This window comes from Oncorhynchus mykiss, chromosome 1 (genome assembly GCF_057628025.1).
Source record: "Oncorhynchus mykiss isolate SJ-2025 chromosome 1, ASM5762802v1, whole genome shotgun sequence".
Taxonomy (NCBI): Eukaryota; Metazoa; Chordata; class Actinopteri; order Salmoniformes; family Salmonidae; genus Oncorhynchus; species Oncorhynchus mykiss.
The window spans coordinates 14,078,309-14,366,666 of NC_143022.1; the positions used below are offsets into that span (position 1 = coordinate 14,078,309).

The window sequence follows — 288,358 nt, forward strand, 5'->3', positions numbered from 1 at the left end:
TAATCACTGCAAGGAACAGGAGTACTCTTTTGTGGTCAAGCTGTCAGTAGTTAAATCCTAAGACAGTTTCCTTGCAATTCTGACTACATTATTTCGTTTTCAGGCCATCAAGCAGTTCAAACAACTTTAAAAAATAATTGAAAACTGACCGATGGCTTGTGCAAGACAATATAAGGTAATGGCCACCTGCTGTTTGAAAAGAGCAATACACACACAGATCAGTTGTCATAGTGGTCAGGCATTCCTCTCAGAGATGTATTTATTTTTAGCCCTCTGCCATGATCCCTCTTTATCTGGTCCTGCTCTATTGTGACTGAGATAGGGATAGTGTTACTGCTTCACTCCTCTGCTCCACCAAACTATACAACGTACACAGGGAGAAAAAAAAAGAAGAGGTTCAATGGGAAATTATAAATCAAGACCAACTCAGACATGTACAGGTAATGGCTTGTTCTCTTTCAGTGTTTTGTGCTGCCTAAGAGAGTATATGTCGGGGTCTAAATATGTACTATAGAATCCTATTAAGAAGCTTTGCTTTGAAGAATGTATACCCAATAGGGTGGTAGTAACTTTTGCTGCCATTTTTTTTTACCTTCAATTCTTCCTTTGGTAATTAAACTAGGATATAGAAAACTTACATTATTTAACATTGGGGCGGCAGGGTAGCCTAGTGGTTAGAGCGTTGGACTAGTAACCAGAAAGTTGCAAGTTCAAACCCCCGAGCTGACAAGGTACAAATCTATCGTTCTGCCCCTGAACAGGCAGTTAACCCACTAGGCCGTCATTGAAAATAAGAATTTGTTCTTAACTGACTTGCCTAGTTAAATAAAATTGGAAAATACAAGTGACGGGAAATGCATTCTATAGATGTACTAAATCCCTTTCAGGGATCCTTTCCAACTATGGAAAGTGTTTCAGCTTTTTAAAATTAAAGTACCTCAGTCACAATCAGGCTAATAGCTCACTAAATTATGCTATGTCTATGCTAACACTGGGCTAACTCCCTTTCTGAAGATGAGTGGAAGAAGAAGGTGAGTGAGTCATACTCTGTGATCATCGAGAGGCTGGAGGATGACCTACGCATCAAAGACAGCGAACTGACAGACCTCAAACAGGTCTTCAGGTAACAGCTGCATGTGTGCATCTGTGATAAAAGCGATACATTTATTCTCTATTCAGTCTTTCACATATAACATCATAACATGCCAAACATTTTATGATAATGACTTCAGGTAACATTAGCTCTCTGTGAAAGTGATGCATTCATCCCTATTCAGTCTTTCACATGTCAGGATATGACATCACAGAAATGTTATGATTGTGACTCATGCCCAGTCTCCATATACATGTCATAGTTCTAGACAATGTCCGAATGTCTTCTGGGTTGATTATTGCTGTTGTTATATGTTTTATTAAATGCATTATACGTTTTACATCAGTGTCCTAATTATGGTGTAAAGTACAGAGTAATAACTATTGTAATTACACATTTTTACACTCAACTTACATTTGCATTTGTATTTGGATAACTCAGCTCTGATGAAGCTTTCCAGAAAGTGAACTTGAATTACCGGACAGAGAGCGGACTGTCCCTGTTGCATCTCTGCTGCATGTGTGGCGGTATGTACGATTATTACTATTAATAACCTCTTACCAAAACATTACACTGTTACATATGCTGCTGCACTCTTGGCTTGATGCCCATGGGCTCATTAGCTTTGATTGTGCTCCAGTGTTTTTTTTTTTAGCCTGGTCCCAGATCTGTTTATGCTGTCTAACCAGCAATATAAACTGGGTGGTTCGAGCCTTGAATGCAGATTAGCTGAAAGCCGTGGTATATGAGACCGTATACCGCGGGTATGACAAAACATGTATTTTTACTGTCCTAATTCTGTAACCAGTTTATAATAGCAATAAGGCACCTCGGGGGTTTGTGGTATGTGGCCATATACCACACCCCCTCGGGCCTTATTACTTAAATTAACAGTACCAGTCAAAGGTTTGGACACACCTACTCATTCAAGGGTTTTTCTTTATTTTACTATTTTCTACATTGTAGAATAATAGTGAAGACATCACAACTATGAAATAACACATGGAATCATGTAGTAACCGAAAAAGCGTTAAACGAATCAAAATATATTTTACATTTAGATTCTTCAAAGTAGCCACCCTTTGTCTTGATGACAGCTTTGCACACTCTTGGCATTCTCTCAACCAGCTTCACCTGGAATGCTTTTCCAACAGTCTTGAAGGAGTTCCCACATATGCTGAGCACTTGTTGTCTGCTTTTCCTTCACTTTGCAGTCCGTCTCATCCCAAACCATCTCAATTGGGTTGAGGGCGGGTGAATGTGGAGGCCAGGTCATCTGATGCAGCACTCCATCACTCTCCTTCTTGGTCAAATAGCCCTTACACAGCCTGGAGGTGTGTTGTGTCATTGTCCTGTTGAAAAACAAATGACAGTTACCTAGCCACAAACCAGATGAGATGGCATATCGCTGCAGAATGCTGTGGTAGCCATGCTGGTTGAGTGTGCCTTGAATTCTAAATAAATCACTGACAGTCTCACCAGCAAAGCACCCCCACACCATCACACCTCCTCAATGCTTCACGGTGGGAACCACACATGCAGAGATCATCCGTTCACCTACTCTGCGTCTCAAAAAGACACAGCGGTTGGAACCAAAAATCTCAAATTTGGACTCATCAGACCAAAGGACAGATTTCCACTGTCTACTAATGTACATTGCTCGTGTTTCTTGGCACAAGCAAGTCTCTTCTTCTTTTTGGTGTCCTTTAGTAGTGGTTTCTTTGCAGCAATTCGATCATGAAGGCCTGATTCATGCAGTCTCCTTTCCTGTGGCGGTACTCATGATAGCCAGTTTCATCATAGAGCTTGATGGTTTTTGCGACTGCACTTGGAAGAAAGGTTCAAAGTTCTTGAAATGTTCCGCATTGCCTGACCTTCATGTCTTAAAGTAATGATGGACTGTTGTTTTTCTTTGCTTATTTGAGCTGTTCTTGACACAATATGGACTTGGTCTTTTACCAAATAGGGCTATCCTCTGTATACCACCCCTACCTTGTCACAACACAACTGATTGGCTCAAACACATTAAGAAGGATAACAATTCCACAAACTAACTTTTAACAAGCCACACCTGTTAATTGAAATGCATTCCTCGTGACTACCTCATGAATATGGTTGAGAGTATGCCAAGAGTGTTTAAAGCTGTCATCAAGGCAAAGGGTAACTACTTTGGACAACACCTTTTTGGTTACCACATGATTCCATATGTGTATTTCATAATTTTGATGTCTTCACTATTATTCTACAATGTATAAAAAATAAAAAATAAAGAAAAACCCTTGAATGAGTAGGTGTGTCCAAATTTTTGATTGGTACTGTAGATCTGGGAACAGACAATATAGGATCTAGATCATTTTTCTAACCTCTCTGAATTACAACCAAATTATGAGTGTACTATTATTTACTATATACAGTGCCTTGCGAAAGTATTCGGCCCCCTTGAACTTTGCGACCTTTTGCCACATTTCAGGCTTCAAACATAAAGATATAAAACTGTATTTTTTTGTGAAGAATCAACAACAAGTGGGACATAATCATGAAGTGGAACGACATTTATTGGATATTTCAAACTTTTTTAACAAATCAAAAACTGAAAAATTGGGCGTGCAAAATTATTCAGCCCCCTTAAGTTAATACTTTGTAGCGCCACCTTTTGCTGCGATTACAGCTGTAAGTCGCTTGGGGTATGTCTCTATCAGTTTTGCACATCGAGAGACTGACATTTTTTCCCATTCCTCCTTGCAAAACAGCTCGAGCTCAGTGAGGTTGGATGGAGAGCATTTGTGAACAGCAGTTTTCAGTTCTTTCCACAGATTCTCGATTGGATTCAGGTCTGGACTTTGACTTGGCCATTCTAACACCTGGATATGTTTATTTTTGAACCATTCCATTGTAGATTTTGCTTTATGTTTTGGATCATTGTCTTGTTGGAAGACAAATCTCCGTCCCAGTCTCAGGTCTTTTGCAGACTCCATCAGGTTTTCTTCCAGAATGGTCCTGTATTTTGCTCCATCCATCTTCCCATCAATTTTAACCATCTTCCCTGTCCCTGCTGAAGAAAAGCAGGCCCAAACCATGATGCTGCCACCACCATGTTTGACAGTGGGGATGGTGTGTTGCTTTTACGCCAAACATAACGTTTTGCATTGTTGCCAAAAAGTTTAATTTTGGTTTCATCTGACAAGAGCACCTTCTTCCACGTTTGGTGTCTCCCCCAGGTGGCTTGTGGCAAACTTTAACCGACACTTTTTATGGATATCTTTAAGAAATGGCTTTCTTCTTGCCACTCTTCCATAAAGGCCAGATTTGTGCAATATACGACTGATTGTTGTCCTATGGACAGAGTCTCCCACCTCAGCTGTAGATCTCTGCAGTTCATCCAGAGTGATCATGGGCCTCTTGGCTGCATCTCTGATCAGTCTTCTCCTTGTATGAGCTGAAAGTTTAGAGGGACGGCCAGGTCTTGGTAGATTTGCAGTGGTCTGATACTCCTTCCATTTCAATATTATCGCTTGCACAGTGCTCCTTGGGATGTTTAAAGCTTGGGAAATCTTTTTGTATCCAAATCCGGCTTTAAACTTCTTCACAACAGTATCTCGGTGTGGCCTGGTGTGTTCCTTGTTCTTCATGATGCTCTCTGCGCTTTTAACGGACCTCTGAGACTATCACAGTGCAGGTGCATTTATACGGAGACTTGATTACACACAGGTGGATTGTATTTATCATCATTAGTCATTTAGGTCAACATTGGATCATTCAGAGATCCTCACTGAACTTCTGGAGAGAGTTTGCTGCACTGAAAGTAAAGGGGCTGAATAATTTTGCACGCCCAATTTTTCAGTTTTTGATTTGTTAAAAAAGTTTGAAATATCCAATAAATGTCGTTCCACTTCATGATTGTGTCCCACTTGTTGTTGATTCTTCACAAAAAAATAAAGTTTTATATCTTTATGTTTGAAGCCTGAAATGTGGCAAAAGGTCGCAAAGTTCAAGGGGGCCGAATACTTTCGCAAGGCACTGTAACTACTATATTACGTATTGGATCACACAAAAATTTAACTTTTACATTACCATGTAGTTTATCAATAAAATGGTCTGATGGTGATGTGGATATACTCGGTATACATATACAAAAATAAATAAATGATTTCACTCCAATACATTTTTATAGAAAGTTAGCAAAAATAGATAAGATCTTGCTACCATGGAAAGGAAAATGCTTTTATATTTGTGGAAAAATCGGATAAACTATTTGGTCATATCTCAGTATACCTATTTGTTTTTGGGCTTGCCCACACCTAGCGAACAGTTTTTTAAAAAAATATTAGAGAAAAAAATATTACATTTTATTGGAACGGCAAGCCAGATAAAATTAAACGGGCCTATTTATGTAACGAAGATGCCTTCGGGGGGCAGAAATTATAAAATATTAGAGCATTAGATCTCTCACTAAAGGCTTCAGTCATACAAAAGTTATGCTTAAATACAAACTGGTTCTCTAGCAAATTAGTTAGAACGTCTCACCCTATGTTTAAGAAAGGCCTTTTTCACTTTATTCAGATTACAACCGCTCAGTTTCAGTTATTTACATCTCCCAAATATCGCTATTTTTAAATAATCCACCAGAAAAGACAGAACAAATAATATAACAAATATTGTGATTAAACTCAAACATAACAATTGTTTAAAAAAAACATTATTTTTAGAAAAGAAAAAACACACTGCTCTACCCAAAATTACAACCAACTAATTGCATCATTACCGCAAAAATGTAAGAGGAATGTGGAAGGGGGAAAATGTAAGGAAGTTGTCTGTCTGCCCTGCATTAAAACCTAAATTAGTTAAAGAAAATTGTGATGAATAAAAAACTATTCCAGTTTCATTTAAGGATTTAAAAAAAATTTGATGGGAGGGGTTGAGCCCCAAAAATATGAGGGATTGGAAGTGATGCAGACAATTTGTCACGTTCTGACCTTAGTTCCTTTGATTTGATTTATTTGATTTAGTTGTCTCTGATTGAGAATCATACCTAGGTAGCCTTTTCCCACTTGTGTTTGGTGGGTGTTTATTTTCTGTGTCTGTGTGTTCCACACGGAACTGTTTCCGTTGGTTATTTCACGTGGCGTTTATTGTTTTGTTTCAGTGTTTGATTGGTTTAACGCTGCGCATTGGTCCTCCGATCCTTACTACTCCTCGTCAGAGGACAGCCGTTACACAATTACATTGATAGAAGCCAATGAAATATTAAAATATTGAAATATTAAAGCTGATCTACCCCCTAAAAAATGAAATACATATATATATATATATATATATATATTTAAAAAATAAAATAATAATAATAATTAAAACATAGATAATATACCACAGACAGATCTGATGCGAGGCTAGTATATTGTTTTCTCCAGGGAATAAAGTCCACATAAGGACTCTGATGCTGAAAGGCCTACGTCCATCCAGGCTTACCAGGAATGGGTTCACTGCTCTACACCTGGCTGTCTATAAGGTGAGAGAATGGTTAGACACCTGTTGCCTTCATGCCTTCATCTGAAGACAGTGTTATTGATATAGTTATAAAGATATGTGTGTTTCCATAGTGAGTAGGTTACTGTTTATGACGTGTGATTATTTTGTGAATGTTTCTATCGATTGTCCTTTTATGTTAAATGAGATGGAGACATTCCATGGTTTTACCAGATGGTGGAGTGCAAGTCACATCACAAAGCACACATTGTTCTATGAACAGTGGGATATGTCCTGTTTTGCTCTCATACTAAGGACTAGAGAGAGTTCATCTAGTCCTGAGGCACACAGTATCAGTATTACACATTTGTCTATTTGAGGTCTCGGCTTAATCAAGATGTTGATAACTTGGGGTGAACGTCATCTGTATCTTCCCTGATTCCTTACCTCCTCAAAATGCCTGAAGAGAAGGTCAAACAGGAGGAAGCTTAGCTTCCCCAATGGTTTTTAGGGAGAGGACACAAGGAATAAAGGAAGGATAATTTAAATTCTCCTCAAGTGTGATGTTAAAGTGAAAACAAACCTGTGATTGACAGTAGTTGTGTGTCCTCCCAGGACAATGCAGAGCTGGTGACGGCAATGCTCCACGGAGGGGCAGACATCCAGCAGGTTGGGTACGGTGCCCTCACAGCCCTGCATATCGCCACCATCGCTGGGCACCATGAGGTGGGCACGGCCCCTGTTCATACCAGTCTCAGACATTACTTCACATTCTGTACAGTACTATTCATATTTAGGAATAGTTCTGCTGGTGTCGGCAACAATGGGTGTTCCAACAAGAGATTTTGTGATATGATAATAATACGTCCTGTAATGTAGCTTACATCTTGTAATTCTTAGGCAGTGGATATCCTTCTCCAGCATGGAGCCTATGTCAACGTCCAGGATGCTGTCTTCTTTACTCCTCTGCATATTGCTGCTTACTATGGCCATGACCAGGTAATGGTTTAAACATTGTGTCCTAATATAACAGTGTCGGTAGCTTCATCCAAGATATCCCTCTTTACCTTCTGCCAAGCAACGGATGTGTTGAAATCTGTTCATTCCCTTTTCTTGATACCGGGGATGTAGGCTATGTCCCAAAATGGCATCCTTTTGCTTTCATAGTGCACTACTTTTGACCAGAGCCCTATGGGCTATAAGGAAAAGAGTGACATTTAGGACTTCTCTGTACAGTGTATATTACAGTTATCCCACAGGCTCAGTTCCCACTTCCCTGTCAAGTTTGTCTCAAGTGGGTCTCTCTAAACTCTGCTCCCATCACGTGACAAAAACAACGAGTTGCCTCTGCTCTGTTAGTAGAGGAACGCGCAGTAATGCCCCGGACCAGAGCTAGGTCTCTCCAAAATACACTTGAGTATCTTACCCAGTTATTCTCTGATGATATCATTTTGCTCTTTTGTAGCTTTGGCAAGTATGTGTGTGTTTTCTATCCCAGTTCGCTCCTCTACCTGTAGGTTTTACAGATGCTCACCAGCCCGTGGCTGCAAACCTTCTAATTTAGTGTACCCTCCATGCACAACCAATGAATTCCTAGTCTCCGGCAGCGTTTGGAACTGACGATCTGCAGTCTCTAAGGCTGAGTTTATCTCCCTACAATTTTGGGCCCTGACAGAAACATGGATTACATCAGAGAACACTGCTACTCCAGCTGCTACCTCGTCCTCTGACTATGTGTTCTCTCATAGTCCAAAAGCATCTGGTCGTCGCAGTAGTGGCACAGAGCTACTAATTTCTCCTAAGTGGAGATGTTCTCTTTTCCCCCTATCTCACCCGTCTATCTCCTCACTTGAATTCAATGCTGTCACTGTCACTTGTCCAATCAAGTTTAACATTGTTGTCATATATCACCCACCAGGTGCTGTTGGAGAGTTCCTCAATGAGCTTGACACCTTGATAAGCTAATTTCCCGACCATGGCTCACCACTCATCGTACTGTGCAACTTTAACCCCGCAACACCTGACTTCAATTAATTTCTTTCCCCCTCTTTCTTTCCACTCCTTTCCTCTTTCGATCTCAGCCTTTCCCAGTCATGCTCCCATTCACAAGACAAACAGACTAATCTCACTGCACCCCCCCTGCAGGTTTCTGGTCACTACTATTCTCTCCCTCTCTCCTCCAACACTACCCACTCAGCCCCTATCCAGATGGTCATGCACTGCCTCAATCTTTGTTCTCTCTCCCACTACTCTCTTCTCTTCTATCCTATTTTCTCTTCCTTCTCTCCTGCTAAATCCTTCTCCCTCCTGTCAAATGACTCTGACTCTGCCTCTTTGACCCTACTCTCCTCCTTTTCCGCCTACTTTGACTCCCACTGTCCACTTTCCTCCCCGCCGGCTCAACCTTCCCCTTCCACTCTGTGGCTGAGTGACTAACTGCGTGCTAACAGAACAGGGCTGCAGGCAGCTGAGCAGAAATGGAAGAAAACTACATTTTCGGAGGACCTGTCATCCACTCCCTTCACTTCTACCTTCTGTTCATCTGTATCCACACTTTCTATCACTCTAAATTTCAAGCTTCTACCTACAACCCTGGGAAACTCCTCTCCACTTTCTCCTCCCTCCTTAATCCTTTGATGACATCTGCTTGTCATTCCCTCAGCCTATTGAGTCCACTGGTCCTAATCAGAACTACCCTACACATTGATCTCTTTCTTCCCTCTCTCTCCAGATGAAATCCTGCCCACTTGACCCCATCCCATCCTCCCTTCTCCAGACTATCTCTGGAGACCTTCTCACTTCCCTCATCACATTAACTCATCCCTTTCCACTGGCTGTGTCCCCTCTGACTTAAAGATGGACAGAGTTGCTCCCCTCCTCAAGAAACCAACAGTCGACTCATCTGATGTCAAAAACTACAGACCAGTATCTCTTCTTTCTTATCTTTCCAAAACACTTGAGTGTGCTGTCTCTGACCAACTCTCTCGTTATCTCTCTCAGAACGATCTTCAAAACCCTATCCAGTCAGGCTTCAATGCTGCTCACTCAACTAAGACCACTCTCCTCTGTGTCACAGAGGCTCTCCGCTCTGCCATGCTGTCCCTCTTCCAGAGTGCAAATGTGACCTGTTTCAGGAAACTAGGTGTATGTCGCAAGTCACGGCTTCAGAAGAGAGCCATTTGAACTTTTTAAAATGTGTTTTTACAAAAATGCGTTTTTTTTGGCAGAAATTCCTTCTGGAACATGTGAACTTTCATGTGCCTTAAAAACAAAGTGTTAATTTATGAGCCTTGTTGGCAAAGCCACATAAAAAGACAGCAACCTTCCCACTAGCCATGATTGGCTGAGATAATGAGTGGGCTGGATATACCAAAAAAGGAGTTTGGATTGGTCTGCCATATAGAATGCTTCTGTCTATTTGAACTGGTGAGTCTGTGTTGGTAATCCTGTCAAACGTCTTTTTTATGTATCGTGTAGTGGTGCTGCATAAGTGTCTCTCTCCACTTTCTGGAGGATCGAGTTTTGAAATCAGTGGAATTAGAATATAATAGCTAAAGAGAGGGAGAAAACACCTGTCTCCGGATTACATCTTCAAACTAAGGGCAACCCTGGCATGACATCCGTGACAGGGAGTCCATCATGCATGATCATGCACAATTTCAAATTGTTCTACATAAGACTGAATCCAGGTTGTGAGTCACAAATAACCTCAGTGTGACCCTGGACCCTGTCGTTCTCAGCAAACATCAAAACAGGTTCATGCTCTACAACATTCGTAGAGTATGACCTTTCCTCACACAGGAAGTGGCGTAGGTCCTAATCCAGGAACTTTGCATTTCCCGTCTAGACTACTGCAATTCTCTGTTGGCTGGGCTCCCTGCTTGTGCCATCAAATCTCTGCAACTTATCCAGAATGCCGCAGCCCGCCACGATTGTGATGTGTTGTTGTCTCACCTAGCTATCTTAAGGTGAATGCACTAATTGTAAGTCATTCTGGATAAGAGTGTCTGCTAAATGTTTAAAATGTAAATCTCTCAGGTGGCTAAGCTGTTGTTGAAGTTTGGGGCGGATGTAAATGTGAGTGGGGAGGTGGGAGACAGACCGTTACACCTGGCAGCCGCCAAGGGCTTCCTCAGCGTCGTAAAACTGCTGCTGGCAGAGGGGAGCAAGACTGAAGGTGAGAGTTAGTGCAGTAGGTCTGGGAGCTACATGGTACATGCTTGAGTTTCACCGTGTCTGTAAACATGCTCTCAATACAATCCACAGTTCAGGTGATATACTGTTTATCTTGATGGGACATGCGCTTGAGTGGGGAACATTATGATGTAACTGCATAGTGGACCTGATGTTCATTATGGTCTACCGGTACTGACCATCATGTTTATCTACAAGTCACACAACGACTCTGGATTTATTCATGGTTTCAGCAAAGTGTTCAAAGTTGTAAATGGTTTTAGTAAGGAAATTACTGGCTTATTTAAAGTTGTAAATGGTTTTAGTAAGGAAATTACTAGCTTATTTAAAGTTGTAAATGGTTTTGGTAAGGAAATTACTGGCGTATTTAAAGTTGTAAATGGTTTTAGTAAGAAAATTACTGGCTTATTTAAAGTTGCCCAACCAGAAAACAACTCAGTCCTTCTTCCTCCACAGTGAATGCTCAGGACAATGAGGACCACGTCCCACTCCACTTCTGTGCCCGTTTCGGCCACCATGAAGTGGTCCACTTCCTGTTGCAGGGCAACTTTGAGCTACAGCCTCACTCCGTCAACATCTACGGAGACACCCCTCTCCACCTGTGAGTTAACTAATGATACAGTATATCATAATGATAAGAACATCTGGGGTGAAACCATTTAGAGTACAACACGGGGGAAATAGACAGAATGATTTCACTGGCTCATGTCAGTACCCTCTGAGGAGTTCAGCAGCAGATTGAACTCTACTGGGGATGTTTGTATCAAGTGTCTCAGAGTTGGATGGCTGATCTAGAATCTACCCCCGCCATCTATGTAACCAGTATTCATTGTGATCTAAACTGAAAGTCAAAACTGATCCTAAATCAGTGCTCCTACTCTGAGACACTTGATCACTAAGGGATTTACGTGATCCACACACACCAACACAGTCATGAAGAAGGCACGACAATGCCTCTTCACCCCCAGGAGGCAGAAAAATGTTGGCATGGGCCCGCAGATAAGACTTCCAAATAGATGAGTCCACAAAATAGCTACCCTGACAATCGACATTGACCCTCTTTTGCAGTAACTCTTTTGACTCATCGCATACACTACTGCTACTGTTAATGATATATCTTGTTGTTTATTCACTTTACCCCTGCCCATATCTACCTCAAACCCCTGGACATCAACTTGGTACTGGTTCCCGTGTATATAGCAAAGTTATCTTTACTCATTGTGTATTTTTTCTTTGTGTTATAATTTTTTCTATATTTTTCTCTCTGCATTGTTGGGAAGGGCATTTCACTGTTAGTCTACACCTGTTATTTACAAAGCATGTGATAAATAAAGTGTGATTTGATTTGATACATATGGCCCCTGGTCTTATTCACTGAGACTGATTAAAGCTACTATGATCTCCTTATGTGTCTAGCTGTATCTGCAACTCATTGCGCCTGTGTTCCACAGGGCCTGCTACAATGGAAAGTTTGAGGTGGTGAAGGAGATAGTGCAGCTGTCAGGCACAGAGAGTCTGTCCAAGGAGAACATATTTAGCGAGACCGCCTTTCACAGGTAATAACCCTAGTGTAACCCTATGAGTTACCTTCTCCATCTGTACTGCTCCAAGAAAACAGCAGTCTCTACCTCTCTCCACAGTGCCTGCACCTATGGGAAGAGTCTGGAGATGGTCAAGTTCCTGCTCGGTCAGAACGCCATGAGCATCAACCATCAGGGCAGAGACGGACACACAGGTGGCTATGTCTCCTCGTTACCTAACCTAAGGCCAGGAGGTTTTCCCTGGCCAGGTCACGCGATCAGAACAATATCTTGACCCTAATGTTAAAGTATGACTGAGGCCAGGAGTTTTTGTTGACCAGAACTGAAGAGGAAAAGCTCTTGGCCCTACAAATAACATCTAAACCACCCGAGAGCACTTAATAAGATCTAGTTCCAATAAAAAAATGTTTTGCAGCAATAGTCAAATATAAAAAACGACCTTGACGATTGGCAAGGACTTCTAAACCAGCGGTTGATCTGACTGCTTAGGCTAATAACCTATGAACCCTGTCACTATCTCTGTAGGTCTGCACAGTGCATGTTTCCACGGCCACATACGTCTGGTCCAGTTCCTATTGGACAGCGGGGCTGACATGAACCTGGTGGCTTGTGACCCCAGCCGGTCCAGTGGGGAGAAGGAGGAGCAGACCTGCCTCATGTGGGCCTATGAGAAAGGTTAGTCAGTGATGGACACATGGGTCTGTCCAATGGGAGGCCAAAGACAAAGCTGTATCTCAGAAAGGCTAGATTTTGTAATTAGTGCTGAGATGATAAAATTTTTACTAGATCTCTTTTTCACAGATGATTGACTTTCCTTGAATTGTGAGGAGGATGGTTTGTAACTTTCTAGGAACTTTGCTAGGAAACCTTGACAGTACTGTACAGTGAGGGAAAAAAGTATTTGATCCCCTGCTGATTTTGTACGTTTGCCTACTGACAAAAATGATCAGTCTATAATTTTAATGGTAGGTTTATTTGAACAGTGAGGGACAGAATAACAACCAAAAAATCCAGAAAAATGCATGTCAAAAATGTTATAAATTGATTTGGATTTTAATGAGGGAAATAAGTATTTGACCCCTCTGCAAAACATGACTTAGTACTTGGTGGCAAAACCTTTGTTGGCAATCACAGAGGTCAGACGTTTCTTGTAGTTGGCCACCAGGTTTGCACACATCTCAGGAGGGATTTTGTCCCACTCCCATCTTCTCCAAGTCATTAAGGTTTCGAGGCTGACGTTTGGCAACTCGAACCTTCAGCTCCTTCCACAGATTTTTTTATGGGATTATGGGATTTATGGGATTTTTTTATGAGACTGTCTAGGCCACTCCAGGACCTTAATGTGCTTCTTCTTGAGCCACTCCCTTGTTGCCTTGGCCGTGTGTTTTGGGTCATTGTCATGCTGGAATACCCATCCACAACCCATTTTCAATGCCATGGCTGAGGGAAGGAGGTTCTCACCCAAGATTTGATGGTACATGGCCCCGTCCATACTTCCTTTGATACAGTGAAGTTGTCCTGTCTCCTTAGCAGAAAAACACCCCCAAAGCATGATTCCACCTCCATTTTTGACAGTGGGGATGGTGTTCTTGGGGTCATAGGCAGCATTACTCCTCCTCCAAACACGACGAGTTGAGTTGATGCTTAAGAGCTCCATTTTGGTCTCCTCTGACCACAACACTTTCACCCAGTTGTCCTCTGAATCATTGGCAAACTTCAGACGGGCATGTATATGTGCTTTCTTGAGCAGGGGGACCTTGCGGGCCCTGCAGGACTTCAGTCCTTCACGGTGTAGTGTGTTACCAATTGTTTTCTTGGTGACTATGGTCCCAGCTGCCTTGAGATCATTGACAAGATCCTCCTGTGTAGTTCTGGGCTGATTCCTCACCGTTCTCATGATCATTGCAACTCCACGAGGTGAGATCTTGCATGGAGCCCCAGGCCGAGGGAGATTGACAGTTCTTTTGTGTTTCTTCCATTTGAGAATAATCGCTCCAACTGTTGTCACCTTCTCACCAAGCTGCTTGGCGATGGTCTTGTAGCCCATTCCAGCCTTGTGTAGGTCTACAATCTTGTCCCTGACATCCTTGGAGAGCTCTTTGGTCTTGGCCATGGTGTAGAGTTTGGAATCCGATTGATTGATTGCTTCTGTGGACAGGTGTCTTTTATACAGGTAACAAACTGAGATTAGGAGCACTCCCTTTAAGAGTGTGCTCCTAATCTTAGCTCTTTACCTGTATAAAAGACACCTGGGAGCCAGAAATCTTTCTGATTGAGAGGGGGTCAAATACTTGTTTCCCTCATTAAAATGCAAATCAATTTATAACACTTTTGACATGCGTTTTCCTGGATTTTTTTTGTTGTTATTCTGTCTCTCACTGTTCAAATAAACCTACCATTAAAATTATAGATGGATCATTTCTTTGTCAGTGGGCAAACGTACAAAATCAGCAGGGGATCAAATACTTTTTCCCCTCACTGTACACTGAGTAACTGTTTGTAATGGATTTTACTCCCCACACTGTCACCCTACCCCTGTCTCAGTAAGAATAAATAGTGAGAGTATAAGTAATAGTAGTGACTGTGTACTACATCGTAGTAGTAAAATCAAATCAAATCAAATGCATTTGTCACATACACATGGTTAGCAGGTGTTAATGCAAGTTTAGTGAAATGCTTGTGCTTCTAGTTCCGACCATGCAGTAATATCTAACAAGTAATATAACCTAACAATTTCACAACAAGTAGTGACTGTAGTACTACCCAGTAGTATTAGTAGTAGTATTAGTAGTCGTTGGCATACATGTAGTAGTGACTGTACCATTACCCAGTAGTAGTCAGTAGGGAACCATCAGGGCCCTCTACGCCCTCAGGGTAGATACAAATCTGTGTATATTTTTATATATTATAATTAGTAATTTTCTTTTCATTGATTTAATATTTTTTTTGCCTTAATTGTAATGATCTTCCTATTGAATTTCTTCAGTTTGTGTTGGGAAAAGAAGGGTTAATATCCAAGAGAAAAAAATATCCAATCTGAATTTTTCTTTGGTAGTCTCTTGATAGAAATAATCTAGCTGGGCTCAACACTCATTGACTAGGCGCTCAGGCTTTGAATAGACATTGACATTGACTTGATTAGAGCAGCATTTTGGAATGACAGTAGAATCAACCAATCACAAATAGTCTTGTAATAGGTGGGACAATTGTATGATGCCTAAGCATACGTCACTAATTCAGAGCCAATAGCAAGCCTTATCTTTTTTTGTCACGCTTGAGCCCAGCTAGCTGAGTGTATGTAACGATGGCGATGGCAACTGCAGAGAGAGTAATCGAGGACATTACCTGATTTGGTATGAAGAGAAAATTGTTTTGAAAGGCATTTTCAATAAAACATTTTTTTTAACCTTTATTTAACTAGGCAAGTCAGTTAAGAACAAATTCTTATTTTCAATGTCGGCCTAGGAACAGTGGGTTAACTGCCTGTTCAGGGGCAGAATGGCAGATTTGTACCTTGTCGGCTCGGGGATTTGAACTTGGTTACTAGTCCAACGCTCTAATCACTAGGCTACCCTGCCGCCCCATTATTATGCGCACTATCCGTGGATAACCGGCTGTGAGCTGACAAAAAAGCTTTACTGTTGGAATTGCCTACTCTTCAGCACTGATAATACTATAGCTCAACCTGGATAACTGGTTTCAAAGATTTAGCCTGTTAGACAAAGTCAGCACTTCGACTCCAAAACTCAACTTCACACCTGCGAGCTACAGTGAGTTTAAACCATTTGGGGAAACAAGAGTAGACCTTCTTCTCAACAAGCAGCGGCGCAATGAGACACTTGCTCACAATGATAAAGTCAGGCACAACAGGGAGATTCATATGGTTGTGTTTTTAGGCAAGCAAGATTTAGCATTCAGTGGACATGATGAGGGTAAGGAATCAGCTAATAAGGGAAACTTCTTGGAAATACTGGATTTTTTGGTATGTATGGCAGATTGTTAAACTGCCATTTGGCTATAGCTACCGTGTTCACAGGCACTTCCAGCGGTTGTAGCAAAATCCAAAATTACCTGATACATGCAGTCGCGAATGTAATGACAGATGTCATGAAGGAGGAATTTAAAAAAAACCTCCTTAGCAACCATCATGGTTGACGAGACGACAGACATCAGCAATGAAGCCCAAATGTCTTATGTGTTGCGTTACTCTAACGATGCTGGTGAGAAGGAAAGGTTTGGTAAATTGGAGGATGTAACTGAGGATAAACTGGCAGAAGCGGATGCTGCCCGAATTATCAGCTTTTTAGAGGAGTGTGACTGCACAGCCAAAGTTGTGGCACAGTGTTACGATGGGGCCACAGTGATGGCCTCTTCTATAAATGGAGTACAAGCCAAGGTGAAAGGAACTATCCCGCAAACTCTGGTGATGTCACAAGGTGCTGGTTTACTAAAAGAATGCAAGATTTTTGTAGTAGTAGTAATCATACATTGTAGTAGTAGTAGTATTCATACATGTAGTAGTAGTATTCATACATGTAGTAGTAGTAATCATACATGTAGTAGTAGTAATCATACATGTAGTGGTAGTAGTAGTAGTAGTAATCATACATGTAGTGGTAGTAGTAGTAGTAGTAGTAGTAGTAGTAGTAGTAGTAGTGGTAGGTAGTAGTAGTAATACATGTAGTAGTAGTAATCATACATACAGTAGTAATAGTCATACATACAGTAGTAGTAGTCATACATGTAGTAGTAGTGGTTGTAGTAATCATACATACAGTAGTAATAGTCATACATGTAGTAGTAGTAATCATACATACAGTAGTAATAGTCATACATGTAGTAGTAGTAATCATACATGTAGTAGTAGTAGTCATACATGTAGTAGTAGTAATCATACATACAGTAGTAATCATACATGTAGTAGTAGTAATCATACATGTAGTAGTAGTAGTAGTAGTAGTAATCATACATGTAGTGGTAGTAGTAGTAGTAGTAGTAGTAGTAGTAGTGGTAGGTAGTAGTAGTAGTAGTAGTGGTAGGTAGAAGTAGTAGTAGTCATACATACAGTAGTAATAGTCATACATGTAGTAGTAGTAATCATACATGTAGTAGTAGTAATCATACATGTAGTAGTAGTAATCATACATGTAGTAGTAGTAATCATACATGTAGTAGTAGTAATCATACATGTAGTAGTAGTCATACATGTAGTGGTAGTAGTAGTAGTAGTAGTGGTAGGTAGTAGTAGTAGTAGTAGTAGTAGTGGTAGGTAGAAGTAGTAGTAGTCATACATACAGTAGTAATAGTCATACATGTAGTAGTAGTAATCATACATGTAGTAGTAGTAGTAGTCATACATGTAGTAGTAGTTATCATACATACAGTAGTAATCATACATGTAGTAGTAGTAATCATACATTTAGTAGTAGTAATCATACATACAGTAGTAGTAGTTATCATACATACAGTAGTAGTAATCATACATACAGTAGTAGTAGCCATACATGTAGTAGTAGTAGTAGTCATACATGTAGTAGTAATCATATATGTAGTAGTAGTAATCATACATACAGTAATAGTAGTCATACATGTATTAGTAGTGGTTGTAGTAGTCATACATGTAGTAGTAGTAGTCATACATGTAGTAGTAGTAATCATACATGTAGTAGTAGTCATACATACATGTAGTAGTAGTAGTCATACATACAGTAGTAATCATACATGTAGTAGTAGTAGTAATCATACATGTAGTAGTAGTAATCATACATGTAGTAGTAGTCATACATGTAGTAGTAGTCATACATGTAGTAGTAGTAATCATACATGTAGTAGTAGTAGTCATTCATGTAGTAGTAGTAGTAGTAGTAATCATACATACAGTAGTAATCATACATGTAGTAGTAGTAGTCATACATGTAGTAGTAGTAATCATACATGTAGTAGTAGTTATCATACATACAGTAGTAATCATACATGTAGTAGTAGTAATCATACATTTAGTAGTAGTAATCATACATACAGTAGTAGTAGCCATACATGTAGTAGTAGTAGTAGTCATACATGTAGTAGTAATCATATATGTAGTAGTAGTAATCATACATACAGTAATAGTAGTCATACATGTATTAGTAGTGGTTGTAGTAGTCATACATGTAGTAGTAGTAGTCATACATGTAGTAGTAGTAATCATACATGTAGTAGTAGTCATACATACATGTAGTAGTAGTAGTCATACATACAGTAGTAATCATACATGTAGTAGTAGTAGTAATCATACATGTAGTAGTAGTAATCATACATGTAGTAGTAGTCATACATGTAGTAGTAGTCATACATGTAGTAGTAGTAATCATACATGTAGTAGTAGTAGTCATTCATGTAGTAGTAGTAATCATACATGTAGTAGTAGTAGTCATACATGTAGTAGTAGTAGTCATACATGTAGTAGAAGTAGTAGTATTCATACATGTAGTAGTAGTAGTAATCATACATGTAATAGTAGTAGTAGTAGTAGTCATACATGTAGTAGTAGTAATCATACATGTAGTAGTAGTAATCATACATGTAGTAGTAGTAGTAGTAGTAATCATACATGTAGTAGTAGTAATCATACATGTAGTAGTAGTAATCACACATGTAGTAGTAGAAGTAGTATTCACACATGTAGTAGCAGTAATCATACATGTAGTAGTAGTAGTACTCATACATGTAGTAGTAGTAATCATACATGTAGTAGTAGTAATCATACATGTAGTAGTAGTAGTAGTAGTATTCATACATGTAGTAGTAGTAATCATACATGTAGTAGTAGTAGTAGTATTCATACATGTAGTAGTAGTAATCATACATGTAGTAGTAGTAGTAGTAGTAGTAGTATTCATACACGTAGTAGTAGTAATCATACATGTAGTAGTAGTAGTAGTAGTATTCATATATGTAGTAGTAGTAATCATACATGTAGTAGTAGTAGTAGTAGTACTCATACATGTAGTAGTAGTAATCATACATGTAGTAGTAGTATTCATTCATACATGTAGTAGTAGTAATCATACATATAGTAGTAGTAGTAGTAGTAGTCATACATGTAGTAGTAGTCATACATGTAGTAGTAGTAATCATACATGTAGTAGTAGTAGTAATCATACATGTAATAGTAGTAGTAGTAGTCATACATGTAGTAGTAGTAATTATACATGTAGTAGTAGTAGTCATACATGTAGTAGTAGTAGTAGTATTCATACATGCAGTAGTAGTAATCATACATGTAGTAGTAGTAATAATACATGTAGTAGTGGTAATCATACATGTAGTAGTAGTAATCACACATGTAGTAGTAGAAGAAGTAGTAGTCATACATGTAGTAGTAGTAATCATACATGTAGTAGTAGTAGTAGTATTATTCATTCATACATGTAGTAGTAGTAATCACACATGTAGTAGTAGTAGTAGTAGTAGTAGTAGTAGTAGTAGTAGTAGTGGTAGTCATACGTGTAGTAGTAGTAGTCATACATGTAGTAGTAGTAGTCATACATGTAGTAGTAGTAATCATACATGTAGTAATAGTAGTAGTTGTAGTAGTCATACATGTAGTAGTAGTAATCATACATGTAGTAGTAGTAGTAGTAGTCATACATGTAGTAGTAGTAGTAGTCATAAATGTAGTAGTTGTAATCACACATGTAGTAGTAGTAGTCATACATACAGTAGTAATCATACATGTAGTAGTAGTAGTCATACATGTAGTAGTAGTAGTAGTAGTAGTAGTAGTAGTAGTAGTCATACATGTGGTAGTAGTAGTAATCATACATGTAGTAGTAGTAGTCATACATGTAGTAGTAGTAGTCATACATGTGGTAGTAGTGGTAGTAGTAGTAGGAATCATACATGTAGTGGTAGTAGTAGTAGTTGTAGTAGTAGTGGTAGTAGTGGAAGGTAGTAGTAGTAGCAGTAGTCATACATGTAGTAGTAGTAGTAGTAATCATACATACATTAGTAATAGTCATACATACAGTAGTAGTAGTAGTAGTAGTAGTCATACATATAGTATAAGTAATCATATATACAGTAGTAGTAATCATACATGTAGTAGTAGTAGTCATACGTGTAGTAGTAGTAGTCATACATGTAGTAGTAGTAGTCATACATGTAGTAGTAGTAGTCATACATGTAGTAGTAGTAGTAGTCATACATGTAGTAGTAGTAGTAGTCATACATGTAGTAGTAGTAGTAGTAGTCATACATGTAGTAGTAGTAGTAGTCATACATGTAGTAGTAGTAGTAGTCATACATGTAGTAGTAGTAGTAGTCATACATGTAGTAGTAGTAGTAGTAGTCATACATGTAGTAGTAGTAGTAATCATACATGTAGTAGTAGTAGTAGTAGTCATACATGTAGTAGTAGTAGTCATACATGTAGTAGTAGTAGTCATACATGTAGTAGTCATACATGTAGTAGTAGTAATCATACATGTAGTAGTAGTAGTAATCATACATGTAGTAGTAGTAGTAATCATACATGTAGTCGTAGTAGTCATACATGTAGTAGCAGTAATCATACATGTAGTCGTAGTAGTCATACATGTAGTAGCAGTAATCATACGTAGTAGTAGTAGTAGTAGTAGTCATACATGTAGTAGTAGTAGTCATACATGTAGTAGTAGTAGTAGTCATACATGTAGTAGTAGTAGTCATACATGTAGTAGTATTAGTCATACATGTAGTAGTAGTAGTCATACATGTAGTAGTAGTAGTCATACATGTAGTAGTAGTCATACATGTAGTAGTAGTAGTAGTCATACATGTAGTAGTAGTAGTCATACATGTAGTAGTAGTATTCATACATGTAGTAGTAGTAGTCATACATGTAGTAGTAGTAGTAGTAGTAGTCATACATGTAGTAGTAGTAGTAGTAGTCATACATATAGTAGTAGTAGTAGTAGTCATACATGTGGTAGTAGTAGTCATACATGTAGTAGTCAAATCAAATCAAAATCAAATCAAATGTATTTATATAGCCCTTCGTACATCAGCTGATATCTCAAAGTGCTGTACAGAAACCCAGCCTAAAACCCCAAACAGCAAGCAATGCAGGTGTAGAAGCACGGTGGCTAATAAAAACTCCCTAGAAAGGCCAAAACCTAGGAAGAAACCTAGAGAGGAACCAGGCTATGTGGGGTGGCCAGTCCTCTTCTGGCTGTGCCGGGTGGAGATTATAACAAAACATGGTCAAGATGTTCAAATGTTCATAAATGACCAGCATGGTCGAATAATAATAAGGCAGAATAGTTGAAACTGGAGCAGCAGCACAGTCAGGTGGACTGGGGACAGCAAGGAGTCATCATGTCAGGTATTCCTGGGGCATAGTCCTAGGGCTCAGGTCCTCCGAGAGAGAGAAAGAAAGAGAGAATTAGAGAGAGCATATGTGGGATGGCCAGTCCTCTTCTGGCTGTGCCGGGTGGAGATTATAACAGAACATGGCCAAGATGTTCAAATGTTCATAAATGACCAGCATGGTCGAATAATAATAAGGCAGAACAGTTGAAACTGGAGCAGCAGCACAGCCAGGTGGACTGGGGACAGCAAGGAGTCATCATGTCAGGTAGTCCTGGGGCATGGTCCTAGGGCTCAGGTCCTCCGAGAGAGAGAAAGAGAGAAGGAGAGAATTAGAGAACGCACACTTAGATTCACACAGGACACCAAATAGGACAGGAGAAGTACTCCAGATATAACAAACTGACCCTAGCCCCCCGACACATAAACTACTGCAGCATAAATACTGGAGGCTGAGACAGGAGGGGTCAGGAGACACTGTGGCCCACTCCGAGGACACCCCCGGACAGGGCCAAACAGGAAGGATATAACCCCACCCACTTTGCCAAAGCACAGCCCCCACACCACTAGAGGGATATCTTCAACCACCAACTTACCATCCTGAGACAAGGCTGAGTATAGCCCACAAAGACCTTCGCCACGGCACAACCCAAGGGGGGGGGGGGGGGGGGGGGGGGCGCCAACCCAGACAGGATGACCACATCAGTGACTCAACCCACTCAGGTGACGCACCCCCTCCAGGGACGGCATGAGAGAGCCCCAGTAAAGCCAGTGACTCAACCCCTGTAATAGGGTTAGAGGCAGAGAATCCCAGTGGAAAGAGGGGAACCGGCCAGGCAAAGACAGCAAGGGCGGTTCGTTGCTCCAGAGCCTTTCCGTTCACCCTCCCACTCCTGGGCCAGACTACACTCAATCATATGACCCACTGAAGAGATGAGTCTTCAGTAGAGACTTAAAGGTTGAGACCGAGTTTGCGTCTCTGACATGGGTAGGCAGACCGTTCCATAAAAATGGAGCTCTATAGGAGAAAGCCCTGCCTCCAGCTGTTTGCTTAAAAATTCTAGGGACAATTAGGAGGCCTGCGTCTTGTGACCGTAGCGTACGTGTAGGTATGTACGGCAGGACCAAATCAGAGAGATAGGTAGGAGCAAGCCCATGTAATGCTTTGTAGGTTAGCAGTAAAACCTTGAAATCAGCCCTTGCTTTGACAGGAAGCCAGTGTAGAGAGGCTAGCACTGGAGTAATATGATCAAATTTTTTGGTTCTAGTCAGGATTCTAGCAGCCGTATTTAGCACTAACTGAAGTTTATTTAGTGCTTTATCCGGGTAGCCGGAAAGTAGAGCATTGCAGTAGTCTAACCTAGAAGTGACAAAAGCATGGATTAATTTTTCTGCTTCATTTTTGGACAGAAAGTTTCTGATTTTTGCAATGTTACGTAGATGGAAAAAAGCTGTCCTTGAAATGGTCTTGATATGTTCTTCAAAAGAGAGATCAGGGTCCAGAGTAACGCCGAGGTCCTTCACAGTTTTATTTGAGACGACTGTACAACCATTAAGATTAATTGTCAGATTCAACAGAAGATCTCTTTGTTTCTTGGGACCTAGAACAAGCATCTCTGTTTTGTCCGAGTTTAAAAGTAGAAAGTTTGCAGCCATCCACTTCCTTATGTCTGAAACACATTCTTCTAGCAAGGGCAATTTTGGGGCGTCACCATGTTTAATTGAGATGTACAGCTGTGTGTCATCCGCATAGCAGTGAAAGTTAACATTATGTTTTCGAATAACATCCCCAAGAGGTAAAATATATAGTGAAAACAATAGTGGTCCTAAAACGGAACCTTGAGGAACACCGAAATTTACAGTTGATTTGTCAGAGGACAAACCATTCACAGAGACAAACTGATATCTTTCCGACAGATAAGATCTAAACCAGGCCAGAACTTGTCCGTGTAGACCAATTTGGGTTTCCAATCTCTCCAAAAGAATGTGGTGATCGATGGTATCAAAAGCAGCACTAAGGTCTAGGAGCACGAGGACAGATGCAGAGCCTCGGTCCGATGCCATTAAAATGTAATTTACCACCTTCACAAGTGCCGTCTCAGTGCTATGATGGGGTCTAAAACCAGACTGAAGCATTTCGTATACATTGTTTGTCTTCAGGAAGGCAGTGAGTTGTTGCGCAACAGCCTTTTCTAAAATTTTTGAGAGGAATGGAAGATTCGATATAGGCCAATAGTTTTTTATATTTTCTGGGTCAAGGTTTGGCTTTTTCAAGAGAGGCTTTATTACTGCCACTTTTAGTGAGTTTGGTACACATCCGGTGGATAGAGAGCCGTTTATTATGTTCAACATAGGAGGGCCAAGCACAGGAAGCAGCTCTTTCAGTAGTTTAGTTGGAATAGGGTCCAGTATGCAGCTTGAAGGTTTAGAGGCCATGATTATTTTCATCATTGTGTCAAGAGATATAGTACTAAAACACTTGAGCGTCTCTCTTGATCCTAGGTCCTGGCAGAGTTGTGCAGACTCAGGACAACTGAGCTTTGAAAGAATACGCAGATTTAAGGAGGAGTCCGTAATTTGCTTTCTAATAATCATAATCTTTTCCTCAAAGAAGTTCATGAATTTATCACTGCTAAAGTGAAAGTCATCCTCTCTTGGGGAATGCTGCTTTTTAGTTAGCTTTGCGACAGTATCAAAAAGGAATTTCGGATTGTTCTTATTTTCCTCAATTAAGTTAGAAAAATAGGATGATCGAGCAGCAGTAAGGGCTCTTCGGTACTGCACAGTACTGTCTTTCCAAGCTAGTCGGAAGACTTCCAGTTTGGTGTGGCGTCATTTCCGTTCCAATTTTCTGGAAGCTTGCTTCAGAGTACATGTAGTACATGTAGTAGTAGTAGTCATACATGTGGTAGTAGTAGTAGTAGTAGTAGCAGTAGTCATACATGTAGTAGTAGTCATACATGTAGTAGTAGTAGTCATACATGTAGTAGTAGTAGTCATACATGTAGTAGTAGTAGTAGTGGTTGTAGTAATCATACATGTAGTAGTAGTAGTAATCATACATGTAATAGTAGTAGTAGTAGTCATACATGTAGTAGTAGTAATCATACATGTAGTAATCATACATGTAGTAGTAGTAATCATACATGTAGTAGTAGTAATCACACATGTAGTAGTAGAAGTAGTATTCACACATGTAGTAGCAGTAATCATACATGTAGTAGTAGTAGTACTCATACATGTAGTAGTAGTAATCATACATGTAGTAGTAGTAATCATACATGTAGTAGTAGTAGTAGTAGTTGTATTCATACATGTAGTAGTAGTAATCATACATGTAGTAGTAGTAGTAGTAGTACTCATACATGTAGTAGTAGTAATCATACATGTAGTAGTAGTAGTAGTAGTAGTATTCATACATGTAGAAGTAGTAATCATACATGTAGTAGTAGTAGTAGTAGTATTCATACATGTAGTAGTAGTAATCATACATGTAGTAGTAGTATTCATTCATACATGTAGTAGTAGTAATCATACATGTAGTAGTAGTAGTCATACATGTAGTAGTAGTAGTAGTATTCATACATGCAGTAGTAGTAATCATACATGTAGTAGTAGTAATCATACATGTAGTAGTGGTAATCATACATGAGGTAGTAGTAGTAGTAGTAGTCATACATGTAGTAGTAGTAATCATACATGTAGTAGTAGTAGTAGTATTATTCATTCATACATGTAGTAGTAGTAATCACACATGTAGTAGTAGTAGTAGTAGTAGTAGTAGTAGTAGTAGTAGTCATACATGTAGTAGTAGTAGTCATACATGTAGTAGTAGTAGTCATACATGTAGTAGTAGTAATCATACATGTAGTAATAGTAGTAGTTGTAGTAGTCATACATGTAGTAGTAGTAATCATACATGTAGTAGTAGTAGTAGTAGTCATACATGTAGTAGTAGTAGTAGTCATACATGTAGTAGTTGTAATCATACATGTAGTAGTAGTAGTCATACATACAGTAGTAATCATACATGTAGTAGTAGTAGTCATACATGTAGTAGTAGTAGTAGTCATACATGTAGTAGTAGTAGTCATACATACAGTAGTAATCATACATGTAGTAGTAGTAGTAGTCATACATGTAGTAGTAGTAGTCATACATGTAGTAGTAGTAGTCATACATACAGTAGTAATCATACATGTAGTAGTAGTAGTCATACATGTAGTAGTAGTAGTAGTATTCATACATGCAGTAGTAGTAATCATACATGTAGTAGTAGTAATCATACATGTAGTAGTGGTAATCATACATGTAGTAGTAGAAGTAGTAGTAGTCATACATGTAGTAGTAGTAATCATACATGTAGTCTGTAGTAGTAGTATTATACATTCATACATGTAGTAGTAGTAATCACACATGTAGTAGTAGTATTAGTAGTAGTAGTAGTAGTAGTCATACATGTAGTAGTAGTAGTCATACATGTAGTAGTAGTAGTCATACATGTAGTAGTAGTAATCATACATGTAGTAATAGTAGTAGTTGTAGTAGTCATACATGTAGTAGTAGTAGTAGTAGTCATACATGTAGTAGTAGTAGTAGTCATACATGTAGTAGTTGTAATCATACATGTAGTAGTAGTAGTCATACATACAGTAGTAATCATACATGTAGTAGTAGTAGTCATACATGTAGTAGTAGTAGTCATACATGTAGTAGTAGTAGTCATACATACAGTAGTAATCATACATGTAGTAGTACTAGTCATACATGTAGTAGTAGTAGTCATACACGTAGTAGTAGTAGTCATACATACAGTAGTAATCATACATGTAGTAGTAGTAGTCATACATGTAGTAGTAGTAGTCATACACGTAGTAGTAGTAGTAGTAGTAGTAGTAGTAGTAGTAGTAGTCATACATGTAGTAGTAGTAGTAGTAGTAGTAGTAGTAGTAGTAGTAGTCATACATGTAGTAGTAGTCATACATGTAGTAGTAGTAGTCATACATGTAGTAGTAGTATTCATACATGTAGTAGTAGTAGTCATACATGTAGTAGTAGTAGTCATACATGTAGTAGTAGTCATACATGTAGTAGTAGTAGTAGTCATACATGTAGTAGTAGTAATCATACATGTAGTAGTAGTAGTAGTAGTAGTATTCATACATGTAGAAGTAGTAATCATACATGTAGTAGTAGTAGTAGTAGTATTCATACATGTAGTAGTAGTAATCATACATGTAGTAGTAGTATTCATTCATACATGTAGTAGTAGTAATCATACATGTAGTAGTAGTAGTCATACATGTAGTAGTAGTAGTAGTATTCATACATGCAGTAGTAGTAATCATACATGTAGTAGTAGTAATCATACATGTAGTAGTGGTAATCATACATGTAGTAGTAGAAGTAGTAGTAGTCATACATGTAGTAGTAGTAATCATACATGTAGTAGTAGTAGTAGTATTATTCATTCATACATGTAGTAGTAGTAATCACACATGTAGTAGTAGTAGTAGTAGTAGTAGTAGTAGTAGTAGTAGTCATACATGTAGTAGTAGTAGTCATACATGTAGTAGTAGTAGTCATACATGTAGTAGTAGTAATCATACATGTAGTAATAGTAGTAGTTGTAGTAGTCATACATGTAGTAGTAGTAATCATACATGTAGTAGTAGTAGTAGTAGTCATACATGTAGTAGTAGTAGTAGCCATACATGTAGTAGTTGTAATCATACATGTAGTAGTAGTAGTCATACATACAGTAGTAATCATACATGTAGTAGTAGTAGTCATACATGTAGTAGTAGTAGTAGTCATACATGTAGTAGTAGTAGTCATACATACAGTAGTAATCATACATGTAGTAGTAGTAGTAGTCATACATGTAGTAGTAGTAGTCATACATGTAGTAGTAGTAGTCATACATACAGTAGTAATCATACATGTAGTAGTAGTAGTCATACATGTAGTAGTAGTAGTAGTATTCATACATGCAGTAGTAGTAATCATACATGTAGTAGTAGTAATCATACATGTAGTAGTGGTAATCATACATGTAGTAGTAGAAGTAGTAGTAGTCATACATGTAGTAGTAGTAATCATACATGTAGTCTGTAGTAGTAGTATTATACATTCATACATGTAGTAGTAGTAATCACACATGTAGTAGTAGTATTAGTAGTAGTAGTAGTAGTAGTCATACATGTAGTAGTAGTAGTCATACATGTAGTAGTAGTAGTCATACATGTAGTAGTAGTAATCATACATGTAGTAATAGTAGTAGTTGTAGTAGTCATACATGTAGTAGTAGTAGTAGTAGTCATACATGTAGTAGTAGTAGTAGTCATACATGTAGTAGTTGTAATCATACATGTAGTAGTAGTAGTCATACATACAGTAGTAATCATACATGTAGTAGTAGTAGTCATACATGTAGTAGTAGTAGTCATACATGTAGTAGTAGTAGTCATACATACAGTAGTAATCATACATGTAGTAGTACTAGTCATACATGTAGTAGTAGTAGTCATACACGTAGTAGTAGTAGTCATACATACAGTAGTAATCATACATGTAGTAGTAGTAGTCATACATGTAGTAGTAGTAGTCATACACGTAGTAGTAGTAGTAGTAGTAGTAGTAGTAGTAGTAGTAGTCATACATGTAGTAGTAGTAGTAGTAGTAGTAGTAGTAGTAGTAGTAGTCATACATGTAGTAGTAGTCATACATGTAGTAGTAGTAGTCATACATGTAGTAGTAGTATTCATACATGTAGTAGTAGTAGTCATACATGTAGTAGTAGTAGTCATACATGTAGTAGTAGTCATACATGTAGTAGTAGTAGTAGTCATACATGTAGTAGTAGTAATCATACATGTAGTAGTAGAAGTAGTAGTAGTCATACATGTAGTAGTAGTAGTCATACATGTAGTAGTAGTAATCATACATGTAGTAGTAGAAGTAGTAGTAGTCATACATGTAGTAGTAGTAATCACACATGTAGTAGTAGTAATCATACATGTAGTAGTAGAAGTCATACATGTAGTAGTAGTCATACATGTGGTAGTAGTAATCATACATGTAGTAGTAGTAGTAGTAGTAGTCATACATGTAGTAGTAGTAGTCATACATTTAGTAGTAGTAATCATACATGTAGTAGTAGAAGTAGTAGTAGTCATACATGTAGTAGTAGTAATCATACACGTAGTAGTAGTAGTAGTAGTAGTAGTAGTAGTAGTAGTCATACATGTAGTAGTAGTAGTAGTAGTAGTCATACATGTAGTAGTAGTAGTCATACATGTAGTAGTAGTAGTAGTAGTAGTAGTAGTAGTAGTAGTCATATATGTAGTAGTAGTAGTCATACATGTAGTAGTAGTAGTCATGCATGTAGTAGTAGTAGTCATGCATGTAGTAGTAGTAGTAGTAGTAGTAGTAGTAGTAGTAGTAGTAGTAGTAGTCATACATGTAGTAGTAGTAGTAGTCATACATGTAGTAGTAGTAATCATACATGTAGTAGTAGTAGTCATACATGTGGTAGTAGTAGTAGTAGTAGTAGTAGTAGTAGTAGTCATACATGTAGTAGTAGTAGTAGTAGTCATACATGTAGTAGTAGTAGTAGTAGTCATACATGTAGTAGTAGTAGTCATACATGTAGTAGTAGTAGTCATACATGTAGTAGTCATACATGTAGTAGTAGTAGTAGTTGTAGTAATCATACATGTAGTAGTAGTAGTAATCATACATGTAGTAGTAGTAGTAGTAGTAGTAGTAGTAGTAGTAGTAGTAGTAGTAGTAGTAAACATACATGTTAGTAGTAGTAGTAATCATACATACATTAGTAGTAGTCATACATGTGGTAGTAGTAGTAGTAGACACTGCAGTAGTAGCACTACTAATGGTGACTTTGGTAGATGGGTATAATGCGGTAATAATGGGTTTGTTTATAGTGAATGCCACCGTAACAACCCTTTCTGTATATCCCTGTATCTGTGACCCTGTCCCGGTGTCCCTACCCCAGGTCATGATACCATCGTCACTCTGCTCAAACACTACAAGCGTCCCCTGGATGACTCCCCATGTAACGAGTACTCTCAGCCTGGCGGAGGTGAGTGGGAGAGGAGGGGATCGCTGGTGCACTTTGACTTCAAGGCCCTAACATCTAGGGCCATCTCATAGGGTGAATCTGAATTGTATTTGCTTGATTCCTCATGTTCTCTACACTTACCGCCTTCTCAAAATGCATTGGAGGAAAAGGTCAGAGGGGAGGAACCTCTGATATTCTTCTCCAATACATTTTAAGGAGCCAAGGAGAGAGGATGTAAGGAATTATGACAATTGAGAGAACTAATATTCTCTTTTCGATGCTATACTGTATGTCTTTGCTATGCTATATAATGTACATCAAATGCTATGTATCTTTAGGAGAGGCCAACAAAGGAGATGATGTTGACTATAAACATTAGTAATGTTCAAAGATAACACCTCACCAAGATGATAGAATACAACACAAGTGAATGTTATTTTCAAAAAATGAATAAATAATAGGTCTACAAAGGAGAGAATGTTGACTATTAATGAACATGTGTAATGTTCAAAGTGCAAGATAACACCTGACCAAGATGATAGAATACACCAAGATGATAGAATACACCAAGATGGCTGAATATATACAACAATGTACAATGTAATGTGATAATCTAAAAAATAAAGAATAAAGATTGAGCAGAAACATGGGCTATTTTCTTCATCCTGTTTATCTTGTCACGACTCTTTCAGATGGGTCCTACGTGTCTGTGCCGTCCCCCCTGGGCAAGATCAAAAGCATGACCAAAGGTACTGGAGTAAAGTGAAGCACATGACACGCTGTATCCTGCATCATCCAAGCAACACTTCACATCACTGTCAGCTGACAGTGACATGCTCACTGGTTACTGTTGCTATGGGACATATTAGAGTTTGTCTCCTATATGTGATTATATGGTAATCGACAATAGCAAACAACAGGCCAATGTAAAAAATAAATAAAATAACAACAACAAAAAGAGAGAAAAAAGCTCACTGGTTACTGTTGCTATGTGACTCAGGTAGGGCTGACCCTATTTAGTCGACTGGTCGATTGTTTGGTGGATAGGCTGTCGGTCGACCAAGATTTTTTTAGTAGACTAAATGGGGTTAGCAAAAAATAAATAATAATAATATTGTGTACAAGACACCTGTCTGATTGGCGCCTGTCTGAGTGGACTGATCCATTGTGGAGGCCATGGGGATGGCACAGTCCATCACTCTGTCAAGTGCTGCTGGAATTCTATATGGTTATATTACATAAGAACAATGACTCAACACTAAGAAAAATTATATTATTTTATAACAAATGCGCTTTCTCCCGCATTGGATAGTGATCGCTGTCCGCGGTTCAGAAACACATCAGTGCGCTGTTGAATTTCTGCCTTTTTCTAGACTACGTTGCTATGTGCAAAGTTAACCAGAACTAAACAATTCCGCAAATTCATTTGTTTTTAATCTTTGCTTTACTGTGATAAAGGCTTTACACTTTTTCCCATTAGAACAGCCTCTCTAGTATTAATTATAATTATTTCATGTTTTTTAAGCTGTTCAAAATTGTCAGAAAAATAATATTTATAACGATAATAATGCTCCTTTTTCTTGATCTCCTTCTTAATGTTATTATTATTATAATCATTATTAGAATAATAAGTAATGTCATTATCATTAGTAGGCTTAGTACTGTATAGCAGCCTTGTTTAAAACTTCTTATGGCTTAGATCCCGCTAACGGGATCGATGTGACAATAGCCAGTAAAAGTGCAGGGCGCCAAATAGAAAACAACAGAAATCTCATTAAAATTCCTCAAACATACAAGTATTATACACCATTTTAAAGATCCTACCACAGTGTCCGATTTCAAAAAGGCTTTACGACGAAAGCACACCAAACGATTATGTTAAGTCAGTACCTAGTCACAGAAAAACACAGCCATTTTTCCAGCCAAAGAGAGAAGTCACAAAAAGCAGAAATAGAGATCAAATGCATCACTAACCATTGATGATCTTCATCAGATGACACTCACAGGACTTCATGTTACACAATACATGTATGTTTTGTTTGATAAAGTTTATATTTATATCCAAAAATTTCAGTTTAGATTGGCGCATTACGTTCAGTAATGTTTTTGCTTCCAAAACATTCTGTGATTTTGCAGAGAGCCACATCAATTTACAGAAATACTCATCATAAATGTTGATGAAAATACAAGTGTTATGCAAGGAACTTTAGATAAACTTCTCCTTAATGTAACCGCTGTGTCAGATTTCAAAAAGCTTTACCGAAAAAGCACACCATGCAATAATCTGAGTACGGCGCTCGGACACAAAAACAAGCCATACAGATATCCAGCATGTTGTGGAGTCAACAGAAGTCAGAAATAGCATTATAAATATTCACCTACCTTTGATGATACTCATCAGAATGCACTCCCAGGAATCCCAGTTTCACAATAAATGTTTGATTTGTTCGATAAAGTCCATTTATGTCCAAATACCTCCTTTTTGTTCGCGCCTTGAGTTCACAAATCCAAATTCACAACGCGCAGGCCAGACGAAAAGTAAAAAAATTCCATTACAGTTTGTAGAAAAATGTCAAACGATGTATAGAATCAATCTGTAGGATGTTTTTGACATAAATCTTCAATAATGTTTCAACCGGAGAATTCCTTTGTCTGTAGAAATGCGATAGAACGCAGCTACCTCTCACGGGAGTGCGCCTGAATGAGCTCATGGCACTCTGCCAGACACCTGACTCAATCAGCTCTCATTCCCCCCTCCTTCACAGTAGAAGCCTCAAACAAGGTTCTAAAGACTGTTGACATCTAGTGGAAGCCTTAGGAAGTGCAATATGACCCCATAGACACTGTATATTCACAAGCATTTCGCTACACTCGCATTAACATCTGCTAACCATGTGTATGTGACAAATAAAATGTGATTTTATATATTCAATAGGCAATGACTTGAAAAACTACAAACCTCAGATTTCCCACTTCCTGGTTGGATTTGTTCTCAGGTTTCTGCCTACCATATGAGTTATGTTATACTCACAGACATCATTCAAACAGTTTTAGAAACGTCAGAGTGTTTTCTATCCAAATCTACTAATAATATGCATATATTAGCAACTGGGCCTGAGTAGCAGACAGTTTACTCTGGCCACCTTATTCATCCAAGCTACTCAATACTGCCCCCAGCCATAAGAAGATAACTACCATTGAGCTGTAAGCCTAAAACCGCATCCTGTTTAGTCTAAATACCGTAACTTACTTAGGCCTATATTTTAATTCTTAAATAGGCTACTGTATCAATCAATCATTAATTTGTTCATGTCATCACACAGCATACGAGTCATTCATGATTTGAAATGCAATCAAGAATTTCATATAAAATTAAGCCAGCCGTAATTAATTAACTTAAACAATAAATAAAACGTTCCAATTCGGAAATTGCATTCACTAATGAATGCCACTGTTTTTAGTCTTTGCTGTAATAAATAATTAACAAAGAAAACATTACAACAGACTCTCTGGCACACTTATAATTTATTGAGTGTTTACATTGTTCCAAACGCTCAGGGAAATTATATTGTATTCTATTCAGCACCTGTTTGGCAGAGACATAATATACACGCAGCGCTTGCTCCTCACCTTCTTTTTCTTGATCTCCAGGATTTTCCACAACTAGTCACATTTATTCCACACATCCGACTTCCCCTTTACCTCCTGAGCAACCAGTAAACAAACATTCCCCCGTTTCGAGTTTATTTCTCACTTACTCTGCATCCATTTTGCTGTCACATGTGTTCAGAGTTTGTAATAACCAATTTATTGTTGCGATTATGATATGCTATAGGTCAGGCCCTATTGTGTCCTATTCCGACGGAATTCGTTTTACTAGGGGAGGTCGGATAAACACAATTATGTGCATGAGTACAAAACACCACATCTGTAATTTTAGTCCCGTCCTAATCTGCCATGTCATTAATTTTTACATGGCAGGAGAGAAACAATTCCAACCAGATTAACCTTCTGTTTATTGGTGAACTCCAAGGTCTTCTGATAATACTAGTCCCGTGTGAATCGACATCCCTGTGTTTTGAAAAAAATATCTGAGTTTGACAGGTGTTGCTCTTGGTTTGGAAAAGATCACAATAACTGATTGGATAAAATTTAACTAAGTGCTACATATAAACGATATATTAATGGCCTACATCAACTATCACAGTGAATGTTTTTGTTTATATGTTTTGTGCGTATTAATTGAATATTGCCAAATGCATCATTAAAACAAAATATTGTGCCTATTTAATGCAACTCTTGCTTTTAATAGATCACAAAGCAGCATACAACTGACCTAAATGTTTGAAATTATAAATTCACTTTCTCATCTAAACCCTTAATTTTTTTTACTGTTTAGCTCACATCTGGGGGCATTTAGCAAGTACTGCAGATTGCTAAAATATCCGAATCATTATGATCACACTTTCTCAATTCAAATATTACAGCGACACTATACCAAAGATGGTTTGGTACAGTTAAGAAACTTGGGAACCAAGCTCAAGTTGTAGGTGTGGCCCTATCACCTGGACATGTTGTATCTTCATGCCTAGAATAGAAACCTCCAGGCTTCCGTCAAAACTGTCAATTTATAGAAAATATATTTTAAAATTACAGGGGAAAAAATTAATCCTGTCCGATTCGTACTCTGGAATAACGGACATTCTGAAGTAATAATTAGATAACCAATGTTCTCTAATAATACTAGTCCCGTGAGAATAGGTCTTTGGTCACGTACATGCGATGCATACATGTGTCACGTTAAGAGGTTTAGGGAATAGGGACTGTTTTTCCTAAACAAATCAGGGATTTTGGTAACAGAACTTTTCAGTCAGAAATTGTGTAATTACAGTGCATTCGGAAAGTATTCCCCTTGACAATTTCCAAATTTTGTTACGTCACAGCCTCATTCTAATATGGATTAAATCATTTATTTTCCCTTCATCAATCAACACACAATATCCCATAATGACAAAGCAAAAACATTTATTTTGAATTTTGTGCAAATGTAGTACAAATACAAAACTGAAACATCACATTTACATAACTATTCAGACCCTTTACTCAGTACTTTGTTGAAGCACCTTTGGCATTGATTACAGCCTCGAGTCTTCTTGGGTATGATGCTATAAACTTGGTACACCTGTATGTGGAGAGTTTCTCCCATTCTTCTCTGCAGATCCTCTCAAACTCTGTCAGGTTGGATGGGGAGCGTCACTGCACAGCTATTTTCAGGTCTCTCAAGAGATGTTCGATCGGGTTTAAGTAAGGGCTCTGGCTGGGCCACTCAAGGACATTCAGGGACTTGTCCCGAAGCCACTCCTGTGCTTAGTTTCGTTGTCCTGTTGGAAGGTAAACCTTCGCCCCCAGTCTGAGGTCCTGAGTGCTCTGGAGCAGGTTTTCATCAAGGATCTCTCTGTACTTTGCTACGTTCATCTTTCCCTCGATCCTGACTAGTCTCCCAGTCCCTGCCGCTGAAAAACATCCCTACAGCATGATGCTGTCACCACTATGCTTCACCGTAGGGATGGTGCCAGGTTTAGTCCAGACGTGACGCTTGGCATTCAGGCCAATCTTTTTTCTCATGGTCTGAGAGTCTTTAGGTGCCTTTTGGCAAACTCCAACCTGGCTTTCATGTCCCTATTACTGAGGAGTGGCTTCCGTCTGGCCACTGCCATAAAGGCCTGATTGGTGGAGTGCTGCAGAGGAGGTTGTTCTTTTGGAAGGTTCTCGCATCTCCACAGAGGAATTCTGGAGCTCTGTCAGAGTGACCAACTGGTTCTTGGTCACCTCCCTGACCAAGGCCCTTCTCCCCTGATTGCTCAGTTTGGCCGGGCGGCCAGCGCTAGAAAGAGTCTTTGTGGTTCTAAACTTCTTCTATTTAAGAATGATCGAGACCCCTGTGTTCTTGGGGACCTTCAATGCTGCAGAAATGTTTTGGTACCCTTCCCCAGATCTGTGCCTCAACACAATGCTGTCTCGGAGCTCTACGGACTATTCCTTCGACCTCATGGCTTTGTTTTTTCTCTGACATGCACTGTCAAATGTGGGACCTTATATAGACAAGTGTGTGCCTTTCCAAATCAAGTCCAATCAATTGAATTGACCACAGGTGGACTCCACTCAAGTTGTAGAAACATCTCAAGGATGATCATTGGAAACACAAATTCGATTCTCATAGCAAAGGGTCTGAATATTTATATAAATAAGGTATTTTGTTTTATTATTTGTATATACATTTGCTAAAATAAAATAAAAACAGTTTTCGCTTTGTCGTTATGGGGTATTATGTGTAGATTTAATCAATTTTAGAATAAGGCTGTAACATCACAAAAATGTGAAAAAAAGGGAAGGGGTCTGAATACTTTCCGAATGCAGTGCATCTTGCAGCTTCAGCAACACAGACAACGTGTTAAACACTTTGATGTTCTGTGGTGGTCGCTGCAGCAGGGAGGAGCTAGAGACAACGGGTGCTCGTCATGCTGTCACTCGCTGTCTTTTTTTTTTAACACAGCGCAGCAAGTCTGAGCCAGGCCCGGCACAATCAAATCAACTGCTGACCGGACTCCCTCTAGTAATTTGTGTGTCTTAATTATTTAATCAAACAGTGTGCTTAAAGTATCAGACAAGCTCAGTGAATATAATTGATTTGACTTAAACACATAGAATGGGTCAATGTATGGAAAAATACAAGTTTTAAACAATTTCAACCAATCGACTGGTCAAATGAACAGACAACTCATGTTCGACAAAGGTTTAGTCGGGGACAGCTCTAGACTCCGTGTGTCTTTTAATTATGATCTGGTAATCAATATAGTAAACACCAGGCTAATGATAATCTGTTGACTGACTGATGGTCAATTATATATTTTCCTAGTTTAGCCTACCTGATGTCTGTTTGTTTTTGCCAAATTTCTTGATCATTGATCACTTGATTCAAAATGAGATTCAAATGACCTTGAACATTTTATTATCTCTCTTTAGAAAAGGCAGATGTTCTTCTCCTCCGGGCCAGCCTCCACTCAAGCTTCCAACTGCAGCTCTCTGACCTGGAGTTCAATGAGATCATTGGTTCAGGTATTACGGACAGATTCAACACTATACTGTTTTCCTTGACAACATGGTTTATGCACATACAGACTATATTGAATAGTAGAATATATTTTCTACCCACAGGCTCATTTGGAAAGGTCTATAGAGGCAAGTGTAAGAACAAGGTCGTTGCCATCAAAAGGTAGGTAGGCCTAAGGGTTAAAATCACTTACATTGGTTAGCACTGTTCTTGGCTCGCAAAACGAATGAAAATACGAACAACTAAAATACAACATAAAATGCTAAAATACAAACTACTTAAAAACAAACTACTAAAATATTAAATAAAATGCTAAGACACAAATTAAATAAATATGAACTAACTTTTAATTCTCCTCTCTATAGGTATCGGGCCAACACGTACTGCTCCAAGTCAGACGTGGACATGTTCTGCAGGGAGGTGTCCATCCTGTGTCGTCTCAACCACCCCTGTGTCATCCAGTTTGTGGGGGCATGTCTGGATGACCCCAGCCAGTTCGCCATAGCCACCCAATATGTCTCCGGGGGCTCCCTGTTCTCCCTGCTGCACGAGCAGAAGAGGTGAGGCCCTAAGCTGATCTCAGACCTGTCATTTGACCTCACTGTTACTGTGTTTATAGCGCTGTCAATGTCCAGGATCAGAAGAGGTGGTTCTGAACTGATCTTAGACCTGTCAATGGACTACTGCACTCTTACTCTGTCTAAACATATACAGCAGTTTCAGAAAATATTCAGAACCATTCACTTTTTCCACATTTTGTTACGTTACAGCCTTATTCTAAAATTGATAAAATATTTTTTTTCCCTCATCAATATACACACACAATACCCCATGATGACAAAGCAAAAACAGTTTTTTGAAACGTTGAAAAGGTACAAAAAAACCTGAAATATCCCATTCACATAAGTATAGAGACGTTTTACTCAGTACTTTGTTGAAGCACCTTTGGCAGCGATTACAGTCTCAAGTCATTTTGGGTATGACGCTACAAGCTCGGCACATCTGTATTTGTGGAGTTTCCTCGTATTTCTCTGCATATCCTCTCAGGCTCTGTCAGGTTGGATGGGGAGTGTCACTGCACAGCTATTTTCAAGGAAATTCAGAGAATTTTCCTGAAGCCACTCCTGCGTTGTCTTGGCTGTGTTCTTAGGGTCGTTGTCCTGTTGAAGGGTGAACCTTCGCCCCAGTCTGAGGTCCTGAACACTCTGGAGCAGGTTTTCATCAAGGATCTCTCTGTACTTTGCTCCATTCATCTTTCCCTTAACCTCTCTGGGATAGAGGGCGCAAATGTCCCCTTTGGCCAATTGCCAGGGGAAATACAGAGCGCCAGATTCAAATAAAATAATATAAAATTCAAACTTTCATTAAATCACACATGCATGATAGCAAATTACAGCTAAACTCGCTGTGAATCCAGCCAACATGTCAGATTTCAAAAAGGCTATTATCTGATGATAGCACAGCAGTAAACAAAGAGAGTAGCATATTTCAACCCTGCAAGAGCTACACATAATATAACATAACATAATATATCCAAAATGTCAATTTATTTGGCGCGTTTGATCCAGAAAAAAACAGCTTCCAATTTGCGCAGTCACTACAAAATATCTCAAAAGTTACCTGTAAACTTTGCCAAAACATTTCAAAATACTTTTGTAATACAACTTTAGGTATTTTTAAACGTTAATAAACGATCAAATTGATGACGAGTCCATCTGTTTTCAATAGAGGACGAGAGGAAACTAAAGCTACTTTTCAAGTCTTGGCCAACTCTCAATAGCGTTACCCTTTTCCAGGATGGCCGTACTTCTTCATTGCACAAAGGAATAACCTCAACCAAATTCCAAAGACTGGTGACATCCTGTGGAAGCGGTAGGAACTGCAAACAAGTGCCTAAGAAATATCGATGAGAACCCATTGAAATACCCATGAGAACCCATTGAACAGACAGCGGCCTCAAAAATAAATAATTCTGAATGGTTAGTCCTTGGGGTTTTGCCTGCTACATAAGTTCTGTTATACTCACAGACATGATTCAAACAGTTTTAGAAACTTCAGAGTGTTTTCTATCCAAATATACTAATAATATGCATATCTTATATTCTTGGCATGAGTAGCAGGAAGTTGAAATTGGGCACGCTATTTATCCAAAAGTGAAAATGCTGCCCCCTATACCTTGAGAAGTTAATCCTGACATGTCTCCCAGTCCCTGCCACTGAAAAACATCCCTACAGCATGATGCTGCCACCACCATGCTTCACTGTAGGGATGGTGCCAGGTTTCCTCCAAATGTGACGCTTGGCAGTCAGGCCAAAAAGTTCAACATTGGTTTCATCAGACCAGAGAATCTTGTTTCTCATAGTTGGAGAGTCCTTTAGGTGCCTTTTGGCAAACTCCAAGCTGGCTGTCATGTGCTGTCACTGAGTGGAGTGCTGCAGAGATGGTTGTCCTTCTGGAAGGTTATCCCATCTCCACAGAGGAACTGTCAGAGTGACCATTGGGTTCTTGGTCACCTCCCTGATCAAGGTTCCTCTCCCCTGATTGCTCAGTTTGGCCAGGCAGCCAGCTCTAGGATGTCTTGGTGGTTCCAAACTTCTTCCATTTAAGAATGATGGAGGCCACTGTGTTCTTGGGGACCATCAATGCTGCAGACATTTTTTGGTACCCTTGCCCAGATCTGTGCCTCGACACAAACCTGTCTCGGAGCTCTACGGACAATTCCTTCGACCTCATGGCTTGGTTTTTGCTCTGACATGCACTGTCAACTGTGGCTCCCGAGTGGCACAGCATCTAAGGCACTGCATCTCAATACTAGAGGTGTCACTACAGACAGTTTTGCCTGCCATATCAGTTATGTTATACTCACAGACATTATTTTAACAGTTTTAGAAACTTTAGAGTGTTTTCTATTTCTATGCATATCCTGAGTAACAGGCAGTTTATGTTGGGCACGCTTTTCATCCGGACGTGAAAATACTGCCCCCTACCCAAGAGAGGGTAATAAACTTGAGTTACTTCGACATTGTCTGCACCTGGGTCTTACCTTCAAACCTGATACAGACATAACATACAGCTGGCCGGGTTGTCCGTATATCGGCAGGATAGAACAGCTGCCTCCGGTAAGACAAGGGGTCTATTTGTCAATAACAGCTGGTGCGCAAAATATAATATTAATGAAGTCTCAGGGTTTTGCTTGCCTGAGGTAGAGTATCTCATGATAAGTTGTAGACCACACTATTTATCAAGAGAGTTTTGTCGTGGAAATTCAATACTGAGTGTCACGGCCGTCCTCCTCTTCGTCTGAAGAGGAGAGGCGAGAAGGATCAGAGGACCAATATGCGGCGTGGTAAGTGTCCATGGTAAAATCTTTAATAAAGAAAGACTGAACACTATACAAACGAGTAACAAAAACAATAAACCAAATTCGACCGTGAAGCTACAAAATGAGACCTGTGCTGAAACAAGCCATCAACATAGACAATCACCCACAAACAAACAGTGCAACCCAGGCTACCTAAGTATGATTCTCAATCAGAGACAACTAATGACACCTGCCTCTGATTGAGAACCATACTAGGCCGAAAACATAGAAATGCCCCAAAACATAGAAAAACAAACATAGACTGCCCACCCAACTCACGCCCTGACCATACTAAATAAATACAAAACAACGGAAATAAAGGTCAGAACGTGACAGTACCCCCCCCCAAAGGTGCGGACTCCGGCCGCAAAACCTTGACCTATAGGGGAGGGTCTGGGTGGGCGTCTGTCCGCGGTGGCGGCTCTGGCGCGGGACGCGGACCCCATCTCATCATTGTCTTAGTCCGCCTTATTGTCCGCCTCCGTGGCTCTCTCAGCATGACCACCCCTCTCAATGACCCCACTGGACAGAGGGGCAGCTCGGGACAGAGGGACAGCTGCTCGGGACAGAGGGACAGCTGCTCGGGACAGAGAGACAGCTGCTCGGGACAGAGAGACAGCTGCTCGGGACAGAGAGACAGCTGCTCGGGACAGAGAGACAGCTGCTCGGGACAGAGAGACAGCTGCTCGGGACAGAGAGACAGCTGCTCGGGACAGAGAGACAGCTGCTCGGGACAGAGAGACAGCTGCTCTGGGCAGAGGGGCTCCGGCAGCGGCGCCGGACAGGCGGGAGGCTCCGGCAGCGGCGCCGGACAGGCGGGAGGCTCCGGCAGCGGCGCCGGACAGGCGGGAGGCTCCGGCAGAGGCGCCGGACAGGCGGGAGGCTCCGGCAGAGGCGCCGGACAGGCGGGAGGCTCCGGCAGAGGCGCCGGACAGGCGGGAGGCTCCGGCAGAGGCGCCGGACAGGCGGGAGGCTCCGGCAGAGGCGCCGGACAGGCGGGAGGCTCCGGCAGAGGCGCCGGACAGGCGGGAGGCTCCGGCAGAGGCGCCGGACAGGCGGGAGACTCCGGCAGAGGCGCCGGACAGGCGGGAGACTCCGGCAGAGGCGCCGGACAGGCGGGAGACTCCGGCAGAGGCGCCGGACAGGCGGGAGACTCCGGCAGAGGCGCCGGACAGGCGGGAGACTCCGGCAGAGGCGCCGGACAGGCGGGAGACTCCGGCAGAGGCGCCGGACAGGCGGGAGACTCCGGCAGAGGCGCCGGACAGGCGGGAGACTCCGGCAGAGGCGCCGGACAGGCGGGAGACTCCGGCAGAGGCGCCGGACAGGCGGGAGACTCCGGCAGAGGCGCCGGACAGGCGGGAGACTCCGGCAGAGGCGCCGGACAGGCGGGAGACTCCGGCAGAGGCGCCGGACAGGCGGGAGACTCCGGCAGCAGCGCCGGACAGACAGGACCACCTGCAGGGAGGAGACAGAGAGACAGCCTGGTGCGTGGGGCTGCCACAGGAACCACCAGGCTGGGAAGACCTTCAGGAGGCTTGGGGTTAAGAGGAGGCACCTGAAAGACCGGGCTGTGGGGGAGCACTGGAGCTCTGGTGCGCAACCTTGGCACCACTTCCCCAGGCTGGATAACCACTCTAGCCCGGACCGTCCAGAGTGCAGGCACAGGTTGAACCGGGCTGTGGGTAAGCACGGGAGATCTAATGCTTACTACACGCACCTCTCCCTTCGGCTCCATTCCCACAGTCGCCCGGTACGAGCGGAGCGCGGGCAGAGGACGCACTGCACCCTCCCAGCGCCCCGGAGACACAGCACGCAGAGCCGGCGCAGGATACCCTGGGCCAAAACTGCGTACCGGCGACCAGACCCGCTGAGCAGGCACCATACGCCCTGGCTCGATGCCCGCACTCGCATGACACTCTCGGGGGGCTGTCCTATAGCGCACCGGGCTATGGACACGTACTGGCGACACCGTGCGCTTAACCGCATAACACGGTGCCTGCCCAGTATCGCGCTGCTTATAATAAGCACGAGGGGTGAGCGCAGGTCTGCTACCTGGCCTAGCTCCACCCCTCGTGTGCCCCCCCCCCAAAAAAATTTGGGGCTGTCTCTCGTACCTGTCGCACTGCCGTGCTGCCTCCTCATATCGCCGCCGCTCAGCTTTCGCTGCCTCCAGCTCTGCTTTGGGGCGGCGATATTCCCCAGCCTGTGCCCAGGGTCCCTCTCCGTTCAGTATCTCCTCCCATGTCCAGGAGTCCTGTGATACCGGCCGCTGTTGTTGTTGCTGCTGCTGCTGCTGTCGTCGCTGTTTTCTACCACGCCGCTTGGTCCTTGGTTGGTGGGTGATTCTGTCACGGCCGTCCTCCTCTTCGTCTGAAGAGGAGAGGCGAGAAGGATCAGAGGACCAATATGCGGCGTGGTAAGTGTCCATGGTAAAATCTTTAATAAAGAAAGACTGAACACTATACAAACGAGTAACAAAAACAATAAACCAAATTCGACCGTGAAGCTACAAAATGAGACCTGTGCTGAAACAAGCCATCAACATAGACAATCACCCACAAACAAACAGTGCAACCCAGGCTACCTAAGTATGATTCTCAATCAGAGACAACTAATGACACCTGCCTCTGATTGAGAACCATACTAGGCCGAAAACATAGAAATGCCCCAAAACATAGAAAAACAAACATAGACTGCCCACCCAACTCACGCCCTGACCATACTAAATAAATACAAAACAACGGAAATAAAGGTCAGAACGTGACACTGAGAGAGACTTGGTCATTTCTACAAACAATCATCTTTATTTAATATTGATAAAATATTGCAATGAGACCGTCAACCCAACAGCCTTGACTGTTAGGCTGAGAGCCTATCCTTTACAGACCATGCTGTTCCTTATATACCTCATACCAAGATTGCTCAGTCATAGCTGGTTCAACCCACCCCCCCATATAGATTGGGGCCACCTTCCAGATGCCAGGAAGATTAGGAATACTGAGGCCTTTGTTCCTCCAGGCTCCCTCTATCTCGGTGACACCCACCACATCTTATCTATGGAATGCCAGCTGTAGGTTTTTACCTAGCCATCACGTAATCAGTTGCCAGCCCCAGCTTAAAAAAACTCCTCTCAGTTCACTCAGAATGTAGGAAAGAAATGTCTTACTACAGTATTAGTTAAGTTAATAATTTCTAACTATTAATCTCAAACAAATAAGGTGAAAGCATAATTTTCCCCTCACATTCCCGTTTCAAAAAGCTAAGCTTCTTCTATAAAAATCTAAGGGTACAATCATCACATAATTATTGTTAACCATACATTGAAACAAACAAAATACATATTTCTGGTGCCTGACATTTCATCCATGGTAAACAACATCCCTTTGGGTTGCTAAGTGTTAGACCTTTCTTATCAAAAAACAGTCAACTTGGAACAGAAAATATATTTTAAAAAATGTGTTTAAAAAAAAATCACACACAAGCTTCATTACAGCAAATAGGACAGTCATCACACTGGCACCATACACAAAGGTAGGGGTCAGCATGATTAAAATGTCCACCCCGTTCAGAAACCTTCCTACACCAGTGACAAAGACACCTTGTACACACAGTGTGGGCTCCACATCTGGGTCCTTGTGCTCAAGATTGTGGTCTTCATCAAAGATGTAGTCAGGAATATGTAAGGGAAATCATCTAGTTCCCAAATCATAATCAAAACCCAATGAATCATCCAACCAAAATGTAGAATGACATTGCTCAGTGATACATTGGTTTTATCACCCAAAATTAAAACCCTCAACTTATCACACATTGACATTGGCAGAATGTACATTTATATTAACATACAGTATAATTATCCTATAATTCTAGTTATCCTATAATTATTTCTTATCACAATTATAATATAGATCAGTATCCTAATGCATTGATAATCTAAATTACTATAATTTTAGCAGTGTGTAGACCCCTACAATCAACCTGATACCTGATTCCTGAAGTCTAAAAATTACAGGCACAGTTGACCAACCCCCTCCCTTCTACGGCACTCAATCTTCTGGCATTTCTTCATTTTCTTCATCAGATAGCTTCACAGTTTGAAGTGGATGGCCCATGATGTCCCAATTTCAATGTTTCACCTGGGCCACCACCACCGTTACCACCAATTATATCTTGTCCATTTAGCACCAGTATCCATTCTCACTCCACGTGGACTGTTGCACTCCTGAGAGAAAAGGCAGTTGATGACTTCAACTGGATGCTGTACACCGGTTCGGACTCAGATCCCTCTGTAGAAGTGGTAAGGAGGCCATATTGAATGACTTTTGTCGCTTTTCCTCAGCCAGTTAGAGGGGGTTTTAGGTCCACACCGTTTGGTCAAATTGTCCCTGCTATGCATGAATACACCATCTGTAGTAACACAGAGAGAGATAGAGAGAACAGATCAGAACAACAATTTAGTTCAGTTAATTTCTGATTCAGGAAATCCAGACAAGCATATGCCAAATGTTTTAATTTGACCAATTATTCTTAATACCAATGTCTAAACATATGTCAAAGACAATGTTGAAATAATTTTTAAAAATTGGCTTATACTCCCCATCCTACTGTCAACTTCACCGCAGAGCCACAGGATCAAGAAGTTAGACCTATAAACCATTGTGAGAAATCCAAACAATCCAGCAGACCTAATCTGGTGAGATTTGTATCAAAACAGAACAGAACAAACATCACAACAATACACTCCTTCACATATCACTCAAGGTGTGAAAACTTCAGTCCAAAACCTCAGAGGACTAGTACCTCCCCCATTTTGACACATGACTCCCAATGTGAGTAACGTGTAAAAAAAAAAAACACTACTACTGGTTAAAAATTAAACAAAATCAGTTCAAATAACAAAATCGATTTAAAATTATTACCCTTAATAAACTCCATAAAGAAACATAATTGTACCCATACGGTCATACTAAAATAGTCTTAAGGAAGCCTACCCTTAGTCAAAGACAACGCCCTCTCCTTCTTCCCTTTGGTCCAAATCACAAATATGGCTAAGAACTGTAAACTTCATCATAATTATCAATATTAAAATTACCTTCAAATCAGTATTACAAATGACCTTAAATTCATTATCCAAACGGCTTGCCAATGAGGATGATCAAACCACACTGGAAAGGCAGGACAGAGGTCAGAGGTCATACAAACCATTCAAATAAGTGTTTCTTTCTATATTAGACTAATTAATGAAAAACAGTCAAACATTTCATACATGTCGTATCCCAGGTTCCCAGTAAGTTTTCAGTAAAAAAATGTATCAAAAGAATTCAAGTGTTTAATTAAAACTCAGAAAATAGAAACTTCCAAAAAATTGTGAGTGTGTGCCCATTTAATATGGGTTAGCTGCCCTTTTCAGGGGCAGAACAACATATTTTTACCTTGTCGGCTCGGGGTTTTGATCTTGCAACCTTTCGGGTTCTAGTCCAACACTCTAACCAAAAGGCCACCCTTATCTCTATCGTACAGTTAAAAACTAATTTGACAACTCTCTCTTCTCTTTCGGCTTCCTACTTATGAAATGTCCAAGACTTTAAAAGGAAAATGTAATGCTGGCAAAATTATAAAATACATCAGTCAATCCATAAGAAGAAAACAAAAACATTTCGGTGGGCACAATACTACAGCCATTTACCACCCACAACTTGGATTATAGCCTAGTTTTATCATGCAATAATTAATACCCATGTTTAGTTATCAGTAATGATCATGGTCACAGCTCTATCGCAATTACCTACCTGCTATTCATAGAATTCATTAGATTTAGGTAACTGTCCCTTCTGATCAGACTACAGGTAATGAAACAAACACTTGCTGTTGTTGACAAGTATATATTCAAATCATATCCATATTATTCATATTTGATTCGATTATTTAAATACTACTCCATTCTCAATATGTTATTCCAGCAGACCATTTAGGCAACAGACAAAACATATTACCTTGAAATCGCCCCGCCATTCATGTTGAATAAATTAGACTTTTAATTTGAACTAAGCAATCTGCTAAAATGTTCAGTTTATATCTTAAACAAACACTGGCGGCAGGATCTGTCTTGGCAAAGCATACCAATAGTAGAAACCCAGATATTAGTCAATACCATAGATGCAATGCTATTGAAATGACGAAGAAATCCCGTAAATAACCCAATTACAATGGTTTGTAGTCATAACATCATGCACATAATAATGACACAATTCCCAGAAAATTGCCTTACAGGTCCACGGGGTTCTCCGCAGAGATTCTCACATGCGCAAAAGGAATAGATTAGCAGTCAACCAGTTAAATCGACATTCATTGATCAGGAAATAGATCTTGCACTTTTCAATAAAAGCAGATGTTTTCTCATGCAACATATTCAAATGACTTTACTACGTCACATTAACCCCAACCATTTGTTTGATGGATACCCTAGGTTGTGTACGACGTTATAAATTACGTCGAGATTCCATCTTCGTTCACTCTACCTTTATGGAAAAAGGTACTGATTATGAATATATCATCTGTGTGTTGAACATCAACATATTTTCAGAAAATAAAGCTCAAGCACCAAGGAGATAAGATAGCATTTGTGTGTTACATAAACTGCATAGTTTATTTTTAAAAATAAGTACATTTTTCAGAAAAACACACTGCAATTTGACATACCAGCAGAAATGGACTTGAAAAATAAAAATCATTTTGGTGCCCATCAATATTACAAACTTACAGTATCATATTTATGCTCATATATATTATGTAAACTAATAGCAAATACGTTTTTTGGAATTAGCCTAATCCAGACCAAATTCAATTTGTGTGACATGATATCCTTTGGATTTATCATTTTAGAATGTCAGTGTACTAGCTAGTACACAGTGCAGGTTTTAATCATGACCAGAGGGAGTGCCTAAGTGCCAAATGATCCTAGGTAGATTTAAAACAGCAAAGTTCTGCGGTTCTGGTGAGAACTGGCAAAATGTTTCACAAACTCATCCATGTTGGGGGAGCGTCCCCTCCTTGACACAGCACTGAGAGTTCAGAGGTGACTTAAACTGTCATCAACCATTGTTGTCCTAAGGTGGATTTTAATCAGTTTTAAAGCTGAGAAGCTTCTCTCACAAGAAGCACTGCTGACTGGTGTATCAACAGAAATCTAACAAAGTCGAAATAGCTCATGGAAGACCTCTTTATAAGGTTCTAGAAACACAACCAAGTCTAGGAGAGTAGACGATCTGTCCCTTCCTCCTTTCTCTCTCCTATCAAGAAGCCGCTTGGTTTGATGAACCTCATGTTTGAGGTCCTCTAAATCTGACTCAGAGGTCTGAGCAAAAGCAAACAGAGGCTCCTCATTCAAGAATGTTGTCCTCTTTCGGTTGAGAGACTGGACCCCTTGCATTATCTCGCAATTCTTCTTTGAAAAACACCTCTGCAGCTCCGCTGTGAGACTGTCAAGCACCTGATAAAAGATAGCTCTTTGGAAGCTCTCACCATCACTTTGGTCACTATTGTTCCGTCCTACAGTGCTCATCATCAGTGAGTCGTGAAATCTTAAGCTTGTTTTAGGCTGTCTTTTAACACACTGTTTGTACACTAATTTTGCAGTGCTCTGCAATCTATTCAACCTCTTTCCATAGTTCTCCAAAGTAACCCTCACTTCTGTAGTCCTGTAATGTGTCTGTAAGGGCACCTACTAGATCCACAGCCCTTGCTCGGTCAAGAGAGCTTGATTGGAGCATGTCAAAAAGACATTTGGCATCACCAAGCACTTTACAAAAGGTAATCAAAAGCCCTATGAAATGTAAATCTGAGAAAGAAGGCTCCTTGCCTCAACTGATCTATCACCACTATTTCCAAGTGTGATATCATGTAGCACTCTCAGAACTGCAGGAAGCCTGTCCCTCAGATTACTGCATGCCATGTATCTGCAGGCCCACCTCACATCCGTAAGTCTCCATAGTTCCCTGGGCTGCTGCTGTGGATACAGCTCTTTCTGAACTGCAAGCCACTTGAGATGAACATCTGAGCCAGATACAAAGTTATAAAGCTTCTGCAGGAAAGTTAACTGCCTCAGGCACTGATTTTACAGCCTTGACAAGAACCAAATTGAAACAATGTGCATTAGAGTGCACATAAAATGCAAATCTTGTACTTTTTTAAGTCCGTGCAGACAATCCAGAATGCTCTCCGCTCATTACGGATGCACCGTCATAGCCTTGCCCCACCAGATGATTTTTGTTGTCCAGACCATGTTTTTCAAGGCAATCAATTATCATTTTTGTGAGACCTGCTGCATCTAAGCTGTCAGCTGACTGAAAATGTGAAACGCTTTCGCGGATGGCCTCGTTGTAATAGTACCTCACAACTAAAGACATTTGTTATTTTTTCTTTAAATCTTTGGTTTCATCTGTAACTACAAAAAAAACTTCACTTTCTTTTACTTCTCTTATTATTTCACTTTGTACCATGTCAGCAAAGCCCTCAAGAACTTTGTTCTGGATTTGGTGGCTTGTGTACTTAACATTGCCAATTGCATTAATCTTTTTCTCTCTACGAGAGGGTCATGCTTTGCTATTTCTTCTAAGATTGTAAAAAAAATACTTGTTGTGAGAGTCATTAGACTCTCTATGCCCTCTATATTTTGAGTGGCAGTTAATAGGAGCACATCTGCAATTGTTTTAATGTAAGTACAGTTTTCCTCCACTTTCTTTTTCCGGTCCTCATTAATGACATCTAACATTGTGTCACGCCCTGACCTTAGAGAGCCTGTTAATTTCTCTATTTGGTTAGGTCAGGGTGTGATTTAGGTGGGCATTCTAGTTTTCTATTTCTTTTTTGGCCGGGTATGGTTCCCAATCAGAGGCAGCTGTCTATCGTTGTCTCTGATTGGGAATCATACTTAGGAAGCCTGTTTTCCACCTGAGTTTGTGGGATCTTGTTTTTGCACAGTAGCTGTGTAGCCCTGCAGAACTTTACGGTCGGTTATCGTTTGTTGTTCTTTGGTCTTCATTTTAAATAAAGAAGATGTACATTTACCACGCTGCGTTTTGGTCTCATTCTGACGACGGACGTAACACATTGAGTTGCTGTCAATAGCCTTTTTATGCTGATTCCAAGCATACATAGCATTGATGTGATGCTCTGCCTTCGAATAGAGCTTAAACCCAGAATCTTTAAACAGTGCCTTTTTCCAGTTACAAAAACCTGACTGCGATGTGAAGGCAGATTCAGGTGTATTGGGCAGAGAAAAATGCCTACAGGTGAAACAATAAGTCGAATCTTGATTTCCAGAATATTCAAGCCATGAATCGTCCTTAGACCAGGAGCTGAAATCCCTTTTCCTAGTACCATGCTGAGTTCTGGGAAAAATGTTCAAACACGGCTGTACAGGACCCTCTTTTCTGGATCTTGAAGTGTCTGAAATACACGTTAAATAATGTGGCATATCTCTATGGAAATGTATAATTAAGGGGTCCACAAGATTAGATACTAACAGCTGCTAACTAACATGTGTAGTTGAAAGTATAGGCCTGGTCTACCATTGGGTCCTTTTGGAACAGCATATCTGGTGCTTGATGCAGTTGGGAGGGGCTCGATGACATCTCTTGGCAGCTCTGGCTCACTGTCTTGCTCAGAGCCAGAGGTCTCTGTGTCATCCCTTGATACACCTATTACATTAAAATAACACAAGAACCATTAGTGTATAAATCACAATACAAATGAGGCAGCCATCAAAACACGAACACATATGAATCAACAACCAACATTTTAAAGTGAGGCTTAATCTGTCAAAATCAGCTAGTACAAGCTGAAGCTAAACTTAAATTCTGAATAGGGCGTGTGACTGACTGCATGGTAGATGCTCTGACCTGGTGGTAGACTGGGTCCTTGCGAAGTCTGACCACACTGACTCTGACTAGCCTCAGGTAGGGAGCTGCTCTGACCTGGTGGTAGACTGGGTCCTTGTGAAGTCTGACACACTGACTCTGACTAGCCTCAGGTAGGGAGCTGCTCTGACCTGGTGGTGGAAGACTGGGTCCTTGTGAAGTCTGACCACACTGACTCTGACTAGCCTCAGGTAGGGAGCTGCTCTGACCTGGTGGTGGTAGACTGGGTCCTTGTGAAGTCTGACCACACGGACTCTGACTAGCCTCAGGTAGGAGCTGCTCTGGGGTTCAGTGGTGATGCAAGGTCTGGGGTCTGTTTGCACCTGATCTGCCTGTTTGTGCTTCTTTAAAAATAAGTCTGATATCTCTCCCTTTCTTTTCATGTTTAATTGACCCTATGAAAGAATAAGACAGTTTATGGTTACATCTAAGCATCCAATTACCCACATTTTAGTCCAATCTCAACCTTAATTACAAATCCCCATTATCATGACTGTACCTTAAAATCAACTACCAGCATAAATTATTAGTTAGATCATGGCTAGCCCTACTCTGCAGTAAGTAACTTAGCTAGCTATAATTTTTTACACCTTTACGATAGCAAACAGGCTATCTGCAAATTGTGGTAATCATTTGAGTAACGTTAACAGACTGATAATAACAATTGTTATGAAAATCTAACTGAGTTAATGGATTTCAAATTGCTGAATGTTAACTTCCCGAACACTAACAACTATAGCCTACTAGTTTCTCCACATTAGCTAAACATTTACATACTGTAACTTACGACACTGCACTCTATAGGCTAAATTGGGAACCGATCTCTCTTATTTGATTAACTGACTGTTAACCTTTCAAGCGCAGGGGTTCCGCCTCGACAACATTCTGCTGAAAAGGCAGCGCACCAAATTCAAAAATATTTTTTTGAAATAACTAACTTTCACATATTAACAAGTCCAATACAGCAAATGAAAGATAAACATCTTGTTAATCTACCCATCGTGTCCGATTTCAAAAATGCTTTACAGCTAAAGCACAACATATGATTATGTTAGATCACCGCCAAGTCGAAAAAACACAGACATTTTTCCAGCCAAAGATAGGAGTCACAAAAAGCAGAAATATAGATACAATGAATCACTAACCTTTGATGATCTTCATCAGATGACACTCATAGGACATCATGTTACACAATACATGTATGTTTTGTTCGATAATGTGCATATTTATATCCAAAAATCTCAGTTTACATTGGCGCCTTACGTGCAGTAATGTTTTGATTCCAAAACATCCAGTGATTTTGCAGAAATACTCATAATAAACATTGATAAAAGATACTAGTGTTATTCACAGAATTAAAGATAGACTTCTCCTTAATGCAACCGCTGTGTCAGATTTCAAAAAACCTTTACGGAAAAAGCATAATCTGAGAACGGCGCTCAGAACCCAAAACAGCCAGAGGAATAGCGGCCATTTTGGAATCAACAAAGTTAGAAACAACACCATAAATATTCACTTACCTTTGATGATCTTCATCAGAAGGCACTCCCAGGATTCCCAGTTCGACAATAAATGACTGATTTGTTCCATAAAGTTCCATCATTTATGTCCAAATAGCCACTTGTTAGCGTGTTCAGCCCAGTAATCCATCTTCATGAGGCGCAGGCACTTCATCCAGACAAAAACTCGAAAAGTTCTGTTACAGTCCTTTAGAAACATGTCAAACACTGTATGGAATCAATCGTTAGGATTTTTTAACATAAAACATCAATAATGTTCCAACCTGCGAATTCCTTTGTCTCCAGCAGTCCTGGAATATCACATTCAATGGAGTGAAGAGCTGCAGGGTGAAGCCTGGTTTTGGGGTGCTGTTGCTGCCGACGGTGATGTTGAGAGGACACCAGGAGCTTATAATCATGTTAGTCAGCGCTTGAGGGAAGACTCGACCGAATATGTGCGTCAGATTCACACTCACGTTTCTCCCACTGGCTGGATGGATAGTAAATGTACCCTGAATCTATGGTTGTCAGCGAAGTGAGGTGGATGAATGCAAATGCTGCAGTTTGCATGATGGATTTATTGAACAGTGTTAAAGTCTCTAAGCTTTGCAGGCCAAAGAAACTGTTCTCTGTTATCTGAGAGATTTTTGTTACTTCTTGTTGTTCTTGTTACTCCCTAGGTCTAGGAACCTCAATTCAGCTGTTCAGTTGTATAATTCTGCTCTACATAATGAGACATGAATTTGGTGGTCATCCAATTGAATGAAGACTGGCAGTTCTTCCACTGCTTTTCGTGCAAGCTGTGTTGTATCTGTGTGCATCTATATATCTTTTGCATCTCATTTTTATATCTTGCACATAATGTGCGATCTCTTACGGATCTGTTGTTTAGACACATTGAGAGGCGTAGGGGCAGATCAGTTTATTTTTACGGCATTTTTTCTCTCACTTCCCCTTTCTCTGTCCCGGCACTACGTATCTTACTGGTCTGTGACTCACTGACACGGTTACAGGGGAATAAAGCAGCCCAACAGTTAACACACAGGAACTTTATTTAAACACAGGAAGATGAACATGGGGATGCACATGGGGATGAAAGGTTGGAATAGGTAGAGTTTGAGAGGCAGAGAGTTTGAGAGGCAGATATATGGTACCCCCTAGACTCTCGAGCTCAGGTCGTGGGGAGATGGGGTGTGAGGGGGTGTAGGGGTTCTGTATAAGGAAAAGAAAGACAATGAATATACATGCACTGTTCCAGATTTGCCAGTTGCTGTGAGATGTTACCCCACTATTCCACCAAGGCACCTGCAAGTTCCCGGACATTTCTGGGGGGAATGGCCTTAGCCCTCACCCTCCGATCCAACAGGTCCCAGATATGCTCAATGGGATTGAGATCCGGGCTCTTCGCTGGCCATGCAAGAACACTGACATTCCTGTCTTGCAGGAAATCCCGCACAGAACGAGCAGTATGGCTGGTGGCATTGTCATGCTGGAGGGTCGTGTCAGGTTGAGCCTGCAGGAAGGATACCACATGAGGGAGGAGGATGTCTTCCCTGTAACGCACAGCATTGAGTTTGCCTGCAATGTCAACAAACTCAGTCCGATGATGCAGTGACACACCACCCCAGACCATGACGGACACTACACCTTCAAATGGATCCCGCTCCAGAGTACAGGCCTCGGTGTAACGCTCATTCCTTTGACGATAAACGTGAATCCGACCATCACCGCTGGTGAGACAAAACCTCGACTCATCAGAAAATAGCAGTTTTTGCCAGTCCTGTCTGGTCCAGCGACCATGGGTTTGTGCCCATAGGCGACGTTGTTGCCGGGGATGTCTGGTGAGGACCTGTCTTCCAACAGGCCTTCAAGCCCTCAGTTCAGCCTCTCTCAACCTTTTGCCAGGAATTTATGACCTGAGATAACAGAACCTGGGTGTAGGAGAGAGTGAGAGAGGGGGAAGCCACAATCTATACCCAGAAAGGGCCACATCATGACACCTCTTTGTTGCATGCCCAAGGCACGTTCACGCAGATGAGCAGGGACCCTGGGCATCTTTCTTTTGGTGTTTATCAGAGTCAGTAGAAAGGCCTCTTGAGTGTTATAAGTTTTCATAACTGTGACCTTAATTGCCTACCGTCTGTAAGCTGTTAGTGTCTTAATAACCGTTCCACAGGTGCATGTTCATTAATTATTTATGGTTCATTGAACAAGTATGGGAAACAGTGTTTAAACCATTTACAATGAAGATCTGTGAAGTTATTTGGATTTTTACGAATTGTCTTTTAAAGACAGGGTCCTGAAAAGGGGACGTTTCTTTTTTTGCTGAGTTTATATAACACATTATAACACTTGTTGTAAGCAGTAATAAGTCGTTTTAAATATTCATTAGTAATGACATGAGATGTTATAGAAGGTCATTATAACCGGTTTTATAACATCTCATGCCGTTACTCATAACTATTTCAAAATACTTATGACAGTTTATGAATGTTATAATGTGTTATATAGTTGTTATAAAGGCATTATTCATAAGAACATCTACATTAAAGCGTTACTTAAACTTTTTAATTGGTATGTAAGTATAATGTTCAATGCTGTTGTCGATCCATCATCCAGTATTTTTTATGGAAATTTGTCTACTTGAAAACGTGCAGATTGTGGCTGTAAAACAATTGTTGTGAACGGTTTAATGTCTTATTTCTTGGTAGTGTCTTCACATCCGTTTCTCCAACCTATCATCATTGATCTATACTAAGTGTTACTCTGATACATGTTTTGTCATACCTGTGGTATACTGTCTGATATACCACGGCTGTCAACCAATCGGCATTCAGGGCTCAATCCACCCAGTTTATAATAAGTGTTACTCTGCATTTAGATAAAGTCTAACAGTCTATGAGCTGACTTATTGATCTTCTGCTGTGTACCGTGGTATCAATTGATTGGCAGGGCCAAGGAGCATCGATCTCTGTTACTTAGTGTTGGGGTTGTTCCTCTAATGATGTGTAATGATGTGTCAACGGACAGGATCATCGATCTGCAGTCCAAGCTCATCATCGCCATCGACGTGGCCAAGGGCATGGAGTACCTGCACAACCTCACTCAGCCCATCATCCACAGGGACCTCAACAGGTCGGTGGAGGGTGGGGGTCAGTGGGGTTTTGTGTGTGGGGGTGGGGAGATGTGCTGGGTGCATGTGTGTTTTGTGGGGAATTTATACTGGGTCTTACTCTATGTAGAAATGAAGCACAATGAGCGGTATACAGTAGATGTTGAATTGAAGCTATAGTGACTATGTGAAATTAAGTGTTTTGAGTTATTCTTCCAATAATGACATTTGCTACTTTTAGTCACAACATTCTACTCTATGAGGACGGGCATGCTGTGGTGGCTGATTTTGGAGGTAAGCAACAAAATACAACAAAGTACCAGTCAAAAGTTTGGACATGCCTACTCATTCAAGGGTTAGTCTTTATTATTACTCTTTTCTACATTGCCGAATAATAGTGAAGACATCAAAACTATGAAGTAACACATATGGAATCATGTACTGTACATGTTATAACCAAAAAAGTATTAAATAATAATAAGTCATTTGAGATTCTTCAAAGTAGACACCCTTTGCCTTGATGACTGCTTTGCACACTCTTGGCATTCTCTCAACCAGCTTCATGAGGAATGCTTTTCCAACAGTCTTGAAGGAGTTCCCACATATGCTGAGCACTTGGCTGATTTTCCTTCACTCTGTGGTCCAACTCATCCCAAACCATCTCCATTGGGTTGAGGTCAGGTGATTGTGGGGGCCAGGTCATCTGATACAGCACTCCATGAAAGAACCAATAAGCGCAAACCAGATGGGATGGTGTATTGCTGCAGAATGCTGTGGACGCCATGCTGGTTAAGTGTGCCTTGAATTCTAAATAAATCACATACAGTGTCACCAGCAAAGCACTTCCACATCATCAAACCTCCTTTTCCATGCTTCACGGTGGGAACCACACATGCAGATCAAAGGGGACTCATCAGACCAACGGACACATTTCCACCAGTCTAATGTCCATTGCTTGTGTTTCTTGGCCCAAGCAAGTGTCTTATTATTGGTATCCTTTAGTAGTGGTTTCTTTGCAGCAATTAGACAATGAAGGCCTCATTCACGCAGTCTCCTCTGAACAGCTGATGTTGAGATGTGTCTGTTACTTGAACTCTATGAAGCATTTATTTGTGCTGCAATCTGAGGTGCAGTTAACTCAAATGAACTTATCCTCTGCAGCAGATGTAACTCTGGGTCTTCCTTTTCTGTGGCGGTCCTCATGAGAGCCAGTTTCATCATAGCGCTTGATCAATAAGTGCATTGAAAACGTCGTCCCCACAGTGACTGTACGTACAACCAGGAGCCATGGGTAGAGCTGCCACTTTCAAGTAGCGGGACTCTAACCCAGAAGATTATAAGAAATCCCGCTATGCCCTCCTACGAACCATCAAAGAGCGAAGCCTCAATAGAGTACAAAGATTGAATCGTACTACACCGGCTCCAATCCTCCTTGGATGTGTCAGGGCTATTATTACGGATTAAAAAGGGAAGCACAGTCGCGAGCTGCCCAGTGACACGAGCCTACCAGACGAGCTAAGTAACTTTTATGCTTGCTTCGAGGCAAGTAACACTGAAGCATGCATGAGAGCATCAGCTGTTCTGGAAGACTGTGTGATCACGCTCTGTGCAGCCGATGAGAGGAAGACCTTTAAACAGGTCAACATTCACAAGGCCACAGGGCCAGACGAACTACCAGGACATGTACTCCAAGCATGCTCTGTCCAACTGGCAAGTGTCTTCACTGACATTTTCAACCTCTCCCTGTAATACCAACATGTTTCAAACAGACCATCATAGTCCCTGTGCCCAAGAACACCTAACCTGCCTAAATGACTACCGACCTGTAGCACTCACGTCTGTAGCCATGAAGTGCTTTGAAAGGCTGGTCATGGCTCACATCCACATCATTATCCAAGAAATCCTAGACCCACTTCAATTTGCATACCACCCCAAAAGAGCCACAGATGATGCAATCTCTATTGCCCTTTCACACCTGGACAATAGGAACACCTATATGAGAATGCTATTCATTGACTACAGCTCACCGTTCAACACCATAGTGCCCTCAAAGCTCATCACTAAGCTAAGGACCCTGGGACTAAACACCTCCCTCTGCAACTGTATCCTAGACTTCTTGACGGGCCGCCCCCAGATTTTAAGGGTAGTTAACAACACATCCGACACACTGATCCTCAACACAGGGGCCCCTCAGTGGTGTGTACTTAGTCCCCTCCTGTATTCCCTGTTCACTCATGACTGCACGGCCAGGCACCACTCCAAAACCATCATTAATTTTGCTGATGACACAAGAATGGTAGGCCTGATCACCGACAATGAGACAGCCTATTGGGAGGTCAGAGACCTGACTGTGTGGTGCAAGGACAACAACCTCTCCCTCAACGTGATCAAGACAAAGGAGATGATTGTGGACTACAGGAAAAGGGGTACAAATGGCTACCCAGACTATTTGCATTGCCCCTCCCCCTCTTCTATGCTGCTGCTACTCTTTGCTATTATCTATGCATAGTCACTTTAATAACTCTACCTACATGTACATATTATTTCAGTTACCTCGACACCGGTGCCCCAGCACATTGACTCTGTACCGGTACCCCCTGTATATCACCTAGCTATTGTTTTTTTACTGCTGCTCTTTAATTATTTGTTACTTTTATCTCTTAATTTTTAAAAGGTATTTTCTTGTAAGTAAGCATTTCACTGTAAGGGCTACCTGTTGTATTCGGCGCATGTGACAATTTTTATTTTATTTTATTTTCTGGTTTTTGCAACTGATCTTCATGTCTTAAAGTAATGATGGACTGTCGTTTCTCTTTGCTTATTTCAGCTGTTCTTGCCATAATGTGGACTTGGGCTTTTACCAAATAGGGCTATCTTCTGTACACCAGCCCTACCTTGTCACAACACAACTGATGGCTCAAACGAGTTAAGATGGAAAGAAATTCCTCAAATCAACTTTTAACAAGGCACACGCCAAGAGTGTGCAAAGCTATCATAACACATTATAGCACTTGTCATAAGCTGTGCAAAGCTGGCCTCTTTGAAGAATCTCAAATATAAAACATATTTTTATTTTTTGGTTACTACATGATTCAATATGTGTTATTTCATAATTTTGATGTCATTGCTATTATTCTACAATGTAGAAAATAGTAAAAATCAAGAAAAACCCTGGAACGAGTAGATGTCCAAACTTTTGACTGGTACAGTATAAACATACAATATAATGAAGACAGATTACAGTTGGTAAAGTAGCCATTTCCTATAGTGAATTTGTCATGAAGGCCCAATAACAGCTATTTATCAGATTACATATCCCTCTCCCTACCGACTCAGACCGCTCCAAGACAGTCCTAACAAAATGCTTGCTTTAGACATTTTGTATGGGAAACGATTACAGTAAGGTACTAAATTGTTACACAGAAGTGACTTGATATTGAAATAAAAATGGCTGCCTCACTAACCTCATTATTAGAATCTTGAAACCCTTTTTTTTCTCTTTAGAATCCAGATTTCTGTTATCCGAGGTTGTGGACAATATGACCAAGCAGCCAGGGGTTAGTCCAACTTCCTGGTTCACCATACCATAAATGTGTGTGTGTGTGTGTTTAACTATTCTTGTGGGGACCAGAAGTCCCCACAAGAATAGTAAACAAACAAATATCTGTCCCACAAGGTCAAATGCTATTTCTAGTAGGTTTAGGGTTAAGGTAGGAATAGCATTAGGTTTAGGGTTAAGGTTAGGTTTTGGGATTAAGGTTAGGATAATGGAAAATAGGATTCTGAATGGTTATAAATTATGTGTCCCCACAAGGTTAATTAAATGTGTGTGCGTTCTAGTGAGTGTGAGTGCGAGTGCGAGTGCTCCCTGGAGTAAAGCCTTCACTGAGGAAGCATTTGTCCATGGTAGCCAGAGTGTTTTGCGTTGCTAATTTAACTTTTGTGTTGGTGTACAGAACCTGCGCTGGATGGCCCCAGAGATATTCACCCAGTGTACACGCTATACTGTCAAGGCCGACATGTTCAGCTATGCCCTGTGTCTGTGGGAGCTGCTCACTGGAGAGATCCCGTTTGCCCACCTGAAACCTGGTAACCTCTGCATGAATAAAAACACACCAATCTGGTTTGGGAGAATGTGAATCAATGAGTCAGTATTGGATTGTTTCAAGCATGTTATATATGTTCGATTTTCCCTGTCCTCATCAAGCTGCAGCAGCTGCAGACATGGCCTACCACCACATCCGGCCTCCGATTGGCTACTCCATACCCAAACCCATCTCTGCCATGCTAATGAGGGGCTGGAATGTCTGTCCAGAGGTCAGTGTCCTCCTACAATAGATAGTCCCTTGATTCCGTAGAGCATAAAGGCCACTACATTTATGTGAGCTAAGTTCATATGAACTAAGTTCATGTGAGTTAAGTTCATGTGAACTAAATTCATGTGCTAAGTATGCTACGCTCATGTGAGCTAAATGCTACATATGCTAAGTTCATTTGAGCTAAGTTCATGAGCTAACTATACTAAGTGCTACGTATACTTACATATGAGCTAAATTCATGTGAGCTAAGTTCATGTGCTAAGTATGCTACGCTCATGTGAGCTAAGTGCTAGGTACTAATAAATTAACATAAAGACACCAGAGACTTTGGGTTTGAGCCCAGGCTCTGTCGCAGCCGGCCGTGACCGAGAGGTCCATGGGGCGATGCACAATTACCCTAGCATCGTCTGGGTTAGGGAGGGTTTGGCCAGTAGGGATATCCTTGTCTCATTGCGCACTAGCGACTCCTGTGGCGGGCTGGGCACAGTGCACGCTGACCAAGTCGCTAGGTGTACAGTGTTTCCTCCGACACATTGGTGCGGCTGGCTTCTGGGTTGGATGCGCGCTGTGTTAAGAAGCAGTGCGGCTTGGTTGGGTTGTGTTTCGGGAGGACGCATGTCTCTCGACCTTCGTCTCTCCCGAGCACGTACGGGAGTTGTAGCGATGAGACATGACAGTAACTATCAATTGGATATTACGAAATTGGGGAGAAAAAGGGGGTAAAATAATAATAATACAATAACATTTTTAAAATTACATAAAGGGATGGAACAGGGCTGCAACCTGCCAAAGACTTTCTATGTCTACCCTACCTGCCCTCAGCTGTGCTGTCTATACTGCCTCATTAATTACTGTTGTTTTCACTTTCTCTTGCATAATTCAGCAAGAGTGTCAATAGCAGGATACCCTTGGATTAAAAATCATCTCTATATTACACCCATCAGAACAAACATTTCATTGTTTGCGAGATCAGACATAATATCACTGTAATCCGAGTGTTCATTTTCGTAAATTGTTTTAATTTCAGCGGAACTAATTTGTATATATTTCAACTGTATTAATTATTACTTTTTCCAATTCCACAAAAGATGAACACGCATCAAAATAAATCCCAGACAAAGCTTTATCGTTCTGATAGATTTAATGGAAAGACAATCTACTGTATTCCATTGAGCCCATTTCAGCCATTCCCGGGGTGTCTTAAAGTGAAGTAGGATCTGGCTCTGTGTTTGTTGTCTTACAGTAAAGTAGGATCTGGTTCTATGTTTGTTGTCTTAAAGTGAAGTAGGATCTGGCTCTGTGTTTGTTGTCTTACAGTGAAGTAGAATCTGGCTCTGTGTTTGTTGTCTTACAGTGAAGTAGAATCTGGCTCTGTGTTTGTTGTCTTACAGTGAAGAAGGAGATGGAAAGCCTGCTTTTCAAGTAGAGTTCACCTTCGATTCATGTGTGGGTAGATCCGCATAACCACACAGACAGGCAGACTGAGAAAGCACAGCTGTGTGTGTGTGTGTGTGTGTGTGTCTTTTTTCTGTGAAGAGAGTTTATAGGTTAAATAATCCTATTTTATCTCCTCCGAATCAGGATAGACCTGAGTTCTCTGAGGTGCTGGCCACACTAGAGGAATGCCTATGCAATGTGGAGGTATGGTGTTTTTCTATAGTATGTGAATCTACACCAGAGTGGGAATAAACATATGCTGCTTACATTTTCAGAAAGTTCATCGATTCCTAGCTTTCTTGTCTGTCCATGTGACACTTGTTGATGATAATGTCATACATGTATGTGTGTGATCCACAGTTGATGTCCCCAGCCTCCAGTAACAGCAGTGGGTCCCTGTCCCCCTCTGGCTCGTCTGACTGCCTAGCGAGGGGCAGTCCTGGTCGAAGTCACGTGGCCGCCCTCCGTTCCCGCTTTGAACTGGAGTACGCCCTCAACGCCCGTGCCTACGCAGTCTGGACTCAGAGGTAGGGCTTCACTAACCGGGTCGTTTCCTGCCGTTGATAATGACCATAGGTGTTGGCTACACAGCAATCGAGAAGAAAAAGAAACGCACACCTATATAGATGAGGTGCTGGCTAGCAGAGTAGAATACTTGAAAATAAAAGAGAGCCGCACACTCTAGGAGCTCAGATGCAAAAATGTAATATCCAACGGGTCGACAGCCAGACAGCTTGGCTGTCGAAACGTTGGATATTACATTTTTTGTGCATCTGAGCTCCCAGAGTGTGCAGCTCTCTTTTATTTTCAAGTTGGCTACACAGCACACACCTATCTGGGACCAGGCTAGTATATCATATAGTCTTCTCCACATATAGATGACCACAATACAGAGAGAGTAGGTTAGAGAGTTTCACTGAAGGAGTTTCAAATGTTTCTCTCTTTTCTATTAGGGCATGTTGACCTTTGTCTCCGTCTCTGTCTCTGTTTCTGTCTCTATGGCCTATATACTGGATTGCTAAGCATAACCAAGTTAAGTGTAAAGGCCAGTACTAGTAGGAATTCGGTGTCCAGGGACACAGTAACTGAAGTTAGATTTGTGTGTGTTCTCTACTGCTGAAGTCTCTGCCTGTTAGAAATGTCCTGGCAGACTGGCAGTTAATGAAATGTTTAATCCATTTTGTTTATATTAGATGTAGAAGTGAGAGAGTGTGGTTATTGGGTCCTGTGCTGTTACACAGGGGGTCATGCTAGATTCATCAGAGATGTGTTTACACCTGCCTCGTCTAACTCTGCCTCCTCAATCTTTCATTCATTTTAAAGAGATCATTATACAAAATGTGTCTGTAACCACTTGAAGCAGATTGTCATATTATGTAGTAGAGGTCGATTATGTAAACAGAATCACTATATTCAGCCTTATAACAGCTCATGTATGATTTATTTTCAGCGAGGGACGACGTGATTCCCAAGGTCCGTCTCTGGATGAACTGAGGAGGAATATGCAGTTTCCACCTATTGATCGAAATGGTAAAAAGCATATTAATGAAGATACTCATCAATCCTATACCGGTATTATAGAACTTCATCATTTGAAATGGAGTACAGCCAGTTGTGTAGAATGCACCCCAAAGCTGGTGTTGGTGTGTTTTGGGAAAGGAATTGGCTGTGGATCATCCCTAACCCCTGCCCTCTGTGTCCTACCTCCTTCAGGGTATGTGTCAGACCCTATGAGCACCATGCGCTTCCACTCCAACTGCAGCAGCAACGGCAGCTTTGAAGACAACTAACATAGATGGGATGTCTTCCAGCTCTACTATGCACTATTACTGTAGTTCATAAAGCCATAACCTTATTTCTAAGTTTATCACATAGACATATTGGTTGATCTAGTCTTGAGTATAAGCTATATATATATCGTTATGTGTATTTCCTAAAGCTATTTACTACTTTCTGTGTTTATGGTGTTGAACTGTTTGAATAGATTGGTGTGGTTTTTATATCTGGTAAGTATTTTTTGGATACGAGGCATTTTGGGGGTTTGGAAAATGTTTCATAGTATACCACCTGTATAGTCTATTCTTAAAAACATCTTCAAGCGTCAGAATGCTTAGGAAATTTGTGGTTTTTATTTTCAATAAAATAGAGAAATCATTGAGTTTCATTCTATAGGATTTTACAGTGATAAACAAGATGAATCCTAACCAAACAAAACTAAATACAGGATTCATAATGAATGGCATATGAATAAATAAATAGTAGAGATATTAGGCTGCGTTTACACAGGTAGCCCAATTCTGATATTTTGCCCAATTATTGGCTAAATATCTGATCTGATTAAAGACCAATTGGTGTAAAAAATATCAGAATTGGGATACCTGTGTAAACACAGCCTTAGAGGTGTTAGCAGCAACATATTTGTTTTGACACAAACTGTTTCCTTACATAGGACATTTCACAATTTCACCAATTGTTATTACTGTATGTGTAGTTATGTAGCCATTTGCTGTATGTTCTAAGTGTGGCATATACTGTTTTCAAATGCATCGGGAGATTATATGTGTATGTAAACTTCTGACCCACTGGAATTGTGATACAGTGAAATAAGTGAAATAACCTGTCTAGGACTGGTTAAATCAACAGAAATCTCATAAATAAAATTCTCAAACATACAAGTATTTGGCACCATTTGAAAGATAAAATTCTCGTTAATCCAGCCACAGTGTCTGATTTCAAAAATGCTTTACAGCGAAAGCTCCACAGACGATTATGCTAGGTCACCACCAACTCACAGAAAAACCCAGCCATTTTTCCAGCCATAGAGAGGAGTCACAAAAAGCACAAATAGAGATAAAATTAATCACTAACCTTTGATGATCTTCATCAGATGACACTCATATGACTTTATGTTACACAATACATGTATGTTTTGTTCGGTAAAGTTCATATTTATATCCAAAAATCTTATTTTACATTGGCGTGTTACGTTCAGTAGTTACAAAACATGCAGTGATATTGCAGAGAGCCACATGGATTCACAGAAATACTCATAATAAATGTTGATGAAAATGCAACTATTATACATGGAACTTTAGATACACTTCTCCTTATTGCAACCGCTGTGTCAGATTTCAAAAAAACTTTACGGAAAAAGCATAATCTGAGAACGGCGATCAGAGCCCAAACCAGCCAGAGAAATATCCGCCATGTTGGGTAGTCAACATTATTCATAAGTAGCATGACAAATGTTCACTTACCTTTGATGATCTTCATCAGAATGCACTCCCAGGAATCGCAGTTCCACAATAAATGCTTGTTTTGTTCGATAATGTCCATCATTTATGTCCATTTATGTCCAATAGCTTCTTTTGTTAGGGCGTTTGGTAAACAAAACCAAAAGCGCGATCTGGTCCATTCGGACGAAACGTTCAAAAAGTTATATTACAGGTCGAAGAAACTTGTCAAACTAAGTATAAAATCAATCTTTAGGATGTTTTTATCATAAAAGTTCAATAATGTTCCAACCAGAGAATTCCATTGTCTGTAGAAAAGCAATGGAACGAGAGAGCTACCTCTCAAGTGAAAGTGCGTGACTGAGAACTAGGCTGTAGGCAGACCCCTTAGTCAAACAGCTCCCATCCGGCCCCCCTTCATACGAGCAGCCTGAAACAACGTTCTAAAGACGGTTGACATCTAGTGGAAGTTCAAAATAACCCATATCCCACTGTGTATTCGATAGGGGTGAGTTCAAAAATTACAAACCTCAGATTTCCCACTTCCTGTTTGGATTTTTTTTCTCAGGTTTTTGCCTGTCATTTGAGTTCTGTTATACTCACAGACATCATTCAAACAGTTTTAGAAACTTCAGGGTATTTTCTATCCAATACTACTAATAATATGCATATATTAGCATTAGCATTAGCAGAGTATGAGGCAGTTCACTCTGGGCACACTATTCATTCCAAAAGTGAATATGTTGCCCCCTATCCCAAAAAGGTTAATCTACTGGCTTCCACACATAGCCTACAAGCCACTGATGCAGACGTTTGGAATATCTACAATTTAAGAGGTTGAATAAATCCATGTAATATAGCCTACACCATCACAATAAATCAATTATTTATTTTAGATAGTTCTCAAAGAGCATGATATGAAGAAAATGTAGTCTATTTCAGAAGAACAGAATAGCATACTCTGAGTTGTCCTTATGTTAGGTCGGATGTGGTTTGCCAAATGGCCATGGGCTACACGAGTTCATTTAGCAGATAAGATTTGCTTAGAATTCTGTGGCATTATTTTATATTATTTAATAGTATGAAGAATACAATTGAACAAAGCTGAATAAAATATAAATATGTTCTCCAAATGATTTGAGGTAGTGCGCACATTCTGTGTTGAGCGGTTAACAAAGAAATAGGTACTCCTATATACTTAATTTACAGACATTAATTTAACTTTAGTTGTTCTACAAATGTTGGGCTATACACTATGTTTTGATTTTTAATACATTGTAAGGCTGCATGATGAGACTAATGATGAATTGAAAAAAGTTGCTTAAAAGGCATGAGCTCTGCTTTGTTTTTTTTTGCGCTGGCTGTACACACTCCGACAGTCTCTAATTCACAATTTGACAAGCACTTGATAATGCCTAGAATTTCACGGCACCATCCCCTTTGTGGCCGTAATGCACCGTAAAAAAATGCATGCCTTTTTCGGCCCAGAGTGGTGCGTTGTGCCATTCTCCCTGAGTGCTGCGCAATCCGAACTGCCTCTCACTCACATGGCTCTCTATCACATGATCAGGTCTTTCTCACAGGCTACAAGTGAAGACAGACACCAATCCTTATCCAATTCCGAGTTGCATATTGAAGATACTGTCCATGGTTGATGGCTGAAACGTACAGTTGATCCATCCCCACTTTGAGCTCTGGTTGGCTTGCCCTTTGGTGTGGGAAACTCGACCACATAATCCTTAAGATAACCAGGTGCTTTCCTGGTTCTTCTGGTGCTGCTGGTGGTTGAGGATGAAGCCTTTTTTGTTGCTTTAGGCTTAGCTCCTGGATATTTTCTTTGTTCCAAGACCTTTCCCTCAGCTGCTGTTTCCTCCTCTCTTCTTCCTTCCAGTGGATACAATGTTTCTTTCTCCTCCTCCATTTCCTTTTCACCTGTCTTTGGTTCAGTCATCATCCGACTCAAAGGGCCATTGAAAGATTAGTCTGCATGTCAGATGGGCTGTTCCATCCTTAGCCCAGTGGGCAACAAAAAAATTGGCCAGTGTGGGGGCCTCATGGAAACAAATTGGCCAGTGTGGGGGCCTCATGGAAGAAAATTGGTTGGTGTAAAATCAAATCAAAGTTTATTTGTTACGTTACTTACAGGCTCTAACCAATAGTGAGGGGGAAAAAAGTATGTGTGTGTGTGTGTGTGTGTGTGTGTGTGTGTGTGTGTGTGTGTGTGTGTGTGTGTGCAGGTAAGTAAAGAAATAAAACAACAGTAAAAAGACATTTGGGTATGGGTAAAGTGACTATGCCTATATGATGGACAGAGTAGCAGTAGCGTAAAAGGAGGGGTTGGAGGGTGGTGGGACACAATGCAGATAGCCCGGTTAGCCAATGTGCGGGAGCACTGGTTTGTCGGGCCAAGGTATTATGTACATGAATGTATAGTTAAAGTGACTATGCATATAAGATAAACAGAGAGTAGCAGCAGTGTAAAAGAAGGGTTTGGGGGGAACACAATGCAAATAGTCTGGGTAACCATTTGGTTACCTGTTCAGGAGCCTTATGGCTTGGGGGTAAAAACTGTTGAGAAGCCTGTTTGTCCTCGAATCCGGTACCGCTTGCCATGCGGTAGTAGAGAGAACAGTCTATGACTGGGGTGGCTGGGGTCTTTGATAATTTTCATGGCCTTCCTTTGACACCGCCTGGTGTAGAGGTCCTGGATGGCAGGCAGTTTTGCCCCATGTGATGTACTGGGCCGTATGCACTACCCTCTGAAGTGCCTTGCGGTCGGAGGATGAGCAATTGCCGTACCAGGCTGTGATGAAACCGGTCAGGATGCTCTCAATGTTGCAGCTGTAGAACCTTTTGAGGATCTCAGGACCCATGCCAAATCTTTTTAGTTTCCTGAGGGGGAATAGGCTTTGTCGTGCCCTCTTCACGACTGGTGTGTTTGGACCATTCTAGTTTGTTGGTGAGGTGGAGACCAAGGAATTTGAAGCTCTCAACCTGCTCTACTACAGCCCCGTCAATGAGAATGGGGATGTGCTCGGTGCTCCTTTTCCTGTAGTCCACAATCATCTCCTTAGTCTTGGTTACGTTGAAGGATAGGTTGTCATTCTGGAAACACCCGGCCAGGTCTCTGACCTCCCTATAGGCTGTCTCTTCGTTGTCGGTGATCAGGCCTACCACTGTTGTGTCATCAGGGGCGGCCCGTCAGGAAGTCCAGGATACAATTGCAAAGGAAGGTGTTTAGTCCCAGGTTCCTTAGCTTAGAGATGAGCTTTAAGGGTACTATGGTGTTGAACGCTGAGCTGTAGTCAATGAATAGCATTCTCACATAGGTGTTCCTTTTGTCCAGGTGGGAAAGGGCAGTGTGGAGTGCAATATAGATTGCATCATCTGTGGATCTGTTTGGGCGGTATGCGAATTGGAGTGGGTCTAGGGTTTCTGGGATAATGGTGTTGATGTGAGCCATTACCAGCCTTTCAAAGCACTTCATGGCTATGGACGTGAGTGCTACAGGTCTGTAGTCATTTAGGCATGTTGCCTTTGTGTTCTTGGGCACAGGGACTATGGTGGTCTGCTTAAAGCATGTTGGTATTATTAGAATTTTGAAAATGTCAGTGAAGACACCTGCCAGTTCGTCAGCACATGCCCGGAGCACACATCCTGGTAATCCATCTGGCCCCGCAGCCTTGTGAATGTTGGCCTGTTTAAAGGTCTTGCTCACGTTGGCTATGGAGAGCGTGATCACACAGTCGTCCGGAACAGCTGATGCTCTCATGCATGCCTCAGTGTTGCTTGCCTCAAAGCTAGCATAGAAGTGATTTATCTCATCTGGTAGGCTCGTGTCACTGGGCTGCTCGCGGCTGTGCTTCCCTTTGTAGTCTGTAATAGTTTGCAAGCCCTGCCACATCCGACGAGCTTCGGAGACGGTGTAGTATGATTCAATCTTAGCCCTGTATTGACACTTTGCCTGTTTGATGGTTCGTCGCAGAGCATAGCAGGATTTCTTGTAAGCTTCCGGGTTAGAGTCCCACACCTTGAAAGCGGCAGCTCTACCCTTTAGCTCAGTGCGAATGTTGCCTGTAATCCATGGCTTTTGGTTGGGGTATGTACGTAGTCACTGTGGGGACGAAGTCCTCAATGCACTCAATGCAAAACAGTCCTGTAGTTTAGCATCTGCTTCATCTGACCATTTTTTTATAGACCGAGTCACTGGTGCTTCTTGCTTGAATTTTTGCTTGTAAGCAGGAATCAGGAGGATAGAGTTGTGGTCGGATTTACCAAATGGAGGACGAGGGATAGCTTTGTACGCGTCTCTGTGTGTGGAGTACAGGTGATCTAGAATTTGTTCCTTCTGGTTGCACATTTAACATGTTGATAGAGATTTGGTAGAACTGATTTAAGTTTCCCTGTATTAAAGTCTTAGGCCACTAGGAGCGCCGCCTCTGGGTGAGTGGTTTCCTGTTTGCTTATTTCTTTATACAGCTGACTGAGTGCGGTCTTAGTGCCGGCATCTGTGTGTGGTGGTAAATAAACTGCCACAAAAAGTATAGCTGAGAACTCTCTAGGCAAGTAGTGTGGCCTGCAATTTATCACAATATACTCTACTTCAGGCGAGCAAAATCTAGAGACTTCCTTAGATTTCTTGCACCAGCTGTTGTTTACAAATATGCACAGACCGCCCTCCCCCCTATGCTGTTCTATCCTGCCGGTGCAGCGTGTATCCTGCTAGCTGAATTTCCATGTTATTATTCAGCCACGATTCCATGAAACATAGGATATTACAGTTTTTGATGTGCCGCTGGTAGGATATTCGTGATCGTACCTCGTCTAGTTTATTGTCCAATGATTGCACGTTGGCGAGTAATATTGACGGTAACGGCAGCTTTCCTAGTATCCTTCTGCGGGTCTGGACTAGGCATCCGGCTCTTCTTCCTCTGCGTCGCTTCCTGTTGCGAATAATTGAGATGTCTGGCCTGTGGGGTGTTTAGAGAATATTGTGTGAGTCCTGCTTGCTGTTGTTGTTGTTGTTGTTGTTGTTGTTGTTGAAAAAGTATTTGTCTCATCTGAGGTGAGTGATCGCTGTTGTGACGCCCTGACCATAGAAAGCCATTGTTTCTCTATGTTGTAGTAGGTCAGGGCGTGACTAGGGGGTATTCTAGTTTATTATTTCTATGTTGTGTTCTAGTTTATTTTTTCTATGTTGGTGTTTTGTATGATTCCCAATTAGAGGCAGGTAATCATTTTTTCTAATTGGGGATCATATTTACGTAGCTATTTTTCCCACCTTGTGCATGTACACCACGTAGTCACATTTCTTTCGTTTATTGTTTTGTTTTGCTTAAGTTTAACTTTATAATAAAGATGTGGAACTCTACGTACACTGCGTCTTGGTCCAGTTCTTACGACAACCGTGACAGAATATCCCACCAAAAGAGGACCAAGCAGCGTATCCACGAGGTAAAGGAGTTTTGGACATGGGAAGAAGTGATGGGTGGATGCGACACCCTTCTGTCACGCCCTGACCTTAGAGATCCCTGTTTATTCTCTATATTTTGGTTAGGTCAGGGTGTGACTAGGGTGGGTACTCTAGTTGTTGTATATCTATGTTAACTTTTTTTGTTGTTGGCCTAGTATGGTTCCCAATGAGAGGCAGCTGTCTATCATTGTCTCTGATTGGGGATCATACTTAGGCAGCCCTTTTTCCCACCTTCAGTTGTGGGATCTTGTCTTTGTTTGGTTGCATGTATTATTGCACGACAAAGCTTTTCATTCGTTGTATTGTTTATTGTTTTTTTTTTGCTGGTTCACATTTTAATAAAATATGATGAACTCAAATCACACTGCGCCTTGGTCTTACCCTATCGTTACCCTTAACGACAAACTTTACACCTTCCTTGGCGGCAGACGTTAGGTAATAATGGAGGACAGCGACGACGCCAGGGTTCGCGGCCACAGAAAGCCCAAGGACAACCCCAAGATTTTTTTTGGGGGGGGAGGGCACAGGGGATGGCCGGCTGAGACGTGGGAAGAGCCAGAGCACATGGAGCAGGCGATAGAGAGGTGGTCGGTCGACCCAAGGAGAGAGCCAGAGCCCGCCTGGGAGTCGATGGTGCAGTGTGAAGAGGAATATCGGAGAATGATGTTGGCGAAGAGTAGGCTGCAGCGCAGGCGGGCTGAAGATCGGGTCATCAGTCCGGTGTCATCTGTGCCGGCACTCGCCCTGAAGAGCCAGAGACCATCAGGGAGGCAATGGGGAAGTTGGGAGAGAGAGAGAGAGATGAGAGAGATGTTGTGCAAGTGTGTTCTGCTCAACATCCGATCAGAGGATCCGATTAGCAGTCTGGTGCAACCTGGGCGGAGTCTTCCTTAGCGCCGGTGTCCAGTCCAGGCAAGGCATTCAGTCCTGCTCCAGGACAGGAGCTTTCCTCTGTGCCGGTGCCCAGTCCAGGCAAGGCGACCAAGCCCAGCTCCAAGGCCGAAGCCTTCCTCAGCGCTGGTGCCAAGTCCAGGCACAGCGTCCAACCCAGTTCCTGGGCCAGAGCACTCCTCTGCGCCGGTGCCCAGTCCAGGCACGGCGTTCAGCCCAGCGCGATGGCCGGATCCGGGGTCTGGGCGGGGGCTACGACCTAAACCAGAGCTGCCACCAACACTAATCATCCCCCATACCCTCCCCATTTGGTTTCAGGTTTTGCGGTTGGAGTCCGCACCTTTTGGGGGGGGAGGCACTGTCACACCCCGACCAGAGAGAGCCATTGTTTCTCTATGGTGTAGCAGGTCAGGGCGTGACTAGGGGGTATTCTAGTTTATTATTTTTATGTTGTGTTCTAGTTATTTTTTTCTATGTTGGTGTTTTGTATGATTCCCAAATAGAGACAGCAGTTGTTTCTAATTGGGGATCATATTTTAGTAGCAATTTTTCCCACCGGTGTTTGAGGGATATTATTTTGTGTTTGTGCATGTGCACCACATAGTCATGTTTTATTGTTTGTTTATTTTTTTGGTTTGGCTAAAGTTTCACTTTATAATATAGATGTGGAACTCTACGTACCTTGGTCCAGTTCTTATGACAACCGTGACAGCTGTCCTGATATCTAGAAGCTCTTTTCTGCCGTAAGATACGGTTGCAGAAACATTATGTACAAATTAATTTACAAATATCGCGAAAAACCCCCCACATAATAACACAATTGGTTAGGAGACCGTAAAACGGCGGCCATCTCCTCCGGCGCCATTTTGTGTTAGAAATTCCCTGGGAAGAATAGTTTTCCCAGTCTGTCCAGAGGTGAAGAGCATGAGCATGGCTTCTAAGTTCAGCATCTCCTCACCCTCACAACCCATATTCTTGTATTAGATACACAAGGCACATTTATTATATTCTTATTATTCTAATACCATATTTGCTCATAATTGTGCTAAGAATTTGATTAATTTTCATTTATTTACATCTCAAGGACATTGAAATATACACGTTCGATATCAAATTATTTCAACTGACGTTCTTTTTGAGAACACAGATGAGTAGTGATTTAGTAAGTGCCAAATCTCGTAATTATAACAAAGTTTAAATAGTTACTGACTGTGGGTGGCAGGTAACCTAGCGGTTAAGAGCATTGGGCCAGTAACAAAACGTCACTGGTTCAAATCCCTGAGCTGATTAGGTGAAAAAAATAGGTGAAAAATCTAACAATGTGCACATGAGCAAAGCACTTAACCCTAATTTCTCCTGTAAGTTGCTCTTGAGAAGAGTGTCTGCTAATTGACTCAAATGTAAATCTCAAAATCGTGGCTGAGAAAAAGTACTGTAAAATGATAGCCAAAATTATCATTGTATATCATGAAATGTTGGTCAAGAGGATGATCAAAAAGTAAACAATTTTCAGTGGTATGTGCACAAATGCTGTCAGGTAAAGTGGCAATCAGCTTTTGAAATCATAACAAAGTGAACTCCCTGTTTCAGTGAAAAGCTGAGGGGTGGGGCGGGAGAAATGTAAACACTCTGTTTCATCAATATATCCACATTATTTCCTTTCTTATGAAGCCATCTCTATTATGTGAAGTGCACCAGTCCCTCTTGCCGCAAAGCACCCCCACAACAAGATGCTGCCACCCCCGTGCTTCACAGTTGGGATGGTGTTCTTCGGCTTGCAATTCTCCCCCTTTTCCTCCAAACATAACGATGGTCATTATGGCCAAAAAGTTCTATATTTGTTTCATCAGACCAGAGGACATTTCTACAAAAAGTACGATCTTTGTTCCCATGTGCATTTGCAAACCGTAGTCTGGCTTTCTTATGGTGGTTTTGGAGCAGTGGCTTCTTCCTTGCTGAGCTGCCTTTCAGGTTATGTCGATATAGGACTCGTTTTACTGTGGATATAGATACTTTTGTACCTGTTTCCTCCAGCATCTTCACAAGATCCTTTGCTGTTGTTCTGGGATTGATTTGTACTTCTCGCACCAAAGTACGTTCGTTCATCTCTAGGAGACAGAACCTGTCTCCTTCCTTAGCAGTAGGATGGCTGCATGGTCTCATGTTGTTTATACTTACGTACTATTGTTTGTACAGATGAACGTGGTACCTTCAGGCGTTCGGAAATTGCTCCCAAGGATGAACCAGACTTGTGGAGGTCTACAATTCTTTTTCTGGGGTTTTGGCTGATTTATTTTGATTTTCCCATGATGTTAAGCAAAGAGGCACTGAGTTTGAAGGTAGGCCTTGAAATACATCCACAGGTACACCTCCAATTGACTCAAATGATGTCAATTAGCCCATCAGAAGCTTCTAAAGCCATGACATAATTTTCTGTTTAAAGGCACAGTCAATTTAGCATATGTAAATGTATGACCCACTAAAATTGTAATTCAGTGAATTATAAGTGAAATAATCTGTCTGTAAACAATTGTTGGAATAATGACTTGTGTCATGCACAAAGTAGATGTCCTAACCGATTTGCCAAAACTATAGTTTGTTAACAAGAAATTTGTGGAGTGGTTGAAAAACAAGTTTTAATGACTCCAACCTAAGTCTATGTAAACTTCCGACTTCAACTGTATAGTATGTGTATGAATAACTCCAATGCCCATATTAAACACTGTAATCAAGGACAACGTTTCACTGGAATTAAACACATAATAAAAATCTTAAAATAACAATTAGCTTGCAAATAGATGTGGGGTTATTAGAAGGGGGCCGGCTTGCGTTTAAGCTTGGAGTCATGCAGTTTGGGTATGGGGGTGCAACCAGTCTTTGCAATCAGTGTTAAATATAGCAATTTTGTGCCTGTGTGATTGTCAAGTGGGCCATTACTGGCTGACAAGGACACTTTTTCCACTAGCATGCTGTCCCGATGCAATCAGGGCCCTCTTGCCAATGCTACTTTCACCGCTGTGATTTCAACTGAATCCCTCATTGGCCCCCAGCTAACACCAGGCCCCCTTGAGCCTCAACGAGGGCCCATTCACAGCAAGGAGAAAAGTTCACGCCAAGGTCGTTGTGTCAATTGGAAATCACCCCAATTTAGCCTAATTTAAATTAAGCAAATGAGTAGTTGCATCCCCAAAGGTCGAAAGAAATCAACGGTTGAGTCTATGTGAAAGTAGCAAATTATGGGATTTTAGGAGACTAATTTGGTGCCAATCCTTGTTGTTTCTCTTATCCATGATGTCCCGACTCACAAATAATGTACCTTGATCTTAGTTTGCTCAAGCTGAAGTATTATCCGTTCAAAACATATAACAAAGTTTTATTTCAATCAAATTCTTAGTGGAATCTCAAATTAATTACTACACTCATATTTTTTTTTTGTGTGGGACAATGATGTGACCTCTATAGTTATAATACGGACCAAACAAAACCTAAAACCATACATTAGTATATTTGTTTTTTTATTGCTTCAGCAACATGTTGTGATCAGAGATCTTTCATGTTCTGCTTGCTTGTTTGTTGTTTGAGAGTTTTATGATTTAAGTATTACACCATAGAGTTTTTTAATACTCCTTTCTGATTGGCTTGAAGGGCATTCTAGAGCATGCATTATTCTCCTATTATGCACGGTATATTTGCATGGTAGAATTCAATGGCTATATTTAATTTTAGATTTTAAAAAACATGAGCTGGCGCACACCCAGAATAATAGTTTATGTGGAGGTGCTAACTAGCGGGGAATAAACTATAAACTATCAAAATGAAGAAAGTCGCAAACTCCATGTATAATCTCCCAGCAATTTAATGGGTATTTACCAACATTTCGGCATCATTGTGCCTTCCTCAGGGTCATTTTGACATGTTTTGTTTGAGCTGCTTTTGAAAGCAAAAGTCGAATTGAAAACAGTATTATTATTGTTGAATATGATTTTCATAATAGCAAGCTAGGTCCGATGGTTTGCTTAGCAAAACTAGCTAGTCTGTTTATTTGGTAACTACGGCAACTACTGTAGCTATCTAGTAAGCTTGCTAGCTACTTCAGTGGATGTAGAACACATTTCTACTGGCAAGTGTGTTATATTATAGCCATGGTTTAAGTAAGGGATAATCAACTTGGGGAACACGGAACACACCTTCCACATCGTTCATTATTTTGCATGGAACAAAAAGCCCTTCATTGAATATCCCTTAATTATGAACTGGGTGGTTCACGCCCTGAATGCTGATTGGCTGACAGCCATGGTATATCAGACCGTATACCAAAGTATGACAAAACATTTATTTTTACTGCTCTAATTATGTAAGTAACCAGGGGGTTAGTGGTATATGGCCAATATACCATGGCTAAGGGCTGTGTCCAGGCACTCTGAGTTGTGTTGTCTTTAAGAACAGACCTTAGCCATGGTATATTGGCCATATACCACACCCCCTCAACCTTATTGCTTAATTAAACCATGGCATTTTTGAATACTTGTTTTTAAATGCCTTGAAGAGCATTCTAGAGCGTTCATTATTTAAGTGATAATGCCAGAGAAACCGGTGTTTGGAGGATATATTGGCACTGGTGTTGATCATCTAAGGCTGGCAAAACATGCCAATATACAGTATCCTCCAAACACCGGCTTCGAGGGCATTATCACTTTTATACAACGGGTTACCAACATATTCAAATAATGATTGACATATTTTCATTAAAAACGTTATCTTCATGAATTTATTCATACTATTTCATCCTTCCACAAGATATAGCCCCGAAACAAATCTAGGGTTGCTACCCAAGCAGGCTGGTTGTTCAATCTAACAGTCTGGTTGACAGAGGCGCAACCCAGTTGTTAAATCTTGTTGTTCAAAATTTATGGATGCGACCCAGTCGTTCGTTCTAGCTACAGTGCATTTGGAAAGTATTCAGACCCCTACCCTTTTCCACATGTTGTTACATTACAGTCTTATGCTAAAATGTATTAACTAAAAATCTACACACAAAACCACATAATGACCAAGCGAAAAAAGTTTTGGGATTTTTAGAAACGTATTCAAAATAGAAAACAGAAACACCTTAGTTACATAAGTATTCAGACCCTTTGGGTGTGTTCGTGAATACACTCTGGAGTGTGCTCTTGGCGTTCATAAATTCAGAGTGTTGTCAGATTGTCCATTGGTAAATTCAGAGCGTTTCTCGGAGCGTTCAGAGCGCACACTGGACACTGGCCAAGGAGATCTGACCGATCTGACCTCACAAAGGCAGTCAAGCACCCAAGCTATAAATTAAATAAATTAAATAAATTCCAGAAAGGATGTCATGGCTTTAAAAGCTTCATATGGTCTAATTGACATCATTTGAATCAATTTGAGGTGTACATGTGGATGTATTTCAAGGCCTACCTTCAAGCTCAGTGCTTCTTTGCTTGACATCAAGGGAAAATCAAAAGAAATCAGCCAAGACCTCAGAATTTGTTTTATAGACCTCCACAAGTCTGGTTCATCATTGGGAGCAATTTCCAAATGCCTGAAGGTACCACGTTCATCTGTACAAACAATAGTACGCAATTATAAACACCATGGGACCACGCAGCCGTGATTCCGCTCAGGAGGGAGACGCCTAGAGATGAACGTACTTTGGTGCGAAAAGTGCAAATCAATCCCAGAACAACAGCAAAGGATATTGTGAAGATGCTGGAGGAAACAGGTACAAAAGTGTCTATATCCACAGTAAAATGAGTCCTATGTTGACATAACCTGAAAGGCAGCAAAGCAAGACAGAAGCCACTGCTCCAAAACCGTCATAAAAAAGCCAGACTACGGTTTGCAGCTGCACATGGGGACAAAGATCATACTTTTTGTAGAAATGTCCTCTGGTCTGATGAAACAAAAATAGAACTGGTCGGCCATAATGCCCATTGTTATGTTTGGAGGAAAAAGGGGGAGGCTAGCAAGCCGAAGAACACCATCCCAACTGTGAAGCACGGGGGTGGCAGCATCATGTTGTGGGGGTGCTTGGCTGCAGCAGGGACTGGAGCACTTCACAAAATAGATGGCATCATGAGGGTGGAAAATTATGTGGACATAATGAAACAACATCTCAAGACATCAGTCAGGAAGTTAAAGTTTGATCGCAGATGGGTCTTCCAAATGGACAATGACCCCAAGCATACTTCCAAAGTTGAAGCAAAATGGCTTAAGGGCAACAAAGTCAAGGTATTGGAGGTATTGGAGTGGCCATCACAAAGCGATGACCTCAATCTTATAGAAAATGTGTTGGCAGAACTGAAAAAGCGTGTGTGAGCAAGGAGGCCTACAAACCTGACTCAGTTACACCAGCTCTGTCAGGAGGAATGGGCCAACATTCACCCAACTTATTATGGGAAGCTTGTGGAAGGCTACCCGAAATGTTTGACCCAAGTTAAGCAATTTAAAGGCAATGCTACCAAATACTATTTGAGTTTATGTAAACTTCTGACCCACTGGGAATGTGATGAAAGAAATACAAGCTGAAATAAATAATTCTCTCTGCTATTATTCTGACATTTCACATTCTTAAAATAAAGTGGTGATCCTAACTGACCTAAGACAGGAATTGTGAAAAACTGAGTTTAAATGTATTTGGCTAAGGTGTATGTAAACTTCCAACTTCAACTGTATATTGGCACATTGTTACGGAGACTAGTTGATATGTAATCGACATCGATATGTATAGGGACTTGTACAATACTTAAATATGGCTATTGAACTTGTCTTTAATCTAAGATATCATACTGAGACATGGTATCAGAAGTGGCTCAAAAACCACACATGTTATTTTTGTAGCTAAGTACAGAATAGGCTCAGTTACGTTCCATATGCGAACAAACGTCTACTGTTAACATTAGCCACACCACTGATCAACTCGTTGTTAGCTGTCTAGCTAGCATCACTACCTACCTCGATGGCTGAAGGAAAACATTACTATCCATTACTATGGCAGCAAACATACCACCACCAAAACCTATGGTTCTCACAGGGGACTGGAATACTAACTGGGACAACTGGGATGAATTCGAGGACTATGCGCTGGCGACCGGTCTACATGAGAAACCCAACCGAGGTCCAAGCGGCAACTCTGAGGAGCTTAATGGGCAGCAAATGCAGGCACATCTACAGGCACAATCTCCCCCTCACAGCAAGACAACAGGTTGATGCAGAGGCCATACTGGATGTATTGGAGAATTACTTCAAACCCGCCTGGAACATCATTTACAAGCTGTTCATTTTTGGAAGCTGCAAAAGCAAAAGGGTGAGTGAGGGCAAGCTTCATTGTGTTGATGATGTTACTCAGTGTTCAGAACAGTGAAAGTGACATTTACATGCATGAATCCATTGAGGCAGTACACTCAAGAGGGAAGAAATGGTTTGTGACGCTACGATTACACAACAAGCAACAACAATGTCAACTGGATTCCGGTGCTACGTAATGAGCTACAAAGACAAAATCAATCTGGCACCTGAGACACATATCGTGCCCAGCGATACTAGACTAAAGCTGTACTCAGGAAAGCTAATGAGCTCTGTGGGAATCTTTGAAACCGAATGTATTATTAGGGGACCCAAACACAAGCTGGAGTTTGAGATTGGTTTTCACAGTCAACATCCTTTCCTCTCAGGCTCTACATGCGAAGGCCTGGGACTGATCCAGTTCACCATACCAAATGACCTGTACATTGTGGAGCATGTCCAGCATGGACCCCTGTCCAGTAGTGGACAGTAGAGACAGTAGTGGAAAAGGTGGAAAGCTTTAAGTTCCTCGGCGTACACATCACGGATAAACTGAAATGGTCCACCCACACAGACAGCGTGGTGAAGAAGGAGGCTGAAGGCATTTGGCTTGTCACCAAAAACACTCAAACTTTTACAGATGCACAATTGAGATCATCCTGTCGGGATGTATCACCGCCTGGTACGGCAACTGCTCTGCCCACAAACATAAGGCTCTCCAGAGGGTAGTGAGGTCTGCACAACGCATCACCGGGGGCAAACTACCTGCCCTCCAGGACACCTACACAACCTGATGTCAAAGGAAAGCCAAAAATATAATCAAGGACAACAACCACCCGAGCCACTGCCGGTTCACACCGCTATCATCCAGAAGGCGAGGTCAGTACAGGTGCATCAAAGCTGAAACTGAGAAACAGCTTCTATCTCAAGGCCATCAGACTGTTAAACAGCCATCACTAACATTGAGTGGCTGCTGCCAACATACAGGCTCAAATCTCTAGCCACTTTAATAATAAAAAATTGGATGCAATAAATGTATCACTAGCCACTTAAACAATGCCACTTTATATAATGTTCACATACCCTACATTACTCATCTCGTATGTATATACTGTACTCTATACCATCTACTGCATCTTGCCTATGCCGTTAGGCCATCGTCCATCTATATGTACATATTCTTATTCATTCCTTTACACTTGTGTGTATAAGGTAGATGTTGTGAAATTGTTAGATTATATAACTGCACGGTCGGAACTAGAAGAACAAGCATTTCACTACACTCGCATTAACATCTGCTAACCCCGCGTATGTGACCAATAAAATTTGATTTGATCTTGATTTGTCCAAAGAAATCAGCAAATATGATGATGTATTCAATCGGTACGTTGAATCAGTACCTGGGGAGGTACATTTTGATTTGAATGAGAGCTTCACTCCAGTCCAGTATGCTCCTCGCAATGTGCCCATTGCAATGAAAGTGGCTGTGAAGGCCAAGCTGGACAAGTACTATATGAGACCGATGGCCACATGGCATCTGTGACTGAACCAACCAGGTCGGGTTTGGTGTCTCCTTGGCGCCTGAGGTATACCAACACAAGCAGCATGAGCTACAGGCTGGGCTCAAGGCCATTGAACCCATCGCTGATGATGTCCTGATCATAGGCTGGTTTGACACTGACGAAGAAGCAGAACACTACCACGATTTAAAGCTCCTGGTACTGATGGAGCACTGCCGATGAATCAGGACCCAGACAAAGTAATAGCGATCCTCGATATGCTAATATGTCGATATGTCTGATACAAAAGGAGTGTAGCGTCTCATCGGCTTTGCAAACTATCTTACCACACCTATCAGCAGTCTGTGAGCCTCTGCTGGACAAAGACACACCATGGCACTGCCTACCCAAACAAGAGGCCGTTGTGCAGTAGATTAAATCTCTGGTTTCATCCATGCCAGTGTTGCGCTACTATGATGTTACGAAACCTGTCACAATCCAGAGCGACTCCAGCCAAAGTGGACTTTGCTGCCTTGTGCAGGAAGGCAAGCCCATTGCGTTTGACTCGAGAGCACTCACCCCAAAGCTATGCACAAATTGAGAAAGAGCGCCTCAGCATCATTTGCTCCTACCAGCACTTCCATCACTACTTATATGGTCTAGAGCTGGTCATTGCTGAAACTGATCACAAACCGCTCATTGCCATATTCAGTAAACCTCTCCTCAACGCACCCAAGAGGCTTCAAAGCATGCTCCTGACTGCAAAACTTAATCCTGAAGGTTGTCTACAAGCCGGGACCAGAGATGTACATCAGCGACACACTGAGCAGGGTAACAGCACAATGTACAGGCAATGGCACTGCCTATCAGCGACATAACATCTGTTCATGGCGGCAAGAACAACAAAATGTTCAACAGATCAATCAGGCAGACTACTTGAACATCACAGATCACCGCCTAGCCCAGATCAGGTAACACACTGACAAGGACGGACACCTACAGTCACTGAAGTTCATTGCTCTCACAGGTTGGCCGTACCTGAAAGAGGAGACACCTTTCACAGTGAGAGAATACTGGACCTTTCGAGATGGGATCAGCGTGCAAAATGGCATCTTCTTCAAAAGGTCATTATCCCCAAATCACTATATCCAGAGATGCTTAACCCTCTCCAGTCACGTTGGAGGTGACACATGTTACCGCCAGGCACGCAAAACATTATACTGGCCAAACACGGAGGGAGAAATTAAAAACGTTGTTAGCAGCTGTACCACATGCAAGATTATGCTAATGAACAGCAAAAGTAAACCATTATGTCACATGAACTGCCCACAAGGGCCTGGCAAATCGTCAACATGCACTTATTCAGCCACAGACAGACAAAAGGACTATCTTCTCATTTTTCTCACTACTTAGACTTTTGAGAAATTTAACTGCTTCCTGACTGCAGAGACGGTCATAAAGTTCAAGCTTTTCAACTCAGAATGGGAGTTTGACCATGTGATCTCCTCTCCAAGGCACCCAAAGGCAAATGGAAAGACAGAATGACCTGTCATGACTGCAAAGAACCTGTTACCCAAGGCCTTGCATGACAGCAATGACCCCTGATAAAACCTGTTACCTAAGGCCTTGCATGACAGCAACGACCCCTGGAAAGCCATCTTACAGTGGAGGAACACACCCACCGAAAACATGGACAGCAGCCGAGCGCAACGAATTCTGTCCAGACGTCTGAAGTCTACCATCTTCAGTAGCCAACAAGTTACTTGAGCCCTGTGTCATGGTTGGCGTCACGGATGTACTGCACCACAAGAAGCAGCACGCTAAGTGCTTCTACAAACGGACTGCTCGAGACCTACCAGAGCTGGAGGTGGGTGGAACAATAAAGAGGAAACCGCTGCCGGGAGATCACACGGGACTTTGGAGGCTGAGCACGTGCCTACAGAGAGTTGCACCACGCTCTTACCTGGTGGATGTCGGTGGCTCTCTCGTCGCAATCTGGTGAATGTGAGACAGCTGCTGCTGAGGCGTCTCCCCCAACAAGTTCACCAGCTTGTGGCCCTAACTCTACCCCTGTCAGGGTGGGTCGGCTGTGTAAGCCACCGGACAGGCTTACTCTGTAAGCAAGGGACTGTGTTAAACTGTCCTCTGTTACATACATTTTCATTTGTTATGACTTGTCTGATAAGAACTTCTTATGGCTGCAATCCCATTAACGGGATGATATGACACCAGTGAAAGTGCAGGGCGCCAATTTCAAACATACAAATCTCATAATTAAAATTCCTCAAACATACATGTATCTCATACCATTTTAAAGGTAATCTTGTTGTTAATCCCACCACAGTGTCCGATTTCAAATGTGCTTTACAGCAAAAGCACCACAAACGATTATATTAGGTCACCACATAGCCACAGAAAAACAAACACAGCCATTATTCCAGCCAAAGATTTTCCAGCCAGTCACAAAAACCAAAGAGATAAAATGAATCACTAACCTTTGATCATCTTCATCAGATGACACTCATAGGACTTAATGTTACACAATACATGTATGTTTTGTTTGATAAAGTTCATATTTATCAAAATATGAGTTTACATTGGCGTGTTACGTTCACTAGTTCCAAAAACATCCAGTGATTTTGCATAGCCACATCATTCAACAGAAATACTCATCATAAATGTAGATGATAATACAAGTTATACACGTGGAATTAGAGATAAACCTCTCCTTAATGCAACCGCTGTGTCTGATTTCAAAAAAACTTTACGGAATAAGCAAACCATGCAATAATCTGAGACTGCGCTCAGAAGAATTAGTCACAATAGCCGCCGTGTTGGCGTCAACATAAACAAGAAATTATATGATAAATATTCCCTTACCTTTGATGATCTACATCAGAAAGCACTCCAGGAATCCCAGGTCCACAATAAATGTTTGTTTTGTTCGATAATGTCGTTATTTATGTCCAAATATCTTATTTTGTTAGCACGTTTGGTATACATATCCAAACGCTCATTCTGGTCAGCGTTACGTCGGACAAAAACTTCAAAAAGTTATGTTACAGGTCGAAGAAACATTTCAAACTAAGTACAGAATCAATCATTAGGAGGTTTTTAGCATATAACTTCAATAAAGTTCCAACCGGAGTATTCCTTTGTGTCTTCATGAGCAATGGAACGCAAGTGGATACCATGAGGAATAAGCGTGATCAGAAAATGGCTGACTGCCAGACACCTGATAGATTATGCTCTTATTCACTCCCACAACACAGTAGATGTCTCATTCAAATTTCTATAGATGGTTGACATCTAGTGGAACCCCTAGAAAGTGCAACATCATTAATATCTCAAGGGATTTCATTGGGAACTGAGGTGAATACATACAAAGCTCAGATTTCTCACTTCCTGTTTTGATTTCTCCTCAGGAATTTGCCTGCCAAATGAGTTCTGTTATACTCACAGACATCATTCAAACAGTTTTAGAAACTTTAGAGTGTCCAGGCATCCTGCACTGACGGAATGAGGTCAATATCCTTCCAGGATACCCGGGCCAGGTCGATTAGAAAGGCCTGCTCACTTAAGTGTTTTAGGGAGCATTTGACAGTGATGAGGGGTGGTCATTTGACCGCAGACCCATTACGGATGCAGGCAATGAGGCAGTAATCACTGAGATCCTGGTTGAAGACAGCAGAGGTGTATGCTGCCATCACCATGCTTCACTGTAGGGATGGCATTGGCCAGGCGATGAGCGGTGTCTAGTTTCCTTCAGACGTGACACTTGGCATTCAGGCCATAGAATTCAATCTTGGTTTCATCAGACCAGAGAATCTTGTTTCTGAAAGTCATTTAGGTGCCTTTAGGCAAACAGGAGAGGCTTCCGAATGGCCACTCTACCATAAAGGCCTGATTGGTGGAGTCCTGCTTAGATGGTTGTCCTTCTGGAAGGTTTTCCCATCTCCACATAGGAACTCTGACCAAGGCCCCTCTCCCTGGTTGCTCAGTTTGGCCAGCTCTAGGAAGAGTATTGGTGGTTCCTAACTTCTTCCATTTAAGAGTGATTGAGGCCACTGTGTTTTTGGGGAACTTCAATGCTGCAAACATTTTTTGGTAATCTTCCCCAGATCTGTGCCTCGACACAATGCTGTCTAAGAGGTCTACGGATCATGGCTTGGTTTTAATTTAAACAAATAATTTCTTCCATTTTAGAATAAGGCTGTAACATAACAAAACGTGGAAAAAGTGAAGATGTCTGAATACTTTCCTTATGCGCTGCAGTTTAGATGGATATGTTGATGATTAGTATTCTGATTTAGGCTCAAGAGCTCAGAAAGAAATCCTGGTCAACCATTTTTTCCCTGAGCTGCAGCATATGATATGATGGTAATAACAACATGGCTATACACCACTCAGCAATGTTAAACACTGAATTAGTTCATATTTTGAGAGCGTATAAGAGTGTATTGACAGAGTCAACGTACTGTCAAATTCAAGTGAACTGTCAAATTGAAGTGCAATGGGAGAAAAAATATTTGCATGTGGTTTATTGTAAAAGTCCTTACTAACAGCAACTCACCAACAAACCAATTAAGTGAACAACATCATTGTTAATTAAATTAATTAATGAATAATAATTTTATGATGAAAGTAAATGATCACTCTGTCCATAAAGGAATGCAAAATCACACCGTGAAAAAAAACAAGGACGTACACTATGGTAGTAGAATGGCCTTACTGAAGAGCTCAGTGACTTTTTAAGGTGGCACTGTCATAGGATGCCACCTGTCATGATGTTGCCCTCTTTGGGTACAGCAAGCCCATCCCCCTCTCCCTGCCTCCCCCTGCCTCCTTCAACTAGGCTGCTGTGGTCAGAGAGAGGTCGTAAATTCCTGAGAAGACCTGCCTCATGGCCACACAGTATAAGAGAGAGTACATTTTCATAGAGAACAAAGGAATTTCTTCCACCTCACAGAACTTGAGGTCCGAACAAATTTCATGTTCCGGAGAAAGTATAAAAGATCGGTGAAGAATCCAGCTACGAACTGGTCCGTTTGTTACAACTTGGGGAAGCTCATGGGAGACGGTGTGGCCACATTACCATAACGCTGTTTATATAATAGCCTCAGATATGAAGTTTACATCTAATTGTTGTATAAGATGAATGAGTGAGTATGATACTGTTTGTAAAATTGTGTAATATGATTTTGGACTGGTTAATGAAGGAAAATCCAATTCCCTTTTGGTTTGAACTAAATCAGAGGACCGCCCCTGAGCCAGTTAGGGTCAGGCATCCTGGGACAGCCCTTTCTGCAATTCCGAAAAAAACCCAACTTTGAGAAATTATCACCAGACCATGTTTTTCTCCATTAGGAGAGGACGAAGGTTGTAGACCATTGCTGAATCTGTTAACCATACCACGTGGATAAACTCTTAGACTATCGATACCGACAGAATAAGAACAAGTCTTTGAAATTAATTACTTGTCTGCAGCTAGGAATTCAGTATCATTGAACGTGAAGAATGAAGTAATGTCACTCTGAACAATCCACAATAACCACAACCGAGAGAGAGGGAGAGAGACTGACAATTCTACAAAAGAAACAAACTTTTCACCAGCGATCAAGATGACACACTGAGCGTAAATATATATATTGATTGCAATTGTTCCCGAATGAGTGAGCGTTCATGTGTAAAGGATGAGCATTTCAATTGTTATAATTATTAACTCTGTAGTGACTTCTGAGTTGACCCTCACTTCCCCTTTTGTCTAACAAGCCGCCATGCTGGTTTAGCCCACTAGGGCACATTCTCCTTTCATTTCTTGTAACCATATTTACTGTTTGTTTATGCATTTCTGTGAATTACTTAGTTAGTAATAAATAAATGATTCAAGACAATTGATGTATGGATGACTCATAGTGAAGACTGGGTTCGTGCAGATAACCAACAATTTATGACGTTTGGAATGAGACTAACGTGAGATAAAGTAAATAATTAATTAATCAGAAGACTATTGATCAGATATGAAAATATCTGAAAGGTTATATTGGGAAATTATAATCTTGTAATCTGAATATTTTTCCTTTGTGCACCGACTTCCTAGTTAATTACAGTTACATGATTAATCAGTTGATCGCGTAATACTAATTACAGAGAATCTTTGATAAAAACTATAAGTCTTCAATTTAATGATAGTAAAGACAGGACACACCTTTCCAGCAAGTCAGTTCGTCAAATTTCTCACCTGCTATAGTTGCACCAATCAACTGTAAGGAATGTTATTGTGAAGTGGAAACATCTAGGAGCAACAACGGCTCAGCCGTGAAGTGGTAGGCCACACAAGCTCACAGAACGTGACCGCCGAGTGTTGAAGCGCGTAAAGATCATCTGTGATCAGTTGCAACACTCACTACCGAGTTTCAAACTGCCTCTGGAAGCAGTGTCAGCACAAGAACTGTTCGTTGTTAGCTTCCTAAATGGGTTTCCATGGCCGAGCAGCCGCACACAAGCCTAAGATCACCATGTACACTGCCAAGCATTGGCTGGAATGGTGTAAAGTTTTCCGCCATTTAGCTCTGGAGCAGTGGAAATGCGTTCTAGACGATTCTGTGCTTCCAACTTTGTGGCAACAGTTCGGGGAAGGCCCTTTACTGTTTCAGGATGACAATGCCCTGTGCACAAAGCGAGGTCCATAGAGAAATGGTTTTGGAATGATATGTTCCACGAGCAGGTGTCCACAAACTTTTGATCATGTAGTATATTCTGCCATACAGCTGGATAGGTCATAGTTGAACATGAAACATTTGTTTCACCGAAGGTTATATATGCCAATGACTTAAAACGGAAAGATGAACCTTCCAACTTCAGAATAAAAGAACAATAATCTGCAGAATGCTTTAGAGGTCAGTTTGAGAGGAACATGTTTTTATGGGGAAATTTTGGATTGCATTTTTGATTGCATCACCATGTGATGGTAGCCTAAGCTATACGCAGAATTTGATTGTAGAATGACAATATTGACTATACGAAAAACCCTTCAACAATCCTAGCAAGCTTTGTGCAGAATTACTATTCCAATATCTTGTGAGATTTTGTCACGAAACATTTGTTAAAAACATGAGATACAGGCTCGAACAAAAGATGATATTTTGGTGCGTCTTTTTAGTAAAAAAAATCGTATATTTAGATACTACACAGCCAGCCTTTTGCCTACCAATGGCAAAATACAGTCATCTTAATTTGAAAAAATGTTGTATTGTCAAATGCCCGTGCTATAAAATCAAATACGCCTATTGACTGGCCTACACTTCTGGTCAAAATGTTCGGTGCCATTTCCCATTTATTTGTTTTAATCGAAAGGGATTTAATTTAAAGAAACATTTCGGAATTCATTTAAATGCCTTTACAAATATCAAATACTCAAAAACAATTACAGGCCTATAACTATAGGTGAATATGTCAGGGAGGAGCGGCCAAAGCACACAGGAAAATACGAATTATGTTCCGCCCTCAAGAAAACAAAATCTTCTGGTTTGGTATATAGCCTACAGACAGAGGTAACTAGGAGTTGGAGACAAACGGAATTATCTTATCACACTCGTTAAACATCTCTTAAAAGGGATAGGCTATTGAGCGTTTTCAACTGTCAAGAAGTTACTATTTGGGGTTGCTTTTCGCATTTACTCACAGTCATAATTGAGATGCACTGGAAAAGTGAAAATAAACTGGAATGTTACAATGTTGTTGATGAGAATGAAAACGGATCTATGTTGATGTCTAAAAATGGGGTAAGTTCCACTTTTTTATAGGTCTACTTCAAAGAGAGATGAAGTGTGTCAAAGATTATTCTGCTTTCCCCGAACAAGAATTGTGCCATCATTTCAGGGCAGCTTGCAAAGCTATAGGTTTATTATTAAACATATTTAGCTATAGGTTTATTATGAAACAGATATAGGTTTATTAGGAAACCTATATAGGTTTATTAGGAAACCTATATAGCTGTAGGGTTTTAAAATATATATATAGCTGTAGGATTATTAAAAAACAGATATAGCTATAGGGTTATTATGAAACATCTATAGATATAGGTTTATTACGAAACACATATATATAGGTTTATATATAGGTTTATTATGAAAAAAGGGCGCAACATTTTGACAAAAGGGGTTGAATTTGAATTGCTTGAAATTACTTTACCAATTATGCCTATCAATATTATATTGGCAAACTTATGTAGCAGCAAGTTCAGTGTTTCCACTTCCTAAATATTCAGCAATTAAGACTCAAATAGTTATTAATACGACCTCTTCACCTTTAGCTTGCCCTGGGTAAACGTTTGTGTTCTGATTGACATGCTGGTTTTAATTGACATGCGAAATGTATGTTAGGGGGTCAACCATTGTGCTTAGCAGTTCAGAACCCCCAAATGCAAATATCAAGAGCAGACTGCACATTGGATAACTATTACCTCAAGTGTCGCCTGTTTTTGTAACTAATGACAATACTTCCCTTTTTAAATGTCATTTTGGTAATCGCTGGGGTTGTCATGGTGAAAGGTAAAGAGGATGGTAGTTATGGGATATAGCTTTGAAGGTTTCTGAAGCGGCTGAGTGTAAGTTTGACAGACCAAAAACCCTTGTTCCTCCCATGCCATGTATAGCTTGTCGTCATATGTGAAGATTGCAGAAGCGACGCAGAGGTTATCAGCAGGTGCAGTGAGGGCAGGAGATAAATGAATGGTAACATTTCATAATATAATCTAATGAATAATTAGAAAACTAACCAAATATAATATTTCTTAGAAATTCACCATTAAGGCTACTCACATGAGATAATAATTTTTTACATTATATGGAGATATTTGTTTGTTTTGTTTTAACCGCATGTGCCTGTCAACAACTCTAAAATAGGCCTTTTGCTAAAAGGTTTTAATTGGAATGAACCGGACAACGTGAGATGTCTCATTTCCGCACAACTATATTGGCACAAATGCGTAATGTGCGCCAAAGTTTTCGTTGCGCACATGTAGGCTATAAAGGCTAAAGAATTCGGCACACATGCATCCTAACCGCGGTATATTGTTCTATTCAGGGAACACCAGTTGAAGTATTGGATGAAGATGTATGCTCTCTCGGCTCATCCTCCCCATCGCTGCGAGAGATTGTATATCCGCCTCGGTCGGGTAGAACTGTTTGTGCAAGTTGCAGTGAGGAAATTGTGGATAAATACTTGCTGAAGGTAAAATATGTGGTTTCATCTTGTCGCAACATTTCAAATTTCGTTGGGGTGCTCATTTCGTGCATATCTTGTGCTTTTTGTATACGATTTTAGTAGACTAACTGTACAACAATATGTTTTTGCGTTTGCATTACTACTAAATAATGTCCGAATATTATTATGTTATTTCATTATCATGTTTTTTTCACAGGTTAACGATTTGTGCTGGCATGTGCGTTGTCTCTCCTGTAGCATGTGTCAAATATCGCTTTGCAGTCATACAAGTTGTTACATCAAAGACAAAGAGGTCTTCTGCAAATTGGACTACTTTAGGTATTTCAGATTGTTTTTGCATATTAAATCAAATCAAAAGTGATTTTTAAATAACATTTTTGCCATTTATGTATATAGCCTATTTATCCTATTTATCCTGTATAATATTTATTTGTAACACGTAATTCCAATATTCAACCGCCATCTAACCAACAGGGCAGTTATTTACCTGACTTTTAAAACCTGTATTTATTGCAGAAGGTATGGAACATGGTGCGCGTGCTGCGGCCGAAATATATACTCTACCGACTGGGTCCGCCGGGCGAAGGGCAACGTATACCACCTGGCGTGTTTCGCCTGTTTCTCCTGTAAGAGGCAGTTGTCCACGGGGGAAGAGTTTGCCCTGGTGGAGGAGAAGGTGCTGTGTCGTGTACATTACGACTGTATGCTGGACAACCTGAAATGTGCCCTGGAGAAAGGTGAGCATTTTGCAGTGGAGTGACACAAATTCACAACTTCTGCTGATATAGGGAGCTGAATGATGATAGACAATAAATCTACAAACTCATCATAATCTGCAGCAATATTGATCAATTAAAAACCTAAACGAATTATGATTTATTATCAACATAGGTCAAGTGGAGCCTAAATAAGTAACACAATAGATATTGTTGAAGGTGTTTCTTAAATGTATAATATTTGCACCTGTTCCTGAATTAATCAATGCTTCTTGTGATGTCTGGAGAACTACTGCGCCAGAAGCGACTAAAATGTTAACTCTGCTTATTGGCTTATGTTTGTTAAAATGTTCTGGTAACCACTGAGAAAAATAAACAATACAATGAATCAATTATTCAACATCTTTGATTCATATTTTCTGGTCAAAGTGATCATAGGAGATACAGTGCCTTCAGAAAGTATTCATACCCCTAGATTTATTCCACATTTTGTTGTGTTACAGCCTGAATTCAAAATGGATTCAATATATGTTTTTTCTCACCCATCTGAACATAATACATCATAATGACAAAGTGAAAACATAGTGTTTGCAAATTTAGTGAAAATGAAATAAAGAAATATCTTATTTATATACACTACCTGTCCAAAGTTTTAGAACACCTACTCATTCAAGGGTTTTTCTTTATTTTTACTATTTCTACACTGTAAAATAATAGTGAGGACATTAAAATTCTGAAATAACACATAAGGAATCATGTAGTAACCAAAAAGTGTTAAACAAATATAAATATATTTTATATTTGAGATTCTTCAAATAACCACTCTTTCCCTTGATGACAGCTTTGCACACTATTGCCATTCTCTCAACCAGCTTTATGAGGTAGTCACCTGGAATGCATTTCAATCATTACATGAATATCAGTCAATACGGAACATTTCAAGAACTTTCTTCAAGTGCAGTCGCAAAAACCATCAAGTGCTATGATGAAACTGGCTCTCATGATGACCGCCACAGGAATGGAAGACCCAGAGTTACAGTGCCTTGCGAAAGTAATCGGCCCCCTTGAACTTTGCGACCTTTTGCCACATTTCAGGCTTCAAACATAAAGATATAAAACTGTATTTTTTTGTGAAGAATCAACAACAAGTGGGACACAATCATGAAATGGAACGACATTTATTGGATATTTCAAACTTTTTTAACAAATCAAAAACTGAAAAATTGGGCGTGCAAAATTATTCAGCCCCCTTAAGTTAATACTTTGTAGCGCCACCTTTTGCTGCGATTACAGCTGTAAGTTGCTTGGGGTATGTCTCTATCAGTTTTGCACATCGAGAGACTGAAATGTTTTCCCATTCCTCCTTGCAAAACAGCTCGAGCTCAGTGAGGTTGGATGGAGAGCATTTGTGAACAGCAGTTTTCAGTTCTTTCCACAGATTCTCGATTGGATTCAGGTCTGGACTTTGACTTGGCCATTCTAACACCTGGATATGTTTATTTTTGAACCATTCCATTGTAGATTTTGCTTTATGTTTTGGATCATTGTCTTGTTGGAAGACAAATCTCTGTCCCAGTCTCAGGTCTTTTGCAGACTCCATCAGGTTTTCTTCCAGAATGGTCCTGTATTTGGCTCCATCCATCTTCCCATCAATTTTAACCATCTTCCCTGTCCCTGCTGAAGAAAAGCAAGCCCAAACCATGATGCTGCCACCACCATGTTTGACAGTGGGGATGGTGTGTTCAGGGTGATGAGCGGTGTTGCTTTTACGCCAAACATAACGTCTTGCATTGTTGCCAAAAAGTTACATTTTGGTTTCATCTGACCAGAACACCTTCTTCCACATGTTTGGTGTGTCTCCCAGGTGGCTTGTGGCAAACTTTAAACGACACTTTTTATGGATATCTTTAAGAAATGGCTTTCTTCTTGCCACTCTTCCATAAAGGCCAGATTTGTGCAATATACGACTGATTGTTGTCCTATGGACAGAGTCTCCCACCTCAGCTGTAGATCTCTGCAGTTCATCCAGAGTGATCATGGGCCTCTTAGCTGCATCTCTGATCAGTCTTCTCCTTGTATGAGCTGAAAGTTTAGAGGGACGGCCAGGTCTTGGTAGATTTGCAGTGGTCTGATACTCCTTCCATTTCAATATTATCGCTTGCACAGTGCTCCTTGGGATGTTTAAAGCTTGGGAAATCTTTTTGTATCCAAATCTGGCTTTAAACTTCTTCACAACAGTATCTCGGACCTGCCTGGTGTGTTCCTTGTTCTTCATGATGCTCTCTGCGCTTTTAACGGACCTCTGAGACTATCACAGTGCAGGTGCATTTATACGGAGACTTGATTACACACAGGTGGATTGTATTTATCATCATTAGTCATTTAGGTCAACATTGGATCATTCAGAGATCCTCACTGAACTTCTGGAGAGAGTTTGCTGCACTGAAAGTAAAGGGGCTGAATAATTTTGCACGCCCAATTTTTCAGTTTTTGATTTGTTAAAAAAGTTTGAAATATCCAATAAATGTCGTTCCACTTCATGATTGTGTCCCACTTGTTGTTGATTCTTCACAAAAAAATACAGTTTTATATCTTTATGTTTGAAGCCTGAAATGTGGCAAAAGGTCGCAAAGTTCAAGGGGGCCGAATACTTTCGCAAGGCACTGTACCTCTGCTGCAGAGGATAAGTTCGTTAGAGTTACCAACCTTCAAAGTTCACGTAACAGACACATCTAAACATCAACTGTTCAGAGGAGACTGCAAGAATCAGGCCTTCATGGTCGAATGGCTGTAAATAAACCACAACTAAAGGACACCATTAATAATAAGAGACTTGCTTGGGCCAAGAAACACGAGCAATGGACATGAGACAGGTTTGTAGGCCTCATTGCTCGCACACGCTTTTTCAGTTCTGCCTACAAATTTTCTATAGGTTTGAGGTCAGGGCTTTGTGATGGCCACTCCAATACCTTGACTTTGTTGTCCTTAAGCCATTTTGCCACAACTTTAGAAGTATGCTTGGGGTCATTGTCCATTTGGAAGACCCATTTGCGACAAAGCTTTAACTTCCTAACTGATGTCTTGAGATATTGCTTTAATATATCCACATAATTTTCCACCCTCATGATGCCATCTATTTTGTAAAGTGCACCAGTCCCTCCTGCAGCAAAGCACCCCCACAACATGATGCTGCCACCCCCGTGCTTCACGGTTGGGATGGTGTTCTTCGGCTTGCCAGCCTCCCCCTTTTTCCTCCAAACATAACAATGGTCATTATGGCCAAACAGTTCTATATTTGTTTCATCAGACCAGAGGACATTTCTCCAAAAACTATGATCTTTGTCCCCATGTGCATTTGCAAACCGTCGTCTGGCTTTTTATGGCGATTTTGGAGCAGTGGATTCTTCCTTGCTGAGCGGCCTTTCAGTCTATGTCGATATAGGACTCGTTTTACTGTGGATACAGACACCTTTGTACCTGTTTCCTCCAGCATCTTCACAAGGTCCTTTGCTGTTGTTCTGGGATTGATTTGCATTTTTCAGACCAAAGTACATTCATCTCTAGGAGACAGAACGTGTTTCCTTCCTGAACGGCATGATGGTTGCGTGGTCCCATGGAGTTTATACTTGCGTACTATAGTTTGTACAGATGAACGTGGTACCTTCAGGCGTTTGGATATTGCTCCCAGGGATGAACCAGACTTTTTTTTTCTGAAGTCTTTGCTGATTTATTTGGATTTTCCCATGATGTCAAGCAGAAAGGCCCTGAGTTTGAAGGTAGGCCCTTGAAATACATTCACATACACCTCCAATTGACTCAAATGATGTCAATTAGCCAATCAGAAGCTTCTAAAGCCATGACATAATTTTCTGGAATTTTACAAGCTGTTTAAAGGCACAATCAATTTAGTGTATGTAAACTTCTGACCCACTGGAATTGTGATACACTGAGTTATAAGTGAAATAATCTGTCTGTAAACAATTGTTGGAAAAATGACTTGTGTCATACACAAGTAAATGTCCTAACTGACTTGCCAAAACTATAGTTTGTTCACAAGAAATTTGTGGAGTGAATGAAAAACGAGTTTAATGACTCCAACCTAAGTGTATGTAAACACCTGACTTCAACTGTATGCTAAAAAATATATATATTTTCCTTTATTATTTTCCTCTAACCCTACCCCTACCTATTTGCCATATATTTTTAACTATGCTGATTCACAAAAGTTCTGAAGTTATATATATTTTACGGACACAGAAAATTTGACATTGGACATCTCGTTTTAAGTCCCACCCTTGAGCTACCCTCAATCCCTCCCATTTATCTCTACACCATCCAGTTTTGATTACTATTTGCAATATATTTTTCAACTGTGCTGTGATGTTTCACAAAAGTTCTGAACCTTTCTTTTGTCATAGTTTCTACAGATTGTAAATTAAAGATAACATTTTTTGCTAAAAGTATTATTATATTAGTAATTGATTGACTATGAGTTTTCAAATCACCCAGCAGTGCTATTTACAGAGTTAGCTCCAAGTAAACGTTGCAATTCTTCAGCAATTCCTGAACCTGCAACCAAAAACAAGCTACTATAAATATGGACAGTACCAATACAAATTACATATGATTCTGTCTCTTCGCAGCAAAATATGCAGAGCTGGGATGGTTGTATCACCCAGCAGTGATACAACCATATGACATTCTATTGGTTGCAAGAATTTTGTATAATATTTACTATTGAAAAATTATACATTTTGAATCCGGCATCATTTTGTGTATCAGTTCCCAAACCATGTGCCATGAAATCGGTACATCGAAAATCTAACTATTTTGCAATCTATATGGCACAGCTGACAAATTCCATTATTTTCCCCCATTCCACTTGCCTCTTCCGTTTTTGAGGTAATGCTGCAATTAGTTGGTTGTAATTTTGGGTAGAGCAGACATTTCCATATGTTTTTGTTAGCTGCATGTGTGACAACTCCACCAGTCATATTTATGATATCAATTTCAAAGACTATACTTGTTTTTGTAAGGACAACCTGTGTATCACTAAAGACTTAATTCGGAGGTACTTTAATATTTAATAATTTCTGCCCTCCCAATTCATATAGATGATATAAATATGCACATTAAATTTTGTCAGTCTTGCCATATGTTTTGCTTATATAATTTAAAAAACAAGCCACTAGGCCATATGCAAATAGGTAAACTGGGATGTGACTAAAGAGTTAATCAGGGTGATTTTTCCACAAACAGACAATTTTTCTTTCCATGGTAGTGAGATTTATTTATTTTGGGACATGAATACCGAGTATGTCTACATCATCGTCAGACCATTTTATTTGTCAATATAATATAGAATGTAAAAGTTGAATTTTGTAGTGATCCAACACGTAATAAAGGTTGTAAATTTATCATAATTTGGTTGTAATCTAGAGAGGTTTGAAAAATGATCTAGATCCTCAGGCTGTGCAGGGATCCAAATTGTGGATTTAAAGAAAACATTAATCACCAGCGTCCAATGACACCTTTGTTTTTAAGCCCTGAATTTCTAGCCCCTTGATATTATTGTTGGATCTGATTTTAATAGCTAACATTTAGATGACCTTAATAAATACAGTGTATTCAGAAAGTATTCAGACCCCTACACTTTTCCCACATTTTGTTACGTTACAGCCTTATTCTAAAATGGATTAAATACATTTTTCCCCTTATCAATCTACACACAATACCTCATAATGACAAAGTGAAAACAGGTTTTTAGCTAATAAAAACAGTAAGTACATAAGTATTCAGACCCTTTGCTATGAGACTCAACATTGAACTCAGGTGCATCCTGCTTCCATTGATCATCCTTGAGATGTTTCTACAACTTGGAGTCCACCTGTGGTCAATTCAATTGATTGGACATGATTTGGAAAGGCACACACCAGTCTATATAAGATACCACAGGTGACAGTGCATGTCAGAGCAAAAACCAAGCCATGAGGTCGAAGGAATTGTCCGTAGAGCTCCTAGACAGGATTGTGTTGAGGCACAGATCTGGGGAAGGGTACCAAAAAATGTCACCAGCATTGAAGGTCCCCAAGAACACAGTGGGCTCCATCATTATTAAAAGGAAGAAGTTTGGAACCACCAAGAGTCTTCCTAGAGCTGGCCGCCCAGCCAAACTGAGCAATCGGGGGAGAGGGGCCTTGCTCAGCGAGGTGACCAAGAACCCGATGGTCACTCTGACAGAGCTCCAGAGTTCCTCTGTGGAGATGGGAGAACCTTCCAGAAGGAAGCACTCCACCAATCAGGCCTGATGGTAGAGTGGCCAGATGAAAGCCACTCCTCAGTAAAAGGCACATGACATTCCGCTTGGAGTTTGCCAAAAGGCACCTAAAGGACTTTCAGACCATGAGAAACAAGATTCTCTGGTCTGATGAAACCAAGATTCAACTCTTTGGCCTGAATGCCAAGCGTCACGTCTGGAGGAAACCTGGCACCATCACTATGGTGAAACATGGTGGTGGCTGCATCATGCTGTAGCATCATTCAGCAGCAGGGAGTGGGTGACTAGTTAGGATCGAGAGACCTGACAATAGCTGTGCAGCGACGCTCCCCATCCAACCTGACAGAGCTTGAGAGGATCTGCAGAGAAGTATGGGAGAAGCTCCCCAAATACAGGTTTGCCAAGCTTGTAGCATCATACCCAAATAGACTTGAGGCTGTAATCACTGCCAAAGGTGCTTCAACAAAGTACTGAGTAAAAATTCGGAATACTTATGATAATGTAATATTTCAGTTTTTAATTTGTAATACATTTGCAAACATTTCTAAAAGCCTGTTTTTGCTTCGCATTATGGTGTAATGGTTGTAGATTTACGAGGACATTTAAAAAAAGAACTAGGCTGTAACGTAACAAAATGTGAAAAAGTCAAGGGGTCTGAATTCTTTCCGAATGCTCTGTAAATCTACCGATGGTAGACAACCTTGTTTTAATGCTCTTGACAGTTTAATACTTTCTGAGAAGAAGCCATTATTTAGTATTTTACACCCAGGGTTACTATACATAACTTTAACCCATTTTATAAGAGATTCTCCAAAATGTAAATATTCCAGGCAAGTCAGCCATGAGTACCAGGCCTGGTTTCCCAGATTGTTCATAATGTTCTATTGTTTCCAGTACTTGTCGTATATTATCACCAATCTATCGTCCATATAAAAAACCTGCCTGATTAGGATGAATAATATCCGACAATACCTTTTTTATGCTATGCATTTTAATATAATATTTGCATCACAACACTGTAAGGGCCTGTTTCAGTAAAAATGAAATCAGACCTTCTTGTTGTGTATCTGTTAATCTACCATTTTTATAGGAGTGGTTAAAACATGCTAACAACGGTCATCTGAGCACATCGAAATGTTTTTGGTATTGCAGTATTACTTTAGTGTCTTGTTGCAAACAGAATACATGTTTTGGAACATTTTTATTCTACTGTATACTGGCTTCCTTCTTTTCCCTCTGTCAATTAAGTTAGTATTGTGGAGTAACTACAATGTTGTTGATCCATCCTCAGTTAGTTTTGTGGAGTAACTACAATGTTGTTGATCCATCCTCAGTTAGTCTTGTGGAGTAACTACAATGTTGTTGATCCATCCTCAGTTAGTCTTGTGGAGTAACTACAGTGTTGTTGATCCATCCTCAGTTTTCTCCCATCAAAGCCATTAAACTCTGTAACTGTTTTAAAGTCACCATTCGTTTCATGCTGACATCCATGAGCAGTTTCCTTCCTCTCCGGCTAATGAGTGAGGAAGGACGCCTGTATCTTTGTATTGACTGGGTGTATTGGTAACCCATCCAAATTGTAATTAATAACTCAAATGGATATTAAATGTTTGCTTTCTACCTATATGTGCCCTTCTTTGCGTGGCATTGGAAAATCTCCCTGGTCTTTGTGGTTGAATAATAATAAATAATAATAATAAAAAAAAACACATAATTCCACTTTGACATTACGGGGTATTGTGTGTAGGCCAGTGACAAAACATCTACATTTAATCCATTTTAAATTCAGACAGTAACACAACAAGATGTGTTAAAGTCAAGGGGTGTTTATACTTTCTGAAGGCACTATGAATACTTTTACTATACTGTAAAATGCATAAACCTTTAGACAAAGCCCCTTGACATTTGATAATAATTCAATTATGTAAATTGATACAAAAGAATACAGCCTATTGTCTTTGATATGGAACAAAAGTAACTTCCCATTTCACAGATGAGAAGCCATTCAATGCACATAGATGTCATAATAATCCCACTGGGCACACACTGCTTGAATCAATGTTGTTTCCACGTCATTTCAGTGAAATTATGTTGAACCAACGTGAATTGACGTCTGTGCCTAGTGTGATGTCTACGGCTGTCTACGGCTTGCATGTCGAGTAGCATGATTATGAGCTCATTAATTAAGAAGAGCAATCATCTCATTTCAGAAAGTGGTATGAACCTAGAGGGGACGATGCCAACAGAACAGCAAGTGAATCAGCCCAGGCCGTCGAAGAGAGCGCGCACCAGCTTCACCGCTGACCAATTACAGGTGAGTATCAATAATCCACCAAACGTACCTGGGAGACCATCCCCAGGTCAATAGCATTGCGATAAAGCTGAATACCAAGGTTCCTAGTTTGGTTCAATATGAATTAATGCCACAGGTTTGTTCATTTTTTAATCCTTCCTGGGAGTTTAAATCCAGCCCCCGCAGATGTCACCAATTATGTCTGACTGTTCCCAGGCAAGGGGTTCAGGGCAAGTGATTAACATACGTCTGACCTCATGTGATTGACCTGTGATTGAGCTCAGTGACTTTATGACCCCTCCAGATAATGCAGGCACAGTTTTCCCAGGACAACAACCCGAATGCCCAGACCCTGCAGACGCTGGCAGAGCAGACAGGCCTGAGTAGGAGAGTCATACAGGTTAGATCAGAGATGGTATTTTTGGTGACCCGTTGTTTTGTTGTTGTTGTTGTAATGTGTAGAATTGCAGCAAACTTGTCTTTAAAACTGCAACATTTTCTTTACGCCCCATGGCAAAATGTGTAGAATTGCAGCAAACTTGTCTTTAAAACTGCAACATTTTCTTTACGCCCCATGGCAAAATGTGTAGAATTGCAGCAAACTTGTCTTTAAAACTGCAACATTTTCTTTACGCCCCATGGCAAAATGTGTAGAATTGCAGGAAATTAACTCTCAAACTTCAATTTTCTCTTTCTGCTGTCAAGAGGAGCAAAACATTTTTACTTACATGGGTAAGCAGACCCGAGAACCACTGTGGCCCCAACCCCGATCAAAGTTACCCATCCCTGGGTTAGATATTCATACACAGTTTTAGTCAACGCATGCCTCACAAACAGGATAGGATATGACTGCATTTCCGCAGTACATTTATAATCTTTTTGAGGATTTGTTGTGATGAAAATAATTGAAAAGAAAAAAAAGGGAAACTGTTAAAACACCCCCTTGGTTTTCTGACATTTCCAGTAAAACAGCAGTCTGGGATTGGTACATCTGCTCACCAAAACGAGTTATTAGGTGACCACTTCGTTGCTGTTTGAATCCGATTGGCTCTTTAATAAACACACATTAATTAAGTGTGTCACTATTGAATGCTGGTACTAAAAACATGGCACTTTCTACATCCTATCCAGGTTTGGTTCCAGAACTGCAGAGCACGCCATAAGAAGCATGTGAGCCCCAACCACTCCTCAGCCACGCCGTTGTCCTCCCTGCAGCCCGGCTGCCACTCCCAGCCCACCCCAGCCCCAGAAGAGCGGCAGTACACAGCCTACAGCACCCCAGAGGGATCCATGCTCACTGCTCTGCACTCCTACATAGATGGTAAGTGGATAGAAAGGATGCATCCCAAATGGCACCCTATTCCCTTTATAGTCCACTACCTTTAGGGGTTATGGGCCCTGGTCAAAAGCAGTGCACTGTAAAGTAAATAGGGAGCCATTTGGGACGCACATAGGCTGTACCAGAGACATATAGAGACAGTAGAAACCAGTAAGACGGCCCAATGGGCGGGAGGGGGTCAAAAAAGACAATCATTTAGCTGTGGTCAATTTGCAGTTTACAAATGATTGTAATTATGATCCAACCCCCCCAACCGTCCGCTCCGACTAAAAATCATCCCACGGCTGAATCTAGTTGCCTACCCCTGGTTCAGAGTTATAGGAACAGCCATCTCTTGTGGACAGACTGCGTAACAAAAATGGTATTGTAACGTATGTATGTCAAAAGACTGTGGGATGCAATGACTAATGAGCAACATTAGCTCCAGTGCTTTGGTTTACCCTCACTGGTTATTTGGACACATCAAGATTGGGTGAAGGTGGTGCTTAAGCGGGGTAGGGGGGGGGGGGGGGGCAGAGCCCTAGGTAATGCTCTATAAGACCAAAGCCCTGTGTAGTTTCCTATAAGACCAGAGTCCTGTGTTTTCTATAAGACCAGAGCCTGAGTTTCCTATAAGACCAGAGCTGTGTGTTTCCTATAAGACCGGAGCCATGTGTTTCCTATAAGACCAGAGTCCTGTGTGTCCTATCAGACCAGAGCCCTGTGTGTCCTATAAGACCAGAGCCCTGTGTGTCCTATAAGACCAGAGCCCTGTGTGTCCTATAAGACCAGAGCCCTGTGTAGTGTCCTATAAGACCAGAACCCTGTGTAGTGTCCTATAACATTATTATAACGTTATTATTTGAGCATTTCATTCTAATCCCCTCTCTCTCTCTCTCTCTACTGTCAGGGATGTATGCCATGGCAAAGCCCTGGTTACTTGTCTCATCTAATCAACTATCTTTCTGATCTCTCTCTCTCCTCTACAGTGCACTCTCCTCAGTCTAAGCTATTCCAGCCCCTGCTGTCCCTCCACACCATGACCTCCCAGCCTGTGACACACGCCTGAGCCACACACACACACAATGTCCTCAGTTTATCAGGTTTAATTAATTGCAACATTACTAAGTTAAACTAAGGTCCATAGTGTTATCTTGTGGATGTGTGTGTTTCTCTGGCCCTGTGCACACTTAAGTTACACAACGTATTTGGCACAATGGTTGTGATACAACAAAGAGATTTTCAAAAATGTTATAAAATATCATTACACAAGCATTGTGGAGACACCACAGAATGGTTTGCCTAAACATGTTTGTGCCCCCTGTATATAGCCTCCCTGTACCGGTTTCTCCTGTATGTAGCCTCGCTGTTTCGGTATCCCCTGTATATAGCCTCCCTGTACCGGTTTCTCCTGTATGTAGCCTCGCTGTATCGGTATCCCCTGTATATAGCTTTGCTATTGTTATTTTACTCCTGCTCTTAAATTATTTCTTACTCTTATTTATTTTCGTTATTTTTCTTACAACTGCATTGTTGGTTAAGGGCTTGTAAGTAAGCATTTCACTGTAAGGTCTACATCTGTTGTATTTGATTTGATCACACAAATATGAGTTTTATCACAACCATTGTATCGAATACGTTGTACAGCAGTTAAACAACCTGAGTGTGTACGGGGCCTTTGTGCTCTTAATTGCAGGGTGTAACAGTTTGATGCTGGTCTTAGATCTAAGGTGGGAAACTCGACTGCCTTTGACAAGCCATTGTGAAGTTACATCTTTAAATGATGAATTCTTTGTACATCAGTATTTGAACTATTGTTGTTTAATTTATTTATTGTATGTGGTTAAGAAAATAAATATTGACAAAATGATTTAAAAATAATAACCGTGACTGTTTTCTACTCACATCAACAACCATGTATGCAAAAAGTTCAAACGGGTTCAGTCAATGTAATCAATACATTTTTAAGTGGGTATTAATATGTCTATATTGTAGCCAATAATGAGGTTATTAATGGGGATGGGTACCGAAACCCGGTATTAAACGGGCCCCGGGGTTAAATTATGAAAGACCATAGTATCGATAATGTCCGGCGTTATCGGTTCTGCTTTCGGTACTGGAGAAATTAAGAAAATAGATTTCCTATGTATTATTGCTACATGAACATTATCTTGCACATTTTATCTCACCAACCGTTTCTAATTTTCAATGAGATTAAGACACTCGTCTATGATGCATTTTCGCTATTCCCAATCCAGAAGAGAGATCTCTCGCACGGAGCCTGTGTCTCTCACATGCTACAGCACCCTGCTCTTAATTTGTGACGATGGCGGAGAGCTAAACGTTCAAAAGTGTGCTTACACTTCACCAGTCGATGCTGACAGTGCTTGTTGCCACAAGTGCAACAAGACTTTTGCTTCTAAGGGCGGAAACATGAGCAATCTGTCCAAACATCTATCGAAAGTGCATCATGTACAGGCAGAGAAACAGTTTGACTGCCTAACTCGTAGTTCATCTCAGCCTAGAGCCCACACACGGAGTTAACTATATTATGTGAACATGGGTTCATGATCAAAAGTAACCATTAGCCAGCTGATTGTTTAGCTATGGGTGCGTTCAGAAATTCAATCACCCATTTAAAGATTTTGCAACTTTTTTGTTAAAGTTGCAGCTACAATGAAGCAACCCACTCCTCCCTCTAATACCGGTGGTCCAAGCCAAAGACAAGTGTAGTGAGGTGCGTACTGGCGGCAGAGAAGTCAGGCGCAGGAGAGCGGAAACTGATTTACACCGGTGTCATTTCATATCCATAAACCACCGTCAACAGAACAATACATGAAATGGGTCAAACAAAACCCGGTAAATACCAGCATACCTGTGCATAAGCACTACAAGAAACAATTACAGACAAGGACATGAGGGGGAGCAGACGGTTAAATACACAACATGTAATCATGGAATTGGAACCAGGTGTGATGGAAGACAAGACAAAACCAATGGAAAATGAAAAGTGGATCAGCGTTGACTAGAAGGTCGGTGACTTCGACCGCAGAACGCCGCCCGAACAAGGAGAGGGACCAACTTCGGTGGAAGTTGTGACATCAAGTGCAAAGTCACTTCACGCTGACAGCTAGTGGGAGGATGACTGAGGAGTGGGTGAATGAGTGCCACCTAACTGTGACCAGGTTCATAGTGAAAGGCCTACACCCCTTTGCAACAGTGGAGTCTAAGGGCTTTAGGTAACAGTATATATTGAGTATATATATACTGTCAGTATATATTGAGTTGTATACATTTTTAGGATATAGTAGTATAAAATAGTTATGTTAGTCCAATCACTCCACAATACACAACACAATAATTCAATAATGATAATTCAACACATGAAAACTGTATTTGTATTTTTTACTGTCGGGAGATGAGCAAGGCACTCAACTCCAAATATACCCCTCCCTCCAGGAGTTACCTCAGTGACACATTCATTCCATCCTGGTTTGGTGTAGAAAAGGCCCATGTGAACACCTAGCTGAAGGACGTGTCAAAGCTGGCCATCTCATCAGACGGGTGGACCAGCCTCTGTCAGGACCACTATCTCACTGTTACAGTGCACTACACAAGCCAGGGCAGTATACAACAGAAGGTCCTCCACACCAGGGCAGTGTAAAACAGAATGTCCCCCACACCAGGGCAGTGTACAACAGAAGGTCCTCCACACCAGGACAGTGTACAACAGAAGGTCCTCTACACCAGGGCAGTGTACAACAGAAGGTCCTCTACACCAGGGCAGTGTTAAACAGAAAGTCCTCCACACCAGGGCAGTGTTAAACAGAAGGTCCTCTACACCAGGGCAGTGTACAACAGAAGGTCCTCTACACCAGGGCAGTGTACAACAGAAGGTCCTCTACACCAGGGCAGTGTACAACAGAAGGTCCTCTACACCAGGGCAGTGTACAACAGAAGGTCCTCCACACCAGGGCAGTGTACAAATCGCGAACTGGCGAAGTATAGTGGCAGAGGAGATCTCAGACATTCTGGAAGAGTTTGAGATGGAGCCGAGCAAGATTGTAGCTGTGACTGTTGATGATGCTGGCAATATGGATGTTACTATCTAGAGGCTACACATCCAAAAAATAAGATGCTTTGGACACATGTTGAATCGGGCAGCGCAGAAAATCTACAAAATGACTTCCATTGATAAATGGGCAGCTCCAATCAGATCAGTGGTCATGTGGTTCAAGAGATCCTAGATGTCCAGCCCCAATCAGAGCAGTGGTCATGTGGTTCAAGACATCCTCGATGTCCAGCCCCAATCAGATCAGTGGTCATGTGGTTCAAGAGATCCTAGATGTCCAGCCCGAATCAGATCAGTGGTCATGTGGTTCAAGACATCCTCGATGTCCAGCCCCAATCAGATCAGTGGTCATGTGGTTCAAGAGATCCTAGATGTCCAGCCCCAATCAGAGCAGTCGTCGTGTGGTTCAAGAGATCATCAATGTCCAGCCCCAATCAGAGCAGTTGTCATGTGGCTCAAGAGATCCTCGATGTCCAGCCCCAATCAGAGCAGTGGTCGTGTGGTTCAAGAGATCCTCAACGTCCAAAACAGCCCTGAAGGAAAAGCAGCAGCTCCATGGTAAGAAGCCAGTTCAATCTTTTAAAGTATTATTTTGAAATTCCCACATTTAACAATTGAATTCAATATTCAAGTGTGCGGTAATTAAATGTATGTTGTTTTTTGTTGTTGTTTCAGGCCTTCTGCAACACTCACTCATCCTTGATGTGAAGACCAGATGGAACTCTATCTAATGAGAGATTCATGGAGCAGTATCCAGCGATCCAAGCAGCAGCCTTGGACCCACGACTGCAAAAAGCTATTGACCAAGGACAGCCTGGACCGTCTGAAGGACGAGGACTTCCATAAGGCTGAGGAGTTTGTCCAGCTCATGGGAATCCTCGATACATCCACACTGTGTGTGTCATGTGAAAATAATTCCACCTGTGGACAGATCATACCCATCCTCCACAAACTGGAAGAGCACTTCACTGTGAAGCATGAAGATACGTTTGTGGCAACCATCAAAGAGATGGTGTGGGAGAACCTCTCCGAGTGCTATCAGGATGAGGACATTCAAGCCTTCCTGTATGAGGCCACAGCAATGGACCCCTGATTTAAAGGGAGGCTGGTGAGTGACGCCACTTGGGACAGGTTGAGGAAGGAAAATGTTGAAGCCACCGTGACAGGAGCAACACCAGGGCTGTCAGAGGAGCCGGAGCAGAAAGACACGGAGCACCAGTAACAGGAGGAGTCTGAAGGAGAGGAAATGGAGGAGACAGTCCCTCCAATGTACAAAACAAGGAGTGGCTTGGAGGAGCTGTTCTCAGAGGAGCACAGGGAGTTGAGATTGACGATCCAACAGGACACCTTGTCCCTCAGCAAGCATGTTGACCTAGAGGTCGAGCTCTACAAAGGCCTGCCTCCCATCCCCATGGCTGAAGATCCTGTGATATGGTAGTGGGAGAAGAGAGCTACTCTGCCCTTCCTCACAAACATTTCAGCAAGCTACCTCCTCCACCCCTAGTGAGAGGGTATTTTCGACTGCAGGAAACACAATAAGCCAGGAGAGGTCCTGACTTCTGCCAGAGAAGGCAAATATGTTGATCTGCTAATCCTTTTCCAGCCTACCTGCATGCCTCACCCATGCTTTATTTTACCTTTATTTAACTAGGCAAGTCAGTTTAGAACAAATTCTATCCTACCTATCTCTCTGATTTGGTCCTGCCGTACATACCTACACGTACTCTACGGTCACAAGACGCAGGCCTCCTTATTGCTCCTAGATTTTCTAAGCAAACAGCTGGAGGCAGGGCTTTCTCCTATAGAGCTCCATCTTTATGGAATGGTCTGCCTATCCATGTGAGAGACGCAGACGCAGACTCGGTCTCAACCTTTAAGTCTTTATTGAAGACTCATCTCTTCAGTAGGTCCTATGATTGAGTGTAGTCTGGCCCAGGAGTGTGAAGGTGAACGGAAAGGCACTGGAACAACGAACCGCCCTTGCTGTCTCTGCCTGGCCGGTTCCCCTCTCTCCACTTGGATTCTCTGCCTCAAACCCTATTACAGGGGCTGGGTCACTGGCTTACTGGTGATCTTCCATGCCATCCCTAGGAGGGGTGCGTCACTTGAGTGGGTTGAGTCACTGACGTGGTCTTCCTGTCAGGGTTGGCTCACCCTCTTGGGTTGTACCGTGGGGGAGATCTTCGTGGGCTATACTCGGCCTTGTCTCAGGATGGTAAGTTGGTGGTTGGAGAAATCCCTCTAGTGGTGTGGGGGCTGTGCTTTGGCAAAGTGGGTGGGGTTATATCCTGCCTGTTTGGCCCTGTCCAGGGGTATCGTCGGACTGGGCCAGTGTCTCCCGACCCCTCCTGTCTCAGCCTCCAGTATTTATGCTGCAGTAGTTTATGTGTCGGGGGGCTAGGGTCAGTCTGTTATATCTGGAGTATTTCTCCTGTCTTATCCAGTGTCCTGTGTGTATTTAAGTATGCTCTCTCTAATCTCTCTTTCTTTCTCTCGGAGGACCTGAGCCCTAGGACCATGCCCCTGGCCTAATGACTCCTTGCTGTCCTCAGTCCACCTCGTCGTGCTGCTGCTTCAGTTTCAACTGTTCTGCCTGAGGCTATGGAACCCTGACCTGTTCACCGGATGTGCTACCCGTCCAGGACCTGCTGTTTTCAACTCTCTAGAGACAGCAGGAGCGGTAGAGATACTCTGAATGATCGGCTATGAAAAGCCAACTGACATTTACTCCTGAGGTGCTGACCTGTTGCACCCTCGACAACCACTGTGATTATTATTATTTGACCCTGCTGGTAATCTATGAACATTTGAACATCTTGGCCATGTTCTGTTATAATCTCCACCCGGCACAGCCAGAAGAGGACTGGCCACCCCTCATAGCCTGGTTCCTCTCTAGGTTTCTTCTTAGGTTCTGGCCTTTCTAGGGAGTTTTTCCTAGCCACTGTACTTCTACATCAACATTGCTTGCTGTTTGGAGTTTTAGGCTGGGTTTCTGTACAGCACTTTGTGACATCAGCTGATGTAAGAAGGGCTTTATAAATAAATGTGATTGACTTTGTCTACATTTTGTTACATTACAACCTTATTCTAAAATGTATTAAATTGTTTTGTTCCTCATCAATCCACACACAATACCCCATAATGACAAAGCAAAAACAGGTTGTTTAAAAGAATGTTTAAAACATCACATTTACATAAGTATTCAGACCCTTTACTCAGTACTTTAATGAAGCAACTTTTTTTTGCGATTACAGCATCGAGTCTTCTTGGGTATGACACTACAAGCTTGGCATACCTATAATTGAGGAGTTTCTCCCAATCTTCTCAGCAGATCCTCTCAAGCTCAGTCAGGTTGGATGGGGAGCGTTGCTGCACAACTATTTTCAATTCCTACCGAGATGTTCAATCAGATTCAAGTCCACTCAAGGACGTGCCACTGAAAAACATCCCACCACCATGCTTCACCGTAGGGATGGTGCCAGGTTTAGTCCATACTTGACGCTTGGCATTCAGGCCAAAGAGTTGAATCTTGGTTTCATCAGACCAGAGAATCTTGTAAACTCCAAGTGGGCTATCATGTGCCTTTTACTGAGGAGTGGCTTCCGTCTGGTCACTCCACCATAAAGGCCATATTGGTGGAGTGCTGCAGAGATGGTTGTCCTTCTGGAAGGTTCACCCATCTCCACAGAGGAACTTTAGAGATCTGTCAAAGTGACCATCGGGTTCTTGATCACCTCCCTGACCAAGGCCCTTCTCCCCGACCAAGGCCCTTCTCCCCGGATTGCTCAGTTTGGCCGGGCAGCCAGCTCTAGGAAGAGTCTTAGTGGTTCAATGGGGACCTTCCATGACATTCTATAACCAGCACGAATATAAAATACATTTCAACTGTATTTTAATGTTACATGATCATGACTTTGTTGTGTCTTTACACAGGTCGGATGTCAATGACAAACATGGTATGGCTTGTGCATATATGGGCATGTTGTGCTACAGTATGGTGGAGGAGGATGTGGTGTGATATTGACACATTATCGGTCTCAACAGTGCTGCTGCACAAAGAAAGACCTTCAAGCAAAAAACCTTGAATTGCACACCAGAGGGACAGGGTCCAAACATGACTCATTTGTGACTTCATCAGTGTGATTTATGGTGAATTGTGGTTAGAATGCTATGAACAAGGCATGGGTCCTCAAAGGCTTGGCACTTACTGAAACACCTTTAAATTGTAGGGCTATTACATACTCACAATTGGACAAGTTAAGAGGGTTGAGACAAAGAAATTAGCCCAATGGACAATGCATGGCAAATAGCTCTCTCAATATGAGAAAATAAAAGTTAGTCCTCCAAGGAGCTTGAAGAGCATAATTATACATAATTATACATGGGAATTATGGGCATTTCATGTACAGTATTAACCAGAGCAGCCGTGCAATCAGTTGTCTTGGTGTAACCTTTTGGGAGGTTTCTGAATATTTGTAGTACCACCCTGTGACTGGTTTGAGTCACTGCATACAGAGTTACAAGTGCCTGCTGGGTAATATGTGGAGCAACATATTGTTATAAAATTATATACTTGATTTTTCACTCAAGTAAGTGCTGTACAGTACATTGGACAAATCAACAATGTCTTGCAGTTGCCTTTAAATGCATGATTTGGTCACAGTTATGCCAACCATACTGTTATTATTGTGCATTTAAAGACATGCTCTGGAACTTTGACATATACTAAGCATTTTTTAAACCTCCCGCTTTGGGCTGAATGTGTCAATTTGAATGCATGCACAATATATAAGTACGGTTTTAGCTCAGTTACACACAAAATCTCTAGTTGGTTTCCCCCACGTGGGCCAGCCACCTAGTAAGTGGAGTTCAACCAATGAGCTTCAGCCCCTCGCCATATTAGTGACAGCTAGCAAGAGGCAGATGATGCATCCACAGCAGAGAGCAATGACGTGGTGCACAAATGTGCACGTGACGTACTACGCATTTTTTAAATAATAAACTCAGCAAAAAAAGAAACGTCTTCTCACTGTCAACTGCGTTTATTTTCAGCAAACTTAACAAGTGTAAATATTTGTATGAACATACTGAGACATAAACTGAACAAGTTCCACAGACATGTGACTGACAGAAATTGAATAATGTGTCCTCGGTGTAACGCTCATTCCTTCAACGATAAACACAAATCCGACCATCACCCTTTGAGACAAAACCGCGACTCGTCAGTGAAGAGCACTTTTTGACAGGGTTTGTGCCCAAAGGCAATGTTGTTGCCGGTGATGTCTGGTGAGGACCTGCCTTACAACAGGCCTACAAGCCCTCAGTCCAGCCTCTCTCAGCCTATCGGGGACAGTCTGAGCACTGATGGAGGGATTGTGATTTCCTGGTGTAACTCGGGCAGTTGTTGTTTCCATCCTGTACCTGTCCCGCAGGTGTGATGTTCAGATGTACCGATCTTGTGCAGGTGTTGTTACACATGGTCTGCCACTGCTAGGACGATCAGCTGTCCGTCGTGTTTCCCCGTAGTGCTGTCTAAGCCGTCTCACAGTAAGGACATTGGAATTTATTGCCTTGGCCACATCTGCAGTCCTCATGCCTCCTTGCAGCATGCCTAAGGCATGTTCATGCAGATGAGCAGGGAATCTTTCTTTTGGTGTTTTCCAGAGTCAGTAGAAAGGCCTCTTTAGTGTCCAAAGTTTTCATAACTGTGACCTTAATTGCCTACCGTCTGTAAGCTGTTAGTGTCTTAACCGTTCCACAGGTGCATGTTCATTAATTGTTTATGGTTCATTGAACAAGTATGGGAAACAGTGTTTAAACCCTTTACAATGAAGATCTGTGAAGTTATTTGGATTTTTACGAATTATCTTTGAAAGACAGGGTCCTGACTGAAAAAGGGATGTTTCTTTTTTTGCTGAGTTTATAATAATATATGCCATTTATATGACAATTTTTGAGGACCACTTTTGGCTCGGGAGCACTACTTTCAGAACAACTGTCTAAAAAGTATACAAAATGACTGGAGAAACTCTTCATGGTGATGTTTTGTTAGTACATAAAGTATATGTATCGAAAGATAATGAATTCCAATATTACATACAGTTGAAGTCGGAAGTTTACATACACCTTAGCCAAATACATTTAAACTCAGTTTTTCACAATTCCTGACATTTAATCCAAGTAAAAATTCCCTGTCTTAGGTCAGTTAGGATCACCACTTTATTTTAAGAATGTGAAATGTCAGAATAATAGCAGGGAGAATGATTTATTTAAGCTTTTACCTCACATTCCCAGTGGGTCAGAAGTTTACATACTCTCAATTAGTATTTGGTAGCATTGCCTTTAAATTGCTTAACTTGGGTCTAACGTTTCAGGTAGCCTTCCACAAGCTTCCTACAATAAGTTGGGTGAATTTTGGCCCATTCCTCCTGACAGAGCTGGTGTAACTGAGTCGTGTTTGTAGGCCTCCTTGCTCACACACGTTTTTTCAGTTCTACCCACAAATGTTCTATAGGATTGAGGTCAGGGATTTGTGATGACCACTCCAATACCTTGACTTTGTTGTCCTTAAGCCATTTTGCCACAACGTTGGAAGTATGCTTGGGGTCATTGTCCATTTGGAAGACCCATTTGTGACCAAGCTTTAACTTCCTGACTGATGTCTTGAGATGTTGTTTCAATATATCCACAACATTTTTCTTCCTCATGATGCCATCTATTTTTTGAAGTGCACAAGTCCCTCTGTTTCCTGTTTCCTCCAACATCTTCACAAGGTACTTTGCTGTTGTTCTGGGATTGATTTGCACTTTCTGCACCAAAGTACATTCATCTTGAGGAGACAGAACGAGTCTCTTTCCTGAGTGGTATGACGGCTGCGTGGTCCCATGGTGTTTATACTTGCGTACTATTGTTTGTACAGATGAACGTGGTACCTTCAAGCGTTTGTAAATTGCTCCCAAGGATGAACCAGACTTGTGGAGGTCTACAAATTTTTTCTGAAGTCTTGGCTGATTTCTTTTGATTTTCCCATGATATCAAGCAGAGGCATTGAGTTTGAAGGTAGGCCTTGAAATACATCCACAGGTACACCTCCAATTGACTCAAATGATGTCAATAAGCCTATCAGAAGATTCTAAAGCCATGACTTAATTTCCTGGAATTTTCCAAGCTGTTTAAAGGCACTGTCAACTTAGTGTATGTGAACTTCTGACCCACTGGAATTGTGATACACTGAATTGTAAGTGAAATAATCTGTTTGTAAACAATTGTGGGAACAATTAATTGTGTCATGCACAAAGTAGATGTCCTAACCAACTTGCCAAAACTATAGTTTGTTAACAAGAAATTTGTGGAGTGGTTGAAAAATGAGTTTTAATGACTTCAACCTAAGTGTATGAAAACTTCAGACTTCAACTGTAGGTCCAAAGCACATAATAATAATGCCATCAGAAGCAATCAAATCAGTCACATGGTTAGCAGATGTTAATGCGAGTGTAGCGAAATGCTTGTGCTACTAGTTCCGACAGTGCAGTAATATCTAACAAGTGATCTAACAATTCAACAACAACTACCTTATACACACCATGTAAAGGGACGGAATAAGAATATGTACATATAAATATATGGATGAGCGATGGCTGAGCAGATAAATGGTATAAAATACAGTATATACATATGAGATGAGTAATGTAAGATATGTAAACATTATTAAAGTGGCATTATAGGGACTAGTGATTAATTTATTAAAGAGGCCAATGATTGAGTCTGTATTTAGGCAGCAGCCTCTCTGTGTTAGTGATGGCTGTTTAACTGTCTAATGGCCTTGAGAAAGAAGCTGTTTTTCAGTCTCTCGGTCCCAGCTTTGATGCACCTGTACTGACCTCGCCTTCTGGATGGTAACGAGGTTAACAGGCAGTGGCTCGGTGGTTGTTGTCCTCGATTATCTTTTTGGCCTTTCTGCAACAAAGGGTGCTGTAGGTGTTTTGGAGGACAGGTAGTTTGCCCCCGGTGATGCGTTGTGCAGACTGCACCACCCTCTGGAGAGCCTTGCGGTTGATGGCTGTGCAGTTGCTGTACCAGGCGGTGATACAGCCCGACAGGATGCTCTCAATTGTGCATCTGTAAAAGTTTGAGAGGGTTTTAGGTGACAAGACACATTTCTTCAGCCTCCTGAGATTGAAGAGAAGCTGTTGCAACTTCTTCACCACACTGTCTGTGTTGGTGTATTATTTCAGTTTGTCCGTGATGTGTACTCCAAGGAACTTAAAACTTTCCACCTTCTTCACTACTGTCTCGTCGATGTGGATAGTGGATAGGGGGGTGCTCCCTCTGCTGTTTCCTGAAGTCCACGATCATCTCCTTTGTTTTGTTGAGTGAGAGTCTGTTTTCCTGACACTACACTTTGAGTGCCCCAGTGTTGAGGATCAGCGAAGTGGAGATGTTGTTTCCTACCTTCACCACCTAGGGGCGGCCCGTCAGAAAGTCCAAGACCCAATTGCACAGGGCGGGGTTGAGACTCAGGGCCTTAAGCTTAATTATGAGCTTGGAGGTTACAATGGTGCTGAGCTGTACTCAATGAACAGAATTCTTACATAGGTATTCCTCTTGTACAGATAGGATAGGGCAGTGTGCAGTGTGATGGAGATCGCATCATCTGTGGACCTGTTGGGGCGGTATGCAAACTGAAGTGGGTCTTGGGTGGCAGGTAAGGTGGCAGTGGTATGATCATTGACTAGTCTCCCTAAGCCCTTCATGATGACAGAAGTGAATCCTATGGGGCGATAGTCTGTGTCCAATATGGACCTGAATTAGTATTTACCTCCATCTCTACTTGATCCTACACGGTTGTCTTCCCTGTCACCTTCCCTGCCTCTGTCTATCCATACTCCTCCAGTCACCCTGTATCCGTTCCTCTCTTCTTCTCTCGTCTATCTCTTGTCTTTCCTCCTCTTGTTGGTGTTCTTGTTGAGGATGTGTCTCAGGGTTCTGCTCATGTAGAAGGGTCTGTCTGCAGAGCCGTTGTTCACCTCCAGATCCACCACTGGGGACAGGAACACATAGCCAGTCACATACCACAGAAACTCTGTTAAATACCCCCATGTATTTAGAAAGTTGGGCCATTGCAGTTTCTGCATGACGTCACATTTAAATGACAACACAACATTCTATGGCATCAGTGGCAGCGCCCCATTAACATTACAAGGAGAATATTCAAATAATGACATGTATAGAATTAGAACAATATAAAACATTCTAAAAGCTGGCCGAACTAAATACAAGACTCTGTATACCCATAACCTACTGCTAAACATTCTGAAACGCAGTCATATACCTCAAATTCACTGTTATTGGAAATTCCTTCAAATTAATTTCAAATACCTAACTCAAGTTTAGATACTTACCCTCAAATCACTGTTTCATAAAAGTCCTCTTGATCCCAAACAAGACACCTCTGATTTCCTCAAACCCACTGTTTGATAACAGGCCTACCCCAAAAACTTGAATATCCCAAACCAACGATCAATTTATAATGTCATTAACCCTTAAATACAATATACAAATAAAATATACAAATTAGATATGAATCGCCTAGAAAAATTTGCTAATGAAATCATTCACATTTATTAAAAAAAAGATTTCACATTTTCATGGTGTCATTGATACAAAAAGAGTTATCCTGTACAAAAACATTAAATATCATTAGAACAGATGTGTGTTACAGTACCTAGTATTAAAAACCGCACTACTGCAGTTCTGCACTATTCCATATAAAAATACCAAAAATGGCTTTAACATCCTTTTACAAATGGTATTTCAAAAGGTTCTCGGTGGTAGATCGTAAAACCACAAAACAATAAAGAGGAACATTTCTCCATTTAGAACTAGGCACATTTACTAGCAACTGCAGTCGGAATCCCTGAAAGGTGTCAGGGTCCATTCAAATCATTCACCATGAGCATCAAATGTGTTCAGAAGTCTTGACCTCCCTGAGCCTACATTATAACTGTCACTTACAGTGTAAAACCAATATCTAGTGTTACACCTTACAGTGTAAAACCAATAACTAGTGATACACCTTACAGTGTAAAACCAATAACTAGTGTTACACCTTACAGTGTAAAACCAATAACTAGTGTTACACCTTACAGTGTAAAACCAATATCTAGTGATACACCTTACAGTGTAAAACCAATATCTAGTGTTACACCTTACAGTGTAAAACCAATAACTAGTGTTACACCTTACAGTGTAAAACCAATAACTAGTGTTACACCTTACAGTGTAAAACCAATATCTAGTGTTACACCTTACAGTGTAAAACCAATATCTAGTGATACACCTTACAGTGTAAAACCAATAACTAGTGATACACCTTACAGTGTAAAACCAATAACTAGTGTTACACCTTACAGTGTAAAACCAATATCTAGTGATACACCTTACAGTGTAAAACCAATAACTAGTGATACACCTTACAGTGTAAAACCAATAACTAGTGATACACCTTACAGTGTAAAACCAATAACTAGTGTTACACCTTACAGTGTAAAACAAATATCTAGTGATACACCTTACAGTGTAAAACCAATAACTAGTGATACACCTTACAGTGTAAAACCAATAACTAGTGATACACCTTACAGTGTAAAACCAATATCAAGTGTTACACCTTACAGTGTAAAACCAATAACTAGTGATACACCTTACAGTGTAAAACCAATAACTAGTGATACACCTTACAGTGTAAAACCAATATCTAGTGTTACACCTTACAGTGTAAAACCAATAACTAGTGATACACCTTACAGTGTAAAACCAACAACTAGTGATACACCTTACAGTGTAAAACCAATAACTAGTGATACACCTTACAGTGTAAAACCAATAACTAGTATTACACCTTACAGTGTAAAACCAATATCTAGTGTTACACCTTACAGTGTAAAACCAATATCTAGTGATACACCTTACAGTGTAAAACCAATAACTAGTGATACACCTTACAGTGTAAAACCAATAACTAGTGATACACCTTACAGTGTAAAACCAATAACTAGTGTTACACCTTACAGTGTAAAACCAATATCTAGTGTTACACCTTACAGTGTAAAACCAATATCTAGTGATACACCTTACAGTGTAAAACCAATAACTAGTGATACACCTTACAGTGTAAAACCAATAACTAGTGTTACACCTTACAGTGTAAAACCAATATCTAGTGATACACCTTACAGTGTAAAACCAATAACTAGTGATACACCTTACAGTGTAAAACCAATAACTAGTGATACACCTTACAGTGTAAAACCAATAACTAGTGTTACACCTTACAGTGTAAAACAAATATCTAGTGATACACCTTACAGTGTAAAACCAATAACTAGTGATACACCTTACAGTGTAAAACCAATAACTAGTGATACACCTTACAGTGTAAAACCAATATCAAGTGTTACACCTTACAGTGTAAAACCAATAACTAGTGATACACCTTACAGTGTAAAACCAATAACTAGTGATACACCTTACAGTGTAAAACCAATATCTAGTGTTACACCTTACAGTGTAAAACCAATAACTAGTGTTACACCTTACAGTGTAAAACCAATAACTAGTGATACACCTTACAGTGTAAAACCAACAACTAGTGATACACCTTACAGTGTAAAACCAATAACTAGTGATACACCTTACAGTGTAAAACCAATAACTAGTATTACACCTTACAGTGTAAAACCAATATCTAGTGTTACACCTTACAGTGTAAAACCAATATCTAGTGATACACCTTACAGTGTAAAACCAATAACTAGTGATACACCTTACAGTGTAAAACCAATAACTAGTGATACACCTTACAGTGTAAAACCAATAACTAGTGATACACCTTACAGTGTAAAACCAATAACTAGTGATACACCTTACAGTGTAAAACCAATATCTAGTGTTACACCTTACAGTGTAAAACCAATAACTAGTGATACACCTTACAGTGTAAAACCAATAACTAGTGTTACACCTTACAGTGTAAAACCAATATCTAGTGATACACCTTACAGTGTAAAACCAATATCTAGTGATACACCTTACAGTGTAAAACCAATAACTAGTGTTACACCTTACAGTGTAAAACCAAAACATCCTACAAGTGTCTGTAACCATGTAATTTGTATTAATTTATTTGACCTTTATTTAACTAGGCAAGTCAGTTAAGAACACATTCTTATTTTCAATAACAGCCTAGGAACAGTGGGTTAACTGCCTTGATCAGGGGCAGAACAACAGATTTTACCTTGTCAGCTTGGGGATTCAATCTTGCAACCTTTCAGTTACTAGTCCAATGCTCTAACCACTAGGCTACCTGCCGCCCCACAATTTAGGAGTATGTCCAGTTTATCTATCCGTAGCATTGCACATTAAGTTTTGAACTGTGTCTGTAGCAGCCAATAAATATGGTGGACCAAAAGTGCCTCTTCAACCAAAGACTAAACAGCCATTAAAATAATCATGCTAGACAGAAAAGCCACCTCAGGGTTATTTTCCAACACGAGAGCGCCTAAAAATAGCTCTGGGATGAAGTTTCCCCTTGGTACAGATCTAGGATCAGCTTCCCCAATCTGAACCTTAAACCATTGTTGAGGAAAATGCTAAACTGACCCAAGATCAGTGTCGAAGGGCAACTTCACCCTACACATGACCTTACATTACAGTACATGGAACCATTGCACAAACACAGTAGTGTCACATGGGGGCGCCTTTGCCTTGCATCACACCACAACCATCTGCAAAACTACACCAATTGCATCCGAAATACAGAGATCTCCTTCTGCAGTGTATGTGCCTCTTGCAGTGTATTGGGCTAATGGCAATTTCACCCACGTCCACTGTGCTGCTGCAGCGCTCTCTAAGTAAGGCAGAGGCCAGCAGAGTCTCGACACAACAAAGAAAGGGACAGAAGCACGGCAGAGAAAAAAGGCTAATATTAGAAGTATCAGCGGCGGTGCAGGCGGTGAGAGGGAGGAAGTTGAACAGAGCTCTGCCTCTTTCTAAACCCCACCCACATACACCACCCTCTTGGGTCCTGCCATGACCTGCCAAGGCCTTCCTGGTCAGTCCTGACCAGTCAGGTCACCTTCATTCATGAGTCCAGCCCAGCCATAAGACCCTGCTCTAGTATCCTCCAGAACACAATCACCCCCACACACAGACGCTGAATGGGTCAGTCCTTCGGTGTATCAAGTGTTCTGGCTATCAGGAGAAAGAGGTTCATTGTTTTGGCCTATCAGGAGAAAGAGGTTCAGTGTTGTGGCTTATCAGGAGAAAGAGGTTCAGTGTTGTGGCCTATCAGGAGGAAGCGTAGAGCTTGGAGCCCTGCTCTCTGCGGAGGATCCTGTGCAGTTGAGGGGACATGTAGAAGGGCTTGAGGGGCGAGCCGTCGTTCCTCTCCAGGTCTTCACCTGATCCAGGACCGACGGAAGACAAAGCATTGTCACAGAGGAGGAGAAAAGGAGGAAAGACGAGGAGGAGAGGAGAAGACAACGTATTAGGTAGGAAGGCAGAGAGAGAAAGAGAGAAAGAGAAAGGAGTTTGAGCCAAACGATTTAGAAAGCCAAGCAGGGAAATGAATTAGGAAAAAAAGTTGATATAGGTTTCAGTCAGTCAAAATGGCCAGTGCATTATAGCCAACTGCTTCAGTGATTAGTATGCAGCAGAGGAAAAGTTTGATAAATATAATGCATATAGCACAGATCCTATACAATAGTCTTCACTGCAAGAACATGCAATATAAATGATTGAATTAGTAAAACAATGGACAGTAGTGTAAAAAAATAAAAAAATCACACAGTGCAAGAATAACCTTTTTCTGTCTTATGAAAACAACTGTACACCGCTATTGATATAATAGAGAGCAGCATGAAGTAGAAATGAGGAAGTATTCAATTAGCTCACAACGCTGCAGTCAGTTCCAACACAAACCCTGGAGTGTACTCCCTCTGTGTATCATGTAAACACCGTCACACCCCAGACTGGCCATCATTTAAAAGAGATGAATGGTGTACTTACAGAAACAAAGGAATAAGGTGTCCACACACATAGCATAGACGTTGAAGAAGCCATGGGCGATCAGGTAGGATCCAAATATCACCGTCTGACAAATGGCAGAAAAGTTCAAGTCAGTAAGCACAATAAAGCTTACCGTATGCTTCCCAGTCAGTAAGCACAATAAAGCTTACCGTATGCTTCCCAGTCAGTAAGCACAATAAAGCTTACCGTATGCTTCCCAGTCAGTAAGCACAATAAAGCTTACCGCATGCTTCCCAGTCAGTAAGCACAATAAAGCTTACCGTATGCTTCCCAGTCAGTAAGCACAATAAAGCTTACCGTATGCTTCCCAGTCAGTAAGCACAATAAAGCTTACCGCATGCTTCCCAGTCAGTAAGCACAATAAAGCTTACCGTATGCTTCCCAGTCAGTAAGCACAATAAAGCTTACCGCATGCTTCCCAGTCAGTAAGCACAATAAAGCTTACCGTATGCTTCCCAGTCAGTAAGCACAATAAAGCTTACCGCATGCTTCCTAGTCAGTAAGCACAATAAAGCTTACCGTATGCTTCCCAGTCAGTAAGCACAATAAAGCTTACCGTATGCTTCCCAGTCAGTAAGCACAATAAAGCTTACCGTATGCTTCCCAGTCAAAACAGATTACGCATATATTATCACAAAATTATGTGACGTTTGTGTTATTTTTGGTTTTCGGGAGTTTTTGTTCCAGCTGTTTGTGCAGACAAAAACATTTCTTGAGGCAAGTCGAAGTTTAGTTGATTAGACAATAGTAATACTCCTAGTTGAAGTTTAGTTGATTAGACAATAGTAATACTCCTAGTTGAAGTTTAGTTGATTAGACAATAGTAATACTCCTAGTTGAAGTTTAGTTGATTAGACAATAGTAATACTCCTAGTTGAAGTTTAGTTGATTAGACAATAGTAATACTCCTAGTTGAAGTTTAGTTGATTAGACAATAGTAATACTCCTAGTCGGAGTGGGAACGTGAAGTGTTTGTCATTCAACGAGTGATGACTAGTTTTCATGCACATTTTTTCTGCACCAAACATCTCAGCTAAATGTAAAATTGTGCGAACAACATTAACATTGCTGTTTTTTTCTAGTTATTCAAGCGAATGTCTTTAGGGAGTATGAGAGCACAGAGGTCGCTTCGCCTAGCCAAGTTCGGCTACAAGCAAACAGATCCTACGTATGTGGGCACATTTATCAACAAGCAATGCTGACTCATATGATGTAAGTCTATTTCTTACCAGTAGGGGGACCCAGTAGTAATTTAGTGATGGCACCTCCTCTTGAATAACTGTAATCTTACGGGTGAAGAAGAAGAATGCTAGAACACCTGGGGGGGAAAACAATCGGAATCCTTAATAACAAAATAACAACCTGAGCAAACACTGACAAATGTACAATTAGTGTAACATATTATCTTTGGGTATTGTCTTTTAGAGAACGCCTCTGCCGAGTACGTTATGGTACTATTTTCCAGCGTGTGTTGTTTGTTTAGTCTTGTTCATGCATTGGGTAATTTTAACATCAGCCCTCATAGTTAAACATACCACAAGGTTATCACCAGTGTGTGGGAAAGGGAACTCACCAACACTCCCTGAAATAAGCACTTTTCCCAAGAAGAGGAGAAAGTCTGTCACCTTATCCAGCACTGCCACCCTACAGAGGAGACACCTCATTGGAGGAGCCCAGAGGCCCAGAGAGAGACAGTCACCACCATGAAAGACAGACAGACACAAAAAAACTGTCCGAGGGACAGACAATCAAACGAACCGATACAAAAGACCTTGTCTTACCTTACTACGTTCCTCATCAGGAGGAAGAAAGCATCTTTGGCCGAAGTGCAGAAGCTCTTTCCATATATCGCCATCTAGGGTGAGAAATTCAAAGTAAGACCATGTTATTCACGATTCCAACACTTTCTGTGAGATGGTTATCAAATAGCATGATCACAATAGTAATGGGTGTACTAACTACTGAAATGCCTCAAAGGTACTGGATGGATGGTATTGAAAAATGTTTTGACTGAAACTACTCAGACTCACCATGATGTAGGCGTTTCTGTTCATGAACTTGATGAAATGTTCCAGGCACCAGAAGCAGCATTTGAGACAGCAAATCAGGAAGCGGGCAAAAGCATTGTGAGCACCTGAAAAATACATGATGATCATCTTCAAGAAAACATGCCATATAAATATACAGTACTGTATGTAAACATACAAAAGGCAGTGGGTTAAGTACGAGCAGAAAACCCACCTTTGAGTTTGTGATCCAGATACTCTAGAACGATGCGAAACATCTGCACAAAGGCCAGGATCAGAGAGCCAAATGCCAGAGAGCCTGTGTGGTACCTGGGAGATACACAATACACTGTATTACTAATACAAAATAGAGCTGTATATCCACCACACACACATACACACACTTCCCCCTTCCCATCATAGGTGTAAAACCCTCAACACACGTAGGACCAGTTTCCTCACAGATGATGTCTCATCTTGGATTTAAAGGCTTAATGGAGAATCTGAAATAGTTTATTAGTGCAGTACTATGATAACTCCCTTAGGGAATATCTCTCGAAGCAAGATGTGCCATTATAAACTATACTGAACAAAAATATAAAAGCAAAATGCAACAATTTCAACAACTTTACTGAGGAAATCAGTCAATTTAAATAAAGAAATTAGGCCCTAATCTATGGATTTCACATGACTGGGAATACAGATATGCATATGTTGGTCACAGATACCTTAAAAAAAGGTAGGGGCGTGGATCAGAAAACCAGTCCGTATCTGGTGTGACCAGTATTTTCCTCATGCAGCGTGACATTTCCTTCGCATAGAGATGATCAGGCTGTTGATTGTGGCCTGTGGAATGTTATCCCACTCTTCTTCAATGCCTATGTGAAGTTGCTGGATATTGACGGGAAATGGAACACGCTGTTGTACACGTCGACCTAGAGCATCCCAAACTGGATCAATTGGTGACATGTCTGGTGAGTATGCAGACCATGGAAAAACTGGGACATTTTCATCTTTCAGCAATTGTGAACAGATCCTTGCGACATGGGGCTGTGCATTGTCATGCTGAAACATGAGGTGATGGCGGTGGATGAATGCCACAACAATGGGCCTCAGGAGCTCGTCACGGTATCTCTGTGCATTCAAATTGTCATCGATAAAATGCAATTGTGTTCATTGTCTGTAGCTTATGCCTGCCCATACCATAACACCACTGTCACCATGGGGCACAACATTGACATCAGCAAACCGCTCACCCACACAACGCCATACACGTGGTCTGCGGTTGTGAGGCCAGTTGGACGTATTGTCAAATTCTCTAAAACAACGTTGGAGGCGGCTTATGGTAGAGAATTGAACACTAAACTCTCTGGCAACAGCTCTGGTGGACATTCCTGCAGCCAGCATACCATTTGCACAGTCCCTCAAAACTAGAGACATCTGTGGCATTGCATAGTGAAAAAACTGCACATTTTAGTGGCCTTTTATTGTACCCAGCACATGTGTAATGATCATGCTGTTTAATCAGTTTATTGACATGCCACACCGGTCAGCTGGATGGACTAATTTAGCAAACAAAAATTGCTCACTAACAGGGATGTAAACAAATTTGCATATGGAACATTTCTGGGATCTTTTATTTCAGCTCATGAAACATCGGACCAACACTTTCCATGTTAGTTCATATTTTTGTTCAGTGTCCAACTCAACACCATCTTCACCTTCCTTATGCGTTAAAAACCTATATATGACTGAGACAGCCTACCGTACAGCCCTGCTAAAGGAGGAAAACAAGGGACATGATGGTATGTCTTGGGGCTTCCTCAAGGCCCAGTAGTAGGAAGCGAAGGCCCCGGCCAGGGTGCACTGTCCCAGGGCGATGGTAAAGTTGACCAGCCACAGGAACACCAGCAGGTTGCACAGCTGCAGCACAAAGATGTAGTGGTGGTAGAGGCTCTCGCCGCCGTAAAAGGCAAAGGTGCACTGGGAGCCCGGGCACACCATGGTCACGTTGGTCTGACTGAATTTCTGGGGAGAGATAGGGGTAAGTTATTGGGTTAGAAGGAAATCGCACCCTATTCTCTATTTACTTCTGGCCAGAGTTTATAATGGCACACTATTCCCTATACTGTTCACTACCTTTGGCCAGAGGTCAGTTAAGATCAAATCAAATCAAATTTTATTTGTCACATACACATGGTTAGCAGATGTTAATGCGAGTGTAGCGAAATGCCCTGAAATGCTCACCACTTTAATTTAAGAATGTGAAATATCAGAATAATAGTAGAGAGAATGATTTACTTCAGCTTTTCTTTCTTTCATCACATTCCCAGTGGGTCAGAAGTTTACATACACTCAATTAGTATCTGGTAGCATTGCCTATAAATTGTTTAACTTGGGTAAAAAAAAATTCAGGTAGTCTTCCACAAGCTTTCCACAATAATTTGGGTGATTTTTGGCCCATTCTTCCTGGCAGAGCTGGTGTAACAGAGTCAGGTTTGTAGGCCTCATTGCTCGCACACCCTTTTTCAGTTCTGCCCACAAATCTTCTATAGGTTTGAGGTCAGGGCTTTGTGATGGCCACTCCAATACCCTGACTTTGTTGTCCTGAAGTCATTTTGCCACAACTTTGGAAGTATGCTTGGGGTCATTGTCCATTTGGAAGACCCATTTGTGACTAAGCTTTAACTTCCTGACTGATGTCTTGAGTTGTTGCTTTAATATATCCACATAATTTTCCACCCTCATGATGCCATCTATTTTGTGAAGTGCACCAGTCCCTGCTACAGCAAAGCACCCCCACAACATGATGCTGCCACCACCGTGCTTTATGGTTGGGATGATGTTCTTTGGCTTGCAAGCCTCCCCCTTTTTCCTCTAATCATAACGATGTTCATTATGTTCAAACAGTTATATTTTTGTTTCATCAGACCAGAGGACATTTCTCCTTACTTCCTTGCTGAGCAGCCTTTCAGGTTATGTCGATATAGGACTCGTTTACCTGTGAATATAGAAACTTTTGTACCTGTTTCCGCCAGCATCTTCACAAGGTCCTTTGCTGTTGTTCTGGGATTGATTTGCACTTTTCGCACACAAAGTATGTTCATCTCAAGGAGACAGAACGCATCTCCTTCCTGAGTGGTATGATGGCTGCGTGGTCCCATAGTGTTTATACTTGCATACTATTATTTGTACAGATGAACGTGGTACCTTCAGGCGTTTCGAAATTGCTCCCAAGGATGAACCAGACTTGTGGAGGTCTATAATTTTTTTCTGAGGTCTTAGCTGATTTCTTTTGAGTTTCCCATGATGTCAAGCAAAGAGGCACTGAGTTTGAAGGTAGGTCTAGAAATACATCCACAGGTACACCTCCAATTGACTCGAATTATGTCAATAAGGCTATCAGAAGCTTCTAAAGCCATGACATCATTTTCTGGAATTTTCAAAGCTGTTTAAAGGCACAGTCAACTTAGTGTATGTAAACTTCTGACCCACTGGAATTGTGATACAGTGAATTATAAGGGAAATAATCTGTCTGTAAACAATTGTTGGAAAACTGACTTGTATCATGTGGAAAGTAGATGTCCTAACCGACTTGTCAAAACTATAGTTTGTTAACAAGAAATTTGTGGAGTGGTTGAAAAACGAGTTTTATTGACTCCAACCTAAGTGTATGTAAACTTCTGACTTCAACTGTATCCACAGCTGGGTGATTTGTAACGCTGCCAAGCACACTGAGTTGAATTTCAATAAGCTGCTCTAATTCAGGGTTTCAAGGCCAATAACATACAGTATTATAGGAGTGTGCAATACAGCAATAACGTCAATGTGACAAAGAGGAAGACAGTAAAAAGAAAAGCCAACCTCTGGATCACAGGTGAGGTTGGCATACATGCATTTGTCCTGCGTCGACATGACCTTGTAGACAGCATCACCAGATGACGCTAAGAAGCTGAGGGCAAAACCAGTCAAGGGCAACACAGAGCAGTGATAAGCAGTGATAAGAAACAAAATGTGTGCCTGCCTATAAGCCATCTACATTGGGATTTCCACTACGGGTTCAGCAGTTTCAATAGGTTCAATTCATCCAGTCTTTATCTCTATGATGCCATTGGTGACAGTTCAGGATGCTTCACGTGTAGCTACAATGGGCAATGCTGCATGTAAAGCTAACTGTGTAAAAGTGTACACACACAGTGAGGACGAGGCTGAGAAGACCTACATAGAGAGGATACACAGCAATGACTGCCCAGTACGCTATGCAGATGGCCAGCAGCACAAAAGTGATGATCGGGTAGAAGAGAGTGGACATGATGTAACCAATGGCCCTGGAGAAAAGAGAGAGACAGAGAAAGGGGGAGAAAAGTTTGAACTCACAGATGCTGGTTTCATTGGAAGTGACACAACAAGATGTCTGACTTAATCTCCTGAGTGAAGAACACGACTTACCTGCTCCCCTCCTTCAGCAGAGCGATGGCGATACGTACTCTCCTCCTCAGGAATATCAGGATTACTATGATGACCGCCTCAATGACTGATAGGGAGATCACTGCAATACAAATTATTACTGTTGAGTAGAAAAATCTATGTTCCTTTACAGCAGAGGTGGACAACAACAACAACAAATCGATCCTCTCAGGCCACAGCATCTCCTGGGATTTGCAAAATTAATTTAAACAATATCAGGTTTAATTTGGTATTTTATGTAAATTCAGGGCCTGTCTATAAAAGAGACCTTGGTCTCAGTATGACTCTCTGATCAAATAAAAGTTAAATAAAAATAAATCAATAAAATACAGTTAACAGGAAGGCCTACGGTTTCCCTGCTCTAAATCATTGGCTGATTGAGAAATAAGAACAAAACCAGCAGACACACCCAACTGCTTCCCTAGCAACTTAGAGAGACCCTGCACATTGTGACACCTTTCTGGTTATCACCTTTTTCAGCAAAACAGATCTTCCAAAGGTGGGGGGGTGGCTATCTTCACCAAGAATCACCTTCCGTTCTCGATTGTCTCCACCAAGTCTGTCCCCAAACAATTTGATTTGCTGGTTTTTTGATCTCCATCAGCACCGACCTGTACCCTACCTGCCCTAAGCTCTCTCCTGGCCCCTTACACTAAGTCTGAATTTGTCCTGCTAGGTGACCTCAACTGGGACATGCTTAAACCACCTGACTAAGTCCTAAATCAATGGGACTCCCTAAATCATTCTCAGATTATTACCAATCCCACAAGGTATGACTCCAAACACCCAGAAAAGGCTACTCTCCTCGATGTTATCCCCACAAATAATCCCCTCTGTCGAAGACGCTTGGACCTTCTTTTTTGATATTTTCAGTGGTATTGTTAACAACCACACCCCATAAAATTCTAATTAAAAACAGTTTCAGCCCCTGGTTCAACCGTGATCTTTTTTTTCTTATTATTTAACCTTTATTTAACTAGGAAAGTCAGTTAAGAACAAATTGTTATTTTCAATGACGGCTTAGGAACAGTGGGTTAACTGCCTTGTTCAGTGCCAGAATGACAGATTTTTACCATGTCAGCTTGGGGATTCGATCTAGCAACCTTTCGGTTACTGGCCCAACGCTCTAACCAATAGGTTACCTGCCGCACCAAAATTACTCCACCTCAAGAATTGCATTTGGCGAAAGGCTCTGCACACGCATACTCAGGCTGACTGGCTATCGTTCAGGAAAATGAGAAATAAGTGCATTCAGGCTATCCGGAAGGCCAAAGTTATTTACTTTAAGGAGCAGTTCTCTCTCTGTGGGTCTAACCCCAAGAAGATCTGGAAAATGGTTAAAGACCTGGAGAATAATCCCTCCTCCTCACAGCTGCCCATGTCCCTTAATATTGATGGTGTGGTTGTTACAGACAAGAAGCACATGGCTGAGCTCTTTAATCACCACTTCAGGACCAAGTCAGGATTCCTATTTGACTCAGCCATGCCTCCTTGCCGGTCCAACATTTCCACATCTCCCACCCCTTCTAATGCAACCATCCCCGATGCTCCTCCCTCTTTTTCACCTGCCCTGATACAAAGTTTCTCCCATCAGGCAGTCACTGACTGCAAGGTGCTAAAGGAGCTCTTTAAACTTGACCCCCAAAAAACATCTGGGTCATCGCCAGGCTTATCTTAAACCTTTTTAACCTGTCTCTCTTTTCTGGGGAGGTTCCCATTGCTTGGAAGGCAGCCACAGTTCGTCCTTTATCTAAAGGGGGAGATCAAGCTGATCCTAACTGTTATAGGTCTATATCTATGTTGCCCTGTTTATCAAAAGTGTTGGAAAAACTTGTCAATAGTCAACTGACTGGCTTTCTTGATGTCTATAGTATCCTCTCGGGTATGCAATCTGGTTTCCGCTCAGGTTATGGATGTGTCACTGCAACCTTAAAGGTCCTCGATTATGTCACCATTACCCTTGATTCTAAGCAATATTGTGCTGCTATTTTTATTGACTTGGCCAAAGCTTTTGATACAGTAGACCATTCCATTCTTGTGGGCCGGCTAAGGAGTACTGGTGTCTCTGAGGGCTCTTTGGCCTAGTTTGCTAACTACCTCTCTCAAAGAGTGCAGTGTATAAAGTGAGAAAATCTGCTGTCTCAGCCACTGCCTGTCACCAGGGGTGTACCCCAATGCTCGATCCTAGGCCCCACTCTCTTCTCAATTTACTTCAACATGATAGCTCAGGCAGTAGGAAGCTCTCTCATCCATTTATATGCAGATGATACAGTCTTATACTCAGCTGGCCCCTCCCCGGATTATGTGTTAAATGCTCTACAACAAAGCTTTCTTAGTCTCCAACAAGCTTTCTCTACCCTTAACTTTGTTCTGGACACCTCCAAAACAAAGGTCATGTGATTGGGTAAGAAGAATTCCCCTCCTCCCACAGGTGTTATTACTACCTCTGAAGGTTTAGAGCTTGAGGTAGTCACCTCATACAAGTACTTGGGAGTATGGCTAGACAGTACACTGTCCTTCTCTCAGCACATATCAAAGCTGCAGCCTAAAGTTACATCTAGACTTGAGTTCCTCTATCGTAATGGCTCCTCTTTCACCCCAGCTGCCAAACTAACTCTGATTCAGATTACCATCCTGCCCATACTAGATTACGGAGACATCATTTATAGACCGGCAGATAAGGGTGCTCTCGAGCGGCTAGATATGCTTTACCATTCGGCCATCAGATTGGTCACCAATGCTCCTTATAGGACACATCACTGCACTCTATACTCCTCTGTAAACTGGTCATCTCTGTATACCCGTCGCAAGACCCACTTGTTGATGCTTTTATATAAAACCCTCTTAGGCCTCACTCCCCCACATTCTGAGATATCTACTACAGCCCTCATCCTCCACAAACAACACCCGTTCTGCCAGTCACATTCTGTTAAAGGTCCCCAAAGCACACACATTCCTGGGTCGCTCCTCTTTTCAGTTCGCTGCAGCTAGCGACCGGAATGAGCTGCAACAAACACACAAACTGGACAGTTTTATCGCAATCTCTTATTTCAAAGACTCAATCATGGACGCTCTTACTGACAGTTGTGGCTGCTTATTGTGATGTGTTGTTGTATCTACCTTCCTGCCCTTTGTGCTGTTGTCTGTGCCCAGTAATGTTTGAACCATGTTTTGTGCTGCTACCATGTTGTTGTTGTGTTGTGTTGCTACTATGCTCTCTCTTTATGTAGCATTGTTGTCTCTCTTGCTGTGATGTGTTTTGTCCTATATTTATGCTTTATTTTTAATCCCAGGCCCCCATCGCCGCAGGAGGCCTTTTGCCTTTTGGCAGGCCATCATTGTAAATAAGAATTTGTTCTTAACTGACTTGCCTAGTTAAATAAAGGTTCAATAAAATAAATAAATAAATAGTATCCCCCTGTGCTTAAATAGAGGGATGGTCACTCACTCAAGATGAGCCAGGTTTGACTGAGCTGCAGGTAAACCCTGAAGTCTGTCTGAAAGCCGATGTCAGAGATGGTGACATCACCATCACTGTGTGGCTTCCCTCTCAGTGTACTGAACTCCCAGTAGCAGTGCCAGATCCCTGAAGGAGAGAGAGAGAGAGAGAGAGAGAGAGAGAGAGAGAGAGAGAGAGCGAGAGAGAGAGAGAGAGAGAGAGAGAGAGAGAGAGAGAGAGAGAGAGAGAGAGAGAGAGAGAGAGAGAGAGAGAGAGAGAGAGAGAGAGGGAAAAAAAGAGAGAGATATGAGAAGTTATCTGCTACATTTGGTTTACCATGACAACAGGTGTTGGTTTGCCATGACAGCAGGTGTTGGTTTGCCATGACAAGAGAGGTGTTGGTGACAGTTGGATGTTAGAAGATGTGGACACTGTCTCCCACAAATCTATATACAGTAGCGGTATGTTACCTTAAATACAGTATGGGCTGGTGGAGTGTGGGTACTGTACTCAGACTAAAGACGGCATTAGTCTCTTTTACTGAGGCTAAAGCTGCTGTTGATTAGTGGCAGAGTGTACTGTATTGTATTACTAACCATAGCCCACCACAGCGATGACTCCAAAGATGATGAGCCACAGGAGAACTCCGGCTGTGAACCGTAGCAGCAGGATAAAAGCCAGGCTGACCACCATGGTTATCACCAGACCTCTAGACATAGACACACACACACACACACACACACACACACACACACACACACACACACACACACACACACACACCTTTATGTCAGAGTGAAAACCACAGTAAAACACACATATGGCACTCACAGACGCACAGAGACGCAGGTCTTACAGTAAGATCCAGTACCAGGAGCTGGCGTAATCCTCAAATATCTTCATGCCAACCTCCTTGGCATCTAGCAGACTGGTAATGCCACTGTGAGAGAGGAAGAGGGGGAGTGGGATAGACAAATATAGTAGGGTGGGAGAATTGTGGAAAGAAAAAATGGAGATCGAGAGGGAGATGAAGGGAGAAAGAGAGGGAGGGAGGGAGAAAGAGAGAGAGTGAGAACATGTCCACAGAGGGAGAAACATTGACTTATACTGACCTGTGTTGTATAACAGTGACTCACTCATTCACACAGCAGGTCATGACACATTGCAGTTTATGAGGGGGTTGTACAACCATGGGAGACTGCACAGGTTGTAGGCAGGCCTCCCTTATAAATGTCACAAGTCAACATCGGTGTTATCAAAGTGGAAGCAGTGATGCTCTCTATGACTCTGAAGCAGCAGGTTACTACTCTACAGCAGTTACCAATTAATTGTCTGATTAGAACAGGACAAAGAAATGGGTCTGGATTATTAATTATTCCTGAATCTCTTTCTGTCAAAACTACATTTTTTTTTTATTTAACTAGGCAAGTCAGTTAAGAACAAATTCTTATTTTCAATGACGGCCTAGGAACAGTGGGTTAACTGCCTTGATCAGGGGCAGAATGACAGATTTGTACATTGTCAGCTTGGGGGTTTGAACTTGCAACCTTCCGGTTACTAGTCCAACACTCTAACCACTAGGCAAGCAGGGTATGGTACTGGTTCAATGTACAAGCTGGAGAAAGAGGTGATAGCAAAAACCACCTAGAATACTTTGATCAGAAATCCACTGTAACTACAGAGATTCTGTAAAATCATGCAAATATCTGGCTTTGTGATTCCTCATTATTGCATTGGTAAACTGGCAATGTTAACACAAGTTATATTGTTCATAATTTGAATTGTAGATATCTGAACTAAAATGTTCCCCGATGCTTTTGCTCACTAGACTTTCAGCCTCTACATGACTGGTGGACAACAGTAGCATGAGACTAGAACCAACCTTCCACTGAAACTGTGTAGGATGCCTCCGGAGTCAAGCACTAATCTGTTTTATGAGGACAGCTACCTCATGTCAGGAGCAAAACTCACTCTAGGCGTTCATTTAATCTGGGCCATCGTACTTCTATAAAAATCACTATAGTAGCACAAAATACAATTTACTTACATAATTTTGTTGTTATGAAAAAAAGAGTCTCTGATCTCCATCAGTACTAATGAAACAATTTGTTAACTTGTATTTAACCAGGGAAAAACACATCGAGACCTAGGTCTCATTTGCAAAGGTGCCCTGGGAACGATACAACAAATAAAATTAGACCATTTAAAACACAAAATTAAATAAATAGAAAATATATACACAATCAAACAAAACAAACACCTTTATCACTATAAAAATCCCTAACCTTTCTCCTAAACTGACCCAGAGACAACAACACATCCAAACATTACTTCGAGATTATTCCACATGATAGGGACCTGGTAGGAAAAGGCAGATTCACCCAACTCTGTGGATACACGTGGAGTGCTGTGCTAATGTGCCTAATGCACTCCACAGACCAGAATTTAACAGATGGAGTTCAGCCAAACCTCCAGTCGAAAGCAAAATAATAGATGCTATGTTGAAGTGGTTGGTTGTAGGAAGTGTAATTGGCCTGAAATGCTCTGTCCTTGGACAGCTTGTTGAAGCGCTTGACATTCAGGGGGAAATATGGGAAAGGCACTGGGGTGGACAAATCACGTGTAAGGGTGAGATGAGCCCAGCCATGCCTGAGGGGTTCAACACCAGGCAAAAAGCTGCGAGATTACAAAAACGGCCCTTTATAATTGCTGTAAAAAAATAAAAATGTATGGGAAATGAAGGAGCTGTCACCCTAACAGTGGTTGAGGTCATACAAAGTTCACCATTTGGGTGAGATGAAAGATAGCATTACATCTGTCATAACAAAAACATTACACCAGTCAAAACAATGAGGATGACAGACGACTAGTCAACAATAAGGACATCAATCTGATCTCCTACAAATCAGCCGGGCTAGACAATCTGGACCCTCTCTTACTAAAATGTTCTGCCGAAATTGTTGCAACCCCTATTACTAGCCTGTTCAACCAATCTTTCGTATCGTCTGAGATTCCCAAAGATTGGAACGCTGCCGCGGTCCTCCCCCTCTTCAAAGGGGGAGACACTCCAGACCCAAACTGCTATAGACCTGTATCTATCCTACCCTGCCTTTCTAAGGTCTTTGAAAGCCAAGTTAACAAACAGATTACCCACCATTTCGAATGCCACCATACCTTCTGCGCTATGCAATCTGGTTTCAGAGCTGGTCATGGGTGCACCTCAGCCACGCTAAAGGTCCTAAACGATATCATAACCGCCATCGCTAAGAGACATTACTGTGCAGCCGTATTCATCGACCTGACCAAGGCTTTTGACTCTGTCAAACACCACATACTTATCGGCAGACTCAACAGCCTTGGTTTCTCAAATGATTGACCTTCTTTGGACACTGTGTTAACTAACCTTCAGATGAGCTTCAATGCCATACAACTCTCCTTCCGTGGCCTCCAACTGCTCTTAAATGCAAGTAAAACTAAATTATGCTATTCAATCGATCGCTGCCCGCACATGCCCGCCCGTACAGCATCACTACTCTGGACGGTTCTGACTTAGAATATGTGGACAACTACAAATACCTAGGTGTCTGGTTAGACTGTAAACTCTCCTTCCAGACTCACATTAAGCATCTCCAATCCAAAATTAAATCTAGAATCGGCTTCCTATTTCGCAACAAAGCATCCTTCACTCATGCTGCCAAACATACCCTCGTTAAACTGACCATCCACCGATCCTCGATCGGTCATTCACCAAAGCCCCATATACTACCCACCACTGCGACCTGTATGTTCGTTGGCTGGACCTCGCTTCATACTCTACTCATCTAAAAGTCTCTGCTAGGTAAAGCCCCACCTTATCTCAGCTCACTGGTCACCATAGCAGCACCCACCCGTATCACGTGCTCCAGCAGGTATATATTTCTGGTCACCGCCAAAGCCAATTCTTCCTTTGGCCGCCTTTCCTTCCAGTTCTCTGCTGCCACTGACTGGAACAAACTGCAAAAATCACTGAAGCTGGAGACTCATATCTCCCTCACTAGCTTTAAGCACCAGCTGTCAGAGCAGCTCACAGATCACTGCACCTAGACCATCTGTAAATAGCCCATCCAACTACCTCATCCCCATGCTGTATTTATCTTGCTCCTTTGTGGCCCCGTACCTCTACTTGGACATTCATCTTCTGCACATGATTTATTTTGCTCCTTCGCACCCCATTATTTTTATTTCTACTTTGCACATTCTTCCACTGCAAATCTACCATTCCAGTGTTTAATTGCTATATTGTAATTACCTTGCCACTATGGCCTATTTATTGCCTTTCCTCCCTTATTCTACCTCATTTGCTGACATTGTATAAATACTTTTTCTACTGTATTATTGACTGTATGTTTGTTTATTCCATGTGTAACTCTGTGTTGTTGTATGTGTCGAACTGCTTTGCTTTATCTTGGCCAGGTCACAGTTGTACATGAGAACTTGTTCTCAACTAGCCTACCTGGTTAAATAAAGAAGAAATATATATTTTTAAATAGAGCAGTCATAACATCAAGGCACAAGTACAGCAGACAAAGTGAGTGCCACTGAGTCTGGTGGCTTGAGGCTCAGAGTTAAATCTTTCTGGTTCAGAGACTGAGGGAAGGATAGGTTAGAGGACATCATCTCTGCTCTGTCAGAAGCAAAGAACACACTGTCAGAAACGGTCTTCAAAACAGTTTCAACTCATGACAAGGACATCAGAATACCACCTTCATTTTCAGCTACGAAACTCAATTTTTGTGTTCAGGTTGACTTTCATAGACTGAGGTAGGCCTAAGAGCTATATATAACTTGTGGTAATTACTGTGGTAATAACTCTAATTACTACACAAATCTGAGGGTGCTCTTTTCCAGTTTTACTAAATTAAATCTTTGCAAACATTATGATAAAAAAAGAAGTAACACATTGACGAAGGAACACGATGATGAAGGAACACGATGACGAAGGAACACGTTGACGAAGGAACACCGTGACGAAGGAACACGTTGACGAAGGAACACGTTGATGAAGGAACACGATGACGAAGGAACACGATGATGAAGGAACACGATGACGAAGGAACACGTTGACGAAGGAACACGTTGACGAAGGAACACGTTGACGAAGGAACACGTTGACGAAGGAACACGATGACAAAGGAACACGATGACGAAGGAACACCGTGACGAAGGAACACATTTACGAAGGAACACGTTTACGAAGGAACACGTTGACGAAGGAACACGTTGACGAAGGAACACGTTGACGAAGGAACACGTTGACGAAGGAACACATTGACGAAGGAACACCGTGACGAAGGAACACGTTGACGAAAGTCGCCGGTCTTCTAGCCATCGCCGATCCACTTTTAATTTTCCATTGGTTTTGTTTTTGTTTCCTACACACCTGGTTTTCATTTCCCAATTACTGGTAATGTATTTAACCCTCTGTTTCCCCCCATGTCTTTATGTGTGATTGTTTATTGTTCATGTCGGTACGTTTCCGGCTGGTTTTGTCCGGGTGCTGGTTTCACCCGTGTTTTGTGGCAACCGTTAATGTTCGCACTTTGGTACTGTTACTTGCGTTGTTCACTCATCTCTGCTCTCCTGCGCCTGACTTCATGCACCAGCTACACCCACCGCCTGACACCGTCTGGTCTTGGTCAGAACCCATGCTGCAGCATTCCGTATGTTTTGCAGTTGACCAAGGGCTTTCTTGTATAAACCAGACAGGAGAGCATTACAGTAGTCAAGTGTGCTTGTAATAAATGCATGGATGAGTCTCTCTTTATCAGCCGGAGAGAGAAACGGCCGCACCTTGGCAATGTTCCTCGGGTGGCAAAAAGCTATTTTAATCACGTTCTACTGTGTGATTCTAAATTTAGATCAGTATCTAAAATAACACCTAGGTTTTTTACCTGGTGTTTTATCTTTATTTCCCAAGGTGCTTTGGCTCCAACAATAAGAACGTTGGTCTTGTCTTGATTTAGCTGGTGGAAGTTGTGAGACATATCACGTATTTAAATCACTAATACAATATAATAATTTATACATGGAGCTAAAATCCTCTGATGACACAGAAATGCAAAATGGTGTATCGTCTGAGTAGCAGTGCTTTCTGATAACGCAGCCAAGGGGTTACTGAACAGTATTTTTCCCTGAGTTATGTTCACCTATGATGACAAAAAACTCTCGACAGGTTAAATAGGTCCTAAACCAATTTAGAACTGGACCGGAGAGGCCAACCCACCTCTCCAGTCTGTGAAGGACATCATGGTCAACAGTGTCAAATGCAGCACTTAAATCTAAGAGTAGAGAGAGCTGTTTGGCATCTGTATTGGCTCTAAGATAATTTACTACTTGAACTAAGGCTGTCTCTGTGCTGTGGTGGGCACAAAACCCAGATTGGAATTTTTCAAAAATACAGTTGGCATATAAAAAAAATATTTAGCTGTTTGAACACAAATTTCTCCAGAATTTTGCTTAAGAATGTAAGGTTGGAAATTGGCCAAAAATTGCTAAGAGCTGCTGAATCTAGATGACTTTTCTTCAGAAGGGGTTCCACCATAGCTGTTTTTAGTGCAGTGGGGGAAATGCCTGTGAACAAGGAGTGATAACTAAAGGCTGCCTCTTCTTCAGATATGCAATTAAAATTAAAATTAAAATTAAAAACTGTTTTGAAGAAGATGTTGGGAATAGGATCAAGAAGGCATGTAGAAGGCTTAAGTTGTGAGATCACTTTTTGAGATCACTTTCCTGAGCATGTCTGTGTCAACCAGGGAAAATTACTCCATATTGCCTTTACAATGGTCGTCTAGGGCACATATCAAGCTTCTCATCAGATCTTGCTTGACTGATAACCAGCCTAACGTTGGTTTTCTTCTCTCTAAAATATGCCGCAAACTCATCACATTTAGATGTGGAGGCAAACTCAAATACTGTAGGTGGGCGGGGGTAGGATTACAGGCCATTAATGGTCGAAAAGAGCACGGTCAAATTATTCTGATTAATAGTGATCAAGTAAAAAAAAATGGGCGTCTGGCATTTCTAATTGCCCTTTTATATATGCCTCATACAGTGCATTCGGAAAGTATTCAGACCCTTTGACTTTTTCCACATTGTGTTACGTTACAGCCTTATTCTAAAACAGATATGTTTTATCCTCATCAATCTACACACTATATCCCATAATGTAAAAGTGAAAACAGGTTTTCAGAAATTTTTGCAAATTTATATAAAAAAAAATCTAAATTAAATACCTTATTTACAAGTACAAGTATTCAAACCCTTTGCTATGAGACTCGAAATTGAGCTCAGGTGCTTCCTGTTTCCACATCCTTGAGATGTTTCCACAACTTGATTGGAGTCCACGTGTTGTAAATTAAATTGATTGGGCGGAAAAGAATGGGAGAAACTCCCCAAATACAGTTGTGCCAAGCTTGTAGCGCCATACCCAAGAAGACTCAAGGCTGTAATCGCTGCCAAAGGTGCTTCAACAAAGTACTGAGTCAACGTGTATGTAAATGTGATATCAGTTAAAAAAAATGTAACATTTGCAAAAAAATCTAAAAACCTGTTTTTGCTTTGTCATTATGGCGTGTGTAGATGGATGAGGGGGAAAAAAAAACTATATAATCACGTATAAGGCTGTAACATAACAAAATGTGGAAAAAGTCAAAGAGTACTGTCACGTTTACTCCCGCTCCCCCTCTCCGGCGCTCGACGTCGCCAGTTGTCTAATCATTATGCAGACCTGCCACCATCGTTACGCGCACCTGCGCCTCATGACACTCCCCTGGACTCCATCACCTTCCTGAATGCACTAAATATGTAATTCATAAATAGAAAGTGTTAATATGTTAATTTTGTTGCAGTATTGGTTTATGAATGACATTGGCTGTAAGTTTGATATAATTTGTATGGTAGGCTATCAGTCTATAAATAGATAACAATAGCTAGGTTTCAATCCAATTGGCGACAGATTTTCATGCGAATATTCTAAAATCCACATATAGAAAATATGCAAATTTTCCCTCCAGTGGTGTGTTTCCAATAAACTACCTCTAGAACATTTCGACTACAACAGACGGACGTTGAGGAGAGCAGGACTTACTTGGCAGCTTTCCTGAGATCGATCACGCTCCTCGTTTTACCTAACCCATCTTTAAAGTCTGTCTTGTTGGCGACAGTTAGCGTCCCGTTCCTGGTGATAAAGTCAGGGAAGCACCTCTGAAGGACTGAAACACACAAAGAAATATATAATGGCTAAGAATAATGTTTCAATGTCATAGACTGTTTAGAAGTATCACTTTCCTTTCCCAACCCCTAACACATAATGCCCCCCTCCCACAGAACCTAAGTCTTAGAATAGACAGTCTGAATCTTAAGTCACCATAATGATAGTGGAGGAACTGTGTGTAGAATCTAGATTCACTTACAAGGTCTGCTTGGCACTATCATAGATGGGCAGTCCTCATCTCTCAAGACATGTGCAACTGACTAAAGGGAGAAAAAAGAGGAAGAAGACGTCAAACAATGTAAATTCAGTGATGTCAAATCCTCAGAGTTGAGTGTTTATACCAACTCATAGGTTAGGATGACTGGTAAGACATCCTATCACCATATCCTATGAGTTTGCCATTATCCAAAAAGACCATGAGGAGAGTGGGCGTGTGGAACAGAACAGAAGACTGTCATACATTACGGACTGGTAGGGAACCCTTCCTGAGTCATTTGTTGTTTTAGCACTCTGGTCTCGGTGCAGACTAAGCGCACACTCTTTTCCTCTCTCTCTTCCTCCCTCTCTCCCCCTTTCAGTCACTCCATCTTAGCCACAGAACTTCTAAATCTCATTATGTTTCCTTTACATAATACATGTAAAGGCCTAGTACTTATAAAGCAATATAGTGTTTTTCCGTATAATTAAATGTACAACAAGATATACTCTAATTGCAGCACCTAAATGACTAACTGATTCTAATAAGATTGCCGTTTTGGAAGAGTCTTGGTCGCTACTGACTTCTAGATGGATAACCATTACAGATGACATCTGTTCAGAACACTCAAGGACTTGATAAGATGACTGGAGGCATCAGGTCTCTGTACCTTTCTAGGATTGTCGAAGCCCGGCTTGCAGAACTGCCTGTAATACTCCCAGTAGCTGTTGTTGTACCTGTAGTTGTACTGCATGTCTAGGTATGTGGCAAATCTGTCTGGGCACTTGGAGACACAGAGCTGAGAAGAGAGAGGTAGAGGCAAACATTCATCAATGCTTAACAACAGAGAACACTGACCTTGTATAATCAAGCAAGAAAAAACGAGCAGGAACAGAACGGCATGATGTGTGCCGCGTAAAGAGGGGCCTCTTACTTGGGTTGTAGGGCACTGGAGGTTAATGAGAACGGCAGGATTGGCACATTGCAATATGTTGAAGTAGAATAATATGGCTTTGTTGCTGTAACCACAGTGAAATGGAGAGAATATTCATTTGTTTTCCAACACACACAATGACAGTTTTATTAGAAAACGCTGAGAACAAATGTTGTATTGAAAATAATGGCAGATTGAGCTGCCTGTCAAACAGAGGCAAGACACAGTGTAAACACACGGGGTGCAGGGAAGCCTGTGGCGGTGGTTAATGCTACTTTAAATTCACTTTTCATACATGCCACGCAAAGCCCTATACAAACTAAAGGGGGGATTACTGTAAAGCAGGGCTCTGCAACCCTGTTCCTGGAGAGTTACCCTCCTACATACTTTCCCTCCATTCCTGTTCCTGGAGAGTTACCCTCCTACAGGCTTTCCCTCCATTCCTGTTCCTGGAGAGCTACCCTCCTACATGCATTCCCTCCATTCCTGGAGAGTTACCCTCCTACAGGTTTTCCCTCCATTCCTGTTCCTGGAGAGCTACCCTCCTACATGCTTTCCCTCCATTCCTGTTCCTGGAGAGTTACCCTCCTACATGCTTTCCCTCCATTCCTGGAGAGCTACCCTCCTACATGCTTTCCCTCCATTCCTGGAGAGTTACCCTCCTACAGGTTTTCCCTCCATTCCTGTTCCTGGAGGGCTACCCTCCTACATGCTTTCCCTCCATTCCTGTTCCTGGAGAGTTACCCTCCTTTACATTTAGCAGACACTCTTTTCCAGAGTGATTTACAGTTGTGAGTACATACATTTTTATATGTATTTTTCTTACGGGTCCCCCATGGGAATTGAACCCACAACCATGGTGTTGCAAGCGCCATGCTCAACTAACTGAGCCACACGGAAGCCACACCCTTGTGCAGGTTTTCGCTCCAACCCCAGTTGTAACTAACCTGATTCACCTTCTCAATCTGCTAATTATTAGAATCCGGTGCGCTAGACTGGTTGAGTGTAAACCTACAGGACCGTAGCTCTCCAGGAACAGGGTTGGAGAGCCTTGCTGAACATAGAAGGGTAGCTTAAAATGACTATGTTTACAGACTAATCCCAGGCTGCTTACAATCTCTTCCAAGTGCAGAATTCTTTTAGAGGATATTCATGTGAAGCCACACTTGTCCTAAGTGCAATGCAATGATATAGTACTATACCTATCCATAGTAACTATATACTATCCATTGTACTGTAGACACAATACATTTTTCTCCAAACACAGAGAGCGGTCTTTCTTTCTACTTACGTGTTCGGGGTCCCCTGCTGTCCACAGAACTGTCCGTGGCTGTCGGTGGGGTAGACCACCTTCCTGGTGTCGCCATGGATCCAGGCTGCAACCAGACAGACGGCCACATCATTAGCCTCATTCACAGACCTGTCATATGTCAATCACTCTGGACATGAATGAGTGATAGGATCTGCCTGACTGTGTATGTATTGGAATATTCTGACAGTCTAATGCACATGCACAAGTTGTCTTGACCTCTGAATGCTCAGCTATGAAAAGCCAACTGACATTTACTCCTGAGGTGCTGACCTGTTACAACCCTATAACCACTGTGATTATTATTTGTCCCCGCTGGTCATCGAGGAACGTTTGAACATCTTGAGAACGATCTGGCCTTAATGACCATGTACTCCTATATTCTCCATCCGGCACAGCCAGGAGAGGACTGACCACCCCTCAGAGCCTGGTTCCTCTCTAGGTTTCTGCCTTTCTTGGGAGTTTTTCCTAGCCACCGTGATTCTACATCTGCATTGTTGCTCTTTGGGATTTTAGGTTTCTGTATAAGCACTTTGTGACAACTGCTGATGTAAAACGGGCTTTATGTGATTGATTTGATTGACTACCATTATCACTTCAGCCCACAGCTACTGTACATCAGTATAAAAACAGGTAAAATGGGATCCAATGTAGACTGCTGTTATGAATCACAATCAGAAGCCAGATACGAATATATTAGTGTGTCAAGCTGAGACTGGCTGTTCAGACATTACAGGACAACCTGAACAAGTATATGTGAGAAACTTAGAGATTACAGTGATTATTATTATTTAACCATGCTGGTCATTTATGAACATTTGAACATCTTGGCCATGTTCTGTTATAATCTCCACCCGGCACAGCCAGAAGAGGACTGGCCACCCCACATAGCCTGGTTCCTCTCTAGGTTTCTTCCTAGGTTTGGGCCTTTCTAGGGAGTTTTTCCTAGCCACTGTGCTTCTACACCTGCATCGCTTTCTGTTTGGCGTTTTAGGCTGGGTTTCTGTACAGCACTTTGTGACATCAGCTGATGTACGAAGGGCTATATAAATACATTTGATTTGATTTGATGCAGAGTGATAATACGAGTGAAAGGCACTAACAAGGCCAAGGTAATCCAATCATTCCAACACTTTCTCCACCAGTCTGCATCTTTTGAGGCTTCAATTCACGATGCAATCCTGTGTTCAATAGTTTTTCTAACCTGTTCAAAACATAAACAGCAAAGAATTACCTAGGAGGACAATAACATATTATTTTCTAGCCTGCCTCACCCAGCTGGGAGGTTGAGAAAGGGAAGTTATGCACGAGGAAGAGCACATGGGAGGAGAAAGAATGAAAAGCTCTTCACGTAATTGCTGACATGCCAGTGTCTATTTGAAGTCACCTCCATTTTCATGGCTCTGGCTCTCTTAAAGTAATTGGGCAACAGACAGTCCTTCCTCTGCCCAGACTCGGACGTGACTACACTGCCAATCGAAGTCTGAGAGGGACTCCACTTTGAGAGAAGACATCAACGTTGATTTCATTTGACTCACTGAGGGTGTGTGTGTGTGTGTGTGTGTGTGTCATACAGACTACATACAGACTTAGGTGTGTGTGTGAGGAGATTCACATGATTGATTCCAATCTACTGAGAGGAACACTGGAGTATGCTGTGTTTAACTGCTCTAATTAAATGCCTTAAAAAGGCATGGAGGCCAGAGGACATCACCCATTTCTCTAGAGAACATGCTCTAACCTCCAATCGGAAGATTAGAAGCACAGATTAGGGAGATGCCATTGAGCAGTGGTTCCCAAACTTCAAACAATCCACCTCCAACTGCGTACCCCCTCTAGCACCAGGGTCAGCGCACTCTCAAATGTTGTTTTCTGCAATCATTGTAAGCCTGCCACACACACACACACACACACACACACACACACACACACACTATACGATACATTTATTAAACATAAGAATGAGTGAGAGTTTTTGTCACAACCCGGCTCGTGACAAAGAGCTCTTATAGGACCAGGGCACAAATAATAATCATTAAGAATTTTTCTCTTTATTTAACCATCTTACATATAAAACCTTATCATTCATTGAAAATTGTGAATAACTCACCACAGGTTAATGAGAAGGGTGTGCTTGAAAGATACACATACTGTAACTCTGCAATGTTGGGTTGTATTGGAGAGAGTCTCAGTCTTAAATCATTTTCCACACACAGTCTGTGCCTGTATTTAGTTTTCATGCTAGTGAGGGCCGAGAATCCACTCTCACATAGGTACGTGGTTGCAAAGGGCATCAGTGTCTTAACAGCGCGATTTACCAAGGCAGGATACTCTGAGCGCAGCCCAATCCAGAAATCTGGCAGTGGCTTCTGATTAAATTACATTTTCACAGAACCGCTTGTTGCAATTTCGATCAGGCTCTCTTGTTAAGATATCGGTAAGCGGACTAGAGGCAGGGCATGAAAGAGATAACGAATCCAGTTGTTTGTGCCATCCGTTTTGGGAAAGTACCTGCGTAATTGCACACCCAACTCACTCAGGTGCTTCGCTATACCATATTTGACATTGTCCGTAAGCGTGATCATTTGCACACAAAAATCATACAATGATGGAAAGCCCTGTGTGTTGTCCTTGTTAATATAGACAGAGAAGAGCTCCAACTTCTTAATCATAGCCTCAATTTTGTCCCGCACATTGAAAATAGTTGTGGAGTGTCCCTGTAATCCTAGATTCAGATCATTCAGGTGAGAAACATCATCACCCAGATAGGCCAGTCGTGTGAGAAACTCGTCATCATGCAAACAGTCAGACAAGTGACTCGGTAGCTCACCATATAAGACGCTTCTAGCCACTTCTTATTATTGGTATCTGTTGCTTTTATACATGTCTTTCTACACGAAAGTCTACTTAATTCTCGCTCAAAAACCTCCCGTGGCTTATTTTTAAAATGTGCATGTTTTGTTTCTAAATGTCTGCGCAAGAGTTGTGAGATAGTACTTTTGCACATATAACATACTGTGCCTGAGGAAAGGCAAACACCCAATATAAGTGAACCCCAAATCAATGTAGTTCTCATTATATTTGTGCCTCTTCAATGGTGCAATGGGGGCAGAAGCTCTTCGGCTGCATCAGATTCACAACTGTCAGTGTCCATGCTAGCTGGACTAACAACAAATGTAGAATTACTGATGCTAGCATTGGATGTGCTCGTGGAAGCAGAACAATTTGTGTCATCAACAGGTGCAGGTGTAGTACTGCTGGTAGTACTGCTGGTAGTAGCAGTAGTACCAGTAGAGCTGGTATGAGTCTCTATGGAAACGCTGGCCTTACTTTTTTTAAACCCTTTATCAATTTTTGAGCAAACGGAATGAGCAGCAGCTACATTTGGCTACATACGGACCGTTAGTGGAATTCCCGCTGGAGAGTAACGGTAATGTGATTGTATGTTAATTATTTGACTAAGCTACCTGTATTTGACATTGTGATGTTATTTTGCTGAACACTAGACGTTTTCTGTTTGGTTTTTTTGGCACTGAAACAAGGCTACTCAGGCTAGAGAAAAAAAACTGTATAGCCCCGTTGGAAAATATAAATGGACCGTTTGAAAATGTTAAAAACAAATATATATTTTACATTTTTAAATGTGAATCCCATTTTTATTTGGCGTACCCCCGAGGGCATTGCAATATCTGCCATAGAGTAACATCAGAAAACAGAAAGTGCCTCACATACAAACATACTGTTGTTACTAACTCCTGCTCATTAAGGAATGGGTCTGTCTCTGGGGAAATTCAGGCGCTCATATTTCTACCTCCCACACACTACACAATCAGAGGCTCTGTTGCTCAATGCAAAAATGGCATCAAATACAACACTAACATCGATATGGCACCACAGTTGGTGGAATATATAGAACACAAAGACTGTCTAGATGAGAGCTAGGCACGCAGAAACTCACTAACAAACATGAACACAGACGAACTCACACACACACACCAACTTTCCTCACACCATCTGCTTAAACCAGTGTTTCCCAACCCTAGTACTCGAGTACCCTCAACAGTACACATTTTCATTGTAGTCCTAGACAAACACAGCTCATTCAACTCATTGAGGGATTGATGATTAGTTGACAAGTTGAATCAGGTGTGCTTGTCCAGGGCTACAATGAAATAGTGTACGGATAGGGGTACTTGAGGACCAGTTTTGGGAAACACTGGCTTACATGCTGACCAGACCGGAGAGTCTGCGATGCCAAGGGCTAAAATAGAACTCCTTTCTATTTCTGCCGCTGGTTATACCCACGTGGGTGATTGAAAGACGAACAGTTTTTCCGGTAGTCGTGGTAATACTATGAAAGTTTAGATGCTGATCACCATATAAGTTCAAAGATGAAAAGTCCTGGAAGGAGGAGAGATGACTAGAAAAGATTCGGTTGGCCGTTTTATGTGTGGATTAATTGTCGGAGTAGAGGACCTTGTGCATTTCAGGTAGAATAACAACTCAATGTTTATATCCCAGGACAAATTAGCTAGCAACAGCAAGCTGCGTGTTGTGATCGCGTTTGGTGTAGGGGGACAAAATACATTTATGCACGTAAGTACACGATGGCGCACGCGCGCAGCCGGTTTGGGTTCCGTCTTAGACCACATCCTTCTTTGAGGTTCAACAGAGGGAAGGGGGATGTGTGTGGGACACTGGGACTTTGTTGTTATGAATCCTCTATGTCTGATGAAATATGCAACAACATGACAACTCACCCACGGTGCCCAGAGCGATGTAGCCGAGGATGACGATGACGAAGATGACACAGCACAACACATCCGTGCAGGCCCTGGGGAGAAGAGAGAGAGATAGAGAAACAGAGAGAGAGACAGAGTGTAATATTTACAGTAAATTTGTATTGTTAATTATCTAGTTCACTTGCTTTGGCAAAGTTAACATATGTATTCCATGCCAACAAAAGCCCTTGTCATGACTGTCCTTGGGGGAGGATCATAGGTGCCCCCCCCCCCTCAATTCAATTCAAGGGGCTTTATTGGCATGGGAAACACATTTTTACATTGCCAAAGCAAGTGAAGTACATAAACAAAAGTGAAATAAACTATCAAAATGAACAGTAAACATTACAATTTCAAATGTCATATTATGTACAGTGGGGCAAAAAAGTATTTAGTCAGCCACCAATTGTGCAAGTTCTCCTACTTAAAAAGATGAGAGGCCTGTAATTTTCATCATAGGTACACTTCAACTATGACAGACAAAATGAGGAAAATCCAGAAAATCACATTGTAGGATTTTTTATGAATTTATTTGCAAATTATGGTGGAAAATAAGTATTTGGTCACCTACAAACAAGCAAGATTTCTGGCTCTCACAGACCTGTAACTTCTTCTTGAAGAGGCTCCTCTGTCCTTCACTCGTTACCTGTATTAATGGCACCAGTTTGAACTTGTTATCAGTATAAACGTTGTACGAGATCTTCAGTTTCTTGGCAATTTCTTGCATGGAATAGCCTTCATTTCCGAGAACAAGAATAGACTGATGAGTTTCAGAATAAAGTTATTTGTTTCTGACCATTTTGAGCCTGTAATCGAACCCACAAATGCTGACGCTCCAGATACTCAACTAGTCTAAAGAAGGACAGTTTTATTGCTTCTTTATTAAGCATCAGACAAGCTCAGTGCATAATGTAGTTGATTTAATTAAAACACATAGGATTAGTCTATATAAGGAAAAAAAACATGTTTAAAATGGTTGGATTTTGGGTCAAATGTTTCATATGAGGTGACAGTACAGAATGTCACCTTTTATTTAACGGTACAGTGCATTCGGAAAGTATTCAGACCCCTTGAATTTTCCTCAATCTACACACAATACCCCATAATGACAAAGCGAATACAGGTTTCTACATTTTTGAAAATGTACTAAAGAATAAAACTGAAATATCACATTTACATAAGTATTCAGACCCTTTACTCAGTACTTTGTTGAAGCATCTTTGGCAGCAATTACAGTTGAGTCTTCTTGGGTATGACGCTACAAGCTTGGCACACCTGTATTTGGGGAATTTCTCCCATTGCTCTCTGCAGATCCTCTCAAGCTCTGTCAGGAGGGATGGGGAGCGTTGTTGCACAGCTATTTTCAGGTCTCTCCAGAGATGCCCAGAGCCCGGATCAAACCCGGATTGAACAAGTCAAGGACATTCAGAGACTTGTCCCAAAACCACTCCTGCATTGTCTTGGCTGTGTGCTTAGGGTCGTTGCCTTGTTGGAAAGTGAACCTTCATCCCATTCTGAGGTCCTGAGCGCTCTGGAGCAGGTTTTAATCAAGGATCTCTCTGTACTTTGCTCCGTTCATCTTTGCCTCGATCCTGACTAGCCTCCCAATCCCTGCTGCTGAAAAACATACCCACAGCATGATGCTGCCACCACCATAGGGATGGTGCCATGTTTCCTCCAGACGTGACACTTGGCATTAAGGCCAAAAAGTTCAGTCCTGGTTTCATCAGACCAAAGAATCTGGTTTATCATGATCTGAGAGTCTTTGGGTGCCTTTTGGCAAAGTCCAAGCGGGCGGTCATGTGGCTTTTACTGAAGAGTGACTTCCGTCTGGCCACTCCACCATAAAGGCCTGATTGGTGGAATGCTGCATACTGTAGATGGTTGTCCTTCTAGAAGTTTCTCTCATCTCCACAGATTAACTCTATAGCTCTTTCAGAGTGACCAAGAAAGGCCCTTCTCCCCAGATGTCTCAGATGCCTCCATCATTCTTAAATAGAAGAAGTTTGGAACAATCAAGACTCTTCCTAAGTTGTGGTACCCTTCCCCAGATCTGTGCCTCAACACAATCCTGTCTAGGAGCTCTATGGACAATTCCTTCAACCTGATGGCTTGGTTTTTGCTCTGACATGCACTGTCAATGGTGTGACCTTATATAGACAGGTGTGTTCCTTTCCAAGTCATATCCAATCAATTGGACTCCAATCCTGTTCTAGAAACATCTCAAGGATGATCAATGGCAACAGGATGCACCGGAACTCAATTTCAAGTATCATAGCAAAGGGTCTGAATACTTAGAAAATTAGGTATCTGTTTTTATTTTTAATAAATTAGCAAAAATGAATAAAACCTCTTTTTACTTTGTCATTATGGGGTATTGTGTGTAGATTGATGAGAGAAAAAAAGTATTTCATCCATTTTAGAAAAAGTCTAACGTAACAAAATCTGGAAAAAGTCAAGGGGTGTGAATACTTTCCGAAGGCACTGTATTTTCATACATACAGTGCCTTCAGAAAGTATTCACACCCCTCGACTTGTTTCACATTTAGTTGTGTTACAGCCTGAATTAAATTGAGATTTTGTGTCACTGGCATACACACACTATCTCATAATGTTAAAGTAGAATTGTTTTGAGAAATGTTTACACATTAAAAATTAAAGCTGAAATACATTGTATTTTTTAAATTTATTTCACCTTTATTTAACCAGGAAGGCAAGTTGAAAACAAGTTCTCATTTACAACTGCGACCTGGCCAAGATTTTTTTTAAAGCAGTGCGACACAAACAACACATGGGATAAACAAACGTACAGTCAGTAATACAATAGAAAGATCTGTATACAGTGTGTGCAAATGAAGTAAGGAGGTAAGGAAATAAATATGCCAATAGTGGCGAAGTAATTACAATTTAGCAATTTACACTGGAGTGATATATGTGCAGATAAGGATGTGCAAGTAGAAGAGTGGCCTAGTTACGAGTTTTTACTTAATTCGGCTGAAAATATATGGCAAGACTTGAAAATTGCTGTCTAGCGAAGACTATAACAACCAATTCAACAGAGCTGGAAGAATTTTAAAAAGAATAATGTGCAAATATTGTACAATCCAGGTGTGCAAAGCTCTTAGAGACTTACCCAGATAGACTCACAACTGTAATTGCTGGCAAAGTTTATTCTAACACTTATTGACTCAGGGGTGAGAATACTTATGTAAATGAGATATTTCTATATTTCCATTTCAATACATTTGCAAGCATTTCTAAAAACATGTTTTCACTTTGTCATTATGGGGTATTGTGTGTAGATGGGTGAGAAACAAAATCAATTTGGGAAACGCACCGTATTAAATAAAGCCATAACAACATGGAACTCCGCCACCCCAGTTAACTCAAGGTAGCAATAAAACCAGATTAAAAAACACCTTACTGCACAAACGGGGACTGTGAAGAGACAGACATTTTATGTGTCTTGTATTGTAATTTTCACTGCATTATGCATTTGACCTAGATACTGTGTGTATGTGCTGATATGTAGGCTGTGTGTGATGTTTTAAATGTATGTATTTCAGTCCTTGACTAATAATGTTCTGTAATATGTATTATGTCATGATTCATGTGGACCCCAGGAAGAATCGCTCCTGCTTTTGCAGCAGCTAAAGGGGATCCTAACGCTGTACCAATACCAATATTTTTTTCTGAATGGCATATTCAGCAAATTGGATGCAGTCCATCACAGTGCCACCGGTTTTGTCACCAAAGCCCCATATACTACCCACCACTGCGACCTGTATGCTCTCGTTGGCTGGCCCTCGCTTCATATTCGTCGCCAAACTCACTGGCTCCAGGTCATCTAGAAGTCTTTGCTAGGTAAAGCCCCACCTTATCTCAACTCACTGGTCACCATAGCAGCACCCACCCGTAGTACGCGCTCCAGCAGGTATATTTCACTGGTCATCTCCAAAGCCATTCCCTCCAGTTCTCTGCTTGCAATGACTAGAACTAATTGCAAAAATCACTGAAGCTGAAGTCTTATATCTCCTTCTCTAACTTTAAGCATCAGCCGTCAGAGCAGATTACAGATCATTGCATCTGTACATAGCCCACCTGTAAATAGCCCACCCAACTACCTCATCCCCATATTGTTTTTTTTATTTTTTTGCTCCTTTGCACCCCAGTATCTCTACTTGCACATTCATCTTCTGCACATCAATCACTCCAGTGTTTAATTGGTAATTTGTAATTATTACGTAACTATGGCCCATTTATTGCCTTACCTCCTTAATCTTACTCCATTTGCACACACTGTATAAAGACTTTTCAATTGTGTTATTGACTGTACTTTTGTTTATCCCATGTGTAACTCTGTGTTGTTTGTGTCGCACTGCTTTGCTCCATCTTGGCCAGGTCGCAGTTGTAAATGAGAACTTGTTCTCAACTGGCCTACCTGATTAAATAAAGGTGAAATAAAAATAAAATGAAAAATTGTGTAAGTACACACACATTATTCACCATTCAGTTCCTATTGGGCAAAATGTAATCCAAAACTAAGTCCGTCAGAGTTACTAGGGCCGTCAGAGTTACTAGGGCCGTCAGAGTTACTAGGGCCGTCAGAGTTACTAGGGCCGTCAGTGTACTCATTGCACTAATTGTTTTTAAATCGTGATTAATCACAATGTCGTAAATCATTCAAAATACACAACCTACACAGCGAAAAACAACAATATGATGTCAAAACAAGTTGACATTGAGAAAGAGTGCTTTATCAAGTTACCTGATTTTGCTTACAGTTACTTTTTACAAAATCAAGACGTCAATATTTTGTAATGCTTCTTGTATAACTAATCTTAAAATCTTACAGCCCAATTAATTCTGAATTTCCTATTAATATCACAGCAAATCCTGCGATTTACTTTTTTTTATTTTTTATTGTTTGAAACCCCGATCCAAAACAAACCGCAAATGCATCAAACTAGATTGTAGTCACAAGCTTGATGTAGTCATTGTGTGCTAGAAATGCACACACGTTTAGGTAACTAAATACGGCTAACTGATTTAGATGGCATTGCACAGTTTACGCTTTGCATCACAAATTATCCTGGAATGTTTTGCAAAGTGCTGTTGCAATTAAGCAGAATGTTTATGGCCCTACATAAATACCGTAGGTAATTGCCACTGCGTTAGCATTCCACTCTAATGAGTTGTTATGTGAAAGTGGAGCTTTTTGGAGTTCAACAATAAAGACGATTGAGATTCCCTCCAGTTACTGGATTTGTCCTTTTTTCAACGATCTAGACAAAATATTCTGTTTTCAAGCCGGTTTCACTTAAAAGTGTAACTAGGGCACTCAAGCAAATTCAATGCCGTCTTGGTAAGCAACTCCAGTGTATATTTCACCTTGTGTTTTAGGTTATTGTCCTGCTGAAAGGTGAATTTTCCCCCCAGTGTCTGTTGAAAACCAGACTAAACCAGGTTTTCCTTAAGGATCCTGCCTGTGCTTAGTTCTAAATGGTTTATTTTTATCATTAAAAACTCTCTAGTCCTTTCCCATGACAAGCATACCCATAACATGGTGCAGCCATCACCATGCTTGAAAATGTGAAGATTGGTACTCAGTGATGTGTTTAGTTAGATTTGCCCCAAATATAATGCTTTCTATTCAGGTCATAAAGTTCATTTCTTTGCCACATTGTTTGCATCTTTACTTTAGTACATTATTGCAAACAGGATGCATGTTTTAGAATATTTGTATTCTGTACAGGCTACCTTCTTTTCACTCTGTCAATAAGGTTAGTAATTCTGAAGTAACTACAATGTTGTTGATCAATCCTCAGTTCTCTCCTATCACAGCCATTAAACTCTGTAATAGTTTTAAAGTCACAATTGGCCTCATGGTGAAATCCCTGAGCGATTTCCTTCCTCTCTGGCATCTGGCAATGGAGTTAGGACGGACACCTGTATTTTGTAGTGACTGTGTGTATTGATACACCATCCAAAATGTAATTAATAACTTCACCATGCTAAAAGGGATATTCAATGTCTGCTTTTTAAAACTGTTTTAGCCATCTACCAATAAATGCCCTTCTTTGCGAGTCATTGGAAAACCTCCCTGGTCTTTGTGGCTGAATCTGTGTTTGGCTGAGGAACCTTACCGATAATTGTATGTGTGAGATACAGAGATGAGGTAGTCATTCAAAAATAATGTTGAACACTGTTACTGCACACAACTTATTATGTGACTTGGAAAGCACATTTTTACCCCTGAACTAATTTAGGGTTGACATAACAAAGGGGTTGGATACTTATTGAATCAAGACATTCCAGCTTTTCATTTTGAAATAATTTGTAAAAATGTCTAAAAATATAATTCCACTTAGACATTATGGGGTATTGTGTGTAGGCAAAATGAAACGACATTTAATCCATTGTAAATGCAGGCTGTAACATAACAAAATGTGAAAAAAGTCAAGGGGTGTGAATACTTTCTGATTTGACTGTAAATGGATGAGATCCAAAAGTACAGTACCTGTAATACACATCTTTCTCACTGCTGAATTAAATGTCTATCACCAATCTCATCTGAATTACATGAAGTCTGGAGACATCATCATTATTCAAGTGTCCAATGATTTCAAGTCTGTATGTAGGCAGCAGCCTCTCTGTGTTAGTGACAGCTGTTTAACAATCTGATGGCCTTGAGATTGAAAAATAGCTTCGGTCTCTCGGTCCCAGCTTTGATGCACCTGTACTGACCTCGCCTTCTGGATGGTAGCGGGGTGAACAGGCAGTGGCTCGGGTGGTTGTTGTCCTTGATTATCTTTTTGGCCTGCCTGTGACATCGGGTGCTGTAAGTGTCCTGGAGGGCAGGTAGTTTGCCCCCGGTGATGCGTTGTGCAGACCGTACCACCCTCTGGAGAGCCCTGCGGTTGTGGGCGGAGCAGTTGTCATACCAGGCGGTGAAGTTTGTGAAGTTTTTAGGTGAAAAGACAAAATTATTCAGCCTCCTGAGGTTGAAGAGGCGCTAATGCGCCTTCTTCATCACACTGTCTGTGTGGTTAGACCATTTCAGTTTGTCCATGACGTGCACGCCGAGGAACATAAAACTTTCCATCATCTCCACTGCTGTCTCGTTGACGTGGAGAGTGGGGTGCTTCCTCTGCTGTTTCCTGAAGTCCACGATCATCTCCTTTGTTTTGTTGACGTTGAGTGAGAGGTTGTTTTCCTGACACCACACTGAGTGCCCTCACCTCCTTCACAGAATATGTATGATTGTAAGGTTTTTCTGAATTCCGCTAAAACAAAATGCAAGGTATTTTCAGACTCTAAACATCCTGAAAACCATGTAATTACTACCTTGGAACGACATGCTATAGAGCAAGTCAAAACAAATATCTGGGAGTTTGGCGGAGGTTTACATACAAATACAAATACAAATTACAAATACATTTAAACTCAATATTTAACAATTCCTGACATTTAATCCTTGTAAGAATTCCCTGTCTTAGGTCAGTTAGGATCACCAATTTATTTTAAGAATGTGAAATGTCAGAATAATAGTAGAGAATTATTTATTTTGTATTTTATTTCTTTCATCACATTCCCAGTGGGTCAGACGTTTAGATACACTCAATTAGTATTTGGTAGCATTGCCTTTAAATTGTTTAACTTGGGTCAAATGTTTCAGGTAGCCTTCCACAAGCTTCCCACAATAAGTTAGTGTAACTGAGTCAGGTTTGTAGGCCTTGCTTGCACAAGCTTTTCCAGTTCTTCCCACAAATGTTCTATAGGATTGAGGTCAGGGCTTTGTGATGGCCACTTCAATACCTTGACTTTGTTGTCCTTAAGCCATTTTAACTCAACTTTGGAAGTATGCTTGGGGTCATTGCCCATTTGGAAGACCCATTTGCGGTCTTCCAAGCTTTAATTTTCTGACAGATGTCTTGAGATGTTGCTTCAATATATCCACATAATTTTCCATCCTCATGATGTCATCTATTTTGTGAAGTGCACCAGTCCCTCCTGCAGCAAAGCACCCCCACAACATGATGCTGCCACCCCCATGCTTCACGGTTGAGATGATGTTCTTCAGCTTGCAAGCCTCCCCCTTTTTCCTCCAAACATAACGATGGTCATTATGGCCAAACAGTTCTATTTTTGGTTTCATCAGACCAGAGGACTTTTCTCCAAAAAGTACAACCTTTGTCCCATGTGCAGTTGCAAACCGTAGTCTGGCTTTTTTATGGCTGTTTTGGAGCAGTGGCTCCTTCCTTGCTGAGCGTCCTTTTAGGTTATGTCGATATAGGACTCGTTTTACTGTGGATATAGACACTTTTGTACCGGTTTCATCGAGCGTCTCCACAAGGGCCTTTGCTGTTGTTCTGGGATTGATTTGCACTTTTCGCACAAAAGTACGTTCAGCTCAAGGAGACAGAACGCATCTCCTTCCTGAGCGTTATGACGGCTGCGTGGTCCCATGGTGTTTATACTTGCATACTATTGTTTGTACCGATGAACGTGGTATCTTCAGGCATTTGGAAATTGCTCCCAAGGATGAACCAGACTTGTGGAGGTCTACAATTATTTTCTGAGGTCTTGGCTGATTTGTTTTGATTTTCCCATGATGACAAGCAAAGAGGGGCACTGAGTTTGAAGGTAGGCCTTGAAATTCATCCACAGGTATACCTCCAATTAACTCAAATTATGTCAATTAGCCTATCAGAAGCTTCTAAAGCCATGATGTCATTTTCTGGAATTGTCCAAGCTGTTTAAAGGCACAGTCAACTTAGTGTATGTAAACTTCTGACCCACTGGAATTGGGAATGCCGTGAATTATAAGTTAAATAATCTGTCTGTAAACAATTGTTGTAAAAATTATGTGTCCTGCGCTTGACTCCGTCCTCACCTCTGCACAACTGACATATGACAGCTATTCTATGCAAGAAATTGCCAAGAAACTGTAGATCTCATACAGCGCTGTGTACTACTCACTTTACTGAACAGCACAAACTGTCTCTAACCAGAATTGAAAGAGGAGTGGGAGGCCCTGGTGCACAACTGAGCAAGAGGACATTAGAGGATATTAGTGTGTCTAGTTTGAGAAACAGACGCCTCACAAGTCCTCAACTGGCAGCTTCATTAATTAGTACCCGCAAAACACCCGTCTCAACGTCAACAGTGAAGAGGCGACTTCGGGATGCTGGCCTTCTCGGCAGAGTTGCAAAGAAATGAAAAGAAAGGATTAAGATGGGCAAAATAACACAGGACACTGGACAGAGGAACAGTGCCTAGAAGGCCAGCATCCCGGAGTCGCCTCTTCACTGTTGACGTTGAGACTGGTGTCAAGGGGTCTGAATACTTCCCGAATGCACTGTATATATATATATATTTGATGGCAGAGACTCAAAGAATGGCATGTTTATAGCGTGATCGTTATGGAACTCAACAGACCCAGACAAAGGGAGTTGAGGCAGAACTCCATCACACTGACTATATTCCTGTAGAGACTTCCTGTAGAGACAATTCCTGTAGAGACGGTTAATTTGATACAGTGTGAAGTGGAGCTACGCCACCTCAGGCACTGCCTGCTCTAATATTAAACACTGTATTAAAAAGAGATGAGGGACTACTTTTTCATTTCATTCAAGGCAAGGAACAAGAGCTGTTAGTAGTTGAGTCAGGTAATGCAGTGGACCAGCGGGTAGCTAGGAATTATGGGTGATTAGTCGGTGAGATCCAGGGGATGGGACTCCGAGGCAGACCTTCTAACACCTCTTCACTGCCTTACTGTGAGGTCAGTCTTCACTGTCTTCTAACCAACCCCCCAGGGCCTAGAAATTACCTCCTTAAGGCAAAGGCAAAACTGGCACAACACAGATAATACAAATAACCACCTTTGAGTCATTCAAAGGTGAACGCTGAAAGGAAGATGCCAAAGGAGAGAAGAAAAACATTGTCTCTTTTATCTATGAGAAGCAAACGCAGCTGGAATGCAAATGTGGTCCACTGTCAAATTCCTGTCCTAGTCTAAACCCATTCTGATTTCCAAACCTGGCCTGCCTTAGATCTCCCCCATATCTGAACCAAAAGCCAATTGGCTAGAACAAGTTCTTTCCACCTGCTGGGTTGGTGTTTGTGTGTGCTGCTAGTCTACGTGCTGTGAGGCAGTGAATACTGGCTGGTATTCTTGCAATGCCATGTGAAGCTGTGTGTATTATTCGTAAAGCTCACTCCACTTAGAGAGCCATGGCTGTGGTGGTGATAACTGGTTAGACGCTGCTACAGAGTAGCCTGGGTACCATTCTGGTGTGTCACCACCGGCCGGCCGCCTGTCTCCAGCACAATGAGAATTAACAGGGAGAGGGTTTGGGAGAAAGGGGGAGAAATAGTGGATTCCCACATGCTGGAACACACTGGGAAATGTCTAACCGTCTGGAGAGCCAACAGGGATAGCAATGGAAGGCAGGAGAGTTTTGAATGTTTTTTTTTACTTTCCTGCCTTGACTAAAAAGACGCGCAGTCCACTGTTCACTGTCAATTACATTATTTCAATTCATACATTATTCAGACATACTTTACAGATTGATATGCAGCTCGTACAACAGTATAATTGTAGGCATAATTAGTCAGAAAGCTACAATATATGCCCATTTTCTCTACTCTTTGGATAACTGTTAACCACAGGTATGGACTTCATTTAGGCAGTGAGCTTCACTTCTCTCCCAGTTCTCATTAAAAAAGCCTACAAGCAAGAGAAACATAAAAGTGCCTTCACTCAGTCCACACAGATGTAGGAGTTATTAGAGCTGGAAAGGGTGGGATAGAGAGGAGATGGAGGGATACAGAGAAGATGAGATGGAGAAATAGAGAGGGTGGGATAGAGAGGAGACGGAGAGGGTAGGAGAGTGGGGAGATGGAGAGGGTGGGATTAAGAGGAGATGGAGAAGGTGGGATAAAGAGGAGATGGAGGGATACAGAGGAGATGAGATGGAGAAATAGAGAGGGTGGGATAGAGAGGAGACGGAGAGGGTGGGAGAGAGAGGAGATGGAGAGGGTGGGATAGAGAGGAGATGGAGAGGGTGGGATAGAGAGGAGATGGAGAGGGTGGGATAGAGAGGAGATGGAGAGGGTGGGATAGAGAGGAGATGGATGGGAAATAGAGGAGATGGGATAGAGAGGTGATGGACAGGGTGGGATAGAGAGGAGATGGAGAGGATGGGATAGAGAGGAGATGGGATATAGAGGAGATAGGATAGAGAGGAGATGGAGAGGGTGGGATAGAGAGGAGCTGTAGGGGATGGGAAAGAGGAGATGGAGAGGGTGGGATAGAGAGGAGATGGAGGGGGATGTAGAGCGTGGGATAGAGAGGAGATGGAGAGGGTGGGATAGAGAGGAGATGGAGAGGGTGGGATAGTGAGGAGATGGAGAGGGTGGGATAGAGAGGAGATGGAGAGGGTGGGATAGAGAGGAGATGGAGAGGGTGGGATAGAGAGGAGATGGTGAGGGTGGGAAAGAGAGGAGATGGAGAGGGTGTGATAGAGAGGAGATGGAGAGGGTGGGATAGAGGAGATGGAGAGGGTGGGATAGAGAGGAGATGGAGAGGGTGTGATAGAGAGGAGATGGAGAGGGTGGGATAGAGGAGATGGAGAGGGTGGGATAGAGAGGAGATGGAGAAGGTGGGATAGAGAGGAGATGGTGAGGGTGGGATAGAGAGGAGATGGAGAGGGTGTGATAGAGAGGAGATGGAGAGGGTGGGATAGAGGAGATGGAGAGGGTGGGATAGAGAGGAGATGGAGAGGGTGGGAGAGAGAGGAGATGGAGAGAGTGGGATAGAGAGGAGATGGAGAGGGTGGGATAGAGAGGAGATGGAGAGGGTGGGAAAGAGAGGAGATGGAGAGGGTGTGATAGAGAGGAGATGGAGAGGAGATGGAGGGATAGAGAGGAGATGGAGGGATAGAGAGGAGATGGAGAGCGTGGGATAGAGAGGAGATGAGATAGAGAGGAGATGGAGAGGGTGGGATAGAGAGGAGATGGAGAGGGTGGGATAGAGAGGAGATGGTGAGGAGATGGAGGGATAGAGAGGAGATGGAGAGGGTGGGATAGAGAGGAGATGGTGAGGAGATGGAGGGATAGAGAGGAGATGGAGAGGGTGGGATAGAGAGGAGATGGTGAGGAGATGGAGGGATAGAGAGGAGATGGAGAGGGTGGGATAGAGAGGAGATGGTGAGGAGATGGAGGGATAGAGAGGAGATGGAGAGGGTGGGATAGAGAGGAGATGGAGAGGGTGGGATAGAGAAGTTCAGGAGGACCTGAACATTCTTTCCCACCAGCTTGTGAAACTGGTCTTGAATATATTCTACAGTATGAAGTAATGATACGCTTCAGTGGTCCAAAGAGAATAAGCACAACTTTGAAAGGATATCAGACATACGCAGCTGCATACTAAGTTACCAATGTTGTTTACTGTGTTGTCTAGTGAGATGACATAGTCAAGTGAGAGCCAAACAAATGCAAACAAGACATAGCAACATGGCATTGGTCAATGGACCAGGTAAAGATCAAACATTCAACCTCTGACTGCTTCCTTGTTAAATTAAAATATGTCAAAGGAGGATCTTATATTACAGTTAACGCGCTAAACTCCCTACGATATGTGAGTGTGTAAACTCCAGACCACCATGTGCCAATGATCTGTGTGATGTAGCAAAGAGACCTGCCAGCCCTCAGCCGCTCTCGATTAACACTGCCTGACAAACGATCAATGTGTTGACACGCGAAGAAGCTTATGAAACAGTGTGGTTCTAAAAGCATGCACAATTACATTCTAGGTCCGTTTTACAAGATGACTATAGGCATATCTTTGGGGCAGAGAAAAAAGGAGAGAAAAAATAACACTTCTGTAAAGAAGAATCTAGGCCTCGCTGTCTATAGGCTGCTGAACGTCCATCATGCATGTCTGGTCCCGTGTGGCTCAGTTGGTAGAGCATGGCACATGAAATACCAGGGTTGTGGGTTTGATTCCCACGGGGGACCAATGACAATGTATGCACTCACTACTGTAAGTCGCTCTGGATAAGAACGTCTGATCAATAACTAACATGTAAACGTAATGTCTCTGTAGCTTATTCAGCTGAAAAAGTCTAAATAAACATGCAAGGGAAGTTGGAGTTGACCAGTGAGTACAGTACCTGTTATGGATAGGTCCTCTGAAGCTCGGGTCAAAGTTGCGTGGCTCACCTGTAAGGGAAGCAGATCATAGAGTGGTTACCATTCATAAACCAAGAGTCTGTTACCTCTTTAACATGTAACACAGCGGTGTCTCAGAGAACTACTCGGCTTAGAAACAGGGACATCTATAATATTGCTAAGACAATTTACATGTACAGTGAACAAGTATTTGCCATTTTTCTGATTTACTCTATTTTTGTATATTTTTGATTCTTCAACCAAAATGTAATATTAGATAAAGGGAACCTGAGTTTACAAATACACATTTTTTTATACTTGTTTATTTGATTAACAAAGTCATGCAACATCCAATTCCCCTGTGTTAAAAAGTTATTGCTCCCTTACTCTCAATAACGGGTTGTGTCACCTTTAGCTGAAATGACTGCACCCAAAGTTGCTTATCAGTCTCTCACATCTTACTGTGGAATTTGGTTTTTCGCCAGACATAAATGGGACCCATCTCATCCAAAAAGTTGACTCGTGTTTGCTGAAAAGCACCTGGATGATCATCAAGACTCAAGACTCCTGGAAGAATGCTCTATGGACAGATGAGGAAAAGGTATAACTTTTTGGATGGCATGGGTCCAATTATGCCTGGTGAAAACCAAACTCTGCATCCCACAGTAAGAACCTTATACCAACGGTTAAGCATTCTGGTGGTAGTTTGATGTTTGGAGATGCTTTGCTGCCTCAGGACCTGGATGACCTTAATAGAAGGACCCATGAATTCTGCTCTGTATCAGATAATTCTACAGGAGAATGTCAAACCTTCCATCGGAGCTGAAGCACAGCTGGGTCATGTAGCAACACAATGATCCAAAAACACAATAAAGTCTACATTCAAATTGTGAAATAGCAACACATTTGAAGTTTTGGAATGGCCTAGTCGAAGTCCAGACCTAATCCCAATTGAGATGTTGTGGCAGGACTTGAAATGAGCAGTTCATGCTTGAAAACCCACAAATGTCACTGAGTTACAGCAGTTCTGCATGAACAAGTGGGCCAAAGTTCCTCCACAGTGACAAGAGAGACTGATCAACAACTACAGGAAGTGTTTGGTTGGAGTCATTGCAGCTAAAGGTGGCACAACCAGTTATTGAGTGTAAGGGGGCAATTACTTTTTCACACAGGGGCTTTGGGTGTTGTATAACTTCGTTTAGGAAATAAATCTAAGTATGTAATCATTGTGTTATTTGTTCCCTCAGGGTCCATTTATCTAATATTAGGTTTGGGTTGAAGATCTGATAGCATTCAGTATCAAAAATACGCAAACAAGTAGAGAAAATTAAAAAGGGGCAAATAGTTTTTCACAACACTGCATGAGATCAAAAGAGAAGTTATTGAATGTAGACTACAGAGCAGAAATAAAGTGTTTAAAAACAGTAACATACAGTAGCTGCACCTGGTCTTACTGACAGGAACGGTGATCAATGAGAGGAAGTGAAACAACAACACATCTACCAGTAGACATAAAATTGGGTCTGGTCTGGTCCGGCAATATGCGTAACATCCAACTGCCTGGGAGGACACTAACTAGTTCAGTTCACAGCTCCTCCCTGTATCTTCAGTCCAAATGGCTCCCTATTCCCCTAACAGTGCATAACTTCCTACCGGTACAAATGTAGTAGACTAAGTAGAGGTGTGCCATTTGTGACGCATCCTGTGTAGCAGTACTGAGATGCTAACATGATGCCAAGCTACTATGTGTATGTGTTCGTGCCTGCTTGAGTGTGTGAGAGTGTGTCCACGTCCACATCCCAACGTGTGTTTGTATGTGTGCTGTATATGTTTTCCGGTGCCCCCGTGGAGTTGCAGTATGAACTGTTCCTGTGAGCACATTCATCATCACACAGAGAGTGTAATTTCTCAGAGCAACATGAGTGGGCCTATCTCCCATCTGTCTCTGAAGGCCTGCTTCTGCTCTCAGAGATACAGCCCACTTGGCAGAACCCAGCACCGGGGACACTGTACTACGCACTTGGCCTCCTCACTGAGCACTCATGAATCACTGGGTGTCATTGGCTGAGAGAGAGAGAGAGTGAGAAAGATACATGGCAACGCTCTAATTTTGACGATCAATCACGTGGCTGAAGTGTTCAACATTTCCGGGTGAAGACATTGTCTCCATCAGCACTGTCCCGACATTCAGGCATCACATTCGGAGGTCGTCATTAGTTACTTATGCAAAGAGAAATGTAAAAGTACGACATTCAAAGGACTTGGACCCATAACCCCCCTGTGCTAGAGACGCTGTGCTCCTCCAACCCACTGAGTATACAGTCCATTGTTCTCTACCGCAATGACGTTGTATTTTGGTTCTAAATAAAGACGCCCGGGACCTTGGAGATTTTCTAGGATTAATCTGCATCTCTCAGCCAAGGACAAAGAGTCACAGGACCAGGTGCAGTCAGCAGGAGACTACAGCAACCTTGGAATTCAGATAAGAGAGAGCGTAGATGTAGAGTTGTGTTAACAGCCTGGTCACGTTTTTGCATGACAATGACCACAGGACAAGACATCACAAACAGATCTGGGACCAGGCTACTGAGTTAGCTATTTCCTTATATAGCACATCAAGTTATTTTAATAGGCAAACCACATCAATATGTTTGACACACGGATGCACATCTGTGCTATAAAGATATGAGACATCAATGATGCAGTGACAAACCAATTGGTGATTTCGCCTGCCATGTTCCAAGACATGAAGGTCATGGGTGGCAGGGTTAGAGTAGTGGTTAGAGTGTTGGACTAGTAACCGGAAGGTTGCAAGTTCAAACCCCTGAGCTGACAAGGTACAAATCTGTCGTTCTGCCCCTGAACAGGCAGTTAACCCACTGTTCCTAGGCCGTCATTGAAAATAAGAATGTGTTCTTAACTGACTTGCCTAGTTAAATAAGGGTATAAAAAATATATTTAAAAAACAACATCTCAGGCAAAAGCAGCAAAACAACCGCATTGTCCTTAACTACCATCTAACCACCATAGTATCTGTGTGACCAGGACACAGATGTTTACAAATTTCCCTTAGATGAGTGCAACATGTCGGGATGGACCCCGGGACACCAGCAGGGTCATAGAGAACGTTTCAACATGTCAGGATGGACCCCGGGACACCAGCAGGGTCATAGAGAAGGTTTCAACAGAACTTTCAAAGCCAGTTCAATTAACTGCCAATGGCAAATGGCCAAACTAATTCACCATGGACAATTCCTGCAATATACGGCTTCAGAGCAGATATTAGAAACCAGGTCCTGTGCAGTAAGAGATTGGTTTGATCTGTGTCAGCACATACGCATGGCGCATGTTGTTGTTTGTATATCCCGGTGGATGTTCCTGCAAACCAGCAGGTAGCATTAGATGAAGTGACATTAGAGGTCCAGCTGCCGGGGACTGTGAGCTGACTACTGTATCTGTTGGACCGGGTTCCAAGCAGCCAGGTAGATTAGATGAAGTAACATGAGAGGACATTAGAGGTCCGGGGGCTGTGAGCTGACTACTGTATCTGTTGGACCGGGTTCCAAGCAGCCAGGTAGATTAGATGAAGTAACATGAGAGGACATTAGAGGTCCGGGGGCTGTGAGCTGACTACTGTATCTGTTGGACTGGGTTCCAAGCAGCCAGGTAGATTAGATGAAGTAACATGAGAGGACATTAGAGGTCCGGGGGCTGTGAGCTGACTACTGTATCTGTTGGACCGGGTTCCAAGCAGCCAGGTAGATTAGAAATACAGAGGAAAATCATTTTCATTGACCTCGAGGTGTGAACATTTCAAACGACTGAGTGCTCCCTGGTCTTTGTCATCCATCGTGGTGAAAACAGACTGGTCTGTACGGGGGTGGGGGGGGGGGGGGGGAGATATTGCGGAAGCTAATTCATCCAGAGATGAAGGGAAGCTAATGTTGAGAGGACAGATTGCAGGAGGTGAGTGAGGGGCAGGAGAATATTGTTTCGGGAGGGCTTGCAATATCGCTCCCCACTTCATTGACAAACACCACAGTGTCCAACAGGGGAACGGATGGGGGGCCGTGGGCCCCGGCCAACTGTAGGGTGTAAAGAGAGGACACTAGCTTGGCGTGGGTGGCTCATCATACTATTGTCTGAATACTCTCTTGGACGTAAAACACAAGTTATCAGGGGACTCAGTGAACACCTAAGAACATTACTCAACAACATGAGTAGCTGAAATGCACTAGATTCTACAGTACACACAAAACCAGGATTTGCTTATTGGGCACAACCTGTGAGACCTGACTGCTTGGCTTTATTACTTGACTGCTTGGCTCACCACAGTAGCCTGCCCTGTTACTCTGATTCTCAAGTGATTTCAGTCCCATTATACAGTACCGGGGGCCTGACATTAAATCGGTAACACTGGGCCACCAGTAGACTCGTCCCTGGTTGACGACTGTGCTGTTTTTAGACTTAACAAGTGTAGGGAGAGTAGTGGATGTGTGATGTGCTGGGGTCAGTCAGGCTGAATGAAGGGCTGTAGTCAACAACATTTGGAAAATGCCTCCAAGGCATACTGTGGCAGTTAGCTAACGTAGTGTTTTGGCTAATGTTGCCTGGTGCCTGCTAGGCTCCTCTACTCTGTGTGTTGGCTCTGTTGCCTGCTAGGCTCCTCTACTCTATGTGTTGGTTCTGGTGCCTGCTAGGCTCCTCTACTCTGTGTGTTGGTTCTGGTGCCTGCTAGGCTCCTCTACTCTGTGTGTTGGCTCTGTTGCCTGCTAGGCTCCTCTACTCTGTGTGTTGGCTCTGTTGCCTGGTGCCTGCTAGGCTCCTCTACTCTGTGTGTTGGCTCTGTTGCCTGCTAGGCTCCTCTACTCAGTGCGTTGGCTCGGTTGCCTGGTGCCTGATAGGCTCCTCTACTCTGTGTGTTGGCTCTGTTGCCTGCTAAGCTCCTCTACTCTGTGTGTTGGCTCTGTTGCCTGGTGCCTGATAGGCTACTCTACTCTCAGTGCGTTGGCTCATCTCAAGTTGAGGTGTTGTTACATAAGACATTAGATGATGATGCAGGTTGTGTACATAGAGCAAAGACAAATATGTTGATGTCTGTAGTATGCATGCACAAACAAAGTTTAGGAATGAGGATGTTAGGAGGGTGTATATGTAAAGGATCAAAATACATTTTTTGTCACATGCGCCGAATACAATACCGGGAAATGCTTACTTACGAGCCCTTCTTAAAACTGCGTCGTTGGATAAGAAAATATTTACAAAAATAAGTAAAAAGACCAACAATAAAATAACGATGCTATATACAGGGGGTACTGGTACCGAGTCAGTGTGCGGAGGTACAGGTAGGTCGAGGTAATATGTACATGTAGGTAGGGGTAGTGACTATGCATAGATAATAAACAGTGAGTAGCAGCAGCGTACAACAAATACAAATAGTCAGGGTAGCCATTTGATTAGCTGTTCAGCAGAAGTATGGCTTGGGGGAAGAAGCTGTTCAGCAGAAGTATGGCTTGGGGGAAGAAGCTGTTCAGCAGAAGTATGGCTTGGGGGAAGAAGCTGTTCAGCAGAAGTATGGCTTGGGGGAAGAAGCTGTTCAGCAGAAGTATGGCTTGGGGGAAGAAGCTGTTCAGAAGCCTTTTGGACCTGGACTTGGCGCTCCGGTACCACTTGCTGTGCGGTAGCAGAGACAAAAGTCTATGAGTAGGGTGGCTGGAGTCTTTGTCAATTGTTAGGGCCTTTCTCTGGTATAGAAGTCCTGGATGGCAGGAAGTTTGGCCCCAGTGATGTACTGGGCTGTAAGCACAACCCTCTGTAGCGTTTTGCGGTCGGAGGCTAAGCAGATGCCATACCAGGCGGTGATGCAACCCGTTAGGATGCTCTTGATGGTGCAGTTCTAGAACTTTGAGAATCTAAGTACCCATACCAAATCTTTTCAGTCTCCTGATGGGGAATATTGTCATGCCCTCTTCACAATTGTATTGGTGTGCTTGGACCATTATATTTTTGTTGGTGATGTGGACACCAAGGAACTTGAATCTCTCAACCTGCGCCACTACAGCCCTGTCAATGAGAATGGGGACGTGCTTGGTCCTCCTTTTCCTGTAGTCCACGATCATCTCCTTTGTCTTGATCACATTGAGGGAGAGGTTGTTATCCTGGCAGCACACGGCCAGGTCTCTGACCTCCTCCCAATACGCTGTCTAATCATTGTTGGTGATCAGGCCTACCACTGTTGTGTCATTGGCAAATTTAATGGTGGTGTTGGAATTGTGCTTGGCCACTCCGTCATGGGTAAACAGGGAGTACAGGAGGGGACTAAGCACGCACACCTAAGGGGCCCCCGTCTTGAGGATCAGCATGGCAGATGTGTTGTTGCCTACCCTTACCACCTGGGGGAGGCCCGTCAGGAAGTCCAGGATCCAGTTGCAGAGGGAGGTGCTTAGTGATGAGCTTTGAGGGCACTATGGTGTTGAACTCTGAGCTGTAGTTAATGAACAGCACTCGCACTTAGGCGTTTCGTTTGTCCAGGTGGGAGAGGGCAGTGTGGGGTGCAATAGAGATTGCTGTGGATCTGTTGGGGCGGTATGCAAATTGGAGAGGGTCTAGGGTTTTTCTGGGATGTTTGTGATGATGTGAGCCATTACCAGCCTTTCAAAGCCCTTCATGGCTATAGACGAGAGTGCTACGGGTCGGTAGTCATTTAGGCAGGTTAGCTTGGTGTTCTTTGGCACAGGGACTATGGTGATTTTCTTGAAACATGTAGTTATTACAGACTCGGTCATGGACAGGTTGAAAACGTCAGTGAAGACACTTACCAGTTGGTCAGCGCATGCTTCAACATTGTGAATGTTGACCTGTCTAAAGGTCTTACTCACAAAGCGGGGGTAAAGCCCCGCCTTATCGCAGCTCACTGTTCACCATAGCAGCACCCATCCGTAGCATGCGCTCCAGCAGGTATATTTCACTGGTCATCCCCAAAGGCAATTCCTCATTCGGCCGCCTATCCTTCCAGTTCTCTGCTGCCAATGACTGGAACGAACTGCAAAAATCACTGAAGCTGGAGACTCATATCTCCCTCACTAGCATTAATCACCAGCTGTCAGAGCAGCTCACAGATCACTGCACCTGTACATAGCCCATATGTAAATAGCCCATCCAACTACCTCATCCCCATACTGTATTTATTTATTTATCTTGCTCCTTTGCACCCCAGTATCTCTACTTGCACATTAATCTTCTGCACTTCTATCACTCCAGTGTTTAATTGCTATATTGTAATTATTTCTCCACTATGGACTATTTATTGCCTTACCTTAAAAACAATAGGATGTCTTCAGCCCAGCAAATGAATTGTGGCGATTATAGCTACTCTCTGGGGCGTTGAGGGCAGACTGGGTATGACATTACACATCAGGTTCAGACAGAGGCTTTGTCACTAATCCTCGTACTCCAATCCCATTTGCATCCTCAGTCTGCCATAGCGATAGCATTATGGGTCAATGTACACCACAGAACTGACAGCATTGACTGTGACATACTGTACAGAACAGATTGATAGTTTCACTCCAACCACATTCCACTTCCAATCATTCTGTGACTAATCAATGGATGTACTTGAAGATATAGAACAGCTTCAACTAGACAATCTCTAGCATCCTTTCAGAGCGCTGTAAAAGTGACATTGTACAGAAATGAATGTTGTGATGATCATTGGTGGAACAGGATGTTCTTGGTAGAGGGTTGTGAGAGTGACGTTGTACAGAAATGAATGTTGTCATGATCATTGGTGGAACAGGATGTTCTTGGTAGAGGGCTGTGAGAGTGCTCCACAAAAGGCTCCAAAAGGGATGAGGCCAGACTGAATGCATGTGTCTGTTATAAAACATTTCTCAGGTCACAAACACAGCAGCATATTATTTTATTAAAACACCTCTTAATTGAGATATTGGCCTACTGGGATTGTGTACGTTATTGTCCTAATATACAATATAAGTACAGTACCGTTTCTCCCTGCGCCCTCAGATTCTCCCCATTTCTCTCCATTCCTCAACCTTTCCCCATAAACTCACAGATTACTCAGACACACCAAAACAGGCAGACAGGGGCACCACCGTCCCACAGGCTTCTTTCATAAGGTGACCAGGAAAACGGCTCAACAGCTGCAGGTGCAACGCATGGGTTGGACCTGAGATGCCTCTTGGTTGACCTTTTCTCATTCTATCCATTCAGGAACATATTAAAGACTCTGGGAGTGGTGTTTTTCACCTTTAAGACATGTCTCGCTTGTTAGTATTCTGTCAGGTCTGTCTCTACTGTAGCAACCCTGTCTGTGGTCCTGTGGTGCCCGGTTGGTAGAGCATGGTATTTGCAATGCCAGGGTTGCAGGTTCGATTCCCATGGGGGACCAGTGAGAAGAAAACGTATGAAACCTCTACTGTAATTCTATCTGGATAAAAGTGTTTGCTAAATGACTAAAATATAACTGTGTTCTATCTCACTACCAAACCCAACTTAGAGGCTTGGCACACCAATCTCAACTCTGCTTGGTGGGTTATGACACACAGGCAGTGTGAGTGGCCTGAACATACACTCCTCTGAGGCTCCATTGGGTGCAGTGTGCCGATCAGACTCCCCACTCTCTCTGCCCAACCTAAATGATTTGGATTCTATCTTAGAAGCAGCTGCAGATGGCTGTATTATATTTTAGACATGGACACACACACACACTCTTTCTCTCTAAACAGTTCCCTCTCTCTCACTATTCCTCAGGGGCACCAAACCTGGTCTAGGCCTGGGATCATCACCTAGATTCAGCCACGGGCCAATTTTTTCTTGAGCAGAAGGTCAGGGTGCCGGAACAAAATTACAAATCATTTGTGGACGGCAAATGGACTACAAGAAGTCAGACTAAAACATAATCATTTCAAACCTTGCTTACATCCTAAGTATACGATCGAATACAGTTGAAGTCGGAAGTTTACATACGCCTCAGACAAATACGTTTAAACTCAGTTTTTCACAATTCCTGACATTTAATCCTAGTAAACATTCCCTGTCTTAGGTCAGAAAGGATCACCACTTTATTTTAAGAATGTGAAATGTCAGAATAATACTAGAGAGAATGATTTATTTCTGCTTTTATTTATTTCATCACATTGGGTCAGAAGTTTACATACACTCAATTAGTATTTGGTAGCATTGCCTTTAAATTGTTTAACTTGGGTCAAACATTTCAGGTAGCCTTCCACAAGCTTCTGCTGACAGAGCTGGTGTAACTGAGTCAGGTTTGTAGGCCTCCTTGCTCACACACGCTTTTTCAGTTCTGCCCACAAATTTTCTATGGGATTGAGGTCAGGGCTTTGTGATGGCCACTCCAATACCTTGACTTTGTTGTCCTTAAGCCATTTTGTCACAACTTTGGTAGTATGCTTGGGGTCATTGTCCATTTGGAAGACCTGTTTGCGACCAAGCTTTAACTTCCTGACTGATGTCTTGAGATGTTGCTTCAATATATCCACACAATTTTCCATCCTCATGTTGCCATCTATTTTGTGAAACGCACCAGTGTCTCCTGCAGCAACGCAACAATTTCAAAGATTCTGAGTTACAGTTCATATAAGGAAATCAGCCAATTTAAATGTATAGATTAGGGACTAATGAATTTACTTCACATGACTGTGAATACAGATGTGTATCCTTCGGTTACAGATAAAAACAAATTTTTAAAGTTAAGGTAAGGGCGTGGATCAGAAAGTAGAGAGAGAGGTAGAGAGGGGCAGAGTAGAGAGGGAGGTAGAGAGAGAGAGACAGTAGAGGGGCAGAGTAGAGAGAGGGGCAGAGTAGAGAGAGAGACAGTAGAGAGAGAGACAGTAGAGGGGCAGAGTAGAGAGACAGTAGAGGGTCAGAGTAGAGAGAGACAGTAGAGGGGCAGAGTAGAGAGCGAGAGAGAGAGGGGCAGAGTAGAGAGAGGGGCAAAGTACATAGGGAGGCAGACTAGAGAGAGAGAGAGGGGTAGAGTGAGAGAAGGGCAGAGTAGAGAGAGGGGCAGAGTAAATAGAGAGGCAGACTAGAGAGAGAGAGGGGGGGGCAGAGTAGAGTGGGAGAAGGCAGAGTAGAAAGAGAGAGAGACAGGGGCAACTCATCCCAAACCATCTCAATTGGGTTGAGGTCGGGTAATTGTGGAAGCCAGGTCATCTGATGCAGCACTGGTGACTGGTGACACTGTCAGTGATTTATTTAGAATTCAAGGCACACTTAACCAGCAAGGCTACCACAGCATTCTGCAGCAATACACCATCCCATCTGGTTTGCGCTCAGTTGGACTATAATTTGTTTTTCAACAGGACAATGACCCAACACAACTCCAGGCTGTGTAAGGCCTATTTGACCAAGAAGGGGAATGATGGGGTGCTGCATCAGATGACCTGGCCTCCACAATCCTCAACCTCAAACAAATTGAGATGGTTTGGGATGAGACGGACTGCAGAGTGAAGGAAAAGCAGCCAACACGTGCTCAGCATGTGTAGGAACTCCTTCAAGACTGTTGAATAAGCATTCCAGGTGAAGCTGGTTGAGAGAATTCCAAGAGTGTGCCGTTGTCATCAAGGCAAAGGGTGGCTATTTAATGAATCTCAAATATATTTTGATTTGTTTAACACTTACTACATGATTCCATATGAGATTTCATAGTTTATGTCTTCACTATTATTCTACAATGTAGAAAATTGTAAAAAAATTAAGAAAAACCCTTCAATGAGTAGATGTCCTAAAACGTTTGACCGGTTGATCTGCTCAGAAAACATAAAATCATACGTGAGCCGCCAGTTCCTCCTTTGAGAGACAAGAACTCATATAACCAACTCCTGAGTCCTCCCTGAGCTTACCTCGGTTCCCCAATAGATCATCTGCCCGTGTAGGTATCAAACCCACAATGTTTAAGTTTACAACCAGCATGTTCCAACCAACTGAGCCCCCGGAACTACACTCGGCTGGAATATCTGGAGTGGACTCTCACTGAGTTAGTACATTAAGACATTACTAGTATTTATAACATCTCCCTGTTACCAGCCTTGTAAACACACCACTGACATCCACTCCGTGGGGGAAAGTGGCAGCAGGGTACAGGATGGGCTCCCACAGGGGGTTTGGGTTAGCATTTCAGTGTCAGCCTCTGGCAGCTAGCCTACAGCAAACAGAGAGGCAGAGTAGAGAGTGTAGAGAGGTAGAGTAGAGAGGGGTAGAGACAGGGGCAGAGTAGAGAGAGAGAGAGGGGGCAGAGTAGAGAGAGAGAGAATGGCAGAGTAGAAAGAGAGAGAAGGGCAGAGTAGAGAGAGAGAGAGAGAGAGGTCCAGAGTAGAGAGAGAGGGGGGGCAGAGTAGAGAGAGAGGGGGGCAGAGTGATGGGCAGAGTGCAGAGAGAGGTAGAGAGAGAAGGGCAGAGTAGAGAGGGAGGTAGAGAGAGAGGGGCAGAGTAGAGAGGGAGGTAGAGAGAGAGGGGCAGAGTAGAGAGGGAGGTAGAGAGAGAAGGGCAGAGTAGAGAGGGAGGCAGAGTAGAGAGAGAGGTAGAGAGAGAGGGGGGCAGAGTAGAGAGAGGTAGAGAGAGAGGGGGGGCAGAGTAGAGAGAGAGGTAGAGAGAGAAGGGCAGAGTAGAGAGGGAGGTAGAGAGAGAGGGGCAGAGTAGAGAGGGAGGTAGAGAGAGAGGGGCAGAGTAGAGAGGGAGGTAGAGAGAGAGGGGCAGAGTAGAGAGGGAGGTAGAGAGAGAGGGGCAGAGTAGACAGGGAGGTAGAGAGAGAGGGGCAGAGTAGAGAGAGAGAGTAGAGAGAGAAGGGCAGAGTAGAGAGGGAGGTAGAGAGAGAGGGGCAGAGTAGAGAGAGAGCTACAGAGAAGGGCAGAGTAGAGAAATAGAGTAGAGAGAGAGAGACATAGTAGAGAGAGAGAGGCAGAGTAGAGAGAGAGAGGCAGAGTAGAGAGAGAGAGGCAGAGTAGAGCGAGAGAGGCAGAGTAGAGCGAGAGAGGCAGAGTAGAGCGAGAGAGGCAGAGTAGAGAGCGAGGGGCTTAGTAGAGAGGGAGGTAGAGAGAGAGGGGCAGAGTAGAGAGGGAGGTAGAGAGAGAGGGGCAGAGTAGAGAGGGAGGTAGAGAGAGAGGGGCAAAGTAGACAGGGAGGTAGAGAGAGAGGGGCAGAGTAGAGAGAGAGGGGCAGAGTAGACAGGGAGGTAGAGAGAGAGGGGCAGAGTAGAGAGGGAGGTAGAGAGAGAGGGGCAGAGTAGAGAGGGAGGTAGAGAGAGAGGGGCAAAGTAGACAGGGAGGTAGAGAGAGAGGGGCAGAGTAGAGAGAGAGGGGCAGAGTAGACAGGGAGGTAGAGAGAGAGGGGCAGAGTAGAGAGAGAGGGACAGAGTAGACAGGGAGGTAGAGATAGAGGGGCAGAGTAGAGAGAGAGGGGCAGAGTAGACAGGGAGGTAGAGATAGAGGGGCAGAGTAGAGAGAGAGGGGCAGAGTAGACAGGGAGGTAGAGAGAGAGGGGCAGAGTAGAAAGAGAGGGGCAGAGTAGACAGGGAGGTAGAGATAGAGGGGCATAGTAGAGAGGGAGGTAGAGATAGAGGGGCAGAGTAGAGAGGGAGGTAGAGAGAGAGGGGCAGAGTAGAGAGGGAGGTAGAGAGAGAGGGGCAGAGTAGAGGGAGGTAGAGAGAGAGGGGCAGAGTACAGAGAGAGGGGCAGAGTAGAGAGGGAGGTAGAGAGAAAGGGGCAGAGTAGAGAGGGAGGTAGAGAGAGGGGCAGAGTAGAGAGAGAGGCAGAGTAGAGAGATAGGGGCAGAGTAGAGAGATAGGGGCAGAGTAGAGAGATAGGGGCAGAGTAGAGAGATAGGGGCAGAGTAGAGAGATAGGGGCAGAGTAGAGAGATAGGGGCAGAGCAGAGCGAGAGACAGGCAGAGTAGAGAGATAGGGGCAGAGTAGAGAGAGAGGGGCAGAGTAGAGAGAGAGGCAGAGTAGAAAGAGAGTGGCAGAGTAGAAAGAGAGTGGCAGAGTAGAGAGAGAGAGGCAGAGGAGAGAGTAGAGTGAGAGACAGGGGCAGAGTAGAGAGTAGAGAGAGAGAGAGAGAGAGAGAGAGAGGGGGGCAGAGTAGAGAGAGGTAGAGAGAGAGGGGGGGCAGAGTAGAGAGAGAGGTAGAGAGAGAAGGGCAGAGTAGAGAGGGAGGTAGAGAGAGAGGGGCAGAGTAGAGAGGGAGGTAGAGAGAGAGGGGCAGAGTAGAGAGGGAGGTAGAGAGAGAGAGGCAGAGTAGAAAGAGAGTGGCAGAGTAGAGAGAGAGAGGCAGAGGAGAGAGTAGAGTGAGAGACAGGGGCAGAGTAGAGAGTAGAGAGAGAGAGAGAGAGAGAGAGAGAGAGAGAGAGAGAGTGGGGCAGAGTAGAGAGAGAGAGCGAGAGAGATCGGAGCAGAGTAGAGAGAGAGTCAGGCAGTGTTTGGGGGATTGTGACCTTGGCTACTTGTGTGATGTAGCAGGGTGTGATGGGACAGAAATGCAGCTAGGTCCCCAGGCATATCAGTAGCAGCCCAGTGTTCCTGTGAAATTAGTCTCTCATGCTGGATCAGTGACAAGCTCAACGGGCTTTGGTTTGGGTTTATATGGATTTTAAGGTTGAGTCACGGGAATGACGCCTGTTTCTTCATCTCCGTCTTGTGTAATGTGTAGGTTCAGGGAAAGACAGCACAGCTTAAATGCTTAGCTACACATAAACACACACAATGTTTCTTTATTGTCATTCACACACTAAATATTGCATTTCAGACTGCCTCCTCTCCCTAACTACAGCGGAGCTTCAATGTCGAGCATAACAACTCGCTAATGCGACTCTGTTGTCAATTTGCCTGAGGTTGCATGGGGTGTTACAGGACCCAAAGCAATCAGACTTACTTGACTTCACTGATTAAGTGACAGTAAGAATCGGTTCTGGATCAGCCTCCTAACGTGATCAATGTCAGTAAGAACACTGGGTTATCCTCAGGATACAGGATTCTCATAAGCGTATGCCTCTACCACTCTCTCCTTTCCTTCTCATCTCTCACAGTCATTTTGTCATTCAGATCAGCCTGGAGTTGGCTGAGAAACCGGTGCAACGCAGCACATCCCTGAGGTGTTATGCAAGTCCCTCACCTCCCCACATACAGAATAAATAACACAGGGAGCAACAGTAGCTGACTTTCATCTCAGGATAATGATCCATCTGAGTGGAATCTGTTGATAGACCTGAATCATTCAGTACAGTGTGTTGCTCTCAACCAAAGTCCTCATCACCAACCTCACAGTAGCAGGGACTGAAGCTGTTTTCTATGTGTGTTGTAACGGCAGCTGTCTCACTCACTATACACAGTTTGTATCGTTGAGTTGTGTTTAATAAATCATTGTCAGTTTTAATCAATCAGCACAATCATCCACAATTACATTAGAGCCACTCGTTGTATAATGTCAGTTAGCCCACTACCCCAACAAAGAGCGGGACTGTATTCATACTGCAAACGGGATATCCAAAGCCTTCGTGCATAGCGTTGCCTGTAACAAGGAGACACAGCTGGACATTTAGAGCCAACTCTGTTCACTTCGCACAGGGTTTACAAAAGGCAGTTCATGTTTGCCTGTCGTGATACGAAGCCAGTTTGTGGTAGTATTTACTGTCTCAAGCCTGCCAGCACTGTGAATACCTTTCTGTAGTCTCTAAAAACATCAGGGAACCGTGATATCCTGCTGTAGTAGCCAGAGAAAAGCACTGTAGAATTTCATAGGGGAAGAACCTCATTCAATAGAATGAGTAGGAGCATTATAAAGCGTAAATTAAAGTGTGTAGGAGTACCACCCAGCGATCATCAGTCTTCATATTACGTGTGATAGCAGAGGCAACTAACAGCGGCAGGTAGCCTAGTGGTTAGAGCGTTGGGCCAGTAATTGAAAGGTTGCTAGATCGAATCCCTGAGTTGACAAGGTAAAAATCTGTCGTTCTGCCCCTGAACAAGGCAGTTAACACACTGTTCCTCGGTAGGCCGCCATTGTAAATAAGAATTTGTTCTTAACTGATTTGCCTAGTTAAATAAAGGTTCAATAAAAAGCCAATCATTGCACTTATTCCTGTCTGAAGGGATGAGGCATCTGAACTATGACCGCAGCAGTTTATAAGGAGAGGAGAGTCTTTGAAAAAAGTATTCCTAGCTCTTTGTCAGCCTCTGTGAAAAGTCTGCATTGCCTGGGTGTGAGAATGCCACGCTCAGGCAACCTGACCATGTGAGAAATGTGTTAATTAACAAGGTGACCAGCTCAACACTTTTGTTGCTGAACGAGACTCAATCTAAACAGTAACTTACAAACTTCAGTATTTTCTACTTTTCTGAATGACAACTTCATTCAGGATGCATTAGTGATGAACGTATTGGCTGTGGATCCATTATAATAGGTTGAGGATGAATGAAGGGACTGTCTATGACTGTGCAAATGTATGATTTAACATTTTTATTTGTCTGTAAAAATGCACTAGAAGTGTGAATGTTGGTGTGTGATGGAAAATGCACAAATTGAGCATGTCTGCAAGTGTGCATTGATTCGATGTGTATTGGTGCTTGATTGACTAGTGTGCCTGTGTGTGTGTGTGTGTGTGTGTGTGTGTGACCATTCACCACGCATTTCCATTTGCTAGAGAGGCAGGTTGGCGAGGACTATAGAGTTTTTGCACCTATCATCCCTCTCTGCATGACAGCCCTGCCCTGAGCTGCCTGTGAAAGGCCATTTGGACAGGCTGGCTGACTGAGCACCAGCACCAGAGATGCCACTTGGACACAGCAGCTGACCTGAACATGGGGAGTCGGCACAACTCCATCCCATAGTCCACTGGCTGAGTCTCCAACTGCCCAGGCTGCATTTAAAGATGCAGGGCCTCGTTTCCTTTTCAGACGGAGGAGCGTAAGATTATCACAAATCTCTAAACAATAAACACCAAAATGTGGCATTGGCACAAGCATGATCAACTCACATGTACCATAAGCATGATCAACTCACGTGTACCATAAGCATGATCAACTCACGTGTACCATAATCATGATCAACTCACGTGTACCATAATCATGATCAACTCACGTGTACCATAATCATGATCAACTCACGTGTACCATAAGCATGATCAACTCACGTGTACCATAATCATGATCAACTCACGTGTACCATAATCATGATCAACTCACGTGTACCATAATCATGATCAACTCACGTGTACCATAAGCATGATCAACTCACGTGTACCATAATCATGATCAACTCACGTGTACCATAATCATGATTAACTCACGTGTACCATAAGCATGATCAACTCACGTGTACCATAAGCATGATCAACTCACGTGTACCATAAGCATGCACTATTCATTGTAAAATGCTGATGTTCGGAACATCATTCTGTACTGTACGTACAGCTTCCTCTGCTTCAACACAATGTTCAAGTGTGGGCTGAATTCTGAGTGGGCAGTTGGAGGTCTCAAGAGATGGCAGCGAGAGTCTATTTCACTGCAGCCAATCCTCATCTCCAGCTGACAGGCTACAAACATGATTGGCAGGGGCCTGGAGTCATGGGAACTGAGTGAAACCCTGGGTCAGTGTGTAGGGAGAGATGAGAGACACTGCAGCTTTCCCATGAAGTCATACTGAGTAGACTGACTATGTCACTTACTGACAATGACAATGCTATACACATCTGCCAGTTGTCACAGCATGAACTGGGCTGGTTGAATTAGCAGTCTTTTGACAAATTCACCAATAATATGGATGGCTTGAGCCTAATTATAATGAATGATCATGTACAGAAATGATTGATTATAATGAGGGTTCACCTCCTATGATAATGACTGTAAAACCGTTACTTATAAGATACCATGACATGCACTGTCTATAATAACCAACAGACACGAGTCATAAAGCCCTTGATGTATTGACTGTTATACTGTAATTACATAAGCCATGGCTTGCATATCTCTGCATGCACTACTATAAGGGAAAGGGAAAGATGGATACCTAGTCAGTTGTACAACTGAATTCCTTCAACTGAAATGGATCTTCTGAATCAGAGAGGTGCGGGGGCTGCTTTAATCAACATCCACGTCTACGTATTAGCGCTCCTTTGTCTGACAATCTGTGGTAAACTGTGTTATTACCGTGTTACTGTTTATGAAAGCTGTCGTTTCACAATTGAAACACTGTAGTAATGTGGTTTCTATGGCATCTGGCACGAGTCCCGGATTTTCATAGACAACCTAACAAAGAGGACCAGCTAATGGACAGTAAATCTTCACAGAGATTGAATATCCATATGCCGACCAGAGGACAACTCTCACTTCGGGACAAAGGGAAAAATCTATTGTCTTTTACATCGTTTGCCTTGTATTTGCCAAATAACAACGGACATGGTTCATAAGTATTGTTGTTCGTCTTGGATTTCAGATGCAATTCACTTTTTTTCTTCATCAAAACAATACCTTTATGTCTTTCGTCTGCTGTCAACGGTTGGGGAAAAGAAAACAGTCTTAAATCGTTAGAATTAGGCTATAGTATGTGTTTAATACTGTAACAATAACATGTCGTACCAATTCGGTTAGCTAGGTACACTACATGCCAAGTGTCAATCCCCAAGAGGATGCCCTGTATTATGTGAAAAAATACATTTAAAACTACGGTCGACTTCCACAGCAAACTACGATTGATAGTTTCACTGGTGTTACATTTCATGATTCGAGTGACAGAAACAATATCTTAACGTTACCATGTTTATATCCAGTAACCTACTTTCAAATTAAAATATTATCGCGAAGCAATTTCTAATTTGGTAGGAGGCTCCATTCATGATTCATTATCGGCATCCAGTTGTAGCGCTTTCTATGAACGTTACATTGACATAACATTGTTACATTGTATCTTGCTTCAATGTTACATTTTGTAAATCAGCCCTAGCGCGAAGAGCCGCCCCAATAACCAAAGTCAAGAATAGCGTTTGAAGAATATCGTTGTTGGCTACCCTTTGTTGTCTTGAAGAAAGAACTTGAGGTTATCGACGTTAAACAAGCACGAATGTGGCGACTCACCATAGTATGAAGGAGGAATGTCTGTCTTTCTAGCCATTGTACCTCAGACAGGAGATTCTGCACCGTCTTTGAGATGGCATATGAGGCTTCAGATGTGAATACAGCGTTTGAATGGCCCAGTCTACGTAAATACAGCAGCTCCAGCCCTTGGTCTCCGCCACGCAGCTGAGCGTCAGCGGTGTTTACAGCACCATGTATTGTCATCAACTGTGTGATTAAAACCCTTAAAGGCACACAGACACCAGGGCTGATTGCAATGAAAATGCTTTACATGAATCTCGATGTAGACCTGATTCACACTTGACACATAGTGACAATCATCTATATTGTGAATGTATTAGTCAAATTTGAAAGCAATATGGTCACACTACAGTTGGTCATGCTTTATTTGGATAGTCTGGATAGTACATCTGTGGATGCTCTATCATCAAACGATCTGTCGATAAGAAACTCCATGCTAAGGTTACAGTTAGGGTTAGGATCAGTATAAAGGTTAGGGTTAGGATCAAAATAAAGGTTAGGATAAGGGTTGAGGTTAGGGTTAGGATCACAATAAAGGTTAGGGTAAGTTTGAGTTTAGGGTTAGGGTTAGGATAAGGGTTACGGTTAGGGTAAGGGTTGAGGTTAGGGTTAGGATAAGGGTTACGGTTAGGGTTAGGATCAGAATAAAGGTTAGGATAAGGGTTAAGTTTAGGGTTAGGATAAGGGTTAAGGTTAGGGTTAGGGTTAGTAGCTAGTTGAAATGTTACTGATAGTCTGTAGAGCATCTACAGTTGGAATATCCAAATAAAGTCAGCCTACTATATCCCTCTTTATAAAATGGGGTGGTACGAGCCTTTAAATGCTGATTGGCTGACAGCCGTGGTATATCAGACCGAATACCCCAGGTATTGACAAAACATGTATTTTTACTGCTCTAATTACATTGGTAACCAGTTTATAACAGCAATAAGGCACCTCAGGGGTTTGTGGTATATGGCCAATATACCACGGCTAAGGGCTGTATCCAGGCACTCCGCGTTGCGTCATGCTAAGAACAGCCCTTAGCCGTGGTATATTGCCAATATACCACCCCTCCTTGTGCCTTATTGCTTAATTATGCTACTGTATATGTGACATTATGAATGTTTGCTAGCCTATGCAGTGTTTCCTCCTTCCAGTAACACATTTGTGTTGTAGCCCTTGACAAACTCACCTTATTCAACTAAATTAGTGTGTAGGAGTACCACACAGCGATCATCAGTCTTCATATTACGTGTGGTAGCAGAGGCACCTAAAAAGCCAATCACGGCAGCTATTCGTTTGCGAAGGGATGACGCATCTCATTTAGGGTTTGATGATTAGTTGACAAGTTGAATCGGGTGTGTTTTTCCGGGGCCACAGCAAAAATGTGTACTGTTGGGGGGGTACTGGAGGACTGGAGTTTGTAAACATTGGCCCATAGCTTTCTCTCAAACAGCTTTCACTATTTTACTGTGAAAAATCTCTTGAGTTTAACATGGACCCTTTGTGATGAAACACTGCCCTCTGCAGGGCTTCTTGTGACAGCACAGATCCTATCTATATTTTACAGCTACAGAGCCTTCACAAAGTATTCATACCCCTTGACTTATTCCACATTTTGTTGTTTTACAGCCTGAATTCAAAACGAATTAAATAGATTTTTGTACTCACCCATCTACACACAATACCCCATAATGATAAAAACTTAAAACGTGTTTTTAGAAATTGTTGCCAATTTATTGGAAATAAAAAAACAGAAATATCTAATTTACTTTCAATATTCACACCCCCGAATCAATACTTTGTAGAAGCACCTTTGGTGGCAAGAACAGCTCTAGTTGTCTTGGGTATGTCTGTATCAGCTATGCATATCTGGATTTGGGGATTTTCTTCCATAATTTCTTGCAGATCTTCTCAAGCTCTGTTAAATTAGATGGGGATCAGTTGTGAACAGCAATCTTCAAGTATTCCCACAGATTTTCAATGGGATTCAAGTCTGGGCTTTGGCTGGTCCACTCAAGGACTTTCACATTCTTGTTCTGAAGCCATTCCAGCGTTGTTTTGGCTGTATGCTTCAGGTCATTGTCCTGTTGGAAAGATCACCTGTACTCCACACACAGAGATGCATAGAAAGCTCGCCCTCCATTTGGTAAAACCGACCACAACTTTATCCTCCTGATTCCTGCTTACAAGCAAAAATTAAAGCAGGAAGCACCAGTGACTCGGTCTATAAAAAAGTGGTCAGATGAAGCAGATGCTAAACTACTGGACTGTTTTGCTATTGTAACGGATTTGAAACAGCTAGCTTATTTAGCGGTGGTGCGCGCTAAATAGCGTTTCAATCGGTGACGTCACTTGCTCTGAGACCTTGAAGTAGTAGTTCCCCTTGCTCTGCAAGGGCCGTGGCTTTTGTGGAGCGATGGGTAACGATGCTTCGTGGGTGACTGTTGTTGATGTGTGCAGAGGGTCCCTGGTTCGCGCCCGGGTATGGGCGAGAGGACGGTCTAAAGTTATACTGTTACACTATCACAGACTGGAACATGTTCTGGGATTCTTCCGATGACATTGAGGAGTACATCACATCAGTCACTGGCTTTATCAATAAGTGCCCATCGTCCCCAAAGTGACCGTACGTACATACCCCAAACAGAAGCCAGGGATTACAGGCAACATTCACACTGAGCTAAAGGTAGAGCTGCCGCTTTCAAGGTGCAGGACTCTAACCCGGAAGCTTACAAGAAATCCTGCTATGCCCTGCGATGAACCATCAAACAGGCAAAGCGTCAATACAGGGCTAAGATTGAATCATACTATACCGGCTCCAATGCTCGTCTTATGTGGCAGGGCTCGCAAACTATTACAGACTACAAAGGGAAGCACAGCCGCGAGCTGCCCAGTGACACGAGCCTACCAGACGAGCTAAATCACTTCTACAGTGCCTTGCGAAAGTATTCGGCCCCCTTGTACTTTGCGACCTTTAGCCACATTTCAGGCTTCAAACATAAAGATATAAAACTGTATTTTTTTGTGAAGAATCAACAACAAGTGGGACACAATCATGAAGTGGAACGACATTTATTGGATATTTCAAACTTTTTTAACAAATCAAAAACTGAAAAATTGGGCGTGCAAAATTATTCAGCCCCCTTAAGTTAATACTTTGTAGCGCCACCTTTTGCTGCGATTACAGCTGTAAGTCGCTTGGGGTATGTCTCTATCAGTTTTGCACATCGAGATACTGACATTTTTTCCCATTCCTCCTTGCAAAACAGCTCGAGCTCAGTGAGGTTGGATGGAGAGCATTTGTGAACAGCAGTTTTCAGTTCTTTCCACAGATTCACGATTGGATTCAGGTCTGGACTTTGACTTGGCCATTCTAACACCTGGATATGTTTATTTTTGAACCATTCCATTGTAGATTTTGCTTTATGTTTTGGATCATGGTCTTGTTGGAAGACAAATCTCCATCCCAGTCTTAGGTCTTTTGCAGACTCCATCAGGTTTTCTTCCAGAATGGTCCTGTATTTGGCTCCATCCATCTTCCCATCAATTTTAACCATCTTCCCTGTCCCTGCTGAAGAAAAGCAGGCCCAAACCATGATGCTGCCACCACCATGTTTGACAGTGGGGATGGTGTGTTCAGGGTGATGAGCTGTGTTGCTTTTACGCCAAACATAACATTTTGCATTGTTGCCAAAAAGTTCAATTTTGGTTTCATCTGACCAGAGCACCTTCTTCCACATGCTTGGTGTGTCTCCCAGGTGGCTTGTGGCAAACTTTAAACAACACTTTTTATGGATATCTTTAAGAAATGGCTTTCTTCTTGCCACTCTTCCATAAAGGCCAGATTTGTGCAATATACGACTGATTGTTGTCCTATGGACAGAGTCTCCCACCTCAGCTGTAGATCTCTGCAGTTCATCCAGAGTGATCATGGGCCTCTTGGCTGCATCTCTGATCAGTCTTCTCCTTGTATGAGCTGAAAGTTTAGAGGGACGGCCAGGTCTTGGTAGATTTGCAGTGGTCTGATACTCCTTCCATTTCAATATTATCGCTTGCACAGTGCTCCTTGGGATGTTTAAAGCTTGGGAAATCTTTTTGTATCCAAATCCGGCTTTAAACTTCTTCACAACAGTATCTCGGACCTGCCTGGTGTGTTCCTTGTTCTTCATGATGCTCTCTGCGCTTTTAACGGACCTCTGAGACTATCACAGTGCAGGTGCATTTATACGGAGACCTGATTACACACAGGTGGATTGTATTTATCATAATTAGTCATTTAGGTCAACATTGGATCATTCAGAGATCCTCACTGAACTTCTGGAGAGAGTTTGCTGCACTGAAAGTAAAGGGGCTGAATAATTTTGCACGGCCAATTTTTCAGTTTTTGATTTGTTAAAAAAGTTTGATATATCCAATAAATGTCGTTCCACTTCATGATTGTGTCCCACTTGTTGTTGATTCTTCACAAAAAAATACAGTTTTATATCTTTATGTTTGAAGCCTGAAATGTGGCAAAAGGTCGCAAAGTTCAAGGGGGCCGAATACTTTCGCAAGGCACTGTATGTTCGCGTCCAGGTAAGCAACACTGAGGCATGCATGAGAGCATCAGTTGTTCCGGATGACTGTGTGATCACGCTCTCCGTAGCCGGCGTGACTAAGACCATTAAACAGGTCAACGTACACAAGGCTGTGGGGCCAGACGGATTACCAGAACGTGTGCTCTGGGCATGTGCTGACCAACTGGCAGGTGTCTTCACTGACATTTTCAACATGTCCCTGATTGAGTCTGTAATACCAACATGTTTCAAGCAGACCACCATAGTCCCTGCGCACAAGAACACAAAGGCAACCTGCCTAAATGACTACAGACCCGTAGCACTCACGTCCGTAGCCATGAAGTGCTTTGAAAGGCTGGTAATTGCTGACATCAACACCATCATCCCAGAAATCCTATTTGTATACCGCCAAAACAGATCCACAGATGATGTAATCTCCATTCCACTCCACACTGCCCTTTCCCACCTGGACAAAAGGAACAATTATATGAGATTGCTATTCATTGACTACAGCTCAGCGTTTAACACCATAGCACCCTGAAAGCGTATCACTAAGTTAAGGATCCTGGGACTAAACACCTCCCTCTGCAACTGGATCCTGGAATTCCTGACGGGCAGCCCCCAGGTGGTGAGGGTAGGTAGCAACACAACTGCCATGCTGATCCCCAACACTGGAGCCCCCAGGGGTGTGTGCTCAGTCCCCTCCTGTACTCCCTGTTCATCCAAGACTGCATGGCCAGGCACGACACCAACACCATCATCAAGTTTGCAGATGACACAACAGTGGTAGACCTGATCACCGGCATCGACGAGACAGCCTATAGGAGGAGGTCAGAGACCTGGCCGGGTGGTGCCAGAATAACAACCTATCCCTCAACGTAACCAAGACTAAGGAGATGATTGTGGACTACAGGAAAAGGAGGACCGAGTATGCCCCCATTCTCATCAACGGTTTAGTAGTGGAGCAGGTTGAGTGTTTCAAGTTCCTTGGTGTCCACATCACCAACAAACTAGAATGGTCCAAACACACCAAGACAGTCGTGAAGAGGGCACGACAAAGCCTATTCCCCCTCAGGACACTACAAAGATTTGGCATGGGTCCTGAGATCCTCAAAAGGTTCTACAGCTGCAACATCGAGAACTGGTTGCATCACTGCCTGGTAGGGCAATTGCTCGGCCTCCGACCGCTAGGCACTATAGCGGGTAGTGCGTATGGCCCAGTACCTCACTGGGGCCAAGCTTCCTGACGTCCAGGACCTATATAGGCGGTGTCAGAGGAAAGCCCAAAAAATTGTCACTCCAGTCAACCCTAGTCATAGACTGTTCTCTCTGCTACCGCACGGCAAGCGGTACCGGAGCGCCAAGTCCAGGACCAAAAGGCTCCTTAACAGCCATAAGCAGTAAGACTGCTGAACAATTAATCAAATGGCCACCCGGACTATTTACATTGCCCCCCCCCCCCCCCCCCCCTTGGTTTTTACACTGATGCTACTCACTGTTTATCTATGCATAGTCCCTTTACAAACTAACCTGTACCCCCGCACATTGACACGGTACCGGTACCCCCTGTATACAGCCTCGTTATTGTTATGTAATTTTTACTTTAGTATATTTTGTAAATATTTTCTTAACTCTATTTCTTAAACTGCGTTATTGGTTAAGGGCTTGTAAGTAAGCATTTCACGGTAAGGTCTACACCTGTTGTATTCGGCACATGTGACAAATACAATTTGATTTGATTTAACTCCTCAATCCTGCTTAGTAGGATACCCATCATGTGTGGCCAATTATTAGGTGTGGCCAACACACCTGAACACACTGAAATTGACAAGAAAAACTACTGACTGTTGAGAATGAAGTTGATGGTAAACGTATACATACTGTATATTGAAAGGTTTGGATAGTACAACACAGTTTTGGGTCCAATTAACACAAATATAAAAGATGAAGATGATGCATTGAATTCAAAGACATGGCATCTTCACACACGCACACACACACACACACACACACACACACACACACACACACACACACACACACACAGGCTACATTATATGGGCATGGCCAGAGAGTGGCAGCAGAAGGTAGAAAAAGCCATAGAGTATAAAGTAGGCTATAGGTTTGATCCTGGCAGGATGTAGTATCTGAAGTACTTTAACATAAAATATAATGACTTTATCATTATTTTACAACCTATGTCTCGTCATCAAATAAGAGGGAATCTGTTAAAATTCCACTATGATTATTAAAGTACAATTGTTCTTTGATACTAAACTAATCAACTCCAAGTGGCTTAGCAACCACAAGAACACCGTCCCTGATTATGTGGCCTGATTACCAAAGCATTTACACCCAAAACTGCTTTCTCTCTCTAATGCTGCTGTCGATGAAACCCATTTAAATTACTCAAGTTGCCCAAGGGCAATCATTAAAAAGGGATTGACTTCCTCCAGGCAGATCAGATGGTGATTTACTGATTTTCTGCACTGAAATGAGGAGTAGTTTATAGAGAAGAAAATTGTAGTAACTGTTTCCTGCTTTACAGATTATACATTTAGATTAGTCCTGGAGATCAGAATGCATTCAATGCAGTTTGAGATATTTAATTCCCTCAAAAATATACACTATAGCTCTGGTATTAACGATGACATCCAATCCACTACAGTTTTATTGACCTAAGTTGCTCATGCAATCTCTTGTGATGCCTTTCTACGCTAAACTATAAGTGGTGTATATACAGTACGTACTTGGCTGTAGATTGCATTTGGATTACTGTTACAGAGCTATTTGGGTTGTTAATTGGATTTGTTCTGACATTTCTAGATTTCTTTGTAAAAAATATATATGTGTATTTATATATATAAAAAGAAAAACCCTTGAATGAGTAGGTGTGTCCAAACTTTTGACTGGTACTGTATATATATAAAAAAAAATAAAAAAAATGTGATATTTCATAGTTTTGATTTCTTCGCTATTATTCTACACTGTAGAATACAGCAAAAATGAAGAAAAACCCTTGAATGAGTAGGTGCGTCCAAACTTTTGACTGATACTGTATACTGTGTTGGGGCATGCTCCAACACTCAGACATAATTTACAAACGAAGCATTTTAGTTTAGTGAGTCCTCCAGATCAGAGGCTATAGGGATGACCAGGGATGTTCTCTGTTTAGTGAGTCCTCCAGATCAGAGGCTATAGGGATGACCAGGGATGTTCTCTGTTTAGTGAGTCCTCCAGATCAGAGGCTATAGGGATGACCAGGGATGTTCTCTGTTTAGTGAGTCCTCCAGATCAGAGGCTATAGGGATGACCAGGGATGTTCTCTGTTTAGTGAGTCCGCCAGATCCGAGGCTATAGGGATGACCAGGGATGTTCTCTGTTTAGTGAGTCCTCCAGATCAGAGGCTATAGGGATGACCAGGGATGTTCTCTGTTTAGTGAGTCCTCCAGATCAGAGGCTATAGGGATGACCAGGGATGTAATCTGTTTAGTGAGTCCGCCATATCAGAGGCTATAGGGATGACCAGGGATGTTCTCTGTTTAGTGAGTCTGCCATATCCGAGGCTATACGGATGACCAGGGATGTTCTCTGTTTAGTGAGTCCTCCAGATCAGAGGCTATAGGGATGACCAGGGATGTTCTCTGTTTAGTGAGTCCTCCAGATCAGAGGCTATAGGGATGACCAGGGATGTTCTCTGTTTAGTGAGTCCGCCATATCAGAGGCTATAGGGATGACCAGGGATGTTCTCTGTTTAGTGAGTCTGCCATATCCGAGGCTATACGGATGACCAGGGATGTTCTCTTGCTAAATGTGTGAATTGGACGATTTTCCTGTCAAAATGTAACGAGGACTTTTGAGTGTCAGGGAAAATGTGTGGAGTACATTATTTTCTAAGGAAAATATGCATAAGACCAATATGCAAGAAATAAAATAATAATATGACCTATTATTATTATTATATTAACTCTACTTCTGCATGCTTATTAAATCAAATAACAGTTTATTGGTTGCTTACACAGTTTAGCAGATATTATAGCAGGAGAAGCCACATGCTTATGTTACTAGCTCCTAACAATGCAGTATAATGTTAAATATTTGTGAACTTGTTGGACACTTTACTGCATTGTTAGGAGCTAGTAACATAAGCATGTGGCTTCTCCTGCTATAATATCTGTTAAACTGTGTAAGAAAACAATACACTTTTATTTGATTTAATAAGCATGCAGAAGTAGACTTAATATAATAATAATTATTATTATTAGTATTATTTAATTCCTTGCATGTTGGTCTTATGCATGTCATACATGAATCATGCATGTCTTATAATTGATATACAGTTGAAGTCAGAAGTTTACATACACTTAGGTTGGAGTCATTAAAACTCGTTTTTCAACCACTTAACACATTTCTTGTTAAAACCTGTTGAGTGTAGGGGGCAGTATTTTGATGTTTGGATGAAGAACGTACCCAAATTAAACTGCCTATTTCTCAGGCCTGGCAGCGAGAATATGCATATAATTGTCAGATTAGGATAGAAAACACTCTAAAGTTTCCAAAACTGTCAAAATATTGTCTGTGAGTATAACAGAACTGATATTGCAGGCGAAAACCTGAGGAAAATCCAACTAGGAAGTGTCTCTTATTTTGAAAGCTCCCTGTTCCATTGCATGCCTTCCCTCCATTTAAAGGGATATCAACCAGATTCCTTTTCCTATGGCTTCCACATGGTCTGAACAGTCTTTAGACATAGTTTCAGGCTTTTATTCTGAAAAATTTGCAAGAAAGATCCCATCGCGTCAGTGGATGGCTGGGTGCCAGCAGCGTTTTGCATTCACCAATAGAGTGGAGCAGACATTTTCTCTCTCACTCCTATTGAAAAAGCTAAGGTCCAGCTGAAATATTATCGATTATATATTGTAAAAACAACCTGAGGGTTGATTATAAAAAACATTTGACATGTTTCTAAGAACTTTACGGAAACTATTTGGAATTTTCGTCTGGCCCGTCACATAATGCGCCAACAAAATTGAGGTATTTTGGATATAAAAATAATCTTTATGGAACAAAAGGAACATTTATTGTGTAACTGGGAGTCTCGTGAGTGAAAACATCCGAAGATCATCAAAAGTAAGCGATTCATTTTATTGCTTTTCTGACTTTCGTGACCAATCTACTTTGCTGCTAGCTGTTTGTAATGTTTTGTCTGCTGAGAGAGATGTCCTTACATAAACGCTTGGTATGCTTTCGCCGAAAAGCTTTTTTGAAATCTGATATGCCAGGTGGATTAACAACAAGCTAAACTATGTTTTGCTATATTGCACTTTTAATTTCATGAAAATTTAATATCAAGAAGCATCAAGAAGTTTAACAAACTACAGTTTTGGCAAGTCGGTTAGGACATCTACTTTGTGCATGACACATGCAATTTTCCAACAATTGTTTACAGACAGATTATTTCACTTATAATTCACTGTATCACAATTCTAGTGGGTCAGAAGTTTACGTACATTAAGTTGACTGTGCCTTTAAACAGCTTGGAAAATTCCAGAAAATTATGTCATGACTTTAGAAGCTTCTGATAGGCTTATTGACATCATTTGAGTCAATTGGAGGTGTACCTGTGGATGTATTTCAAGGCCTACCTTCAAACTCAGTGCCTCTTTGCTTGACATCATGGGAAAATCAAACGATATCAGCCAAGACCTCAGAAAAAAATGTGTAGACCTCCACAAGTCTGGTTCTTTCACGCCTTCTGCCAAAGTCGGTTCCTCTCCTTTTTCGGGCGGTGTTCGGCGGTCGCCGTCAACGGTCTTCTAGTCATCGCCGATCCATTTCTCATTTTCCATTTGTCTTGTCTTGTTTTCCCACACACCTGGTTTTCATTCCCTCTTTACGTGTTGTGTATTTAACCCTCTGTTCCCCCCATGTCTTTGTGTTGTATTGTTTGTTGTAATTTCTTGTGCACATGTTGACTGGTGCGCGTCGGGTTTTGTACCCAAGTTGTTGTATTCTTAATGCCATTGGTTTTGGAATTAAACTGCTCCGGCTATTACCCAGTTCTGCTCTCCTGCGTCTGACTTCCCTGCCACCAGTTACGCACCCCTTACAGGTTCATCCTTGAGAGCCGAAGAACACTATCCCAACCTTGAAGTACAGGGGTGGCAGCATCATGTTGTGGGGGTGCTTTGCTGCAGGAGGGACTGGTGTACTTCACAAAATGTATGGCATCACGAGGAAGGACAATTTTGTGGATATATTGAGGCAACATCTCAAGACATCAGTTAAAGCTTGGTCACAAATGGTTCTTCCAAATCGACAATGACCCCAAGCATAGTTCCAAAGTTGTGGCAAAACGGCTTACGGGCAACAAAGTCAAGGTATTGGAGTGGCCATCACAAAGCCCTGACCTCAATCCTATAGAAAATGTGTGGGAGCAAGGAGGCCAACAAACCTGACTCAGTTACACCAGCTCTGTCAGGAGCTGACAGGCTACCCGAAACGTTTTGGAAACGTCCAAGGCTAGCCGAAACGTTTGACCCAGGTTGAACAATTTAAAGACGATTGAGTGTATGTAAACATCTAACCCACTGGGAATGTGATGAAAGAAATAAAAGCTGAAATAAATCATTCTCTCTACTATTATTCTGACCTAAGACGGAATTTTTACTAGGATTAAATGTCAAGAAATGTGAAAAACTGAGTTTAAATGTATTTGGCCAAGGTGTATGTAAACTTCCGACTTCAACTGTTTTATACCAACCTGGTCTCATCGCATTTCGTATTATTCTGTACATAAAAACGCTATGCAAGTATGATCTGTTCTGTTTCATATGGTATGTATTAGTTTGTAGATGTCCATCACCCGTTTAATTTAATATGTTGCGAATTACAATTCGTATAATACTATACATTTCAGAAAGTATTCCAACCCCTTGGCTTTTCCCACATTTTGTTGTGTTACAGCCTAATTCTAAAATTGATTAAATCATTTTTTTCTTCATCAATCTACACACAATACCACATAAGAGAAAGTAAAAACTGTTTTTTAGAAATGTCACATTTACATAAGCATTCAGACCCTTTGGCAGCGATTACAGCCTCGAGTCTTCTTGGGTATGACGCTACAAGCTTGGCACAACAGTATTTGGGGAGTTTCTCCCATTCTTCTCTGCAGATCCTCTTAAGCTCTGTCAGGTTGGATGGGGAGTTCTTCTGCACAGCTATTTTCAGGTTTCTCCAGAGATGTTCGATCAGGTTCAAGTCGGGGCTCTGGCTGGGCCACTCAAGGTCATTCAGAGACTTGTCCTGAAGCCGCTCCTGCGTTGTTTTGACTGTGTGCTTTGGGTTGTTGTCCTGTTGGAAGGTGAACCGTCGCCCCTGTCTGACATCCTGAGCGCTTTGGAGCAGGTTTTTATCAAGGACCTCTCTGTACTTTTCTCCATTCATCTTTCCCTCAATCTAGACCAGTCTCCCTGTCACTGAAAATCATCCCCCCAGCATGATGCTGCCACCACAATGCTTCACCGTAGGGATGGTGCTAGGTTTCCTCCAGACGTGACACTTGGCATTCAGGTTTTTATCAAGGATCTCTCTGTACTTTTCTCCATTCATCTTTCCCTCAATCCAGACTAGTCTCCCTGTCGCTGAAAAACATCTCCCCAGCATGATGCTGACACCATGCGTCACCTTAGGGATTGTGCCAGGTTTCCTCCAGACGTGATGCTTGGCATTCAGGCCAAAAAGTTCCATCTTGGTTTCATCAGACCAGAGAATCTTGTTTCTCATGGTCTGAGAGTCCATTAAGTCCCTTTTGGCAAACCCCAAGCGGGCTGTCATGTGCCTTTTACTGAGGAGTGGCTTCCATCTGGCCTCTCTACCATAAAGGCCTGATTGGTGGAATGCTGCAGAGATGGTTGTCCTTCTGGAAGGTTCTCCCATCTCCAAAGAGAAACTCTAGAGCTCTGTCAGAGTGACCATTGGGTTCTTGGTCACCTCCTTGACCAAGGCCCTTCCCCCAATTGCTCAGTTTGGCAAAGCGGCCAGCTCTAGGAAGAGTCTTGGTGGTTCCAAACGTCTTCCATTTAAGGATGATGGAGGCCACTGTTATTGGGGACCTTCAATGCTGCAGAAATGTTTTAGTACCCTTTCCCAGATCTGTGCCTCAACGCAATCCTGTCTCGCAGCTCTATGGACAATTCCTTCGACCTCGACCAGGTCCTTCGACCTGGCTTTTGCTCTGACAAGAACTGTCAACTGTGGGACCTTATATAGACAGGTGTGTGCCTTTCCAAATCATGTCAAATCAATTGAATTTACCACAGGTGGACTCCAATCAAGTTGTAGAAACATCTCATGGATGATCAATGGAAACAGGATGCACCTGAGCTAAATTTGGTGTCTCGTAGCAAAGGGTCTGAATACTTAAGTAAATAAGGTATTTTTGTTTTTATTTGTAATATATTTGCACCAAAAAAAGAAGAATCTTTTACATTGTGGGTTATTTTGTGTAGACTGATGAGTATACATTTTTTTAAATGTATTTTGGATTAAGGCTGTAATAAAATGGCTGTAATAAAAGGCCATAAAAGTCTCATATAATATGTTGAAAAGGGGAAGGGGTCTGAATACTTTCTGAATGCACTGTATGTTCCGAATCTGAAAAATCTACAATATGTTAAGAATTCTCAAAATGTACTATATGTTACGAATTTGCAAAACGTATGATATGATATGAATTCTAGATAGGTAGCTAGGTAGCTAATGTTAGTTTGCTGGCTAAAGTTAGTCAGGCTAGGGGTTAGGGGCTAGGGTTAAGGTTAAGATTAAAGTTAAGTTTAGGAGTTAGGTTAAAGGGTTAAGGTTACGGGACTGGCTAGCTAAAACGGTTAAGGTTAGTGTTAGGGGAAGGCTTAGCTAACATGCTAAGTAGTTGCAAAGTAGCAAAAAAGTAGTTAGTAGTTGAAACATTGCTAATTAGCTAAAATGCTAAAGTTGTCCATGAGGAGATTCAAACTGAGGAGATTAGGAGATTCATACGTTTGAGTTGTTAGACGTTCGTGTTGTACACCCACCCATCTACAAGTGTGCTGTCTTAATTTGACCCGTTTCTCACAGCTGGAAAATAATATTGCAGCAACGGGAAGTTATTATGTGCATTATAATTCATGAACATTTTTGTAGAGGTTGATATATTTTTTGTCAGGGCAAATCAAGTCTGACATTTTTAAGTGGAAATTACAAACCTTGGAAGCCTTTTTAAACACTACCTGCAGCGCAGAAAAATTATCTGTGACAACAGAGTGATCTAATTACGATAGCAAATTAGTAATTGCACAGACATTGAAGTTGCATTAGGCAGATTGAAAAAGCCTGATTAACAAGAATCACTAAAATGTCCCGGAGTAGCACTTTGCCAAAAAGCTGCCTGTCGCACCATCTGACTGAAATAACGAGGAACAACCAACAGCTTGTTAATTGCATAATCTATAATAATAGTACATGCCAGATGTGATGGGTTACTGGTGTTTCCATCTCTCTCTTGTTTCCAGGCTGACGATTTGCTGCTGCTACACTACTTGCAGACACAATGGGTAATTTTACATTTGCAATTTTAGAGCTGAAGTGAGTTGACAATCAGTGCAGGGACGGCAGGGCCATGCTTCTCTAGACTACCTCTGTTTCTACTCAGTGGGTAATGAGGAACTGTGGTTGTAATCGACCCCAGTGACTCCCTGGTATTGAAACCCAACTATTTCCAAAATAAGGAAGGGAAGTGATTCAGTAGAGTTCTCTCGGCAATGCTTTTGCTCTTGAAAAACAAACAAACAAACCAACAAAACAACTGGAAAAATGATCACAATAACAAAACAAACTTGAGAGTATTCTGTTGTGAAAGATCAGGTCCATCCTGAAAGAGGAAATTGCATCCACTAAATGTATGAAGGGGATTGCACTGGTATACAGAGGCTTTGCTCAAAGAATAAGTTAGTGACTATCTGGCATGAAGTATAGTCATGTGAAGTGTACAGTACACCTGCCGATAGAGAATTGATCATTCTACTCAGGTAGTAGTAGTATCTTCTGTCAGATATCAATTCACTGGGAGATGCTGATATGTGGAGTCTCTTGGCAATTGATACAGTCTCAGACCCACCGGGGACTGCAGAGTCAAAGCTCCCACCCAGAATCTGTCCAGAATAAATTAACATTCAGCAGCTTTGTCCATCCTATACTGTACCTTGCTATTATCTGTTGGAGGTTGTGTTGTGTCTACTGCACTGCCTCCCATATAGCTCCTTTTAGTTTGTGTGGCTATCTATCCACATACCGCCTCCTATGCTTTTCTGCTAACCAATGTGTATTCCTATAAAATACAAGATAATACAATATTTACTGTGACATACTGTACTTTAAAAAAATGTTTTACTGGCTGCCAGGAAATTACCTGAAGAGAAAAAAACCTGGAATGTTTTACAGTGTAGAATTATGACACTTCACAGGGCTGGGCAATGGAGTGAGTGACAAAAAGCATGAAGAATATCAAACAGATGCAAGCAGAGCTGCCTAGTCCTCTTCTGTATTGTGTCTAGTGCAGCTTGGGCGAGCCACCGTCTGTCGTTTTACTGTAAAGGAGAGTCTAGTTAATTAAAAAACATTTTTTTGGTCCACAGACAGCATTTGCTTCCTTTCTATCACTGTGGTCCCCTAAGCTTGTAATATAATATATGCCATTTAGCAGACACTTCTATCCAAAGCAATTTACAGTCATGCGTGCATACATTTATTTTAATGTATGGATGGTCCTGGGAATCGAACCTACTACCCTGCCGTTACAAGCGCCACGCTCTACAATCATAATATCTCAGGAAGCTATCTAATTAAACATACAGTATATACTGTCTGCTGGAAACACTGGGGAATAGTCAGCTAATCCATCCAAGCATAGTCTTTCACTTCAATAAAAAAATAATCAGTCCGTAGTTATACTCCACATTATCCAACAGTGCAGGGAATCGACCTGTCATTAAATAGTCTCCCTAGGCGAACAGGTTGCCCCCCCCATGTAAACAATGTTCCAGCATAGGTCTGGGATTTCCGAGACTAGTCGTTGGCAATCATGAATTCCCTATTTGGTATATATTGTTAGGGATGTGTGTTGTAAAGACAAATATATGATATTGTCACGGTCAGTTTGAAGAATGATATTGTTTTCCTGCACAAACATGTGAGTGTGTGAGTGAGTGAGTGTGTGTGTGTGTGTGTGTGTGTGTGTGTGTGTGTGTGTGTGTGTGTGTGTGTGTGTGTGTGTGTGTGTGTGTGTGTGTGTGTGTGTATGTGTGTGTGTGTGTGTGTGTGTGTGTTTATCTTCTACTTCACAGCATTGACTGTACTATTGCCCCATGACCCTATCAGGGAGATGCAGAGCCAGAAAGCGTAGTGGAATAGAACTAGGAATGGAACCTGTTTGAGATCAATAAGCCCAAAGCATGGTCTCTCCCTGTACATGTTCTTGTGTGCTGCATGTTCATGTGGCCTTGAAGGACCTTGAAACCGGTGTGGTATAATTTAATCCCACCCAACTGAATACAGTGCCTTGCAAAACCCTCCTTGGATTTCTACACAATTTATTGTGTTACAAAGTGGGATTAAAATGAATTTAATTTTAATTTTTTGTCAACACTCTACACAAAATACTCTATAATGTCAAAGTGGAAGAACATTTATAAATTTTTTTAAAGATTAACCGAAATGTTCTAAAATGTAGGCGTTGCGTAAGTATTCAGCTCCCTGAGTCAATGCATGTTAGAAACGCCTTTGGCAGTGATCACAGCTGTGAGTCTTCTTGGGTAAGTCTCTACGAACTTTAAACACCTGGATTGTGCAATATTAGCCCATTAGCCTATTATTATTTTCATAATTCCCCAGTATTTGCCGATGTCAAGCATACCCATACCATGATGCAGCCACCACCATGCTGGACAATAAGAAGGCAATTATGTGTTACGTTGCGTTAGATTTGTCCCAAACATAAGGCTTTGCATTCAGTCCAAAATGTGTACTCCTTTGCCATCATTTTTTGCAGTATTACTTTAGTGCCTTGTTGCATGCAAGATGCATGTCAATCAAGTCATTATTGTGGAGTCACTACAATGTTGTTGATCTATCCTGAGTTTTCTCCCATCACTGCCATTGCTCTGTAATTGTTTTTAAATCACCAATGGCCTCATGGTAACATCCCTGAGCCATTTCAGTCCTGTCCTGCAGCTCAGTTCAGAAGGACGACTGTATCTTCGATGTGTCTGGATGGTTTAATATATAATCCACAGCATAATTATTAATTTAACCAGGATTAAAGACCTATTCAATGTCTGATTTGGTATTGTTACCCAACTACCAATCACTATCCTTCTTTATGAGGCTTTTGAAAATCTCCTTGGTCTTTGTAGTTGAATCTGTGCTTAAATTCCAATACTTAACTGATGGTATTGGGGACAGAGGAAAGGTTAGTCATTCAAAAATCATGTCAGCCCCTATTATTTCACACAGAGTGAGTCAATGTCATTTTACCCCTGAACTAATTCAGGCTTGCCTGAGCAAAGGGGCTGAATACCTATGCAATGACTATATTTTAGTTATCACATTTTTACAAATAAAAAATAATAACACTTTTTCTTCCGCTTTGACATTACAGAGTATTTTGTGTAAATTGTTGACAAACAAATCTGATTAAATCTATTTTAATCCCACTTTGTAAACACAATAAAATGTAAACAAATCCAAGGAGTATGAATACTTTTGCAAGGCACTGTATGTGCCCGCTGGGCACACACTGGTTGAATCAACGTTGTTTCCACATCATTTCAATTAAAGTACGTTGAACCAACGTGGAATAGACATTGAATTGTTGGCTGTGCCCAGTGAGTCAATTGTTGAATTGTTTTCTGATGTGACAGTGTCCCTGTGGCTTGCCAACAGTTAGCCAGGGCCACAGCTTTTTCACAGGAAGAATGGACAGTATTTTTCACTTCCTGCGGTGACATCTTCTCCATTAACTTCTACCAGTCTCTCTCAGGTCCTATTCATGAGGTTAGTTTTGGGTAATTTTCATGTGCCCTTACACACCCTTTCATCATTAGTCATAGTGGAATGAGTACAGTGTTAAACCAGTTTGAATTAGCTATGCGTACAACACACTGGAGCTATATCCCTTCCAGACCAAATGTCCTTAGACATATCAAAATATATTAAATAAAATGAATGCGTGCATGTGAATATAAGACTTTGATTAGTACTAATTACCCTAACCCCATTACACTAATTAGGGCAATGATATTAGTCAAATGTACATATTTAGGCCAGAGTGAAAAGAGACCAAACAATGACTTTAATTATTCCACACACTTTTATTACTTTAACTTAGGCTACTTGCATTGTTTTCTATTGATATTTAAAATGACTTTGTTTACCAGTGCCACCTCCCTCACGCTGAAGGACCCTGTATCTTCAAACTTAGGTGAGCCGTTTCAGACTTGAATTCAGCTTCCAGCAAATCTGCTCTCCCATGGGGATCTGTGGTACTCTGCTCTGGTTACCACATTTAGAAGAGGAGATGGTAAGATGGTATGAGGCTATACAAATTCAATGTATTATCATTATTAGTGTATTATCATTTATCTATTCACATTGGGGCTCCCAATGTATTTTGCATGGCAACACTTGGCAGGTGATTGGTAATGTGTACTCTTGTTGAGGCTACTCGCAGACAAGAGGTCAAGGCATTTATGGCACAGGTGGTAGTGGACACACAGGTGGCAGTGGACACACAGGTGGTAGTGGACACACAGGTGGTAGTGGACACACAGGTGGTAGTGGACACACAGGTGGCAGTGGACACACAGGTGGTAGTGGACCCACAGGTGGTAGTGGACACACAGGTGGTCGTGGACACATAGGTGGTAGTGGACCCACAGGTGGTAGTGGACCCACAGGTGGTAGTGGACCCACAGGTGGTAGTGGACACACAGGTGGTAGTGGACACACAGGTGGCAGTGGACACACAGGTGGCAGTGGACACACAGGTGGCAGTGGACACACAGGTGGTAGTGGACACACAGGTGGTAGTGGACACACAGGTGGTAGTGGACCCACAGGTGGTAGTGGACCCACAGGTGGTAGTGGACACACAGGTGGTAGTGGACACACAGGTGGTAGTGGACACACAGGTGGTAGTGGACACACAGGTGGTAGTGGACACACAGGTGGTAGTGCACACACAGGTGGTAGTGCACACACAGGTGGTAGTGCACACACAGGTGGTAGTGCACACACAGGTGGTAGTGCACACACAGGTGGTACCACAAAGTTGCTGGTTCAAGTCCTGCCCATGGTGCTCTCCCACGACCTTATGCCTTTTGGTTACATAATTAAATAAATAAGAATAAGAATAGCTAGTGTAAAGTACAGTATATTGTACCTATTATGAAATAGTATCCCACAATCTGGTTATTAGGCTATGATATAAAATTAAATGGAATTAAATAAATATGATTCTACATATTTCCATAGCCTATACATTACATACCCTACACCCATTCAATTTCATTATTCATCCTTCTTTAAAACCACTTAATTAACTGTAATTAATAGCACATAAACTCTTTGTTAATACTGACATTTTTATTTTACCTTTATTTTAGCAGGGAGTCCCATTGAGATCAATGTCTATTTTATAAGGGAGCACTGCATACACAATTTCCAAATACAACATAATACAAATATACAAGATTTCAAACACACTCAAGAGAAACAATCACATTCCTCAGTAAAGAGGTCCCCAATCAATAATTTGAACTTTATGAAATGGTGCCATACTTAACCCTGCGTTCATTATGACCACGCGGAGGTACCTACAGAGCGCTCTGGATTCTACGAGAGGGAAGAGAACTGATGTACTGTATCAGCGCTAATCCGCTACATTGAGGCATGCGCTCGTTTCACTGGTAGAAAGTCAGGTATTATTTGGCGCAATAGTGGATGGGCTGCAACGTTTTCAGCAACGTGGATGCTCGGGCATCTAAACCTTTGATGTAAAGTGGACAATTTACGGAAGACATCCACAAAATGAAGACACTAGTGGTATGTTTTTTTTTTTTTTTTACTCTTGGAAAGAGCGAAGTTAAGGGGAAAATAGACATCTAGCCTACTTCTACAGTATCGTGCTGTTAGTCTTGTCTACTGTACTCTCCTGTTTAAACATGTTCCTCTCTCTCTATAACAATGGGTTGGATGATGGATTTAAAGATTAGAATTTAAAGAGTTCCAGAGCGTACAGCTGTCATTGTTTTTAAATCATAGAGCGCATCTGTTGTTTTGAGTAGGCCTAGTGGATGAGATGAGAAAAATGAAATGTAATCACAGAAAGAAGATATATGCTATTATTTGTCATCGCACAATCATTTTTCTAAGCTGTTAACAGAGTTTAAAATGTCTCATTTGTCATTATATTGTACAATAGAAATGCTATAAATAAGTCACTAAAGCGGCAATATGTAGCTTTTTGGGGAACCGACAAAATGAACATGGAAATATGAGATGGATCTGTCATTCTCTTTCAAAGCTAGTCTAAGAAGTGGTTCTGTGTGCACTATTTATATGCATCCCGTTCTTAAATTGAGTTATTTTTCGGTTTTGTTTAGGCCTAACAGCTTCAAACAGCTGAAAATACAATATTTTTGGTTATTGAAAATATATTTCACAGCTGTTTAGATGGTACAGTGAATCTCTACACTATACATTGAATTGTTTTGTCACATAAACTGAAATTAGGCGAACCTATAGTATACTGCTTTTTTATTCTTCTTGCAAACCGGTTGAGTACCTCATGATATAGCCTATTTTACCAATTCCCTCCATATTATAGTGCCATGGGGTTATCGGCATTATCGTTATTACCATGGGTACCATTCTTATGGTTGTGTACAACAACAGCTTCACCGAGACGTCAGAGTTTCATTCAGAGAAGCCCGGGAAAGCGCAGCCTAAACCACCAAGAGCCCTATCATCAACTCTAGAGGGCTACACTGGACTCATCAATCAACAGGTAAGCAGTAGGCTACACTGGACTCATCAATCAACAGGTAGGCTACACTGACTATTAGTGCTGGGTGATATGGCCAAAATATCATATCACTATATATATATATATATATATATATATATATATATATATATATATATATATATATATATATATTTTTTTTTAATTACGGTATTGTTGTATTTGACAGTATTTTATGTTTTTGATAATAATAATAATAATAATAATAATAATAATAAAAGTTCAAAATATTCTTTATGAGTAGTTCATGACCCTAGGGTGGAAATTATAAGTGATTTCAATAGGGTTTTCTCCATTCTGAATGTTTTATATTGTTCAATCCAACTTCAAACAAAAAACACTTTCAGCATTTCAATACATTTCTGCATTTCCTGCACTTTTGTTATCATTTCCACACTGTACCCCACAGAGATGCATAATATGGGCAAAACAATCTAGGCTTAGTTAACTGGTGAACTATTGGAATCATGGAAATAGAATGTTTAATCTAATTCTATAGTTGGAATATAGTGGGCAGCACCTTAAATACAATGTTTGACATGACAACGAATGAATAAACCAGGAAGGAATTATTGACAGTGTCGGAGCTAAAGTGTTGGTCAGTGTTTCCAGGGAAACCTAGTTAGATGTTATATTACATGTTTTCTTACCTCGTGTAGCTAGTTAACATAATCATGCTTCGACTACTCCTCTCTGATTTGGAAGATACCATCGCGCAAAAAACATGCTTATCTAGGTCTCCACCAGCACTGGTACCAGGCTGTATTAGCTAGATAAGTTTGCTCTGACTTAGTACATTTAGCAAGCTAACACTTTATTCTAGACAGAACTTGCTAAGAAAAGACAAACAAGCAGACAGTAGTTTTCAGACAGTAAGATACACAAACTAATATTGTCATTATGCAGCAGGAGGAGAGGGAGAAAGAAGACTCAAGTAACAAACGGAGTAAAACCATAAAAACGTCCATTATATACGCCTGATTTGCATATCACATTTAACAAAACAAACATTGAAATACTGTTATACAAGGTAAAGTAAAAACCCAAACAGGTTCCTGCATCAATAGCGGTACATAATAAAATAAGGTGTACTGCCCAGCCCTACTGACTATAATAATGTGGTTTTCTGTAGAAAGAATGTATGGACAACCAATGCTGTCAACAGACAAAGGTTGTTGCATGTATAATTTACTTCAAAGGCTTTGTAGCCTAGATATTTCAACATTTTCGGTATTCAGTAAATCCTATCTTCCAAAGCACTGTTTACGCCATGATCACTAGACTTTTCAATTCCCTGATGCCCTTCGTTGCCACACACACCTTCATACAGTCTGTTTAAGGTTCAATCATTTGGTATTGGTATTTTGGTATTATATTAGGACTCCGATTAGCTGTTGCAATAGCAGCATCTACTCTTCCTGGGGTTCACACAAAACATGAAACATGAATACAGAACGTAAATAGACAAGAACAGCTCAAGAACTGAACTACATACATTTAAAACAAACTAAGGTGAGGGCTAATCGATTCCGTGTCTTTTGAGTACAGTTGTAATCTGTGGCCTTACCCGATATGTTGGGCATCAGGCACCTTGAGAGGCACATTGATTGCTCTAGTGATGTTGTGCATTTGTAATTCATGCTGCTCCTCCTGATATGTATTCAGTTGTCGTTCAGGTAATACTGGCAGGTCAGCTCACATGAATATGAATAGCCCAGGTACTGTAGGCTACACTTGAAATGGCATATTGCTAAAGCTTTGTGGATTTCCCTTGAGCCAGACTGACTGGGTATAGGCCTTTGATAATGGTAACCGTTTGCAGTATGTTTGAGTTCCATTTCCAAAGCAGTCAATTAGGATGATTGGTAGTCAGATTAATTTGATTAATTTGTCTTGAAAGCAATGCCATTATAACAGTTTGTAGATTATACAGGGTTTGGTTTATGGGCAGTTTATGGGCAGTCAGTGTACTTTGCTGTATTAAGATCATAGTGTACTTTAGGTCTATCTGTCCAATATACTATGTGTCATTTCTTCAACTATTTTCCGTTTTGATATACAGGTGGAGTATCTTAATTCGGTTAATGTGTTGTCGCTGAGAATTTTTCTGCACTGCATGAAATTCAAATGAGCCTTGTGATTTAAATAAAGTCACTGAAAAGCTGCAGTTCTCTTTCTCTCTCGCTTAAACGCTAAAGCACAAGAGAGAATAACTGTCCTATTACTGTAGATCCTACTTTGACATTCAAATGTACAAAAATGTATTTGAAATGCAGCCGTACACATCAACAACCTTCGTTTTAAATAGCTTTATAACACAAAATAGATATTGATCTCCATTACGACATACAAGTGTACACCTAAACTATAGCCTATCACAACTAATTTCACATTAAAATAATTACTTTTTTACAATAAAAAACGAAACTGGTCAAATTAAGATCCTACATCTGTACTGTGCACTGTTTTGACCATCAGAATATATTTCAGCTATGCACTTTTTCTTCATTTCAGATGTGAATTACTTACTTTTAGTAGTTGTTATTTGAATTGGGAAACAGATGCATGACAGAACTGAATATATTGTTTTCTTTCTTTATGGTAAGTACTTGAGTGTAGTCTAGACAATGTTGTCTCCTATATTACTGCAGTAGTCTCTTCGAGCTTGGCCGTATAGGTCTCGACAGGGATGCCCCATCTTAAAATTCTCTCTGTAGTTTGATACGCTTTCTCCAAATTCATAATTTATGCGTGTGCCTGACATAAAATATTTAATGAGAAAAAGTATTTTAAGGAGAAGCATCCTGTGCGTAAAGCTTCAAAAGCTTCCCAAGTAGTCTCATACAAGAGCTAACCTAACCTGTATATCATATACAGTAGCTTTGTTCGTATACTAGCCTACTTTTCATTTCTCATACTCACAGAGCTATGGCGGATAACACTGTGTTGACCTGAAAGTGGATCAAAAGGCTCATGATGTGTTTTGGTAACCGTTCCCTGTAGGAGAAAGCTATTCCTCCTTTAACTTCAGGCTGTGTAACAATCAAGCTGTGTATGGTTCCAAAATATCAAATGAAGCCATTGATAGTGCCTTTCATAACGCTGTCTGATTAAGATGGCATCTGCCCTTTGAACAGACATACACACACACCAGCAGACAGACAGACACACAGACACACACACACACACATACACACACACCAGCAGACAGACAGACACACAGACACACACACATACACACACACCAGCAGACAGACAGACACACACACACATACACACACACCAGCAGACAGACAGACACACAGACACAAACACACACACATACACACACACCAGCAGACAGACAGACACACAGACACACACACATACACACAGACATGCAAACACACACACACACACACACACACACACACACACACACACACACACACACACACACACACACACACACACACACACACACACACACACACACACACACACACACACACACACACAGAGCAGAGCAGAGCAGACAGACAAACCCTACCAACCCCATTCCTCAACCCCAGTAAAAGTTCTCCAGTCAGACAAAATGGGGTGCCGCATGGGTTGTTGTTAGTTCCTTTGGATTTTGCTCGTTGTTGTTCCTGAATGAATGAAGATGCATAGCATACTCATAGTATTGTGCATGTTGGTTCTGTAGCCAGGGACTAACTTACACTACATGACTAAAAGTATGTGGACACCTTCTCGTCGAACATCTCCAAAATCATCGGCATTAATATGGAGTTAGGTCCCCCCTTTGCCGCTATAACAGCCTCCACTCTTCTGGGAAGGCTTTCCACTAGATGTTGGAGCATTGCTTCCATTGCATTCAGCCACAAGAGTGTTCCAATTACTAATCCCAAAGGTGTTCAAAGGAGTTGAGGTCAGGGCTCTGTGCAGGCCAGTCAAGTCCGACAAACCATTTCTGTATGGACATTGCTTTGTGCACGTGGGCATTGTCATGCTGAAACAGGAAGGGCCTTCCCCAAACTGTTGCCACAAAGTTGGAAGCACAGAATTGTCTAGAATGTCATTTTATGCCGTAGTTTTAAGATTTCCCTGCACTTTAACTAATGGGCCTAGCCCGAACCATGTAAAACAGCCCCAGACCATTATTTCTCCTCCACCAAACTTTACAGTTGGCACTATGAATTGGGTCAGGTAGTGTTCTCCTGGCATCCGCCAGACCCAGGTTCGTCAGTCGACCTGCCAGATGGTGAAGCATGATTCATCACTCCAGAGAACGCGTTTCCACTGCTCCAAAGTCCACTGTCGGTGAGCTTTACAAGCAAGCAAGCATACCAGACAAGTGCTCAAAATAGCCCACGTTAACATATGTAGCTTAAGAGACAAGGTTCATGAAATTAATAACATGCTAGTAACATATGACATTCATATTCTGACTATCTCTGAAACTCACTTAGACAATACCTTTGGTGATACAGTGGTAGCAATACAAATGTATAACAGAATGCCAGTGGTGGAGGTGTTGCTGTTTATATTCAGACCCACTTTCCTGTAAAGATTAGAGAGGATCTCATGTTAAATACTCTTGAAGTAATATGGCTACAGGTTCATCTGCCTCACCTAATGCCCATTATTGTGGGAAGCCGCTATAAACATCTAAGTGCTAACAGACAGTATCTGGATAACATGTGTGAAATGCTTGATATGTATGTGATATCAACAGAGAGGTATATTTTCTTGGTGATTTAAATATTGACTGGCTTTCATCAAGCTGCCCACCTATGAACAAGCTTCAAACTGTAACCAGTGCCTGCAACCTGGTTCAGGTTATCAGTCAACCTACCAGAGTAGTTACAAACAGCACAGGAATTAAATCATTAACATCTATTGATCACATCTTTACTAATGCTGCAGAAATGTGCTTGAAAGCAGTATACAGATCCATTGGCTGTAGTGATGGCAATATACTAGGAAAACCAATGTTCTAAAGGCTGGGCCTAATATAGTGTGTAAGAGGTCATACAATAAGTTTTGTAGTGCTTCCTATGTTGTTGATGTAAATAATATTTGTTGGTTTGTGGTGTGTAATGAGGAGCAAACAGACGTTGCACTTGACACATTTATGAAATTGCCACTCCTATTTGCTATAACTTCAATTTAATCCTACTAGAAAGTGTGTGCCTTCAGGCCTGGAGGGAAGCGAAAGTCATTCCGCTACCAAAGAATAGTAATGGCTCAAATAGCCGACCAATCAGCCTGTTAACAACCCTTAGTAACATTTTTGAAGAAATTGTGTTTTACCAGATACAGGGATAATTTACAGTAAACAAGTTGACAACAGACTTTTAGCACTCTTACAGGAAAGGACATTTAACAAGCACAGTACACAAATGACTGATGAGTGGCTGAGATAAAATGATGATAAAAGATTTTGGGGGCTGTTTTGTTAAACTTCAGTGTGGCTTTTGACATTATCGATCATAGTTTGCTGCTGGAAAAACGTATGTGTTATAGCTTTACATCCCCTGCTATATTGTGGATAAAGAGTTGCCTGTCTAACATAACACAGAGGGTGTTTTTTAATGGAAGCCTCTCCAACAAAATCCAGGTAGAATCTGGAATTCCCCAAGGTAGCTGTCTAGGCCCCTTACTTTTTTCAGTCTTTAATAACGACATGGCACTGGCTTTGAGTAAAGCCAGTGTGTCTTTGTATGGGGATGACTCAACACTATGCATGTCAGCTACTACAGCGACTGAAATGACTGCAACACTTAACAAAGAGCTGCAGTTCATTTCAGAATGGGTGGCAAGGAATACATTTGTCCTAAATATTTCAAAAATTAAAAGCATTGTATTTGGTACAAATCATTCGCTAAACCCTAACCTCAACTAAATATCGTAATAAATAATGTGGAAATTGAGCAAGTTGAGGTGACTAAACTGCTTGGAGTAATCCTGGATTGTAAACATGGTCAAAACATATTGATACAACAGTAGCTAATATTGGTCTGTCTATAATAAAGTGTTGTCTACTGTACCTTCTTAATAGCACTATCAACAAGGCAGGTCCTACATGCCCTAGTTTGGTCGCACCTGGACCACTGTTCAGTTGTGTGGTCAGGTGCCACAAAGAGGGACTTAGGAAAATTGCAATTGGCTCAGAACAGAGCAGCACGGCTGGCCCTTGGATGTACACAGAGAGCTAATATTAATAATATGCATGTTAATCTCTCCTGGCTCAAAGTGGAGAGATTGACTTCATCACTACTTGTATTTTACATGTTGAAAGCACCAAGCTGTCTGTTTAAACGACTAGCATACAGCTCAGACACTAATGCAAACCCCACAAGACATTCCACCAGAGGTCTCTTCACAGTCCCCAAGTCCAGAACAGACTATGGGAGGCGAACAATACTACATACAGTAGAGCCATGACTACATGGAACTCTATTCCGCATCAGGTAACTGACACAAGCAGTAGAATCAGATTTAAAAAACAGATAAAAATACACATAATGGAACAACGGGGACTGTGAAGCAACACAAACATGCACACACACACACACACACACACACACACATAATAACATACGCACTATACACACACTTACACATGGATTTTGTGTTATAGATATGTGGTAGTGGATGAGAGGCCTGAGGGCACACACTTAGTGTGTTGTGAAATCTGTTATGAATATATTATAATGTTTTTACAATTGTATAACTGCCTTAATTTTTCCGGACCTCAGGAAGAGTAGCTGCTGCCTTGGGTATCCATAGTGAATACAAATACAAGTACACCACTCCAGCTGACGCTTGGCATTGCGCATGGTGATCTTAGACTTGTATGCGGCTGCTCGGCCATGGAAACCCATTTCATGAAGCGCCTGATGAACAGTTATTGTGCTGAAGTTGCTTCTAGAGGCAGTTTGGAACTCGGTAGTGAGTGTTGCAACCGAGTAAAGAATGTATTTTTGTGCTCCGCGCTTCAGAACTCGGCGGTCCAGTTCTGTGAGTTTGTGTTCTCTACCATTTTGTGGCCACTTCCTACTACTTTGAGCAGTTGTTTCTCCTAGACGTTTCCACTTCACAATAACAGCACTTACAGATGACCGGGGCAGTTCTAGCAGGGCAGGAATTTGATGAAACTGACTTGTTGGAAAGGTGGCATCTTATGACGGTGCCACATTGAAAGTAACTGAGCTCTTCAGTGAGGCATTCTACTGACAATGTTTATCTATGGAGATTGCATGTCGGTGGGCTCGATTTTATAAATCTGTCAGCAATGGGTTTGGTTGAAATAGCCAAATCCACTCATTTGAAGGGGTGTCCATATACTTTTGTAAATACTGTATAGTGTATCAGAATGCAGAAAAGATAGGTCTCCTCTGACTGTCTTCCTGGCTCCCTCAGGGTGTGAGTGATACAGGAGTAGTGAGCCACGGCACGTGAAAGGACACTGCGTCTCTCAGGTGGCTCCAGACAAGGAGAGGCTACAAAGGACAGGAGTTGAGAACAGGAAAAAATCAGGAGCTGTGTCTGGAGATGTTCTGTTCACAGTTGAATGGTTACAAGCTTCAGAGAGTTTTGGCTGCTATTGTACTGTACATGTGCAGCACAACTAAGTCCTCTTTTCTTCCAGCTTCCTAAACTTTTCCAAAAAATCAGAAGCAATTTAAAGTCCACCCCCAGCCAAGAGCTAGAATGTGATATATGAAATAATTGAGTAACTTGGACTAAACAGGATAGAAATAAGTTTTTACTTTGTGTTATATTTGGTCTAAATCCAAGAAAAGACAGCACAGTGAGTACATCTAGTTGTTGTTCTCATTCTCCCCATATCATGATATTGTGTCTGACACACATGTGGGATCTTCATTTGAGCCAGTTTACTACAGCAGGAAAATAATCCTGCAGCAACAGGACATTTGTTATGTGGTTTATTTTGTATCGATATTTTTGTAGGGGTTGATACATTTTTCATAAGGGAAAATCAAGTCGGAAATTTCAACGTGGAAATTACAAACTTCAGAAGCCTTTTTTATACCTCAAATACCCTACAGGTTTTATATTTCCTGCATTGAAGGAAAGTTCTCCTGCAAAAGGGTGATCAAATTAAGATGCAACATCTGTATTCATTATGTATTGAAAAATCTTCCATTTTGTTGTCCTCTGCCATCCTATTGACAGCTGGCAGTATAGCTGCATGATGTATACTGTACTTCATCAATCGTGGACTGCCTTATCTCAGAGTCTGTTCTCCCCCTGTGGGGACTCTCAACTTTAGCTCTGTACTGTAGCTTCCATTAGATCCAAATTACTATCTGGACTCAGAGCCTTTGAGCCTGGTATCAATCACTATCTGGACTCAGAGTCTTTGAGCCTGGCATCAATCACTCTCTGCACTCAGAGCCTTTGAGCCTGGTATAAATCTCCAGACCCACCCAGAGACGGTTGGAATCGGCCTATGCTGCAGGGCTTCTTGATCACACACATACACACTCGTGTGGTGTACACAACCCCACAACTAACCCCAATACAGCCCCAGCTGCGTGAGAGATCTCTTTCAACCTGAGGACAGAGTTATACAGTATTTACTGAAGGAGTCTATTTATGACTTCTTAACTTATGTGCATATCTTCTTTCATTCTGGGTGGTGGATCTGTGAGCTTGGTGGTGGTGGTAGTAGTGGTAGTGGTGGTGGCGGTAGTAGTGGTGGTGGTGGTGGTAGTAGTGGTAGTAGTAGTGGTGGCGGAAGTAGTGATGGGGGTGGTGGTGGTGGTGGTAGTAGTGGTAGTGGTGGTGGCGGTAGTAGTGGTGGTGGTGGTGGCGGTAGTAGTAGTGGTGGTGGTGGTGGTGGTGGATCTGTGAGCTTGGTGGTGGTGGTAGTAGTGGTGGTAGTAGTGGTACTGGTGGTGGCGGTAGTAGTGGTGGTGGCGGTAGTAGTAGTGGTGGTTGTGGATCTGTGAGCTAGGTGGTGGTGGTTGTGGATCTGTGAGCTAGGTGGTGGTGCTGGTGGGGGTGGATCTGTGAGCCTGGTGGTGGTTGTGGATCTGTGAGCTAGGTGGTGGTGGTGGTAGTAGTGGTGGTGGTAGTAGTGGTAGTAGTAGTGGTGGTGGTAGTAGTGGTAGTAGTAGTGGTGGCGGTAGTAGTGGTGGTGGTGGATCTGTGAGCTAGGTGGTGGTGGTTGTGGTTGTGATGGTAGTGGTGGTGGATCTGTGAGCTAGGTGGTGGTGGTGGTGATGGTGGTGGATCTGTGAGCTAGGTGGTGGTGGTGGTTGTGGTTGTAGTGATGGTGGTGGTGGTTGTGGTTGTAGTTGTGGTGGTGGTTGTGGTTGTAGTGGTGGTTGTGGTTGTAGTGGTGGTGATGGTGGTGGTTGTGATGGTGTTGGATATGTGAGCTCTAGCTTCTTCATGTCTGATCCTGGAGGCTGATAAAGGCCACACATATTTTGATATTTGTTTCAGTAGTCCATTGTTAACATAGTTCCAAAATGTTTTCATTTTGCATCATATGATGCTGCATTTTGCATCATATGATGCAAAATGCATCATACGGGTATGATTTCTGTAGTTTTCTGTAGTTTATATATCTTGAAAACTCAATTGATGATAAGCAAAACATTTTGGGACTATGTCAACAATGGACTAATGAAACAAATACCAAAAGATTGTTTTTGGGTTGAGTTTTCCTTTAATCATGATGAATAACAGGAGAGGTTATTCCTTTTTACATCCTACGTACCACGTACCACCCAGTTCCTGCCTCCACTATCTGTGTTTTGGAGCTTTAGACAATGAATATGATGTGTTTCCTCTCTAACGCCCAGGAAGCTCTGATTCAAACTTCCAATAGACAGCTCTGCAAGCGTTATAATGTCAAAATATGTTCGTTACTCACCAAATACAGTATGGAGTTTCGATGAGCAACTATCTTCATTTACTCCCGTTTCTGCCGGTATGTACATCCCAAAAAAGTTCTAAATACACATTTACAAGCTACCGAACAAAAATGCCTATTCAGCACCAATGTATTGAGCTGTTGTAGACTTCGGACCTGTGTGTGGCACTAATGAATGATTTACATTGGAGGTGCAGGAATAGGCATCTTTTCAGTTGCTTGTACATTTTTATTTAAACCTTTTTTTGGATGTTCCAACTGGCCGTAACGGGAGTAAAAGCAGATAGTTGCTCATCAAATCTCCATACAAAGGTTGGATCTTAACTTGATCACTCTTTTGTTGCAGAGAATTTTCCTGCTGCTTCAGGAAATTCAAATGAGCCTTGTGAATACCTGAAAATGAGCCGTTCTCTTTCTCTCCATCTCGGAGCAGTCGATCATTGGGATCAGTGCTAGCTATCAAAATAATTTTCTCTCTTGTTCGCTCAAATGCTAGTCCTAGGTCCAATTACTGCAACATCCAAATATACAAACATTCCCGACTCATGTCCGCTACATACAGTACCAGTCAAAAGTTCAGACACACTTACTCATTCAAGGTTTTTAAAAAAAAAACTATTTTCTACATTGTAGAATAATAGTGAAGACATCAAAACTATGAAATAGCACATATAAAATCATGTAGTAACCAAAAAAGTGATTAAAAAATATATATATATTTTAATAATATATTTTAATAATATGTTGATTTTTGTATATTTTATAAATATTTTATATTCTTCAAAGTAGCCACCCTTTGCCTTGATGACAGCTTTGCACACTCTTGGAATTATCTCAACCAGCTTCACCTGGAATGCTTTTCCAACAGTCTTGAAGGAGTTCCCACATATGCTGAGCACTTGTTGGCTACTTTCACTCTGCGGTCCATCTCATCCCAAACCATCTTAATTGGGTTGAGGTCGGATGATTGTGGAGGTCAGGTCATCTGATGCAGCACTCCATCACTCTCCTTCTTGGTCAAATAGCCCTTACACAGCCTGGAGGTGCGTTTTGGTTCATTGTCCTGTTGAAAAAGAAATTATAGTCCCACTAAGTGCAAACCAGATCGGATGGCGTATCGCTGCAGAGTGCTGTGGTAGCCCCATTCTGGTTAAGTGTGCCTTGAATTCTAAATAAATCACAGACAGTGTCACCAGCAAAGCACCCACATACCTCCTCCCCCATGCTTCACGCTGGGAACCACACATGCAGGGATCATATGTTCACCTACTCTGCATCTCACAAAGACACGGCGGTTGGAAACAAAAATCTCAAATTTGGACTCATCAGACCGGTCTAATGTCCATTGCTCGTGTTTCTTGGCCCAAGAAAGTCCCTTCTTATTTTTGGTGTTCTTTAGTAGTGGTTTCTTTGCAGAAATTCGACCATGAAGGCCTGATTTACGCAGTCTCCTCTGAACAGTTGATGTTAAGCTGTGTCTCATACTTGAACACTGTGAAGCATTTATTTGGGCTTTTCTGAGGCTGGTAACTGAATTTATCCTCTGCAGCAGAGGTAAGTCTGGGTCTTCCTTTGCTGTAGTGGTCCTCATGAGAACCAGTTTCATTATAGCCCTTGATAGTTTTTGCAACTGCACTTGAAGAAACTTTCTTGAAATTTTCCAGATTTTCCTGAACTTCATATCTTAAAGTAATAATGGACTGTAGTTTCTCTTTGCTTATTTCAGCTGATCTTTCCATAATATGGCAAGATAGGGCAGGCTGTATCACATCCAGTCTTGATTGGGAGTCCCATAGGGCAGCGCACAATTGGCCCAGCGTAGTCCGGGTTTGGTCAGGGTAGGCCGTCATTGTAAATACGAATTTGTTCTTTACTGACTTGCCTAGTTAAAGAAAGGTTCAATTTTAAAAAACAAATTGCAAAAATAAATACGGACTTGTTCTTTTACAAGTCCATATTTAGGGCTATCTTCTGTATACCACCCCTACCTTGTCACAACACAACTGATTGGCTCAAACTCATATTAGAAGGATAGAAATTCCACAAGTTAACTTTTAACAAGACACACCTGTTATTTGAAATGCATCCCAGGTGACTACCTCATGAAGCTTGTTGAGAGAATGACAAGTGTGTGCAAAGCTGCCATCAAGGCAAAGGGTGGCTACTTTGAAGCATCTCAAAGTTGTTTAACACTTTTTTGGTTACTACATGATTCCATATCTGTTATTTCATAGTTTTGATGTCTTCATTATTAATCTACAATGTAGAAAATAGTTAAAAAAATAAAGAAGAACGCTTGAATGAGTAGGTGTGTCCAAACTTTTGACTGGTACTGTAAGTGAGAAGATATTACTTATCAGTGAACTAATAATTAATAATTGTAGCGAATTCAGGTGGCATTTTCGAACTTGTAGAGTTTTCCTTACTCTTCCTCAAAATCTCTAATGGACAAATACTGGTGCACCCAATACCCTGTAGATGTTGGCGTTGATTTTAGTATTTTAGTAAGACTAATTTATGCCAGTACTTTATTAAACCGTGCCGATAAAGTTAGCATACAAATAAATATAGTAACACAGTTATTAATTTAGTGTTTGATCTCTGATCTACTTAATCAGACTTTATAATGAATCGTGGGTCACGCCCTGGCCATAGAGAGGTTTTTATTCTCTATTTTGGTTAGACCAGGGTGTGAGTAGGGTGGACATTCTAGTTTCTTTATTTCTATGTTGGTGTGGTTCCCAATCAGAGGCAGCTGTCTATCGTTGTCTCTGATTGGGGATCATATATAAGTTGTCCTTTTTCAGTTGGGTTTTGTGGGTAGTTGTTTTCTGTTTAGTGTCTGCACCTGACAGAACTGTTTCATTTGGGTCAACTTTGTTATTTTGTTGCGGTGTTCAGTTTTTATTAAAAATCATGAACGCCTTCCACGCTGCACCTTGGTCTCCTTCTTCATCCGACGACAGCCGTTACACGATGCTCCTCCCATTGTGTTATTTTCTCCTCATTCTCTCTGTCACAGAGCCTGCCTTCTTTTCTGAGAATATCCCTCCCTCTTGCTTTCTCAGCATTGACAATCTGATTATAGCTGCAGAGTACCACACACAAACAAGCATGAACACACACACACACACACACACACACACACACGGTAGACTAGATACATTTAGTGACAACATCACAGTTCCATCCTCTGACTCACCTCTTCTCTCTCCTATCCTCCCTCTCCCTCTCCTCCCCTATCCCTCTCACCCCCTCTCCCTCCACCACTCCTCTGTTGCTTTGCCTGTTCCTGTTAAAGAGATGTTGACCTTTAAACAGTAGTGAGCAGCATCCATCTGCACTGGCCTTTACACATGGTAATCACAAAACCAGTCTTTTCTGTAAATCTCCCTGCTAACACGTGTGTGTGTGTGTCTATGCAAGTCTTTGTGTGTGTGTGTGTCTTTGTGAGTCTGTCTGTGTGTGTGTGTGTGTGTGTGTGTGTGTGTGTGTCTATACAAGTCTTTGTGTGTCTGTGTGTGTGTGTGTGTGTGTGTGCGTGCGTGCGTGCGTGTGTGTCAGGTGTGTGTGTGCATGTGTGTTTTCGCACGTGTGTGTGGGTTCATGACTCATTATTCCAGCCTTTTTGATGCTGTAATTATAAGAACTAGACAGAAACATGTAGATAACCAAAGAAAACCAGAAGTGCAGAACTGACTTATTTTTGAGACTGCCTGTCAATGATGCCCTTTACCAGTTTTATAGAACACCAGACAAAAACTAGTACATAGAGAATTTCTAACAAAGAGAATCAGTGTATTCCTGCCTAAGATATCAATCTGATATCGTAGCCCTTTCCTGCAGTCAATGACCAAAAGTGCCCTCTTTGGCCTCATGGGTGGAATGTTATTAATATTTTTCCTTCTTTTTTAATTAAAGATTTTAAAGATTATTAATAAATTAGTAAAGATTATTAGTAAATCATATTTTTTTTAAACCAGACTGTTTCTTTATCAATATATTTCAGTCTTCTATGATGTATATAAAGTGTAATATTGGGGTGCAAACTCAAAATCAAAACGTATTTTTTTAAGCCCATAACCATGTGTGTGAGGTATATACTTTTGTTCCAAAAGTAGATTTGTTTAATACTACCAAGAATCACTCTTTGTGACTGTGATTTAGACCACTGCAGGAAAAGGTTAACCACATAACCTAAAGGCCTAGACAGATACTAGCTAGATCAATGCTCAACCGAACCATGGCTAACCTTATTGGACATCATCCTCTGGATGTCATTAACACACGTAACCGATTGGCTGTGCTGCTGTACTTCCTCCTCACTGATAGACATTTTTCAAAGGATCCCAGTCCTCATTAACCCAAGAGCACCACTTCTTCATGAACTGATAGATAGACAGGGCTGACAGGAAGTTGACAGGAAGCAATGAATATCATCACTGAGAGGCAACTGTGTTCTATATCTTGGATCTAAGTGGAAACCTGCAGTTTATGTTTCACGTTTTAATATCATGCGCACAAGCAGTGGTGTAAAGTACTTAAGTCATTTTCTGTGTATCTGTTCTTTACATTGAGTATTTATATTGTTGACAACTTTTACTCCACTACATTCCTAAAGAAAATGATGCACTTTTTACTCCATACATTTTCCCTGACACTCAAAAGTACTTTTTGCATGATGAATGCTTAGCAGGACAGGAAAATGGTCCAATTCACACACTTCTCAAAAGAACATCCCTGGTCATCTGATCTTGTGGTGTAACGGTTGTCGTCTGGAGATAGAGAGGACCAAAGCGCAGCGTGGTTAGTGTTCATCTTTTTAATAAACAACTGAACACTTCAAAAATACAAAACGACAACCGAAACAGTTCTATCTGGTGCAGACACAAAAACACTGAAAATAACCACCCACAAACCCCAACAGAAAACAGGCTACCTAAATATGGTTCCCAATCAGAGACAATGACTAACACCTGCCTCTGATTGAGAACCATATCAAGCCAAACAAGAAACCCAACCTAGAAACCCAAAACATAGAATACCCAGCCAACTCACATCCTGACCAACTAAAACAAAGGAATAACACAAGAACTAGGGTCAGAACGTGACAGGTGGACTCACTAAACACAAATGCTTTGTTTATGTCTGAGTGTTGGAGAGTGCCCCCGACTATCTGTAAATAAATTAAAAACAAGAAAATTGTGCCGTCTGGTTTTCTAAATATAGGTAATTTGCAATGATTTATACTTTTACTTTTGATATTTAAGTATATTTTTGCAATTACATTTACTTTCGATACTTAAGTATATTTAAAACCAAATACTTTTAGACTTTTACTCAAGTAGTATTTTACTGGGTGACTTTCACTTTTACTTGAGTCAGGAAAGTAAGAAGCTATATACAGGGTCTGTTCCAATACCAAATTAACAATGTGCAGGGATACTGGAGTGATAGAGGTAGATGTGTATAGCGCTAAGGTGACTAGGCATCAGGATATATGATAAACAGAGTAGCAGCAGTGTATATAAGGATTGAATGTGAGTGAGTGTGTAGACTCCGTATAAATGTGTGTTGGAGTGTCAGTGTGCGTCTGTAGAGTCCTGTGAGTGTGCATTAAAATAAATAATACAAGATAGTCTGTGTAGCCATTCTGTTAGCTATTTATCAGTGTTATCACTTGGGGATAGAAGCTGTTCATGAGCCTTTTGGTGTCAGACTTGATGCACCGGTACCGCTTGCAATGCGGAAGCAGAGAAAACAGTCTATGGCTTGGGTGGCTGGAGCCCTTAACAGTTTTCCGGGCCTTCATTTCTACCGCCTGATACAGAGTGGCCCCAGTGATGCACTGGGATTTCCCAACCACCCTCTGTAGCGCCATGCAAACGAGGGCGGTGCTGTTGCCATACCAAGCAGCTATGCAGCCAGTGATGCAGCCAGGGAGTACAGGAGGGGACTAGAGAAGACCCAGCCGTGATCTGCCCAACAATGTCTTTGTTCCAGGTGAACTTAACGCATTTTATGCAGGCTTCGACAATAACAACACCGTACCATACGTGAGGGCCCCCATTGACCCAGAGGACTGGGTGATCTCGCTCTCCGAGGTCGACGTGATCAAGTCAACACTTGCAAGGCCGTGAGGCTGGACGGTATTCAAGGCCGCGTTTTCAGACCATGCGTAGATCAGCTGACAGGCATAGTCACAGTAATTTTACCCATCTCCTTGGCATAGTCTGTGATGGCAATTTCAATGCACAGAGATACCGTGACGAGTTCCTGAGGCCCATTGTCGTGCCATTCATCCGCTGCCATCACCTCATGTTTCAGCATGATAATGCACAGCCTCATGTCATAAGGTTCTGTACACAATTCCTGAAAGTTGAACAAATCCCAGTTCTTTCATGGCCTGCTTACTGACCAGACATGTCTCCCATTAAGCATGTTTGGGATGCTTTGGATCGATGTGGACTACAACGTGTTCCAGTTCCCGCCATTATAAACTTTGCACAGCCATGGAAGATCAACTTTATGTGAAGGAGATGTGTCACTCTGCATGAGGCAAATGGTCACACCAGATACTGACTGGTTTTCTGATCCACACCCCTACCTTTTTGTTAAAGGTATCTGTGACCAACAGATGCATGTCTGTATTCCCAGTCATGTGAAATCCATAGATTAGGGCCTTATGAATTTATTTAAATTGACTGATTTCCTTATATGAACTGTAACTCAGTAAAATCTTTGTGTAATAATGGAGCTCTGAGTCAGGAAGCAAGTGCAGGTGAAACGTTTAATAAATAACAAAACCAGAAACGAGACAATTCCATGTGGCTACAAGACAGGACACAAGAACAAAGTCCAGGTGTGAGTCATAATGATTAACAGCTGTGCGTAATGAAGAGTGCCAGGTGTGCATAATGAAGAGTGCCAGGTGTGCGTAATGAAGAATGCCAGGTGTGCGTAAGATGAATCCCAGGACCCATGGTTAGCATTCTAGCGAAGTCGTATGCCGGAGGGGAGGAGCAGGGGAAGATGTGACACTTTTAAATTGTTGCATGTTGCGTTCATATTTTTGTTCAGTATAGAAATAAAAATGTCGAAGCCACTCCTTCGTTACGAAGCCACTCCTTCGTTGCCCAGGCAGTGTGTTTGGGATCATTGTCATGCTGAAAGACCCAGCCACGTTTCATCTTCAATGCCCTTGCTGATGGAAGGAGGTTTTCACTCAAAATCTCACGATACATGGCCTCATTCATTATTTCCTTTACACGGATCAGTCGTCCTGGTCCCTTTGCAGAAAAACAGCCCCAAAGCATGATGTTTCCACCCCCATGCTTCACAGTAGGTATGGTGTTCTTTGGATGCAACTCAGCATTCTTTGTCCTCCAAACACGACGAGTTAAGTTTTTACCAAAAAGTTATATTTTGGTTTCATCTGACCATATGACATTCTCCCAATCTTCTTCTGGATCATCCAAATGCTCTCTAGCAAACTTCAGACGGGCCTGGACATGTACTGGCTTAAGCAGGGGGACACGTCTGGCACTGCAAGATTTGAGTCCCTGGCGGCGTAGTGTGTTATTGATGGTAGGCTTTGTTACTTTGGTCCCAGCTCTCTGCAGGTCATTCACTAGGTCCCCCCGTGTGTTTCTGGGATTTTTGCTCACCGTTCTTGTGATCATTTTGACCCCACGGGGTGAGATCTTGCGTGGAGCCCCAGATCAAGGGAGATTATCAGTGGTCTTGTATGTCTTCCATTTCCTAATAATTGCTCCCACAGTTGATTTCTTCAAACCAAGCTGCTTACCTATTGCAGATTCAGTCTTCCCAGCCTGGTGCAGGTCTACAATTTTGTTTCTGGTGTCCTTTGACAGCTCTTTGGTCTTTGCCATAGTGGAGTTTGGAGTGTGACTGTTTGAGGTTGTGGACAGGTGTCTTTTATACTGATAACAAGTTCAAACAGGTGCTATTAATACAGGTAACGAGTGGAGGACAGAGGAGCCTCTTAAAGAAGAAGTTACAGTGAGAGGTCTGTGAGAGCCAGAAAGGTGACCAAATACTTATTTTCCACCATAATTTGCAAATAAATTCATAAAAAATCCTACAATGTGATTTTCTGGAAAAAAAAATCTAATTTTGTCTGTCATAGTTGAAGTGTACCTATGATGAAAATTACAGGCCTCTCTCATCTTTTTAAGTGGGAGAACTTGCACAATTGGTGGCTGACCAAATACTTTTTTGCCCCACTGTATGTATTGTAGCTCAGCTAATCTAATATACTCCACGTTAGAGTTATATGAAGTCTGAACCTGCCAACGTCCCACTACCATTCCAACTCTGGGACTGTATCCTAAATGTCTCCCTATTTCCTATGGGACCTGGTCAAAAGTAGTGCACTATATAGGGAATATGGTGCCATTTCGGACATACAGTTTGAGTGGAATACGAATCGTTTCCTTTTATGAATGATGTGTGAGACAGACGGTCGTATTAGTCAAGTTTCCTACGGCATACTGTAGGGAGGTGTGCTCATATTGAACATCACAGGAGGTTGGTGGCACCTTAATTTGGGGAGAATGGGCTTGTTCCAATGATTGGAGTGAAATAGATGGAATGGTATCAAATACATCAAACACATGGTTTCTAGGAGTTTGATGCCATTCCATTTGTTCCATTCTGGCCATTATTATTAGCCGTTCTCACCTCAGCAGATCCTGTGATTGAAATTGGTTCATAATGTAGCACATTTAAAACGAACATGTTGAAAATGCATCGATCTGCTCAATTATTATTACATTTAGTTTAATTTTAAGGCTTAAATCAGGAAACTTCCATAATGATGAATCTATGTAACAACATTTGATTCAATAATGTGATGTTAGGTTCTAGTCTATTATGGTCACGTGTGGCTCAGTTGGTAGAGCATGGTGGTTGCAACAGCAGGGTTGTAGGTTCAATTCCCGCTGGGCACCTGTTTGAAGAAAATGTATGCCCTCGCTACTGTAAGTCTCGCTTGATAAGAGTGTCTGCTAAATGATGAAAATATAATCAGATACAGGTGGAGACTGACAAAACTAAAAACCAGATTTATTCACCCACCTGGATGCTTCAGCTGAATAGCAAAGTCACACAGTTCTTCATATATAAAGGGAAATGGCCCAGGAAGGACTGTATGCCTCTGCATCCTGATATTTTCACTTCGACGTTGACTGCATTCTCCCCATTTCGTACAGAAACTAGAACTTGCTGAACAGTAACTCAACCGCGACTTTGTCCTAAACCAGACAGATGCTTTCCATCCACTTGTGCAAAACATGTTTATACAACCCTTGCAGACATACTTGCACGACAGAGACCGTCTCCTTCTGTACTGTCCCATTTGTCTATTTGTAACACATAAGTTCAACCTAGCCCATAACAAGATGACTACTACTGATAAGCTAGTTGTCCTGGGAAAAGGGCTCTGCTCACACGGATTCACAACAGTGTTGTTTGAGAATCCTTTTTGATGAGGTTTCCCCTCTTAAAGATTCTCAGTTTCAACCTTTTCCTCAGAATGAAGGTTGATAAGTCATTGCTGTTTCCACATAGAATCATTGAGCTGACAGAAGCTCTGGGCATAGACTGTCAAAGACAATTTAGTCTTCCTTGCAAAAACACTTTTATTACTGGGAGAATTTCCCTGATGCTCCAGGCCACAAGTACGATACATTAATAGAGTTGAATGTTATTGCTTGGGCAATGTCTGCATTTGCTGCCCTGATATTCCTTAACGTTTAAAAAAATATATAAAAAACAATTCCGTCATGTCAAATCCAAATATCAATCTGATTTCTTGACTTGTCAGAGGAGAAATGAATGTGCTGGGAAATGTTCACAGATAAACATAGTCAGTTCAGACAAAGAAAGCAGCACAGCCTCAGAGATGCGAATAAGCTACCAGGAGAAAACTGTTGCGCTTCAGCAGAAGTGACATGCATGAAGACCTACCGACAGGGAGAATAATGGAACTAAACCAACATGAATTGCACGTCTGACATCATTTTATTGTATTGCATTGTATCGCATTAAGTAGGAATTAGTAAGAAGATTGGTTTGTCTTGCCATGGCCAGTGTGTGTTCCATATCTGCAAACATTAAGAAGAAAGAAGATATGTCTTCCCTAGCTATTTTCATAGCATGGCAAGAGATTGGCTATAATCGTGTGGTGGGGTGTGTAATTCTTTCTTGTCTACTTGTAGGATGTTTGGCTAGCACAAAGGAACGATATATCCACACTATTGCTAGGAAAAAGGCTATAGTTTGAAGTTTGAAATGTTACCATGATAGGAGTACCCTAATCGCTCATCCGGACGCACCGGGACAGAAAAGACAACCTCGGCCTGCAGGGATTTCATTATTATTACTATATATTTTTTAATATAATTATTTTTTATAATTATTATTTTATTTTTTATCGATATACAAACTTATACATAAGAACAGCATTTTACAGACGAACACAAACAATCACTAAATCTCATCTGCCCAGACCCACATGCTCATACCCCCATTCCTATTGCCTGCATTATTATTTGTCATTTGGCCTTAAATTGTATCCATTTTTTTTTATTTCGTCGTCGTCCATGCATTTTGAATATTTTAATAATAAATCATTTGATTTTTCCATTGTGTTAATGATGTCGGATTGATTGATTTCCACTTTTTTAGTATACGTTTTTTCAAGATGGGTGATAAAGAGAATCATCCAGCCCATTTGGTATCTCACTAAACCTCCATATGCCATGTCTTTAAATATGCAGACAGATGGATTAAAAGTAAGTTTACATTGTAATATTTCTGAAAGCCAACTTTCTGGCTCCGCCCAAAACTTCCTGACTTTTTTTCTTCTTCGTTATCTTCTGTCTTCGTTATCTTCTGTCTTCATTATCTTCTGTCTTCATTATCTTCTGTCTTCATTATCTTCTGTCTTTGTTATCTTCTGTCTTCGTTATCTTCTGTCTTCGTTATCTTCTGTCTTCATTATCTTCTGTTTTCATTATCTTCTGTCTTCGTTATCTTCTGTCTTCGTTATCTTCTGTCTTCGTTATCTTCTGTCTTCGTTATCTTCTGTCTTCTTTATAGTCTGTCTTCGTTATCTTCTGTCTTCGTTATCTTCTGTCTTCGTTATCTTCTGTCTTCTTTATAGTCTGTCTTCTTTATAATCTGTCTTCGTTATCTTCTGTCTTCGTTATCTTCTGTCTTCGTTGTCTTCTGTCTTCTTTATAGTCTGTCTTCGTTATCTTCTGTCTTCGTTATAGTCTGTCTTCGTTATTTACTGTCTTCGTTATCTTCTGGCTTCATTATCTTCTGTCTTCTTTATAGTCTGTCTTCTTTATCTTCTGTCTTCGTTATCTTCTGTCTTCTTTATCTTCTGTCTTCTTTATAGTCTGTCTTCGTTATCTTCTGTCTTCGTTATCTTCTGTCTTCGTTATCTTCTGTCTTCGTTATCTTCTGTCTTCGTTATCTTCTGTCTTAGTTATCTTCTGTCTTCTTTATCTTCTGTCTTCGTTATCATCTGTCTTCGTTATCTTCTGTCTTCGTTATCTTCTGACTGCATTATCTTCTGTCTTCATTGTCTTCTGTGTCTTCACACACACTTCCCACATCGTGCTCAGGGCCATCTCCATTTCCTCTAAGTTTCCCCTGTTAATTAATATGTGTGGAATCACAGAGATTAAAGGAAGAGATGTGTAAACAGTAGAATGGGATCAGGAGGCAGTGAGGCAGTGAAGTCGGTAATCTCACCTGTATGTATACAGTATATGAATGTACGCACAACCCGCACAGGCCACACTCAAGCATGAAGCCCAGAGTATAGCTCTGAATGACAATGGACCTCTGCATTTAGCCTTAGAATAATTCATGAGAGGGTCTCAGGGTTTTTACTATTAGAGATGGATGCCCTTTTGCCTAGCCTTCTACTCTTTGCTGTAGAGGGTATTGATTGTGCTATTGGATTTTGGGAAAAACAGTTTTCCTCTTGGCAGGGAGATTTGAATCTAATGCCATGGATCTCACTTCTCCATGTGTCCATTGACCTCGATGACAGAGAGGGAGAATTTCATTCACTTTTAAACACTTGTAGTTATTTTGTTAAAGGCATAGGAAGATACTCAGGCAAAATGTCCTCGGTGAATATGGTCTCAAATTCTATTGAATGATAATGGATTGTGTGATTCCTGTAGAAGACCCTTTGTGCTTTGCTCGGCCCCAGAGAGTGCAGATTCTGTTTGAAAACTTCAAACATGCATCCTTCTTTCTCATCTGCCTTCTGATAAGCTTGAGCAATGTGGTGGGTACCGTGCATTCACTTGTCCAATGCTGTTAGCCACAACATTTCAGGGCAAGGAAAGAAGGAAGCGTGCATTTTTTTATTTTGTTTAAGGGCCTGTGTAAACCCTGACCTCACTGTACTATACCATCTTTGACCTACTGACCCCCCCCCCCCCCCCCCCAGCCTCTGAGGATGCACTGTAACTGCTGTGCCCTGGTGTCCAGCTCGGGCCACCTTACTGGCAGCAACCGAGGAGACGAAATTGACCGCACCGAATGCGTCATCCGCATGAACAATGCCCCAAACGGAAACAATTTCAAACAGGATGTGGGCAGGCGCACTAGCCTGCGCGTCATCGCCCACTCCAGCGTGCAGAGGGTGCTGCAGAGACGGCAGGAGCTGCTCAACACCAACCAGGACTCTGTCTTCCTCTTCTGGGGACCCACCAGCTCCATGCGGCGCGACGGCAAGGGCAGGGTCTTCAACAATCTGCGTCTGATCAACCAGCTGCTTCCCAAGCTCAAGGTCTACGTCATCTCCCCCCTCAAGATGCTGGAGTTTGACGAGCTCTTCAAAAATGAAACGGGAAAAGACAGGTAGGATTTTGTCATTGGGTTTTAACCTTTCTGATCTCCCCATCCCGGATCCGGGATCGTGAATACAGACTCAAGCTCATTACCATAACGCAACGTTAACTATTCATGAAAATCGCAAATGAAATGAAATAAATATGCCATCTCTCAAGCTTAGCCTTTTGTAAACAACACTGTCATCTCAGATTTTCAAAATATGCTTCTCAACCATAGGAAAACAATAATTTGTGTAAAAGTAGCTAGCTAGCGTAGCATTTAGCGTTAGCATTAGCGTTAGCATCCAGCACGCAACATTTCAACAAAAACATAAAAGCCTTCAAATAAAATAATTTACCTTTGAAGAACTTCTGATGTTTTCAATGAGGAGACTCTCAGTTAGATAGCAGATGCTCAGTTCTTCCAAAAAGATTCTTTGTGTATTAGAAATAGCTCCGTTTTGTACATCACATTTGGCTACCAAAAAAAACGAAAATTCAGTCCTCAAAACGCGAACTTTTTTCCAAATTAACTCCATAATATCGACTGAAAACATGGCAAACGTTGTTTAGAATCAATCCTCAAGGTGTTTTTCAAATATCTCTTCGATGATATATCGTTCGTGGAAGTGTGCTTTCTCTCCTGAATCCCAGGAGAAAATGCCCGCACCTGAAGATTACGCACAAATTTAGACAAAGGACACCGGGCGGACCCCTGGAAAATGTAGTCTCTTATGGCCAATCTTCCAATGATATGCCTACAAATACGTCACAATGCTGCCGACATCTTGGGGAAACGGCAGAAGGTCTAAGCTTATTCCTGTCGCATTCACAGCCATATAAGGAGACATTAGAAAACAGAGCTTCAGAAATTCTGCTCATTTCCTGTTTGACGTATCATCTTGGTTTCGCCTGTAGAATGAGTTCTGGGGCACTTACAGACAAAATCTTTGCAGATTCTGAAACTTCAGAGTGTTTTCTTTCCAAAACTGTCAAGAAGATGCATGCACGAGCATCTTTTCGTGACAAAATATCGCGCTTAAAACGGGAACGTTTTTTATCCAAAAATGAAATAGCGCCCCTAGAGATGCAACTGGTTAACTTTGTGAGTCTGGCTATCCAATTCTGGTCGAGGATGACATCTGAAGAATACAGTCGCTGTGTCTGAGAACTTGAATCAGGATTTTCCAGGGAAGCCAAATGCATTGTTATCAGAGCTCTTGAGCATACATATTCTAATACACAGTTTAATACACATATATTATAATACACCTTCTAATACATATATTATACTATACATTTTAATACACATGCATATTCTAATTCACATGTCAATACATTTCAATACACATACACACTTACTACACACTTAATACACGTGTATATACATATTATAATATACATTTTAATACACATACACATGTTAATACACATATATAGTATAATACACATTTTAATACACATACACATGTTAATACACATATATAGTATAATACACATTTTAATACACATACACATGTTAATACACATATATAGTATACTACACATTTTAATACACATGCATATTCTAATACATATTTTAATACACATGCATATTCTAATTCATATTTTAATACACATACATATTCTAATACATTTTTTAATACACATACATATTCTAATACATATTTTAATACACATACATATTCTAATACATATTTTAATACACATACATATTCTAATACATATTTTAATACACATACATATTCTAATACATATTTTAATACACATACATATTCTAATACATATTTTAATACACATACATATTCTAATACATATTTTAATACACATACATATTCTAATACATATTTTAATACACATACATATTCTAATACACATACAGTTAAAGTCCGAGTTTACATACACTTAGGTTTGAGTTTGAGTTTGAGTTTATTTTATTTTTACAGGGACAGTGCCCATTAATCGGCAACAGGGTAGCCTAGTGGTTAGAGCGTTGGACTAGTAACCGGAAGGTTGCAAGTTCAAACCCCCGAGCTGACAAGGTACGAATCTTTCGTTCTGCCCCTGAACAGGCAGTTAACCCACTGTTCCTAGGCAGTCATTGAAAATAAGAATTTGTTCTTAACTGACTTGCCTAGTTAAATAAAGGTCAAATAAAAATAATCAACGATTCAGTAAAAGTGTCGGTTTTAGCCAGCTGGCTAATTTTCAACCGCAGTCCCTGGGCAGGTTATTTAAAAACAATGACAATATCATTGAGCAGTGAGCACACTCAGAGCAACATAGGACAAGCAAGACAGAGCAACATAGGACAAGCAAGACGTAGCATACAGACAGAGCAACATAGAACAAGCAAGACGTAGCATACAGACAGAGCAACATAGAACAAAAAGCAGCAAGACAAAATTCATAAAAGCAACAAAGTGTTTCCACACCTCACAAGCTACAGACAACATGGAACTAGGGATTATGTTCACAAATCTGATTGACCTTTAGCCATGTATTCAAGCATTTTGTGAAAGTGTGATAGGTGGTGCAGGTATGTGTGTCTGATGGCAGTGTATTCCAGACATGGGAAGCTCTCACAGAGAAAGAGGATTTCCTAAAGGTGCTTTTCCTTAAGGGAACTATACAGTCACCTCTCATGGCAGACCTTGTGGATCTGCTGCCATATGTTTGGGTTTTCTGTTTAACAAAAATACTGAGTGGAGGAGGAGCCGGGCCATTTAGGATCTTGAATACAAGACATGCGTCGGTGTATTGCACAAGATTTTCCCAACTCAGGAGCTCATGCTTTCTGAGGATGTAACAGTGATGATGGCTATTGGGCTTCCTATCAAGTACTTTGAGAGCCTGTTTGTAGACAGACTGAATAGGTTTTAATGTTGTACAGCAAGCTTGGGCCCAACTAGTCAAGCAGTATGTTAAGTGGGGGAGTATCATAGATTTGAAGTACAGTTTTGCTACCTCTGTAGTCAAACAATTTTGTATAAATCGGAAATTAGCTAGGTTGAACTTGGTTATTTGAATTACCTTTTTCACATGCTTTTTAAAAGAGAGGTTGGAATCAAGTATGATGCCAAGGTACTTCAAATCAGATACCTCCTGGAGCTTCTCCCCTGACACATAGACATCTGGCTCAGTAGCATCTGTTTCCCTCTTTGTGAAGAACATGCAAACAGTTTTTTTCACATTGAGATGCAAACACGAGTCACTGAGCCACTTTGTAACCTGGACCATTACAGTAGTGAGTTCTTGTGCAGCTTGTTGTTTTCTCTTTGCATGCACATATATCACTGTATCATCTGCACACATTTGAACTTCAGACCCAGTACAGACAGAAGGCAGATCCTTAATGTACAGGCTGAACAGGAGGGGCACCAGTATTGACCCTTGGGGCCCTCCCACATCATAGCTAAGAGTGGGCGACAGCTCATTGCTCACTCTGACACACTGAGTTCTGCCTTCAAGGTATGATTTCATCCATCTCAAGGCATCAGGGGAAAAGTTGAACTTGGACAATTTTGTGATGAGAATCTCATGGTTAACAGTATCAAAAGCCTTCCTTAGGTCCAGAAACACTGCCCCAACAACGCACCCTTTGTCCATCTTGGACTTCACATTTTCCAGAAGAAAGCAGTTGGCCGTTTTTGTGGAGTGTTTCGCTCTGAAGCCAAACTGCATGGAGTGTAATGTGAAGGGGCTGTTGTTGAGGTGGGCAATCAGATGTTCTGCTACACAGGTTGGAGTCATTAAAACTATTTTTTCAAACACTTCACAAATTTCTTGTTAAGAAACTATAGTTTTCGCAAGTTGGTTAGAATCAAATAACAGTTTATTGGTTGCTTACTGTCACGCCCTGGTCTTAGTATTTTTTGTTTTCTTTATTATTTTGGTCAGGCCAGGGTGTGACATGGGTTTATTATGTGGTGTGTTTTGTCTTGTTTTTTTTTGTAGGTATTGGGATTGTGATATAGTAGGGTTATCTAGAATAGTCTATGGCTGTCTGGAGTGGTTCTCAATCAGAGGCAGGTGTTTATTGTTGTCTCTGATTGGGAACCATATTTAGGTAGCCATATTCTGTGTTAGTTTGCACCAGTATAGGCTGTTTCGGTTTTCACAGTACGGTTCTTGTTTTGTATTGTTCGTGTTTATTCGTTATTAAACATGTATCAAAATTACCACGCTGCATTTTGGTCCGAGCCTTGCTACACTTCCTCTTCAGAGGAGGAGATAGAAGAAAACCGTAAAACTTACACAGTTTAGCACATATTATAGCAGGAGAAGCCACATGCTTATGTTACTAGCTCCTAACAATGCAGTATAATGTCAAATATTTGTGAACTTGTTGGACATTCTACTGCATTGTTAGGAGCTAGTAACATAAGCATGTTGCTGCTCCCGCTATTATATCTGCTAAACTGTGTAAGAGACCAATAAACCTTTATTTGATTTACAAAGCATGCAGAAGTAGAGTTAATATAATAATTATTATTATTATTATTTAATTCCTTGCATGTTGGTCTTATGCATGTCATATATGAATCATGCATGAATCCTAACTGACCTAAGACAGGGAATTTTTACGAGGATTAAATGTCAGGAATTGTAAAAAACTGTGTTTAAATGTTTTTGGCTAAGGTGTATGTAAACTTCCGACTTCAACTGTACACATTCTAATTTTAAAGCTGCCGTTGAGCATTTTTGACGCTCTTAACAAAAGACCAATTAATAAATCCCAACAACCACCAAACATATCACAGTATCCTTAAATGGGATTTAGTTCAAAGCACTCTGAATATATGTTAATACTCAGGAGGATTTACTGTAGATCCAATGGGATATGAGAGTCCAAATTAAGTGTACGATGCAGCTAGAGAGGGATTCTAAGACTATCTGAAGGTACAATAACACTGTCCTGAATAAAAAAAACAATGGCTGAATCACGTTGGGAATGGAAGAGGTAGAAGAAGAAACAAGAACAACATTGAGACAACCTGACAGCAAGTGCTGATTTTACCTCAGCACAAAGTTGCACACAATGTTGTGAAAAGTGAACAGCTACGGTGCATTGCAAAAGGATTCATACCCTTGGATTTATTCACAATTTATTGTATTACAAATGGGATTACAATTGATTTAATCGAGAGAAAAAATTGGTCAACATTCTCCTCTAAATACTCTGTAATGTCAAAGTGGAATTTAAAATGTTTTTTTTATTAAAACAAATTTGATATCTAAAATGGAGGAGTAAAATGTGGCTTAACAAATCATGTAATAAGTTACATGGACTCACTCTGTGTAAAATAATAGGGGTTGACAGATTCATTAAAGCCTGATATTGTAATGCCCGGGGTGTAGCGGAGGAAGATGTCAGGCGCAGGAAACAGAGAGTTCAGGGTAGCGATACTTTTAATTCACCACACAGGTGAAACCGACGCCAACCCAAACAAATGCCCCAAAACACGGGGAACTAAACAGTCCAGAAAATACACACATACACGGACAACCGTGACCTACACAGAGAATAATCCCGCCCACCCAGTAGGCGGGCCGGCTGGATAATAAAGCCCCACTAATAAACCTAATTAAACACAGCTGTAACTAATAAACAGACAAGGGGGAAAAAAGGATCAGTGGCAGCTAGTAGGCCGGTGACGATGACCGCCGAGCACCACCTGAACAGGAAGGGGAGTCACCTTCGGTAGGAGTCGTGACAGATATAGAAGGGCAGTGATTGGTAGATGGGTAACAATAACAAATCAGACATTGAATATCTCTTTAAGCATGGTCAAGTTAATAACTATGCTGTGGATTATATATTAAACCACCCAGACACATCAAAGATACAGTCATCCTTCTGAACTGAGCTGCAGGAAAGGAATGAACTGCTCCATGAGGCCATTGGCCACAGTTGCAGAGTTCAATGGCTTTGATGGGAGAAAACTGAGGATGGATCAACAACATTGTAGCAACTCCACAATAATGACTTGAAGGACAGCGTGAAAATAAGAGTACAAATATACTGAATAGAAATGCTACAAAACAAGCATCCTGTGTTTAACAAGGCACCAAAGTAATACTGACAAAAAATAAGAAAAGAAATGCACTTTTTGGCCTAAATGCAAAGCCTTATGTTTGTAATCCTATACAACACATCACTGAGTAACGGTCTCCTTATTTTCAAGTGGCTGCATCATGGTATGGGTTTGCTTGACATCGGCAAAAACTGGGGAGTTTTTCAGGATAAAATTAAATGGGATGGAGCTAAGCACAGTAAAAATCCTAGAGAAAAACCTGCTTCATCTGCTTTCCAACACACACTGGGAGATGAATTCACCTTTCAGCAGGACAATAACCTACACACAAGGCCAAATAATCCCTGGTGTTTACCAAGAAGACAGTGAATGTTTCTGAGTTTTGACTTAAATCTGATTGAAAACCTATGGCAAGATTTGAAAATTGCTGTCTATCCATGATCCCCAACATCTTGAAGGAGCTTGAAGAGTTCTGAAAAGAGTAAAGGGCTGATACTGCACAGTCCATCCAAGAACGCTCACTGCTGAGTGCTGCCAAAGGTGTTTCTAACATGTATTCACTCAGGGAGCTGAATACTTACGCAACGACTATATTTTAGTTATTTAATTTCTATTCATCTTTAAAAACAAAATAATAGTACATTTGAATCCCACTTTGCAGCACAATACAATTTGAATACAGTTGAAGTTGGAAGTTTACATACGCCTTAGCCAAATACATTTAAACTCAGTTTTTCACAATTCCTGACATTTAATCCTCGTAAAAATTCCCTGTCTTAGGTCAGAAAGGATCACCACTTTATTTTAAGAATGTGACATTTCAGAATAATAGTAGAGAGAATGATTTATTTCAGCTTTTATTTCTTTCATCACTTTCCCAGTGGGTCAGAAGTTTACATACACTCAATTAGTATTTGGTAGCATTGTCCTTTAAATTGTTTAACATGGGTCAAACGTTTTGGGTAGCCTTCCACAAGCTTCCCACAATAAGTTGGGTGAATTTTGGCCCATTCCTCCTGACAGAGCTTGTGTAACTGAGTCAGGTTTGTAGGCCTCCTTTCTCGCACAAGCTTTTTCAGATCTGCCCCCAAATGTCCTATAGGATTGAGGTCAGGGCTTTATGATGTCCACTCCAATACCTTGACTTTGTTGTCCTTAAGCCATTATGCCACAACTTTGTAAGTATGCTTGGGGTCATTGTCCATTTGGAAGACCCATTTGCGACCAAGCTTTAACTTCCTGACTGATGTCTTGAGATGTTGCTTCACATCATTTTCCTCCCTCATGAAGCCATCTATTTTGTGAAGTGCACCAGTCCCTCCTGCAGCAAAGCACCCCCACAACATGATGCTGCCACCCCCGTGCTTCACGTTTGGGATGGTGTTCTTCGGCTTCCAAGCCTCCCACTTTTTCCTCTAAACATAACGATGGTCTTTATGGCCAAACAGTTCTATTTTTGTTTCATCAGACCAGAGGACATTTCTCCAAAAAGTACGATCTTTGTCCCCATGTGCAGTTGCAAACCGTAGTCTGGCTTTTTTATGGTGGTTTTGGAGCAGTGGCTTCTTCCTTGCTGAGCGGCCTTTCAGGTTATGTCGATATAGGACTGGTTTTACTGTGGATATAGATAATTTTGTACCTGTTTCCACCAGCATCTTCACATGGTCCTTTGCTGTTTTTCTGGGATTAATCTGCACTTTTCGCACCAAAGTACGATCATCTCTAGGTTTGATGGCTGCGTGGTCCCATGGTGTTTATACTTGCATACTATTACTTGTACAGATGATTACTATTATTTGTACCTTCAGGCATTTGGAAATTGCTCCCAAGGATGAACCAGACTTGTGGAGGTCTACAAAAAACATTTCTGAGGTCTTGGCTGATTTCTTTTGATTTTCCCATGATGTCAAGCAAAGAGGGACTGAGTTTGAAGGTAGAACTTGACCTACATCCACAGGTACACCACCAATTGACTCAAATTATGTCAATTAGCCTGTCAGAAGCTTCCAAAGCCATGACATAATTTTCTGGAATTTCCCAAGCTATTTAAAGGCCTAGTTAACTTAGTGTATGTAAACTTCTGACCCACTGGAATTGTGATACAGTGAATTATAAGTGAATTAATCTGTCTGTAAACAATTGTTGGAAAAATGACTTGTGTCATGCACAAAGTAGATGTCCTAACCGACTTGCGAAAACTATAGTTTGTTAACAAGAAATTTGTGGAGTGGTTGAACAACTAGTTTTAATGACTCCAACCTTAGTGTATGCAAACTTCTAACTTCAACTGTACATCCAATTGGTATGAATACACAATGTTGCTCTGTATGTTGGGCATGTGCTATTTCAATGTCTGCTCAGCTCAGTCAGTCAGTCAGATACAGCATCATAGGCTTGGTAGCTAGCCTACAGTAAGTGACGCGCTTAAACATTTATGTCATGGCGAGCCAACCCAACATACTAATCATTAATAGATGCTGACAGATTATCTCTAGCAATCCAAATTAGCTCCAGCAGCTACATGACAGATACATATGCTATGATACTACAAGATAATTGGTGTCTTCATTAACTGTTGACAGGAAGTTACAGAAGCACTACACTGCCTCACAAGATGATGTCGCTGAGTCAGAGTTGGAAGCAGAAACCGATTACAGGTCCTACCAGACTCTCACTGGCTTGCACTCTCCCTGGCACTCTATCTGGCAGACGTTGCCAACAGCACACAGGATGAGCCCAGACACGATTGGCTCCGCTGTCATCTGGGATATCCCCCAGCGAGGGGCTGGTATGGCCGGCAGGTGTGGCAGGTCTAGCCCCGACAAACTAGCCTTGATGGCTCAGTAGATGAGAGGGCTCCATATTACAGGGGGCACCAGTTTGATGGCTGTTTATTGGCCTTGAAACCGTCATTTCATGTCAAATCATGTAAATTAGGAATATGGCAGTGTGAAAACTTATGGTATTAAAAATTACCAAATAAATTGAGGGCCTTGGCCAGAACGGATGTCACTGCGAACACTACATAGGGAGGTTTTGGCGTGATTAACATTCAATTCTATTGAATCATGCAGTACATTCTGTTGAACATGTCTTTTCTCCATTCACCTCATCCAGGAAGACCTCTAAATCGTGGCTGACCACTGGCTGGTTCACCATGGCCATTGCCCTGGAACTGTGTGACAGGGTCAATGTCTATGGCATGGTGGCTCCGGACTTCTGCAGGTGGGTTGGGTTCTGTGAAGTGCTGTTCGATAGGGATTATTACCCCAATTGTACTAATAGATTATTAACTGGCATATAAATTTGCAAAGGTAGGGTAAATTACTGGAAACTTTCTAAGTTTACCAGCAAACTACCAGAATTTTGGAAACTTAACATTTTCTTTTGGTCTTTTTGGGTAATTTAGACTATCACAGGTGTCTGTTATTATCTTTGGCCCTCTGATGTGGCCATATCCTAAAAAAAAAAACATCAACATGCTTTTCAACCGTTCGCTGCCCGCACCCGCCCACCCCACTAGCATCACCACCCTAAACGGTTCTGACCTAGAATATGTAGACAACTATAAATACCTAGGTGTCTGGCTAGCCTGTAAACTCTCCTTCCAGACTCATATTAAACATCTCCAATCCAAAATCAAATCTAGAATCTGCTTTCTATTTTGCAAAAAGCCTCCTTCACTCACGCCGCAAAACTTACCCTAGTAAAACGGACTATCCCACCGATCCTCGACTTTGGCGATGTCATCTACAAAATAGCATCCAATACTCTACTCAGCAAACGGGATGCAGTCTATCACAGTGCCATCCGTTTTGTTACCAAATCACCTTATACCACCCACCACTGTGACCTGTATGCTCTAGTCGGCTGGCCCTTGCTACATATTCGTCGGCAGACCCATTGGCTTCAGGTCATCTATAAGTCTATGCTAGGTAAAGCTCCGCCTAATCTCAGTTCTCTGGTCACGATAACAACAAGGACACGTTCCAGCAGGTGTATCTCACTGATCATCCGCAAAGCCAACACCTGATTTGGCCACCTTTCCAACCAGTTCTCTGCTGCCAGTGACTGGAACGAATTGCAAAAATCGCTGAAGCTGGAGACATATTTCCCTCACCAACTTTAAACATCAGCTATCTGAGCAGCTAACCGATCACTGCAGCTGTACACAGTCCATATGTAAATAGCCCACCCAATCTACCTGCCTCATCCCCATACTGTTTATATTTACTTTCCTGCTCTTTTGCACCAGTATCTCTACTTGCATTTCATCATCTGCTCATTTATCACTCCAGTGTTAATCTGCTAAATTGTAACTATTCGCTCCTATGGCCTATTTATTGCCTACCTCCTCATGCATTTTGCACACACTGTATATAGACTTTCTTTTTTTTCTACTTTGTCATTGACTTGTTTATTGTGTTATTGGCTTGTTTATTGTTTGTTCCATGTTATTCCATGTGTAACTCTGTGTTGTTGTCTGTGTCACACTGCTTTGTTTTATCTTGGCCAGGTCGCAGTTGCAAATGATAACTTGTTCTCAACTAGCCTACCTGGTTAAATAAAGGTGAAATAAATAAAAATATATATACAGTGGGGCAAAAAAGTATTTAGTCAGCCACCAATTGTGCAAGTTCTCCCACTTAAAAATATGAGATAGGCCTGTAATTTTCATCATAGGTACACTTCAACTATGACAGACAAAATGAGGGGGGAAAATCCAGAAAATCACATTGTAGGACTTTTATGAATTTATTTGCAAATTATGGTGGTAAATAAGTATTTGGTCAATAACAAAAGTTTATCTCAATACTTTGTTATATACCCTTTGTTGGCAATGACAGAGGTCAAACGTTTTCTGTAAGTCTTCACAATGTTTTCACACACTGTTGCTGGTATTTTGGCCCATTCCTCCATGCAGATCTCCTCTAGAGCAGTGATGTTTTGGGGCTGTTGCTGGGCAACACGGACTTTCAACTCCCTCCAAAGATTTTCTATGGGGTTGAGATCTGGAGACTGGCTAGGCCACTCAGGGACCTTGAAATGCTTCTTACGAAGCCACTCCTTCGTTGCCCGGGTGGTGTGTTTGGGATCATTGTCATGCTGAAAGACCCAGCCACGTTTCATCTTCAATGCCTTTGCTGATGGAAGGAGGTTTTCACTCAAAATCTCACGATACATGGCCCCATTCATTATTTCCTTTACACGGATCAGTCGTCCTGGTCCCTTTGCAGAAAAACAGCCCTAAAGCATGATGTTTCCACCCCCATGCTTCACAGTAGGTATGGTGTTCTTTGGATTCAACTCAGCATTCTTTGTCCTCCAAACACGACGAGTTGAGTTTTTACCAAAAAGTTCTGGTTTCATCTGACCATATGACATTCTCCCAATCTTCTTCTGGATCATCCAAATGCTCTCTAGCAAACTTCAGACGGGCCTGGACATGTACTGGCTTAAGCAGGGGGACACGTCTGGCACTGCAGGATTTGAGTCCCTGGCGGCGTAGTGTGTTACTGATGGTAGGCTTTGTTACTTTGGTCCCAGCTCTCTGCAGGTCATTCACTTGGTCCCCCCGTGTGGTTCTGGGATTTTTGCTCACCGTTCTTGTGATCATTTTGACCCCACGGGGTGAGATCTTGCGTGGAGCCCCAGATCGAGGGAGATTATCAGTGGTCTTGTATGTCTTCCATTTCCTAATAATTGCTCCCACAGTTGATTTCTTCAAACCAAGCTGCTTACCTATTGCAGATTCAGTCTTCCCAGCCTGGTGCAGGTCTAAAATGTTGTTTCTGGTGTCCTTTGACAGCTCTTTGGTCTTGGCCATAGTGGAGTTTGGAGTGTGACTGTTTGAGGTTGTGGATAGGTGTCTTTTATACTGATAACAAGTTCACACAGGTGCCATTAATACAGGTAACGAGTGGAGGACAGAGGAGCCTCTTAAAGAAGAAATTACAGGTCTGTGAGAGCCAGAAATCTTGCTTGTTTGTAGGTGACCAAATACTTATTTTCCACCATAATTTGCAAATAAATTCATTAAAAATCCTACAATGTGATTTTCTGGATTTTTTAAAATAATTTTGTCTGTCATAGTTGAATTGTACCGATGATGACAATTACAGGCCTCTCTCATCTTTTTAAGTGGGAGAACATGCACAATTGGTGGCTGACTAAATACTTTTTTGCCCCACTGTATATATTTTTTAAAAAAAACACTTAGTGAATACCTTTGGTGTTTAATATAAGCGTTTCAGCATTAAATATCCTTCATATTTGGGTTACTTATTTTTCTATGTAAATATGTATTTTCTATGTAAACATGTCTTTGTCCAAACTGCTGGCAGTTGTGAAAAAAAGTAATTAATTGGAAGAGTTGCAGAATCTATTGAAAATAATGACATTGTTGATTAGATAGAGTACTTTTTTCATTAATTAGGCTATTTTCTCTTGAACAATATGGTCTATCCACTAGAAACTCATGGACAATATGGACACAGATATAAAACATGAATACTATACACAGTATCAGTCAAAGGTTTGGACACACCTACACATTAAAGGGTTTTTCTATATTTTTACAATTTTCTACATTGTAGAATAATAGTGAAGACATCAACACTATGAAATAACACATATGGAATCATGTAGTAACCAAAACATTGTTAAACAAATCAAAATATATTTTATATGTGAGATACTTCGAAGTAGAAACCCTTTGCCTCGATGACAGCTTTGCACACTTTTGGCATTCTCTCAACCAGCTTCATGAGGTAGTCACTTGTAATGCATTTCAATTAACAGGTGTGCCTTGTTAAAAGTACATTTGTGGAATTTCTTTCCTTCTTAATGCGTTTGAGCCAGTCAGTTGTGTTGTGACAAGGTAGGGGTGGTATACAGAAGATTTGCTAAAATACAAAGTTCATATTATGGCAAGAACACCTCAAATAAGAAAAGAGAAACGACAGTCCATCATCACTTTAAGACATGAAGGTCAGTCAATAAGGAACATTTCAAGAACTTTGAAACTTTCTTCAAGCACAGTCGCAAAAACCATCAAGTGCTATGATGAAACTGGCTCTCATGAGGACCACCACAGGAAAAGAAGACCCAGATTTACCTCTGCTGCAGAGGATAAGTTTATTAGAGTTAACTGCACCTCAGATTGCAGGCCAAATGAAGAGCGATGGACATTAGAGCGGTGGAAATCTGTCCTTCGGTCTGATGAGTCCAAATTTCTGATTTTTGTTTCCAACTGCCTTGTCTTTGTGAGATGCAGAGTAGATGAACGGATGATCTCCACATGTGTTGTTCCCACCGTGAAGCATGGAAGAGGAGGTGTGATGGTGTGGGGGTTCTTTGCTGATTTATTTAGAATTCAAGGCACACTTAACCAGCATGCCTACCACAGCATTCTGCAGCGATACCCCATATGAGCTGGTTTGCGCTTAGTGGGACTATCAGTTGTTTTTCAATAGGACAATGACCCAAAACACACCTCCAGGCTGTGTAGGGGCTGTTTGACCAAGAAGGAGAGTGATGGATTGCTGCATCAGATGACCTGGCCTCCACAATCACACGACCTCAACCCAATTGATATGGTTTGGGATGAGTGGGATCACAGAGTGAAGGAAACGCAGCCTACAAATGCCCAGCATATGTGGGTACTCCTTCAAAACTGTTGGACATGCATTCCAGGTGACTACCTCATGAAGCGTGTTGTTAGAATTCCAAGAGTGTGCAAAGCTGTCATCAAGGCAACGTGTGGCTACTTTGAAGAATCTTAAATCTAAAATATATTTTGATTAGTTTAACACTTTTTTGGTTACGACGTGATTCCACATGTGCTGTTTCATAGTTTTGATGTCTTCACTAGTATTCTACAATGTAGGAAACAGTCTAAATAAAGGAAAACCCTTGAATGTGTAGATGTGTCCGAACTTTGACTGGTATTGTATATTTTTATTTTTATTTTATTTGAGCATTAATTACTAAAATTATAGAGCATTCCATAGGTAACTTTTACTACCATTTTTTATAAATGTTTATATTCTGGCAAATACAATGTACCTGCTTGTGTCCTGAATATCCTGACTAGAAATGTGTTGTTTTACAGGGTCAGCCGTAGTAGTACAGCACCCCTGGAGCAAATTAGGTTTAAGTGCCTTGCTCAAGGGTACAGACAGATTTATCACCTTATCGGCTTGGGTATTCGAACCAGTGACCTTTGGTTACTGGCCCAATGCTGCTAGGCTGTCTGCCGCCTGTAGATTGATGGAGGATTACAGTAGCTTCAGACATTAAGCTGATATCCATAGGCAGGTCCATGGGACCATATCAAATGCCTTTGCTGTTTGGATGATTCATGTTGGCTCAAACGCCCCTCTTGAGGCCCGAGTCTACTGAGTGTAATACTTTCAGGATCATCACAGGGATCATGGGACTAGCTTTGATGAGCACAGGGCTCTCATGGCTAAGAAATATTTTTATGATATCTCTCTCATCTCTCTCTCTTTCTCTTTCCCTCTTTCTCCCTCCGTTTAACACTCCTTTCCTCATTCTTTCATTCTCTCTCTCACGCACGCATGCACACTTTCCCTTTTTCTCTCTGTTAATCTATCTCTCCATCACTCCCCTGTCCATTCTCACTCTCTGTCTCCAACCTCTTCCGTTTTCTCCCTCCGTATTCCCCTTTCTTCCTCTCTCTCTTCTCATCCTCTTTTCACAGTACTCCCTCTCATCTCTCGGTGCCGTATCATTACTATGAGCCCTCTGGCCCAGACGAGTGCTCCCTGTATCTCTCCCACGAGCACAACCAGAGCGGCGGCCACCACAGCTTCATCACGGAGAAAACGGTGTTCGCCAACTGGGCCCAGAAGTATGACATCCACTTCTACCAGCCAGACTGGATCCCGTCCTCCACTCTCAATGGAAGGAGCTCACACACACCTGCTACAGCTGTCTCCTGATACCAGACAAACAGTCAGACAGACAGACAGAAACGTCCACAGGACCAGTGGTGACCCGTCATTCAGGGCAGGTGGGGAAGAGCACCACCTGTTTTGAGCCCCACCTGTTTATCAAAAAAAGGATTATACATTTTTTCCTCCCCCTGTTTGCATGTTGTTTTGGCATTAATACGTGTCACATATCAGTTTCTAAACAATGTAAAAAAATAAATATATAATTGAGTTAATAAAGCCGTATATGAACTCTCTTTTTTGCTTTCTTGAGTAAGGTAGATCCAAAATTCAGGTGTTTCAGACTAGCTTAGTGCTTTCTCTGGTGGTGGGGCAGCCAGTGGAAAATACAGAGCATAGGGGTTGGTAATGTTCTCTAGTTGCACCGTGATTGGCTCAGTGTTCTGTCACTCATGGGGACACTACGTCACCACAAAATCATCTGCAGGTAGAGCTAAAGAATTCAAGCCCCTTGGGTGTTGCCATAGAGTTACATTAGAAGTGCCCATCTAAGAAGGCTCAAGGTCATTGGTCACAGATAAAATGACGTCAAATCACGTTATATCTACAGTAGCTTTGATTAGACAGATCATGTCTACATCATACTTTCAAAATCTTAGCTAGCAAGCTAGCAGTCATAGTCAAGTAGACAATCTACTGGCAAATCCTTTTCTAACCTTGTCTATTGAAGAGAAATAATGAAGAGAAATTATAGATAAAATTAATCTGCGCTCATTGGCCATTGGACATAAACATTACACAACACGTTGGAAATCGCAACTTCAACAATGAGTGGTTTGGAAGGAATCTGTGGCTAACTGCAAGCATTGCAAAGTAATCACTAGCCTGCTATTCCGTGGAGTGGGTGTGTGGTCCAAGTCTGGGTTTAAGGGTCTCTTTTCCAAGCCTAAAATTATAAACATTCAACATTGGCTATGCTGTCAATCCAGCATGACTTCTGCCATGATTAAAACAGCTGGAAACTCGGAACTGGGAAATGTCAGACTTCAGTGTGTTCAAGACAACTGGGAACTCGGAACTGGGAAATGTCAGACTTCAGTGAGTTCAAGACAACTGGGAACTCGGGGAAAAAACAAGCTCCAGTTTTGAACGGTCATCCGACTTGGAACTTTCTAGAGCTGAAGATCACTGACGTCATCATGATTCAACCTTGTTTTTTTTCTTCAGATTTCCCAGTTGTCTTGAAAGCACCATAAATCCAGAGAATGCCAGACTTTGATGACGAAGTTTGATGGCAAAATTTGCCCAAGTGAGCAGAGCACAACAAGGTGAGTCCAAAAATGTATTGTATGCTGCTGCGTAAATTATGTAATATGCCAGGGAGATATGTACAGTGGGGGGGAAAAGTATTTAGTCAGCCACCAATTGTGCAAGTTCTCCTACTTAAAAAGGTGAGAGAGGCCTGTAATTTTCATCATAGGTACACTTCAACTATGACAGACAAAATGAGAAAAAAAATCCAGAAAATTACATTGTAGGATTTTTAATGAATTTATTTGCAAATTATGGTGGAAAATAAGTATTTGGTCACCTACAAACAAGCAAGATTTCTGGCTCTCACAGACCTGTAACTTCTTCTGTAAGAGGCTCCTCTGTCCTCCACTCGTTACCTGTATTATTGGCACCTGTTTGAACTTGTTATCAGTATAAAAGACACCTGTCCACAACCTCAAACAGTCACACTCCAAACTCCACTATGGCCAAGACCAAAGATCTGTCAAAGGACACCAGAAACCAAATTGTAGACCTGCACCAAAATCCAACTGATTTTCCCCATCCTCTCCCTGTGTCCCATATGGGAGTGTCTGGAAGAAGTGGACTGGTACAAGCTGCTGCTGGATAAGTAGACTTCAAGGAAGTGGGTAGCTGCAAGTAAGATGAAGCCAACAGACATGGCAGCTCTGCTTCTGGCTCCTAAGCAACTTTGCAGTATTTTGTTTTTTTTGTGTGTTATTTCTTACACTATTTGCCCAGAATGTTTTTTGTGTTATTACATACAGTCGGAAATAACTTTTGGATATTAGAGCAGTGGTAACTCACCAGCATTACGACCAGGAATACGACTTTCCCAAATGTAATCGTTTGTTCTCACCCTCCCACGGCAATTTAAAGTATCCCAGAGGCTGCTCCAAGACGCCACCGGTGGAGAAGAGGTATTCGGAGTGGACTTCTAGTCCGACTCAGGAGGCGGGCAAACCATCCACCGCTTCTGAGTATATTACTCGCTTATGTTCAGTCTCTGGACAATAAAGTAGACCAGATCAGGGCGAGGATCTCCTCAAAGAGAGACATCAGACTGTAACATACTCTGTTTTACGGAATCGTGTTTCTCTCCAGTTATACTCTCCTCGTCCATAGAGCCATCTGGGTTCTCAGTACATTGCGCAGACAGGAATAAAGAACTCTCCGGGAAGAAGAAGGGCAGTGGAGTATGTTTCATGATTAACTACTCATTGTGTGATTGTGATAATGTACAGAAACTCAAGTCCTTTTGTTCACCTGACCTAGGATATCTCACAATCAAATGCAGACCATATTACCTCCCAAGAGGATTCTCTTCGGTTATAGTCACAGCCGTGTATATTCCCCCTCAAGCCGATACTACAACGGCCCTCAATGAACTACACTGGAGTTTATGCAAACTGGAAACCACATATCCTGAAGCTGCATTTATTGTAGCTGGGGATTTTAACAAAGAACATTTTAGGAAAACGCTACTGTAGTTCTATCAACACATTGACTGTAGTACTCGCTCTGGGAAAACACTCAACCACTGCTATTCTCTCTTCCAGGATGCCTACAAGGCCCTCCCATGCTCTTCCTTTGGGCAAATCAGATCATGACTCCATTTTGCTGCTCCCTTCCTATAGGCAGAAACTCAAACAGGAAATACCCATGCTCAGGTCTATTCAACGCTGGACTGACCAATCAGAATCCATGCTTCAAGATTGTTTTGATCACGCAGACTGGGATATGTTCCGGGTAGCCTCTGGTAATATCATTGATGTATACACGGACAAGGGGACTAAGTTCATTAGGTAGGGCATAGCGGATGTTGTTCCCACTGTGACTATTAAAACCTAGTCAAACCAAAAATCGAAAACTGAAAGCATGAACCACCGCATTTAACCATGGGAGAGTGACTGGGAATATGGTCGAATACAAACAGTGTTGTTATTCCCTCCGTAAGGCAATCAAACAAGCAAAACATAGGTACAGAGACAAAGTGGAGTCACAATTCAATGGAACAGACATGAGACATATGTGTCAGGGTCTCAAGGCAATCACGGATTACAAAGGGAAAACCAGCCACATCGCGGACACCGACGTCTTTCTTCAAGACAAGCTAAACCCCTTCGCCTGCTATGCGAATTACACAGTTCCATCGACGTGTCCCGCTCCCAAGGACTGTGGGCTCTCATTCTCCGTGGCCGGCGTGAATAAGACATTTAAGAGAGTTAACCCTAGCCACATCCTCAGAGCATGCGCAGACCAGTTGGATGAAGTGTTTACGGACATATTCAATCTCTCCCTATCCCAGTCTGCTGTCCCCACTTGCTTCGAGATGTCCACCATTGCTCCTGTACCCAAGAAAGCAAAGGTAACTGAACTAAATGACTATCACCTCATAGCACTCACTTCTGTCATTATGAAGGGCTTTGAGAGGCTAGTTAAGGATCATATCACCTCTACCTTACCTGACACCCTAGATCCACTTCAATTGGCTTTACCGCCCCAATAGATCCACAGACGATGCTATCGCCATTGCACTGCACACTGCCCTATTCCACCTGAACAAGAGGAGTACCTATGTAAGAATGCTGTTCATTGTCTATTGCTCAGCCTTCCACACCATAGTACCCTCCAAGCTCATCATCAAGCTCGGACCTGGGTCTGAACCCCCTGTGCAACTGGGTCCTGGACTTCCTGACAGGCCTCCCCCAGGTGGTGAAGATAGGAAACAACACCTCCACTTCACTGATCTTCAACACAGGGGCCCCACAAGGGTGCGTACTCAGCCCCCTCCTGTACTCCCTGTTCAACCATGACTTCGTGGTTGCACACGTCTCTAACTCAATCGTCAAGTTTTCAAACGACACAATCATAGGCCTGATAACCAACAGCGTCTCTTTAACCTCAGGAGGCTGAAGAAATTTGGCTTGGCCCCTAACACCCTCACAAACTTTTATGGATGCGCAATTGAGAGCATCTTGTCGGACTGTATCACCGCCTGGTATGGCAACTGCACCGCCCTAAACCGCAGGGTGGTGCGGTCTGCCCAATGCATCACCGGGGGCACACTGCCTGCCCTCCAGGAAACCCACAGCACTCAACGTCACAGGAAGGCCAAAAGGATCATTTAGGACATCAACCACCTGAGCCACAGCCTGTTCACCCCGCTATCATCCAGAAGACCAGGTCAGTACAGGTGCATCAAAGCTGGGACCGAGAGACTGAAAAACAGCTTCTATCTCAAGGCCATCAGACTGTTAAATAGCCATCACCAGCCAGCTACCACCCAGTTACTCAACCCTGCACCTTAGAGGCTGCTGCCATATATACATAGACATGGAATCACTGGTCACTTCAATAATGTTTACATACTGCTTTACCCATTTAATATGTATATACTGTATTCTATTATACTGTATTATTTTGTACAAACATTTATCTATACCCGCAATAACATCTGCTAAATATGTGTGTGTGACCAATACAATTTTATTGGAATTTGGCTTGATTTATGCCAGTGTATACCCATAAGGAAGTGTCTCGAGAATGTGTTAGTACTAGGTTGATAATTTATGTGGTGATTCATACCAGAACCGTTCGCTGGATGTTTCAAAAAGAGCCTGTTGTTACTGTATATTACCCAAAAACTATGTACTGTATATAAGGATAACATTTATTCATATGAAAATGTTATCTGTTCTATGGCTGCACAGTTTGAACATACTTTTTCTCTGGTTTTCCAACATCTTTTGGAATTGGACGTCACAATTAAAACCTAAAGTCACTTTTTGTATTGTACAAATATGAAAGGTTATTGTATTGTATGCATACATTTGTAGTATATCTCTTCAATATCCTTGTCTAAGGCATTGCAAGAGGCTACACAATTGCTGGGGCTTCTGAAGCAGATGGAGGCTTGAGAGAAGGGCCAAGTAGACCAGCATGGCAGTACTCCAAGCAATGAGTCGTACTCCAAGCAATGAGTCGTTCTGTTTCTAAAGCCAAACTTCAAAACAAAAAGCCAAAGGCATATTAACAGTACAGAGCATTAATAGTTCATGGATGGTACAAATGAGGCGATCAAAGTGATGAGAGCATACTATTCGAGCCCAACCCTGCAGGTTGATTCATAGTAAAGGAGCCGCAGCTTGCTATCTGTCCACTCCTCGTGGGTGAAAGAGCACAGTGCTTGTTTTAGAATTCCACCCAGGCCCTCCCGTGGCTCTCCTGTACCGGCTGCTGCTGAGAGGTTATTGGCCTGCTGCCTGCTCTGCTGTTCATGTTGCCTCTACACCATGAGAGCCAGTGCTGAGGTGGAATCCCAAAAAGGTTGGGGCCACAAAGACGACCCTTCGGATTTCATGCTATGTGCACCGCGTCCTCCTGAGACCTGGAACATGTGCTCAGCACACCAATGACCATCCCTGGAGTGGAACGGTTGGATTGAAGGGCTTTAAAGGACAAGCTGGGTTTTAACAAGCCTGGTTCTCAATTTGTCCCGTCCCTGTAATCACACTCTCGGGCGACATGGTGATTATGTTTGACCTTACCTGGTTAAATACAGACGATAAACAAAGGTTGGGAAATATGGTGGAAATAAGGTTTTGGGTGATACAAAATACAGTTTGTGATTACAAACTGTATTTACATTCAATTCAGCTTTCTTTGTTCTTGTTGGAAAATGTTAGTATGAGTTTTATAGGACCAAAAGTGCCACGGTGGTGTACTTGGTAAACAAATAATGAACAGTCTTGTCCTGCATATTTGACTTGGGAATCCTTTCAACAATGCTAAACTTTCTCCCCTTAGAAAGCCTACAGTTTGTGGATGCGTTACAGTATGTGTCAGGATTTGAAACCTCTTTAAGTTGAGTCAGAGGAGAAACAGCCAATGTTCCATATCATAGTCTGACACTTTAATCTCCTGAGCAGCAATTTCTAGCATGACACAAATCCCCATTACTGATATAGATATACTCTGGCGCTAAATTACAGAAATTACAAATTTGGATAGACCCTGGTTGTAGGGGAAATGGTTTTAAGATGTTTTGGTGGTGATTCTTAAAAATATCATCCTCCAGTGGGACTAAACTGTTTTCTACGATTCAGTATAGGAAAAGATTACATAGCCTACCCATATCCAATACTAAGCCTACCCACATCCAATACTGAGCCTACCCACATCCAATACTAAGCCTACCCACATCTAATACTAAGCCTACTCACATCCAATACTGAGCCTACTGTTGTGGAAAACTTGATCCAAAGATTAAGACAGACACTATTTAATGATATAATAGAAACATATTTAATCAAGCAGCTGCAGAGGAGATCTACCTCTGATTTCACAGGGAAGAACTCTGAGAGTAAATGGTTCCATGTCCCTTATATAGTGAGAGGTGACAATACAATCATATTGATACACAACAGTTATTTATACCAGTAACAGTTCCAGAACACAATGGCCTTGTGTTAGTGTAACTGGCTCTGTACCTGTACCTCTCTGCGTTGTGTTCTGGTGAGGTGTAGGTGGAAGACAAGGCTCTGGACACAATTCTACCGGTTGTCTCTCTTTTAATGACTGAATGGAATGGATACAAATACAAGGCAAAAGTTAATGCTGCCGTTCTGAACTCCCATACAAGTACATTTGCCTCTCCTTGTCACGGCTGTTGAAGGAAGAGGACCGAGGTGCAGCGTGGTCAGCGTACATTTTCTCTTTATTTGGAAAAGACGCCGAACCAAACAATAAACACTGCAAAACAAACCATGAAGGCTATGTGCCCTAAACAAGGTCAACTTCCAACAAGGTCAACTTCCAACAAAGACAACTTCCAACAAAGACAACTTCCAACAAAGACAACTTCCCACAAAGACAGTTGAGAAAAAAAGGGCTACCTAAGTATGGTTCTCCATCAGAGACAACGATAGACAGCTGTCCCTGATTGAGAACCTTACACGGCCAAAACAGAAATACAAATAATAGATAATAGAATGCCCACCCCAACTCACACCCTGAGAAAATGATCAGAAAACTCACGATGTCTGCATCTGAAAGAGACCCTCTCCCCCAACAAAGCTAACGGTAGCTGGGCTAGCCTTGTGAAGTTTCACTCGAACATTGTCCCCATTCACATTACTATATATTCCTATAAACAGCAATGCAACACTTGTCTTTTCCTGTGCATTTGTGAACATGTGCATTCAAAAGACCGGAGCATACATAACACATACCTCTCCTCATCACGCTCTGAGCAAACTGAGGAGTAAGAGCATGGCTCCTGTTGATGACATCACAGCATTAACACAATATTAGAAAATAAATACAATAAAATAGTTCACTCTTGAAAGTAATGTAATATATCTCAAAATAACCTTAAAATAATACATTTAAATAAATATGAGGGATTTTCGGTGAAATACACCAAGTATATTTTACACCTGTCACATTAGGATGTAGATATAATAGGACTATGAAAGGCATAACATCACAGTTCAACACAGAACGTATGCCTTAAAAAGTTACAACAGCTCACCCTAAATTCAGCCACCACAATTCCCCATTTGTTGCCATGGAAACCATAAGCATCACAATACATGATATATCTGAGCTGTTGTCAGACAGAACTTAAAGCTTTCTGGTTTCTGGGATATTGGCATTGACATGTTACACAGAAAGGAGTGGTCTGAATGGAACTACTGAAAGGTAACTTAATAATAACAATCTGAGGAAAAGGGGGGTTCCCTGTGCCCAAGAACACGAAGGTAACCTGCCAAAATGACTACCGACCCATAGCACTCACGTCTGTAGCCATGAAGTGCTTTGAAAGGCTGGTCATGGCTCACATCAACACCATTATCCCAGAAACCCTAGACCCACTCCAATTTGCTTACTGCCCCAACAGATCCACAGATGATGTAATCTCTATTGCACTCCACACTGCCCTTTCCCACCTGGACAAAAGGAACACATGCGTGAGAATGCAATTTATTGACTACAGCTCTGCATTCAACACCATAGTGCCCTCAAAGCTCATCACTAAGCTATGGACCCTGAGACTAAATACCACCCTCCCCCTCAGGAGACTGAAAAGATTTGGCATGCGTCCTCAGATCCTCAAAAAGTTATACAGCTGCACCATCGAGAGCATCACCGTCTGGTATGGCAACTGCTCGGCCTCCGACCACAAGGCACTACAGAGGGTAGTGAGTACAACCCAGTACATCACTGGGGCCAAGCTTCCTGCCATCCAGGACCTTTATACCAGGCGGTGTCAGAGGAAGGCCCAAAAAATTGCCAAAGTCTCCAGCCACCCTAGTTATAGACTGTTCTCTCTGCTACCGCACGGCAAGCGGTACCGGAGTGCCAAGTCTAGGTCCAAAAGGCTTCTTAACAGCTTCTACCCCCAAGCCATAAGACTGTTGAACAGTTAATCAAATGGCTACCTGGACTATTTGTGTTGTCCCCACCCCATTCTCCATGCATAGTCACTTTACCTCAAAATGCATGTACATATTACCTCAATTATCTCAACTAACCAGTGCCCCCTCACATGGACTCTATACCGGTACCCCCTTTATATAGCCTTGCTACTGTTATTTTATTGTTGCTCCTAATTATTATTATTATTTATTTTAAAAAGTGTTTTATAAACTTCAGTTTATTTTAGTAAATACTTTCTTAACACTTTTTTTCTTAAAACTTCATTGTTGGTTAAGCATTTCACTGTATTCGACGCATATGACAAATAAAGATTTATTTTATTCATAGGGATCGAGGTCATGTCGCTGGCAGTAGGCACTATCATATCCAATAGGGCAATTTGGATCCCCAATAAAGGGTGAAACAGTGGCGAGATCCGTCAGGTCATTCAAGTTTACTTCTGTGGGCATGACCATCTGGGGAGGAGGAGATACTGCTGTTTCACATAATCTCCTCACCAATGTCATCAGGCATGAGAACAGACAGAATGATTGCACAAGGACTCCAACCAGGTTTAGTAGACCTTGCAACATGAGAGTTCCAATGTTCCCCATGCAAACAGATCTCAACCCCAATCGTTATCTAGATTGTTTACAGTGGCTACCACCTACAGTATCTGATAGTTGCAACAGACTCAGAAAGCCCATTGGAGGAATCCGGAAAGTACAACATTCTGTCCCCATCACCACACATACTTATCCGCTAGGAGAATATCCGAAGCCTATCTATTTTGTAAAACCAATGTATGTGGAGCAACAAGTTCAGCAGTTAATTCTTCCAAAGCAGTGGCAGTAGCATTAACCATTCTTTCTACGTACGTCATTGGCCAGTTCTTGAATGGAATCAATCACAGACGTCATGCCATAATTTGGAATTAATGCAGAGAAAAAAACATTTTGCAGGGCCAACTACAATGGTCCTTCTATACAATTGAAAGAGAGGGGGATTTGGGGGTACTGGGGTAGCACGCACAGCGGGAACAACATAGGAAGCATAGCAGGACCCTGACCAATTTGTAGGCTGATAATAGTACACTTCCCCCCTACACACATACTTTACATAGTTCCATTTACTGAGGAAGTAGGTTTAGCATACACACTGACATTCTTAAGTTCATAACGTATTCCCAATGACATGTTAAGAGGGAATGTTCCATTTTTCAACAGTGAGGGCAGGGTTATGTTTTTGTAGACAGAGAGGTTTTACTTCCACTGACTTTCCCCCAACTGGTGCTATATAACACGTAACCTGGGGGAGAGTAGGCCAGGGTGATGGGTTGCTTGGGCAGACAGGTGGGATTATTCAAATCAAATCTTCTCATATTAAAAACCTTGTTCTCCACCCAATCAAGTTCTCTCTCTGTAAGATTACCTGCTTTGGACCATAAAAATATTTCATAAGCACAGAGGGGTATCGCCAGTAATGTTATAGTCTCAGCACTGTCTGGTAACAATCCACAAATCCAACCATCTGATGTTATAGTCTCAGCACTGTCTGGTAACACTCCACAAATCCAACCATCTGATGTTATAGTCTCAGCACTGTCTGGTAACACTACACAACCCCAACCATCTGATGTTATAGTCTCAGCACTGTCTGGTAACACTCCACAAATCCAACCATCTGATGTTATAGTCTCAGCACTGTCTGGTAACACTCCACAACCCCAACCATCTGATGTTATAGTCTCAGCACTGTCTGGTAACACTCCACAAATCCAACCATCTGATGTTATAGTCTCAGCACTGTCTGGTAACACTACACAACCCCAACCATCTGATGTTATAGTCTCAGCACTGTCTGGTAACACTCCACAAATCCAACCATCTGATGTTATAGTCTCAGCACTGTCTGGTAACACTCCACAACCCCAACCATCTGATGTTATAGTCTCAGCACTGTCTGGTAACAATCCACAAATCCAACCATCTGATGTTATAGTCTCAGCACTGTCTGGTAACAATCCACAAATCCAACCATCTGATGTTATAGTCTCAGCACTGTCTGGTAACACTCCACAACCCCAACCATCTGATGTTATAGTCTCAGCACTGTCTGGTAACAATCCACAAATCCAACCATCTGATGTTATAGTCTCAGCACTGTCTGGTAACAATCCACAAATCCAACCATCTGATGTTATAGTCTCAGCACTGCCTGGTAACACTCCACAAATCCAACCATCTGATGTTATAGTCTCAGCACTGTCTGGTAACACTCCACAACCCCAACCATCTGATGTTATAGTCTCAGCACTGTCTGGTAACAATCCACAAATCCAACCATCTGATGTTATAGTCTCAGCACTGTCTGGTAACAATCCACAAATCCAACCATCTGATGTTATAGTCTCAGCACTGTCTGGTAACACTCCACAACCCCAACCATCTGATGTTATAGTCTCAGCACTGTCTGGTAACAATCCACAAATCCAACCATCTGATGTTATAGTCTCAGCACTGTCTGGTAACAATCCACAAATCCAACCATCTGATGTTATAGTCTCAGCACTGCCTGGTAACACTCCACAACCCCAACAATCTAATGTTATAGTCTCAGCACTGCCTGGTAACACTCCACAACCCCAGCAATCAGATGTTATAGTCTCAGCACTGTCTGGTAACACTACACAACCCCAGCAATCTGATGTTATAGTCTCAGCACTGTCTGGTAACACTCCACAAACCCAACAATCTGATACATTCTGTAGCCCAGAGACATTACTAGCTAATTGTAAGAAAGTGTTCGACCCCGGGGGAAACCCCCTAATGTTCATGTCCTCTTTTTCTTCTCTTCAGGTATGCGGGGTCACCAGGGTGCAGGTTCAGGTCAGTGTGGTCATCCCCCTGAGGAAACCGGTTCTCATTGGAGCAGAGAGGTCAGGGAGAGCTTACTAGTATGTTCAGCCGCCTCTTGATCAAAGTCTGCTACCACCCAGAGGATGCCCAGGGTAATCAGAGTGCCCCTACTGGGCTGTAGCAGGTCCCAGGGTAAGCAGAGAGCCCCTACTGGGCTGTAGGTGTATAAAGAGTAACATCTTCTTCTGGCTCTGCTACTTGCTTAAAGTGAGAGGCATGGATACAGGTGTCTTTCCCTTAAGCACTTAGGGCGATCTGATGTGGTCCTTTCCACCTGGATTTCAAAGGTTCACCTCTGTCGTACCTCTTGCTGGAGATCGTGATGGCGACGGTCGTCTGGGGGAGTTTGGGCAGCAGAGACCTGTGAGTGAACAGCTCGAATACAGTTAGTCAGAGCTATACAGTGCTTCATCATAGTGTCATCCAACAGATGCAGATCTGGGACTGCAGCTGGTGGTGACGTGGGGGTCCTAATGGGATGGGCCATCAGTACCTCATGTGGACTGAGGCCAGTTTTCCTGACTGGGTAGAAACACATTGAAAACAAGGTGATGGGTAGCACATCCATCCAGGTAAATCCTGTTTGAGCACCCATATTGCCATTTTATTTTTCAGAACTCCATTATAGTGTTTAACAAGTCCAGAACTTTCCGGGTGAAACGGTACACAATACATGTCACAATACACTGTAGTTCTTTCATTATCTTCAAGTTGTGTCCCCTTATCACTATCTAAACTTTGTGGTACACCGAATCGTGTAACAATGTCTTGTAACAAGCACTTAGACACAGTCTTTGCTTCCTCATTTGATGTGGGGAAGGCTTCAATACATTTGGAATAGCTGTCAACCATTACCAACATATATTTTTTATTTTACAGGCAGGCATGTGAACAAAATCAATTTACATATTTATTAAAGAGTCCCAGGGGACTGATAGGCTAGACAAAGAGGTCGGTACTTGCTTTCATGCATTGTGTTCTTGAAAAATTAGACACAGATTTGTGCAGCTGTCGTAGTAAATTTGATTGCGTACTTTTCTACAACCACTTAACATTCCCCCTTTGGACACATGACTCATACTGTGATTTTTTTTTAACCTTTATTTAACTAGGCAAGTCAGTTAAGAACAAATTCTTATTTACAATGACAGCCAAGGATCAGTGGGTTAACTGCCTTGTTCCGGGGCAGAACATCAGATTTTTACCTTGTCGGCTCGGGGGATTTGATCTTGCAACCTTTCGGTTATTAGTCCAACGCTCTAACCACTAGGCTACATGCCGCCCCTATGTGTGCCTCCAAAACAAAACACTGCCGGTGAAATAAAAATAAACAAAATCTGAATAACAAATACAATTAGAATAATTGTAACTCCATAAGGAAATTATTTTATACCATAATGGAATTCAAGGAACCTTTGTACTTTCTTTAGTGGTAGCACCCTGTCTCTCTCCTTTAGTGGTAGCACCCTGTCTCTCTCCTTTAGTGGTAGCACCCTGTCTCTCTCCTTTAGTGGTAGCACCCTGTCTCTCACCTTTAGTGGTAGCACCCTGTCTCTCTCCTTTAGTGGTAGCACCCTGTCTCTCTCCTTTAGTGGTAGCACCCTGTCTCTCTCCTTTAGTGGTAGCACCCTGTCTCTCTCCTTTAGTGGTAGCACCCTGTCTCTCTCCTTTAGTGGTAGCACCCTGTCTCTCTCCTTTAGTGGTAGCACCCTGTCTCTCTCCTTTAGTGGTAGCACCCTGTCTCTCTCCTTTAGTGGCAGCACCCTGTCTCTCTCCTTTAGTGGTAGCACCCTGTCTCTCTCCTTTAGTGGTAGCACCCTGTCTCTCACCTTTAGTGGTAGCACCCTGTCTCTCTCCTTTAGTGGTAGCACCCTGTCTCTCTCCTTTAGTGGTAGCACCCTGTCTCTCTCCTTTAGTGGTAGCACCCTGTCTCTCTCCTTTAGTGGTAGCACCCTGTCTCTCTCCTTTAGTGGTAGCACCCTGTCTCTCACCTTTAGTGGTAGCACCCTGTCTCTCTCCTTTAGTGGTAGCACCCTGTCTCTCTCCTTTAGTGGTAGCACCCTGTCTCTCTCCTTTAGTGGCAGCACCCTGTCTCTCTCCTTTAGTGGTAGCACCCTGTCTCTCACCTTTAGTGGTAGCACCCTGTCTCTCTCCTTTAGTGGTAGCACCCTGTCTCTCTCCTTTAGTGGTAGCACCCTGTCTCTCTCCTTTAGTGGTAGCACCCTGTCTCTCTCCTTTAGTGGTAGCACCCTGTCTCTCTCCTTTAGTGGTAGCACCCTGTCTCTCTCCTTTAGTGGTAGCACCCTGTCTCTCTCCTTTAGTGGCAGCACCCTGTCTCTCTCCTTTAGTGGTAGCACCCTGTCTCTCTCCTTTAGTGGTAGCACCCTGTCTCTCACCTTTAGTGGTAGCACCCTGTCTCTCTCCTTTAGTGGTAGCACCCTGTCTCTCTCCTTTAGTGGTAGCACCCTGTCTCTCTCCTTTAGTGGTAGCACCCTGTCTCTCTCCTTTAGTGGTAGCACCCTGTCTCTCTCCTTTAGTGGCAGCACCCTGTCTCTCTCCTTCTCGCAAGTCATTTTATTTGGGTACCCTTTAAGGTGCGTCCTTTCTAACCGTGCAGAACCCCACACGATAAATCAGGCATGGTATTAACACCACTAACAAATATTCATAACTATAAATGAGGGGGTTGTGTGTGTGTATGCTGGTGTGTGTGTGGTAAAAATGAAAGGGCAACAACAAACAAATGGCCAGGCCTTACTTAATTTGGGTGCTCCCGTAACAGCCAAGTACTGCAGAGTTTTACTAACTGCTCTCCCAAGGCACCTGTCTCTGGAAGAATTTCAAAGGGAGAGAGAATCATTGTTAAACTCATCAGGAAACGTGGTAGTGGACCTTGAAGAAAAAATAACATCTACATCTTAATCAGTCCTAAAAATGCAATATTCGGGAGTACTATGCCTATATTACCATCCTTCAAATTACTAAGATATTGCATTATTAGAGTGCTATCTGAAAGCCACTAATAACATATTACCATTCGCATACTGTCAGCACACATTCAATTTGAGAACTGATAGTACCATGAATCTTTCAATTTGACTGTCTTTATCACTGTCTTTCAATGTTGCCTACTCACAAATTGGTTTAGAACCTAAGCGATTGAGAGGGTGAATACAGAAAATCATGTTCAACATGAATTGGTCCTATTGAACAGGGCATGTGTTTGTTTCAAAATGTATTACTGAGGTTTGAGGAAATCCCATAAGCGTTTATAGTTTTGTTGGTTAGGGGTAGGTCCTGTAACTTTACCAAAAGTGGATGTAGTGGCTCACGTATCTACCAACAACGGAATTTCTTTCCCTTGTATTTTTACCATAATGTTTGGGCTATATTGGTCTTCTTTTATCTGTGGGTATTGCTGTATTAAAGATGTTGTTTCCCCTGAGGGGCGTCCCTATTCTGATCTGTATCCTCATCTTTGCGGTTCCAATCTACTTGGACACTCATTTTTCCAGTGGGTGGGGTTGAGACAAAAGAAACAGCTCTCATTATCTCTACTCCTATTATCCCTACTCCTATTATCTCTACTCCTATTATCCCTACTCCTATTATCTCTACTCCTATTATCCCTGCTTCTATCCCCTCTGGCTGCTCCGTTGTCGCCACCCAGTCACTCCGCCCGTGCCCACGACCCCTGGAGCGGCCCCCAGGTTGAAAAGCGCCTTCCGTGTAAACCTGCAGCTGAGCTGCCTGTAATCCACAGTACATTTTGGTGGATTTATCCTTAATAGTTTCCATCTAATGCTGAGCTAGGATAGTAATTCCAGTAGGGTTTTAGCCTGCCAACCTGGAGTCATTTGTTTGAGTAGCTCAAAGGCCTTCTTTGGTAACCCACACACATATACTGATACCAGGGGGCAGTTAACTCCCTCTGCATCAGACGCCATTCCAGAGTGCTTGAAATATAAGTCATTCTGCTCGAGAAACCATGGGCATCTAAACCATCAGTCATAACACAGGATGTCATTTTGGTCTAATCTACTCAAGCAGGGTAGCGGTGTAACACTGCTGTTAGGGCTTCTATTTTCAGTGGACGATACAAAACCACTGGTGGTGGGGATTGAGGCTGTGTAGGAGGAGCTGGGGGGAGGGGACGGTTTATCAGTACTCTCCGAGGGTTTACCACCCATAATTTCAAATTGTTTTCTTAGTCCTGTATTATTACACTGAAGAACTTCCATTTTTGGGGTTCTCTCCATTTTTTTTATTGTTACTTTATCAACACTCTCGTAAACCATTATATGCACCTTTATTACTCAATCACTCTTTATCCAACGACGTCTCTCAACCGACACTATTCCACAATTCCACCACTGGTCAATCACTTTCTCTCTATACTCAACCCGTCCTAATACAAACCAAACAATTACAGTCACATGCCTGTAATTACCTTCAACCTTCTCACTTACTTCTACCAACTTCGTTAAACATGCTCTATCCTTCAATTCACTTCCTCTCATGTCTGAAAATCGGCTATACAGTACATATTGTGCTTGTATTTAATTATATACATATTATGACTAGCATTTAATGTAAATCAGTTTCCTTAGATTTACTCCCTGGATCAATTTCCTTAGATTCCCCCGAACCAGTTTCCTTAGGTTTTACTCCCATTGATCAATGTCAATTCTGGATCAATTTCCTTAGATTCCCCCGAACCAGTTTCCTTAGGTTTTACTCCCATTGATCAATGTCAATTCTGGATCAATTTCCTTAGATTCCCCCGAACCAGTTTCCTTAGGTTTTACTCCCATTGATCAATGTCAATTCTGAATCAATTTCCTTAGATTCCTCCGAACCAGTTTCCTTAGGCTTCCTTAGGATCAATTTCTTTAGATCCTACCATTCACTGGTCAGATTCATTATTATAGGAAAATAGTTTTGCCAAATTGAACCCCAACATTTTGTGGATGAGGAGGACAAGAGATCTTTCACCATTAAGGCTTGGCTGGAAAACAAACAGTCCCTCACAGACAGACAGTCCCTCACAGAGATTTTTTTTCTCTTAACTCTTACCTCATGACACCAAATGTTGTGGAAAACTCGATCCAAAGATTAAGACAGACACTATTGAATGATATAATAGAAACATATTTAATCAAGCAGCTGCAGAGGAGATCTACCTCTGATTTCACAGGGAAGATCTCAAAGAGTAACAGTTCTGGAACATAATGGCCTTGTGTTAGGGTGCAGACATAACAGGGGTCCATGAAATTCATTATATCACAGTCCAACACAGAATATATTCCTTGAGAAGTTACAACAGCTCACCCCAAATTCTTCCACCACACTAACTACATCCAATACTGAGCCTAACCACATCCAATACTGAGCCGACCCATATCCAATACTGAGCCGACCCATATCGAATACTGAGCCGACCCATATCCAATACTGAGCCTACTGTCGTGTCTTTGACATCATTAAAAGTGAAGACTGTTATTTTATCAAATCAATTCTCTGTAATTATTATTACGTGATTAAACTAATCATGTAAATATAATTAATTAGGAAGTTGTGGCACCAAGGAAAATCTTCAAATTACAAATGTATAATTTTCAGAATATAACTCGATCAATTAGTCTTCTATTAATGAATTGTTCTTTACCTCACGTTGGTCTCATTCCAAACGTGGCGTAATAATTTATTTACTAACTAACTAAATAATCACATAAATGCATAAACAAACAAACAGTAGATATTGGTTACTAACAATTATAGGGAAGATTCCCTAGTGGGCTAAACCGATATGACGGCTTGGTGGACAAAGGGAAGTTGGTGTGGACTGAGAAAGAGCGGGGAAGACAAAATGAATTCATTGCACAGTTTATAATTATATACATTGAAATGTTAATCTTTCTCTTTCTGTTTCCCTGAAGATCAAAGTATTTTGTGGTTAGAATGGATACCTCAGAGTACCATTCAGAAATGTACAATACTTCGTATCTAAGATTTGCTCTTATTTTGTAGGGATCGATAGTCTCAGAGTTTAATCATTTCCAGCCGTGTAGCCAAGGTTCCACATGGTACGGTTAGGAATTCAATAACTTTTCGCAATCACAGCTCATGCTGTGGGTTTGCTTAGTCTTGGTACTCAAACCTGTGCCACCTCAAGAGGATTCCCTCAGGAGGGGTTTTTATTTGTAACAATACAAAAGGCGGTTCTATGACGCCAGATCATGTCTGTGCGGGCAATGACTTAGTTAAACTTTAAAGGGACTACAATTCTCTCAAAATTAAAGGTTAACATATTGCATCATTTCACAAATAGTTTCATCTTTACTTATTCATTTTATACAAGAATTAGATGCAAACACCATAATTGAGAAATGTACACATTCAGAGATTATGTGTGTTTCCTGTCCTTCATGAGGTAACCAAATGAAACATACTTAACATAACTGTCCCTTAAGTGTCCACGGACCCTTCCCACCTTCTCACAAGTGGACATGTAGTTTCATTTTCCAATTTTGGGGATTTGAGTTCAACCACGTGAAATCTGTGGTCTCACTCTGCATGAAAAGGGGGATAGTCTCCGCCAGGAATATACGACCTGAGATAACAGAACCTGGGTGTAGGAGAGAGTGAGGGAGGGGGAAGCCACAATCTAAACCCAGAAAGGGCCACGTCATGACACTACCCACATCCAATATTGAGCCTGCCTACATCCAACACTGAGCAGGTGCTGGAGATCAAATCATATCAAATCAAATTATTGTCTCCTTTTAAATGGAAGGTTATGAGGAGTGTTAGGAAATATTACTGTTGGTTTGCCCTGACACATAGTGGCCATTTGTGTCCATCTGATGGGACTGTGGTCTGTGAGTTTGGGAGAAAGTTGAACAATGACTATTTACATTTGATTAGATTGTGAGCAGGGACGGACTGGGACCACCATTTTTTTCCTTGAGGCACCCACACCGTCTCATTTTTCCCTTGAGGCCCCCATGATTATCCAGATAGTTTTTGTGCAAAATACCCAAGTGAGACAGTGTTATGACGTGGCCCTTTCTGGGTATAGAGAGTGGCTTACCCCTCTCTGTCACTCTCCTACACCCAGGTTATGTTATCTCAGGCAATAAATTCCTGGCAGAGACTCTCTCCCCCTGGTCATGCAGAGAGAAAAATGCAGAGAGAACAAAGGATTTCATGTGGCGAACTCCTAAATCCCCAAAATGGGAATATGAAAGAAAATGTCCACTTGTGAGAAGGTGGGAATGGTCCATGGACACTTAAGGGACGGTATGACAAGTGTATTTCATTTGGTGACCTCAGAGAGGACAGGAAACACATACAGTGGGGCAAAAAAAGATTTAGTCAGCCACCAATTGTGCATGTTCTCCCACTTAAAAAGATGAGAGAGGCCTGTAGTTTTCATCATAGGTACACTTCAACTATGACAGACAAAATGAGGAAAAAAAATCTGAAAATCACATTGTAGGATTTTTAATGAATTTATTTGCAAAATATGGTATAATAAAAGCCTGAAACTATGTCTAAAGACTGTTCACACCATGTGGAAGCCATAGGAAAAGGAATCTGGTTGATATCCCTTTAAATGGAGGGAAGGCATGCAATGGAACAAAGAGGTTTCAGGAAAAACAGCACTTCCTGGTTGGATTTTCCTCAGGTTTTCGCTTGCAATATCAGTTATGTTATACTCACAGACAATATTGGAAACTTTAGAGTGTTTTCTATCCTAATCTGACAATGATATGCATATTCTAGATTCTGGGCCTGAGAAATAGGCAGTTTAATTTGGGTAAGTTTTTCATCCAAACATCAAAATCTGCCCCCTACACTCAAGAGGTTAAAGTTGAAGTTAAAGTTAAAGTCATTGGCTCGCCCCTGTAAGCACAGACATGATCAAGCGTCATAGAACCGCACTTTCTACTGTTACGAATAAAAAACCCTCCTGAGGAAATCCTCTTCAGACCACGTGTACCTCGATGGAAACTGAGGTGGCACAGGTTTGAGTTTAGACTAAGCAAACCCACAGCGTGAGCTGTGATTGTGAATAGTTATTGAATTCCTAACCATACCACGTAGAGCATTGGCTTCACGGCTTGAACTTTGCGACCTTTTGCCACATTTCAGGCTTCAAACATAAAGATATAAAACTGTATTTTTTGTGAAGAATCAACAACAAGTGGGACACAATCATGAAGTGGAATGACATTTATTGGATATTTCAAACTTTTTTAACAAATCAAAAACTGAAAAATTGGGCGTACAAAATTATTCAGCCCCTTTACTTTCAGTGCAGCAAACTCTCTCCAGAAGTTCAGTGAGGATCTCTGAATGATCCAATGTTGACCTAAATGACTAATGATGATAAATACAATCCACCTGTGTGTAATCAGGTCTCCGTATAAATGCACCTGCACTGTGATAGTCTCAGAGGTCCGTTAAAAGCGCAGAGAGCATCATGAAGAACAAGGAACACACCAGGCAGGTCCGAGATACTGCTGTGAAGAAGTTTAAAGCCGGATTTGGATACAAAAAGATTTCCCAAGCTTTAAACATCCCAAGGAGCAGTGTGCAAGCGATAATATTGAAATGGAAGGAGTATCAGACCACTGCAAATCTACCAAGACCTGGCCATCCCTCTAAACGTTCAGCTCATACAAGGAGAAGACTTATCAGAGATGCAGCCAAGAGGCCCATGATCACTCTGGATGAACTGCAGAGATCTATCTACAGCTGAGGTGGGAGACTCTGTCCATAGGACAACAATCAGTCGTATATTGCACAAATCTGGCCTTTATGGAAGAGTGGCAAGAAGAAAGCCATTTCTTAAAGATATCCATAAAAAATGTCATTTAAAGTTTGCCACAAGCCACCTGGGAGACACACCAAACATGTGGAAGAAGGTACTCTGGTCAGATGAAACCAAAATTGAACTTTTTGGCAACAATGCAAAACGTTATGTTTGGCGTAAAAGCAACACAGCTGAACGAACACACCATCCCCACTGTCAAACATGGTGGTGGCAGCATCATGGTTTGGGCCTGCTTTTCTTCAGCAGGGACAGGGAAGATGGTTAAAATTGATGGGAAGATGGATGGAGCCAAATACAGGACCATTCTGGAAGAAAACCTGATGGAGTCTGCAAAAGACCTGAGACTGGGACGGAGATTTGTCTTCCAACAAGACAATGATCCAAAACATAAAACAAAATCTACAATGGAATGGTTCAAAAATAAACATATCCAGGTGTTAGAATGGCCAAGTCAAAGTCCAGACCTGAATCCAATCAAGAATCTGTGGAAAGAACTGAAAACTGCTGTTCACAAATGCTCTCCATCCAACCTCACTGAGCTCGAGCTGTTTTGCAAGGAGGAATGGGAAAAAATGTCAGTCTCTCGATGTGCAAAATTGATAGAGACATTCCCCAAGCGACTTACAGCTGTAATTGCAGCAAAAGGTGGCGCTACAAAGTATTAACTTAAGGGGGCTGAATAATTTTGCACGCCCAATTTTTCCGTTTTTGATTTGTTAAAAAAGTTTGAAATATCCAATAAATGTCGTTCCACTTCATGATTGTGTCCCACTTGTTGTTGATTCTTCACAAAAAATTACAGTTTTATATCTTTATGTTTGAAGCCTGAAATGTGGCAAAAGGTCGCAAAGTTCAAGGGGGCCGAATACTTTCGCAAGGCACTGTTTGTTTGTTCACGCATTTCTCTGATTTTTTTGTTAGTTAGTAAATAAATGATCAAGCCAATTGGTGTATGTATGATTCATAATAAAGGCTGGGTTCTTGCAGATAACCAACAATTTACGACGTTTGGAATGAGACTAACGTGAGGTAAAGAATAATTCATTAATAAGAAGAGTATTTGATCAGATATTAAAATAACTTTGTAATCTGAAGATTTGGTGCCCCGACTTTCTAGTTAATTACATTTACATGATTAGTTTAATCACGTAATAATAATTGCAGAGAATTGATTTGATAAAATAACAGTCTTCACTTTTAATGATGCAAAAGACACGACAACAGGCCCACCTGCCAGATGGCCAGTCCACCCCTGATTGTTGGCATAGTGGGACATTTTGCAGTGTGTGGGTGGTCTATGGCCAACAATAGTTCCAAGTGCACCGGGAAAATGACTCCTTAATGATCAGTCAGTCGGCCAATCGCCTGTCGGCTAAGCAGTGGAAGGAGACCTTGTGCTTCCTCGGCGGGGGAGGCTACAGAGATGAAAGAGGAAGCGAGACATCTCACTCACTCCTTTTGTCTGGTTTCATATTCAGTCAACGACCATTTTCTTCAATGGTAAACGACCTGAATGGGCCATCTTCATTTATCCACCATCTTTAGAGGCTATCGAGTTGAGGAGGACACTCTTCCATTCACCTTTTAACAAATTGACACTCCTACATATGGCAGCCACTTTTTCGGTTTCCGGGTCATGGAGGAGAGGAGGACGGAGGAGTCAAGGAGGGGACAGACTTTTGCCCAATTGAGAATATTCCAATAGTTCATGGTGACAGTAGTACTTCCAAAGATGGTGGATAAATTAAGATAATTCACTCAGGCTGTTTACCATTTGAAAAAAAGGTAGGTTCCGGTCTACCTAACTGGGTGTGTTTCCCGTAGACGCTAGAGCTCTGCGACCCGACCCCAGCCCTACAGGCCCCGACATTATATGTACAACGGGTTTCGGGCCAGGTAGGGCCAGTTTCTGCCATAGACCCTACTGTAGTGGTGATAACCGTGTTGTGTTCTCTGTTCATCAACAATAAAGGTATATTTCCAATCACCTAGTCTTTGTAATTTAGCTAGTCTACCGAGTGATTTTGAACTCTTAAGAAATGGCATCATATGTAACCGAATAAAATGTACATTAATATATGAATATATTTCTCTAAAATTACATTTCAGAAGGATATGCATCCTTTTTAAATTTGTTCCCAAACAACTGGAGTGGAGATTGATACGAGCCTTTAGAAATAACAGTGGTTGAAGTGTGCTTCTTAAACCAGCAGATGGAGATGTTGTCCCAACCTTGAGAAAAACTCCCATAGACAGTTTGAAATGCTGGAAGCCCCATACTTGAATTTACACCGAACTGTTTTTTCTCCCTTTTTTGAGTCATCATTGGGTTTGACCACATGGGAAGGAATCCTTGGAGAAGACAGAGCACATAATGTGGTTTACAACACCAGGGTCATGCAACAGACCATGCTTCACATAGTTATTTCACAAAATGTGCCCCTAGGTCCTGATCCTGCATTGACCACTAATGAACACACAATCTCAATGAATTGTATACTAACTGCAGGCGAGTGTGTCATGCAGTGGCCATTTTAGCATGAACATCTTGGTGGGGCAAAAAGAATGTGGGATGCATGCCATCAAAGCCACTATACAACACAACACTAAACAATACATTAATTGCACTATAACGGTGACAAACAGTGCCCACAACCTGTTAGTGCCTACATTTTCATTTTTTATTTTTATTTAACCTTTAATTAAACAAGGAGTCACACTGAGATTAAAATTCTCTTTTACAAGGGAGCCCTGTACACATTAAAATAAAAACAGAATATTAAAACAACACACACGTGTATAAAACAATATAACTCAACACAATAAAAATAAACATTTAATAAAAGCAATCCCATTCAACTACATAGAGGTCCTCAATCAATCATGTAAACTGCCTGAGTGACACCAGCACATCTAACTGCAGTGAACTCTGCAGATTGTTCCACAAATTAGTGGCAAAAAAACATAACGCAGACTTCCCCAAATCTGTGGAGACTGGAGGAATCTCTAGTGCTATGCGTTCCTGTGAACGGATTTGGTAACATATGATTCTTATCTTAATGAATGATGTTACATATAGAGGGAGTTTCTGTCCGATTGCTTTGTAAATAAATAAAAGAGAACACAGCTCTCTTCTTACAGACAGAGGTCCATCCCACATTTTTGTACAGACTACAATGATGAGTCCTAAAATTGTCCCCTGTGATAAAACGTATTGCTGAATGGTAGACTGCGTCCTAGGGTTTTAAAACAGAGGCTGACGCATGCACATAAACAATATCCCCAAAATCCAATACAGGGAGAAGACTTGTTTGAACAATCTTTCTCCTATTTTTAATACTAAGGCATGATTTATTTCTATATAAAAAAACAATCTAGGATCAGATTTTTTTATATGCGTTACGAAGGACAACTTGTCATCAATCCAGACACCCAGGTTATGAGGACAGACGCTGAGAGACGAGAAGCAAGAACAGGGAGTGAACATTTAATAAATAATCAACATAAAACAAAGAACATCTGGACAGGGAAACATGACGACAATAATGCTGACACGGGGATAAACTGAGGAAAATATAGATATAGGAGGGGCAATCAACAAAGCAATGGAGTCCAGGTGAGTCCAAAGAAGCGCTGATGCGGGTAATGATGGTGACAGGTGTGCGTAATGATGGGCAGCCTGGCACCCTTGAGCGCCAGAGAGGGGGAGCAGGAGCAGTCGTGACAGTAACTGTTCCCCCGTCTAGGGGAGCCAGCCTGCGTCCCACCTGGGAAAGCTTGACGGGCCAGACGAGACATGGGAGACAGATGAACTGGCTGAGGCGTGGGAGCCCGACAAGCTGGCTAATGCGTGGGAGCCCGACGAGCCCGCTGAGGCGTGGGAGCCCGACAAGCCCGCTCAGGCTTGGGGGACCGACGAGCCCACTGAGGCGTGGGAGCCCGACGATCCGGCTGAGGTGTGGGAGCCCGACGAGCCCATTGAGGCGTGGGAGCCCGACGAGCCCATTGAGGCGTGGGAGCCCGATGAGCCATGATATGGGTTAGGAGCCTGTCGAGCCGGCCGAGGCAAGGAAATCTTTCGAGCCAGCTGAGGCCCCCTTGGACCGGGCCCAACGTCAACCAAAATAAAAAACAAAACTCCCTGATGCTTCCAATATTGGTGTCAGCATTCTGGACTTGCCTGGTTAAATAAAGGTAAAATAAAATATACAAAGTGAACAATAATGGACCCAGCATCAAACCCTGTGGAACACCTTTTGCCATCTGTCAAGATGATCTGAGTTCTGTCACTAAGATCATTCTGAAACCATAAACAGGCTGTATATCCCAGGCCTACTCTTGATGATTTCTTCAGCAAAACAGAATGCTCAACAGTGTCGAACACCTTTGACAGATCAATGAACAAGTTGGTATTGAAATGGGGCGATAGTTGTCCAGAGCATTTATATCCCACCCTTATGCAGTGGTAGCACATACAGTGCCTTGCGAAAGTATTCGGCCCCCTTGAACTTTGCGACCTTTTGCCACATTTCAGGCTTCAAACATAAAGATATAAAACTGTATTTTTTTGTGAAGAATCAACAACAAGTGGGACACAATCATGAAGTGGAACGACATTTATTGGATACTTCAAACTTTTTTAACAAATCAAAAACTGAAAAATTGGGCGTGCAAAATGATTCAGCCCCTTTACTTTCAGTGCAGCAAACTCTCTCCAGAAGTTCAGTGAGGATCTCTGAATGATCCAATGTTGACCTAAATGACTAATGATGATAAATACAATCCACCTGTGTGTAATCAAGTCTCCGTATAAATGCACCTGCACTGTGATAGTCTCAGAGGTCCGTTAAAAGCGCAAAGAGCATAATGAAGAACAAGGAACACACCATGCAGGTCCGAGATACTGTTGTGAAGAAGTTTAAAGCCAGATTTGGATACAAAAAGATTTCCCAAGCTTTAAACATCCCAAGGAGCACTGTGCAAGCGATAATATTGAAATGGAAGGAGTATCAGACCACTGAAAATCTACGAAGACCTGGCCGTCCCTCTAAACTTTCAGCTCATACAAGGAGAAGACTGATCAGAGATGCAGCCAAGAGGCCCATGATCACTCTGGATGAACTGCAGAGATCTATCTACAGCTGAGGTGGGAGACTCTGTCCATAGGACAACAATCAGTCGTATATTGCACAAATCTGGCCTTTATGGAAGAGTGGCAAGAAGAAAGCCATTTCTTAAAGATATCCATAAAAAGTGTTGTTTAAAGTTTGCCACAAGCCACCTGGGAGACACACCAAACATGTGGAAGAAGGTGCTCTGGCCAGATGAAACCGAAATTGAACTTTTTGGCAACAATGCAAAACGTTATGTTTGGCGTAAAAGCAACACAGCTCATCACCCTGAACACACCATCCCCACTGTCAAACATGGTGGTGGCAGCATCATGGTTTGGGCCTGCTTTTCTTCAGCAGGGACAGGGAAGATGGTTAAAATTGATGGGAAGATGGATGGAGCCAAATACAGGACCATTCTGGAAGAAAACCTGATGGAGTCTGCAAAAGACCTGAGACTGGGACGGAGATTTGTCTTCCAACAAGACAATGATCCAAAACATAAAGCAAAATCTACAATGGAATGGTTCAAAAATAAACATATCCAGGTGTTAGAATGGCCAAGTCAAAGTCCAGACCTGAATCCAATCGAGAATCTGTGGAAAGAACTGAAAACTGCTGTTCACAAATGCTCTCCATCCAACCTCACTGAGCTCGAGCTGTTTTGCAAGGAGGAATGGGAAAAAATGTCAGTCTCTCGATGTGCAAAACTGATAGAGACATACCCCAAGCGACTTACAGCTGTATCGCAGCAAAAGGTGGCGCTACAAAGTATTAACTTAAGGGGGCTGAATAATTTTGCACGCCCAATTTTTCAGTTTTTGATTTGTTAAAAAAGTTTGAAATATCCAATAAATGTCGTTCCAATTCATGATTGTGTCCCATTTGTTGTTGATTCTTCACAAAAAAATACAGTTTTATATCTTTATGTTTGAAGCCTGAAATGTGGCAAAAGGTTGCAAAGTTCAAGGGGGCCGAATACTTTCGCAAGGCACTGTATATGGGTTTCCATGCTTTTGGAATACTTCCTGATAACAATGTTAAATAAAAACTGCAGGCTACCAAGCCAGCAATAAAGGGTGCTGCACGCTTAAGCAGACCAGGCTCCAAATGATCAGCCCTTGTAGATTTGTTTTTGCCTAATGTTAACAAAGCATCCAGGACTTCTTTATCAGTGAATTTCCTAAAATAAAACTCCTGACCAGCATTTTCAGTATCATTCAATAGATTTTCACCATCTACATCCAAACTACTATTTTCAAGAGCTGGCTTTGAAATACATTCAAATATAAAGCCTGCAGAGATAAAATGGTGACTAAATGCATTAATGATATACATTTTGTGGGTAATAGGGCCAGAATACATTAAATACATTTATTGGGGAAGAGAAGAGGAAACACAATCCTACATAATGTTATCCCAACAGCAGACCCAACACCATACCACTGCTACACCTGGCTATCAACAGAGCCTTGTCTGGCAGCAAAACAGTTCATTCAGCCTCATTTACTGCCTTTAAGGAGGAACGTGGCGAGGCGGTCTTTTGTGGGCAAATTTTGTCATCAAACTTTGTCATCAAAGTCTGGCATTCTCTGGATTGATGGTGGGAACACACAGTCACTCCTCTGAATAACAGGCTATTGGTTCCTTTGCAATGCTTGCAGATAGCCACTGATTCCTTCCAAACCACTCATTGTTTAATTTACAATTTCCAACTTGTGTAATGTTTATGGCCGATGAGCAATGATACGATTAATCTATAATTTCTCTTCATTATTTCTCTTCATATGACAAGGATTAAAAAGGATTTGCCAGTAGATTGTCATGCTTGATTCATGATAGGACTGCTAGCTAAGATTTTGAAAGTAAGATGTTGACATGATCAGTCCAATCAAAGCTACTGTACATATAACGTGATTTGACATAATTTTATCTGTGGTCAATGACCTTGAGCCTTCTTGGAATGGCTCTTCTAATGTAATTCTATGGCAGGACCCAAAGGGATTAAATGTTTGATGTCTACCCTTCCTAAGGACTTAGACTTTGCCTGTGTCCCCATGAGCGACAGAACACTGAGCCAATCAAGGCGCAATGCTCCTACTTTCTGCTGGCTTGCCCCACCACAGAAAGTACTGAGCTAGGCTGAAATACCTGCATTTTGGAGCTGCCTTACTCAAGAAAACAAAAAAGAGACCATGTTTGTTGTGGTTTTATAAACAACATTGTTATTTTTTTTTACATTGCTTGCAAATGTGACACGTATTAATGCCAAAATAACATGCAAAATAGGCAATATATATATTAATTTATTTATTTTTGATAAAGATTTTGGGCTGAAAGCAGGTAAGCACTGGTGTCATGTCAAGTGTAGCTCTTTAAACCTATGTGAGTGAGTGTTCTCTCCCAACACTGACAGAGGCAGTGTAGGCTAGGTCCCTGTAATGTTTCTGCAATGTCCCCGTAATGTTTCTGAAATGTTTCTGTTATGTTTCTCGTTACTTATAGCCATGTCCCCTTGGCAAAATATTCAAATCAGCATGTTTGCTTTTCTCCGAGGATCAGTCTGTTCCCTGTTGTCACGAGTCCGACCGAGGGTGGCTTCCCTTCCCGGTCGGGTGGCGCTCGGCGGTCGTCGTCACAATTATTGTGACCTTCGGTTATGTAGTAGAGGAACGTGTTTGTTCCTGGTCGTGTATTCTGTTGTACTATTTTCGTCCCCAGTGTTTGGGGCAGTTTGGTTGTGAGCACCCAGTGTTGCATTAGTGCATTAAAGAGCACAGCATTGCACTCTCTGTTTCCTGCGTCTGACTCCACACCCACGACACCCTATAACAGAATCCCGCACCCTATTGAATGGAGTCAGCAGGAGCAGCAGCCAACTCTCTCCCATCGATGGAGGAACGGGTTCTCCACCACACCACCGTCCTCCATCGGATCGGATCGGCGATGGATCAAGTGATGGAGAGAATGGACCAATGGGAGAGGAGTGGTCTCCTCTCTCTACCTTCGGCACCCCCGGCTCCGGACTCCCCATCTCCCGACTCCAGCGCCCTCCGTCTGACGCTCCCGAGGGCTTATGATGGAGCGGCGGCGGGTTGCCAGGGGTTTTTACTCCAACTGGAGCTATACCTGGCCACCGTCAGACCCACTCCCTCGGGAGCGGAGAGGGGGAGTGTCCTCATCTCCTGCCTCACGGGTCGTGCTCTGGAGTGGGCGAACGCAGTCTGGAATGGCCCAGACTCAGCGAGGGAGCACTACCCAGAGTTTTCCCGCCGCTTCCGTGCCGTGTTTGATCACCCTCCAGAAGGCCGAGCGGTGGGAGAATTACTATTTCATCTCAGGCAGGAGAGGAGGAGCGCCCAGGATTACGCGCTGGAGTTCTGGACCTTGGCAGCAGGATCTGGGTGGAACGACAGGGCCCTTATTGACCACTACAGGTGTAGTCTCCGGGAGGACATCCGCAGGGAGCTAGCGTGTTGGGACACCGCTCTTTCCCTGGATGAGCTAATCGATATGTCCATCCGATTGGACAATCTACTGGCTGCCCGCAGGCGTTCGGAGAGGGTCCTGTGTGTTCCACCACCCAGCCCCTCCGCTCCCATTCCGATAGAGTTGGGAGGGGCCGTGCCGAGGGGTACCGGAGTAGGAGGCCTTCCCTGCACCAACTGTGGTTGGAGAGGGCACACGGCCGATCGGTGCTGGGGGGGTCCGTCTGGGAGTAGAGATGACAGACGGAACGCTTCTCGATCACCCCAGGTGAGTCAGCATCAAACTCACCCAGGACCCCCTGTTGGCCACATGTTTTTCTTAACTTTTTTCCTTCACTTTTTTCCCTCTTCCCAGCATAGGGCGCTAGTCGATTCAGGCGCAGCTGGGAACTTTATGGATTGCGGACTCGCCCTTAAGTTAGGGGTTCCTTGTACCGATAGATTCTCCTTTTCCCGTGCACTCCCTAGGTAGCCGGCCATTAGGGTCAGGGATGGTCAGGGAGACCACGGTTCCACTGGACATGGTGATGCAGGGGAATCATAGGGAGCGTATCAGTCTTTATATTATTGATTCGCCTGCGTTTCCAGTGGTGCTGGGGATTCCCTGGCTGGCCCAGCACAATCCTAAAATTTTGTGGAGACAGGGGGTTCTCCAGGGGTGGTCAGAGGAGTGTTCTGGAGGGTGTTTGGGAGTTTCCATCGGTGCCACGTCGGTGGAAAGTCCAGACCAGGGTTCCACGGTGTGCATTCCCCCCGAGTATGCCGATTTGGCAATTGCTTTCAGTAAAGTGAAAGCGACTAAATTACCACCTTATCGACCGGGAAGGGATTGTACGATAGATCTCCAGGTAAACGCTGCGCTTCCCAAGAGTCACGTGTACCCATTTTCCCAGGAGGAGACGTTGGCGATGGAGACATATGTCACAGAGTCGCTGGGACAGGGGTACATTCGGCCCTCCATCTCACCCGTCTCCTCAAGTTTCTTTTTTTGTGAAGAAAAAGGAGGGAGGTTTGCGTCCGTGTATTGATTATAGAAGTCTAAACACCATCACAGTGGGGTATAGTTACCCTCTACCTCTCATCGCTATGGCGGTGGAATCATTTCACGGAGCGCAGTTCTTCACAAAACTGGATCTCAGGAGCGCGTATAGTCTGGTGCGTATTCGGAAGGGAGACGAGTGGAAAACCGCATTTAGTACCACATCGGGCCACTATGAGTACCTCGTCATGCCGTATGGGTTAAAGAATGCTCCAGCCGTTTTTCAATCCTTTGTAGACAAGATTCTCAGGGACCTGTGCGGGCAGGGAGTGGTTGTTTTTATCAATGACATTCTGATCTACTCGGCCACTCACACCGCACATGTGTCTGTGGTATGCAAGGTGCTTGGTAGACTGCTGGAGCATGACCTATACGTCAAGGCTGAGAAATGCGTGTTCTCTAAACGAGCCGTCTCCTTCCTGGGTTATCGCATTTCCACCTCGGGGGTGGTGATGGAGGGTGACCGCATTAAGGCCATGCGTAATTGGCCGACTCCGACCACGGTTACAGTGGTCAGCAGAGGCGGACGGAGCTTTCAACAAGTTGAAGGCGCTGTTCACTAATGCACCCGTGTTGGCGCATCCGGACCCCTCTCTAGCATTCATAGTGGAGGTGGACGCGTCCGAGGCTAGGGTGGGTGCCGTGCAATCACAGCGCTCGGGTACGCCACCAAAACTCCGCCCCTGCGCTTTCTTCTCAAGGAAGCTCAGCCCAGCGGAGCGTAACTATGATGTGGGGGACCGGGAGTTGCTAGCGGTGGTCAGAGCTCTGAAGGTGTGGAGACACTGGCTTGAGGGGGCTAAGCACCCCTTTCTCATCTGGACCGACCACCAGTATCTGGAGCATATTCGGGCAGCTAGGAGACTTAACCCACGTCAGGCAAGGTGGGTCATGTTCTTCACCCGGTTCCGGTTTACATTGTCTTATAGACCGGGCTCCCAGAATGTGAAGGGTGACGCACTGTCCCGCCTTTACGACACGGAGGATAGGTCCACCGAACCTACTCCCATCCTTCCCGCCTCAAGGCTGGTAGCACCAGTGGTATGGGAGGTGGACTCGGACATCGAGCGGGCATTACGGCCGGAACCCGCGCCTCCTCAGTGTCCGGCGGGGTGAAAGTCCGTGCCGCTTGGTGTTCGGGACCAACTGATTCGGTGGGCTCACGTCCTACCCTCCTCGGGTCACCCTGGGGTGACGAGGATAGTGGGGAGCCTTCAGGGGAGGTATTGGCTAAGGACGTTAAGGTTTATGTCTCCTCCTGTTCGGTGTGCGCCCAGAGTAAGGCTCCTAGGCACCTTCCTAGAGGGAAGTTACAACCCCTCCCCGTTCCACAACGGCCATGGTCACATCTATCCGTAGATTTCCTGACCGATCTTCCCCCATCTCAGGGGAACACCAAGGTTCTAGTGATTGTGGATCGGTTCTCTAAGTCCTGCCGTCTCCTCCCATTGCCCGGTATACCTACAGCCCTACAGACTGCGGAGGCATTATTCACCCACGTCTTTCGGCACTACGGGGTGCCGGAGGACATCATTTCTGATCGGGGCCCCCAATTCACGTCCCGAGTATGGAGGGCATTCATGGAACGTTTGGGGGTCTCTGTCAGCCTGACCTCCGGTTATCACCCCGAGAGTAATGGGCAGGTGGAGAGAGTGAACCAGGAGGTGGGTAGGTTTCTGCGGTCGTATTGCCAGGATCAGCCAGGGGAGTGGGCACGATACATTCCCTGGGCTGAAATGGCCCAGAACTCACTACGCCACTCCTCTACTAACATGTCCCCTTTTCAGTGTGTGTTGGGGTACCAGCCGGTCCTGGCACCATGGCATCCGAGCCAGACCGAAGCTCCTGCGGTTGAGGAATGGGTACAGCGCTCCAAGGAGACCTGGAGGGCCGTCCAGGAATCTCTCCAACAAGCGAGTGGACTGCAGAAGAGGAGTGCTGACCGCCACCACAGTGAGGCCCCCGTGTTTGTACCGGGGGACAGGGTCTGGCTCTCAACCTGAAACCTGCCCCTCCGCTTGCCCTGCCGGAAGAAGGGTCCGCAGTGTGTAGGGCCCTTTAAAGTCCTGAGGAGAATAAACGAGGTGTGTCATCGATTACAACTCCCTTCCTATTATTGTATTAACCCCTCGTTTCATGTGTCTCTCCTCAGGCCGGTGGTAGCTGGTCCCCTGCAGGACAGTGAGGTGCCGGAGGTCCCGGAGGTCCCGCCCCCCCCCCCTGGACATCGAGGGGACTCAAGACGCTGGGTGAGGGGCCTGCAGTACCTCGTGGACTGGGAGGGGTACGGTCCGGAGGAGAGGTGCTGGGTACCGGTGGGGGACATCTTGGATCCATCAATGTTGAGGGATTTCCATCGCCTCCATCCGGATCGCCCTGCACCTCGTCCTACGGGGCGACCTCGAGGCCGGTGGGGGGGGGGGGGGGGTCGGGGGGGGGTACTGTCACGAGTCCGACCGAGGGTGGCTTCCCTTCCCGGTCGGGTGGCGCTCGGTGGTCGTCGTCACCGGCCTATTAGCTGCCACTGATTGTCTTTCCTCCCCCTCCTTGTATGTTTATTGTTAGCACCTGTTCGTGAATCATTAGTTGGGCTTTATTAGACAGCCGGCCCGCCTGTTTCTTTGTGCGGGATTAATTATTGCGACCTTCGGTTCTGTAGTAGAGGAACGTGTTTGTTCCTGGTCGTGTATTCTGTTGTACTATTTTCGTCCCCTGTGTTTGGGGCAGTTTGGTTGTGAGCACCCAGTGTTGCGTTAGTGCATTAAAGAGCACAGCATTGCACTCTCTGTTTCCTGCGTCTGACTCCACACCCACGACACCCAGAGCGTTACACCTGTTAACGTTTTATAAACTCCTGACTGTCCTGACAGGTTAATGCGCAGGCTCCTGACATGGAGGTGGAACCACTGTGTACTTTGTGTGCTGTCTTCTATGTTTCTAACAGCAGCCATAGCTTCAACTGACAAATGTTGGAATAGTTAACTAACTTTAAGGTTGGAATAGGTCATCAAAACCAACATCGTTCAAGGTTCGCAGCAGAGCATGATACCAGCAGAGAGGGGTAATTTTTGATGACTTTTCTAGATTGATTTATTCTCTGCATAAAGATGTAAATGAATGCACCAATCTCATATATCATTATCCTAGCCGTCCTTCACCTGCTCTCTTTTTCAGTCTGATAATGTACTCTGATAGGTTGACATAACCCCATCTGCTAGTCTCATTGACCTAGCTAAGTGCAGCCTGTGATGTGAACATTTGCCTCTCTCAGTCTGCAAATTACCCCTTTCAAAGCAGTGGCATTATGGGAGAACAGGTGGGGTATTCGGGGTTCCCTGTGCGACAGCGGCAGCCTCTGTAGGCGAAAAAAAAGTGCCCTGGAGAGCATGGTGAGAGAACACATGATGAGAGGGGTGTGTTAGAGATGGGGATAGAGAGATTATGGCAAAGAGAGGGGAGAGAGGTCCGGGTGGTTTGGATGGGAGTAGAGAGATGGAGGGAAAGGAGGATGGTGATAAAGAGATGAAGAAGGGTGGAGGAGAACACGTTGGAGCTGGAGATATGGTGTGAAAAGGGTGATGGGGACAGAGAGGTTTGGAGGGAGGGGACGCTCAGACTGCCACTGGCGGGAACTCAAGACTCCGTAATAGAGCCAGTAAAAACTGCTCTGATACAGCCCGTCGAGACATGAGTGGCAAAGAGCTCGCATTACAGGCCATTTCCCAATTTCTCTCAATCCACTACAGTCTCCCAACCAGCTCTGAGTAGTCAGTATATTACAGCAGGCCCATTTGTTGGTTGGTGCAGGGGGAAAGCGAGTGTGATTAGCTTCCCTGTGAAGCTCCCATGGCCACTGCTGATCCTGTGTTCTCACCACACAGAGACAGAATGGCCTGCCTAGGCGCTGCTGCACATCATTACTTGCTGTTCACACCAGAGAAGCCCTCAGGTGCATCCCAAATGGCACCCTATTCCCTATATAGTGCACTACTTTTGACCAGAGCCCTATACCTGATCCAAAGTGGTCAAAAGTAGTGCATTATATAGGGAATAGGGTGCCGTATGAGACGCAGCCCATGCCTCTCTAAGGTGTCATGTCACTTATTCAGGTGTTATTAAGAGTCTGCTGCTGAGGAGGAGGGAATACATCCATCGCCCCACTGCACAGGATGTACAGAAGCTAGACTAGAGACTTGCTTTTGTACCCTGGTGATGACTGTCAAAAAGTACTGTTGGTAATTTTACAACTTCTTATGGACTTTTATTACCTGCGCATGCAGTTTGTCATGAGTCTAATGTCACACTAGTTGTCAACATTGATTTGTGATTAACGCAAAGGGTTTATAGACTATGTCAAAGGGTGTAGGCATTCATTATGTGGAAGAACATGGACCCAAAATTAATTTGTGGTTTCATTATTGACTCATCTCTTCAGTAGGTCCTATAATTGAGTGTAGTCTTGCCCAGGTGTGCAAAAGTGAACAGCAAGGCGCTGAAGTGACGAACCGCCCTTGCTGTCTCCGCCTGGCTGGCTCCCCTCTCTCCACTGGGATTCTCTGCCTCTGACCATATTACGGAGACTGAGTCACTGGATTACTGGTGCTCATCCATGCCGTCCCTAGGAGGAGTGCGTCACATCGTGCCAGGCTTTTTCCCCCGCTATACTCGACTTGAGTGGGTTGAGTCACAGACGTCTTGCGCCCCCTCGGGCCCATGCGGTGGAGAAGATCTTCGTGGGCTATACTCAGCCTTGTCTCAGGGTAGTAAGTTGGTGGTCTGTTGATATCCTTCTAGTGGTGTGGGGGCTGTGCTTTGGCAAAGTGGGTGGGGTTATATCCTGCCTGGTTGGCCCTGTCTGAAAGTATCATCGGACAGGGCCACAGTGTCCCCCGATCCCCCCTGTCTCAGCCTCCAGTATGCATGCTGCAATAGTCTATGTGCTGGGGGGCTAGGGTCAATCTGTCTTACCTGGTGAAATTCTTCTGTCTTATCTGGTGTCCTGTTTGAACTTAAGTATGCTCTAAAAAAATATGTAAAATGTTTCCAGCAGCACAGTTAGTCACTAACACTCTAGATAACATGTAAACATCCTAACCAGCTCTAGGGTGAGTAAAATGGCCAGAGTGATGTGTTCTCTCACTTGTGTCTGGAAGTAGCTAGCAAGCTATCCAACTTTAGCCAGTTAGCTTGGATGCTTGACTGCCGTTGTGAGGAATTCTCGGATCAACCCTACTGCTAGGCCAGAGCGTCCAGTGTCAATAGTGCAGTGTGCTCTGAATTTACGAAGTGAAAATCTGACAATGCTCTGAATTTAGGAACAACCCAGAGTGCACTCTGACACACTGGAGGCAATTTACAACTGCACCCTTACTTGTCAATCAAATGTATTTTAGCATTGATAAGATTGGTTGGCAGGCAGGGAAGTTCCCATTCAGTTGTCAAAACGTGGGTTGGGACAAGCATGCATGGGCAGACAAGCTGCAGAAGGATGAGCAGGCATTCCCCATCGTTTATCAGTGCAATTTTGATGGCCAACTAGTAGAAAAAGTTTGAGACAGTTTATTTAATGTTCCTGTTACGTTCCCCAGTTTCTGTGTTGTGGTTTTGTTTATGTGTGTGTTTCAGGATGGATTCCTGAAATTCCCCCCAAGCAGCTGATTGGTCGGACCCATTGCTGATTGGAGCTGACCCCGCCCTCTCGTCAGGTACAGCTGTCTTCAATTACCAACTCCTTCTGAAGCAATATAAGCCAGTGTTCTGTTGCTCAGCAGACAGATGATTGCTGAGATAAGACAAATGAGTGTGTCCTGTGTTGAGAGAGCTGATTGGTATGGTTATGTTGGTTGTTGCAGAGAGCATATTAGTATGTCCTGTGTGTGTAAATAGGACGCAGTGATTTTGTTATTCTGTTTTTGTTCCCAGGAGGGAAGGCACCTTGGGAGTGTGTAAGAGGACTCCCGTGGTATTTGCAGAAATCCATTCAGGTGTATTTTATGGCTTTTGGCGAACGCATTCTAAGGATCTAAAGTTGCACTGTTGCTTATGGCTATATGCAAATAAACCAATCAGAGCTACAGTAGGCCTATCGCTTACCGGTCTGTGTAGACTCCGGTCCTGGACCAGACATTTCCTTATTGGGTTTTATTTACATCAGTGTCTAATTGTCCAAACGCACGGCTGCTTTCCCACTCTATATTGCTATAGAATTTTCAAATGCCTTTATATATGTAATTCCAAAACATTCTATGAATGAATGAAAACATAAAAATTGCCATATCTAAGTGCTGGCTTGTCAGAATATGTAAACAAAAAGGTGTCATATTCTTCCTGAGGGTGCATATGAACAGATTATTGTATATACGATTTCATGTTAAAATGCTATTAGTTCATCTTTAAATATTTTGAGTAGTCCATTCACCCTCTGTCTGGCACACGTTCACAAGCCATGTCTCAAGGCTTAAAATTCCTTCTACACTGATTGAAGTGGATTTCACAAATTACATCCATAAGGAATCATAGCTTTCACCTCGATTCACCTGGGCAGTCTGTCATAGAAAGAGCAGGTGTACTTTCTTATTTTCCCCTGACCCTACAACTCCTCCCCTTATTAGAATAAACTAATGGACAACAACACTTAGGCTTCTACTTCCAGTTTATACATACTAAATAAACTCAGGGAAAAAAAGAAACGTCCTCTCGCTGTCAACTGAGTTTATTTTCAGCAAATTGAACGTGTGAATATTTGTATGAACAAAAGATTCAACAACTGACATAAACTGAACAAGTTCCACAGACATGTGACTAACAGAAATGGAATAATGTGTCCCTGAACAAAGGGGGGGGGGGGTCAAAATCAAAAGTAACAGTCAGTATCTGGTGTGGCCACCAGCTGCATTAAGCACTGCAGTGCATCTCCTCATGGACTACACCAGATTTGCCAGTTCTTGCTGTGAGGTGTTACCCCACTCTTCCACCAAGGCACCTGCAAGTTCCCGGACATTTCTGGGGGGAATGTCCCTAGCCCTCACCCTCCGATCCAACAGATTCCAGGCGTGCTCAATGGGATTGAAATCTGGACTCTTCACTGGCCATGGCAGAACACTGATATTCCTGTCTTGCAGGAAATCACGCACAAAACGAGCAGTATGGCTGGTGGAGTGGAGGGTCATGTCAGGATGAGCCTACAGGAAGGAGGATGTCTTCCCTGTAACGCACAGTGTTGAGATTGCCTGCAATGACCACAAGCTCAGTCCGATGATGCTGTGACACACCGCCCTAGACCATGACGGACCCTCCACCTCCAAAGCGATCCAGTTCCAGAGTACAGGCCTCGGTGTAATGCTCATTCCTTCGACGATAAACGCGAATCCGACCATCACCCTTGGTGAGACAAAACTGCGGGTCGTCAGTGAAGAGCACTTTTTGCCAGTCCTGTCTGGTCCAGCGACGGTGGCTTTGTTCCCATAGGCGGAGTTGTTGCCGTTGATGTCTGGTGAGGACCTGGCTTACAACAGGCCAACAAGGCCTCAGTCCAGCCTCTCTCAGCCTATTGCGGACAGTCTGAACACTGATGGAGGGATTGTGCGAGTTCCTGGTGTAACTCGGGCAGTTGTTGTTGCCATCCCGTACCTGTCCCGGAGGTGTGATGTCCGGATGTACCAATCCTGTGCAGGTGTTACACGTGGCCTGCCACTGCGAGGACTGTCAGCTGTCCGTTCTGTCTCCCTGTAGCGCTGTCTTAGGCGTTATTGCCCTGGCCACATCTGCCATCCTCATGCCTCCTTGCAGCATGCCTAAAGCACGTTCACGCAGATGAGCAGGGACCCTGGGCATCTTTCTTTTGGTGTTTATCAGAGTCAGTAGAAAGGCCTCTTTAGCTTCCTAAGTTTTCAGAACTGTGACCTTAATTGCCTACCGTCTGTAAGCTACTAGTGTCTTAATGATCGTTCCACAGGTGCATTTTCATTCATTGTTTATGGTTCATTGAACAAGCATAGGAAACAGTGTTTAAACACTTTACAATTAAAATCTGTGAAGTTATTTGGATTTTTACGAATTATCTTTGAAAGACAGTGTCCTGAAAAAGGGACGTTTCTCTTTTTGCTTAGTTTTTATACATTTTACGGACACAGTATAGTTTACATTAGTTATCTTTTGTTTGTTTTTAGTCCTGTCCTCAGCCCCTCCCATCTATCTCTGGAGATCATCCAGTTTCTAATTACATATATTTTTCAACTGTGCTGTGATGTTTCACATAAGTTCTGAGCCTATTGACATTATACAGACACAGTATATTTTACATTAGTTATCTTTTTAAAAATATATATTTTAAGTCCCACCCTTCAGTTCCCTTCAACCCCTCCCATCTATCTCTGAACACCATCCAGTTTTGATTACTATTTCTATTTACGCTGGAAATCTGTCATTTGGTCTGATGAGTCCAAATGTAACATTTTTGGTTCCAACTGCCGTGTCTTTGTGAGACGCCGAGAAAGGTATGATCTCCACGTGTGGTTCCCACCGATGGAGGCGGTGTGGGGGGTGACTTGCTGGTGACACTGTCGGTGATGTATTTAGAATTCAAGGCACACTTAACCAGCATCGCTACCACAGCATTCTGCAACGATACGCCATCCCACCTGGTTTGAGCTTAGCGCAACTATCATTAGTTTTTCAACAGGTCAATGACCCTAAACACACCTCCAGGCTGTGTAAGGGCTATTTGACAAAGAATCAAATCAAATCAAAATAAATCAAATCAAATTTTATTTGTCACATACACATGGTTAGCAGATGTTAATGCGAGTGTAGCGAAATGCTTGTGCTTCTAGTTCCGACAATGCAGTAATAACAAGTAATCTAACTAACAATTCCAAAACTACTGTCTTGTACACAGTGTAAGGGGATAAAGAATATGTACATAAGGATATATGAATGAGTGATGGTACAGAGCAGCATAGGCAAGATACAGTAGATGGTATCGAGTACAGTATGTACAAATGAGATGAGTATGTAAACAAAGTGGCATAGTATAGTATAAAGTGGCTAGTGATACATGTATTACATAAGGATACCGTCGATGATATAGAGTACAGTATATACGTCTGCATATGAGATGAATAATGTAGGGTAAGTAACATTTATATAAGGTAGCATTGTTTAAAGTGGCTAGTGATATATTTACATCATTTCCCATCAATTCCCATTATTAAAGTGGCTGGAGTTGAGTCAGTGTCAGTGTGTTGGCAGCAGCCACTCAGTGTTAGTGGTGGCTGTTTAACAGTCTGATGGCCTTGAGATAGAAGCTGTTTTTCAGTCTCTCGGTCCCAGCTTTGATGCACCTGTACTGACCTCGCCTTCTGGATGATAGCGGGGTGAACAGGCAGTGGCTAAGGTGGTTGATGTCCTTGATGATCTTTATGGCCTTCCTGTGACATCGGGTGGTGTAGGTGTCCTGGAGGGCAGGTAGTTTGCCCCCGGTGATGCGTTGTGCAGACCTCACTACCCTCTGGAGAGCCTTACGGTTGAGGGCGGTGCATTGTCCATACCAGGCGGTGATACAGCCCGCCAGGATGCTCTCGATTGTGCATCTGTAGAAGTTTGTGAGTGCTTTTGGTGACAAGCCGAATTTCTTCAGCCTCCTGAGGTTGAAGAGGCGCTGCTGCGCCTTCTTCACGATGCTGTCTGTGTGAGTGGACCAATTCAGTTTGTCTGTGATGTGTATGCCGAGGAACTTAAAACTTGCTACCCTCTCCACTACTGTTCCATCGATGTGGATAGGGGGGTGTTCCCTCTGCTGTTTCCTGAAGTCCACAATCATCTCCTTAGTTTTGTTGACGTTGAGTGTGAGGTTATTTTCCTGACACCACACTCCGAGGGCCCTCACCTCCTCCCTGTAGGCCGTCTCATCGTTGTTGGTAATCAAGCCTACCACTGTCGTGTCGTCCGCAAACTTGATGATTGAGTTGGAGGCGTGCGTGGCCACGCAGTCGTGGGTGAACAGGGAGTACAGGAGAGGGCTCAGGACGCACCCTTGTGGGGCCCCAGTGTTGAGGATCAGCGGGGAGGAGATGTTGTTGCCTACCCTCACCACCTGGGGGCGGCCCGTCAGGAAGTCCAGTACCCAGTTGCACAGGGCGGGGTCGAGACCCAGGGTCTCGAGCTTGATGACGAGCTTGGAGGGTACTATGGTGTTGAATGCCGAGCTGTAGTCGATGAACAGCATTCTCACATAGGTATTCCTCTTGTCCAGATGGGTTAGGGCAGTGTGCAGTGTGGTTGAGATTGCATCGTCTGTGGACCTATTTGGGCGGTAAGCAAATTGGAGTGGGTCTAGGGTGTCAGGTAGGGTGGAGGTGATATGGTCCTTGACTAGTCTCTCAAAGCACTTCATGATGACGGATGTGAGTGCTACGGGGCGGTAGTCGTTTAGCTCAGTTACCTTAGCTTTCTTGGGAACAGGAACAATGGTGGCCCTCTTGAAGCATGTGGGAACAGCAGACTGGTATAGGGATTGATTGAATATGTCCGTAAACACACCGGCCAGCTGGTCTGCGCATGCTCTGAGGGCGCGGCTGGGGATGCCGTCTGGGCCTGCAGCCTTGCGAGGGTTAACACGTTTAAATGTCTTACTCACCTCGGCTGCAGTGAAGGAGAGACCGCATGTTTTCGTTGCAGGCCGTGTCAGTGGCACTGTATTGACCTCAAAGCGGGCAAAAAAGTTATTTAGTCTGCCTGGGAGCAAGACATCCTGGTCCGTGACTGGGCTGGATTTCTTCCTGTAGTCCGTGATTGACTGTAGACCCTGCCACATGCCTCTTGTGTCTGAGCCGTTGAATTGAGATTCTACTTTGTCTCTGTACTGGCGCTTAGCTTGTTTGATAGCCTTGCGGAGGGAATAGCTGCACTGTTTGTATTCGGTCATGTTACCAGACACCTTGCCCTGATTAAAAGCAGTGGTTCGCGCTTTCAGTTTGACACGAATGCTGCCATCAATCCACGGTTTCTGGTTAGGGAATGTTTTAATCGTTGCTATGGGAACGACATCTTCAACGCACGTTCTAATGAACTCGCACACCGAATCAGCGTATTCGTCAATGTTGTTATCTGACGCAATACGAAACATCTCCCAGTCCACGTGATGGAAGCAGTCTTGGAGTGTGGAGTCAGCTTGGTCGGACCAGCGTTGGACAGACCTCAGCGTGGGAGCCTCTTGTTTTAGTTTCTGTCTGTAGGCAGGGATCAACCAAATGGAGTCGTGGTCAGCTTTTCCGAAAGGGGGGCGGGGCAGGGCCTTATATGCGTCGCGGAAGTTAGAGTAACAATGATCCAAGGTCTTTCCTCCCCTGGTTGCGCAATCGATATGCTGATAAAATTTGGGGAGTCTTGTTTTCAGATTAGCCTTGTTAAAATCCCCAGCTACAATGAAAGCAGCCTCCGGATAAATTGTTTCCAGTTTGCAGAGAGTTAAATAAAGTTTGTTCAGAGCCATCGATGTGTCTGCTTGGGGGGGGATATATACGGCTGTGATTATAATCGAAGAGAATTCTCTTGGTAGATAATGCGGTCTACATTTGATTGTGAGGAATTCTAAATCAGGTGAAGAGAAGGATTTGAGTTCCTTTATGTTTCTTTCATCACACCATGTCACGTTGGCCATGAGGCATACGCCCCCGCCCCTCTTCTTACCAGAAAGATGTTTGTTTCTGTCAGCGCGATGTGTGGAGAAACCCGTTGGCTGCACCGCTTCGGATAGCGTCTCTCCAGTGAGCCATGTTTCAGTGAAGCAAAGGACGTCACAGTCTCTGATGTCCCTCTGGAATGCTACCCTTGCTCGGATTTCATCAACCTTGTTGTCAAGAGACTGGACATTGGCAAGAAGAATGCTAGGGAGTGGTGCGCGCTGTGCCCGTCTCCGGAGTCTGACCAGAAGACCGCCTCGTTTCCCTCTCTTTCGGAGTCGTTTTTTTGGGTCGCTGCATAGGATCCACTCCGTTGTCCTGTTTGTAAGGCAGAACACAGGATCCGCGTCGCGAAAAACATATTCTTGGTCGTACTGATGGTGAGTTGATGCTGATCTTATATTCAGTAGTTCTTCTCGACTGTATGTAATGAAACCTAAGATGACCTGGGGTACTAATGTAAGAAATAACACGTAAAAAAACAAAAAACTGCATAGTTTCCTAGGAACGCGAAGCGAGGCGGCCATCTCTGGCGGCCATCTCTGTCGGCGCCGGAATGACAAGAAGCAAGAAGGAGATAATTGAGTGCCCATATAGCTGTGACATGATATTTGCACTGCTACTGAGTAAACCTCCAATTGTTCTCCACTATTCCACCCACTAAACCTCCCCCCATTGCAAGTTGGGTTGTCGTCCCAGTGACTGGCAGACCACCCCTGTCCACCTGGATCCCTTGCATGATGGTTGACATTGGCTTACTTGGGCTCTCTCATACCGTCCCTGCGAGGGGTGCGTCACCTGAGTGGGTTGAGTCACTGATGTGATCATCCTGTCTGGGTTGGCGCCCCCCCCCCCCCCCTTGGGTTGTGCCGTGGCGGAGATCTTTGTGGGCTATACTCAGCCTTGTCTCAGGATGTTAAGTTGGTGGTTAAAGATATCCCTGTAGTGGTGTGGGGGCTGTGCTTTGGCAAAGTGGGTGGGGTTATATCCTTCCTGTTTGGCCCTGTCCGGGGGTGTCCTCGGATGGGGCCACAGTGTCTCCTGACCCCTCCTGCCTCAGCCTCCAGTATTTATGCTGCAGTAGTTTATGTGTCGGGGGGCTAGGGTCAGTTTGTTATATCTGGAGTACTTCTCCTGTCCTATTCGGTGTCCTGTGTGAATTTAAGTGTGCTCTCTCTAATTCTCTCTTTCTCTCTTTCTTTCTCTCTCTCGGTGGACCTGAGCCCTAGGACCACCTGACATGATGACTTTTTGCTGTCCCCAGTCCACCTGGCCGTGCTGCTGCTCCAGTTTCAACCGTTCTGCCTTATTATTATTGGACCATGCTGGTCATTTATGAACATTTGAACATCTTGGCCATGTTCTGTTATAATCTCCACCCGGCACAGCCAGAAGAGGACTGGCCACCCCACATAGCCTGGTTCCTCTCTAGGTTTCTTCCTAGGTTTTGGCCTTTCTAGGGAGTTTTTCCTAGCCACCGTGCTTCTACACCTGCATTGCTTGCTGTTTGGGGTTTTAGGCTGGGTTTCTGTACAGCACTTTGAGATATCAGCTGATGTACGAAGGGCTATATAAATATATTTGATTTGATTTGATTTGGCTGTGTCCCCAGTAGTCCCCATGCATGATCGTTGACATTGGCTGTGTCCCCAGTAGTCCCCGTGCATGATCGTTGACATTGGCTGTGTCCCCAGTAGTCCCCATGCATGATCGTTGACATTGGCTGTGTCCCCAGTAGTCCCCATGCATGATCGTTGACATTGGCTGTGTCCCCAGTAGTCCCCATGCATGATGGTTGACATTGGCTGTGTCCCCAGTAGTCCCCATGCATGATCGTTGACATTGGCTGTGTCCCCAGTAGTCCCCATGCATGATGGTTGACATTGGCTGTGTCCCCAGTAGTCCCCGTGCATGATTGTTGACATTGGCTGTGTCCCCAGTAGTCCCCATGCATGATTGTTGACATTGGCTGTGTCCCCAGTAGTCCCCGTGCATGATCGTTGACATTGGCTGTGTCCCCAGTAGTCCCCGTGCATGATTGTTGACATTGGCTGTGTCCCCAGTAGTCCCCATGCATGATTGTTGACATTGGCTGTGTCCCCAGTAGTCCCCATGCATGATTGTTGACATTGGCTGTGTCCCCAGTAGTCCCCATGCATGATGGTTGACATTGGCTGTGTCCCCAGTCGTCCCCATGCATGATGGTTGACATTGGCTGTGTCCTCAAATGGCACCATATTCCTCTTTTAGATTGCACTGCTTTTGACCTGAACCCTGGTCTACTGGGTGTTGGTACTCAACTACTATTTCAAACGGACCGGTCACGCAAATTTCCTAGGTGGCAGAGGTCCAGATGGATATTGTTATGTATCAGCGTAGTAAAGCTAATTTCCTGCAATTCTACACTTTTTGCCATGGGGCAGAAAAGTAAACCAAATTGCTGCAATTGTATATATTTGCAATGTCTAATGTGTGTTCATATGATATAGATGAAAATCAATGAAGGTCCCTTGGGGTGTCAAGGCCCCTGGGCACATAATCCAGTCAGGATAACTACAAGATTTAGGTAATTTAACCAGCTAACATGGGCTATTAGTTGATCAACTGGAAATGTCTGACAGGTTGTAAATAGCTCTAAGTCTGTCAGTGAATGACATAACAATAGGATAACTGCTCATGCACTACCAAATTTCGAAATTGCACCTTGTGCATTCTACCATTATAACTCTCAACAGCAGTAATTTGAGAGCCCAACTGAGTTCCAGTTGTGTATGGCTGCTATAGAATAGAAATGGGGAATATACACTGAGTATACTAAAAAATAAGAACACCTGCTCTTTCAATGACATAGATTCACCAGGTGAAAGTTATGATCCCTCACTTGTTAAATCCTCTTTAATCAGTGTAGATGAAGGGGAGGAGACAGGTTAAAGAAGGATTTTTAAGCCTTAAGACAACTGAGACATGGATTGTGTATGTGTGCCATTCAGAGGGTGAATGGGCCAGACTAAATATGTAAGTGCCTTTAGATGGGTTATGGTAGTAGGTGCCAGGCGTAGAGCTGTTGCGGTTATTATGAAATCATTTTTAAATCATAGCTAAAGTTTTTATTTCTATAGATTCCACGACACAGTTAGCCTTTACGGCTAGGACCTCAAGTTTATGTTTTGGATTCTTGATGAGTAGCAGTTAGCTGCTAGCCCTCATGAAAACTGAGCTGGCTAACACTAGCAGTGCTAGCCCACCAGTGTTTTATCCACGGCTGGGCACAAATGTTTTAGGTGTGAGATGATCTCCACACACTTACAAGATGAAGATAAGGTGGAACTGAACAATGGACAGGGATTTGTCTGCCCTAAATGCACCACCATCAAGCAGCTTAGGGAAGAGATCATCCGGTTGCAAGCTTGGCTGCGAGAAAGGGATAACCTGCTTTCTAAGTACACCGGCCTTGCTGTTGCCTAGGCAAACCAAATATCAGTTATAAATGCCGCACATGGCAAAGCTGTCGATGAGTTGGGTGGCGTTGATCTGTTCCAATCCAAAGGAAAGATGTTAAGCTTAACTCCACGGCCCCTGGGAGACAGGACACTCACAAGGTTTAGGAGATTGGGGAAGCCGTCTGGCCCCCCTTTATCTAGCCGAGAAGATACGACCCAGCTCCAATATTGACACCATCGTCACTCACATAGGTTTTAATGACGTTAGCTTTAGGAGACCCTCGCTAGCACAAGGAAGATAATAATTATCTCTGGCCCCCTCCCGTGGTATCTAAGGGTTTCAGAACGTTTCAGCCAACTCATTGCCGTACCTGAAGAAACTTTGCCATGATAGAAATGTCTCCTTTTGTGACAACTTTGATTTGCTGGGAGCAACCAGCACATTTTAAAACAGATGGGATTCACCCTAACCGCAGGGGTTCCATGATTATTTCCAGCAACATCGCAAACTGTTTTCGAAACTGACGGACAGGGTCTGATAGTGCTTCAGACCTCCCTGTCATAAGCAACAGAGGATTTGGAAACCATATCAACTTCTGTAGAAATGGCACTATGGTTATTGTGATTAACCTAATTTGTGTTCCTCTAACTCTATACAAACTGTCATATCCTACCATTCTGAGATTGAAGACTTTCAGAAAACCTGGCTGTAACGTTCATCATTTGGTTCTATTGGTTACTTCGAGGCAGATACCCCAGGAGCAGAGTGGGCCACACTCATTGAATAATAATAATTAACTTTTACATTTTTGCGCAATCACTAGTAAAACCTTTCTCGTGAATGAGTGCAAGGTTGATTGCATGTTTCTCACTGAAACATGGCAGTCTTCAGACTGTATTGTTGCTCTTATTGAAGACTCACCCCTGGACTACAGCTTTTCATACTCTATCAGAAAATTGGGGAAAAGAAAGGGGGGGGGGGCAGCCTCCATTTTTACTATTGATCTCAGCTCTAAGTACATTTCATTCAACGACTTTGGGTCTTTTGAGCATCATGTTGTACTGTTTAAATGTCAGCCACCAGTGCTGGCTATAACCCTGTATAAGCCACCACTGTCCCACTTTTCTTTATTGATCTCTCTGAACTATTGTTGAGAACTATGATAAGATCATTGTGTTGGGTGATTTTAATATTCATGTTGACAAAGAGGGTAACCATTGATGCCATTGCTCCAGTAAGGTTGAAAAAGGTCACATCCAAACAGAGAGTCCATTGGATGAGTGAAGAAACAAATCAATTAAAGAGACATTGCAGAAAGGCAGAGCAGAAGTGGAGAAAGTCAAAGTGGCAGGCCCATTAAGATATTCTGAGAGCAACTTGGCAGTTAGAAACACCAGACGGGCTAATTTTTCTAACTTGATCACTATTAATCAGAATTATTATCAGAGTGCTCTTCTCGACCATTGATGGCTTGATAAATCGTACCCCCGCAAACCAATGAACTTTCCTCTTCAGCTAAATGTGAGGAGTTTGTGGCTTATCTCAGAGATAAGATAACAAACCTTAGGCTAGGCATCAGTCAAGCAAGACCTGATGAGAAGCTTGATGATATGTGCCCTAGCCTACCATGCAAAGGCACTATGGACTAATTTTCCTGGTTGACAGACATGCTCAACAAAGTGATATAGCAACTTAAGCCTTCTACTTGTCATCTTCCTCCTATCCCCACCACCTTCAAAACAGATTTTAATAGCATATATAAAAGCAGTGCAGGCTATTGTTGATCACTCCCTATTCACAGGCAATTTCCCCACTGCACTAAACTGCTATAGTGAAACCACTTCTGAAGAAAAGTCATCTAGACTCTTCAGCTTTTAGTCATTTTTGGCCAATCTCAAACCTTTGATTCTTAAGCACAATTATGGAGAAATTGGTTTTCAAACAGCTAAATTATATTTTAAGTGTCAACTGTATTTAAAAAAAAATCCAATCTGATTTTCATGCCCACCACAGCACAGAGGCAGCCTTGGATAAAGTGCTAAATGATCTTAGAGCCAACACAGATGCCAAACAGCTCTCTGTTCTTGTACTCCAAGATTTAAGTGCTGTGTTCAACACTGTTGACCGTGATGTCCTTCTGCTCAGACTGGAGAGTTGGGTTGGCCAGTCCAGTCCAGTTCTAAATTGGTTTAAGACCTATTTAACTGGTAAAGAGTTTGTCACCCTTGGTAAACATAACTCAGAGAAAATAGATATCACACGTGGAGTTCCACACGGTTGATTTTGTGTCCAGTACTGTTCAGTTTGTATATGTTACCCTTTGGCAGTGTTATCAGAAAGCATGGCATTGTTTTCCACTGCTACGCAGACGATACACAACTTTTCTTTTGTGTCACCAGAGGATTTTAGCTCCACAGATAAATTATTAGACTGTATTAGTGATTTAAATACTTGGATGGCTCACAACTATCTTTTTACTGTTTTATTTCTTTACCTACCTATTGTTCACCTAATACTTTTTTTGCACTATTGGTTAGAGCCTGTAAGTTAGCATTTCACTGTAAGGTCTACTACACCTGTTGTATTCAGTGCACGTGACAAACTTTGATTTGAACTTCCTCTAGCTAAATCAAGAAGAGACTGAGGTACTTGTTATTGGAGCCAAAGCAGACAGAATCTGGCTGCAATAATGATAAAACACCAGGTAAAAAAATCTAGGTGTCATTTTAGACTATATCTTTTTACCACCTGAGGAACATTGCCAAGGTGCAGCCGTTTCTATCTAAGACTGATACAGAGTCACGGTAATCTCCTCTTATGCACTCTGGACATGCTTTGGCAGAACCCAACTTGCTGATGACCATCAGGTCCTAATGCCCTGGTACTCAGGGCTCTATTGTCCCTCTAACAACTCTGACATCAATGCAAATGCAATTGAAAATCACATCAAACACATCATCCAAACAGTATCTGGCTTTTAAAAGTCACGTCACTGTGATCAATTTGAAGAAAGAAGTTCAACAGCAGGTTGAAACTGAGTGTAAAACATGGTCTTTGCTGTATTTGTTTTGGTATTTTATTAGGATCCCCATTAGTTGTTGCAAACACAGCAGCTACTCTTCCTGGGGTCCACACAAAACATGAAACATAAGACAGAATGGCATAATACAGAACATCAGTAGACAAGAACAGCTCAATGACAGCTCATGCACAAAAACTATCTAGGACAAATAGGGGAGAGGTGTTGCTTTGTCTGTTTTTTTAAGCAATATGAGATGGAAGGAAGTTCCATGCAATAAGGGCTCTATATAATACTGTACTCTTTCTTGAATTTGTTTTGGATTTGGGCACTGTGAAAAGATCCCTGGTGGCATGTCTGATGGGATAAGTGTGTGTGTCAGAGCTGTGTGTAAGTTGACAATGCAAACAATTTGGGATTTTCAACACAATGTTTCTTATAAAAAGAAGTGATGCAGTCAGTCTCTCCTCAACTCTTAGCCAAGAGAGACTGGCATGCACAGTATTTATATCAGCCCTCTGATTACAATTAAGAGCAAAACGTACCGCTCTGTTCTGGGCCAGCTGCAGCTTAACTAGGTCTTTCCTTGCAGCACAGGACCACACGACTGGATAATAATCAAGATTAGACAAAACTAGAGCCTTCAGAACTTGCTTTTGGGAGTGTGGTGTCAAAAAAGCAGAGCATCTCTTTTTTAGCCAGACCTCTCCCTATCTTTACAACCATTGAATGTTTTGACCATGCCAGTTCACAATCTAAGGTAACGCCAGTCATTTAGTCTCCTCAACTTGGCCAACAGGAACACCACTCATTACCAGAATCAGCTGAGGTCTTGAACTTAAGGAATGATTTGTACCAAATACAATGCTCTTAGTTTTAGAGATGTTCAGGAACAGTTTATTACTGGCCACCCATTCCAAAACAGACTGCAACTCTTTGTTAAGGGTTTCAGTGACTTCATTAGCTGTGGTTGCTGATGAGTATATGGTTGAATCCTCAGCATACACTGACACACGTGCTTTGTTTAATGCCAGTGGCAGGTCATTGGTAAAAATAGAAAAGAGTCGAGGGTCTAGAGAGCTGCCCTATGGTACACCACACTTTACATGTTTGTCATTAGAGAAGCATCCATTAAAGGAAACCCTTCGAGTTCTATTAGATAGATAGCTCTGAATCCACAATATGGCAGAGGTTGAAAAGCCAAACACACAAGCTCTCTCAAAAACAAGTTATGGTCAATAATATCAAAGGCTCATTTGGCCACCTTTCCCTCATTTGGCCACCTTTCCCTCATTTGGCCACCTTTCCTGCCAGTTCTCTGCTCTACTTCCGGCGCCGACAGAGATGGCCGCCTCGCTTCGCGTTCCTAGGAAACTATGCAGTTTTTAGTTTTTTTACGTGTTATTTCTTACATTGGTACCCCAGGTCATCTTAGGTTCCATTACATACAGTCGAGAAGAACTACTGAACATAAGAGCAGCGTCAACTCACCATAAGTACGACCAAGAATATGACTTTCGCGAAGCGGATCCTGTGTTCTGCCTTCCACCCAGGACAACGGAATGGATCCCAGCCGGCGACCCAAAAAACGACTTCGTAAAAGTGGGAAACAGAGCGGTCTTCTGGTCAGACTCCGGAGTCGGGCACATCGTGCACCACTCCCTAGCATTCTTCTCGCCAATGTCCAGTCTCTTGACAACAAGGTTGAGGAAATCCGAGCAAGGGTAGCATTCCAGAGGGACATCAGAGACTGTAACGTTCTTTGCTTCAAGGAAACACGGCTCACTGGAGAGACGCTATCGGAGTCGGTGCAGCCAGCTGGTTTCTCCACGCATCGCGCAGACAGAAACAAACATCTTTCTGGTAAGAAGAGGGGTGGGGGCGTATGCTTCATGGTTAACATGACGTGGTGTGATCATAACAACATACAGGTACTCAAGTCCTTCTGTTCACCTGATTTAGATTTCCTCACAATCAAATGTTGACCGCATTATCTACCAAGGGAATTCTCTTCGATTATAATCACAGCCGTATATATTCCCCCCCAAGCAGACACATCGATGGCTCTGAACAAACTTTATTTGACTCTTTGCAAACTGGAATCCATTTATCCGGAGGCTGCATTCATTGTAGCTGGGGATTTTAACAAGGCTAATCTGAAAACAAGACTCCCCAAATTGTATCAGCATATCGATTGCGCAACCAGGGCTGGAAAAACCTTGGATCACTGCTATTCTAACTTCCGCGACGCATATAAGGCCCTGCCCCGCCCTCCTTTCGGAAAAGCTGACCACAACTCCATTTTGTTGATCCCTGCCTACAGACAGAAACTAAAACAAGAAGCTCCCGCGCTGAGGTCTGTTCAACGCTGGTCCGACCAATCTGATTCCACACTCCAAGACTGCTTCCATCACGTAGACTGGGATATGTTTCGTATTGCGTCAGACAACAACATTGTCGAATACGCTGATTCGGTGAGCGAGTTCATTAGAACTTGCGTTGAAGATGTCGTTCCCATAGCAACGATTAAAACATTCCCAAACCAGAAACCGTGGATTGATGGCAGCATTCGCGTGAAACTGAAAGACGGAACCACTGCTTTTAATCAGGGCAAGGTGACCGGAAACATGACCAAATACAAACAGTGTAACTATTCCCTCCGCAAGGCAATCAAACAAGCTAAGCGTCAGTATAGAGACAAAGTAGAATCTCAATTCAACTCGCTCAGACACAAGAGGTATGTGGCAGGGGCTACAGTCAATCACGGATTACAAAAAGAAAACCAGCCCCGTCACGGACCAGGATGTCTTGCACCCAGGCAGACTAAATAACATTTTTGCCCGCTTTGAGGACAATACAGTGCCACTGACACGGCCCGCAACTAAAACATGCGGACTCTCCTTCACTGCAGCCGAGGTGAGGAAAAAATGTAAACGTGTCAACCCTCGCAAGGCTGCAGGCCCAGACGGCATCCCCAGCCGCGCCCTCAGAGCATGCGCAGACCAGCTGGCTGGTGTGTTTACGGACATATTCAATCAATCCCTATCCCAGTCTGTTGTTCCCACATGCTTCAAGAGGGCCACCATTGTTCCTGTTCCCAAGAAAGCTAAGGTAACTGAGCTAAACGACTACCGCCCCGTAGCACTCACTTCCGTCATCATGAAGTGCTTTGAGAGACTAGTCAAGGACCATATCACCTCCACCCTACCTGACACCCTAGACCCACTCCAATTTGCTTACCGCCCAAATAGGTCCACAGACGAAGCAATCTCAACCACACTGCACACTGCCCTAACCCATCTGGACAAGAGGAATACCTATGTGAGAATGCTGTTCATCGACTACAGCTCGGCATTTAACACCATAGTGCCCTCCAAGCTCGTCATCAAGCTCGAGACCCTGGGTCTCGACCCCGCCCTGTGCAACTGGGTACTGGACTTCCTGACGGGCCACCCCCAGGTGGTGAGGGTAGGCAACACCATTTCCACCCCGCTGATCCTCAACACTGGGGCCCCACAAGGGTGCATTCTGAGCCCTCTCCTGTACTCCCTGTTCACCCACGACTGCGTGGCCACGCACGCCTCCAACTCAATCATCAAGTTTGCGGACGACACAACAGTGGTAGGCTTGATTACCAACAACGACGAGACGGCCTACAGGGAGGAGGTGAGGGCCCTCGGAGTGTGGTGTCAGGAAAATAACCTCACACTCAACGTCAACAAAACTAAGGAGATGATTGTGGACTTCAGGAAACAGCAGAGGGAACACCCCCCTATCCACATCGATGGAATAGTGGATAGGGGAGTGGTGGAGAGGGTAGTACGTTTTAAGTTCCTCGGCATACACATCACAGACAAACTGAATTGGTCCACCCACACAGACAGCATCGTGAAGAAGGCGCAGCAGCACCTCTTCAACCTCAGGAGGCTGAAGAAATTCGGCTTGTCACCAAAAGCACTCACAAACTTCTACAGATGCACAATCAAGAGCATCCTGTCGGGCTGTATCACCGCCTGGTACGGCAACTGCTCCGCCCACAACCATAAGGCTCTCCAGAGGGTAGTGAGGTCTGCACAACGCATCACCGGGGGCAAACTACCTGCCCTCCAGGACACCTACACCACCCGATGTCACAGGAAGGCCATAAAGATCATCAAGGACAACAACCACCCGAACCACTGCCTGTTCACCCCGCTATCATCCAGAAGGCGAGGTCAGTACAGGTGCATCAAAGCTGGGACCGAGAGACTGAAAAACAGCTTCTATCTCAAGGCCATCAGACTGTTAAACAGCCACCACTAACATTGAGTGGCTGCTGCCAACACACTGACTCAACTCCAGCCACTTTAATAATGGGAATTGATGGGAAATGATGTAAAATATATCACTAGCCACTTTAAACAATGCTACCTTATATAATGTTACTTACCCTACATTATTCATCTCATATGTATATGTATATACTGTACTCTATATCATCTACTGCATCTTTATGTAATACATGTATCACTAGCCACTTTAACTATGCCACTTTGTTTACATACTCATCTCATATGTATATACTGCACTCAATACCATCTACTGTATCTTGCCTATGCTGCTCTGTACCATCACTCATTCATATATCTTTATGTACATATTCTTTATCCCCTTACACTTGTGTCTATAAGGTAGTAGTTTTGGAATTGTTAGCTAGATTACTTGTTGGTTATTACTGCATTGTCGGAACTAGAAGAACAAGCATTTCGCTACACTCGCATTAACATCTGCTAACCATGTGTATGTGACAAATACGATTTGATTTGATTTGAGGCTAGACTGAAATCTAACAGTACAGCTCCCACAATCTTATTATTATCAATTTATTTCAACCAATCATCAGTAATTTGTGTCAGAGCACTACATGTTGAGTGCCCTTCTCTATAAGCATGCTGAAAGTCTGTTGTTAATTTGTTTACAGAGAAATAACATTGTATTTTGTCAAACACCATTTTTTTACAACAGTTTGCTAAGATAAGACCTGGCAGCGCGCTTATAGGGTTGCAGTTAGAACCAGTAAAGTTTGCTTTACCACTCTTGGGTACTGGAATTACTTTGGCTTCCCTCGAGACCTGAGGACAAAGCTGTTGTTTCAAAGCCTAACACAATGAAATGGACAGCTCTTTCTTAAGTGATGATGAGTTCAAAACACCCATAAACATTTTAGAGCTTATGCATATACATAGGCTTATGAAGCCCAAGACCAAAGAAAGAAAACTGAATTAAAATTAGGATTGTGCTTTTATACAATACATAGCCTACTGCATATTATGGATTGCAGAAAAACAAAAAACAAACTGATTTAAGATGTCTTTGGTACATCATTGGTCTAGCCTATGCTCCAAAATTAAATAAATTAAAGTAATCGCCTTGGAGTGTGGACTGCATAGCCAAGGGAAGTAGGGCTGCTGAGGGAGAAATACATGTTTTGTGTGTGTGTGTGTGTGTGTGTGTGTGTGTGTGTGTGTGTGTGTGTGTGTGTGTGTGTGTGTGTGTGTGTGTGTGTGTGTGTGTGTGTGTGTGTGTGTGTGTGTCCGCCCACAAAAGTAGTCCACTGGGCCTGTATTAGTGGATATATCCATCTGCATCACCAGCACATATCTGCATCGCCAGCGCAGGCAAACATATACTGTATGTTGGTTCATTGATTGTGCAGGGAGGCTTACAGTTAGCCTCCAATTATAGCGAATTGAATAGCCTAGTAATAGGGCATTTTTTATATTTTCATAATTAAATTGGGTGACACATTACCTTTCGCAATACAGAATATCTCACCGTGTTTCCATCTCCTCCTCTCTCTCTTTCATTCCTTCCTAGAGCGCGCAGAAGGGCTGTCAACAGTTTAGTGAAATTGTTTTATTGTTAAAACGTGTTACTATTGATGTTTCCGAACAGATTTCACTTGGTTTCCCAAATTAAGCACTTGGTAGCTGTAGCAACAGGGTTGGAGAGCCCATGGCATACAGAATTTGTCCAGAATGTCACCTGTCGCGCAGCGAGAGCATGCTCCTCAAACAATGGTTGATGCATGGAGTGAAATAAGTGTTCTTATACTTATTTCTCAGCTGCTCTTATTAAGCACAGCTCCGCTATAGAACGGAAGTAGCCTACCTAGTATCATTTAAACGGACAGGATGGGAAAGCGCACGAAATCCATTCGATATTCGAGTGCATACAGGTGACATGTATTTTTCCTCAGTTCCTACCCATTTAATAATGGGCCATTCTAAATTGAAACAAATTGTACATATTAGAGAAGACAAGATTCAGTTGAGAATAGTCTGATGGGTGAAAATATGTTCACTTGATGAGAGAACAGCTGTGCAGCCTGAGGCACGGAACTGAGCGCAAGCTTCTTTTTTTTTACTTTCTCCAATCATCAATAGCCTACAGTCGCATCATGCAGCCCATATAGGTTTTCATTTTAAGGTTTGTGCCATTCACAATTAAAGTTGCCAAATAACTCAATCTAGCTTATAGGACCTGTTTCAAACAATCACTTTTACGCTCAACATGGCCACTTCATGTGCGCATTCTCTCCAGAATGGGAAACATATCCTTTCTATATTATACGTTCAATTATATTCTTCTTACAATAAAATCTAAAAATATAGTATAATGACATGGGACTTATAAGCATATCTTGTCAGCTAAACAAGCATATGGCATGGAGCATAGCCAGATAACATATAGTAAGCCGACTCATATTCTGATCTTCTGAAATACTTTATCTTGGCCAGGTCGCAGTTGTAAATGAGAACTTGTTCTCAATTAGCTTACCTGGTTAAATAAAGGTGAAATAAATAAATGAAAAATAAATAAAACATTTCTTAATATAATGTTTCTTTAGACCTGACTAAAATAAATAATGGATTTAGTGTGATGGTGTATATTAAATAGATTATACTTTTGTTTTAAATGTAGACATTCCAAAGCATCAGTGGCCTGTAGGACAGCTTTTATATGTGCAGGACTGGAGATGCTAAACATGTTTATGCTAATTAACGGTCAATTATGGTGAGACCGGCAGGCTTTAGCATGACAATAACAGGCTGACAAAATGTCATGACTGTCACAACCCTAGCCAGGCACACAGGTTTGTGTCAAGAGCTGCAACGCTGCTGTTTTGATTTTATTTTTTCACACAGTTTCCTGTGTGTATCAAGAACGGTCCACAATGCAAAGGACATCCAGCTAACTTGACATAACTATGGGAAGCAGTGGAGTCAACATGGGCCAGCATCCCTGTGGAATGCTTTCAACACCTTGAACAGTCCATGCTCCAACAACTTGAGGCTGTTCTGAGGGCAAAAGGGGGATGCAACTCAATATTAGGAAGGTGTTCCTAATGTTTTGTATACTCAGTGTAGATAGGGAATAAATAGGATGTCATTTGGGATGCAGGCAAGGCACTCCTGATCATGCTGTCTCCATGAATCCATCGCCATCGACTGGCTCTGTGGCCAGACAGGGGTTTGATGCGTGTTATGATGAAGAGGAACCAGACAGGGGGTTGATGAGTGTTATGGTGAAGAGGAACCAGACAGGGGTCTGATGGGTGTTATGATGAAGAGGAACCAGACAGGGGTCTGATGGGTGTTATGATGAAGAGGAACCAGACAGGGGTCTGATGGGTGTTATGATGAAGAGGAACCAGACAGGGGTCTGATGCGTGTTATGATGAAGAGGAACCAGACAGGGGTCTGATGCGTGTTATGATGAAGAGGAACCAGACAGGGGTCTGATGAGTGTTATGATATGAACCAGACAGGGGTCTGATGAGTGTTATGATATGAACCAGACAGGGGTCTGATGCATGTTATGATATGAACCAGACAGGGGTCTGATGAGTGTTATGATATGAACCAGACAGGGGTCTGATGAGTGTTATGATATGAACCAGACAGGGGTCTGATGAGTGTTATTATATGAACCAGACAGGGGTCTGATGAGTGTTATGATATGAACCAGACAGGGGTCTGATGCATGTTATGATATGAACCAGACAGGGGTCTGATGAGTGTTATGATATGAACCAGACAGGGGTCTGATGAGTGTTATGATATGAACCAGACAGGGGTCTGATGAGTGTAATGATATGAACCAGACAGGGGTCTGATGCGTGTTATGATGAAG

The 288,358-nt window shown here is 42.2% G+C and overlaps 4 protein-coding genes and 1 pseudogene across 9 annotated transcripts; 4 read left to right on the forward strand and 1 right to left on the reverse strand.

Moving 5' to 3' along the window:
• Positions 1–224: 224 nt before the first annotated feature.
• Positions 225–63,132, forward strand: tnni3k (TNNI3 interacting kinase). Of its 2 annotated transcripts, none has more exons than XM_021622505.3 (25): positions 225–440; positions 1,015–1,123; positions 1,535–1,620; positions 6,502–6,599; positions 7,172–7,282; positions 7,457–7,555; positions 10,595–10,733; positions 11,207–11,351; positions 12,202–12,306; positions 12,391–12,485; positions 12,817–12,966; positions 29,639–29,725; positions 30,397–30,453; positions 36,728–36,820; positions 36,920–36,977; positions 37,181–37,375; positions 54,623–54,727; positions 54,946–54,998; positions 58,209–58,261; positions 58,661–58,793; positions 58,912–59,021; positions 60,605–60,664; positions 60,821–60,987; positions 61,911–61,990; positions 62,174–63,132. In XM_021622505.3, the coding sequence occupies exons 1-25, from the start codon at positions 401–403 to the stop codon at positions 62,248–62,250; spliced, it is 2,505 nt and encodes an 834-aa protein (XP_021478180.1). In that variant the 5' UTR covers positions 225–400; the 3' UTR covers positions 62,251–63,132. The 2 variants fall into 2 exon arrangements, with proteins under 2 accessions (XP_021478180.1, XP_021478245.1); XM_021622570.3 differs by having other exon boundaries at positions 58,918–59,021.
• A 17,503-nt stretch (positions 63,133–80,635) lies between these two features.
• On the forward strand, positions 80,636–99,759 carry LOC110536960 (LIM/homeobox protein Lhx8-like). The gene is made up of 6 exons (XM_090184077.1): positions 80,636–80,725; positions 88,718–88,823; positions 97,290–97,393; positions 97,677–97,772; positions 98,504–98,693; positions 99,680–99,759. Exons 1-6 carry the CDS (start codon positions 80,636–80,638, stop codon positions 99,757–99,759), a joined length of 666 nt encoding a protein of 221 aa, XP_090040203.1.
• A 3,374-nt stretch (positions 99,760–103,133) lies between these two features.
• Positions 103,134–103,984, forward strand: LOC149985414 (zinc finger BED domain-containing protein 4-like; annotated as a pseudogene).
• A 3,804-nt stretch (positions 103,985–107,788) lies between these two features.
• Positions 107,789–204,248, reverse strand: LOC110537194 (choline transporter-like protein 5-B). Of its 5 annotated transcripts, none has more exons than XM_036944236.2 (22): positions 204,090–204,248; positions 155,412–155,460; positions 142,213–142,286; positions 137,435–137,519; positions 136,144–136,228; positions 135,880–136,008; positions 135,213–135,273; positions 134,888–135,011; positions 127,619–127,702; positions 127,359–127,471; positions 126,772–126,909; positions 123,306–123,405; positions 123,092–123,184; positions 122,721–122,808; positions 120,622–120,884; positions 119,092–119,186; positions 118,881–118,984; positions 118,632–118,705; positions 118,424–118,494; positions 118,080–118,168; positions 116,830–116,914; positions 107,789–111,802 (listed from the first exon to the last, which is right to left on the reverse strand). In XM_036944236.2, exons 1-22 carry the CDS (start codon positions 204,154–204,156, stop codon positions 111,690–111,692), a joined length of 2,184 nt encoding a protein of 727 aa, XP_036800131.1. In that variant the 5' UTR covers positions 204,157–204,248; the 3' UTR covers positions 107,789–111,689. The 5 variants fall into 5 exon arrangements, with proteins under 5 accessions (XP_036800131.1, XP_090039311.1, XP_090039314.1 ...); XM_090183185.1 differs by lacking the exon at positions 204,090–204,248 and adding an exon at positions 173,513–173,720; XM_090183188.1 differs by lacking the exon at positions 204,090–204,248 and adding an exon at positions 173,513–173,625 and having other exon boundaries at positions 142,213–142,879.
• LOC110537039 (alpha-N-acetylgalactosaminide alpha-2,6-sialyltransferase 5) lies at positions 193,036–232,188 on the forward strand. Its single transcript, XM_036944295.2, has 5 exons — positions 193,036–193,212; positions 193,997–194,176; positions 216,589–217,001; positions 226,129–226,236; positions 231,737–232,188. Exons 1-5 carry the CDS (start codon positions 193,198–193,200, stop codon positions 231,975–231,977), a joined length of 957 nt encoding a protein of 318 aa, XP_036800190.1. The 5' UTR covers positions 193,036–193,197; the 3' UTR covers positions 231,978–232,188.
• The last annotated feature ends 56,170 nt before the right edge of the window (positions 232,189–288,358 follow it).

What these genes read in the sequence shown, in the direction of transcription:
- LOC110536960 (XM_090184077.1), top strand. Translation starts at nt 80,636, where the DNA reads ATGGTTGGCGTCACGGATGTACTGCACCACAAGAAGCAGCACGCTAAG. An exon ending in GAGACCTACCAGAGCTGGAG is followed by an intron (nt 80,726 to 88,717) that starts GTGGGTGGAACA and finishes TTCTCCTGTAAG; the next exon opens with AGGCAGTTGTCCACGGGGGA. An exon ending in TCTGCACTCCTACATAGATG is followed by an intron (nt 98,694 to 99,679) that starts GTAAGTGGATAG and finishes TCTCCTCTACAG; the next exon opens with TGCACTCTCCTCAGTCTAAG.
- LOC110537194 (XM_036944236.2), bottom strand. Translation starts at nt 204,156, where the DNA reads ATGTACATACCGGCAGAAACGGGAGTAAATGAAGATAGTTGCTCATCG. An exon ending in GATAGTGCCAAGCAGACCTT is followed by an intron (nt 135,012 to 135,212) that starts GTAAGTGAATCT and finishes TGTGTGTTTCAG; the next exon opens with TCCTTCAGAGGTGCTTCCCT. An exon ending in GCTTATTTCAGGGAGTGTTG is followed by an intron (nt 118,169 to 118,423) that starts GTGAGTTCCCTT and finishes TTTCCCCCCCAG; the next exon opens with GTGTTCTAGCATTCTTCTTC.
- tnni3k (XM_021622505.3), top strand. Translation starts at nt 401, where the DNA reads ATGGGAAATTATAAATCAAGACCAACTCAGACATGTACAG. An exon ending in ACCAACTCAGACATGTACAG is followed by an intron (nt 441 to 1,014) that starts GTAATGGCTTGT and finishes CCCTTTCTGAAG; the next exon opens with ATGAGTGGAAGAAGAAGGTG. An exon ending in AAGGTCGTTGCCATCAAAAG is followed by an intron (nt 36,978 to 37,180) that starts GTAGGTAGGCCT and finishes TCCTCTCTATAG; the next exon opens with GTATCGGGCCAACACGTACT.
- LOC110537039 (XM_036944295.2), top strand. An exon ending in CTGGACTCATCAATCAACAG is followed by an intron (nt 194,177 to 216,588) that starts GTAAGCAGTAGG and finishes CCCCCCCCCCAG; the next exon opens with CCTCTGAGGATGCACTGTAA. An exon ending in GTGGCTCCGGACTTCTGCAG is followed by an intron (nt 226,237 to 231,736) that starts GTGGGTTGGGTT and finishes CTCTTTTCACAG; the next exon opens with TACTCCCTCTCATCTCTCGG.